General features: G+C 40.8%; 2 protein-coding genes across 6 annotated transcripts; one reads left to right on the top strand and one right to left on the bottom strand.

The window, feature by feature from the left end:
• Positions 1-87,400: 87,400 nt before the first annotated feature.
• On the top strand, positions 87,401-198,733 carry LOC126458311 (hydroxyacylglutathione hydrolase, mitochondrial). 5 transcript variants are annotated; one of them, XM_050095256.1, is made up of 7 exons: positions 87,401-87,823; positions 111,019-111,134; positions 136,209-136,330; positions 142,671-142,998; positions 150,581-150,725; positions 171,708-171,859; positions 198,464-198,733. In XM_050095256.1, exons 1-6 carry the CDS (start codon positions 87,754-87,756, stop codon positions 171,833-171,835), a joined length of 909 nt encoding a protein of 302 aa, XP_049951213.1. In that variant the 5' UTR covers positions 87,401-87,753; the 3' UTR covers positions 171,836-171,859; positions 198,464-198,733. The 5 variants fall into 5 exon arrangements, with proteins under 5 accessions (XP_049951213.1, XP_049951211.1, XP_049951215.1 ...); XM_050095254.1 differs by lacking the exon at positions 198,464-198,733 and having other exon boundaries at positions 171,708-172,053; XM_050095258.1 differs by lacking the exons at positions 87,401-87,823; positions 198,464-198,733 and adding an exon at positions 87,860-88,012 and having other exon boundaries at positions 171,708-172,053.
• On the bottom strand, positions 179,466-214,493 carry LOC126458312 (high mobility group protein B2). Its single transcript, XM_050095260.1, has 5 exons — positions 214,238-214,493; positions 214,080-214,150; positions 198,402-198,546; positions 180,608-180,862; positions 179,466-180,188 (listed from the first exon to the last, which is right to left on the bottom strand). The coding sequence occupies exons 1-5, from the start codon at positions 214,358-214,360 to the stop codon at positions 180,090-180,092; spliced, it is 693 nt and encodes a 230-aa protein (XP_049951217.1). The 5' UTR covers positions 214,361-214,493; the 3' UTR covers positions 179,466-180,089.
• Between the last annotated feature and the right edge of the window lie 73,865 nt (positions 214,494-288,358).

Genomic DNA, 288,358 nt, shown 5'->3' with positions numbered 1-288,358 from the left:
ACTTTCTCCAGGCATTTTTCAAACGTAAATCGTTCTATAGAATGATCACAGGTTGTAGCCTGATTAATCACTCCTTCCCAACTACCCACTGTCCATTAGCGTCGCCCTTTACGTCACCACACGTGTCGCTTAGCATTCACTACAGAAATGGTTCATTTCTGAGGACCTGTTCGATCATCGTACCCCAGATACACCCTAAGCACATTCCTTCTGCTAGATGCACTGCACTGCATTGCACTGCATTGCACTACTGACAACACTTTGGTACTCACGGGGGTAATTCCTTCCGAAGAGTTCATGCGATTTTTTACATCCATCCTTAGTAATGCTCGATGGTCCCTGTCCGTCAAAACATGACGTCTGCCGCGCAGGATTAGCCGAGCGGTCTATGGCGCTCCAGTCATGGACTGTGCGGCTGGTCCCGGCGAAGGTTCGAGTCCTCCCTCGGGCATGGGTGTGTGTGTGTTTGATCTTAGGATACTTTAGGTTAAGTAGTGTGTAAGCTTAGGGACTGATGACCTTAGCAGTGAAGTCCCATAAGATTTCACACACATTTGAACATTTTTGAACATGACGTCTACGTCGTCTTGGTGTAGCTGTGGTTGTTCCTTCGCTTTTGCACCTGACAATCACATCACCAACAGTCGACTTGGGCAGCTTTAAAGGGGTAGTAATGTCTGTCACGGTCTGTTACTGGGATGACATCCAGTGACTAGTCCACGTTCGAAGTCACTGAGCTCTCTTGACCGACCCATTCTAATGTTACTGCTCATCTACTGACAATGCAATATTCTCCACCTCCATTTACGCTGACTGGTCCGCCTCTCATGACATCTAATGGTCAATTCCGCAATACTTAGGGTGTCCAGACCCCTTCCATAAGATAGTATAATTAAGGATATGTTCGGAAAAGCAGAACTGTTTCACTCAAGAAAAGTATAAAAGCCTATATACTTCTGAAATCTGATTTCGCAGGACAGAGCAGATCAGGTTATAATTGAAGAAAGGGGCCAAAATCAGTTTCTGTCAGTTGCACAAAACATACAAACTTTATTTTCCTAAAACACTTAATCATACATGCCCTTAAAAGCATTCAAAGGCCCGAACACAAGTTAATGAAAATGCATTAAGGAATACACACGGCTGAAGGCCTTAGTTACAAAATTTTACATAAAACACACACTGGAGATAGAAGAAATGAGGGCTTAAGGCCTGGGTAACAAGAATTTCAGATAGAGAAGAAAATTTTAAAAGGTTTTAAACAAGTGACTGTTCAAATTTTAATTTAAGATGGCGGAAGGCCTTATCGAAAATAATATTTTACGTAAAGTTCGGCTGATGGCCACATACTGAACATAGAACAACTCATGGCTTAAGATCTGGATTATAACAAGGATTTCCAATGGGCAAAATCCATTTAAAAAAAATAGTTTAAGCAAGAATCTTCGAAATTTGAATTTAAGACGGCTGAAGGCCTTATCTTAACATTAAAACAAACTAAATTAATAGACAGCTGAAGGCATCGCACGGCACTTGAGACTAAAAGAAAATCACAATCTAAAACAACTGAACAGTGGTGCTCAGAAGTGCTCCAAAGGTCTGCCTGAGGAGGTAACTCTAACATAAGTTTAGGTGAGACAGCAAGCTAAGCGTAATACTAAATAATCGGATGGCAACCCGACCCAGAGACGGCTGAAGGACCGACCAACAACCTAATCAATTGCCTTCTACCCTACCAACAGCACGACAACGGAAAAATCAGCGAGGACGAAGATACCAGCAGCACTACGTCTTGAAAACTGGCGTCTAAACACAGTCAAGACACAATAACCACTCAAAAATATGAACAACACCAAAGGCTGTCGATCTACACACCGTGGCGAACAGCATCAACACGCTGAGGAAAAACACACTGCCGAAAAACTACACTAACGACCAGGGCAGGTAACTGGAATGTTAACGGCCCCAAGGCAGAAGATATGGCTTATGCACTTCACTAATAAGTATCAATCAATTCAATAGTTAAACACCATACAGGAAGACGGCTACAAAATTTCGCCGACTCCAACACACGATATGTTGCTGCTTGTGGGAATGGCCCAGAAAGCAACGACCAGCAATGAATGAAGAGATGTCACAGCAGTTGAGATTTCATAACAGGTTAACTGATCACTCAACTTCAGTGTCCAGGTTCGGTAGGCGACGAACTTTGTAGTTCGCGCAGCTGGCGCCTCACAAACCCGACCGCGCGTGCACGCCGCCAGCGGCCCTGTCCTGACCTCGCGCCACAGACTTCCTCGCTGCTCTGTCCCAACCGACCGACTGCCACAAACACCACACATGGAAACATCCTGGTCACACCAAAGATGGTATAGCAGTACTAGCATCGATAAGCGCTGCTGCTGCCACTGACAGAGGCAAGTTAGAAACTCGTTATGGCAGTAACTCAGAGAGAAATAAGACGCCACTCGATTGTGACAAATGTCAAAGAACAAGGCATGAACGCGAGCCAGCCGCGGCTCAACTTCTGCGTAATAAATATTATTTTGCTGAAAGAAAAGGGTGTTTCAATTTATAAAGCGAATATACAGCAATGTTCTACCTCATCCAGTGCACTAAAATAGTATCAATCAGAGACTTTGTTGTTGCTCTTCATTGTGTTGCAGCACAACTAACGTCTTAGTTGTTATTAGTAAAAACGGATGCAAAAAAGATTACTGTTATCCCTAATATTCTTTGTTTTCACAAACGAGGATCATATTTTTATCTGGATCGTTATGTCGCTCCTAGAGGAGAATAATATATCTTGAAAGGCCTCTAAGAGCCATTTTATAATTTTTCACTAAAATTTATCTTCGTTTTCCACGTCTTTAGCACATACTTTAGGCGCATTTGGCAAACCTTGGCAAGAGTCAGGAGCTGAATGTGTCCTTACTACCCACAGCTTCATACATTTTCTGAATTCATGTTTATTCCGTACCTGTTTTACATGCATATTTGTCAATTTCTTAAGTATCTGTGTTTCCTCTACATCCAATGTCTTGATTATGATGTCTTAATATAGTACTCGTCTGCTTCTTTCCATTCCCTCCCCTCTGTAAACGACAGAGCGAGTGAATGTATCTGTATATTGGGTTGTGATACCGTTTGACGTTGGGTAAACTTCTCGTCTGCTACAGTGGTAGCTTAGCCAATTCTTACATAGGCTTAGAGTGAGCCAAGAGGTTTGGTTTCTCCTCTTCAAAGCGCTATTGTGCTTTAAATTGGCAGTGTGCCAAAAGGTTTTCTCTGATCACTTCCGCAAACTGTGTGGACATCGATTTTGTTAGGGCTCTCTTCACTCGTTCCTGGGAATCCGGCGAGTGAGGTTGCTCGAGGAGGCTCGTCTGCAGTAGCTGAGTACGGTATCTGAGTGCATGTAAGTTTCGATCTAGCTCAAGTCTTAACCCAATCAAGCCTTAATCATGAAGAATATTTTATTCGGTATACTGAGTAGCAGAGTTTTGTAACAGTTCGATTTTATAGGTAGTTATTTTCTTCAGATGGAACTTAGAAACGTGTGATCGAGGAAAGGGCGACCGTCTAAAAGGGGGTAGGTAGAACACAGTAAGGTAGTTGTAGAAACGATCGGTATTGTAGTTGTAAATTGTCGTAGCTGTGTTGGGAAAGAACCAGATCTCCAGGCCCTAATAGAAAACACTGAAGCTCAAATAGTTATTGGTACGGAAAGCTGGCTAAACCCGAAAATAAGTCAACTGAAATTTTTTCAAACGACCTAACAATGTTCGGAAAGGATAGATTAAATACAGTTGGTGGTGGTGTATTTATGGCTGTCAGAAGTAGTTTACCCTCGATATGCTGAAAAAATTATACGTTTAAAGCCGGCGGCAGGCATAAAACGTCATCCGAAATTGTACTGAATTCTTTCTCAGAAAATTATTTTGAACAACTAGTTCATGAGCCCACTTGAAGCGTAAATGGTTGCGAACGCATACTTGACCTCTTAGCAACAAATAATCCTGGACAAATAGGGAGTATCATGACGAATACAGGGATTAGCGACCACAAGGCAGTAGCTGCTAGGTTGAATACTGTAACACCCACAACCATCAAAAAGAAACGCAGAGTACACCTATTATAAAAGCTGATACAAATGCTCTGAACGCCTTTTTAAGAGACTGTCTCCATTCCTTCCGATCTGATATTGTAAGCGTTGAAAAGATGTGGAATGATTTCAGAGAGATGATATCGACGGCAATTGACAGATGTATAACATATACATTAATAAGCGATGGTACTGATCCCCCATGGTACACAAAACGGGTCCGATCGCTGTTGCAGAAGCAACGAAAAGAGCATGCCAACTTTAAAAGAATGCAAAATCCCCAAGGCTGGCAAAGTTTTGCTCAAGTCCGAAGTATAGCGCGTACTTCAAGGAGAGAGGCTTTTAATAATTCCCACAACGAAACTCTGTCTCGAAATCTGGCAGAAAACCCAAAGAGCTACTGGTCATATATAAAGCACACCAGTGGCAAGACACAATCAACACCTTCACTGCGCCATAACTACGGTGAAGTCACTGATGACAGTGCCATTAAAGCAGAGTTACTAAACACGGTTTTCCGAAACTCCTTCACCAAAGAAGACGAAGTAAATATTCGTGAATCCTAATCAAGAACAACTGCCACGATGAGAAACATAGCTGTAGCAATTCAGCTTAAATCACTTAATTAAGGCAAGGCCTCCGGTCCAGATCGTATACCAGTCAGATTCCTTTCAGAGAATGCTGATACAATAGGTCCATATTTAGCAATTATATACAACCGCTCGCTCACAGAAAGATCCGTACCTAAAGACTGGAAAATTGTTCAAGTCACACCACCACCGCTGAATTATAGGCCCATATCACTAACATCGAGTTGCAGTAGGGTTTTGGAATATATATTTGTGCGAACATTATGAATTACCTCGAAGAAATCGATTTATTGAAACGTAGTCAGCACGGATTCACAAAATATCGTTCTTGTGAAACGTAACTAGCTCTTCATACTCATGAAGTAACGAGTGCTATCGACAGGGGATGTAAAATTGATTCCATATTTTTAGGTTTCCAGAAGGCTTTTGACACCGTTCCTCACAAGCGTCTTCTAAACAAACTGTGTGCCTACGGAATATCGCCTCAGTTGTGCGACTGTATTCGTGATTTCCTATCACAAAGGTCACAGTTCGTAGTAATAGACGGAAAGTCATCGAGTAAAACAGATGTAATATCCGGCGTTCCCCAAGGAAGCGTTATAGGCCCTCTATTAACGACGTAAGAGACAATCTGAGTAGCCCTCTTAGATTGTTTGCAGATGATGCTGTCTTTTACCATCTTTTAAAGTCATTAAATGACCAAAACGAATTGAAAAATGATTTAGATAAGATATCTGCATGGTGCGAAAATTGACAGTTGACCCTGAATAAAGAAAAGAAATCCTCTAAATTTCGATTACGCGGTAAGTCACACAAACCTGAAGACAGTAATTTCGACTAAATACTTACGGATCACAATTACAAATAACCTAAATTGGAACGATCACATAGCTAATGTTATGAGTAGAGCAAACCAGAGACTGCAGTTCATTAGCAGAACAATTAGAAGGTGCAACAGGTCTACTAAAGCGAATACTTACACCACGCTTGTCAGCCCAGCTCTGGAGTATTGCTGTGCGGTGTGGGATCCGCATCAGGTGGGACTGACGGATGACATCGAAAAAGTTCAAAGAAGGGCAGCTCGTTTTGTATTATTGCGAAATAGGGGAGATAGTGGCACAGACATGATACCTGAATTGAAGTGGTAATCATTAAAACAAATGCGTTTTTCGTTGCGACGGAATCTTCTCATGAAATTTCGATCACCAGTTTTCTACTCCGATTGTTTTAACACTCTGTTGGCACCCACCTGCATAGGCATTAATGATCATCACTATAAAATAAGAGAAATCAGGGCTCGCACAGAAAAATTTAAGTGCTCGCTGTTCCCGCGCGCCGTTCTAGAGTGGAACGGTATAGAGACAGCTTGAAGATGCCAGAATGTGATTTTCACTCTGCAGCGGAGTGTGTACTGATATGAAACTTCGTGGCAGATTAAAACTGTGTGCCAGACCGAGACTCGAACTCGGGACCTTTGCCTTTGCGGGCAATTGCTCTACCAACTGAGCTACCCAAACACGACTCGCTGCTTCTCCTCACAGCTTTACTTCTAGAGCGCGTGAGTCGCGTTTGGATAGCTCTGTTGGTAGAGAACTTGCCCGCGAAGGCAAAGGTCCCGAGTTCGAGTCTCGGTCTGGCACACAGTTTTAATCTGCCTGGAAGTTTCATATCACTGGAAGTCCCTTGACTATTATTAGTGAGGCGGCACTTCAAAAGTGGGAGGAGGCAGGAGCTTGGCTCACCTTTCTGTTATGAGGAACAAATTTGAGGAGAGCGATTCACTAGAAGACTGTTGAAATCTAAATCTAGGCTCGTATCATTTTTAAATGTCAGGGAAGTGAGCTTGAATTTAATTTTTTAATATTACCTGTGATGAATGTGTAGGTCATTCTAGGAACCGACTTTATGCATGCCCATCAGGCCGTGATTGACCTGGGTGGAGAAATAATGCAATGGAAAGCCGAAGGAAGCCCTGTGAAATTAGTTTGTGATGAGTGTGTTTTGCGCAACAAGTCGAAAGTGAGCTGCCTGAAGAATCATCCTCGCACTAGATTAAGACCCGAATTGGAGGTCCTCGTCAGCTGTTTGGTGAGTTGAGTCCTCAGTCTGACAAGTGGAGGAAAGATACAATCTTCACTGATTTTGTGAACGAAAGTATTGCCAGAGGCTGACCGGATATTTAGGGATCCCACGTGGGTATTTTCAGACGCACCTGGCGCAGTTGAAGGTTTTGTTTACCAGTTTACAGTGCGGCACATTTCACAACACAGTGATCTGGAAGTGGAGACCTTTTGGTGGTGGCGATCAAGAGGGCTGCACCACATATCAAAGGTGAAGCCATTCATCAAACGATATGGGCGCCGACTGATTACAGTAACGTGGGAATGATACAACGACACTCATATTCTTCTCCATTGACTTTGTTCAGATGTGCTGTAAATAGAAATTTTTTGTGTTCCTTATTCACTTTTTTTCTGCGTTATATGATGTGTATGATGACATTCTGCTTCATTTCATGTGTGCTCTGAGTTATATACATGTTTTCTTGAGTGAACTGGCTTTGTCATTCAGTGTATAGGAGAGGGTAGGTTTCAGTTACAGGTCTATCATCACAAGCAGGTAGCGCGAACATCAGAAGGAGCCAAGGCAAAACACGGAGGCCTAAGAAGAAAAAGAGGAGTGATGTAGTTAGGTGGATGTGTAGTAATGACGCTGCTGATTTAGTCTGGCTATTTATTTGTTTATAGAATGGTCTCTAGTGGTAGCTGTGTGGGAATATTGATGTTATGTTTCTGGTCTAATGTGTATCTGTGTATATTGAGATATTTAGCATAGTTAGTCCGTGTGTGGAAATAACATTAACACCAGTCCTGTTCTTCACATCCCATATTTAGTGAGAAAGAATTTTATGCTTCAAAAACTCAGCTTCATTTTGGTTCAGTTGACTCCACCCACATTGGTAATGTCGGTCCACATTATATTACTACCGTGAATTTTTTTTTTCTTGTTCAAAGAGATTTTTTCCTTGTTCTTAAAGAATTAATTAAAGTCTTTTATTGTAAATCCCATCACGTAAAACTATCCCAGGCAATTCATTTTGTAACTATTATTAAGTGCTACTGTTAAAAACCAAGATTCAATTCAATCTGAAATACTCTTAAGAGAGGTAATATGAGCTGTGTGAGTTTTTTCTGACATATTATTATGCTGAAATATTTTGTGAGCCCAGTTGGCACTGAGAAGCGAGGCATCTCAGCTTAGAACCAGCGCGCGGACGAGTAATTAGCAGCCGAGGTATACAGAGATTTCTGCGTTTTCACCGTGCTCGCAGTACTTCGCAGGCTGCAAGCAGCAGTCGAAACACAAAGAGGGTGCCGCATTTTCTACCCCTTCTCTTCTGGCTAGAATGTGGCACACCAGGGTCCTACACTCGTCTTCCCCACCAAGCGGGCGACTTTGATCGCAAGACCATAGCCGACACCCGGAGGCCGTGCCGACTGACCTACTAGGCATTGGGGGCATCGACTCAAATGTTTCTGACAGGGCCACTGGTTGCATGTGTGACATTGGCGCTGATGTGCGGTAGGTTCCACGCTGCGGACAGTAGCTACGCACGACCCGGCTATCTGTGCCTTGTAGAAATAAGATGCGTGGCTTGTCACCATTCGGGTCATGTGTTATGAAACTACCCTCGACGGCGTTATCAGAAGAAGAAGAACACTGGTGCACCATAGGGTTGCCACCCACGATAGGTATCGTTTTGTAGACTAGAGATCACACCTCTGTGAGACGTCAGTGGAACATGTCAACACGCCTTCCCAGCTGCCGGCTATCAAGTCACAGTACCAACACCATCTCGGAAGTCGGAGCAAGGTTCACTGCTTGCTATGGGGGGGGCGCGAAGAATAGCTTATGTGTGCCAGCCTTGAGCAGGAACTTGCAGGTGGGTGTCAGTATGCCACGCTACAAAAGATCGTATGGTTACCTATCGAAGAAGAGTGCACACATTAGCCACTGCAAGGAGGATTACTGGGACGCCAGAGGTAGCTAGGCGGCGCCTCGTGAAGGGATAGCCGACATCTGGCGAAACCCGTAACAAGCCCCCTCCCCGACAACCGCATCCGAAGGTGCCTGCACGCTAGCGACAAGTTTGTCTAAAATGCGAGTGCTTCTCTCAGGAAACTGAATATTATTCATTTATTAGTTGTAAATTACTGCTCCATTTCATTTTCTGTTTTTTATATTAAACTCTAACGGTGCATGAATCAGCCAAATTTCTTTCTACTTGTACGATAATGTACCAAGGACATTCGTTCTCTTAGAATGATCGAAAGAAATAACTTTTGATACGTCACTCGAGACTTAGAATCTAGTTTATAATTACTTGTTTAGTTGATATAGTACCGCTTTTCATCCTCGTTTCCTGATATCTGTGAGATATTTCTTTTATGAAGATGTGCTGTAACAGTCATATCTCTTGCAGTTGGAGTGTTTGAAGGGAAAGTCTCTCGAAGACGACACCCCAAATTTAAAATTTCGTTCATAATTGTTTGTGTACTTGATGTGATATTGTTTTCTTCCCTTTGTTCATTTATATCTTTGACGTATTCCTTTTATGGTAATGTTTTACTTTAACAGCTATACTTTTTCAAATCCAGAATGTTGAAAAGAAACGACGCTTTAAAGCGGAACGCCGAAGTTAGTCGTATTACTTGTAGGTTGGATGTTCTATTACCTTCTTGTCTTACTTATTAATGTTTGTGGCGTACTCTTTTTTTATAATGTTTTATTTCATTTTCATTGAAATTGTTGTGGTGCTTTTGCTTTTGTGTTAATGTTTCTCAATACTGTGGTTTTTTATGGCCTCTATCTTTGCTTGATCTTGCATTGAGCTATATGTAAGAACCCCATAACAGTAACAGCGTCCTGTTCATTTTAATATACAGCACAGTAACCAGTTAGGTTTTGCTGACCCAAATGGGGACCAAGTTTATTATTTAAATCAGGTGCCACTGAATTAGCAAGTTTAGAATATACTTTGTTAATCGTCGGTAAAATGTTTGCCTGTAGTGCTGATTGCCCTGTACTCGTTTTACATATTTTGCTCTAAATCTTTTTCACTTCAGTTTATTCATCGTTGTTAAATGACTGGCGTAGCTTTAGAAAGCCTGCTTGGTAGTATCCTAACTTGGCAAGAGTGTTACCTGTGCAGTGTTTCCCCAGAGCATGAGGCTGACGAAACATCTTTATACGATCCATTTCATAATGTTTCACTGAAAATTAACACCATTTACCATATCTTTAGCAACTCATACTTTTGGAGCATTTGGTAAACTTCGCCAGGAGAAAGATTTAGCAGCTGGGGATGTCCTTATCAGCTACAACTTCATACATTTTCTGAATTCATATTTGTTCTGCATCTGTTTTACAATCACATATGTCGATTTGTTAAGTATCTGTGTTTCCTCCACCTTCCCTGCTCTACATTATAGTGTCTTAATGCACTCCTATCCTTTTCATTCCTCCCCTCTTTGAATGACGGAGTGATTGAATGCGTCTGTGTATTGCATTTTCATAGTGTTTGATGGCTGGTAAACTTCTCGTCTGCTACTGTGGCTGTTTAGCCAACTCTCATATAGGCTTAGAAGGAGGAAAGGTGGCTTGATTCTTCCTTTAGTTCTTAATAATCATGCGGAATATTTTATTGCGTATAGGGAGTGGTAGAGTTTCTGTAATAGTACGATTTTATGAGTTATTACTTCGTTAAGCCGAAACTTAGGAATGTAGGAGCGAAGTGAACGAGCTACGCTTCGTCTCAGAATTTGATTTTCTCAGTGTGAATGTGCGTGTACTTGCGTTTCTTGAATTTTTAACGCTTCTGTCCCAGTAATTTCATATCTATTCTGAACTTTCCATCGGTTAGGATGTGAGCCTTTGTTTCTTGTACCCCACGTGCTTTGCAGAGCCTTCAACTCCCTGAATTACTTTGCTCCTGTAATTATTTCACGGTAATTTTCTTATGTGGCTAATCCTTTCACCGTAATAAAAGATTTTCAGAATTTTCATATTTTCTCTTGTCTGGCTTTATGCTCGAAACATGCAATTCAAATATGAGGAGGTCTTCACCTCATCGTTCTCCAGTTCCTCCTTTTATCGGTTGGCTTCAAAATAAAATCCCCTCAAATGCCTATAATTTCTCATGCATGTTTCTGTTCCTTTTGTAATTTTTCGTGATTTCGTTTCTCTGTGCGGGTGCTTTGAGTTATAGCACCACCGGATATATGTACTGTGTGCTTGAGGTTGTGATTATCTTAGCACCACAGTTTATTTCACGACTACCGTTTCTTGTTTGTGTCTTCATTTATTACTTCGGAAATGGGGAGTGTCGTGGTTTGTTCTGCAAAATAATTTGTTCGGCCACGTTGTCCTTTTCGGGTCCATGGTAGGTTTATCCGTATTTCTGTGCATCATAGAGTCTCAATTTCTGATCTCAATAACATCTGATATACACGGTACATAAGTTGAAATACAAGTAACAGTATATACATGGAAATAAGTGTACAAAGCATCCAGTAATAACTCATTTTACAAATTTGTCATGATACAGACGACATGTCATAAGAAAATGTTTGCTGTGGTAAATCAGTAATCTAGTTTAGTCAAATAAAGTGGCATATACAACACAGTTTTACAATAAGGTTCAAAGTATTACAAAGCCATAACATTTATCAATACAAATGTTTAAAAAACTATAAGGACAACTAAGAATTCCTGTCAATTCAAATGAAATAAGAAAGATATACATATTTCATGCAATGTGGTACAAAACTTTACAGAGCAGTTGCAATTGTTTGTTCAAATGTTAAAAAAAATCAAATGAAGATGAGTGAATATTCTTGTGAGTTCAAATAAAGCAAGAAAGACGCACACATTTACAGTATGGCACAAAAATGCTTACAATTGTATGTTCAGGATTATTGAGAAAACCTTCGAGGACAATGTAATGCAATGGGAGAAGAAAATATCACAGTAAATTGTCACATGCATCACTGTTTTATCACACACACACACACACACACACACACACACACACACTTAACACAGTTGCGCCAACATGGTAACACGATCACATTTCTGGGGCAGACTGAGGGAGTATAGTGCTTCACCTTTAGTTTATCCAGTGACAACCAAGAGAGATCCAAATAAGTATGTTATCTAGGGAGACTCAGGGAGGATGAAGTGTCTTGTCTCAACCTCCACTGATAACCCATAATTTCAAGAGTTACAATCATTGCGGTGGAATTGTCATAGTGAGCAGCATTTCCATTTGTCTATCTTTCATAAATTGGGACATGGTGTGAACTCAACTTAGTGCCACCGCAAATTGCATCAAGCCATCCAGCATAATTCTTTACATTAAGCTTTGCATGTGTATGGTAACCAAGATCACCTCCCATACATGTCCAGAATACATGAAACAAATTTACAAAGGAATTAGATAACTAGTTACATACATTTTAGTGTCAAAATGAATTTTCCTGAAAAACATGTTAATTCCCTGTACATGTACCTTATTTAAAACTCCTTATCTGATACACATACATAGAAATGATTATCTTATAACTTGGGCATCATAAAATTGCACATAAGGCTTGCCAGTAAAATTCTCATGTCAGTTTAAGCAATTGCTTAAAAAGCAAACAGTTAACATCAATTTGGTATCAAATGTCTATCTTGGTTACATATCACCATTTTTAAAGGAAACAAAAAGACATGAATCCAGTCTTAATTTACATACATTTATCTATCTGGCCAGAATGGTAACTACCACATATCTCATATACAATAACATTAGGAATAAGTATGGTGATAATCAAAATGGCTAATTACTGTATACACACTCTTACAGAAGAAGACCTTATTAGAATACAATTAATGTCAATCACGTGTCAGTCAACATCTTACATCAACATCTTACACTGTTGGAGCCAAAATTAAGGTGTAATATTTCCTTAGCATTTGTCAAATTCACTGGTATCATCACAGCTACGGAAGCTCCTGAAAATTCAAAGATCAGTTGTCAACCACAAAATAGCTCTGTTACCTGTTTAGTAAATGCCTCATAAAGACATACATACAGAGAACAGTTCTGAAAGAAAATTTTCATCTTAAATGTATTTTGGTTCTTGTTTCCACTGCTACACAGTCTACCTGTAAAGTTAATATTAAACTACATACAACACCATTACTGAGACAAAATTCCTCTCCCCCCCCCCCCAATTGGCTACCTGAAATAACCACAAAAACATCAGCATACATTATCAGTACTGAAATAACATCTTCTTCTTCTCTTTGTTGGCTTCCTTCATTGCTGCCTAACCTAAGTAGCATTTACATTACTGCACAATATCAACATTTTATTTCATCACGTTAATATAGCTACATCACAAGCATACTATTCCTTAGCTTTTGGTATCAGTATTTTTTACGTAAATGTTATACTATACCCTTTCTCTGCCATTCCTTACTCTGTGTCTAGTATTGCCAATATACATATTAATTTGAAGCTGACAGGTTATTTCTCTGTATTAAGACTAGTCAACAGCTGAGGATTGTTTGCTTCATTTAACTATTTACAATCATCTCAGAATGGCATCTATACAGTAGACTTCTGAAACATTATTCGCAAATTACCGAAAGTTCATAGCAAATTATATTTATCAGCAATTAGAAAAATAATTTCTTATAGTGGAAGGTCAGCCAGTCTCCAAACTTCCTCACTATACTTACACTTGGATAGTAGGAGAGAGTTATCTACAATTATTATGTAAAAAGGACAGTAGTGGAATACACAGTGCAATAAGAGAAGAAAGGAGGTCCAGCACAAGGAGGCCCAACTTCAGGAGATATCAATTCCAAGTTGATGTACCCATCAAAAAGAAATGGATCCTCTGCCTACTTTAATCATTAAATATCTTGACATCAGATACATGATCAACACCTCTTGAGCAATGGTCCTCAATTTTTTCACTTTCACAGCATTTTTGTGAACAATGCAACATATGTGAAACTGTCCACTGTGTAGAAAAGAAGAACTCGTGGCTGAGTGATTATTCCCTTGTGGGAAAGGTGATGAGACTTCACCAAAATGTTTTTGCCTACATACAACTGTTTGATATTTATGCGCCATTGCAAGTTCTTCCTATTTTCAGCAGCTCTCTTAATGTTGGCTAGGGCTAAATCAGTGACTTCGTGATGATGTAAGCATCTCTATTTGGGTAATTGTACAATTTCTCTGGCTCTGTCGGGTGGCTGCTTATTTTTTGACACTAGAAGAGCGGCGAAGATGCAGAATCATTCTTTAACTCATTCAACACATTCTGAAATAAATGTAGTCAGCAACTCCAAGGGCTGTGCTTGCAGTAACAACATAGCCTGCAAAGTTTCCCAAGCTTCTTCTTTAGGCATTGCTAAGGGACTTGTAGTGTTTAATAAAAAAAGAAAAATAAGAGAGAAGAAAAGAAAAAGGTTGAAAATGTGGGAAGAAATCGTAAGTGAAAATGGGTTTTTTAAAATCGTTAATGACTGTGAAAAAGGGAAAGAATGAAAAGCAAATCGGACTTTGTGTTACAGAAAAGCTATCGGACTTCGTGATTCGGAAAAGCTATTGTTGGGTTGGTCCTTGTGGCGTTTTTGAGCAAAAGTTAAACCAATTTCCACTACAAAAATTATTGAAAAAGAACAGAGAATTGCAAAATGTAACTGACAGGGCGAAATGGCGCAGATAAGATTTCATCATTTACCAGGTTAACATGTCTTCTTTCGTGCACCCTCCAGGTCTTCAAAAATCTCCTTCAATTCTGCGTGAAAAGTCTGCTTCGAAATCTTGCAATAAGTTTTATTGTCCAGTAATTTTTAATTTATCCAAAACCGTCTTGATATTAAATGCAATTTATTTTAGTTGCTTCTCTCCATCCTCCGAATTTCATGACAACTTCCACAATGTCTACACATTAAAATCAGATCAAGACTAGCTAATAAGTTTTTTTGCGTCAGCATCAGATCACGTCTGCATTAAGCTTCCGCTCTCGAGAGACAATTAAGAAACAAATATAAAACAAAAAAAGAGTTACAATTTTAGTAGTTTCTCTCCCGTCGAGCGCTCATACCGCTGCGACGGGATATTTTTTATCTAAGGGAACGAGTGTAGCGCGGTGAAATTCAAAGTCCCACTACATCGCCCCCTCGACTGTCACGCTAAAACATTTAGCGTGGCAGGATAGCAAACAATAGAATAGATATACCTAAATGTCTATTATACATATCTTCATAGGAAGCGCCACGTGCATTCTTAGGGGATTATCTTTGTCAATACTTACTTTCTAAATCTATATACTACATAAAATTGTTACAGTTTTGATCCTTTTTACACAATTAATATATATTTACCTACAGTTTGTTTGAACAAGCTGCTCGCCAGCGCAGTTAATGTTCTGCGCTTCCAGCGTTGGCTTCCCAATGCATCTCTGGCAGCACGTAGTCTTTGCGCATGCGCAATAGCATCACTGAATTTCGCGTGCGGCAATTTCAAAATCGCTATGTTATGACAATCTTGCACAGTATTCACTTTCACATAGTGTTCATTACAAGTTGTTATTCCAGCATAAATGGCGTGTTAAGTTCGGTGACACCATAAGATTGAGCGTGTGCGTGATCTGAAGCAACGTCCATGTCTTCTGTTACGACACAACACTCCAGGTCCTTGTGCGTTTTCATGACTATTGTTCCCGGGGCATATATGGTCGATGTAGTTTTTAGCCTCCACATCGCCTACGACAGGTGCTGAGTTTATTGTCTCCAAAGCATCTGAAGGCCGGCCAGGAACAACGGCGTCAATTTTCGCAAAGGTAGGTGTTTCACCACGTTGTTTACACTTGCCAACAAACGTTCATTGCAGTGTGAAAATCCCCATTATCGTCGAAGTAAATTGCAGTTTATATCGATTTACAAACAGTTATTTAGTTTATGCACCATAAGTTTCACAAATAACACAAAATTTGTCGTTTATACCGTTCACAGTTTAATGCAGTTTGCAACACTTTTTTGCCTTATTTACATTTTAACAAAGTTCACTTTGTCCAAGCATGTTTACATCGTTAATTCTGAAAGCTTACATTGCGTGGTCACATTTCAAAATATGTTGACAATATGCAAAGTTTTAATACATATACAAATACATATAAATTTACAAGAATCTGCATGTGGAATATTTACACTAGAAAATTATACTAAGTCCCATTGGCTTTCTTTTATTGGGGTATTAATTTTTTTTTATTATTCAGGTTTGGGCGTGTCAAGGGATATCAGACTTAACATTTAAATCACAGGCTTTCCTTCATTTATTATTTATCTCTTTCTTTTGATTCCATATCTTGGCTAGTGGTTGACCAGGCTTGTAATGCCATACTCAGTTTTCTTCACGTCTTTTTATTCATACCTGAAAGTTTACTGTCACACAATATATTCTTACATTCCATAAACAAACAATACTCAGCTGCAGGAGGTGGTAGGATAATGGAGAAAGAAAGAAAGATAGACTAGAAGAAACTATTCACTAACTATAAACTACCAAATCCTACAGCTAATACATAAAAAGAGAACATAATACATTATAACGTTTGCATCACCTTCAAGGGTTGTGTGAAAGGAGGTGCTTACAATTTACCAAATCATGGGTAAATGTAAGTGTCCTTACGTCAAGTCTGTGTAGTGTAACCTCATTACATATTCTCTGTTTGTGTTCTGACTGTTCATATGACTAAGTGTATTATACCTTAACAAATCCTTGCATGAGTAAATCACATATCCGCTCAGTACTTCCTCGATATCTCCACTTCTTGTGGATACCGTCTATACAAATGGAAAATGTATCTCAGAGATTGTCTCTCTCATAATGTGTATTATATAATGACATATCAAATTTCCTCTCAAGAGTTCAACCATGAACTTTCTTCTACTTTAATGAAGGTTAAACATTATGTATGTTGTATATATATATATATATCATTTCTTTCTATAAAACATAAATAAAGAACGTAGTCTTATAATTGACAGTAAAATGTCTCTTTCTCAGTGTCCGTTGCTCGACGTCGGCTGCACGGCTGGTCACTTCTCCTTTGCACTTACCTTGCATTACCTGAAAAGTCAAATGTTGTCTTCAAAGTAGATGTAATTTTGTCATCTGTTCACTAAGTGGAGGTGTTGTACGAGTCGCAAAAACGGCTTTAATAACTCTCCTATCTTTTGCTTCCTCAGAGTTTCATGTTGTGTGTAAATATAATACAGGCTAACATGGCACTAAATTTTACTTTCGTAAAAAAAAATTTTTTATACAAATGTATTCACATGGGGGCTGTGTAAAAATTACATTTCTTCCAACTTAAGTTCCTTAAAATATCATTCTCCTGTCTGAACACAAACTATAAATGTTTTCTTCCGCACAATGGCTTAACAAAACTTAACGAAAGGTTACTAAGTTACACTTCTGAAATAAATTAAAGCTTATGTGTTCACGAGTCACATTCTTATTACACTTCTTTCAACAGTTGTGATCATCATTATGTTCACTCTGCTTTTCTTGCATTCGTTCATTTTCAAGGGCACTGAAAATAGATTCACATTTAACGTCTTATACTCACGTATTCTAACTCATCACAAATGTTTTCTTTCAAACTGAAATTCTTATGTAATCTTAAAGATATAGACTGTTTACTCACTTCTCTATGTAGCACAATATTACCAAAACATTCTCACTCATACCTTACTCACATATTCATCATAATATATACATCCTTATACATTAAACATATTCCTCATCAAACATTAATATATCACATACGTGGGGCCATTTGGTATTTTCATTCTCATAAAACTCCAATAATATTTTCCTCAAATAATCTGTCTCCATCAACTACTTCACAGTAACTTACCTTCTTATATTAACTTAAATATTAACTCATTCATACTGATAATTCATTCTTACATCCTCATTCATTCTGCTACATACCTATGTCATTACTGATCTCAATAGCTATTATCTCCTGTCATTAGAGTGCCTTGAAATAACTAACTAATGGTTCATTCACCTCATAATTTACAATTAACAACAAATGTAACCTGTGTAGATCTCATTCCTGTGTGAATATCTTTTCTCATTCAGTAAGTGTACTCACCTGGGTTTACATTCTCTTCATAATTATGTGTACAAGCGTAACTGCAGTATATAATTTCCATAAATTAACGTTTGTGTTCTTAGGCTGTATAACTTAATGTTCGTGTATTCAATACAAATATTTATGATCTCGTTTTCACAGCAACTTGCTCATGTTCAACTTAGTTATCATTATATTATGTTGTTTTAGTGCACAAATGGTTTCAAATGTCTGTGGGGATGCAGCCCCCTCGGCTTGTGAGATAACGGGTATTCTAGGGAGTAACAACCTGGGTGATGTATGCTTGCTATTCTGAAAGGACCTGAATATAATATCTGCCATTTTCTGTTCAGTTGTTTTAATTTTGTAGACTTGGGATGTTAACGCAAAAGAACAAGGTCATCAACCTGACAGGTTAGTTAATTCCTGTCCTGCTGTCATTTTGTCGTCGTACCTGAGGAAACAAACCGTCTCAGCCGTTGCGCTCTTACAACACCTCCCGACCGAAGCACGAGCGCTTAGCTCGGTCGTCGACTGTTTTCCGTCGTCTGCTGTGTTTGGCCGGGTTCATTGACCAGCTCCACTATGTTTACATTCCGGCCGCTTGGCGCCCACGCGTCAGCCGATGGCGCGCCGCAGTTGTTATTGCTACTTCGTGGCGGGGAGTGCATAACTGTACTGGGGAACGGCGGTGGATTCCGTGGAGGGTTATGATTTGTCATGCGCGAATTTTGTGTGTTCCACATATTCTGTCGGTGATTGTTGGGATTGTTATTGTTTTGGTGATAATTATGTCTGTTATATGTCACGTTCCTGTCAAAGTGGCCCGGGTTGTTCCGGTTATTGTCACGTCTCCTATTGTTGTTGTTGAACTGTCTGTAATTTTCATTTTGCTTGTAGTTATCATTTTGATTTGGGTGATAATTATTGTTATTATTATTGTTCCACGAATTTCTGCGGTTGTTCCTACTGTCATACACGTTTCCATTTGAATATGTTTCGCGAGCAGGCATCGTATTGTGTCCCGGCGCGGACGGATGGTTCCACCAACCACCGTCACTACGGTTCCTTTGGGGTGGGTGCTGATTTTGGTTAGTAATATGAGTAAAATTTGAATGGCATGAATCGCCTCTGTAAACTACGTCCATTTGATCTAAGAAGTTTAAAAAACTCTTAATGTCATTCTCCGGTACTCCTATTAATCTGTCTCGGTATGGAAAGGGTAAGTGGCTCTTTAAAGTGTCAATTATCGCTGGCAAGTCGGCTGATTTGGACCAGTACAGTGTCTTGTCTAGGTACCTCTCAAAGTATTGTCTTAATGTCTCTTTTTTAGGGCCATAGGTCTCGGGGTTGCACACTTCTCTCCTTAGACTCTGTTGCTCATTCTCGGACCAGAATTCGTCCAAGAAGGCTTGTTCGAACTGTTCAAACGTAAGGCACCGCCGTTTCATAGCGGCACCCCACTTAGCTGCTCGTCCTCTCATGAGATTGGTGACGTATCTGATTTTATCGACTTCTGACCAACTACGTGGAAAAACACCGTCAAATGATCTAATAAACACAATAGGGTGGACTTTGTGCTTGTCCTCACTGGAAAATGTCTGGAAATGCCCATGTCTTACAAACGTGTCATCAGCCATGCCGACTGGCATAACTGTATCGACGTAGTCTGTGTCACTTGCTACTCTAGGTGTCGTATCGTAATATTGCTCGTTTGGTGGAAAAGAAGGCGGCACATTGTAATTTTGATTGGAAATAGGTGATTCCACAATAGGTGTTCTGTCTGTGTCATTAGCCATGGTTTTAGCTGTTTTGTCGTTCCCTGACGATGCGTTTGCACCAATCACCAAACGCGGCACAACATTGTCTCGTAATTTTGTCACTTCGTCTTCTATGTGTTTTGTCTCGTCTTTAACATGTGTCTTTGCTTTTGAAAGTATATCCTGTGTAATTGTTTCAAGTTTTTTGTCCAGATAGTCGTCACACAATTTACATTCGTGTACAATTCTTTCGGCCATGTTGGTGTCGTTGTTTAGTGACGAGAGGTCCGCTCGATCTTCTAATTTTTCTATCTTTTCTTTGAGGTGGGTTTGTTCAAGAACTACCATTGTGAGCTGTTGGGTAATATTTCCCACTTCTTCAGTCAGCTTTTCTTGGGTGGAGCTAGCTGAAGTGTGGGCCTGAGCTAACTCTTCCACACGAGTGTCTACTTCCTGCTGCACATTAACTATTTGAGTTAACTGATTCTCACATCGGGTGATATTGTTTTTTGTTTCATGTGTGAATGTAACCAAAGTTTCTTCCTGTTTAGTGACTCGATCGGACAATGTCTCAAATCGCTGGCTGAGCTGTTGAGTGGTGTTATTTAATTCTGTCATCTGTTTTGTCGTCCGTTCAAAATTTTCGGTCGTAGTATGGTTTAATATGTCAATTTTCTGACTAACGTCTCGTTTCATGTCTGCAAATAACTCTAATAGTCGGTCCAGTTTGTCAGTTTCCTGTGTCCGATTTGTGTCACGTTGCTGAATTTGTCTCATATTCGGTTCTGACATTGATGTTAACAATGGCGCTGACGGTCTAGTCTCGCGTCCATTCCACATTTAGTCATTTAAAGTCGCCATCTGTGTATTATCACAAATGTTGCGAGTTTGAGGCAAAATCATTGCATTGATCTGTGAACTCGTCCATGGAGGGAAACGCGGACTTTCTTGTTGGTTGCACGATGAATCTAGTTCACTTAACTCATCTGCCGAAACTATCTCTACCTTACCACGTTCCATTGTAATAGGATGTATAATCGTAAGTCAAAAGGGAATAATATGAGTCTGATTAATGAAGATTTGACTCAAATTTAGATTGAAATATTTTCTCGTCAATATAAATGATTGCTCTATTGCAAACAATGGTTGAGAAAGATGCAGCAGGGCGGACAAAATTTTTCGTAACAAATGACTGTTTGGCGGTCAAAATCACGATCTTCATATGCAGCTACAACAATACTATAATTACCACAAACTACAATTTTGGAAACATCTAGAAGAAAACTACAGGATGTGTGGAGAGGGAAAAATGGATTCTGCAGTTGGCTATTGAATGCTTGAATGAAATATAATTGTGTGACTCACCATTAAATTTTCTGTCCTGCAGCGGCTGGTCAATCACTTCTGCGTAAATCGTATTCGTCAAAAGATGGATTTTCTTAATACATCTCCATCGGATAATCACCAAAAGGTCTCAAAATACGTTTTGCATCAATATATGCCCATTTAAAGAAAAACAGATTGAATTAGTGACAAAAATTCTTTACAATATTGTTGCATGATCATTTGCTTAGGTACAATAAAGTTGGTGTTTTACTTACCCTTTAAAGTTCTGGATTTTTGGATATTCTCTGTTGGGAAAAAATACCAATTAAAGTTTCAAATTTTCTCAAAAACGACACATCCGAAAATAGCGTCCTGTCACGATCGCCAGTTGTAGTGTTTAATAAAAAAAGAAAAGAGAGAAGAAAAGAAAAAAAAAAGGTTGAAAATGTGGGAGGACATCGTACGTGAAAATGGGTTTTTTAAAATCGTTAATGACCGTGAAAAAGGGAAAGAATGAAAAGCAAATCGGACTTCGTGTTACAGAAAAGCTATCGGACTTCGTGATTCGGAAAAGCTATTGTTGGGTTGGTCCTTGTGGCGTTTTTGAGCAAAAGTTAAACCAATTTCCACTACAAAAATTATTGAAAAAGAACAGAGAACTACAAAATGTAACTGACAGGGCGAAATGGCGCAGATAAGATTTCATCATTTACCAGGTTAACATGTCTTCTTTCGTGCGCCGTCCAGGTCTTCAAAAATCTCCTTCAATTCTGCGTGAAAAGTCTGCTTCGAAATCTTGCAATAAGTTTCATTGTCCGGGAATTTGTAATGTATCCAAAACCGTCTTGATATTAAGTGCAATTTATTTTAGTTGCTTCTCTCCATCCTCCGAATTTCATAACAACTTCCACAATGTCTACACATTAAAATCAGATCAAGACTAGCTAATAAGTTTTTTACGTCAGCATCAGATCACGTCTGCATTAAGCTTCCGCTCTCGAGAGACAATTAAGAAACGAATAGAAAACAAAAAAAGAGTTACAATTTTAGTAGTTTCTCTGCCGTCGAGCGCTCATACCGCTGCGACGGGATATTTTTTATCTGAGGGAACGAGTGTAGCGCGGCGAAATTCAAAGTCCCGCTACATCGCCCCCTCGACTGTCACGCTAAAACATTTAGCGTGGCAGCCGGCCTAAGTGGCCGTGCGGTTAAAGGCGCTGCAGTCTGGAATCGCAAGACCGCTACGGTCGCAGGTTCGAATCCTGCCTCGGGCATGGATGTTTGTGATGTCCTTAGGTTAGTTAGGTTTAACTAGTTCTAAGTTCTAGGGGACTAATGACCTCAGCAGTTGAGTCCCATAGTGCTCAGAGCCATTTGAGCCATTTAGTGTGGCAGGCTAGCAAACAATAGAATAGATATACCTAAATGTCTATTATACATATTTTCATAGGAAGCGCCACGTGCATACTTAGGGGATTATCTTTGTCAATACTTACTTTGTAAATCTATATACTACATAAAATTGTTACAGTTTTGATCCTTTTTACACAATTAATATATATTTACCTACAGTTTGTTTGAACAAGCTGCTCGCCAGCGCAGTTAATGTTCTGCGCTTCCAGCATTGGCTTCCCAATGCATCTCTGGCAGCACGTAGTCTTTGCGCATGCGCAATAGGATCACTGAATTTCGCGTGCGGCAATTTCAAAATCGCTATGTTATGACAATCTTGCACAGTATTCACTTTCACATAGTGTTCATTACAAGTTGTTATTCCAGCATAAATGGCGTGTTAAGTTCGGTGACACCATAAGATTGAGCGTGTGCGTGATCTGAAGCAACGTCCATGTCTTCTGTTACGACACAACACTCCAGGTCCTTGTGCGTTTTCATGACTATTGTTCCCGGGGCATATATGGTCGATGTAGTTTTTAGCCTCCACATCGCCTACGACAGGTGCTGAGTTTATTGTCTCCAAAGCATCTGAAGGCCGGCCAGGAACAACGGCGTCAATTTTCGCAAAGGTAGGTGTTTCACCACGTTGTTTACACTTGCCAACAAACGTTCATTGCAGTGTGAAAATCCCCATTATCGTCGAAGTAAATTGCAGTTTATATCGATTTACAAACAGTTATTTAGTTTATGCACCATAAGTTTCACAAATAACACAAAATTTGTCGTTTATACCGTTCACAGTTTAATACAGTTTGCAACACTTTTTTGCCATATTTACATTTTAACAAAGGTCACTTTGTCTAAGCATGTTTACATCGTTAATTCTGAAAGCTTACATTGCGTGGTCACATTTCAAAATATGTTGACAATATGCAAAGTTTTAATACATATACAAATACATATAAATTTACAAGAATCTGCATGTGGAATATTTACACTAGAAAATTATACTAAGTCCCATTGGCTTTCTTTTATTGGGGTATTAATTTTTTTTTATTATTCAGGTTTGGGCGTGTCAAGGGATATCAGACTTAACATTTAAATCACAGGCTTTCCTTCATTTATTATTTATCTCTTTCTTTTGATTCCATATCTTGGCTAGTGGTTGACCAGGCTTGTAATGCCATACTCAGTTTTCTTCACGTCTTTTTATTCATACCTGAAAGTTTACTGTCACACAATATATTCTTACATTCCATAAACAAACAATACTCAGCTGCAGGAGGTGGTAGGATAATGGAGAAAGAAAGAAAGATAGACTAGAAGAAACTATTCACTAACTATAAACTACCAAATCCTACAGCTAATACATAAAAAGAGAACATAATACATTATAACGTTTGCATCACCTTCAAGGGTTGTGTGAAAGGAGGTGCTTACAATTTACCAAATCATGGGTAAATGTAAGTGTCCTTACGTCAAGTCTGTGTAGTGTAACCTCATTACATATTCTCTGTTTGTGTTCTGACTGTTCATATGACTAAGTGTATTATACCTTAACAAATCCTTGCATGAGTAAATCACATATCCGCTCAGTACTTCCTCGATATCTCCACTTCTTGTGGATACCGTCTATACAAATGGAAAATGTATCTCAGAGATTGTCTCTCTCATAATGTGTATTATATAATGACATATCAAATTTCCTCTCAAGAGTTCAACCATGAACTTTCTTCTACTTTAATGAAGGTTAAACATTATGTATGTTGTATATATATATATATATATCATTTCTTTCTATAAAACATAAATAAAGAACGTAGTCTTATAATTGACAGTAAAATGTCTCTTTCTCAGTGTCCGTTGCTCGACGTCGGCTGCACGGCTGGTCACTTCTCCTTTGCACTTACCTTGCATTACCTGAAAAGTCAAATGTTGTCTTCAAAGTAGATGTAATTTTGTCATCTGTTCACTAAGTGGAGGTGTTGTACGAGTCGCAAAAACGGCTTTAATAACTCTCCTATCTTTTGCTTCCTCAGAGTTTCATGTTGTGTGTAAATATAATACAGGCTAACATGGCACTAAATTTTACTTTCGTAAAAAAAAATTTTTTATACAAATGTATTCACATGAGGGCTGTGTAAAAATTACATTTCTTCCAACTTAAGTTCCTTAAAATATCATTCTCCTGTCTGAACACAAACTATAAATGTTTTCTTCCGCACAATGGCTTAACAAAACTTAACGAAAGGTTACTAAGTTACACTTCTGAAATAAATTAAAGCTTATGTGTTCACGAGTCACATTCTTATTACACTTCTTTCAACAGTTGTGATCATCATTATGTTCACTCTGCTTTTCTTGCATTCGTTCATTTTCAAGGGCACTGAAAATAGATTCACATTTAACGTCTTATACTCACGTATTCTAACTCATCACAAATGTTTTCTTTCAAACTGAAATTCTTATGTAATCTTAAAGATATAGACTGTTTACTCACTTCTCTATGTAGCACAATATTACCAAAACATTCTCACTCATACCTTACTCACATATTCATCATAATATATACATCCTTATACATTAAACATATTCCTCATCAAACATTAATATATCACATACGTGGGGCCATTTGGTATTTTCATTCTCATAAAACTCCAATAATATTTTCCTCAAATAATCTGTCTCCATCAACTACTTCACAGTAACTTACCTTCTTATATTAACTTAAATATTAACTCATTCATACTGATAATTCATTCTTACATCCTCATTCATTCTGCTACATACCTATGTCATTACTGATCTCAATAGCTATTATCTCCTGTCATTAGAGTGCCTTGAAATAACTAACTAATGGTTCATTCACCTCATAATTTACAATTAACAACAAATGTAACCTGTGTAGATCTCATTCCTGTGTGAATATCTTTTCTCATTCAGTAAGTGTACTCACCTGGGTTTACATTCTCTTCATAATTATGTGTACAAGCGTAACTGCAGTATATAATTTCCATAAATTAACGTTTGTGTTCTTAGGCTGTATAACTTAATGTTCGTGTATTCAATACAAATATTTATGATCTCGTTTTCACAGCAACTTGCTCATGTTCAACTTAGTTATCATTATATTATGTTGTTTTAGTGCACAAATGGTTTCAAATGTCTGTGGGGATGCAGCCCCCTCGGCTTGTGAGATAACGGGTATTCTAGGGAGTAACAACCTGGGTGATGTATGCTTGCTATTCTGAAAGGACCTGAATATAATATCTGCCATTTTCTGTTCAGTTGTTTTAATTTTGTAGACTTGGGATGTTAACGCAAAAGAACAAGGTCATCAACCTGACAGGTTAGTTAATTCCTGTCCTGCTGTCATTTTGTCGTCGTACCTGAGGAAACAAACCGTCTCAGCCGTTGCGCTCTTACAACACCTCCCGACCGAAGCACGAGCGCTTAGCTCGGTCGTCGACTGTTTTCCGTCGTCTGCTGTGTTTGGCCGGGTTCATTGACCAGCTCCACTATGTTTACATTCCGGCCGCTTGGCGCCCACGCGTCAGCCGATGGCGCGCCGCAGTTGTTATTGCTACTTCGTGGCGGGGAGTGCATAACTGTACTGGGGAACGGCGGTGGATTCCGTGGAGGGTTATGATTTGTCATGCGCGAATTTTGTGTGTTCCACATATTCTGTCGGTGATTGTTGGGATTGTTATTGTTTTGGTGATAATTATGTCTGTTATATGTCACGTTCCTGTCAAAGTGGCCCGGGTTGTTCCGGTTATTGTCACGTCTCCTATTGTTGTTGTTGAACTGTCTGTAATTTTCATTTTGCTTGTAGTTATCATTTTGATTTGGGTGATAATTATTGTTATTATTATTGTTCCACGAATTTCTGCGGTTGTTCCTACTGTCATACACGTTTCCATTTGAATATGTTTCGCGAGCAGGCATCGTATTGTGTCCCGGCGCGGACGGATGGTTCCACCAACCACCGTCACTACGGTTCCTTTGGGGTGGGTGCTGATTTTGGTTAGTAATATGAGTAAAATTTGAATGGCATGAATCGCCTCTGTAAACTACGTCCATTTGATCTAAGAAGTTTAAAAAACTCTTAATGTCATTCTCCGGTACTCCTATTAATCTGTCTCGGTATGGAAAGGGTAAGTGGCTCTTTAAAGTGTCAATTATCGCTGGCAAGTCGGCTGATTTGGACCAGTACAGTGTCTTGTCTAGGTACCTCTCAAAGTATTGTCTTAATGTCTCTTTTTTAGGGCCATAGGTCTCGGGGTTGCACACTTCTCTCCTTAGACTCTGTTGCTCATTCTCGGACCAGAATTCGTCCAAGAAGGCTTGTTCGAACTGTTCAAACGTAAGGCACCGCCGTTTCATAGCGGCACCCCACTTAGCTGCTCGTCCTCTCATGAGATTGGTGACGTATCTGATTTTATCGACTTCTGACCAACTACGTGGAAAAACACCGTCAAATGATCTAATAAACACAATAGGGTGGACTTTGTGCTTGTCCTCACTGGAAAATGTCTGGAAATGCCCATGTCTTACAAACGTGTCATCAGCCATGCCGACTGGCATAACTGTATCGACGTAGTCTGTGTCACTTGCTACTCTAGGTGTCGTATCGTAATATTGCTCGTTTGGTGGAAAAGAAGGCGGCACATTGTAATTTTGATTGGAAATAGGTGATTCCACAATAGGTGTTCTGTCTGTGTCATTAGCCATGGTTTTAGCTGTTTTGTCGTTCCCTGACGATGCGTTTGCACCAATCACCAAACGCGGCACAACATTGTCTCGTAATTTTGTCACTTCGTCTTCTATGTGTTTTGTCTCGTCTTTAACATGTGTCTTTGCTTTTGAAAGTATATCCTGTGTAATTGTTTCAAGTTTTTTGTCCAGATAGTCGTCACACAATTTACATTCGTGTACAATTCTTTCGGCCATGTTGGTGTCGTTGTTTAGTGACGAGAGGTCCGCTCGATCTTCTAATTTTTCTATCTTTTCTTTGAGGTGGGTTTGTTCAAGAACTACCATTGTGAGCTGTTGGGTAATATTTCCCACTTCTTCAGTCAGCTTTTCTTGGGTGGAGCTAGCTGAAGTGTGGGCCTGAGCTAACTCTTCCACACGAGTGTCTACTTCCTGCTGCACATTAACTATTTGAGTTAACTGATTCTCACATCGGGTGATATTGTTTTTTGTTTCATGTGTGAATGTAACCAAAGTTTCTTCCTGTTTAGTGACTCGATCGGACAATGTCTCAAATCGCTGGCTGAGCTGTTGAGTGGTGTTATTTAATTCTGTCATCTGTTTTGTCGTCCGTTCAAAATTTTCGGTCGTAGTATGGTTTAATATGTCAATTTTCTGACTAACGTCTCGTTTCATGTCTGCAAATAACTCTAATAGTCGGTCCAGTTTGTCAGTTTCCTGTGTCCGATTTGTGTCACGTTGCTGAATTTGTCTCATATTCGGTTCTGACATTGATGTTAACAATGGCGCTGACGGTCTAGTCTCGCGTCCATTCCACATTTAGTCATTTAAAGTCGCCATCTGTGTATTATCACAAATGTTGCGAGTTTGAGGCAAAATCATTGCATTGATCTGTGAACTCGTCCATGGAGGGAAACGCGGACTTTCTTGTTGGTTGCACGATGAATCTAGTTCACTTAACTCATCTGCCGAAACTATCTCTACCTTACCACGTTCCATTGTAATAGGATGTATAATCGTAAGTCAAAAGGGAATAATATGAGTCTGATTAATGAAGATTTGACTCAAATTTAGATTGAAATATTTTCTCGTCAATATAAATGATTGCTCTATTGCAAACAATGGTTGAGAAAGATGCAGCAGGGCGGACAAAATTTTTCGTAACAAATGACTGTTTGGCGGTCAAAATCACGATCTTCATATGCAGCTACAACAATACTATAATTACCACAAACTACAATTTTGGAAACATCTAGAAGAAAACTACAGGATGTGTGGAGAGGGAAAAATGGATTCTGCAGTTGGCTATTGAATGCTTGAATGAAATATAATTGTGTGACTCACCATTAAATTTTCTGTCCTGCAGCGGCTGGTCAATCACTTCTGCGTAAATCGTATTCGTCAAAAGATGGATTTTCTTAATACATCTCCATCGGATAATCACCAAAAGGTCTCAAAATACGTTTTGCATCAATATATGCCCATTTAAAGAAAAACAGATTGAATTAGTGACAAAAATTCTTTACAATATTGTTGCATGATCATTTGCTTAGGTACAATAAAGTTGGTGTTTTACTTACCCTTTAAAGTTCTGGATTTTTGGATATTCTCTGTTGGGAAAAAATACCAATTAAAGTTTCAAATTTTCTCAAAAACGACACATCCGAAAATAGCGTCCTGTCACGATCGCCAGTTGTAGTGTTTAATAAAAAAAGAAAAGAGAGAAGAAAAGAAAAAAAAAAGGTTGAAAATGTGGGAGGACATCGTACGTGAAAATGGGTATTTTAAAATCGTTAATGACCGTGAAAAAGGGAAAGAATGAAAAGCAAATCGGACTTCGTGTTACAGAAAAGCTATCGGACTTCGTGATTCGGAAAAGCTATTGTTGGGTTGGTCCTTGTGGCGTTTTTGAGCAAAAGTTAAACCAATTTCCACTACAAAAATTATTGAAAAAGAACAGAGAACTACAAAATGTAACTGACAGGGCGAAATGGCGCAGATAAGATTTCATCATTTACCAGGTTAACATGTCTTCTTTCGTGCGCCGTCCAGGTCTTCAAAAATCTCCAATTCTGCGTGAAAAGTCTGCTTCGAAATCTTGCAATAAGTTTCATTGTCCAGGAATTTTTAATGTATCCAAAACCGTCTTGATATTAAGTGCAATTTATTTTAGTTGCTTCTCTCCATCCTCCGAATTTCATAACAACTTCCACAATGTCTACACATTAAAATCAGATCAAGACTAGCTAATAAGTTTTTTACGTCAGCATCAGATCACGTCTGCATTAAGCTTCCGCTCTCGAGAGACAATTAAGAAACGAATAGAAAACAAAAAAAGAGTTACAATTTTAGTAGTTTCTCTGCCGTCGAGCGCTCATACCGCTGCGACGGGATATTTTTTATCTGAGGGAACGAAATTCAAAGTCCCGCGACAGACTGAAGATGCATGATGCAAGGAGATAAAGAAAGGCTTAATTTTCCTACAGCATAATATACGCAACCAATGCTGGGATCGGAACTGACGTCCATTAACAGATATTACTTTGTCTATGTCATCAACTTCCTTCCAAAAGTGTTTAAAAAATGCTGCAGATACAGGTTATGTATGTAGTGGCTCCATGTAGTTGGGTAATGACGCAAATTTCGACACATGTCCTACTGCCACAAAACAGAAGAGTAACTGTTGTTTTTCTTGGGAAGGGGTCCAAATATATCAACAACTAAGAGCTGTCTTCATTTAGTAGGGAATATGGGAAACAGTGGAGCAGAGAGGGATATAGTAGGAGATTTTGGCTTTTGACATAGTTTACACTCTGAAACCACCACACTAATTCTTTTCTCCATATTGTGAAAATAATATGTGCCACATAACGTGTAAAAACATTTTCAGGCCCCAAAATTGGTGTAACTAAGGTGCATGTACCACACAAGTTTCTTTACTAAGTCATCAGAAATACATACTACCCAATATTCACTATTAGGACTGCTAAGTTTGAAAAGAATATTGTTTCACATCAGATAAAATTGTCTCACCGCTACACTGTCCCTGTCATTTCATTTCTCTTTGATTTCCCTCCATATAGTATCCTTATCTTGTTCCTTATCGATGTCAGCAAATGTTTTAGTGAAATGTACGAGGGCGGTTCAGAAAGTAACCTCCGATTGGTCACAGTGCGGGTTGTGGGGGGAGTAGCGACGCCATCTGTGCGTTCACGCACTCAACAGGTCAGTCGGCATCAAGCCGTGGTCGAGTGAACGTCGTACCTGCGCTAGTTTAGTTTTTGTGGCAGTTTGAAATGTGTGCTGCAATAGAAAACCCCGCCAAATGTGAAGTGCATGCTGTCATAAGGTTTTCTACAGCCAAAGGATATTCTGCAGCAGCTATTCATCGTGAGCTTTGTGCCATGTACGGACCAAGAGTTATGAGTGAAGGAGTTGTCCATGAATGGGTACGTTTATTTAAAAGTGGACGAGAAAACGTTCATGATGAAGAGAGGAGTGGTAGACCATCATTGGTGACTGACGAACTCGTTCAGACAGTTTATGCAAAAGTTCGTGAAAATCGACGTTTCTCAATGTCGGAGTTGTCTACTGGTTTTCCACAGATTTCTAAGACTCTCTTGTACGAGATAGTGACAGCAAGATTGGGTTACCGTAAGTTCTGTGCACGATGGGTGCCCAAAATTCTTACCGACCACCACAAAACTCAAAGAATGGCCTCTGCATTAGACTTTCTGTCACGTTATGAGGACGAAGGAGAACCATTGTTAAACAGAATCGTGACCGGTGACAAAACCTGGATTAAGTACGTGAACCCTGAGACAAAACAACAATCAAAGATGTGGGCACATTCAAATTCGCCTACCAAACCAAGAAAAGCCTCGCAAGATTTTTCTGCCAGAAAACTGATGGCAACGGTGTTTTGGGATGCCAAAGGGGTGTTGTTGGTTGAATTCATGGAACGTGGTACGACCATTAATCAAGACGTGTACTGTGAAACAATAAAAAAGTTACGACGGGCTATACAGAACAAACGCCGTGGTATGCTGACTTCCGGTATCGTTTTTTTGCACGATAACGCCCGTCCTCACTCTGCTCGCAGAACAACGGCCCTTCTTGAGTCCTTCAAGTGGGACGTTATCAACCATCCACCTTACAGCCCAGACCTGGCGCCAAGTGATTATCACCTCTTCATGCATTTGAAGAAATGGCTCGGGTCACAGCGGTTTGATGACGACGAAGAGCTCAAAGATGCGGTCACAGGCTGGCTCCAGGCACAAGCGGGTGATTTTTATGCAGAAGGAATTTCAAAGCTTGTGAAGAGATACAATAACTGCCTCAATCGCTATGGAGACTATGTAGAAAAATAGTGCAAAGATGTAGTTGTAAGATGTATATATTAAAATATTTTTATTTAACTTGGTGTATTTTTTTAAATCAACCGAAGGTTACTTTCTGAACAGCCCTCGTAATTCTCAAATGCAACTTTTTGAATGTATAACATATTAAAGTTATTTTCCTGACAATCTTTTTCACATGGTTTTACAACACCAAAAGGCGAGCGAGACAAAATGTCAGCTACTTTGTTTTATGTTAGCAGAATGTAAACTATGGTAAAATGGAACTTCTGCAAAGTTAAGGCCCAACACTTAAGACCATCATGATTTAACTTAGCAGTTATCAGAGATTGCAGAGCATGGTGATTAATATACACCTTTGTACATCTGCCACACAGGAAGTAGTGGAATTTATCAAATATCAAAACCGCAGCCAATGCCTTCATTTCGGTCACATAGTAATTACGTTCTAATTTAGATAAATGTGACTGGCAAGTGCAATAGGCCTTTGGGTTTGACACCGTATTCTTCAAATTCTTGAAAAACGTGCACACCAAGTCCAAATTTGGAGCTGTCAGTATAATTACAAATGTCATTTGTCAGATCTGGATGGTACAATATAGCTGCAGCAAGAAGTGCATGCTTATAACTTTGAAAGTCATCCTGAGCTACCTTGTCCGAGTGCCACTCAATATTCTTACCAGTCAACTCATACAACCTGGAAATAGTCAGGTTTTCCCAATTAATCAAGTGACAGTAGAAATTAATGTGCCCTAAAACCCTCTGTGTTGACGTTTAGTTGTAGGAGTAGGCATTTTTGCAGTAACTCCCAACTTCTTTGGAACAGGTTGAATTACTTCTTTAGATATGGTATGAGTAAGAAATTTAATTTGAGAATTGCCAAATGGCGACTTTCCCAAATTAACTGTGATGCCAATCTCAGCAAACACTTGTAGCAGTCTATTAATATGACTCTTGTATTCTAACTATGAATTTTCTGCAGTGAGGATATTCTCAGCATAGGTAGTAATTCTTTCCTTCAAGTGCTCAGGAAGAATAGAGTTTAATTCACAAACTAAGGCAGAAGATGAAATGTTAACTCCAAAGGGCAATTTACAAAATTGGTAAGAGGAACCAGGGCAAAGAAAAGCTGTATATTTCCTACAAGTAGGGTACCAGTTTGAGATCTAAAATAGATCATTGGTATAGATTTGTCTGGAATCTAACACCAAATGTATTGACCCATCTCTTTTATCAACAGTGTGGACTACTCTAAGAACTCATGGCTGGTTCAGTGAGACTGTGAGCTAACGTGAACTGGATCTCAGTCTGTACTCTTTCCCTGCATACCAAGGTATAGCATAAGATGGAACAATAAACTTTGTATGTTCTTTGACTTTAAATTCACACAGAAAATTTATGGTGTTAGGTTTGTTGAAAACGTCACTAAGTGACTGCAAGATGTCGAATAACTATTGCCTATCAACTTCAGAAGATCCTCTACACTGTCTGCTTCATCATGTATAATTTCCTGTATACTTTATCATGAATAATTTCAGAGATATCAAAAGACTGTTCCACTTCCTGAGAAGTACTTGATTTATGACCAATAGCTTCAGTGGAAGGTTGTGATTTTGAGAAGATTAAAATTTCAAACAGTTTATGTGTTCTTCCCATTTTCTAAACCAGTCTTCGAACTGCAAACATTTGACTTGCCATCGACTGCTGCTTCAGCCTGAGCAACATTAAAAGTTGGAGTGACCTTGTATACAGTCAAGAAATCGACACCCAATATCATTTTGCAGTAAGAAGTGGCACAGTTAATACTTTGGCAGAGAACTGATAACATTGGCAAATGAAATACAAACGTGTTTGGTTTCTGACCTCTACGGTTTTATCAGTAATAACACCCTTAATTTTGGGTAGTTGCAATCGAAATGTTGGACAGACAGTTGACCCTTGACATATTCTGAAAAGCCACCTGACTGGTAACCGAAATATGACTACCTGAGTCTAATACTGCTGATAAAGAAACCTGTCCATCACATACTAATGATATGGGATGGATCAAGTGTTCTGATTGTCTATCTTCTCTTCCAAGAGGGTGTCTCTAATATCATCACATTGGGCAAAATTTATTAGTCTCTCCTATGAATCCATGTCACAAAACGCTTTTCGTAAGAAAGTGTCATGAAAATCCACTACCATGTGATTGGTTATGTCCCCTACTGGTTGTGGATATACATCTGTGACACACTTTCACTATCATCAACTGGCCAAGGTATGTAATTAGTTACTTTGTCAAAAACATTGACAAATTTAGTCCTTGGTCTTTAACAGTCTCTATATTTACAGGATTATGGTTTCGCCTAACATCTTTTTCTCCATTTGTTTACTAATTTGCTCAATGCGTTCACAATATATTATTTTTGTGGTATGAAGGGAGGAATTCTCTGTATTGACGAACAAGTTGTTTGCCACATATGCCATCAGTCGTCCCTGTGATGGCCTGTCGCGCCTAACATTATCACAAGGATTAGGTGGTCTAATCTCAACTACTTCAGCGCGTCTTTCAGTACTAACATTTCCACGATCACGCCTCTCCTGATTATTTCTTTGATAATAACTGTTACGATCACGCGAACTTTCAAGTGTTTGGTTGTAATGATAGTCATCTGAAATCAGTGTTCTCATTTTCTCGATTTGAATTAAAGTTTCGTCTTTTACGCCAATTACTGTTATTTCTTTCGTTATTCTGATCTCTGTTGGAATCACCATTATTGCCATAACTTCTTGAGTTCCTAAAACTACGATCTCTGTTTCTGTCTCTGAAATTGCCGCTATTGTACGACTGATCTCTCGAATGGCAGTTGTTTGAATAATTATGATCACGGCTATTAGACAATTGATTATTCTGTTCATGATTGTTGTTCATTCGCAGAATACCCTTCATGTGATTATTTTCGTTTTGATTAGAATATTTGTCTGTATTTATTTCGCAAGTAAAATTCCTCACTGGCAACTTCCAGTTCTTGAAGTTAATTTTGAATAGCCTCAATGTCATTTTTACTGGGTCCTGCCAAAGTAATGTGTCACAAGCGTGTCGGTAGTTTATTCAGACAAATTCTTATTAATCCAGAGGGACTGTACAGACTGGATAAAAACGATTCTTACGTAACATGTGCTGAAAATAGTCTGCTGGGCTGGAAAAGTCTGATTTTTCAAAATTCTTTAGCATAATAATACTGTTTTTGACTCTGTATTGTGTTGCTTCAGACCAGTGAGCTGACAAGAATGCATGATCAAATCCACCCTCCATTTGGTATTCCTGTGCGATTTCTCTCATTCTTGTGGCTGGTTCAAATTCTAAATAGCCACACATATATTCAAGTTTATGACCAATTGGCCATTAAGATGGGAGACAGTATTGGAATTGTTGTAGCCGTTCTCTGGGGTGCATGTCATCGAGAGAATTTCGAAAAACCTTAAACTTTCGAACAGTGAGGAAATATTTGTGATCAAATTAATCATTCTGGTGGGAGGACAAACTATTTTTCGCGATATCTTATCTGAGTAACGTACTGCGTCCGCGTATCGGTTCACCTGCATGGCACAATTCAGGGAGTTCGTCATGAGTATTAAAATGCGAAGTATGGCTATCGGCATGATCATGCCCGTGACTGATTTTCCGTTCAGTGCGCAATAATCGGTCTTCTAGCTTCCATAAATCAGACTTTGCTGTTGATTAATGGTAATCCGTCCCCGTTTAAAACTATGAAGAGAAAGATGTACTTCAGACTTTACAAAAGGAACAGATTTTGTTACATCAGAATTTTTGTCTGTATTGGTAGTCAGTTGGATCACGGTTACAGAGTTCGTCTGCTTGTTTGGCAACATAGTTTAAATATTCTAGGGTAACTGCTCATGTAGCCTTAACGGTACACATTGTATCTGAGTTTCAAACTAACCATCCTGCTGTTTTAACTGCAAGATCTCGACCGTTTCAATGTGTTCAACTCTCGATTTTAGGTTGTTTATTACAGGGCTGTACTCCTCACGTGCATCTTACCTAATCTGTTTCATCTCATTCTTGGAGCGCTTAAACTCTTCTCTAACACTTTCTTTAATCTCTTCTTTAAAACTTTTATTGTCTTCCTTAACGCTCTTAAACTCTGATAATAGTATCTGCAAAAGATCATTGTCCTTGTGTTTGGCACCACTACCTGAAGCCAAAGAGACTGGCTCAGCATGATTAACCTGTGGCTTAACTCGTGTTCATAAGCGTGACGTTGATACCTGACAAATGTGTATAGCTTATTTCTGATATCGAAATACGTAAATCACCGTGCAAGACGACAGAACTATGTGACAGTTTATTTCTGAATGCAAATAAGTGGACTCACGCTACACGATGCTAAATCCAGACTAGCCGGTACGTCAAACTATTTCTCTGCGAGAAAGAAATCCATTTCAGTGAAATTGACAAACGCAGTCTGAATCTAACTGCACAACAAAATAGTTCAGTTTACATTATTGGCCCTGAATATTGCTCATCTTTATCATTAGCCTTGCAAACTATCACTGCACAGGAACTGTTACTGTAGTTATATAGGAATTGAACATAGAAATTAACGCTTGAAAATTCCCAAGATAGCTTTTTACTGGAATATATTACTGGTATTATGCCTCTGAAATGATACTGGTATTATTTTCACAAATACGCTTTGTCAGTCACTCTGCCTTACAATGGACATAAACTTTGACGACAATTAAATTTATTGACCAAACTGCGTGACCAAACTGTGCCCACAGAATGCTCGTCTGCTTATCAAATAGTTGCTATTAGGAATAAGGATGTGACTGTCAAAAACTGAATTTCCTTTGCTGTACTTGCGATGTGCAGTGCAAGATGGTATCTTACTAACTTTCATAAACTCTTCTCAGTACACAAGTCGTGATGTGCAAAGCGAGTGTACAAACAGTGTCATGAAAGTAAATTAAAATTCGGAACTTATCTTAACGACTGTTAAATGAGAAGAAAGACTCCAAGTTAACTGTGGTTCATTAAGCTATAAAATTCTCACAGCTAGACAAGTTAGAAAAATATTTGTTAGTAACTCTCCTGTGTACAGTTGCCTCCCTCACCGCTTGTTTCAACTATAAGACAAGACCATATGCTTCATTGCAAAATTTCTACAGCAGACTTCATCCATACGCAACAATAAGAAGCTACACAGCTACAAATATAAAAAACTGGATTACGGTAAAAGTTGGCTTTTATCGTACTTTCATAATTATAATCTCGTTTGCTGAATATCTTTCCTCAAAACACATTATTACAAAATCCATTTAAATAATGCTGCCTCCACTACGCAACAGGTCAGTTTCCATCCTCCTTAAACCAAGTACATTGCCTGAATCTCCAACATTGTCTGCCACTGCTACCCTTCCACTTACTCTCAAAATCGAAGTTAACCCTCTGACCAACATCTCTGATCTCAAATACAGTCTTACAAAGAATGTGATTTCATAGGTCAAATTTGCATAGTCATTCACATTCAAGGCCAAAACTTCCTGAAAATCGTCATGGAAAATGGGACAGCCGCCTTTTACGCTCTCAGTTCGAATAACTTTAAAATGTAGGTATAAGAGAGTGCGCATTTCTGACCAAAATTTTGAACACTTGGGCATAGGGGAAAAATAAGTTGGATCCCCAGAATTTTTGAGCTGCTGAGGCATGGCAGAGACAGTGCCAAAGGGAAAGAAAGGCAAAATGAGATCGTTTAAGTGAGAGAACAGCCAGTGGCAGTGAAACATACTGTAAATCAGTGGGAGAAATAGGAGTCTGTGTGTGTGTGTGTGTGTGTGTGTGTGTGTGTGTGTGTGTGTTTGGAGGGGGGGGGGGGGGTTGGCTGTGAGATAGAGATGCTGAGTATGAAGGCCTGACTACAGACTGGGTAAAAGAATTTACAATGTTCTGTGTTAATAAAGCGGGAATACCTTCGCATGCCAAAAGTTTTGGTGTGAGAGGTAGAATGAGGATTGGTTTCCCCACATTTCTGTCAGTCTTTTAAAGCGAAACATTTTTCCGCGAATTCTATCTTGTATAAGAATTAAATTTGTATTGAACATATGTCCCTCTATACACATTACCTTCGCAGTGTATACATTACGCTCATACATATAACATCGTTCACACTCAGAAAATAAACATTATTGTTCTACATCGTGATTCATTCTTTCACACATTATACACTGTCAGTAATAGACGCAGGCGAGATGGTAGATTCTTTCACACTAGATTCGCGTAAGGTGTTCGACCCTGTATAAACTGTCGACTGATAACTAGGATATCATCTTACGGATTACCCTCACAGATGTGAGAATGGCTTGACGAATTTTTGTCCGATAGAATCCGGCATGTTATAATGTTCAACTGAAACGAAAGTAACACTAGATGTGCCTCAAGGAATTTTTTCACTATAAAAAAACTGATTTCTCAGATGTGCTCAAAAGCACTATTGTATTTCAAACATTTTTTACGGCAGTAATTAACGGCCATGGATTATTCTATGAAGTTCATGGTACACAGGCTGTGAATCATTAACTTTATACACTAACAGACTGTTCGCTAAACATGCCCTTACCTACAGGATAGTATCATCGCTGTATGGTAGTAAGGAAACATAGAAAGACATAGTGGTTCCATTTGGTGTACTGAATGACAGCTCTCTTTATATACGGCTATGTACATGACAGTGCTCTTAACCAAGAAAAACTCCAGAACAGTATTTGATTCTGAGATCAGTGGTAATGTTAATGAAGCATATTTAAATAAACAGCGTTCGTAAAATGAAGCTGCGTGAAATGGCTTGAATACGTGAAATCAGTAGATTAGAAAGAAGTGTGAATGTAGACATATTTGTGGTCAGCTTTTGGGAAGTGTAATGTGTATTGAGGAACATATATTCAATAAAAATTTAATTCTTATACAAGATAGAATTCACGGAAAAATGTCCCTATCGGAGCACAAAAAAGGCAATGTTTCTCTTTAAAAGACTGACAGAAATGTGGGGAAACCACTCCTCATTCTACCTCTCACACCAAAAATTTTGGCACGCGAAGGTATTCCCGCTTTTTTTAATCAGAACATTCTAAATTATTTTACCCAGTCAGTCTTTGTAGTTAAGTCTTCATATTCAGTATCTCTATTTCACTGCTTCCCCCCCCCCTCCCCCCCCCCCCCCCCACACACACACACTTATACACCAATGTCTCCTATATTTCCCATTGATTACAGTATATTTCACTGCCACTATCTGCTCTCTCACTTAAAAGGTCTCATTTTGCCATTTTTTTCCCTCTGGCTTTGCCTCTGCCACGCCTCGGCAGCTAAAAAATTCTGGGGATCCAATTTATTCTTCCCCTATACGCACATGTTTAAAATTTTGGTCAAAAATGCGCACTCTCCTATACCTATATTTTAAAATTCTTCGAACTGGGAGCGTGAAAGGCGGCTGTCGTTAAAAAGCGAATTATATTGCAAATCAATCTGTTACATCTGTACATGCACAGGGGAGCTTTCAACTGCAATGGCGGACGATCTCGACAACAGTTGGGAAACAGGCGTGAGACTGGCAGTGACCTCGAAACGTTTAGGAAACTGTTCTTGTAATTCTTTCAGGGGCGCAATGAGTTCTTCAAACCTCACGTTTTCCATGACGCCCGTGACTTAGGGTACTGGACTGTGTTTCTCAGCATGTGTTCCTTCTACAGGGTGATTCAAAAAGAACACCATAACTTTAGGAATTTAAAACTCTGCAACGACAAAAGGCAGAGCTAAGCACTATCTGTCGGCGAATTAAGGGAGCTATAAAGTTTCATTTAGTTGTACATTTGTTCGCTTGAGGCGCTGTTGACTAGGCGTCAGCGTCAGTTGATGCTAAGATGGCGACCGCTCAACAGAAAGCTTTTTGTGTTATTGAGTACGGTAGAAGTGAATCGACGACAGTTGTTGAGCGTGCATTTCGAACGAAGTATGGTGTTAAACCTCCTGATAGGTGGTGTAGTAAACGTTGGTATAAACAGTTTGTGTAAAGGGAAAAGTTCTGGACGGCCGAGAACGAGTGATGAAAATGTAGCACGCATCCAGCAAGCATTTGTTCACAGCCCAGGAAAATCGACTCGAAGAGCTAGCAGAGAGCTGCAAATTCCACAATCAACTGTATGGAGAGTTCTACCTGAACGTCAACTACCCGAGGCGATGGATCGGCCGCTAGGCAGCCTGTGACAGAGCACTTCATCACTGGCCTCCAAGAAGCCCTGATCTTACCCCCTGCGATTTTTTCTTGTGGGGGTATGTTAAGGATATGGTGTTTCGGCCACCTCTCCCAGCCACCATTGATGATTTGAAACGATAAATAACAGCAGCTATCCTAACTGTTATGCCTGATATGCTACAGAGAGTGTGGAACGAGTTGGAGTATCGGGTTGATATTGCTCGTGTGTCTGGAGGGGGCCATATTGAACATCTCTGAACTGGTTTTTGAGTGAAAAAAAAAAACCTTTTTAAATACTCTTTGTAATGATGTATAACAGAAGGTTATATTATGTTTCTTTCATTAACTACACATTTTTAAAGTTGTGGTATTCTTTTTGAATCACCCTGTATATCGCCATTTTCTTTTTAAATGCACCCCCATCACAAGGAAGTTGTTACTCACATTCCAATGTGTTGCTGTGGGCAGTGTGCAGCAAGTCCACTCAAAGTGTGAGCTCTGCAATGCTTTACGGGTGTTCTAACTTTCGTTCCTGCACTTCTATTTCCATCTTAAACTCATCAACAGTGTTTTTTAATTCAAAAAGTCGTTCCAGGCATGTCTCTTAACTAACCAACATATTTTGCAGTAATAAACACTTCTATCGAAAACTGTTGCAACTGTCAGCGAAAAGACGATGAGGAAAATACTCTGCCTGAATTAACGTCAACGGCCAGGGCAAGTAACCGGAACGTTCCGCTGGTGCACTTCAATTCAAATAACCAAGTACTGTTAAACCCCGCTGGAGGGTGGCTAAAATTTGCGAACTTGAAAACACACGTTGTTGCTTGCTGTTAGATTAAGTCAAAACTCAACTTTCATGTCCAGTATCGGTGAGCCACGAACCTTGTAGCAATGGGAACAGCACCACACACTCCAACACCATATAGAGTCCACCAACAGGCCTGGCCAAACTACGCGCCACGGAGATTTCCTCGCTGCTCCACGCCAACCGGCCAACTGCCCAGGCCTGGAAGCGGTGAAAGGACCAAATATACTTCGGCCGATAAGACGACTAACCGAACGACCAACCAATGGTCGTCCTGCTCTAATCTCCCTCCGTCAGACAATTCATGTGTGTCGCCAGCGGTCGGCGAGCCCTGGCTGTCGGCTCCTCACTGGCGCTCCATCCCCGACTTCACTGCTGCTGCGCCCCGACTGCACTGCTGGTCCGTCCCGAACTGACTGTCAGATGCACGACGACCCACAAATAATATCGGTCGCTCCAGAGATGGTACGACAGTGCACTTATCAATACGCACTGCTGCTGCTGTTCACAGGCAAGTAAGGCAGGAAGTTAGTGACGCCAGTAAATGGAATAAGAAAACGAGGCGGCAGTACCGTAATAGAAGACGACAAACAATAAATGGGATAAACACGAGCCGTGCACAGCTCACATAATATACATTGAGAATTCCCATCACTCTATTCTGTGGTTCCCAATCAGTTTTAAAGGCTTGTGATGACTGATCGCGGCTGCTTCTTTCTGTGCAAACGGCCACAGGACTTGTGAACGTACTTCATACCAAGAACAAGTACCGCTGGCACCACGATTCCGCCGAACTGAACAGAGTTGTGCCGACTGGGAAACGCCACACCAAAATACTCAATGAAATGACACGCTGTTCCAGGTACTTCAGAAAAGTACAGAAAAGCGTAGGCAGGCTGGACCTTGGCTCGCAGAGAACCTACACAACCTAACCGCTTGTAGTTCGGCACGCCATGGCTGGCCTTGACCTAGGGAGATCTATTCTAGAGTCATTTTCCAGCGTCTGTATTCCTGGTCAAACAGAGGGGGTAGCAAACATCAAAAGCAATCAGTGGAGCATTTCTAGAATCGTAATGGTTGAGTATAACTTTAAGAACTCAAATGGTGATATTTTCAAGAAAGACGAGGCAAGTTTACTCTCCCAGTAATCTGATGAGTGTATTTAGACAAGTGTTATTTGATGTAAACTGAATCACAATTACGTTCTGACCGTCGTACATTGTACGTAAAGACCAAGAGACTGAGATAATAGATAGTAGGAGGCTCACTGAGACACAGAGACAAGCATCTTCCCATTGTTTCATATACGAATTGAAGCCAATCTCTCTTGGTTAGAATTTGGTAAAAACATTGATCAGGCAAAGGAACAAGAAGGCTACGCAAGTGGACATACGATAATCCCATAAGCTTCAGCCCCTGAACTGATTTAGAGAGCATAATGATCGTTATGAGTTATCACTATGTCTGGAATCAGAGGTGTCAAAACGCTTCTGTCTCAGTTTTAACCATATCTGTTGTGACAAGCTTTGAAAAACAAGATATTAATTCAAAACTAACCGTTATTCTGTCACCACCGTATATTTCGCGAATGGATCATGGCAGTAAGACAAGAGAGATTCCAATGTTTACATAAAGACATCCATTCAGCAAACAAATGAAACTGAACGCAAAGTAGATCATATTGGATGAAGTATTAGGGGGAACGGAAAGAAACGTCGTTTCCGCGCATGTCGATATTCGTTTGTCTTTTATGAGCTGATTGTGCACTTCAAAGTCGTGCCAAAGATACTTTAAAGTAAGAGTGAGTTGTGAACTCGTAAATAATTAAAACTTATTTTTTGCAATTTATGGTGAAATGGCCAGAGGAGGTATGCCAGAATAAATATGCTTCTTGAGTTTTGCAACGGTAGTAACGTAACAGTTGCTACAAAACATGTTCCCGATGTTTATCTAAGTACATTAAATGTTCATTAATGCCAAAGGTGGATTTCTAAGTTCAAATCCAGAAATTTTGACCATTCCGTCTTGAATTGACCAGAAAGACCAACAACTTTAGAAAATGACATGCTTGGGGTCGAAGTGGCAGCAACTGTGTGTCTAACAATCGAGGTACTGTAAAACACTCTAAACCTACTATCCAAAAGCATGTTCAGGAGACTGGTAAAGACGAACAAAGCTAAGCGATCCACCACAAGCAAATTATTACTTCAGTGGAACGACAAAGAAGCGTTTTCTGATTGCTTCATCACTGGAGATGACAAATGGGTCCCCTAGTATAATTCAGAGTGCAAAAAACAGTCGCTCTCTTCAAATAAATAATCACAAAGTACTGCAAAGTCAGGTTTACACCCTGAAAAGGCGCTTTTGTCTGTTTGATGGAGTATTCTGGGTGTGTCGTTCAGTTTGAAGAGCTGAAACCCGGACAGACTGTGAATGCAGACCTTTACCATGAACAATAGGATCGAACAAATCAATCTTTAATTGCAAAGTTCCCAGAGACTGTCAACAAAAAGGCGTTATTCTGTAATATGATAATGCAAGACCGCACTTCACTAGACAAACCTTCGAAAAAGTTAATGAATTGGGGTGGGAGGTACTGCCTCACCCACTATATTCGCCAGATATTGCGCCATCGGATTTCTATTTATTCCGATCGCTACAACATTTTCTAAGTGGTAAGAAATTTGAAAAAGTGGATGATGTCCAAAATGCCTCTCTCGAGATATATTGCTCGAAAACCATTTGATTTTTGTCGATCTGGCATTGAAATTTGCGCACTAGATAGCAAAAGTTGTTGATAACGAGGGTGTTCATCGATTACAAATAAAGACTTGCTAACAATTTTTATGTTTGAACATAATTTAAGATACGATATTAGTTTCCCCTCGATTAATACCCTCCCCATTCACTGTACAGTGCCTTGCGGTGTATATAAACAGACAGCAAAAAAATCGCAACTCCAAAAAATAATTAGTATGGAGTAGTGAAATTTCGGGAACAAATTTGTCTGAGTAACAAACGTAAGTTAATGTAAGTACGAGATAAGCTGTTGCAAATGCGAAATGCTGGTACATTAATAACCGGTGTAACCGCCAGAATGTTGAATGCAAGCATGCAAACGTGCATGCACTGTGATGTACAGGTGCCTAATGTCTCTTTGTTGGATTTAGTTCCATGCCTGTTGCACTTAGTTGGTCAGCACAGAGACGGTTAATGCTGTTTGTGGATGACGTGGGAGTTATCGTTGATGATGTCCCATATGTGCTCGATTGGAAGCAAATCTGGTGATCGAACACGCTAAGGCAACGTAGCGACAATCTCTAGAACATGGTGTGGTAAGGCTCGTTTACGCTGGGCCAACATCTTGTTCTACATTATTTTACATTTTAACATATTTAAATAATCAAAGCTTGACCACTTTCACGTTCTAAAGAAAGTAACAGTAATATCCATTACATGATAAACGTTAAATTCTTTTACATGAAACCAATACAATTTCCTTCCTAGCTTAGAATGCCACGGCCAGTAGCCTTGCACCAAATTGCTTTCTGATAAATAAATAAAGAACAAAAGTAACTATTATGCACTGAACTTAACAACAAATATTCTACTACCTAATGATTCAATAAGGTTTCACGCTATCATCGTTCATTGTGTTTTGTATGGAGGAAATGATGATCTGATGCTTAACTGTAAATACTGATAATTCAAATTTACTTTATCTTCTAAACAAATAAAGTTACAGAGTTGATATTTACAACGTTTGTCATTTTAATGATGCGCTTCTATATGAAATGTCGCTCCTTAAGATGAACTAAAGCGTTAAGATTTTAGCATTAAGGTCTTTGATACAAAACTTGTCAATTTCACTTTAACAGTTAATCCTAAACTATTATGATCAATTATCAAGAATTATTGGTATCACCATGAAAAATTTATGGAGGATGGCAGATCAAACTTACTGTGGCTTGCTCTCTGCATTACTACGGAATTAAATACTTTTCATAAATGTTTCCATTTATGACCGGTCTCAGGTCCGACATATTTAACACTGCTACATCTCCTTGGCCACAAACGGCTTCTACTGCGCTTCCCTCTGATGTAGATTCTCGTCTGCCTCATTCGTACACTTCAGCACTTAGGCCTCAATAGACAATAGAGACGCCTTTGAGTTTCCCCATCTCGTGGTGAATCTGCGCCCTTTGTGGCACGTAGTCCTTGATGACAGGGTTCATTTTGCAATTGCTGTAGGCTGACTCTTTCGGCCGTATATTTAAATGAGAGTGCAATGCTCGTTAACTCACACTCTCTTCACTACATTATTTCTATAGTTACTTTCTCGTACGTTCCACAGAACCTCGGCTTGTCTGTAGTCCTCTATGAAAGCTAAATACTTCATTCGACCATTCCATATTTTCGGATTTACCGCTGCTGCACAGAAAATGTACAATCGAACCCACTCAGCTCGGGAGCTAGCTACTGCACATTGCGGCAGCTTGTGGCATGACGCACGGTGTTGTCCATGCCGCATGAATCCTGCGACAACGTGCACCATGAGCATGCGGCACTGTTGCGCGCCACAATGTTGCAATATATTGCCCCAGCGTAAACGAGGTTTTATGACAGCGGTATGTGGGCAAATATTATACTGTTGGAAAACCCCACTGGAATGCTGTTCATGAATACCAGCACAACAGGTCGATTCATCAGACTGACGCACTAATTTTCAGTCAGGTTGCATGGGATAACCAAGAGAGTGCTCTAGTTGTCATATGAAATCCCAACCCCAAACCGTAACTCCACATGTAGGTCCAGTGTGTCTAGCACGCAGACAGGTTGGTTGCAGCCGTCAACGGCCACCTTCTAACCAACATGGCCACCACGACACCGGGGAGGAACCAGCTTTCATCAGAAAAAAAATAAACAGACTTCGAACCTGCCCTCCAATGAGCTCTTGCGTGGCACCACTGAAGTTGCATATGGCGGTGGTTTGGGGTCAGTGGAAGGCACGCCACGGGGCATCTGGCCCGGAGCTGTTCAAAAATGGTTCAAATGGCTCTGAGCACTATGGGACTTAACTTCTGAGGTCATCAGTCCCCTAGAATTTAGAACTACTTAAACCTAACTAACCTAAGGACATCACACACATCCATGCCTCAGGCAGGATTCGAACCTGCGACCGTAGCGGTGGCTCGTTTCCAGACTGTAGCCCCTTGAACCGCTCGGCCACTACGGGCGGCGGCCCGGAGCTCTCCTTGAAGTAATTTATATTTAGCTGTGTAACAGTGGAGCCAGCTGCTGCTCAGATTGCTGCTGCAGATGTAATACGATGCATCAGAGCCATATGCCGAACACGTCCCTCTTGGTGGTGCCACATGGCTGTCAGCAGCCCGGTCTTCTTGTTATAGTACTTTCTCGAGACCAACGCTGCATCCTCATAGTGGTGCTACCACCACCACTCTAATGGGACTGGCATTAAATTTGAATAGACTTCATCTTTCGGGTGTAGGAACACTCCTACCTACTTTTTTTTATGCGGCACAAATCCTTCTTGGTGTTGTGATTTTTTTTCCCCTCAGTGTATATGTGTAGACAAGATTTTGGGCAATATGATAGAGCGACTTGTCCCTATCGTATAGGAGACGACTAAGCTGACATCGAGTAAGTTCAGATACTTCCTCGATCGGTTCAGTCTGTATTGTGGAGTCAGGGAGATGTCCAAGGAACTTAAATGTGAATCTTTGGAAGAAAGGTGACGCTGTCTGCGCTGCTGGCAGTGGCGGCTCCTGTATAGGTTTGCAGGTTTGCGCTACCCCCAAGGAATAATTTTGTTCAAATGTGTTTGCCTTCTGAGCGTTGTATACTAGTGGAGAAGTAGCGCACCGTTTATCTCTTTTGAAATGCCCGGGCTCAAAACGCCGAACTCAGCAGAGTTGGACAGAATGTGCCAGCGGCGACAGCAGGCTGCACTGTGACTGCAAACGCGGACTTGGGCATCTCAGTGGGGGTGCGGGGGCAATGCTTGGCAACACTGTACTCGTATGCGGGCCTAGTGTGTATAAACACCTCACCCGGGCCACCCTACCAGCCGCAGGAAGAGGGCCTCGCTCTTCCGAAAGGAAAGGGAACTATCGGATCTTCGAACAAGCGGGATTCTCGCGCCATCTTACCAGTTCAGGTGTAGCTGCGAGAAAACTATTTCCTGTGCGTTGTGTTAATTATTTTAGCGTGTGCTACAGTGAATTTTGAGGCTCAAGTGACAAGTGAATAGGTGAAATAATGAATCAGGTAATTTCATTGCTCTCTGAACCCTTCAGTTCACGGAAGTTTGAAGAAAAATTAGAAATCAAGAGGCTAGTTAGGCCGACTCCTGCTTTAACGATTTCGCAGACTGATAAAACGAAAAGTCCCCAATTCAATAGGAAATTTAACTCTGTATTGTACAACAAGCATGAATGGCTGTGTGGTTGTGACATGAAAAATGCCTTATTTTGTTTTCCTTGTTTATTATTTGGAGGAGATCTTTCATGGTCTAAACACGGAGTCTGTGACATTCAACACCTCCTTGACAAAATTAGAAAACACGAACTTTCTTCAGTCCATGTAAATAACGTTGCGAATATGGCAAGTCTAGGCAATGTAAATATAGCTACCCAGTTAGACAGTGGGTACAGAAGGTCCGTGGCATTACACAACCAAAAAGTTACCGATAATAGGTATATATTGAATCTAATTATTAACTGTATTCTTTTCTGTGGCGCGTTGGAACTTGCCCTTGGAGGACATGATGAGACCGAATCTTCCAATCCTGGTGTTTTTTGTTCCTTGATTAATTTTAGTGCAGAATTAGACTCCGTATCAAAATTGCATTTAGAGAAAGCTACAGTTTTCAAAGGAACCTCAAGAATCATATAGAATGAACTCCTCCAGTGCATGCTTCAAGTCTGCCAAGAAGAAATTAGAAAGGAAACTGAGGGTGCTGAGTTTTTGGCCGTAATAGCTGACGAAACCAGTAACGTAGCCTGTGTTTTGCTGGTGGCTATAGAATATAGGCACATCGTTAACGGAAAACCGATTGAAAGATTTTGGGACTTCATAGCACCTGAAAAGCATGATGCCCAGTCTTTGGAAACGTCCATCATCGAACATATAAATAATAATTTGCGGAATTGTCCACATAAGATAATAGCGCAAACATGATGGTGCAGCAGTCATGAGTGGTTCGTCACGTGGGGTGCAAGCTCTTGTTAAGGAAAAGTTCCCCAATGCTTCTTTCATATATTGATTGTTATGCCCACCAGTTGAATCTCATTATGCTTAAAGCCGCTTCCATTAATAAAAATATGCAAAATATTCTTCGCTAAACTTCAGGGACTTTGCAGCTTCTTTTCAGCATCTCCTCAAAGAACAGCAGTTCTCGACGAAATAATACGAAAACGACTGCCACGTTCAGCCCCTACTCGTTGGAATTTTCAGTCAAGTAATATGATCCAGGGGGGGGTGGGGGGGGGGAACTGTGTAATGAGAACACGATCTGCAAGCCTGTGGCTTAGTAACAATTTTGAAGGATGAAAAGTTCATTTTTCTGGCTTTCATTTTTTTCATAAAATCATGATCCATGTGGATATTTTGTCTAACCAGCTACAAAAAAGGTATACTGACCCAACTTATGCACAAAATCAGCTGACAGCTTTGGAGCGTGAAATTGCGAACGTTAGGGAAAGAGTGAGAAAAAATTCAACAGGTTTACACGAGTACCATAAAAGAGGGAGAACTGAAGATGACACAGCGGTGTGTAATCTACTGCGGGAGGCAAAAGAAGTGTGTGATGCCATCAGTTACGACGCAAAAGAAAGATTCAAGTTCACTGGACACCTAGTTGCAGCCTCTCTCTTTCTACCGGGGAAATTCGCTTCGTACTCTCCCAGTTTTCCAGAAATTTCTTTCAGAGCTGCTATTGAATGCTACTGTTTTTTGGAAGCAAAGAAACTTCGAACAGAACTCTCTGTTATTTATGGAAGAGAGGAGTTCAAAAGCATGTGTGGAGCTTTGAGCTGGATTACATAACAGACAACAATGTCTGGGATACACTGTCTCAGAATCTGTGAAGCTCCTGAAAGCGATAATTACAATTCCAATGACCACGTCAGAAGCCGAACGTTGTTTGTCTTCGCTGAAACGCATCAAAACCTTATTTCGGAATACTATGGACCAAGAAAGACTATCAGCACTCGCGATGCTCTTTATTGAACGAGACCTCGTTTTAGGACTTGCAGACTTCAATCAAAGAAGGAAAGAAAAATAGAGTTCCTGTACAAGTGATCACCACCACATCTAAATTCAGAGATAAAATCGAATGGCGTTAACACCAGTCCTGCTGAAAAAGGTAAGTAAGGCATGCCTACCACTTTTTGAGTATATAGAGCTGCAGTTGATTTTAATTCCTTTTATTCTGCAAAAATAGTACTTTTTTCTGTGTCCACCTTTTGGTTTTATTATGAGTAGATGCAGGAGTGACACGAGCGACCGCTTTGTTTATATCAGGCATTACAAAACATGAGCAGTGTACTGATTTTCTCTTCTTTGTTGATGTTTTCCTTCGTGAGCAAAGTGCACCACCATCTTCTTTGGTCATGAACAGCCACTGGCTGCTCGTTAAATTTCCATGACCCGTATTTGAAGAAGACGGTAAACAAATCACATAGGGGAGCGAGGGGCTTGTTGTAACAGGGGTAAGTAGTAACAGGCTCTTTTCACTAGGATCTTAAACTGTGTTAGCGTATTTCTTTGATTCGATTTGACCTATAAACCGCGCCGCATCATGTTGCCGTAGCCAGTGTCCCGCCGGCCGGCGCAGTGAGCGGGTGTGCACACGCTTCACTTTTGCCAGGTAATATAAAATTGTACTGTCGTAACATTTTGGTTTGCGTTATTATTATCGACTAATTGCAAACTTTCTATATCTTATTTACATTCAAATTTATCTATCTCTGATAATGTGTAACAGTTTTTCAGAGTGCTAAATTGTTTAAATACACTCCTGGAAATTGAAATAAGAACACCGTGAATTCATTGTCCCAGGAAGGGGAAACTTTATTGACACATTCCTGGGGTCAGATACATCACATGATCACACTGACAGAACCACAGGCACATAGACACAGGCAACAGAGCATGCACAATGTCGGCACTAGTACAGTGTATATCCACCTTTCGCAGCAATGCAGGCTGCTGTTCTCCCATGGAGACGATCGTAGAGATGCTGGATGTAGTCCTGTGGAACGGCTTGCCATGCCATTTCCACCTGGCGCCTCAGTTGGACCAGCGTTCGTGCTGGACGTGCAGACCGCGTGAGACGACGCTTCATCCAGTCCCAAACATGCTCAATGGGGGACAGATCCGGAGATCTTGCTGGCCAGGGTAGTTGACTTACACCTTCTAGAGCACGTTGGGTGGCACGGGATACATGCGGACGTGCATTGTCCTGTTGGAACAGCAAATTCCCTTACCGGTCTAGGAATGGTAGAACGATGGGTTCGATGACGGTTTGGATGTACCGTGCACTATTCAGTGTCCCCTCGACGATCACCAGTGGTGTACGGCCAGTGTAGGAGATCGCTCCCCACACCATGATGCCGGGTGTTGGCCCTGTGTGCCTTGGTCGTATGCAGTCCTGATTGTGGCGCTCACCTGCACGGCGCCAAACACGCATACGACCATCATTGGTACCAAGGCAGAAGCGACTCTCATCGCTGAAGACGACACGTCTCCATTCGTCCCTCCATTCATGCCTGTCGCGACACCACTGGAGGCGGGCTGCACGATGTTGGGGCGTGAGCGGAAGACGGCCTAACGGTGTGCGGGACCGTAGCCCAGCTTCATGGAGACGGTTGCGAATGGTCCTCGCCGATACACCAGGAGCACCAGTGTGCCTAATTTGCTGGGAAGTGGCGGTGCGGTCCCCTACGGCACTGCGTAGGATCCTACGGTCTTGGCGTGCATCCGTGCGTCGCTGCGGTCCGGTCCCAGGTCGACGGGCACGTGCACCTTCCGCCGACCACTGGCGACAACATCGATGTACTGTGGAGACCTCACGCCCCACGTGTTGAGCAATTCGGCGGTACGTCCACCCGGCCTCCCGCATGCCCACTATACGCCCTCGCTCAAAGTCCGTCAACTGCACATACGGTTCACGTCCACGCTGTCGCGGCATGCTACCAGTGTTAAAGACTGCGATGGAGCTCCGTATGCCACGGCAAACTGCCTGACAGTGACGGCGGCGGTGCACAAATGCTGCGCAGCTAGCGCCATTCGACGGCCAACACCGCGGTTCCTGGTGTGTCCGCTGTGCCGTGCGTGTGATCATTGCTTGTACAGCCCTCTCGCAGTGTCCGGAGCAAGTATGGTGGGTCTGACACACCGGTGTCAATGTGTTCTTTTTTCCATTTCCAGGAGTGTAGTTAACTTGATAAATGTTAAAAATCATACCATGGGGTTAGTTGTAACAAAACCCCGGGGCATGTTGTAACGTGTTACAGCATGCCCCACGTTATGATGTAGAAACCTACTTTTTTTTCTTTCTTCTAGAATGAGGGTGTATAAAAGAAAGTCAGTGCGGGCAACACAAAGCCAAGAAGTGTACGAGTTAGCGGCAGCTGAAGTTGTAGAAAAAAAATGCAGTATTCGGAAAGCTAGTCAGACGATCGGATTATGTCACGTCTCTCTTTATAGATACATAAAGAAAAAGAAGAATAATGAATGTTTAAGAGTTGGTTATGTTAAGCCTAGACAAGTATTTACTGCAGAAGAAGAGGGTAAGATGGCTTCCTACCTACTCAAGTGCGCCGAAATATATTTTGGACTACTTCCTATAGAAAAACGGAAACTAGCTTACCAATGCCTGTGCAGCTTAATGCTAAAAACACTCCTCCTCCTTGGCATCAAAATAACATGGCTGGTACTGACTGGTTCCAAAATTTCATGCGCAGAAATCCGCAGTTATCTTTAAGGACACCAGAAGCGACGTCTTTAAGTCGAGCGACGTCGTTCAGTAAGACTAATGTTAATTCATTCTTTGCAATATATCAACGACTTCTCCAAAAATATCAGTTTAATGCTTCTCGAACATGGAACATTGATGAAACAGGGGTCACAAAGATTCAAAAATCTAAGAAAATAGTAGCTGCTCGCGGCCAAAAGCAAATTGGAGCTATCACATCGGCTGAGAGGGGAACTCTTGTAACACTTGCTTAGCCTCTAACGCTGCGGGTAATTTTATCCCACCGATGTTCGTTTTTCCCAGGCTCAAATATTCTGAAATGTTTATTCGTGGTGGACCTCCAGATTGCATTGGAGCTGGTAATTCCTCTGGATGGATGACCGAAAAAGAATTTATAATTTTTATGGATAATTTTATCAAACACTCCTAATTCACCAAGGAAGAGCCAGTTCTGTTGCTACTTGATAACCATAGCTCACACGTGAATTTTGGAGTTGTTGAAAAAGCCAAAGAAAAATAATGTCATCATGTTATCGTTTCCCCCGCACTACTCTCACAATTTGCAACCTTGACACGTAGGAGTGTACGGCTCTTTTAAAAATTACATAAATAGGGCACAGACAGCTTGGATGCACAACAATACGGAGAAAACGATGACATCCCAGGTATTGTGAGAGAGTCGTTACTGCTTGCCTTAAACCCTGCTAATATTGTGAGTGGATTTAAAGTTTCTGGTGTGTGGCCTTTGAATGCTGATGTTTTCCAAGGCTTCGACTTCGCGCCATCTTATGTTACTGATCGTCCAGACCCTACACAAGAGCCAGATGTCGTATATGTCACAGAAAATTTGTCATTGAATCTTGAAAATCCAGACCTATTAGATTCTGCCCCTGGATTAGATATAAGCACCACGGAAATTATAAGCCAAATCGAAACTGCGAACGAACCAACTCCGAGTTCCTCCAGTCTACAAAAACCTTTTTCGCCATCGAAGAGTAGACCGCTACCAAAGGCGCCACCAAGAAAAACTAATACAAATAGCAGACGCAAAAGAAAATCTACAGTATTGACGGACACTCCTGAAATAGAAGCTTTACAAAAGGAATATGAGGAAAAGATGAAGAAAAAACAGAAAAAGATGACAAAATTAAAGGAAAAGGTAAGGAAAGGGGAAGGGGAAAGGCAAAGGTAAATCAACAAAACATAAAACCGGGGTGGACAGAGCTAAAAAACAGATTTTATGTTCAGATTCAGAATCTGAATCAGAAGAGTGTATGTATGTGGTGACGTTTACACAGATTCGAATAAAGAAGATTGGATCGAGTGTTGCATTTGTAAGATGTGGGCACATGTAGGATGTGTTACAGGAGACACTATACCTTTTATTTGTATTAATTGTAGCTCAGATGAAGACTGAATTAAATTATAATGAAACCCACCAAATGTTGATTCGTATATAAGTGCAATACTTTGTTAGGTAGATATTAAAAAGAGATAATTACGAAGCATACCTTAGATATAAATAATTTAATTATTTACTGTGATTGAAAAGTGCCATGATGATTATAAGTAGTGTTTAACTAAATAAAACCGTTAATGACTTAATTTTTAGGCGTTGAGTACATAAAAAGTGTATTTAAATTGATTTTTGATAAGAATTACATAGTACCTACTTTAGAAAGATGTCAATTTTGTTAACAACAAACAAAGAATAAATGATTAGAGGTATTTTTTTTTTTGGCCGATACTACTTGCCCCGGTAGACGTTACAACTTGCCCCAAGCACAAGGTAAGTTGTAACACCGCCCTTCTTCCAGCAAATGATTGATTGTAAAATAATGACCAATAGTTATGGTATTACTTTTACTTGGTTTGGTAGAGGAAGAGCTACAGCATCCATTCATCTTTATTTAATAGCAATTTCATCAATGGATCATTAGTTTTCATGAAAACTGTAACACGCCCCTCGCTCCCCTATATCGGACAGGGGTCAAGAAAATAGTGTAAAAGACACTATGACAATTATTGGGGCAAAGAGACATGCATTTCTCCTCGCTTCAAACTTAATGGAATAACAGACGGAAAGCGACAAATATCTCCATCATGCACTGCGTTATGTACGGAAAACAAATGTGTGACTTAATATCAGCTAATTGCACTCATTGAATTTGTCGACGTGAAATTAAATAATGTGACGTACCGAGCGTTCATTTGCTTATTTTTTGCTACAGATTAATTAGGCTACTTTGACCTTCACACCGAAAAGTGGAAAAAAAATTACTGTAGTTTCTTACTCTGGTGAACGCTGTACCTCTCACGATACAGCCGTAAGCATTAAAATTAGAAATGGCTATATTCCAAAGTTACAGACAGTCACTGGAATTTTAAACACATTTTCTTGTAAATAGTGGAAATAGCATATTTTAATATATTATTGGACTTGTAATATAAACGGTTATATACACCCATATCAGACTTCCTGTAACTTTACTATAACGTATCACGCCTTAAACGACGCGTTTCGGAGAGATCTTTAATTCGGCGCTTCATTTAAATTGCACACTTTCGTAATGAACAAGTACAAATACGAAATCCACCAAATTCAACACGTTCTACGACTACATCTACAAATTCCATTCTCTAACAGCGCGTCGGAAAAACGAACACTTAAATCTTCCCGTGCACAGCTCTGATTCCTCTTATTTTAATACAATATCATTTCACCCTACGAAGCGATACACAACAAAATATTTTCGCTCTCTCGCCGGCCGGAGTGGCCGAGCGGTTAACGGCGCTACAGTCTGGAACCACGCGACCGCTACGGTCGCAGGTTCGAATCCTGCCTCGGGCATGGATGTGTGTGATGTCCTTAGGCTAGTTAGGTTTAAGTAGTTCTAAGTTCTAGGGGACTGATGACCACAGCAGTTAAGTCCCATAGTGCTCAGAGCCATTTGAACCATTTTCGCTCTCTGGGGAGAAAGCTGATCTATGCGATCATTCCACTTTAAGTTGTTCGTAATTGTAATTCCGAGGTATTTAGTTGAATTGACAGCCATTACATTTGTGTGATTTATCGTATAACCGAAATTTAACGGATTCCTTTTAGTACTCGTATGGATGCCTTCATGCTTTTCATTATTTAAGGTCAACTGTCACTTTTTGCACCATACAGAGATTTTATCTAAATTATTTTGCGAGTCGTTTTGATCTTCTGAACACTTTACTAGACAGTAAATGACAGCATCATCTCCAAACAGCCTAAGAGGTCTGCTCAGATTCTCTAGCCTTGTCCATCAGAATGTTTATTGGAGTGTCGTCTAAAAATCTGAAGTAAAGTGATCAAGAACTTTTCCAGACTTTTAGTAACAATGTTAACTACAATTTGTCTTTATACAGTAGCATAGAGTTAGGAGGCAATCTGAGCAGGCCTCTTAGGTTGTTTGGAGATCATGCAGATGATGCTGTCATTTACCGTGTAGTAAAGTCTTCAGAAGATCAAATGTGCGTAAATCTTATTTTGGGAAGCCTAGAGGCTCCCTCTCTCTCCCTCTCTCTCTCTCTCTCGCTCTCTCTCTCTCTCTCTCTCTCTCTCTCTCTCTCTCTCATATATACAATTCTGCGAGTCGATTTGATCTTCTGAAGATATATATATACAATTTGCGATTAGTCCCTGTTGGATCATGCAAAGCTTCTTGATTCTTTTTCCTTTTCTTCCGCACCGCTCTCGTTTTGTCTGCATGGGCTCTCTTCCTTTCCTCTGTCCATTTTGTTCCTGCTTTCTTCGGAGCTTCGTTCTCTGGCCTAATTTCCCATTTGCTAACTTTCTGATTAAATATATTTCTCTCCAAATTGTCTGAATAATTTATCTGATCTTTTTGTAGGTCCTTTTTGTCCTCTTGTATCAAGGATATAGTTTTAAGTCATTCTATGTATGTAAGAATTTTGTGCGTAAGTCTTATTTTGGGAAGCCTTGAGGCTCTCACCCGCTATAACGTCTCCAAATTTGGACATTGGAGACTGCGTGATTTTTGTAACTCATTACTAAAGTGTCTGATAACTGCAATAATTATTTTTCGTCAGAGACATAGTCTGAACAATATACCGCCATCACTGACAACTGCAATATATATATATATATATATATATATATATATATATATATATATATATATAAAGAGGTAGACCGATGACCATGGCATTCTGTCAAACGACGCAGATACGGCTAGAGTTCAAATCGAACTGTTTAAAAAAATCGCTGAACAAACTGGTCTGCAAATATCATTTGAGAAAACAGAAGTCTTGACTAACATTAAAGACGTCCCACCAAAACTCCGTACCAAATATGGGGTCATCGCCCGGGTAGACAAATTCAGGTACCTGAGTGAGATCATCGTGAAAAATGGACTGGACAAGGAAGCGCTTAGTGGAATGGGTACGAAAACTAGAAACAGCTTACAAAACATCCTGCACGATCTACAACAAGAAATGCCTTTCCAAAAACACTAAGATAAGGCCCTACAAAACAGTTTTGAAGCCAGTAGTTTAGTATGCAGCCGAAAACTTATCCCTAAACGCCGATAAAAGACTCCTCGAAGAACCGGAGATAAAAGAGTGTAAAATCATTAGAAGACTCCCAGGATCCAAGCAAAAGAACGGCATCCATCAAAACAGATCCAACAAGGAAGTCTACAGTAAAATAGAAAAAAGACGGGCACGATTTTATGGTCCCCTCAAAAGAATGGACGGAAACGATTTACTTTAAATTTTTACACGATACCCCCATAAATGTTCCGACGAACACAGGCTACACATTTTTAGATGTATGCTATATACGTATATATACACTAAATCAATGCGCAAGATTGTTAACAAAACTCTCACAAAATATTTTACGATTTACTCTAGTTTTTTACTCTATACTCTAATAATTAATAAACTTTCGGACAGATATAGGCTACATGTTTTTAAGACATATGGTGCATAAATAACTACAACATAGGGGAGAAAGTGTAATAGCAGCGAACTCAAAATTTTTCTGATCCCTTCACTTCAGTTTTTCGATGATGCTCTAATATGCCTTCGGATAAACTTAGTCTACATATTCTTTAATATTTGTGGTACATAAAAGTATATATCGTACATAAAGGGGAAACGTTGTTATTAAATATCTCTAAAAGTTCTTGTCCTATTTTTTCCTACTTTTACACTACACTCCAATAAACTTTCGGACAGACACAGGCTACATATTATTTAAATATATACAGCACGAAAATTTATATGTGCTACATAAATGGTACATAAATGTTAAGAGTTCGAATAATCACGCGTATGTAAGTTATTTTTCCAATTTCATCGTACAAAAGATCAGTAAATAGAACATGTCATGCAAGATTATTCAAAAATAGTCTCATTAATAAATCTATCATTACAGCTCGCTTTCCTTTATATGTGTTCCTTTTGTGGCTTGTAGTTAAAATTCCAAATACCGGGTGATCAAAAAGTCAGTATAAATTTGAAAACTTAATAAACCACGGAATAATGTAGATAGAGAGGTAAAAATTGACACACATGCTTGGAATGACATGGGGTTTTATTAGAACCAAAATGCAGGATGGCGCTCCACCCCATATTGCTAGACGTGTGAAAGATCTCTTGTGCGCGTCGTTTGGTGAGGATCGTGTGCTCAGCCACCACTTTCGTCATGCTTGGCCTCCCAGGTACCCAGACCTCAGTCCGTGCGATTATTGGCTTTGGGGTTACCTGAAGTCGCAAGTGTATCGTGATCGACCGACATCTCTAGGGATGCTGAAAGACAACATCCAACGCCAATGCCTCACCATAACTCCGGATATGCTTTACAGTGCTGTTCACAACATTATTCCTCGACTACAGCTATTGTTGGGGAATGATGGTGGACATATTGAGCATTTCCTGTAAAGAACATCATCTTTGCTTTGTCTTACTTTGTTACGCTAATTATTGCTATTCTGATCAGATGAAGCCCCGTCTGTCGGACATTTTTTGAACTTTTGTATTTTTTTGGTTCTAAAAAAACTCCATGTCATTCCAAGAATGTGTGTCAATTTGTACCTCTCTATCTACATTATTCCAAGATTTATTCAGTTTTCAAATTTATACTGACTTTTTGATCACCCGGTATTTGGGCAACATTGGCTTCCTAAGTATCCTACATGTGCCCTTGCCTCGTGTTGTCCATAATCGCTCACGGACATGACATGTATTATTTAACGATATTTTGTACGGTGAAACTTAAAAAAAAATTGTACTAAGTCATAATTCTAAACCCTAATGCCTGTGGGTAACCGTGACGTTAACCGCTGCCCTATGCTCGCTTGCTCCACGTACGGCTATCGTTACAGGTACAGGAATTACGCATAAAGCTTCAACACAGAATTTCTAGGAAACTAGGGGCGTCGTGTGAAAAGCTACCGGCCAGGAACTCAGGTTAGGTTCCTCTACAACATACCTAAGACACATCAAAAACCGTGAGTAACATCTCGGATGGTTCGCTTATAAGCCATTTCTCCGTAATATTCTTTCTTCCAAGATAGCTAGCCCTAAAAAGTATGCAGGAGAACTTCTGTTAAGTTTGGAATATGGGAGAAGAGGTACTTGACGATGTAAAGCTGTGAGGGCGAACCACGAGTCGGGTTTCTGGTAGCTCAGTAGGAAGTCACAGGTCCCAGGTTCGAGTCGCTTTATGGTACACAGTTTTAACCTTAGGATCCTGTTTAGTCTGTCGCCTGTAGAGGGGGACAAACGTTTTATTACAGGAGGCATATTCAAATAAAAATGAACTACAATGTTTATGCAGAGACGAAGATACTTGAATCGGACAGACTAACGTGGACAGCTGCATCAAAGCAGTATTTGGTTGCAAGACCACAACAGCAACAAACGTAAAACAAATGTGTATGGTTTATGAGGGTTTATTCCCCACTATTTACGATTACAGCTCCAGTGAGTTCATGACTGCAACAGTGATCTGCCCAGTTTCATCATGGTAACAAGTAAAACAAAGTAATGATACTCTGTCTGGTGCTTTAGAATGCAGTCACATCATATTACTTGAAAGAAATCCGAGATTAACCGCATTCGACCTCTTGCAATCAAAATCAAGCACAGGAGTTTAGGATGTTATCTGGACTCATACACGAACTATCAGTTAAAGACAGCATATTTTAAGGTGTTTCATAGTGGCTCTTTGCTTCATACACCTCATAACTTTTGTTTTGTTCTTTTGATCGTTTCGTCACCTTACCATGATCGGGACAGCAATGTGGAAATATCAACTTGCAGGTTCTACTTGCGTCACATATTCCCGTCAAATGGTGACATGTAGTGAAATTACAGATGTGAGGTTCTTATATCTACAACGGAAAAAGTGAAACCTATATTCTGATTAATCCACCGTACTGGTACCCTAAGTACAATAAAATAGGTCAGCATGAATCTTGAAATAACAACACACATTAAAGGCTAACATGTTAGAAATTTTAAAAAATGACAAGCAGACAAATGAAAGAATATAATGTAACGTTGCTTAATAATCACATGTGCAGTGGGCGGTGGGAATAGCTAATCCATAATAAAATAAAGTGCTTGTTTTGTGTAAGAAAAAGGACATCGTGAGAAATGAACTCTTTCAAAGAACTCACTAAACACATATTCTATTCTGATTTTCATAATTTAATATTGTTCTGTCAGATGTCACAGAAAACGGCGCAGTTTGCTTTTCTTTAAACCGTGACCTTCATGGATTTTTATGGTTCACACTGTGTTTGAGGAATTCGCCCTTTGACTTTTCGCAAGCATTCAGTATATTGACAGTCAGTGGTTCGATCATTGTAGCTGACTCTACAATCCAAATGTTCATAAACAGAACAGAGTTCTAGGTTATTACCCTGGATTTAAACATGTCTCTCAGCAATAGCAATGTTTCATGCATGTGGAAAAATAGCAAGTGCTAGTAATGTTTACACTACACGCTAAACAGTAGGTCCACAATAGCTGGCCTAGGAAGCCCATTCTCACGGGATAACTCAGAAAAAATAAAGAATATACCACCTTCAAATGGACCATTACCAACTAAAACAATGTGGTTTTCGAACCAACCTGTTGGTCTATGACCATTTTGTTTAACTGTCTATTACGAAGGTCCACGTACAAAAGCAGTTTTCCAATGTTTTCATCAGGTATCGGCTGGAATCAGTCGACTACGTTTTATTTTGAAACAGTACCTGCATAAGAAACAAGTTGCTTGGGAAATCAGAGGTCTATGATTCCAGGGTATTTACTGTTTAACTTAGCTGTTTTCCTGTTACACATATATTACGGTAATTCTGTATTACGACCTGAAACGAGACATTATGTTACGAGACATTCGAGATTTGTGATATTAGTGACGATGAGATCGCTGTTGGTGTCCATGTGCAAACAGCTCCACTGTTTCAAACAATGCGTATGCTATGAATGGTCTTTTGCAGCGGCTAACCATGGTACAAATGTTTACACCATAGGGGCTTTGAGTCAATTGATAGCATTGGTCACAAATTCTGGAGTGGGTGGGAAGACACTAATCATTTTCACATCCGTACACTTCTACACTGGAAAGAGTGCGTTCAGGCATTGTATGCGGGTGTAACCTCACAAATTTCTATTAATTTCCTGAGTAATATATTGACAAATTGACTTTGAGAAAGGACTAATTATCATAGCCTAGTGCCTGGGAACCAGTACGTCGGAAACGGCAACGTTAGTTAATTAGTTAGTTAGTTATATGTTCCATAGATAATTTGAAGATTCTTTTATCGAAATGACGTGTGACGAGTCAGTTTCCAGGATATGTGTTGTATACATGATTAGTGCTAACATAAATGAACACGTTATTATTTTTAGTGCAACTCATGCAATTACATTTTTTGGAATTTGCTACATGTTTTTAAGTAGAAACGCGTCAACAGAATAGGAGTTGTCCAGGATAAATTATTTTAAATTAGATACAAAACTTGTTTCGCTACTTGTCAGACATTTTATCAGGATCGTTGCTAGGTGTTTTGCCGCCCTAGGGCAGAGCTGAAAAATGATGTCCCCTCTTTTTTACTGCTGTCGGTCTCCCGGATATTCCTCCCCCTCCACCACCACCAACATCTATTAGCACAACAATGCGAATCTCCTACTATAGTTTTAATAATTAAAGTAAGGTGACCATTTGTCCTCATTTTTTGGGTACAGTTCTCAGTTTTCATGCTTTGTCCTCTGTTCCTTTAAAACTGGTCGAGGACAAGTCCTAGGTTTCTTATTTTTTGTTCTGAATTTATGAAATTTCCCAAAATAATTGAAGTAGGAAGAATGTGCTGAACATTTTAAACTAGAGCTCAGTTGAATATACTAGTGCAACCAAATTTGTCAGCAGTTACTTATTTTATTTAATTGCAAGAAAATGTACTCATAAATGTGATGGCTCTGAGCACTGTGGGACTTAATATCTGAGGTCGTGAGTCCCCTAGATTTAGAACTACTTAAACCTAACTAACCTAAGGACATCACACACATCCATGCCCGAGGCAGGATTCTAACCTGCGACCATAGCAGCAGCGCCTAGAACCGCTCGGCCACAACGACTGGCTACTCATAAATGTGTCGGAACTATTTTCTAGTACGCATTAATTTTCCCTTGAATTTAGAATTTATGATGTACTGAAAATTATGCTATACTGATGGCGGACATGCAGAAGCATCAAACTAGTGCATCTGGATAATCATTTCGCTTCTGTTTTAACTGAAATATTTTTAGAACAGGGAATAAATCTCATCTTTTTCAGCATCCAATTTCTTGAGATTGAATAAGTAAATGACGCCTTCTTTGCATTTCTGTTATTAGCTGTTCCGGTGGCACAGTTGTCCAAGCGATTGGCTTCTGATCATTCGTCTGAAATGGGTCCGGTTTCGAATCCCCGTGAGCCATGAATGTTGTGTTTTATAAAGGCACTGGCTCTTTCAAATGGTTCAAATGGCTCTAAGCACTATGGGACTCAACTGCTGAGGTCATTAGTCCCCTAGAACTTAGAACTAGTTAAACCTAACTAACCTAAGGACATCACAAACATCCATGCCCAAGGCAGGATTCGAACCTGCGACCGTAGCGGTCTTGCGGTTCCAGACTGCAGCGCCTTTAACCGCACGGCCACTTCGGCCGGCTGACTGGCTCTTTCCCTTGCCTAGAATCAGTGGCAGTAAATTAGGAACAGGCGACTGCTTATAGCCAACTGAGTTGCTCACGGTGGTCATTAAACCTAAGTCAAAAAATTCTTACGTATCCTGACGTTCGTATTTTAATACAGGTAATACTTCAATTAAAATTTTAATATAAATTGCAATTTAATGATAAAATTATAAAATATACAGAACCCTTTTCTACGAAGTTATGTAGGCCCCTACCTAGCGAATTTTATTGAAACTCCACTTATCAGTCAACAAATTCGTAAAATTTTTGGATGACGTCATAAACTCATTTATAACTTCATCATGAAACACAACATCAATGTTTATAGTAATATTTGGGTCAATGTTCAAGACTACGAAAGCTTCTAAGAGTTCTTGTCCTTACGGTGCGCGAAGCCCAGTCTCTATACACTTTGAAGCATAAAATGTTCTTTCGTACGTTACATGTGCAAATATACATGTGCAATATACAAGATAGACACGACAGTATGCGCTAATACGTAAATTATATTAAGACAGCAGCTAACAAGCACAACGCACACAATATCGACAATTATAACCCTTCGATAAATATGTTATGACACTTTCTTCGTGGTTGTTATTTGCGTGTGCGTGAAATTTTAAGAAAACGACAGCTAATTCGTTGGAGAAAAAACAATATATTTTTTCGCTCTTGCTGCGAGTCTCAGACACTCAGAGACAGACTTACAGACACCAACTCATTAAAATGTACAGGTATGGGCATGATGAAATGCACATACGTTTTACTCCTTTCAGATATGTTGACAGAGTAATACAAAACCTAGCTTGTGAATACTTCATCGATAATCGACAGAAAATAATAGCAGAACTAAAAACACCAGCAGAATCACTCAACGCAACTGACACTTGACAAATGGTCTGCAGAGATGGAAACAAAAGACGGACGGAGGAGGTCTGGTATCAAGTCGCAACATGATCGCAAACCAGGAATCAAGGTGATGTTTGTTGCCGTTTCGTACTCACAAGGTAAACTCCCCATCGCACCCTCCTCAGATTTAGTGGTAAGAGGGCCCAGCGGACAGCCCGTCAAAATCTGAACACAGATCAAGCATGAAAACAGGAAGAAGGTGTGCTGGACTGTGAAAAAAAGCAAAATAGGAACAGTGAACGGTCCAAGAACAAGAAGTGCAATATAGAGCAGCACTATACAGAAATGGCGTCGTGGTTACTCGGATACGATGCTGGACTGCCCAGCTAACGAGCTGTGTTCAAACCTCCCTCGAGCAAATTATTATTTTTTTTTTCGCTGTTCGCTTTGTTCAAATCTGAATCTGTGTCGTGGTGTAACGTCTGTTTGCAACAGCGAGGGACCTGAATGACAAGTGATTCTGCACAACTACTCTGTTAGCAGCCGAAAGGAAGTGGCTTTCGACTGGTAACCGCAAACGTTTGATGACAAGGCAACAAGTCAACCGAGTCCTCCACCGGAAAACACGTCTGGTGTGTCTTACACGCAATAGCGACAGTACGTGTCTCTTATGACAGCAGTCTCTTATCGACGCACCTAATTTGTACGACTGGTAAGTGAGTGAGATACGCCTCCTTGCCCGATATAGGTGTTCGTATGCATTTGATCACTCCCAAAGAAATGATGAAAACATAATAGTTTGTCACATAGGCTGCAACAAATGAACGCAACAGTTTCACAATCACACAGTTTCTCTGTGCTCTGCCACAACATAAGTTTTCAACGTTTTTGATATAGCGTTCCGTTTTGGAAGTCTTGACTCTTTAATTCTTTTGTTGCAACATAGTTCACACCTGTTTATTTTTTGTTTTTATTTCTGTGAGACATCTATGTGGTGTCTCACCTGCTCTCACTATTCATCACATTTAATTGCAACGGTAACGTATTTTTACCACATGACTCATGTTCCATACTCAGTGTATAGTATGAAAGTTTGCAAGACTACAGAAGAAGAACAAACATTTCAATGACCGGACGGACTTTTCATAATGTTGTGAAAAAAAAAAGAAGTAAATGGCAGGAGGGAGTTGTCGAACACAGCTCGCCCGCATGGCAATCCGACGTCATGACTACTTACCCACGACGTCGTTGCTGTTGCACTCTCCTCTTTATTACATTTCTTGTTCTTGCACCGTGCACTGTTTCTATTTTACTTTTTTCACAGTCCAGTTCACTTTCTTCGTGTTTTCATGCTTGATCTGAGTTCAGTTTTTGGCAGGCTGTCCACTGGGTCATCTTACCACTGCGGACATACTAAAATAAAAAATTAATGTGATGCCCCTCAACTACGTTCTCTGAGAGTCAGAGTTGAAATATTAAAAGTTTTGGTTCAAATGGCTCTGAGCACTATGGGACTTAACACCTATGGTCATCAGTACCCTAGAACTTAGAACTACTTAAACCTAAGTAACCTAAGGACATCACACAACACCCAGTCATCACGAGGCAGAGAAAATCCCTGACCCCGCCGGGAATCGAACCCGAGAACCCGGGCGCGGGAAGCGAGAACGCTACCGCACGACCACGATCTGCGGACTAAAAGTTTTGGCTGGTTTCGTTGTCTAGGAGCTGGGATACGTAGTTGCCGCATTACAAGCCATATACTGCTGAGTCTACAGTATTCAATATGAATATACACATAAATCGAATGGTCGAAGCTTCCTATCACTCGGTAATTGTGAATTTTGAATGTGACACATAAATTCATAAATGAAAGATTGCAATTAAATAAAATCTGCAGGTACTATTTTAATGACTTTGAATTATGAGTACGATAGAAGAAGTACATTTAAGAATGTCATTTATTACTGCAAAACACTTATTGGTGTCGATGGTCCAGCAATTAAATAATATATAAGTTGAATAACAGGGAAACAAAAGATTCCTACTTCAAGTAATTAGTTATGAGCAGCAACATAGCTTACGAGATATTCACTTCTAAACGCATACTTCACTGCGGAAGCCACGGAAATCTCACAAGTGCGCAGGTCGGCACTAAGAAATATTTCTCTCTCTCGCGACCACGCGTAAACTGCTCCACTCTGCAAGTCTTTCCCGTGCCTCCCCGTCGATGTTTTCCGTCCAGCACCTCCCTCTTCTGTCCAGCACCCCATGCTCCTCCCCCACTTCCATACAGTCTCTCCATTAATGAGTGCTGTGGTTGGCTAGAGCGCTCCCGCCATGTCTTCAAGCCAACGCACACTCACAAACATATTGAAACACATACTGGACTTACGTCCAAATAACTTGAAATTAAATAAATATTCCTATGGCTGGACCATAAAGACGCTCTAACACACATTATTAAATACACAAAAAAATCAAATAAACATATATCAAAGGAATGGAAATAAAAGGTAGGCCAGTAGCATAATTGTCTCTGTGCTTTCTAAAACACAGAAAATATTTGACCAATTTCTTCATGAATAGTATATATCGGATATAAACAAATATATAGGTGAAGAAATATATTTATAAGCATGGTCTACCGTTTTTTCTTGTAACTATGGAGTACTTATGGCCTGATGCGTTTGATAGTAATCAGCCACTTTGACCTCCAATTTCTCATGTACTATTCAAGTACATGCCTGTAATTTATACCAATTTAGGTTTACACTAATAGCCTTCTAAAGACACATCGATCGACATAATCGGATGAACCGTTTAGATTTTGAAAGTTCGTTGCTGGGTGTTACTTGTATAATTTATCATCAGATACTAAACTTTAAACTAATAAAAATATTGAAAATCTGATTACACCATCAGAATTTCCATTCAAATAATAGTAATGTCCATGTTTCTTTTTGAGGTATCATGATTCCTTTGGCTACCATTAATTTCTATATGAACTGTGAAATGTCTGCCATTAAGGTTTCACAAAGTCCGCCATCTGTGGCACTCCCGGCCTATCTCCTTCATCGGCACAGCATCACCATGGAATTCCCAGCCACGTAGTCCCTGGACCGTTGTGCGGCATCACATAGTTGCTAATGAGCCGCGGCTTGCCGAGTGGCCCGAGCGCTGGCCGCAAACTCTGAACTTAGAATATTTTCAGGGCGCCACAACTCGCCCATTACCTGACACCACTAAATCTGACGGGGGTGCGATGGGGAGTTTCCCTTGTCAGTAGCGGCTGCTTTAGTTTTGAAGTAGGTGGAGGCAATGTAATTACTTTCGTCAAAGTAAGTAAAGACTTATTAATAACTGTTCTGTAGCTTTTGAAAACGATTTGGTGTTTCAGTTTTTCCTCTTTTTCATTTTTATGCTACTTCGCTCAATTTTTTCGCTGCTCGATTTGAAATTAATTCTTCTTCCGCCCTTTGCCGCCTCTAAAATTTGCTACCCTAGGTAGCCGCCTAGTCTTGCCTAATGGTAGAAATGGCCCGCATTTTATGTTGTTGGGCAAATATCAAAAAATTTTGTTGTTGCTTTTGAACTCCTTTCTGAGGCGCTGACAGTTTTAACAGTGGGTAATAAAGGTCATTTTTCCGTCTAGTGTTGTAGGTATGGACATCAATGTTGTTCACAAATAGCGATGGTTTATGTATGATGTATTCCGTTGGCGAATTTATGAATTGTGAGGGCGCAGTAAAAATGCAAACTTCTTGAAGAGGTGCCTAGATGGTGTCCGTGAGTGGACACCACATAATAATCCACGTGCCCGTGGTCGAGCGGTTCTGGGCGCTTCAGTCTGGAACCAAGCACCTGCTGCGCTCGCAGGTTCGAATCCTGCCTCGGGCATGGATGTGTGTGATGTCCTTAGGTTAGCTAGGTTTGAGTAGTTCTAAGTCTAGGGGACCTCATAAGCTAAGTCCCATAGTGCTTAGAGCCATTTGAACCATTCGAAGTGTTCACTTCTTCCTAAGTGATGAGTTACCACAGAAAATTATTCCGTAAGACATTGTTGAGTGGAAATATGCAAAATATGTCGGGAAATTGTTTCGTTTGTTTACAAGATTATCAATTACACGAAGAGCTAAAGTAGCTTAACTTAATTATTTGAGAAGATCAGTAACACGCTTCTACCAGTTCGAGTTTTCATCAAAATGTACACCCAAAAATTTGGAGTGCTTCACCATATTTACTGATCCCTGTTTATGTGCAACATCAATTGTTGGTATGACCCAATTTGTTGTACAGAACTGAATGCAGTGTGTTTCTTCAAAATTAAAAAGCTAGTTGACAGTTCGCTTGAGAATCTAAGTAAAGTGGGTTAAAAAGGATGAAACCATGAGTAGACGAAAGGTGTCGAACGTCTATGCGTCATCACGAATTTGGTTGTCGGAGGCTCGCCCTCTCGGTAAAGTAAGATAGATGTGGCAGATCTGACGACAGCATACACTGCAGATGCAGGGAGGCACCGTCAGTACATGTGTCAGTTCATATTGCTCGATTTGTGCTCTTTCTGTACTGTTGGTGAAGCTACAGACAGAACAACAGCTTCAGCAGCAATACAGCCAGAGTTTGCGTATAACAATATCAGTATACACACAGCCAATAATGACGTCTTGCTAAATTGACGCAAAATGACCCTGGCAAAACAAATAATACCTTTATTCAGTTGCATACAGTTGAGTCTAACCTATTAATCATCAGTGTAAAAGGAATAATCAGTTGGGTAATAAAGAGAAGTTTGAGGGGTGAGCATTGTACTGAAAGACCGAGGATTGAGTACAGGAAGCGGGGTCAAATGGATGGTAGTTGCAGAAGTTACATAGAGGTGAAGGCCAGGGTGGAGAATGCATCAAAACAGTCTTCACAGGGAAGACCACAACAACGACAAATTACCCTAGTAGATTTGAGCTGTGGTGCGGCAGTTCGCTTTATCTTCGCGCGAATATCCTCTTTGCCTCATACAGCGATAGTGGCCAACTCTTTGGATGTGACCATGATGGAGGGGAGCAGGAAGTGATCTCTACACAACCTGGATGTAGCAGTCTGGTCGGTATACTGTATACTGCAACATGTCTGCAGATTCATGTGCTTTGCATCGTCCGCCATGTTGTAGCTTGGCAAACAAATTTCCATTGGTCTGTACGCGACAGAGAATTGCCGACTGATTTATTGTTTTGAACATTATGTCAACATGTAATGTAACGGGCTGATGCGGGAGCGGACTCTAAAAGTATTTTCTTTTCGTGTTCTAGTGACATTTCCTAGCAGCCATGTTGTAGTTTGTAAGGAAACTAAATATGAGCATCTATGGCTAGTACTATCAGACAGCTGAAGTTCAACATCCAGATAGTACAGAGATCACTGGGAGCGGATGCTCAGTAGTCTCCCTTGTTGAGCGACTGGCAGAGAGAAAAACAAGGTTCCATGGCGTTCGTTGAGACGGAACGAGCTCTGGTGCGCTCTTAGTGGTAGTTATGCACTTGCTACAGACTTGAATGGCGAACAGATGGAACACACTCGTACTGTCGTGTTATTTCGAAGGGCGTCGCAACAAGAGATTTCGCAGGCCTGCGGCATAGCGGACGGAAACTTCTGCTGCAAGCCTTGGGAGGAGCCATGTCTATTGTGATACGGCAGTGCGTGCATCCTATTTAATTTTTCCCCTTGTTGGGGAGATTTACTTTGCTTAATGATGGCGTTGTTAAATTTCCTAGGGAAACTGTTACTCTTACGGGGAATCCAACCCGCCTTATTGCACTCTCATTGTCTGCTGCCGTGAGATTTAAGAAAAAAATAAATAAATAAATAAAGGATAGGGAAGAGAGTCCTGGAACGAGCGGAAGAGAGTACTGGAACGAGCTGAGTGTGGTTATCCAGGCTGTGATAAAATTCGTTCTGATATTGCAAATCAATTTAAGTGTGCTGAGCGTGGGCAAGTTTGGTGACTTGAGATTGTCATAGTGGTTAAATAATTCCCTAATTGTGTGAGAAACTGGTCGGACCTGTTGATACATTTAAATGGTTATTTTGAGTAGGTTCCTTAATCAACGCAATAGATGTTTAAGTCCATGTACTTAAATTTTGTTCGTTTGTAGAAATCTGAACGGGTTCATTTTAAATTGTATGTGTGCACTTGTTCTGAGCTTGTGCTTTTATTTCTTTCTTGTGTTCCAGATAGCTTAATAATTGTGCTTGTAAATACTAGAGCTTGTACTGTTGGCTGACGAGCGTTATGTATGTCAAGACTTAGTGGCCCCCTGGTTAACGTTACGTGTAATTACTCCGTCACCTGATGCCAGAAGCTACGCCCTCTGGTTCTGAGGGCGATGTGTAAGTATTATGGCTTTAATTCTTCAAACAACGTGCTACCTTACTGATGTGTAAAATTTAATTGTTTAAGTGGCTCAGAAAGTAATTCATTTAATAGAATGCTGTGCAAGCTTTTAACCGGTTTTTAATTTTATTAGTATCTTGCTGATTTACTTTGGTCACTACTAAATTTCGTCACTGTAAGAATTCTTTGGAGCTTCTACGCAGACAAGGCTCTGCGCCACGTGTCAGCTGCTCGCTATTTACGCCGGGCAATTGACGGCGATTGCGTGCTTCACGCCGCCATAAAGTGGGTGCGAGCGCAGTTTCGCAGGAAATGAAGGAAGCAAGCGCGGCGGCGTGCCGCGTCACTTTCGCCGCCGGCGTTTCTAGGCGTAGTTTAAGGAAGGGGGCAGGCCTCTCTGACGTAGCAGACTGGTTGTCAAGAGACGTAGAAAGGCAATGTTCTGAAAATATACAGAATTGCGTTCGTAATTGGTATATGAACTGGAGTACGAAGTTCGATAAAAAATAGAAGAACATAAATTTCTCTAAAATATTGTAATATTTTCATCGGTATGTAGCTTGATAGAGCTTGGGATCGCTTCCTATCAAACAAGGCATAAGGGATAGAGAACGTTCCTGCATAAATTCTAAAATCATTGGGGAAAGTGGCAACTAAATGATTATTCAAGTTAGTTCGTAGAATCTATGAGACTGGGGACATACAATCGCACATTCTGAAGAAAACCGTCCCCACAATCCAGCCAGCTTACCACCGTCCCCACAATCCAGCCAGCTTACCAGATCATTCATCCAAGTTGCCGACAAGAATAATTTAGATAGAAATGGGAAAAAAATTGGGGATGTGTTAGGTGACGATCAATTTGATTTAGGAAAGGTAAAGGCACCAGAGAGGCAATTCTGACGTTGCACTTGACAATGGAAGCAGGGCGTACGAAAAATAGAGTGTAACGAAAGAACTGGCTCTATAGTGCGTCTGTCATTCCTAAATCGAAACAAATCGTCATGTATCACGTTCTTAATTTTCTTTTACACCCTTCTGTTTATTACAGCGGTCTTTCAGTAAGGAGTGCAACGCATGTTTTCTGAAAGCAGGTTGGTTTTATTCAGGTTTCCTGTACATCATATTTTACTCCTTTCTTTTGGCTACAAATCTCTGCTTTTTAACATAACCTCCGTTCTCTGTGTGAAATCTTATGTGTGTGAAATCTTATGGGTCTTAACTGCTAGGGCATAAGCTTACACACTGCTTAACCTAAATTATCCTAAGGACAAACACACACACCCATGCCCGAGGGAGGACTCAAACCTCCACCGGGACCAGCGGCACAGTCCATGACTGCAGCGCCTTAGACCGCTGGGCTAATCCTGAGCGGCTCTGTGTGACGGCCCTACTACACCTTATTGGTAGGGCCTGCGTGACCGCGTGCTACCACTCTAGTGGTTGACGTCGGAACCAAAATGTTGCTGTATCAATAACGTCCCCACCATCCACATACAGCTTCCCGCAGAGTGCATCCTTCATTAGGCCAGACAGATGGAAGTTTGAAGGTGTGAGATCTGGGCTGTAGGATGGATGAGGAAGAACAGTCCAGTGAAGTTTTGTGAGCTCCTCTCGGGTGCGCAGGCTTGTGTGACGCCTTGTGTTATGGAGAACGAGAAGTCCGTTTGCATTTTTGTGATTACATACACGCTGAAGTCGTTTCTTCATTTTCCTGAGGGTATCATAATACGGTTCAGAGTTGATCGTGGCAACATGAGGGTGGGCATCGAACAGAATAACACCTCCATACTCCCAGAGGACCGTCACCATAGCTTTACTGGCTGAGGAAGGAGCTTTGAATTTTCTCTTCAGAGGAGAAGTGGGGTGGCGCCACTCCGTGGATTGCAGTTTTGCTTCCCGTTCGAGGCGACGAACCCACATTTTATCGCCTGTGACGATGATCAACAAAAAATTGTTACAATCAGCCTCGCAATGCGCAAAAAAATCCTCACAGATGGTCCTTCGTTTCTCTTTATGCTCTTCTGTTAGGCAGCAAGGGATCCAACGGACCACGCCTTTGAGTATCCCAACTGGTGGACGTGTGTGTCAACAGTGTTAACAGAGATGTCCAGTTGAGCAGCAACGAGTTTCATTGTGATCCGTCGATCACCTCGAATGAGTGTCTGCAAGTTCCAGTATTGCAAGAGTGACAGCTGTGTGCAGCTGCCCACCACGCAGGGGATCAGAGAGGTTTGCACGACTTTGTTGCGATCATGACAGACGCCTCAGGTTTCTGTAGACATTCTGCAAGCGCCTATGAATATCAACAGTGCTCATGTTATCTGCCAAAAGAAACTAAATGACAACTCTCTGCTTGAAACTCGCCTCCGCTATAGACGCCATTTTGAAGGCTACGTATAGCGCCGCCACCTATCGGAACTTCACGAAACTATAGGGACTGAAAGGGGAGTAGTCCACGAAGTCCCACAACAAATACCGTGTTTTTCAACCGAAAGAGGCAGAGAAAAAAAGAGTTGAGTTACTTCTTGAATGCCCCTTGTATTATAAGCAACTTGAATGCATCAACTGTTAAGCTGAGTGTGGGATTTTAAAAGTACTTCCACCTTATTTGTTCGAAAATCTTCAAAAACTCTGCGAAACCCTGACTCTCATATTAGACCCCTGTGTCTTCTACATTGACACCCATCTCTTCTTCGATCACGTCAGACAATTTTTCGCCGATATTGAGGTCATCAATTTAGTCTTTCCATCCATCCACTCTCTCATCTGCGTTTAATGGCGGAAGTTCTCTTGTATTTTTAATTCTGACAGCTTTGCTTTTAATTGCGCTGAAGCTTATTTTTATTTTTCTATATGCTGAATCAGTCCATTTAATGTTCAATTCTTTTTCAATTTTTTTCACATATTTCTTGCAGCCGCTTCACCTTGGCTTTCAAGCACATAGAATTTATTTCATTCCTATGTGAACTATATTGCAGTATTCTTGTCTGTGCAACTTCTGCGACTGCCCCTTTTAGAATTCTCCATTCCTCATCAGCTGAACCGTCCTCTCAGTTGATCCGTTCCTTTGCTATTCATTATTACAGTGTCCGCGAACTTCAAATGTATTTCATCATTCCTCAATACTTCAGTATCGTAATTCATTTCGCATTTATGCTTCTGGATGATACTCTTAAAATTTAATCTACCGTTCATCAATTTCATCATCATTAAATTGTGCTCTGAACACGTACCTACTCCTGGGTACACCTTGTAATCTATTATCTGAATTCGGAATCTCTGTCTAATCATGGTAAAATCTAACTGGAATCTACCCGTGCCTCCAAGCCTTTTCTAACTTTACCTCACCCTATTGTGATTTATGTACAGTGTATTCCTTAATACTAGCTGAACCTCCTCTATTCCTCCTACTACTGTGCCCATATTCTCCTATAATTCTTTCTTCTGATCCTTCCCCTGCTACGGCGCTCTAATTACCCATACTGATTAGATTTACACCTTCCTTTACATACTTTACAACCCGTTCTATGCCCTTATGTACCTTCTCTATCTCTGTAGCCTCTCTGGAGTTCAGTAAAATGGAAAACAGATATTAGGTCGCATACGTTTCTAGTGAAACAAGGTACAATTTCTCAAGAAACAGTGTGTTCCCGTTAAAATGTAATTAAGAGCCCGAAATCTTATTTGATGCGTGGTTTTGGTCTGCCAGGAAGTTCACCCTAAGACAAAAGAAAGTAAATACAATTAATCCACTGAATTATAGACCCATACCACTGATGTCGTTTTGCTGTTGTATTTCGCAACGTGTACAGTTCAAATGGCTCTGAGCACTATGGGACTTGACCCCGCCGGGAATCGAACCCGGGTACCCGGGCGTGGGAAGCGAGAACGCTACCGCACGACCACGAGCTGCGGACAACGTGTACAGTGTTCAAACATTATAAAATACCTCGAACAAAACGACCTATTGGCGCATAGACAGCACAGGTTCAGAAAATATCGTTCTTCTGAAATACAGGTGTTTGTTTATTCATACGAGGTAATCAGTGCTATATACAGGCTTCTCAAGTTTGGCCACGGTGTTTGGTCACCTCTTCCAAATCAACCATTCGAGCTTCTCAATTTGATTCAATATTTACAGATTTCCGGAATGCTAATGACACCGTTCCTCACAATCGGCTGTGTCTGTGGAGTACTGTATCAGCTGTGTGGCTGGGTACATGATTTCCTATCAGAAAGGTGATATTTCTAAGTACTGGTGGTGCTATCTGAGATTCTATAAGGAAGTGTTACAGGCACTATGTGTTCATAATCTACGAGGACTATTCGTAAAGTATGGTCCGATCGGCAGCGAGAGGGAAACCACAGTGAAAATCAAAAACGTTTTATTTGTAACAGTTTGCTAGACCTTCCAGCTACATCTTTACGTAGTCACCGCTCCTACTTCGACAATTGTCGTAGCGTTGTACCAACTTCCTAATTTCCTTGTTATAGAAGGCAGCCGCCTGTGCTTTCCACCACTTCTCTACGCTAATATGCAGTTCTTTCTCTGTGCCAAAATGTTTTCCTCATAGCTCATCTGAGCAGAGATGAACATCAGAGTGAGCCAAGTCCGGTCTGTACGGTGGATGATCAAGTACTTCCCATCGAAAACACTGCAGGGGCGTCCTCATTGCCCCTGCAGTGCGTGTCATGAAGAAGGAAATTCATGACAGGTGCGTTATGTGACGCTGCATGAAATCAGACGAAACTTCTCAGTGGGTACCCATACTCAGCGAGAGACACTATTGCTCTAGGCATCTTTAAGTGATCACTGTGCACTCACAAGGGAACCTCCCCATCGCACCCTCTTCAGATTTAGTTATAAGTTGGCACAGTGGATAGGCCTTGAATAGGCCTTGAAAAACTGAACACAGATCAATCGAGAAAACGGGAAGAAGTTGTGTGGAAATTAAAAAAAAAAATAAGCAAAATATACAAACTGAGTAGTCCATGCGCAAGATATACGAGGGCCGTTCAGAAAGTAACCTCCGGTTGATTTAAAAAGATACACCAAGTTAAATAAAAATATTTTAATATATACATCTTACAACTACATCTTTGCACTATTTTTCTACATAGTCTCCATAGCGATTGAGGCACTTATCATATCTCTTCACAAGCTTTGGAATTCCTTCTGCATAAAAATCACCCGCTTGTGCCTGGAGCCAGCCTGTGACCGCATCTTTGAGCTCTTCGTCATCATCAAACCACTGTGACCCGAGCCATTTCTTCAAATGCATGAAGAGGTGATAATCACTTGGCGCCAGGTCTGGGCTGTAAGGTGGATGGTTGATAACGTCCCACTTGAAGGACTCAAGAAGGGCCGTTGTTCTGCGAGCAGAGTGAGGACGGGCGTTATCGTGCAAAAAAACGATACCGGAAGTCAGCATACCACGGCGTTTGTTCTGTATAGCCTGTCGTAACTTTTTTATTGTTTCACAGTATACGTCTTGATTAATGGTCGTACCACGTTCCATGAATTCAACCAACAACACCCCTTTGGCGTCCCAAAACACCGTTGCCATCAGTTTTCTGGCAGAAAAATCTTGCGAGGCTTTTCTTGGTTTGGTAGGCGAATTTGAATGTGCCGTCATCTTTGATTGTTCTTTTGTCTCAGGGTTCACGTACTTAATCCAGGTTTCGTCACCGGTCACGATTCTGTTTAACAATGGTTCTCCTTCGTCCTCATAACGTGACAGAAAGTCTAATGCAGAGGCCATTCTTTGAGTTTTGTGGTGGTCGGTAAGAATTTTGGGCACCCATCGTGCACAGAACTTACGGTAACCCAATCTTGCTGTCACTATCTCGTACAAGAGAGTCTTAGAAATCTGTGGAAAACCAGTAGACAACTCCGACATTGAGAAACGTCGATTTTCACGAACTTTTGCATCAACTGTCTGAACGAGTTCGTCAGTCACCAATGATGGTCTACCACTCCTCTCTTCATCATGAACGTTTTTTCGTCCACTTTTAAATAAACGTACCCATTCACGGACAACTCCTTCACTCATAACTCTTGGTCCGTACACGGCACAAAGCTCACGATGAATAGCTGCTGCAGAATATCCTTTGGCTGTAAAAACCTTATGACAGCACGCACTTCACATTTGGCGGGGTTTTCTATTGCAGCACACATTTCAAACTGCCACAAAAACTAAACTAGCGCAGGTACGACGTTCACTCGACCACGGCTTGATGCCGACTGACCTGTTGAGTGCGTGAACGCACAGATGGCGTCGCTACTCCCCCCACAACCCGCACTGTGACCAATCGGAGGTTACTTTCTGAACCGCCCTCGTATAACATCAAGGATAATCTGAGGTCACGAGCATTACACTTTTTGCTGCACTGCCTATGCGGATGATCTGGTACACCTTCTTCGCAATAATGACGATGTTCGTGCAGCACTGGCGTGGGTGGCGACCTGCGGCGCGGCATCGGGGAGCCATCTGAATCTTCACAAATCACACGCCCTGTCTATAGGCAGAGGCCTACCCGACGAGAGCGTCGCACCGCTACGAATCAGTGACACAATCCGCTGTCTTGGCATTGATTTCATATCTGATATGAAGCGTTCAACAGCCCTTAACTACAGGCGTTTATTGAATCAGATGAGAGCAGGAATAAGTGACCACCGTCTGAGACATCTAGACCTCCTGCAACGGACATGATATGCTAACGTCTATTTGGCGTCACGTATCCCCCATTTTGCACAGATACTCCCGATACCACATACCCTGGCTCACCGCATGTTGGCGGTTTTGGGATCCTTTGTTAATACGGGCATGTTATTTAAGATTCGTTACGAGTCCCTAACCCTCCCGAGGAGCAGAGGGGGTTAAGGCCTTTGTCATGTTCAGAACAGAGCGAAGGCCCTGTTCGTCAGCTGTCACCTGCAACTGTGGCGACGAAGTCCCACGTGCCTCACAAGTCTTTTACTGGAAGCCTTACGACCAACCTCACTCGCACCCCCTGTGATGATATCGGACATCCCAGCACCTTTCTTCTACATTAGCCAATTCTTCCTTGAATTAAGCTACATCCGCACCGCACTACTACCCACACGCTTGATGACGACGAGGGCGATGTATGCTGCCATGCAAATGAACAGGACGCCGAATGTGATTGAAAGCAAACACCCCACTACAAAGTGGCGCGCTGTGTGGCAGGCAGTGAATGCCAGCACTCTTGATACTGACGTGCAATCTGCATGGTACGTAACTGTTAATGGGAACAGTTGTGCCAGTCCCGCCTACATCCCATCCACCTCGCTGATTCACCCTTGCGTGCCACATGCCAAGTGATTGGCACGGATGAACATCGTTTCGAGTGCGGGTCGGCAAAGGACGTTTGGTATTTGGTGCGTCAGATATTGGCTTTTCTCACACGCACGACTCCCGACAGGATAACTACCCGATCACTTCTTTTCCCCGATAAAATTTATTTCCCAAGAGCAAAAACGAACTCTGTGACGTGGATCAGCGGCCACGCTGTTCATTACCTATTCGGTAATGGCGGAAAGACAGTACCCGATTTTTCGTATTACCTCAACGAACGACATTGTGCGATCGTCAAGAACCCTAAATACAGGCAATATTTTTCTAATTTTCTATGGAGCGCATTCCATAATCCGCCTCGCAGCTGGATTATCGATGACATGAGAAGATAACCATAGCACCTCTTCCCAGTTCCTTATTTTTTTTTTTTTATGAGATTGAACAAACAACGGAAACAACACAGCAACGAGAAGACAGTCATCGAAAAATTCGCAGCGGGCTATAGTATGGAGCATCCTATGTCGTAACGGGACGACTTCCTATTATTCTGTTTATGTAGCCGAAGAGGAACGGCCTTCCTTTTATCCATTTGTATAAAAATAAAATGACATAAAAATAAAAAAGGCAGAAAAACAAACCTTCCAAAATCCTTTTTTCCTTTTTTTTCATTTTTGTTAAAAAAGTGGCTGGGATAGCTGGCTATTAAAAAAATGCCCATTTGTGTAAAAAAAAAAAAGCGCCGTGGTTAGCGTGAGCAGCTGCGGAGCAAGAGGTCCTTGGTTCAAGTCTTCCCTCGAGTGAAAAGTTTACTTTTTTTTTATTTTCGCAAAGTTATGATCCGTCCGTTCGTTCATTGACGTCTCTGTTCACTGTAATAAGTTTAGTGTCTGTGTTTTGCGACCGCACCGCAAAACCGTGTGATTAGTAGACGAAAGGACGTGCCTCTCCAATGGGAACCGAAAACATATTGCCCACGAAATACATCTCACGTATTTAATGCACTCTCGTCCAAAGTAGCGAACAGTCAACTGCCAGCCAGGGAGCCTCGTTAGCAGGAATACTCTCTCTTCCGTGCGCTGTAGTCGACTGACGTCGCGTGTTTCGATCTTTGTTTAGGTGTAGCGTCCCCATACTACGGCGCAGTTACCTCGCATCGGACGGACGGACAGATAATAATTGTCTGAAAATAAAAAATTAAAATTTTTCACTCGAAGGAAGCTGCTCACGCTAACCACGGGACCACGGCGCTCCTGAGCTCAGATTATCCTTGTTGTTGCTTATGTTTCACATGGACTACTCACTTTGTATATTTTGCTTATTATTTTCATAGTTCCACACAACTTCTTCCTGTTTTCTCGATTGATCTGTGTTCAGTTTTTAAAGGCCTATCCGCTGTGCCAACTTATAAATAAATCTGAGGGGGGTGCGATGGGGATGTTCCCTTGTCAGAACTGAAAACGGCGACGTGACGCGTCGACAGGCATACTGTACACACAGCCCACCACATCTAATAAAAGCTTTATCGGATTTTCACGTCGTTCAGATTTTGCCATCTATTGGACCTTACTTTCCGAATAGCCCTCGTACATAAACGATTTAGGATACTCTGACCAGCCCTCACAGACTGCTTGCTGATGAAGCTGTCATTTACCATCTAGCAAGGTCTTCAAAAGATCGAAAAGAATTGCAAAATGATTTCGACAACATATTTGCATAGTGTGAAAAGTGGAAATTGATTCTAAACAAAGTGCGAAGTCCTCCAAATGATTACTAAAAAATCCCACAGACTCTGCTTGCAAGATAAACCACACAAATTTAAAGGTTATCGAGTCAACTAAATATCTAGGGATTAGAGCTACGAACAGCTTATAATTAAACAATCACATAGAAAATGTTATGGGGAAGGGGAAATAAAGGCTGCGTTTTATTTGCGGAACACGTAGAAGTTGCAACAAATCTACTGAAGAGACTGGCTGCACTTCGCTTGTCCTTTCTCTACTGGAATACTGCTGCTTAGTACGGGATCTTTACCAGATAGGGATGACGGAGCACATCAGAAACGTTCAATGAAGGACAGCTCATTTTTTAGTATCGCGAAATAGGGAAGAGATCGTCACGGATACGTTAAGCGAGTTATAGTGGCAGTTATTAGAACATAGACTTTTTCTTTGCGGTGAGATTTTTTCGCGAAACCTAGATTACAAGCTTTCTCCTTCGAACACCTAAATTGGCAACTCTCACCTACGTAGGGAGAAAGACCATCGTAACAAAATAAGAGAAATTAGAGCTCACGTGGAATAATTTGGTGTTAATTTTTCCCACGTTCTGTTCGAAAGTGAAACGTTCGACAAATGGTCTTAAAATGGTTCTAAGAACCCTCTGCCAAACACTTAAGAACGAATTGCACAGTAACCTTAAACACGTAGACGTGGAATATGTTCCGCTTCTTCCATCCGTCTCTACCAAATATCAGCCGATGCAGAAATACGACGAGTTCCGTTTCTCTATTTATGAGCAATGACATGTTCAATGTATTTTAAGGTATTTTGAATTTGCTGTCGTATTTACGCGCAAAAACCGACGTTGGTCAGAATAAATACAAGTCACGAGGTGATTGCGAAACACATCTGCCTTTGACCGTTGTTAGTAAACATGACTATCAGATTTTATCTTATCACAGCGAAGCAATGTATTTTTGGCTCGGAGGCACCTCTTGCAGAAGCAAGAACTACGCAGCGCTTTCGCGGAGAGCTAGATTTATCCCAAAAGCAAGCGTGTTCTTCACTGTCAGTGTCAATGTGAGATGACTTATGATCCAATAAAGCGAGATAATCATATAGTTAGCGTACACAATGATTCGAGTCACCGTCATGTGTACATAAACATGTGACTGATCGTCTGCAAGTCTTTTCTAGTTATTTCATCCGTCTCGTCCAACACAAAAGGAAGATGGAATGGGTCTTCAACCTGGTGTTATAAATCATATAGAAGCGACTTTAAAATAATTTAAACGTGTTGTAGGCATTACTGTATAGCGATAATGTCATATTGTAGCCGCGCTCAAGTCCAATTCTGAAAGCTGGGTGCCGGCCGCGGTGGCCGTGCGGCTCTAGGCGCTGCAGTCCGGAACCGCGGGACTGCTACGGTCGCAGGTTCGAATCCTGCCTCGGGCATGGATGTGTGTGATGTCCTTAGGTTAGTTAGGTTTAAGTAGTTCTAAGTTCTAGGGGACTGATGACCTAAGATGTTAAGTCCCATAGTGCTCAGAGCCATTTTTGAAAGCTGGGTCATCAATGAAATACAACAGCTGGCATAGACAGCACATTTATTACGAATACCAACATAACAGCCGGAACAGAACTTAACACCTGAACAGAGAAGTATGGCTATTTACACAAACATCGTACATTGCAGAATGCTGTTATTTATATAAACATCCAATATTCCAGAGCCGGCCGGAGTGGCCGTGCGGTTCTAGGCGCTACAGTCTGGAACCGCGTGACCGCTACAGTCGCAGGTTCGAATCCTGCCTCGGGCATGGATGTGTGTGATGTCCTTAGGTTAGTTAGGTTTAAGTAGTTCTAAGTTCTAAGGGACTGATGACCACAGCAGTTAAGTCCCATAGTGCTCAGAGCCATTTGAACCAATATTCCAGAACACACAAACAGGTTCGAATCCTGCCTTGGGCATGGATGTGTGTGATGTCCTTAGGTTAGTTAGGTTTAAGTAGTTCTAAGTTCTAAGGGACTGATGACCACAGCAGTTAAGTCCCATAGTGCTCAGAGCCATTTGAACCAATATTCCAGAACACACAAACATAAGATACACTTGTGTGAAAAACTTAAAGATGAAAGTAAATTTCCAATGATGTATCATTGTCAGGTAACATAGCGCGATGAAACTTGGATCATACAATGAAAGAACTGCTACAGTACACGACGGTAATGCATCTCACACGTGCTCGATGCGATTTAAATCGCCCTTACAATAACGTTGGACGATGGGTGTGCAGTGTTCGAAGATTTGGTCAGTACGCCCATGCAGCGTTACGCCTCTCCACGCCATTGCACCCACCTGGTGCACCAAAACGATTACATTCGACAATGTTCTTGGAAACATTATGTGCTGCGACCTGTCTCCCGTTCGCCCGACTTAAACGCTATCTTGCACGTTTGGGGAGCATTGGGGAGAAGTATTGCAACACGTCCACAAGCACCAACAACCAACCAGCAGTTCACTGCAGGTGGGGGAATGAAACGCTCAACCACAGAAACTCCTTACCAACCTCGATCACACACCTTATTAAGAACCATGTACTACCTTTTGTAATGTCCAGAGGACCATCATAAATCGCAATGACTTTAGTTTAATCATTGTATTTCAATAAAAGTGTCATTTCGGTTCGTCTCACTACATATGTCCTTCTGTTACCTTCTGTACTATACTGTAACAGTTCTTTCTACGTACAGTATAAGTTTCTTCGAGCTGTGTTACATTTGTGAAACCAACTCGGATGTCAACTCTGACCCAGTGCCAATATACAAGATATCAAGGGCTAGTTATAAAGGTTATGGGCCAACTCCCCTCAGACAAGGATACAAAAGTTTTATGAACTCTTCCCAGACGAATCAGTGTGTGCACCCAGGTCAAAGAGGGTGCAATGTAATACTGATAAGTGGGCTCATACTGCTAGGTTCTTTGGAAATTTGATTCAATTTTGTATTTAGTCATTGAAATAACTTCGCATAACCTCTCAACCCATGAATTTCATTCCGTTTCCTCCTCTCCTTCCAGGTGCCTCACTTTCTTCATTATATCTCAAAATCCCCTTCGGAGGCTCTTTCCAATGCCACAGAAAAAGCACATAACCCAATCTTGTTAAAAGAAAGTTGGTGTTATAATTAGGCAGCTACAAATGTTAAACATTACTCATGCCCATCATAAATTACATCACATTGACCACTATAACTTATGATTGCGAAAACCTCACCTTGATAGATTTACTTGATCTGGATGTACTTCGGGTGGTTGTCTGACAGCCGCTCCACCCTGGTAAACTGATATACTGCACTGGTTTTGCCATTGTTGGTTATGTTTAGTTATGTAACTAACAGAAAGTAGGGATGGGTGAGACGTGGGGGTTTGCTGGTTTGGGAATGAGGTGTGAAACGAGGCTGGGATTTGTGGCAGGGCGTACATGCCGTTTGTTTTTTGTAGAAGAGAAAGAGATCAGAATTTTTAGGGAGATACCAAACCAAGGTGTTCGAAACAGACTGAGGGGAGTGAATCCCTGCAACAGAGAAGAAGGATTCCCTGTTGGGTCTGGAAGGATAGGTACATCTCCAGGAAAATTTCACATTCAGGTAGAAGAGCAATTAGAGATTTTTTTTTTAGGATAGGATGTGGAGAAAGGGCAGGTGTAGAACAGCATCGTACAGTGATTCTCCAGGGGGGTGGGGGGTGGTAGGGGTATTGGGTTTTGGGTTTGTGAGAAACGTAGGTGATCTGTAGGTAACAAATGCAGAAGGGGATTGGGGAGGGGTTAGTTTTATGTGCTGATTCAGGACTCGCATGGGAGAAGGTTAGGTGGACAAAGAAAGGCATGGACATCAAATATTTGAAAAGAGTGACAGAATAGAATGATTGGATTGGGACTTGCTGCTGGAGATGGAGGATAGATGTAACACCCACAGCCAGTCACTTAGTATTTTTAATCTAGTGGGCTTTATGTGATTAGCAAATTGGTTTCCATGTATGAAGAGATCGAGTCTCATTCAGTTCTGGACAATAATACAGAAGAATCAGTCTCTACTCACACTTGATGTCATACAACAAGGTTCTGCAATCTGACTGAAATCTCTTCAGCCAGTCTGGAGAACTGCAATGTACCTCTTAGCCAGTGCTTTCAATCCTGTGGGTCCTGGGAATTGAAATGGCCATTTTCATCTCTTTAAGGCTTCTTACAAGCCTAAAATCTAATGTTATCGCATCCTATTTTTTATTTTTCCAAAGTAATATTATTTTATAGGGTAACTCTAAGTTGTGTGCATGACATCTTAATCTTGCAGATGAAAGCTACTAGGGTAATTATGGTTTCTTCATAAAAGGCACACTGTAAACCTTCATTTTGCAAACAAAAAATCTTTATACATATACTGTGTTTCAATTTATACAAAGAAGAAGTTCGTGGAAGTAGAAGTTACCAGAAGTAAAATGCAGAGAAAATATTCAGTGTTACAACACAAGAAGCAATAGATGCATTTATACTCCATGCTACAGACTGTCAATATCACTTAACAGCTATGAACTCATGAGGTACAATTTATTAAATAAGCTTCCACAAACTACCTAAGATTTACCAGAACAGGCATTCAAACAAACACTGCAAGACTGGTTAGAAACCACCCATTCTATGACATAAAGGAATTTAACGACAGTAACATAAAACTGTGATGTTAATAACTAGCCTGCAACAGTAAACAGCAGCTAAAAAAAGACAATCGATAAATAAACCCATAGCAAATGGAATATCAGCATGTAAAACAAAAACACTACAAACTTATGCACCAACATAATAATTACAACAACAAAATTATCATACATTTGGCCCATATGGCATGCTCTTGAGCCAAAAAACATTCTTTGTATCAGCAGTGAGTTGTTCTAAAGTGTTTCTACACCTCACACCCAGGAATGGTACTAACTTAAGAAAACTATTTTAAAGAGATCACAGTACTTTAATTCAATTTCTGAAGGGGATACCAAATATGCATCTTACACGAGAAGCCCTGAAGAAAGATAAACCAATGTTTTTCTACGGTTTCAACAACTTACCATTGTGTCCAGAAATGAACACCTCACCTACTCTATCCAAAGTGGTACTCTGCCACCCATCCAATCTACAAAATATCTACCATCTGCAGAGCAACAGACGTTTGGAATGGTACCATCAAACACTCAAGACAGCACTTATGTGCCATGAGAACTAGTGGACAGAGTCTTTATCCAAGGTCCTATTTGTCTTTCATTCTGCTTTCAAAGAAGATCTCCAATCTTCATGAGCAGAGATTTTACACAGGAAGCCACTCAAACTACTGGCAGAATTCATCTCTCCAGTATCGTCACCACAACCCCATTGCTCTCCAAAAATATCCATACACAATACTCTAGCAGACTGTGAATACATTATAAGATGATACACTGGGATCAGCACTGCAGCTACCATATCCTGGCCCGCCTCCAGTACTGAAACAGGGAGTTAATACATTCAACATGCTATGGTCACCATCTCCATGTATAGCATACACCCACCTGGATTTCCTGAGATCCACACAATACTGATGAAGCAAATGCTGCTCAGACAAGGACAACACACAACAAGAGAGGGATGGTAATGGACCACCTCATTTGTCACTTCCACATCTGATGCTTCCATTGCCTCAACCTGACGACTTTGACACTAGTCAGCAATCTTACTATGACCATATCTGACAACTTCACTCGAACCTGAGGACCTTAGCCAGAACCATCTGGACTAAAGAATTGGGAACAGGAGGTTGGCACCATCACTTCTTCATTGAGAAATGGACCAGTTATGTCCTGTTTCACAGCACAGCTGAAGTAATGTACTGTGTGAAGAACATGCGAGTAGCTGGTACGTTTGTCAGCCTCATCCCTCCAGTGCTAGGTGAAGGGGTCTCTGGGGGGGGGGGGGGGGGGGGGGGGGGGAGGGGGGGGACTCACTATTGATGACATGAAATATCACATAATAAAACTCTTTGGAAGCGCCATGAGTTTAGCCCTCCTCCAGAGAGAAATATCTTTGGTACTCTAGCCATCCTCCATTCACTGTGAACAATTGTTCTGTACGCAGATGATCTTTCTGTGTGCTCCGTTATTACAAATAAGATTCATTTTAACTTTACTCACTGGCTTCCAGCTTCAATCCATAAGCCACCCACATTGGAATTCGTACAACCTCAACAAAAACATTAGTACCAGGCAGTACCAGTCATTTTTGCCTGATCAGTTCAGTTTTCCCATTGTCATGAACTCAAAGTACAAATGAAAGAAAAAATTTGCTGCAGGCTGCTTTTCTTCCTCAAGAAATATTTCTTTTGTTATTTATACTCTACAGATTAGCGTGCTTTATTGCTAACATCTGAACATTATAATCTTAAAAATCACATAATACTGTATCAAAAGAGCTCTAGGTGATTGGATATAAAAACAGTTTTCTAATGGTCGGTACAATATGTCATTCAACTTTAGGCTTACTGTGGAATACAGTTCAAAATTGTATAAGATTCTTGAGTACTATTAGATAGGAATTCCCTAGAAACAACATTTCTCAAGTTACTTCTTTGTAGTTTTATTAATACACAAAGTTCTTGAAAAAACTAATGCCCAAATCAAACAATGGAAAATCCAGGATGGAATGTGACAATATTGTGAAAGGAAAGTTGCTTCTCACCATATAGCAGAGACGCTGAGCCGCAGATTTTTTTTAAAAAAAAAAAAAAAAAAAAAAAAAACTATGTTTCATAAAATTTATCTTAATTATTACGCTAGCATGAATGGGGTTTCCGGTTTACTACCAATAAACTTTGTTAGCTGAACACATATCTGAGTTCACCACAAGAAAATTAAACAGTGTAGAAAGCTGATTATAAACACTAAATATAAAACAATCTGGCTTTAGGCTGTGAATGTATGTTGAAGTGGATTTACTGTACCATCTGAGATCTCACTCAGCTAATGATTCCCAATTTAGTTGATTTCAAGTGCAGCTATTTACCACTTCAAACACTGTCTGTGCTTATATTTCTTGTCATAGGATTTCTTGAGAAAGAGAAAAATTTACGTTAGCACTTTTGTTCATTCATGTTTGTCTCTTCTGTAGTTGTTTATAAAATACTTTGAGGAACTAAGGCATTGAGTAGTTTAGGCTACTTGGTTTCTGTATAGCGGATCCACAAATTCTTTTCCATTTTCCATCCTGACAACACAATATACGGAAATTAATTACGTGAGTTCTACCAAACTACTAGTGGAACACATAAGCTCATGTGTGATGGAAGTAAATTTAAGAAAATATTGAGTGTGTTCAGTTAAGGTTTGTTTCAGCGAATTCAGTTCAGTCTCTTTATTCACCCATTAACCATATACATTGTACGGATGCAGTCAGTTCACAGCCAGGACTAGCTAGAGTAAAATTTATTATTTTTAAGTTGTAAGTAAGTAAGCTACTAGCTTACCCGGCAATACAATCTTCTTGCATCAGTAAATGTAAATAATTTTACTTTTTCATACTTGGATACTCTTCAGCATTGTAAAAGGTATATATTATTAAGAATTGTTTTAGCTCTACTTTGAATTTATGAAATTCTTTAATTTACTTTATTATAGTGGGCAGTGCACTAAAAAGTATTTTGCGCTGATAATGTATACATTTTTGGTGATGGGCCTTTTTGTGAGTGTGTCTGTGAAAATCATTTCTGTTTCTTGTTTGTAGTTATGAACCTGATTGTTCAATATCGAAAATTTCGGATGATTTTTCAGATAGCACACATATGGGTAGTGTAATTATTTTAAAATTTTTAAATATTTCCCTTCATTGCCCTCTTCAGGGAATTCCTTATATTATCCTCTCCAGGGAACTTCTTACATTACTCCAATAGCTCTTGTTTGAAAGTTTGTTCTGCCATACCTGTGTTCCCCAGATCACACCATATCCAAGCAAGCTGTTGATATAAGCATAAAAGTCACACATCAATGATTCAATGCTGCAACAGTCCTGAAACATTCTTAGCACATAACAGCATTTACTTAGTTTTTCATTCAAAATTTCTATATGCTTCTCCCATCTCAGGTGCTCATCCACCTACATGTCTAGAAATCTGGTGTATGAAATGTGTGCAATAGCGTAGTTCCCTAACTCAGTTTTTGTGCTACTAACTGTTGTCTAATATTGCAAAAAAATCATCCATACATATTTTTGTATTTATGACTAAAAGCCTTATCCTTAAAGCTGTTTTCCTGCCTCATTTACTATCTTAAAAACATTCTATTGTAGATCATAATCAGTGCATCCTTTTATAAAAATGCTTGCATTGTTGGCGAACATCACTGTATGTGTGGACGGTTTGGTAAATCATCTATGTATACCAAGAACAAGGGCCTAACACGGAAACCTGGGACGCTCCATTAAGTCATGGCTGATTAGATCAAATATTTAATCGAAGAATATCCCACAGCTTGATTCATTCATATACAAGACATTCTGGGCTATTTTCATGAACTGAGACTGCTGTTTCTGTTGGTCTGTTCTTTTCTTAACCCATTTTGAGCATTAGTCAATATTTTATTTTATTCATGAAGTTGTACATTACTCCTCACTTACCTTAGAGAAACCAGTCAATAATGACACTAGTCTGCAATTACTTATTTCAGCTGCACTACCCTTTTTGAAGAATGGCTTTATTATGGATAACTTTAGTTTTGACGGAAACATCCCTGTTCAGAAAGAAATATTAAATAATGTTAGATAGCTCAGTATCTAAACTGGTGGAACTAAGTTTGATCACCGTGCCTGGAATTCTGTCAGTACCACCAGCTGTTTTGTTTTTTAATTTATTAATAATATTTTTCACTTCAGTTTCTGTTCCTGGGTACAGATACAGTGTCTTTTCACTAGTTGACATATTTATTTTTTTAGTGTTTCAGTTGCACACACTTTAAATTAGGATTGTTACTATGACAACATAATATTTATTAAATGTATTGGCAATCTGTTGAGCATCTTCTGTCACTTTACTCTCTCGTCTGAAGTTATGGGTTTTAGTTTTACATTTCCGTATGCTGTTGTTTATTACCTGCCAAATCGATTTTGATGTATTGCTTTCCATGTTGAGACATGAATCATTCACGTTGTATCTTTCTTTTCATCGTGAACCGTTAACTTGCTTTGTCTAACGAATTTATTTCCATTCCTACTACTTCCGATTTTTTTGCCTGTATGAAAGTAGCTTAACGTCAGCTATATCTGCACAATCTGAAGAGTGAAATTCGTTTTCGTTCAACAAACATGTTTTGTTCTAACGACTAAACTGTTCAGATATCGAACAAAATGTTACCGAATGATGTGTGTGCTTTGCGTAGACGAGCGCGAACTTTCATGAGTCAGAATGAAATTTCACATTAGACATTCAAGGTTATGAAAACAGCGAAGAAGAAAGTGACCCCGAAAGCAGTTTAGCGTGCTTGCGTGTTTCGTAGGAGCGTTGTTGCAATCTTGAATGTTTACACCTGTTATCACGGCGGTAATGGTTTATGAAATTTATGTCCTGTGGTCATTTTTCGAATAGTTGTTCGCAGTTCATGTTTGCAAAAGCGTCTCCCACCTTTTTGCGTTCGTGGAGCAATGTTCAATAACATTGTACGGTTCTTGCCAACAGGAGTTGTTACAAATCTTACGGCAGCTTACTTTAAAGGTGAGTCAAATTCCTTAAAGCTAAGGTACCATAGTTGGTACGACTTGGTGCCGACTACTGTCGTACTGACTGGCTTGAGGATACGACGATATTATTGATTGATTGCGACTAGTAGTTATTTGATTGAAGGAGTGCTTTCTGATTACTGATTTTCTGCTATCAAGGATTATCTCGCAACGGATTACTTGTGTAAGCTAGATAATTTTCATTGCTCGCCGGCTTAGTTTCGAAACAGGATATGTTTGCGTTGAAGAACGTTATTAAAATTGGACTACCTGCGTTAGGACTTTCACGTAATGTGCTTTTATATAAATTATAATTTGAATATAATTTCCGTTCCGTGCAGTGGTCTAAGTCTGTTTAGTAGTGACCTTCTTCTGTTATGACAAAAAAATCAGTCTTCGTACAGATCTTTCATGCTCTGTAGTTGGAGATGGTACTAGATATGAAGTGAATTAGAGGCCTACATCGTTCGATCGAGGTGGTAATGTTTAAAGTACACATTCGTAATTCGTACAGTTACTCGCTTTTGAATATTGACTTTCAATGCTAAAATACGTTCAGTTTGCAAGTAGTCATTTCATCAAGAAATGTAAGGGCAAAATTATCTTGGTATGAATTTACATGTCAACAATATTAAATTTATAGACTATGAAATTTTTTTTATGGTCTGTCACAAGCAGATTAATTCAGCTTATTAAATGTGCGCCACAATTAAATGATGAACAACGATTAAATACAAGAATTATTTATAACTGGATGTAAACAGTTTTAATGTATGGAATACAGCTGACAGTAAATAATTTCGTTGAATGAAGTTACACGCTGTGCTGAGATCAATCTCAAGTTGCTTTTGCATCTGGCTCAACAGAAATAGTTGGGTAGACTGTTGATACAAGATTGCCCTACGGAAAACTGTGGGGTATCATTTTCTTGTGTGTGACGGCCAAAACATGTAGACTATTACTTCAGTAGTTGTACTGTCGAGCGAGACTGATGACCCAATGGCTTAGTTCCTTTAAACACATGATCATCATGTATTGGCGAGCAGTGAATTGCTGCATGGGGAGACCAAATTCTCAGAATTGTTTTTACTCATTTTAACAACGTCACAATGGCTGTAATTTGTTTCTATCCATACCAAATATATATCAAAATTGGTTGCCAACATATTGAATATCATATGAGCTGCTTATGATAAATTGGCCAGCTGTTTTCATTCATAATGCATTAACAAAACAAGTTACATGGTTTGTTGGCTGAATTCTTAGTTTAATTAAATCTTATTCTAATATTATTGGTGTGGGATATTTGTAATTACATACATAACAGTAGGTACTGCTGTTCTACACTTGCTTTTGCCTCTGAAAGTCTCACTTTATTATGTCCAATGCTTATGAGTTTTGAATAGTTATTATGTTATAAAAGTGAATAATGTGTTTTCCTGGATTCCAAATAACTGGTGGAAGTGTAATAAGCACATTGTCTTCCTTTATTGATTCCATGTTAGGCTCTTATAGTAATTATTTCTGTAACTCTTTAGTCCCATACTCAGTATTGTGAAACACAAATTGTTGTCAAAGTGCACTAAGCCCAAAAGAACAGTAAGACTCTATGGAACTGAAAAATTGTTTTTGCAGTTGAGGAGTAGTAGCAGTTTTAATACTTAAGAATAATGTAAAAAAATATCTTAGACCCTTCACATTTTCCAATGAGTGTGTCATATCAGGTAGTGTGAATTGTATGTACTTCCAGTATTAAAGATGTTCATATTTTTGCCCAGGAAGATGGAGTGGAAAGAGTAAAAAAAAGGTTTATGAGTAGCTGCTAGAAGTAATAAATTCCCCCCCCCCCTCTCTCTCTCTCTCTCTAGAAAAGTTGTGGGATATTTTTATCACTGCGTAGTAGCCTCTTTCTGTGCAGGACACTGAAGAACTTGGCAGTAGAAGTAATTTTTATTCTTGGGGTTCTGTTTAGGATTGCTGTCATTGTTTTCAGATTCTGAACAGTTGATAATAAGGTTCATGAATGAGTAAATGTGTGGTGGATACCTATAGAGATTTGTCCAGTACTTACTTTCAATGAGTGCAACTCACAGTAGTCTTTCATGAAGCACCTAAAGTATAAATAATTCCCCTAGCTGTAGCAAGCACACATTCCTTCTTCAGGAAGGATATGAGATTGGATTGTCAGAAGTTGGGCTAAAGTTACATATTGAACCTCCCCTCAAATCTTGGTTGTGGTGACAGATTTATCTGTAGTGTAGCCAAAGGTCTAGATTAGGTTGGAAGTTGACAATTTGGTTGTGAGTTGATGAAGCTAACACATGAAAACAGAAAATCGGAGTGTGATAGAAAATTGACCATTAGTGAAGCCTACTGTTTACATGCACGCCATACTGAAAAATGCAAGGGTGCTCCAATACATATTTTTACCAGAAGTTGGGTGGAGGAGAGAGAACTGGTCGCTCAGAGTTGAAGGTAAGAGGAACCCATCATCAGGTGTTCACAAGCTTAAACAGTTGATTACAGGTAACTGAAGGCTGTTCAGTGCATATGTATTCCCAAATGCACATTTTGTGATCAAGAATGCCTAATCTAACCATATTGTGACAACAAAATAACAATGTCACATAATAAAAATTGAGTATACGCAAAGTAAATTAAGTTTATTATTCGTCACAAAACCTGTAGTTGTTTTGATATGAACATGAAACACATAATGTAGTCTGTGGCATATCATTTCCAGTTGAAGATGTTACCAGTAAGCACTCCACGAGCTGTAACATTAGATCTATGTTTTAAATGTTATGTTTTCCTCAAGTTCTGCTTTATTGTCAGACTGGTATCACGCCTGTTACAGGACTACAAAGCGAGGTGATGTTGGACCTACATTCAGGAGCACAGTAGCCTAGTTCAAATCGCCAACAGATGATGTAGATTCCCTCCCTCCCTCCCTCCCTCCCTCCCTCCTTCTTCTTCTAGTCAAGTTGTGCCATAAATTTTTCTCTCTTTGATTCAATAGCTCTTCATTTGGTAATAAGTAGCTCAAAACCAGTAAATTATCAGCTGACACCTGTAACCTTAAATGTTTTATGTTTTAAAATCAGGTTACAATGTTTATGCCTTACTACTATATAGCTGTTGCCTTTTGGTGCCTCCTGATTTCTCTCGCATTTACAACCACCTTCCTAAAGCAAATTTTAGCAATTACTAAATTATGCTCCATGCAAATGTATATTACGTGGTTTCATCTGCCATTCCTTTCCCCCCCTTCATACTCTCCTAATATTCTTCCTTCTCTCCCTTTTTCTACAGTTGAATTCCTGTTCTCCACAACAATTAAATTTCCATCATCTTTTATATCTTCGCATAATTGTTCAAACTTGTCATCTGCAGAGCTAGTTATATAAAATCTGCTGTCACAATCGAGGAAAGCGAAAAGAAAGAATCATAAGTTTCTGAAGTCAGTATCATTATGAACAAGCATCAGTTTTCTAAAAACAAACTTGTGATCATTACAATTTAGTTGAGGTCTGTTTGGATTGCAGAGAACCATTAAATTGTTCCTAATCCTTGATTGTGTTGGAAACTTACGTCACTGGATGTATTCATATCCATTTTCCAATACATTTGGTATTGTAATACTAAAAGAGTAGTCTGTGTCAGTGGCTCTTTTTCTGCAGTCAGTTTGTGACGTTTGCCTGCTTTATTCCTTCGATGAGTCCTCGGTGTCAACGTACTGTATTGATATACTGGCTGAAAAATTGGGGGGGGGGGGTGGAAGTTCAACACTGGCTACAGTAAATGATGTAATCAACAGTTGCACAATGGCATTTCACGGTTCTTTACTTTCACTGTTAACAAACCCCGATATTACACAATTATATGGCCAGCACAATTACCGTCTGAAAATTGGCCATGGGCTGACTGTCTCGGTACCAAAAATCGGTCCTTCGTATACCCTCACTTCAATAGGCACTGAAACTATACATTGTTCGATGTTTAAGTTACAGAAATTACAATTAAAACATAACTCATTCAATTAATTGAATACACCGCAAAAATCCTCCTTTTTAATATTTCCTTCTACCACAAATGTTAGACGGAATTATTTGTTTACATAATGAAATCAACAGATATAGTTATACAAGCAATACTTTTGACAAAACTGGTAATTATTTTAAAATTAAGTAAGGGCTGGCTTTGCTAATATGTTTTTTAATAGAGTCAAATAAATACTTTAAGAATTCTAGTAATTCTTCTTCCAAATGTTTATAATTATTAAAGAATTTATATTTGCTTGTAAGTTGACAATAGAATCTAAGTCTTGAAACAATTACTGATTTCACCCTATAACAAATGTATTAACTAGTGATGGTTGAAATTAATTAGGAAATTAATGACATAGACAAAACTAAGCACAAAATTAGACGTGGTGCTATATTCCTTAAAAAAACTGAGGGCCAAACTCACTTCACTCTTATGGAAATGCAGATTATACTCATGCATGTTAATGGTGATGAGGCAAAAATGAAAATAAAATGAATTTAAGGAGGCGGATGGTAAAACGAAAGGAAGTGAAGAGATCCCAGCTTGCTTCGTCACAAGTTATTAAAAAACATAAAGCTGTCTTCAACCCGGAGTTTGGGTTAACCACCACAGTGCTTCACTAGTCGCGGTTGTTTTAGAGATGGTTTTATCTTGTCGTTCGCAGGCTAGTGAGTGTAAGTTTCTCTGCCAGCTACAGAGGGACCTACAGCTTTAGGTAGACTGTGAACTATGGTGCATCCAGATATTTTTCGCTTACACAACTTATTTCCAAAGGTGAAAGAAGAAACAACAGACAGAAAAAATCATGGGACTGGCAGAGATTGAACTACAGACCTTTGAACCATATTGTGAAATTGAACAGTGTGCCATTACCTAGCAATTAATATTTTCTTTTTGAGAAGTCTTTTGTTAGCTTTTGCCTTCTGGAGTGAAACACTCTGTTTATTTAGTTTCAATTACGGAAGTGTTATTTTAATACAGCTGTTGAGAACTCTGTTCACTGCGTATCTTCAACAGATACTGTACCATCCATGTCACAAACTAGTGTTTGATTCGAGACCATACTTTGACTACTGCTTCTGTTTGTATGTGGTGATGGCTGTATGGCAAAACATGCAATGTAACTAGAATAAAATGAAACCACGGTGGAAATTGGGATAAAATATGTAAACATGATTGCAGACCTATATATGCAATTTATTTTTATCATTGTCTGATAAGATTTACTTCTACAAGGATTAATATGTACAAACAACTCCACAAATACAACTGGTTTTCCATAATGTTGTGGTTCATCTTATCTCAATACTGTTTTCTGTGTCAAGTAAGTGTTTTATAGTGAATTGTGTAATGCCTACCGTAAGAAGATATAATCAAAGGTCCTCGCCAATAAATGTTCCAACTTTTTTATTTTAATTGACCTTCACAGCACAGCTCTCAACCACACCTACATGTCTACAGTATATTACACAACATTTCGTTGGTAGCCGTGATACAGTTTACAAAATTAATGGACTTCAAACTGGTGAAAAGGTAGCACTTCTTCACACCTAAGGTACAAGAGAAAAACATCTATGAAGACACTTCACATCATACAGTTATACTGTGCAGCTTATATAAAATCAAAATTTTCAGCTACTGGTAGGTCGGGTATATATGTGTAAGGAATGGTTTTTTAAACACCTACATTGATAAATCTCTCATGAACTGTGTTCTGTTAGAGAATGAAGGGGTTGGAACAAAGTCCTTACCCAGTCTTTATTCCGAGACCAAGAGCTTCCAGTAACAAGTAAAGCCTAGAGGCAGAATGAGCATTGTTTAAAGTATTTTGGGCAGTTAGCTCCACATCATTAGTGTTTCCCCAGTGGTACAATGATTCTACAGTTATCATCCACGAGCAGCAAAATCATCAAGGATGGATTGAAACTCGAATTTGCTTGTAAGTGTCTTAATTCACAGTAGATTTTCAGGAGCCTAGCAGTTACTCTTCTATATATTAAATTTAAAATCTTTTCAAAAAAATCATCATACATTATTTTGCACTGACAAATAAAAGCAGTGATTGAGCCTCCTCCCTTGTCTCCAGTGATTGAGTTTTTAACAAACTTAAAGTTTTGTAAACAGAGTGGTCTGCAATCGGAAATTGGAATAGCTGGCAGCGAGTAGTTCTGGTCGGAGATTTACACCTGCAACACTATCCAGAGGTCTACAGAGTACATAGATAATTGTCTATATATTCAGAGGCTCAAGGACACATGAGACCTAAACTTTGAATGGCTGTGTCTCAGCCTGTGCTTAACCGCAGGCTGCCATCTTTATTGAGGGTGTTGTCTCAAATTTTTATCTCAATTGCTTCTTTTATTACATCAGCCCAGTAACAGGTGACTCATTGAATGCAATGTGATGCCTGTTTTCTAGAGCATTCCCTGTTACCGCTGATTTCTCAGGGTACCAACAATTAGAGCATTCTAGTGTTCTACACTGTGCTGTTCGATAGTGCACACAGTCTGTTCGACATAAAACTCTCCAGATTTACATGGTATTCTGAGACCTATACCGTCTTCCACAGGTCTCACAGGTAGCCAGATTTTTGCTGGATCCCTAAAAACTGAAATGATTTTATGCTTATTTAGTAACTGGCTAAATTTTCCTGTTACTGAGCCACAAGTTTCTTAGAGTCTTCCTCGGGTCCTTCTGCTTATGTGTTTTCGGAAAGATACCTTGCGAAATTTGGCAGCTGTTGTAGCCATTTTCCTTGAATACTTTCTGTAAATGGCTCAGTTCCTTTGGCAGGTTTCCACCTTCCACTTGTTTCATCAAGGTCCTCAGAACAGAATGTTTGTTGATGTATGGTTATAGCTGTTAACATGCAGATATCAGTCCGTTTGGGTGGGTTCGTGGTGTCACTGTGGCTGAGACATTCATTTTCTTTACGGCTCATGAGGATGTCGAGGTACCATCTGTCTCTATCTCCATTGTGTACTTCATGTTGTCATGGATATTGTTGATGGACAAATTTAAAAGTACAACAGTTCAGCCCATCTGAGTGTGGTCTGAGTGCTCTGCAATGTACTTCCAAATCACTCTGTCATGCAATACTGAGATTTCTCTTTCTGAAGGTAAGTACTGGCCAGCCAATTATGTCTCCTTATAATCTTATAGATTTCCAAAGTCTTCTTTTGATATAGTTAGTTACAGACCTTGATAAAGATAACAGACTTGTGAATCATTATGTTTGGGTAATAGACATAAAGGCAGTAATGAGACTAATAGTAATAATAATGACATGTGGCTCGGTGGCAGGGTGCAAGTCTTTCAATTGGATGCCACCTTGGTGATTGCGTGTCCCTAATCGACTTCATTCATCCAACTGCGGAAAGGATATCTCCCGTTTAACGTGGAATTCAAACCTGGTGACTCCTCACATCATTGGGAGGTAAAGGTTAGATTAAAGGCATACTGAAATTTCTGTTGTCCAGCCAGGATCCAATCCCAGTTTCCATTCAGCTTCCTGTCACCTGCTTTACAGCTAGACCATCAGGACCGTCTACCAGTGGTGTATTTATATAATTAAATTGTCAGCAGGAAAGATAAAACTGTAGGGAGAGAAGATTTCTTGTGGTGAAAAAAGGTCAGTTAATAATATTCAAGTACTGCTGTTTGTGGATTTGAAGTGGGCATGTGACAGTCTCGTCTGCATCAAGACAGCTGTGATGAAAACAGATGGTAACAGATAAATGTTATATGTCAAAGTAAATTCAGATGTTGTGGAAGATTCTGTAATTTAGGTTTACTACATGTCTAAAAGACGAAAATGTGAATATGTTTTTGAAAGATAACCAATTGAAAGAATCTGGATACCAGGAAAATCCAGTCCAGATTATCTTCAAAAATGTTTGCATTACATGATTCAGTCCAAGGTTTTACTATGTCTTTCAACCCATCCCTGTACATCTATATCTTACCGCTGCTTTTATCCCCATCCCCAACAATGCTGCTGCCACCACTACCACTACCACTACCACTACTCCACACCTTCCACTCCCCAAACTCTGTTTCACCTCTCTCTTTGCAGCAAGTACGATACCAGATAACATTTTAATAAATTTTATTTTGTGAGGCAACATATGTTGCAGTTTTTTTTCCCCTTTCCACACAGTGTCAGATAGCCATTGTTTTCATTAGATCATGCAGACTTTTATTCCAAATGAGATCATCTTCCTTTGAAAACGCATTGGTGGGAACAATTAATTTATGATGAGTATGCTTTGGGGGGGAATTAAAGGGAGGACGTTTATTGACTTACTTCTGCATGATCAAAAAGTTACTATTGAGTTTAAGATGGAAGAAGTTTTAAATTGGACACGTGGAAGAGTCTGGACACATTAAGTTTCAAATTGACTTAGTTATCAGATGACTGTTTCATGATGTTGTCAGTTATCTAAACATCAACCCCTTCCCAGTAGCTCACATTTGTTTTGAGAGTACGTGCTTGGCAAGCATACAATTCCCAAGTCATTGTAGTTCTCTTTTGTTTCCTGTGTTGCCGTCCTACTTTCTGACTACCTTTTTATTCTGACTTCCATCTGTTTTGCCAGACTTACTTCCCTCACTCATGTTTGGTCCTCGTTTCCAGGTTTGACCTCCACTCTTTCAAACTTTGAGTAGTGCATGGAAGGTCACCTAACAAGACACATGTTCCATGTGCTGTGCAATCCTGTCCTAAGCACTTTTTACGTTATTGGATTGAATTAGGTGCCCAAAACCTAATGTAGTGGCCAGTCCACAGGGAGGGAGAGGGGATATTATGTTTCCTTACCCAGTCATAGCCCCCCTTACAATGCAGGGAATGCATTATTGGCACCAGAGCTGAAAACATTGCAAGCATGCATGCCAAGGAGTATGTTCCTTTTAACTATGGGGCATGGGGACTGTGTGCAATGGTTAACACATAAAGCACCCATTGCACTATAGGGTGAGAAATGCCCTCAATACTTGATTTGTACCCGAGTTGATGTTGAGCCCTTTTTTACCAGAAAACTGAGCAAAAATTCAGGGAATTAATATCAGTAAGCAAATTGCGTAGTGCCCTGGTCCTGACTAAATTGGTGACTTCTACTCAGTCATCGGCACTGTTTGTCTTTCAGAAGCTCAATAATATTCCTAGCACTTTTTATTTTGACTTTCAAAGGCAGTGTATTGCCTGAAAAGATCAAAGTAAAGGTTTAAATATTTGTGTGTTGTTTTTATGGCTTCTGTGAAGACTGTGAACAGCTGCTGCATGAGAGCATTCCGTACAACCCACTGCCAATATGTATCAACTGCGGAGAGCAACATTCCTGTTGGTATTAGAACAGTCTCATTTTAAAGGAGGACAGAAGGAAAGATATAGGAGTACAAAACCCTTGACTGTTGTTCATGTTTGTAGCAGGGAAAAACTGAAGAAAAAAAAAATGAATGCCTAGATAAAGTTTGAATGACAGCAAACTTTGCAAGCATGATGAATTGGCCCTCATCTATAGAAAGGATTAACATACCCACATCTCTGCCAATGTTACACACTGGTGGCCATCTGAATAATTTGGTTTATTATGAGACAAGATCTCCTTCATTCTTGGGTAGAGCCCTGCAGGTAGAGTGGTCTGCATGCAGCTGTGGTGTGCAAGAGAGACAGTGAATAAACTTCCTACAGCTTGGCGGAAGTTGCCAAAGATGATCTCTTATTCCTCTCCTAATGATACAGCTGAATACGGATGTCGTGCGCTCATGTTCACTTGCACGTAGACTGCGAATCTGCAGTATGTGCATGTCTAGTGTGCTACCCTTATCACCACTCTTTGTGCTTCCTTCTTCTTTCTGGTCAGTGCAGTTCAATTGTCAGCTGTAATGACTCCTGTTGGATAATTTGCTTGAAGTAGTTAAGAGAGCCTACAGTGTAGCTGGACTGAAGTTTATTGTTAATTATAAACTGTGTTGACAGTAGTCAGTTGTCACATTCCTCGTTATAAATCCTTTCATTAGTTCTGTCCAAAGTAAATGTCATGACAATGCAAGCATTATTTCATCAGCTGCCCACAAATTTATAGTTCCATAATGAAATCAATGATCTTCAGTAACATTCCTTATTGAATTATCACTTTCATCTTCTTTATACATAATCATACTCAGTTGCTGTGGTAATTCTAGGTGAATCTCAGGCAAACAGCAACCGAGCGATGTGGTACTATGGTTGGCACACCAGACTTGCATTTGAGAGGACTATGGTTCAAGCCCACATCTGGCCATCCAGACTTAAGTTTTCTGTGTTTTCCATAAATCGCTTCAGTTAAATGCCTGGATGGTTCCTTTGAAAGGAATCTCCAATGATTTCAGTGTCGAATGTACATTAAACCCTGTCTTCCTTTCTTCCTTAACTGCATGACATGGCCACTTTCCTGTTGACTACACTCAGCAAGATTTTGTCCATGTTATGGTGAGTTAGACAGTTGTCAATCATGTGCTTCCATGTCATGTGCAAAGTGAGTGATGGGGAATGAGAACTGCTCACACCGGTTCACAATGCAGATGCAGTTTTTGCTGGACCTGCATCCGGCACCTCAGTTCCTCTCCTCCAGCCAGGAAAGAATACCTCCTTCTTTGATGATTCCTTTGATTGTCAGTATGGGGCTCGTCCCTCTTCTCTGTTACGTCCTGGAATCTGCTTTCGCCACTTGCTACGGCGGCTTTACTTCACACTACCTGCACCTTTCCCGGTGGCTGTGAACCTTCACAACCTTGGCTTCGTGAAGAGGCCTCAGTCTATCGCCTTCAGTTTCATGACCTTCGCATGGAACATCGCGATATTACCTTTGTATTCACTGATGGCTCTCAGACTGACCATGGGGTCGGGTGTGCCTTCGTCATTGGCACCTGTGTCTTTTGATATCGGCTTACGGCTCTCCAGTATTTACAGCCGAGCTCTTCGCCTTGTATCAGGCAACAGTGTACATCCGGCGACACGGCCTTCCAATTGTGTCCTCTGCTCAGACTCACTTAGTGCCCTTCAAAGCCTATGTGCACTGTACACTGCCCATCCCTTAGTGCAGCAGGTCCAGGAAATCTGTCACTTGCTCACTCTTCGTGGAGAAAGTGTCATGTTTCTGTGGGTTCCTGGTCATGTCAGTGTGCCAGGAAACGAGGATGCTGATGCTGCTGCCAAGGCTGCAGTCCTTTTACCTCAGCCCGCGAGTATCTATATTCCCTCTGATGATCTATGCGTTGCCCTCTGTCAGGAGGTGGTGTCCCTTTAGCATCACCAATGGTCCTCCCTTTACGGGAATAAGCTTTGGCTTATTAAGCCTCTCCTAGCACCTTGGATGACCTCCTCTCGGCCCTCCCGCTGCGAGGAGATTATTTTAGCTCAGCTGCGTATTGGGCACTGCCTTTTTAGCCATTGTCATTTGCTAAGTGGTGTCACCCCACCACTTTGTATACATTGCGCCCGAATTTTAACTGTCCCCCACTTCCTCATGGAATGCCCTTTTTTAAACCATGTACGTTTCAGTATGGGTTTGCCACCTGATTTATCAGCTGTTTTAGCAAATGATGCGCGAGCTGTTGACCGCATTTTACTTTTTATCTACTGAAGCAATATGGTGGAGGCCATTTCATTTTTAGTTTTGGACCGCCATTTCTGTATGGTGTTTCTTTTAGCCCTTTTTCCACTTGTCTGTTTTTAGCTGTCTCCTATTCTGTCTATTGGGACAGGCATATAGTCATTTAACTCCTCCCTGTGTTCATGTTCTATAGTTTTGACATGGACACGTATGACTTCAGTTGGTGTTTTGCGCTCTAAAGCAAAACAATTCATGTCAGTGTAGTTCCCACTCAACAGGTGGTACATGCAGAAGCTGAAAGGTGAGCGATCTTCTCACCTCTTTCCCACCACTCCTGGATACATCTGCAGCCGTCACTGACTGCAATGGTTATTTTCACCACCTATCAGAACTCCGACAGATGCTGTCATTTTACCCAGCAGTATATGTTGCCCTTCAGGAAACTTGGTTCTCAGAAACATATGCATTTGTTCTACATAATCTCTGTAACTATATCAAAAATAAGAGTTGACCCTAATATACATCAGCTGTGTCACATTGGTACTTGTGGACCTGTACCTGACTGAGCATGCACAGTGATGGGCCCATAAGAAAGCTGATTGGCATGTGTTCAGTGCTGCCCTATCATCTGATGCTACTCCACAAGGAAATATTGACGTACTACAGGATATAACTACCAGAATATTAACAACAGCAAAATTAATAACCTCCCCTTTTCTTGGGAGCTACTCCTTGGGAACAAGTCTCATAGTGGACACTGGAAATTGCAAAGGCAAACGATGGATGAGGTGCTTAAACAACATGAATATCACCCTTAAGTGAAAAACCTTACTACCTTTCAAAGGCTCTCTTGTTACGACACACCATCGTGTAAACACCAGAAGGAATTTGGGGGAGACAAGTCACTACATGGGGAACCTTATCTCTTTGTAACGTGTGATGGCTAAGGTGTGTTGTATCTACAGCCATCTAACAAGTATTCTTGGTATCTTTTCAGATGGTACTTTTAATGCCAACACTACAGTTATTGCAGAACTCTTTGTAGCAAATTCTGTTCGAGCATCTGCATCCAGAAATCATCCCTGCACATTCTGTCTGTACAAAATAAGGGTTGTGGATAAGATCCAGTAATTTACTACGTGGTTGCTGGGACTACATAAAGCTTCTTACAGTGGATGGGAACTCCTCAGCACTCTGACTCCTGGCCATAAAACAACAATGGGACCTGTTAGAAGTCACAGTCAAATAGTACACCACCTATCTGTGACTTACTGATACGATGTTTCTGCAACCTTTAACCGTATCTGGTGTCAGCATGAGTTCCAAACCAAGTGGAGGAAAAGCACAAATGTCTATCCTGAACAACACAGGTAAAAACTGGTATGAGATGAATGGCTTTAGACTTACCGGACTCAAGATTGTTCTATGTAAGTTGATCAAATGAATGGCGAACCAGTAACTACACTAATTAATCTCTTGAGATGAGGCATACACTATGTGATGAAAAGTGTATTGACACCTGGCTGAAAATGACTTAAAAGTTCGTGGCGCCCTCCATTTGGTAATGCTGGAACTCAATATGGCGTTGGCCCACCCTTAGCCTTGATGACATTTTGCATTGTCGCAGGCATACGTTCACTCAGTTGCTGGAAGATTTCTTGGGGAATGGTATCCCATTCTTCATGGAGTGCTGCACTGAGGCAGGTATCGATGTTGGTCGGTGAGGCCTGGCACGAAGCCGGCGTTCCAAAACAGCCCAAAGGTGTTACATAAGATTCAGGTCAGGACTCTATGCTGGCCAGTCCATTACAGGGATATTATTATCGTGTAACCACTGCGCCACAGGCCGCGCATTTTGTAAAGGTGCTAGATCATGTTGAAAGATGCAGTCGCCATCCCCGAATTGCTCTTCAACAGTGAGAAGCAGAAGGTGCTAAAACATCAATGTAGGCCTGTGCTGTGACAGTGCCACGCAAAACAACAAGAGGTGCAAGCCCCCTCCATGAAAAACATGACCACACCATAACACCACTGCCTCCAAATTTTACTATTGGCACTGCACATACTGTTGGCACTACACACACTGGCAGATGACATTCACTGGGCATTCACCATACTTGCACCCTGCCATTGGATCACCACATTGTGTACTGTGATTCACTGCTCCACACATTGTTTTTCCACAGTTTAATCGTCCAATGTTTATACTCCTTACACCAAGCAAGGCGTCGTTTAGCATTTACCGGTTTGATGTGTGGCTTGTGAGCAGCCGGTCTCTGTCAGTCAATTGAGGAGATTGGCCAGTACGCTTTTGTGCTGTACATGTCCCTTCATGTTTCCACTTCACTTCCACATCGGAAACAGGGGACTTGAGGATGTTTAGGAGTCTGGAAACCTCGCGTACAGACCTATGACACAAGTGACGCCCAATTACCTGACCATGTTCGAAGTCCGTGAGTTAAACGGAGCCCCCCATTCTTCTTTCTTATGTCTAATCACTACTGTGGTCACTGTTATGAAGTACCTGGCAGTAGGTGGCAGCACAATGCACCAAATATGAAAAACATGTTTTTGGGGGTGTCTGGATGCTTTTGATAACATAGTGTATTTTGTCCAACTCCTTATAAGTGTTTCGTGAGTCTGGTCCACAGCTGACCACTTAATTCATCTGGAGATCACTGTAAGGATGACTTCTGCCACTTTCCAACACCTCATTGCTGTCTTTTTGACTTAGAAAGGTATATGACACCTGATAGCATTGCCACATCCTCACCACCTTGTATGAGAGAGCTTTCAGTTGTCCTTTCCAGTTTTTATCCATGAGTTTCTTTAGCTTCAGTTATTTCATATTTGAGTCAGCCCATCCTACAGTGTGTGGAAAAATGGAATCCTACAGTCATCCATAGTGAGTGTGAACCTTTTTCTCATTGTAATGAACAAACTAGCAGAGGCTGTGGGGCCTACTGTCACCATTCCTATATGCTGACATGTATTTACTACTTTTCTTCAGCCATTAGTGTTGCTGAGTGTCTGCTTTGGGTTGCTGCAAGGAAAACATGGTCCTGGTTCCTCACCTATGGCATCCAGTTTCTGACAGGCAAGACATGCTATGCACATCTGCTGACATAGAACTGTCACATCCTATACTTTCATATGAATGGCTCATACTGAAAGAGACATCTTGCATTTTAGGACCATTATTTGCTACGCTGTTGGCTTGGCTACCACATATTTGCCAGCTTAAAAAGAAGTGCCAGTTGAAACACTATGCACTCCACTGTGTGTCGTATGTCATGGAATGCGAACTGATCCACCCTCTTTTATGTTTACAAAGCCCTCATTCTGTCTTGACTGGATTATGGTAGTCATCTTTATGGATCAGTGGCCAAATTAGCATTACAGCTACTGTACCTAATGCACCATTCTCGGTTCTGAGTTGCAACTATCATCCCTTAAGCTGAGCCTCCTGGCAGATGCTTTGATTCCTCCTCAACTGCTCAGTTGCCACCAATGACTGCTGAACTGTGCAATACACATCCTCAGCTACCCTGAACACTCAACTCACCATATCCTTCACTTGGACAGGCTATTCACCCCATGCAAAGGCATTCAGATATTGTGTCCCAGTAGCAGTTCATTTGGAGTGTAATCACTCTGACCACCACATTCTCTGACATCTACGTAGGTACCCCGCAAGCCACCACATTGTGCGGGGTGGAGGGTACTCTGTACAACTACTTTTTATTTTCTTTCCTGTTCTTCTCACAAACAGAGCAAGGGAAAAAGACTGCAGTATGCCTCTGCATAAGCCCTGATTTCTCGTATCTTATCTTCATGGTCCTTTTGTGCAATGTATGTTGGCAGCAGTAGAATCGTTCTACTGTCAGCTTCATATGCCGGTTCTCTAAATTTTCTCAGGAGTGTTGCTTGGAAAGAATGTTGCCTTCCGTCCAGGGATTCCCATTCGAGTTCCCGAAGCATCTCCGTAACACATGTTGTTCGAACCTACCAGTAACAAATCTAGCATCCCACTTTTGAATTGCTTAGATGTCTTCCTTCAGTCTGACCTGGTACAAATCGCAAACACTCGAGCAGTACTCAATAACAGGTTGCACCAGTGTCCTATATATGGTCTCCTGTACTGGTAAACTACTCTTTCCTAAAATTGTCTCAATAAACTGAAGTCGACTAATCGCCTTCCCTACCACAGTTTTCAAATGCTCTTTCCACCTCATATTGCTTTGCAATGTTATGCCCAGATATTTAAATGACCTGCATGTATCAGACACTAGTAATACTGTTTCTGAACATTACAAGTTTGATATTCCCACTCATCACTCTCTCTAGCTGCCTCCCCCCATGAACCATGTAGCTTGCCGTTGTGGGGAGGCTTGTGTGCCTCAGTGATACAGATAACCGTACCATAGGTGTAACCATGACAGAGGGGTATCTGTTGAGAGGCCAGACAAACGTGTGGTTCCTGGAAAGGGGCAGCAGCCTTTTCAGTAGTTCAGGGGCAACAGTGTGGATGATTGACTGATCTGACCTTGTAACTTTAACCAAAACGGCCTTGCTGTGCTGGTACTGTGAACAGCTGAAAGCAAGTGGAAACTACAGCCTTAATTTTTCCCAAGGACATGTAACTTTACTGTATGGTTGAATGGTGATGGTATCCTCCTGGGTAAAATATCCAGGAGGTAAAATAGTCCCCCATTTGGATTGCTGGGTGGTGACTACTAAGGATCGGAGTGTGGAATGTCAGATCCCGTAATCAGGCAGGTAGGTTAGAAAATTTAAAAAGGGAGATGGATAGGTTAAAGTTAATTATAGTGGAAATTAGTGAAGTTTGGTTGCAGGAGGAACAAGACTTCTGGTCAGGTGAATACATACTTACTTACTGGCCACACAAACCGCAGCTGGTCCTTCGCCACACCCTCTCGAGCCTTCCACACTTTCCTGTCATCTCCATTTTCATCTCCCAGACCCAGTATCTGCATGTCTCCCATGGTATTGTCCTTACATCTCATTCTTGGCCGTCCTAATGGTGTCTTTTCTTCAGCTTCTCCATCCATTACAGCCTTTATTACCCTGTTTTCCCCCTCTCCTCCTCCTTCTCACATGTCCGTACCATCTTAGTCTCTTAATTTTCACACTTGCTACGACGTCAGGTAGTGTGTACAATTGAGTTCTCTGTTTTTCCTTATTCTCCACTGTTAGTTTTCTTTCACTGGTCCATATAATTTTCTCAGTACTTTATTTTCAAAATTGATGAGTTTTTTCTCTGTTTTCTTTGTCACGGTCCATGTCTCATTTGCATAGCACACTATTGGCTTGATGATGGTGTGATATAGTTATATTTTTGCCTTCCTAGATAGTAACTTCGATCTTATGACGTTGTGCATAGCTCATAGACATTTTCCCCCAGCTTGAATTCTTGTTACTATGTCTTGTTCTATAAGGTTTTGTTGGTTGATGTTGACACTGAGGTATGTGAATGTGTCTGTCTTCTTTCTTGTTAGATTTCCAATTTTTAGATGGTTTGGTCCTAAATCAGCTCTTTTTCCTGCTACCATGAACTTTGTTTTACTTTCATTTATACTTAGACCTACTTTCTTAGCTTCTTCCATTAGCACAGTTTGCATTTTCTCCAAGTCTTCTATGTTCTTTCCTGTCAGCACAATATAATCCGCAAAAGCCCGGACATTTATTTTTTTCCTATGGTGACTCCTGCACTTTCACTTGTTACTCTTCTCAGGATGTTGTTGAGAACCAAATTGAACAGGGTTGGTGATATAATATCTCTCTGTCTCTACTCTTTTTACTTAAAGTGCTTCTGAGACATCCCCCCCCCCCCCTCCCCTGCCCCCGTACTTTCATTCTATACTGTGATTCCATCACACATATTTTAGTTAGCTTTATCAGCTTTTCGGGTATCCCATACTCTGCCATTATCCTCCACATTTCCTCTCTTACTATACTTTCATATGCTTTGTTGAAATCTATAAACAGGCAAAAGGTATCCTGATTGTGTTCCCAGTTCTCATCTAATATTTGTCTTAGTGTGTATATTTGGTCAATTGTTGATTTATCTTTTCTGAGCCCTGCTTGTGCTGTGTCTAATATTTCCTCAATGTGAATACAGGGTTATAAATACAAAATCAAATAGGGGTAATGCAGGAGTAGGTTTAATAATAAATAAAACAATGAGAGCGCAGGTAAGCTACTATGAACAGCTTGGTGAACGCGTTATTGTAGCCAAGATAGACATGACGCCCAAGCCTACCCCAGTAGTACAAGTTTATATGCTGACGAACTCCACAGATGACAAAGAGATAGAAGAAATGCAGGAGGAGATAAAAGAAATTATTCAGATAATGAAGGGAGACAAAAATTTAATAGTCATAGGTGACTGGAATTCAATGGTTGGAAAATGAAGAGAAGGAAATGTAGTAGGTGAATATGGAATGGAGGTAAGGGATGAAAGAGAAAGCCGCCTGGGAAAATTTTGCACAGAGCATAACTTAATCACAGTGAACACTTGGTTCAAGAATCATGAAAAAACGTATACGTGAGACAGGCCTGGAGATGCTGGAAGGCTTCAGATATATTATATAATGGTAAGCAAGAGATTTAAGAACCTGGTTTTAAATTGTAAGACATTTCCAGGGTTATATGTGGACTCTGACCATGCTCTATTGGTTACAAACTGTAGATTAAAACTGAAGAAACTGAAAAAAGGTGGGAATTTAAGGAGAAGGGACCTGTATAAACTGAAAGAACCAAAGGTTGTACAGTGTTTCAGGGAGAGCATTAGGGAACGATTGACAAGAACAGGGGAAAGAAATACAGTAAAAGAAGAATTGCTAGCTTTGAGAGATGAAGTATTAAAGGCAGCAGAGGATCAAGTTGGTAAAAAAAATGAGGGCTAGTAGATATCCTTGGGTAACAGAAGAGATATTTAATTCATGAAAGGAGAAAATGTAAAAATGCAGTTAATGAAGCAGGCAAAAAGGGAATACAAACATCTCAAAAATGAGATCAACAGGAAGTGCAAAATGGCTAAGCAGGGATGCTAGAGGAGAAATATAAGGATGTAGAGGCATATATCACTAGGGGTAAGATAGATACTGCCTACAGGAAAATTAAACAGACCTTTGGCGGAAAGAGAACCTCTTGTATTAGTATCAAGAGCTCAGATGGAAAACCACAGTTCTAAGCAAAGAAGGGAAGGCAGAAAGATGGAAGAAGGATAAATAGGGTCTGTACAAGGGCGATGTACTTTAGGGCGATATTATGGAAATGGAAGAGGACATAGATGAAGATGAAATGAGAGATAAGATACTGCGTGAAGAATTTGACAGAGCACTAAAGGACCTAAGTCGAAACAAGGCCCCAGGAGTAGACAACATTCCACTAGAACTACTGATAGCTTTGGGAGAGCCCGCCCTTACAAAACTTTACCATCTGGTGAGCAAGATGTATGAGACAGGCGAAATACCCTCAGACTTCAAGAAGAATATAATAATTCCAATCCCAAGGAAAGGAGGTGTTGATAGGTGTGGGAATTACCGAACTATTAGTTTAATAAGTCACGGCTGCAAAATACAAACATGAATTCCTTACAGACGAATGGAAAAACTGGTAGAAGCTGACCTCAGAGAAGATCAGTTTGGATTCCGTAGAAATGTTGGAACACATGAGGCAATACTAACCCTACGATTTATCTTAGAGGATAGATTAAGGAAAGGGAAATCAACATTCATAACATCTGTAGACTTAGAGAAATGTTTTGACAATATTGACTGGAAGATTCTCTTTCAAATTCTGAAGGTGACAGTGGTCAAATACAGGGACGGAAAGGATATTTACAATTTGTACAGAAACCAGACGGTGGAGTTGAGGGGCATGAGAGGGATGCAGTGGTTGGTGAGTGAGACAGGGGTGTAGCCTATCCCCAATGTTATACAATCTGTATATTGAACGAGCAATAAAAGAAAAATTTGGAGTAGGAATTAAAATGCGTGGTGAAGAAATTAAAACTTTGAGGTTTGCCAAAGACATTGTAATTCTGTCAGAGACAGCAATGGACCTGGGAGAGCAGTTGAACGGAATGGACAGTGTCTTGAAAGGAGGATACAAGATGGACATCAATGAAAGCAAAACGAAAATAATGGAATGTAATTGAATTAAATCAGTTGATGCAGAGGGAATTAGATTAGAAAATGAGACACTTAAAGTAGTAGATGAGGTTTGCTATTTGGGGAACAAAATAACTGATGATGATCGTCGAACCAGAGAGGATATAAAATGTAGACGGTAATGGCAAGGAAAGTGTTTCTGAAGAATAGAAATATATTGACATTGACTATAGACTGAAGTGTCAGGAAGTCTTTTTCTGAAAGTATTTGTATGGAGTGTAGCCATGTATGGACGATAAATAGTTTAGACAAGAAGAGAATAGAAGCTTTTAAAATGTGATGCTACAGAAGAGTGCCGAAGATTAGATGGGTAGATCATGTAACTAATGAGGATATGCTGAATAGAATTGGAGAGAAGAGGAATTTGTGGCACAACTAGACTAGAAGGGATCGGATGGTAGGACACATTCTGTGGCATCAAGGGATCACCAATTTAGTATTGGAGGGAAGTGTGGAAGTTAAAAATAATAGAGCAAGACCAAGAGATGAATACACTAAGCAGATTCAGATAGATGTAGGTTGCAGTAGGTACCGGGAGATGAAGAAGATGCACAGGATAGAGTAGCATGGAGAGCTGCATCAAACCAGTCTCTGGACTGCACACCAACAACAGGGCTAGCTGCCATTCATCACACCAACTTAAGTCGTGATGTATCTTCCTGCAATCACTAAACTTCAACACCTTACTTTACACTACAGCATCAGCAGCAAACAACTGCAGATTGCTGCCCACCCTGCCAAATCATTTCTGCATATCGATCGGATTATTTTCTAAGTTGGACCATCTTGTCAGAACACCTTCACAAAGCCTACCTTGCCCCCTCCCTCCCCCAGTCTCTCTCCCTCCCTCCCCCAGTTTCTCTCCCTCCCTCCCCCAGTCTCTCCCCCTTCCCTCCATCCCCCACTCACTCTCCCCCCCTTCCCTCCATCCCCCACTCACTCTCTCCCCCCTCCCTCCATCCCCCACTCACTCTCTCTCTCTCTCTCTCTCTCTCTCTCTCTCTCTCTCTCTCTCTCTCTCTCCCTCCTTCCTCCATCCCCCACTCACTCTCTCTCTCCCCTCCCTCCATCCCCCACTCACTCTCTCTCTCCCCTCCCTCCATCCCCCACTCACTCTCTCTCCCCCCTCCCTCCATCCCCCCCTCACTCTCTCTCTCTCTCTCTCTCTCTCTCTCTCTCTCTCTCTCTCTCTCTCTCTCTCTCTCCCCTCCCTCCATCCCCCACTCACTCACTCTCCCCTCCCTCCATCCCCCACTCACTCACTCTCCCCTCCCTCCATCCCCCACTCACTCTCTCTCTCTCCCCTCCCTCCATCCCCCACTCACTCTCTCTCTCCCCTCCCTCCATCCCCCACTCATTCACTCTCTCCCCTCCCTCCATCCCCCACTCACTCACTCTCTCCCCTCCCTCCATCCCCCACTCACTCACTCTCTCCCCTCCCTCCATCCCCCACTCACTCACTCTCTCCCCTCCCTCCATCCCCCACTCACTCACTCTCTCCCCTCCCTCCATCCCCCACTCACTCACTCTCTCTCTCTCCCTCCCCCACTCACAATCTCTCTCCCTCCCTCCCCTACTCCATCACCCCCTCTCACATACTCCTCTCACCTATCCCTCCCTCTCTCTCCCCTGCCCCCTCCTCTCACTCCCCCACCCCTCCCCCTACACCCCCACCCCTCGCCCTCTCCCCCCAAAGCCATTCCCCGCCTATGCCACTCGCCGCCTCTCCCCAAACCCCTCACCCTCTCCCCCCACCACCACTCACCCCTCCCCCACCTCACCCCTCCCCCACCTCACCCCTCCCCCACCTCACCCCTCCCCCACCTCACCCCTCCCCCCCACCTCTCCCCCACCTCTCACCCCTCCCCATACAGCCCAGCCCCCTCCCCCACCCCCACATTGCCACTGGATGCTCAAAGCAAGGAAAAATTCTTCCGAACTGATGAATTTCAGCACAGTTCTATATATTCCTTGGCAGAGTACAAATAATTCAGAAACAACAAGATGAGGCAGTCTTCTTGTGAGCAGGGCCCTTCTCAAGTGGGTGATTGTCTCGGGTGGGGATGGGGTGGGAGAATGTTGAGATGTGATGAAATGAGATCCATGAAAGTCTGTCATTGTCGCTCGCCATGAAATTATACGGAATCTACTACTCGGTCTGTGCATCTGTTTATTTGTTTACAGTACCCTCAAGGTGGGGGCCGTGTCTTCAGCAAGACACCACGTACTCCATTACCCCCAAATTGTGTCAGTATAAAGGTGCTTCTGTAGTCTCAACAGCTTATGTGATCACAATCCCAAATCTGTGATGTGATAGTGCGAGATGTGTTTGCCTTGAACACAACCACAACCAGTACTTGTTAACTGTGGGTGGAGGCTGAATGGCCATGGCTCTGAACGATTTCAATTTTTTGCTTTCATCACCAGATAGGAAGGTGTCCTACATGATAATAGGTGTATGGCTAAATTCAATTGCTAATGTGTGTATAAGGATGACAGAACTTCCATATCATCATCATGGTAACTTGTGCACTAGAAAATGTTGGTTGTTTCAAATATTTAAGGACTCAGATTATCATAATATGCTCGTAGTATCAAATATATTGGACAAGGATTGCCATTCCAAAAGCTGAAAGGCAGAAGAGAATTAGTGCCTAGACACCAAGTTTGAAGAACTGCTCTTTGTGGTTCTGAAATTGGGGCAGAGGGGGAGAGAGTGGGGGAGGGAGATGGAGAGGAGGGAGGGAGGAGGGTGGAGGAGGTAGAGAGTGGGGGAGGAAGGGGGTTCTGATGACCAGCGAAAATGTAGACTAAACATCCAGGAAGTGGGTGATGTGATGCCAGAGAATAATGGAAAAAAGTAAAGTGATCAGAAAAGATTTCAAATAATACTGAAATTGAATTGAATTGAATTGAATACTACCTGGGGTTTATAAGACGAAAGCTAACTGGGTAACGCACATCTTCAGCATGAAATGTCAGCTGCATGACGTAAGTGAATGGGAAGTGAATGGGAAGTGGAGGTGAATCCAGTCTGTTGATGTAGTAATATTCATTTAGTTACCAGATGATTTAAGTGATAGAAAACAGTATAGTGTACTGAAGCTAGTGAAATGTAGGGAGGAGTCAGTGATGATACCACTGACTCGACAAATAAATAGGCACTAGTTGATACTGAATAATAAACCATTACAAAAGGGGTAGGGAAAAAGACTCTTCTTAATGTATGTTTGTGAAATTGAAGTTATTGTTAGAAAACCTGTTGACAAGTTATAAAACAAGTTTTCTTTTGTTTATATTATAGTTTTACGAAAAGTGAATTTCTTGTCTATAAAAAATTATGTGAACAGTTTCAGCTTGGAAATCTGTAGGCTTCCGAGGCACTCATAGTATAACTCAATCAGAACTACTCCCAAACATGAAGGTCCAGGTTCTGTCTGCACTGCAGGACAATTACATGTACTTGGTAAGTCAAACAAGCTATATATTTGAAAATATTTCATTGTGAAAATCTCCTTGTTTATGTTAGAGAAAACTACTCCCAGTAGAAACACACAAGATGGAATTTAATTAACAGAAAGAGAATACAAAAAATAGCAGCAAATGATGCAGCCAAAAGGAATACATTTTTTTAAAATATGGGAGTGACAGGAATTTATAATCTTCGTGCCTTTTTAATTATCACATTGCATTTCTTCTTAATACCAAAAATACTTTTTATCTCCTGACTTACAGTAGCTTCATTTTCTAAAGGTAGCCATAGTAAACCTTTGTAATTACTAAAAATCTGGATCTAGTAAACCATTTTATTTGCATTATTGCAATTCTCTCATAAATTACACTGCTCACCATGGAGTAGGGCTTCTTGCCAATATGAAAACGAACCTGACTGTGTCATTCAGTTTCTTTCATTGTTTTCTCATCTCTCTTCTACCTCATTAGATGACAAGTGGTACTGGCAGCAGAGGTATAAGTGCTTAAGAGAGCTCCTGATGGATAGCAAAATATGTAAAGAAAATAAAATATAAATGTGGTGGTAAATCACAAAGTTGACTGGATTAATGTATCCCGGAGCCATGACAAAGTACAAACTGGCAAAGCAGGATTGACTAAAGGGGGATTGCAAAGCTGTGGGAGCACACAAGACATTGGGGAAGATGGGTGCCACCTTTAGGAAAATTAGAGAACCGTTTTGAGGAAAACAGAAGCATCTCTATGAACATAATGGTATTAGGTAGTGAACCAGAACCAGCCAAAGAAGGGAAGGTTGAAAGATGGAAGTAATATATAGCACATCCATATAAGGCAAACATTTCTCAAGATAATATTATGGAAAGAGAATGGGAAACAGATGAAAATGAGGTGAGAGGTACGACACTCTGAAAATAATTTGGCAGAGCACTGGAAGACATAGGTGAAAACAAGACTCCTGAAGTAGGAGATGCTCCCTCTGAATTATTGAGATTGAATGGAGAGCCAGCCATGATAAAACTGTTCCATCTGATGATGTATGAGATGGAAGAGACTGGCAAAACACCCTCAGACACCGAGAAAATATAATAATTCCAGTTTCAAACACAGCAGGTACTGATGGTTGTAAATATCACTGCACTATCAGTTTAAGTCATGGTTGCAAATTGCCTGACGTGGATTATTTACGGAAAAAATGAGTGGCTGACCTCAGAAAAGGTCAGTTTGGGTTCTGGAGCAGTGTGGGAACAGGTGGGGCACTACTTGACCCTATGACTTATCATATAAGATAGGTTAAAGAAAGACAAATTCGTCTAGAATGAGATTTTCACTCTGCAGCGGAGTATGTGCTGATATGAAACTTCATAGCAGATTAAAACTGTGTGCTGGACCGAGACTCGAACTCAGGACCTTTGCCTTTTGCGGGCAAGTGCTCTACCATCTGAGCTACCAAAGCACGACTCATGCCCCGTCTTCAGCTTCACTTCTGCCAGTACCTCGTCTCCTGCCTTCCAAACTTTACAGAATCTCTCCTGCGAACCTTGCAGAACTAACACTCCTCAAAGAAAGGATATTGTGGAGACATGGCTTAGCCACAGCCTGGGGGATGTTTCCAGAATGAGATTTTCACTTTGCAGTGAAGTGAAGCTGTGGGTACAGGGCGTGAATCGTGCTAGGGTAGCTCAGATGGTAGAGCACTTGCCCATGAAAGGCAAAGGCCCCGAGTTCGAGTCTCAGTCCAGCACACAGTTTTAATCTGCCAGGAAGTTTCAAGACAAATTCATGTTTATGGCAAGAGAAAGCTGTGGCCAATATTGGCTGGAATACATTCCTTGAAATTCTGAAGGTAGCAGGGGTAAATACAGTGAATGAAATGTTGTTCACAGTAGGTACAGATCCATGAATGTAGTGATAAAAGTGAAAGACATTGAAGGGAAGTGGTAATTGATAAAAAAATAAGACAAAGTTATTGCCTATCCCTGGAGAGTTAGTCAGTGTGCACATTGAACAAGCAGTAAAGGAAATAAAAGAGAAAGTTGGATAGGGAATTAAAGCCCAGGGAAAAGAAATAAATACTTTTAGCTTTGCCAGCAACATTGTGATTCTATCAGAGAGGGCTAAGGACTTCGAAGAGCAGTTTAACAGAATTGATAGTCTCTTGAAATGAAGTTATAAGATGAGCCTCAATTACAGTAAAGAAAGTGCAATTGAATGTAGCTGAATTAAATCAGATGATCCTGAGGAGATTAGCATAGGAAATGTGACAAAAGTAGTAAATCAGTTTTGCTATTTTGGCAACACAGCTGACAGCAGCAGAGGTAGATAGGCTATAAAATGCAAACTGGCAATAACAAGAAAAACATTTCTGAAAATGAGGAGTTTGTTAACTTCAAACATAAATTTAAGTGTTAGAAAGTCATCTCTGCAGCTATTTGTGGGAAGCGTAGCCTTGTGTGGAAGTGAAATTTATACAATAAGCAGTTCAGACAAGAAGAGAATTCAATCTTTTGAAATGTAGGGGAAAATTAGTTGCTTGTATCAGATAACTAGTTAGGAGGAACTGGATCCATTGTAACAATGCACGAACACAGTATCAGAATTCCCACCATCCAACTTTTAGTCTGCTCCCACATGTATACTAAGACAATGAATGACATAGTATCAGTACAAACACACATAAACAAGGAGAACATTACATTAAGGCACAATCTAAAAGTGAAGTATAACTTTGACAGATAAACATTACAGTGGCTGAGCTCCCAGTGCACCGGCTTACATAAGACTGTTTTGCTGATTTGGGGTGGCCTCTTTAGGCTGGCCATGGAGGCACGCACTGTTTAATTATGCATACATACTGTGTAGGTTATAAGACTCCTTCCCCCTTGGGAAAAATATTCACTGTGGCGATGTCTATGTCATCATTGGAAGGGGCGACTGCTGGTTCATGTGCCATGTCATCATTACAGGAGAATACATTCCGAAATGGCGCAGGTGTGGACAGGTGTAGCACCCAATCCCTTACAAGAAAATGTAAGGAAGTGCATGGACAGTAGAGAAAACAAAGGTGGCAGCTGCGGTGATGAGCTATGGAGGTGCAGGTGGCCCAGCACTAACTACTCTGCGTGGTGGCAGCGGCACCCAGAACAAAGATGGCTCAGGAGCAGTAGGGAATGCGGACCACACCAGGGGGGCCAGCGCAGATGGTTGAGGTAGCTGCACCAGCGGTGGAGTCTCTGGCATGTGGTCAGTCATAGTGTCATGCCACGATGTCATTGGAGGTGCACATGACGCAGAGGCAGCAGCCTCGGTAGTGATAGATGGCCACTTGTATCCACTGGCCAAACCTGCAGGCCCAGATGGCAGAGCCTGGACAGAACCACTGTTAGGTGAATGCTTGTGCGTGGCTGAAAGTCTGCCAGAGCAGATGAAGCAGTGTATGGGGCTGATGACCATGAATCATCTCCATTGGGCTACAGTCAGCAATGGGAGGGAAGCTATATGAGCCCAAGGACCTGCTGAGGGCGTCCTCGAGAGAAGGTATTGTATAAAATTCTTTCATCTGACCAGCCACTCCATCTCACCATTCGACTGAGGATGAAATGGAAGGGTCTTAACAAGGTGGGTGCCACTCTTTGTACAAAAATCTTCAAAATCCTGAGTCACAGGTTGTGGACCGTTGTCCATCACGTGTGTCATTGCAAGGCACAAATCTTTGAAAAGACCATCAGTAGCTGCCGTGGATGTCAATGGGCAATGAACCACATAAGGAAACACTGACAAAGTGTTAACTACTGCAAGCAAAAGGACTAATGAAGGGAGCCACAAAATCAGCATGAATATGTTCCCAGGTGCACTGGTTCACTGGCAATGAGGAAAGAGCGTCCTGTGCTGCCACTTGTTGAATGATGTACTCTGAGCAGGTTTCCCCCTGAGGGTCTGGGGTAAGAATAGGCCCCAGGTATTCCTGCCTGTCGTAAGAGGCAACTAAAAGGAGTCCCTCCCCCTCAAGGGGTAGTTTGCGCCTGCGTCCAGAGTCGGACGGTTCAACTACTTACATTTGTGGTCATTTTGGTTTTTCGCTTATTCTGGTTTCTTCCTTCCTTTGCTTGTTTCCTTTCTTTGTCCTTCTCTCTCTCTCACTGTCTTCCTTACTTTTTACCTTGCCTTCTTCTCCTTGCCTTCTTGTCCACCCTATGGTCTCCGTCTCGGCGTTTGAGACAGTCTGTCCTTTCTCTACCTCTCTCCCTTTTTTTTCCTATTCTTCTTTCTTTCCTGTGCGTGCCTGAAGGCCGACCCACGCGTTCACACACGTAGCCGGTGATGGGCTAAAGCGTAATTCCCCGCCCTGGGTAGACAAGTAGGGCCCGTGTGTACCCCCTGGTAAAGGCCAGGCCTGGGCAGGGCTGATTGCCTGAGCTGACACCTTTCAACCATCCCGATTGGCCCCTCCGTCTGTTCTCGGGAGGTGTGACCTGAGGTTTAAACATTCACCTAAGGTGGGAGCGCCCTCTGAGAGGGTCCCCACAAGGAAGGAGCACACCATCGGAGACGCTGGCAATAATGGGGGATTCATCTGCAATGGATTGCTCTTCTTCTTCTTCTCTCTTGACTTCTGCCCAAAAATGGAAACTTGACCAGCCACCAGTGACAAAAGTACTACCGCCTGCCCCAAAGTTTCTAGATCTGAGGATGGAAAGGATTTTTCATCTGTCAACCATTTTGTTATTCAGAAGGGCGTAGATGCCATAGCCGGACCTGTCAAGCCTAGTACCAGGATGCATAACGGTACCTTGTTGGAAACTGAGAGCGCCTTTCAGGCACAAAAACTCCTTTGGGCCACACTCCTGTACACGTTCCCTGTCTGGGTGGAGGCTCACCGCACTTTGAATTCGTCGCGTGGTGTGGTATCTACTAGATCAGTTGACGGATCGACTGACGAGGAGATTCAGTCTTTCCTCGCTGAGCAGGACGTGACGGCTGTCCATAGGGTCATGAAAAAGGTCGACAATGACATTGTACCGACCTGGACAGTTTTCTTTACCTTTCAGCTCCGTCGCACATCAAAGCAGGCTATGAGGTTATTTCTGTTCGCCCCTATGTCCCGACACCCTGCAACATTATGTGATTGCCTTATCTTTTTAAATCATTCACTAATCGAGCAGTCGCTCGACAACGGCTACAGTTAGCAAATAATGTTGCGAGAATGTAAAAGGTGAACGACCTGTGATTTAACTTGTTTATTGTCGAAGCGGCGTCAGAGATGCAGTGAGTTATTGACTTTGAAAACCGCGGTGCGAAAAATGGACAGAAGAACACTTTTACACATTTTTTTTTTTAATGTACAAGATATATTCTCGATGAACAGTTACTCATTCTTCTCTTGTCTCTTGTGTTGGACGCGCATGTCTTGCCGCCGTATTATTATCGTTAAAAATAATATTATTTTAGTGTAAAGTAAAATTGCAATACTGCATAGCAGTAAATTTATTGTGCGACATGTATGTGAAAACGTCAAAGGAATTACGCTCCTGGAAATGGAAAAAAGAACACATTGACACCGGTGTGTCAGACCCACCATACTTGCTCCGGACACTGCGAGAGGGCTGTACAAGCAATGATCACACGCACGGCACAGCGGACACACCAGGAACCGCGGTGTTGGCTGTCGAATGGCGTTAGCTGCGCAGCATTTGTGCACCGCCGCCGTCAGTGTCAGCCAGTTTGCCGTGGCATACGGAGCTCCATCGCAGTCTTTAACACTGGTAGCATGCCGCGACAGCGTGGACGTGAACCGTATGTGCAGTTGACGGACTTTGAGCGAGGGCGTATAGTGGGCATGCGGGAGGCCGGGTGGACGTACCGCCGAATTGCTCAACACGTGGGGCGTGAGGTCTCCACAGTACATTGATGTTGTCGCCAGTGGTCGGCGGAAGGTGCACGTGCCCGTCGACCTGGGACCGGACCGCAGCGACGCAAGGATGCACTCCAAGACCGTAGGATCCTACGCAGTGCCGTAGGGGACCGCACTGCCACTTCCCAGCAAATTAGGGACACTGTTGCTCCTGGGGTATCGGCGAGGACCATTCTCAACCGTCTCCATGAAGCTGGGCTACGGTCCCGCACACCGTTAGGCCGTCTTCCGCTCACGCCCCAACATCGTGCAGCCCGCCTTCAGTGGTGTCGCGACAGGCGTGAATGGAGGGACGAATGGAGACGTGTCGTCTTCAGCGATGAGAGTCGCTTCTGCCTTGGTGCCAATGATGGTCGTATGCGTGTTTGGCGCCGTGCAGGTGAGCGCCACAATCAGGACTGCATACGACCGAGGCACACAGGGCCAACACCCGGCATCATGGTGTGGGGAGCGATCTCCTACACTGGCCGTACACCACTGGTGATCGTCGAGGGGACACTGAATAGTGCACGGTACATCCAAACCGTCATCGAACCCATCGTTCTACCATTCCTAGACCGGCAAGGGAACTTGCTGTTCCAACAGGACAATGCACGTCCGCATGTATCCCGTGCCACCCAACGTGCTCTAGAAGGTGTAAGTCAACTACCCTGGCCAGCAAGATCTCCGGATCTGTCCCCCATTGAGCATGTTTGGGACTGGATGAAGCGTCGTCTCACGCGGTCTGCACGTCCAGCACGAACGCTGGTCCAACTGAGGCGCCAGGTGGAAATGGCATGGCAAGCCGTTCCACAGGACTACATCCAGCATCTCTACGATCGTCTCCATGGGAGAATAGCAGCCTGCATTGCTGCGAAAGGTGGATATACACTGTACTAGTGCCGACATTGTGCATGCTCTGTTGCCTGTGTCTATGTGCCTGTGGTTCTGTCAGTGTGATCATGTGATGTATCTGACCCCAGGAATGTGTCAATAAAGTTTCCCCTTCCTGGGACAATGAATTCACGGTGTTCTTATTTCAATTTCCAGTAGTGTATTTTCATTACGAGAAGAGAAGTGCCAGTCAAAACGGCATCCATGTTAAATCCTTCATTGCAGTGTAAGTTCATCTATTAATTGCCATAAATTCAGAGTTAAATGGAACTGGTGTATGGATTATTTATTTAATATAGAATCTATGTCTCACTCCTTCATGAAGTTACATAATTTTCTTTATGTTTCTGCCAAATAGAGTGTTCACAGTCACGAATTCTTTCGTCGAAATCGGACGGAAGTTGTATGCGGTGAAATATTTTCTCCGCGCCATATTCTACTCGTAAATGCATAATAAACTGCGGTCCCTTAGGAAATTCATGTTGAGCTATTCAAAAATAATTATATTTTGAATAGGCATTTACTCTCCTCTGCAATGCAACTTCCGACTGATCAGACGATCCAACCAGAAACAGGCGCACATGGTCGGCGTTCGCAAATATATTTCCACCGCTAATTATAGCTATATGTTACAGCACAAAAGTAAACATATTGTTACAATTAGTGACTACGAACGGGGACATTTATAACTGTATGTTTATTTATACACATTACGTAAACATATCGTTATAACCTACACACGCTGCTACCAGTGTCAGCATTTTAAACACACCCGCCAGTCTTGTTCTAATGCGGCTAAATGCGTCACTTGTGGCAGGGACGCCCATGAGGGTGATTGTCCATCTCTGTCTCTTCGTTGTGTGAACTGTCAGGGTGACCATGCAGCGTCCTCTCGCGACTGTCCGATCTACAAGACTGAATGCTGTATATAGGAAATTTGGGTCAAAGAGAAAGTGTCCACCTCGGCTGCTCACAAGCTGTTTGCTAGTAGGGAGCCCACGCTGCTCCCAGCGGGGAAATACAGTACCATCCTCACCTCTCCTCGGCCTAGCAGGGAGGTATCGACGCAGACATGCGATCTGACCTCCGTTCAGCCAGTGCTGAGATCGCCCGGTCAACGTCTCCTCTTCCTCCCATGACCCCTAAGACACAAGCACCTTCATCAGCTTCTGCCAAGACTAAGACCCAGAAGTCAGATGCATGGGTCTTCAAGAAAGAACCGCCCCGTGAATACTTCTTACGTACCCCGAACTCCCAGCCATCGACCAGTACTTCGACTAAATGACCGTACAAGAAGGCTCATAGGAACAAAAGTTCTCCTTCTCCGCCACGGTGCATTTCTTCTCCTGTAACACCCAGCAGTTGCTGCCCCAGGCCATCATCCGTTTCGCCTGGCCGCATCACTGGTAGCTGAACCTCTGGCCGTTCACAGGCGGAGGAAGCTCCGCCTCCCGACCATCTTAACATGGTGGCTGACGAACCTATTGAAAAAATGGATGATGACTCTCCTCCTATTGATAGCGGCAGCAGTGCTCGCTCGAAGCGAGGCCCTCAGCGGCCCTTGAGGTGACCCCTTCTTGCTTCTCCTTTTTGTTTTTCTTCTCACAATGGCACTTCTTCATTGGAATATTCGCGGCATTCACTCCAACCGAGAGGACTTAAAGTTGCTGCTACGCTTGCACTGTCCGCTCGTAGTAGCTTTCCAGGAAATGAAGCTACGCCCATGTGATCGTATTGACTTGGCACACTATACCTCTGTGCGTTTTGACCTACCCCCTGTGGCAGGTATTCCAGCTCATGGAGGGGTTATGTTGCTGGTCCGGGATGATATCTACTACAATCCCATCACATTGCACACCGATCTGCAGGCAGTTGCCGTCTGCATTACCCTCCTCACTTTCACATTTTCCATTTGTACTGTTTACACTTCATCGTCATCTGCCGTTACTAGGGCAGACATGATGCAAATTATTGCTCAGCTACCTGCACCATTTTTGTTGTCTGCCCATCCCCTTTGGGGCTCTCCAGCATCCTGCCCGAGAGGCTCCCTGTCTGCTTCAATAGTGGCGCCCCTACTTTTCTTTCGGACACAACTCATACCTATTCCCGTTTAGACCTCTCTATATGTACTACCCAACTTGCACGTCGGTTTGAGTGGTACGTTCTTTCTGATGCGTATTCGAGCGACCACTTCCCTTGTGTTATCCATCTCCTGCATCATACCCCATATCCATGCTCAACTTGTTGGAACATCTCCAAAGCAGACTGGGGGCTCTTCTCTTCCAGGGCGACATTTCAGGATCAAAACGTCGTAAGCTGCGATAGTCAGGTCGCACGCCTCACGGAAGTCATTCTCACTGCTGCTGAATATTCCATCCCTCATACTACCTCTTCTCCACATCATGTACCAGTCCCCTGGTGGACCACAGCATGTAGAGACGCTATACGTGCTCGTCGATGTTCTTTACGCACCTTTAAACACCACCCTATGATGGCGATTTGTATTAAATATAAATGATTACATGTGCAGTGTCGTCGTGCTATTAAAGAAAGCAAGAAAGCCAGCTGGGCTGCTTTCACAAGCTCCTTCAACAGTTTTACTCCTTCTGTTGTCTGGGGTAACCTGCGCCGGCTATCTGGCACTAAGGTTCACTCACCAGTTTCTGGCTTGACGGTCGCGAATGACGTCCTTGTGGCCCCTGAGGATGTCTCCAATGCCTTCAGTCGATTTTTCGCAGAGGTTTCGAGCTCCGCTCATTACCACTCTGCCATCCTCCCCCAAAAACAGGCAGAAGAGGCAAGGCCACCTAACTTCCGCTCCTCGAATCATGAAAGTTATAATGCCTCATTCACCATGCGGGAACTTGAAAGGGCACTTGCCCGGTCACGGTCCTCCACTCCGGGGCCTGATTCTATTCATATTCAGATGCTGAAGAACCTTTCTCCTGCTGGTAAAGGTTTTCTTCTTTGTACTTATAATTGCATCTGGATTGAGGGTCATGTTCCCACATGCTGGTGCGAATCTATTGTTGTCCCGATTCCTAAGCCAGGGAAGGACAAGCACTTGCCTTCCAGTTGCCCCCAGGGGCTCAGCATTCATTTGCTGGGTACGGGCTTGGTGACCCCGGGGTTCCTGAGCTGGGGACTGGTAAGCGCCGCCCGTCCCCTGTCACCGTAGCCTCTGAGCATACTTCAGCGACCACCGTGCGGCGCGGCGGTGGAACGTTGTGTGTCTCAGGCAATGGGGATCTTGGCTTGACCGCCCGGATCACGAGGATGGAATAAACCTCTATAAAAAAACCCTCAATCTCAAGGTGTGCTGCGCGCTGATGAGATGCATGGCTGTTGAGGTGGAACAGTCGATAGCGGGGAACCTCTGGGGACCTGCCGCACCTCAGTTGTATAAGGCTTACCTAGGCACGCGGGGTTCTGTCTAGGTGGACTTCTAGTTCCCTAGCTGCTCGTGGGACCGCGATGGATCCTTCGAAATCCTCTTTTCTTCCTCCCAGCGGAGAGGGTGGGCCGCTGGAAGGTTCTAACACCCAGTCTCTTAAGAGGGCCTGTGCAGTCAGTCCCCCTGACTCCGGCGCTTCTTTAAACAGTCCAGTCGTAGGTAACAGAATGCATTCTGGTAATCCGAATGTGTTTCTCATTGTGAAACGGAAGGAGGGTAGTTTTGAGAAGGTTTCGCCCTTCTATATACAAAAGGGATTGGAGGGAATCTGTGGCTCCTTAAAATTGAAGCACTTACGTAATGGGACCTTTTTAGTGGAAACTTCCACTTCCCAGCAAGCAACTAACCTCCAATCTGCGAAATGCCTTGGAGAGTATGCCATAGACACTGAACTGCACAGCACCTTGAACTACAGCAAAGGTGTTGCGACATGCCGGGATCTAGTTGGTATTCCCAAGGAAGAACTGCAATGTGAGTGGGCTCCAGAAGGTATCGTTGATGTCCAACACATCATGAAGAGGGTTGATGGCACTCTTGTCAAATCCAACTCCTTTATTCTAACCTTCAGTAGCACACAACTTCCTGAACATGTTAAAGCTGGCTTCCTTCGCCTTAGTGTGAGGCCTTATTTCCCGGCCCCAATGCGCTGTTTCAAATGCCAGCGTTTTGGGCATACCACCTTAGGCTGTAAAGGCGAAGCGACTTGTGGAAACTGTGGTCAGGCTGCTCATGAAGGAGTTGGTTGCTCGTCTCCGGCTAAATGTATTAATTGCTCTGGGAACCACCCTGTTTGGAGTCGGGACTGCCGCATATTTTTAGAGGAACGCAAGGTCCAGGAAATAAAAACGACCAAGCGTATCCCCTATGATGAGACCAAGAAGATTTATAAGTCGATGCAACCTCCCACATTTGCTGCATCTTTTGCATCCCTGGTACAGAAGCCTACTCCAAAAGTCGATGCCTCAACGCAGACTGAGGTGATGAGTGTTGGCACTAACACCTGCAGCTGTCAGTGCACTTGCACCGCAGCCGGTGTTTCAGAGCCAGTAGCCCCTCCTGGAACGGCAGACAAAGGTACAGTGGCGAACTTGGTCCAGCCCCTTGCGCCTCCAACAGCTGAGGTTGTCCCCAAGCCCAGTGCGCCACTTACCACTCCCACATCAGCTCCCTCAAAATCCACCAAACCACAGAAAGCTACTGTACAGCAGCAACAGCGGGTCAAATCCCATGGTAAACCATCTGACCATGCAGATGTTGTTTTACGCGAGGCTTCATCTGACTCTTCCCCAGAGTTGATGGAATACGATATATGTGTGGGGCACTCATCTCGTCCCACGCCTGCCCCTCCACCTGCTGCGGTCTCCCCGCCCCGTCGGAGAGACAGGATGAAGGTGCTACCCCCAACATAGATGGCTCCCATACTCCAGTGGAACTTGCAAGGGTTCAGGACGCATGTGGAGGAACTTCGTCTACTTTCTCAGGGTAGACCACTGTGTCTCTGTCTCCAGGAGACGTATTTCCATCCATCATGCTCCCCTGAGATACGAGGCTATACACTCCACAAAAAGGACGACCTGCCTGGAGAGAGAGCTAGAGGAGGCGTAGGTATTTTCGTCAGGACGGACTACCTAACCTCGCCTCTCTCACTTATGACGACTCTACAGGCCGTCACTGTGTCCGTGCACGTGCGTCATCCATTGACTGTATGTTCACTTTACTTGCCCCCACATGATGCTCTTGATGAAGTGGCCCTCACCGACCTTCTTACACAGCTCCCCCAGCCATTCATTATTTGTGGTGATTTTAATGCCCACAATGTGCTTTGGGGCTCTGCGATTACCTGCCCCAGGGGTAGAGCAATTGAGAGGCTTCTCCTGTCATCCTGTGCCTACTTGCTCAATGGAGGACAGAGTACTCATTTCTGCACGGCGACTGGGTCGTTCTCTGCCATTGATCTCTCGCTTTGCTCTCCAGCTCTTGCCGCCAGTGCTCACTGGGAAGTGGTCGCTGACTTGCACGGCAGTGATCATTTCCCAATCTGGATTCACCTGCCAGATGGCGTGGGCCCCGAAAGGAGACCACCACGATGGGTGCTCAGTGGAGCTGACTGGACGCTTTATAGCCAGTTGGCCCAATTCGAACACTGTGCGAATGTTGAGATGTGGGTGGATCATATTACCCACACGGTCCACCACGCCGCTGCAGCGTCCATTCCACAGTCCACAGGCCACCGGAAAAGGCCACCTGTGCCTTGGTGGAGGCCGACTGCCGCTCTGCAATCAGGACCAGGCGTGCGGCTCTGCGTCGGTTCAAGTGTCGGCCGACTGCTGAGAATCTTGCAGCCTTTCGGGTGGCGAGGGCAAGATGTCGCCGCATTATTCGTGAGAGCAAGAAGAGGTCGTGGCAAACGTCCCTGAACACCATTAATCGTTCCACCAAAAGTTCCATTGTGTGGGAGACCATCCGGAGAATTTCTGGCAGAGGAGGGAGGTGCCCCATAGCTGCTGTAATGACTAACAGCACTCTCCACACGGAGCCACGAGACATTGCCCAGACTCTGGCAGCGTATTTTGCCACCGTTACTTCAACAACCAGTCAGGATCCAGGTTTCCAGCGCCATAGAGCAGTTGCTGAGAGATGTAGTCTGAACTTCCACCTCTCCTGAAGCTTACAGCTGCCCATTTTCTATGTGGGAGCTGGATTCTGCATTGTCTGGAGCTCGTGACACATCCCCTGGTCACGACAGGATCCATTACAGTATGCTATGGCACCTCACAATGCGCAACAGAGAACTCCTCCTCACACTTTTTAATGACATTTGGGCGTCGGGTCACTTTCCTGACGCGTGGCGTGAGGCAGTTTTAATCCCTTTTTTAAAACCTGGGAAAGACCGCACGAGCCCAAGTAGCTACCGTAGTATTGCCCTCACTAGTTGCATAGGGAAGACCTTGCAGCGGATGGTCAACAGCCGCCTTGTCTGGATGTTAGAATCCCGGCAACTCCTTAGTCGCTTTCAGTGTGGGTTCAGGAGGTTTCGTTCCACTTTCGATAACCTTGCCCTCCTGGAGGCGGCTATACAACAAGCTTTCCTCCGCCGTCATCACCTTCTAGGTGTATTTTTCGACATCGAGAAGGCCTACGATACCACTTGGAGGCGTCTCATCCTGGCACAGCTTCACGAATGGGGTTTTCGTGGTTGTCTTCCTCTTTTTATTCAGTCTTTCTTCTCGCCACGATATTTTAGATACTGAATTGGTGACGTCCTGTCTGATCGCTTTGAGCAGGAGAATGGTGTCCCTCAGGGTAGCGTTTTAAGTGTGACTCTGTTTGCCATCGCTATTAATAGCATTACGTCCATAGTGAAAAGTTCTGTCCAGTGTTCTTTGTTTGTGGACGATTTCACTTTGTTCTGCTCTTCTTCAAGCCTTGCAACGACAACTCGTCAGTTGCAACTTACGATTAGGCGTTTGGATGACTGGGCGCAGAAGAATGGATTTAAGTTTTCCACCGAGAAGTCTGTATGTGTTCTTTTTAACCGTTCTTGTTCGATTTTAACCTTTCCTGAGTTGCGCTTGAGGGATACTATTCTTACTTTTAAAGACACGGTGAGATTTCTGGGTCTCATTTTTGACTCGAGGCTCACGTGGTTACCTCATCTTAAAGACCTGAAACGGCGGTCGCTTCAGGCTTTAAGTATTTTAAAATGTCTTAGCTACAGTACATGGGGAGCTGACAGGACTTGTCTGCTCCAGTTTTACAGGGCGTTTGTGCGATCTCGGCTCGATTATGGGTGCACGGTGTATGGGTCTGCGAGGCCTTCGTACTTAAAGATTTTGGACATTGTCTACCATGAAGGGCTTCGGTTGGCCACTGGGGCATTCCGAACTAGCCCCATACCAAGCCTCTGTGCAGAGGCAGGTGAGCCGCCACTTCATATGCAGCGACGCCAGGCATATAAAACTTTGTCCACACCCTACACACCTGCATACCATACCGTTGCTCAGCCTCCTCTGGCACGGTTATTTCATAACCGGCAACGTGCGACGCAGCCCTATGGGATTCGTGCACAAGATTGCCTCGATGCGATGTCTGTGGCTGGTCTTCGTGTTTTACGTCACGGTTGGAGCAGATCTCCACCATGGCTCCTCCGGCGACCCAAACTTATTTTAGATTTGACTCGTTTTAAGAAGGATGGCACGCCAGATTTTACATTCCAGTCACTGTTTTTTAACATTTTAGATGTGTGTCACGGTTTCACTGTCGTTTACACGGATGGCTCCAAACAGGAGAATTTCCTTGGCTGTTCTGTGGTGTTCCCCGATCATGTTACCCGGATTCGCCTCCCTGCTGAATATACCGTTTTCGCAGCGGAGCTCCACGTGATCCTGAAGGCACTGGAGCAGATGCATCGTGTTCGGGGCGATTGATTTCTTCTCTGCTCCGATTCTCTTAGTGCCTTACAATCACTGCAGAACCTATACCCGACTGAGGAGATGGTCCAGCTGATACATGACCAACTGTACTTGCTCCAACAGCGGGGTAAAGAGGTATCCTTCTGCTGGGTGCCTGGTCATGTCGGCATATGGGGCAATGAACAGGCTGATCGGGCTGCCAAGGAGGCCTGCAGAGAGCAGGATGTGGTCCAGTGTCCTATCCCCTTGCAGTCAGTCATCGCTGCACTCCACAGGAAGTGCATGGAGTTGTGGGAGGACGAATGGCTGGCAGTGACGGCCAATAAACTGCGGTCGGTAAAGTCAACCACTCGGCCGTGGCGTTCCTCCTGCCGGTTGCTCAGGCGGGAAGAGGTGGCCCTCACACGTCTTCGGATCGGGCACTGTCCTCTCACACATAGCTTTTTATTATGGCGGGAGGATCCTCCGTTTTGTGATGCTTGTGGTGTGCACATCTCTGTCCGGCACATTTTAACAGACTGCATTTTATACCGTGATGCACGGGCAGGAGCACAAGTTGATGGGGATCTGCCTTGTGTTTTAGCTAACGATGACGCGTGTGTGTCTAGGGTTTTTAAGTTTTGTGATGTGTCTGGACTCTGGCCTAAACTTTTAGGCTGGAGGTTTTAGTGTGTTGCAGAGTGGCTGACTCCTCCCTTTTTTCCTTGCGGTCAGCCAGCCACTTCCATCTGCTACATTGTTTTCGCTCCCTCTGCCATTTTCCTCCTGTGTTGTCCCTGTTTTACTGCTGATGCCCTGCTTCATCCCACGCTTCGGTGTGGGTGAGCACATTTTTTCAATGATTGTTCCCCGTGTTTTCTGTTCCGTTTTATGTCAATGTTCTGAGGTTTTTTTTCTTGACACCCGTCTCACTAGGATACTGAACGGGCGCTGAAGACCTTGCTGTCGTGCGCCCACAAACCCCTCTACTACTACTACTACTACTACTTGCTTTCCAGTTATGGACCCATTTCCCTTACCAACTGTGTCTGTAAGGTTATGTAACGAATGGTTAACTCTCATTTGGTTTGGCTGCTCGAATCTTGATGCCTACTTACCAATGTACAATGTGGATTTCGTAGGCGCCACTCTGCTGTTGACCATCTGGTTACCTTGTCTACCTTCATTATGAATAACTTCTTGTGGAAGCGCCAGACAGTGGCTGTGTTCTTTGATTTGGAGAAGGCTTAAGACACATGTTGGAGGGCGGGCATTCTCCACACCATGCATACATTGGGGCCTTCGTGGTTGCCTCCCTCTTTTTATTCATGCATTTTTAATGGATCGGAAGTTCAGGGTATGTGTGGGAAGTTCAGGGTACGTGTGGGTTCTGTCCTGTCAGACACCTTTCGCCAGGAGAATCGGGTGCCACAGGGCTCAGTTTTGAGTGTCGCTCTCTTCGCCATAGCGATCAATCCAATAATGGATTGCCTCCCAGCTAATGTACAGGCTCCCTTTTCATGGACGATTTTACCATCTACTGCAGCGCTTAGCATACATGTTTCCTGGAGCGCTGTCTTCAGCATTGTCTTGACTGTTTTTACTCCTGGAGTGTCGCCAATGGTTTGCGTATTTCTGCCGAGAAGACGATCTGTATTAACTTCTGGCACTACAAAGAGTTTCTCCCACCATCCTTACATCTCGATCCCGTTGCTCTCCCATTCGTGGAGACAACAAAATTTTTAGGTCTTACATTTGACAGGAAACTTAGCTGGTCTCCACATGTGTCATATTTGGCTGCCTGTTGTACCCGTTCCCTAAATGTCCTTTGTGTTCTCAGCCGTACGTCGTGGGGAGCGGATCGAACCATCCTACTTCGCCTATATCGGTCGATTGTCCACTCAAAGCTGGATTATGGGAGCTTTGTATACTCCTCTGCATGGCTGTCCATCTTATGCCGCCTCATCTCTATACAACATCTGGGGTTACGTCTTGTGATCGGAGTGTTCTATACTAGTCCCGTCGAGAGTCTTCATGCTGAAGCCGGTGAATTGCCACTAACCTACTGGTGCAATATACTGCTTTGTCGGTATGCCTCTCGGCTATTATCAATGCCCGACCACCCGTCTTATCGTTCCTTTTTTGACGACTCTCTCGACCGTCAATACGGGTTGTATGTATCTGCCCTGCTACCACCTGGAGTTCGCTTTCGTTGCCTCCTTCAGCAACTTGATTTTCCACTCCCTGCAACCTTTAGAGTGGGCGAGAGCCAAACGCCACTTTGGTTCCAGGCTCAGGTTCGAGTTCAGCTTGACCTCAGATCGCTCCCAAAGGAGATTACCCCAGCTTCGGTTTACTGCTCGTGGTTTGTTGAACTTCGTTCGAAGTTCATTAATATGATCTTCATTTACGTAGATGGCTCTAAGACCAATGACGGTGTCGGGTGTTCTTTTATTGTCGAGGCACACAGTTTCAAATACCGGCTCCATGGCCATTGTTCAGTCTTCACAGCTGAGCTATTCGCCCTCTATCAGGCTGTTCTTTACATCTGCCGCCACTGACATTCTGCTTATGTCATCTGCTCTGATTCCCTGAGTGCCATCCAGAGCCTCAGTGATCCGTATCCGGTTCACCCTTTTGTCCGCAGCTGGCAGACGACGGTTCTCTGGTTACCTTTATGTGGGTTCCTGGCCATGTCGATATCCCTGAAAACGAAGCTGCAGATGCCGTGGCCAAGATTGCGGTCCTCCAGCCTCGGACAGCTTCTTGTTGTGTGCCTTCATCTGATATTAGCAGGGTCATTTGTCAGCGCATTTTATTGCTGTGGCATGCCAATTGGTCTGCACTTACTGAAAACAAGCTTCGGGCTGTGAAACCTCTCCCCACAGCTTGGACAACCTCTTCACGCCCTTCTCAGTGGGAGGAGGTCGTTTTGGCCCGGTTACGGATTGGACACTTCCAGTTCAGCCACCACCATCTGCTGATGGCTGCGCTGGCGCCATTCCGCCCATGTGGGCAATTGCTGACGGTACGCCACATTTTAATGTCCTGTCCAAATTTTAATACACTGTGCATTGATTTTGGCCTGCCATGTACTCTGGATGACATTTTAGCGGATGACCTAGGAGCAGCTTCTGACGTTCTTCGTTTTATCCACTTGACAAACCTCTCTAAGGACATTTGATTATGCTGTTTTCTTTTAATCCCTTGCCTGTTACTGTGCCTTTTATAGTGTTGTCCTTTTCAGTTGCTGTTTTAACATTGTGCCTCACAGTGCATTCATAATTTAGTCTGGGCGCTAATGACCACTGTACCACTGTAGTGGGGCACCCTAAAACCACAAAAAAAAAATAAAAAAAAAAAAAAATAAATAAATAAATAAATAAATAAATAAATAAATAAAATAAAATAAATTCCAAGCAGGTTGATACAACACGAGAGATCTAATTGTCAATACCTCGTCCAGCAATTCTGTACAAGTAATAGACCAGGGGTTCAGATGGAGAAGGTGCATAACATCCCACTGCAATGCGGATAGGATCACAACCGTGGGGCCAACTCCTCAATAGGCACCAGAAATACACCAACCAGAATGTAGAGGTGATGGCAGAGAGCATAATAATTATGCAAGGAATCTGATGCCCAGTCCATTGTTTATCTAGTCAGCCATGGTGGACAAACTGAACGACCTGACAGCCACCAAATCATAGAATTTGGAAACCATCCACAATGTTTTGGGCTTCGACATCTGAATGGAAACTCAACAGTTCATCCTGATCAAATGCTGTATCGGGACCAGTTGGCAGCCGAGAAAGAGCATCCACATTAACCTGTTGCACCATTGTGCAGAAATGAATCTTGTAGTTATAGTGAGACGAAAAAAGAGCTCAGAATTTGCAGGTGGGGATGGGTCACTTTTTCTGGTTGAGATGCTGAAGGATAGAATAGCGAAACCAGAGGTTTTTATCAGTAATCCAATTAAATTTAGAACTGTATATGAAAATATTAAATTTTTTAGTGTGTACACAATAGTAAGAGTTTCTTTTTCTATCTGAGTCACACTGTTGCACCTGATTCAGGGTTTTGAAAGACTACACAGTAAGGTGTTTGGAACCATCCACATATTTGTGCACAAGAACAGCCAAAAGGCCATATTGGGAGGAGTCTGTGGCCAAAACGAGGATCTGGCCTGCTTGGAAGATAACCAAGCAAGATGCTTAGTGCTTCAACATGGTGAAAGCACACTCACGGGCATGCCACCAGTTGAAAAGAACTTCTTTATGTAAGAGAGCATTAAGGGGCCTAGCCATAGTGGCTGCATCAGGACGAAATTTGTGGTAACATAAAATCTTTCTGAGAAAACCCTGCAACTCTTTGACATCGGTAGGATGCGGCAAAGCCGCAAAGGCATTGACATGCTGGTGCACAGGCTTTATGCCAGCCTGTGAGACTTCCAGACTGAGATGGACAATAGATGGCTGAAAAAAATTATGATTTGTACAAGTTACACTTTAACCTGGTAGCCTGCAGCACCATGAACAAGCCACAAATATTCTGCAAATGTTTGTCTATTGAGGAACTGGAGACCACAATATCATCCAGGCAACCCAGCAGGGAGATCATGAGTTGCCCCAAAAGCTGTTGGAAAATAGCAGGGACACTAGCCACATGAATGGCAGGTGCTGGTATTAGTATAGTCCAAAGTGGGCATTCACTTTGAGAATCCATTTAGAATCATCATCCAGATGTAGTTGCAAGTAGGCTTCTGAGAACTCTATTTCGGGAAAAAATGCTGGTCCCTGGAAAGCTGTGGTAGGAGTTCATCCTGACAGGGTAAGGTGTAGGTATAAAAAATAGACAGTGAATTTACAGTCTTTTTAAAATCATCAAAAAGGTGAGGGTTGCCATTAGGTTTTGCAACAGTTACTAACGGAGTATACCTTTCACTAGAGGAGACAGGATTGGCAACACCCAAGGAGATGAGGTGATCGGGCTCTGATTTGACTTGCTCCCATAAAGCTATTTGGATTGGGCAGGCACGAAAAAAATGAGGGCATGCCAATAATTTCATTGTGATGTGAGCCTTAAAATTGGTAGCACACATTAAACCTTCCAAAAACAGTGATGAAAATTCCAAGCAGAGAGCATCCAGTTGTTGGCAAGGAACTTGATCAGATAAAAGATGCACTTTGTCAGAAATAGAGAATCTAAAATTTAGAAGGCATCTAACCCAAAAAAGTTTTCAGTGTTGGCATTTTCCTCTACTAGAAAAGTCAAAGGCCAAATGACACCTGTATACACAGTGTGAGTAGAAGATTGTTCCAGTACGGGTATTTGATGTTTATTGTAACTCACCAACTAACAAGAGAGAGGAGACAATGCTGGTGATCAAAGGTCCATATAGGTTTGAGAATTTAACGAAGTCACTCTCAAATCCATCAGGGGGATGTACTTTGGGTTCCTCTGTGTTTACTTGTTGCCCAGCCTGGCGAGGTGTGACGTCATTGGGCAGCTACTACGCTGTGTTCACAGGACTCGCACGTTGTTGCTAGTGCTGTGTTCTTGCTTCCTTGAGTATAGTGCATGACCTGTGGCATATTCTGGTACAAAGTGGTATCTGTTGTAATCATTCTAGTTATCCACAGTATTTTCTGAGTGAAATGAGCAAAAACACATTGTACAGTGCTGTTGCTAAAAACAGCAACTCTGGGCGTAGAACCAAGGGCAATCTTTACTATTGGTTTTGAAAAGACTTAGAACTCCAACATGAATGGTTGTGTCATTGTAAACTAGATAACAGGATCAATATTAAAAATGCAAGGATATGTTCTGAACATGTTCATCCTCAGGATTGCAAACGGGACATGCAGAACGAGTTTTTCCATCTACCTACAAGAAATTTGATGAAGCCAAATGGAGTTCCATCCTACAAAATACGAAATTGACACAGAAATAAACCTGATCACCTGTCACTTGGTGGGATACATTGCATTCAAGTGCAAAAGCATGAACAGTTCATTAGGAATTAAAACAGCAAAATGCCATGTCACTCAAATCTACCAGCCAAACATGAAAGGTGGGCTTACTTCTCCGTCTCATGAGTGGTTTGCTACAATATCAGATTTCAAAATAATTTTTGCATCTTTTCATGGAGCAAATATTTTGCATTGCAAACGCGTGATGGAATCATTACCAGTACTAGTACAATAACGAGTTTTTCCATCTACCTACAAGAAATTTGATGAAGCCAAATGGAGTTCCATCCTACAAAATACGAAATTGACACAGAAATAAACCTGATCACCTGTCACTTATCGGAAGCTCACATGAATGTGAGTGGACGTCCATGTCAAAACATTAGAATGGCTACGTAGCTATTTTCATGTCACAAAACCCAAGCTGTGAGATAAATCTTCCTCAAAGATTGTGAAGGAAACTTCATTGACATGATAAACTACATTTTTGATGTGTTGAATTCAAGATACACCTGAGATCAGAAAGCACCTAATAGAAGTGATTATGGGTTCAGCCTCAGAAGCTAAAAGAATATGAACAGGTTTTTGGAAATTTTCTCAAATATGTGACGAGGCGAAGGAAACAGTCTCCTCATTTCAAAAAGGATTTGCTATGTCCATAAATGTGCTTTTTATACTTTTCTTAGATGTGAAAAGTGCTGTGGCAACCTACATCCTGACTGTCAGACTGAATCAGGATTCTCGAAAATTTATTTTCTAGAATTCATGGTCTTGGCTCATTTTATAACAACTCGATGCTCTTCAAGGTTCAAAATGAAATTCACTTACTAATGCAACAAATATACCTTCATCCCATGGTGCTTGAATTGCAGAGGAAAAAGAGGAAACTTCTGCAGAAGAAACAGCGGGCGAATTCAAGAATTTTATTTCTTGTGAGTTGTTGAAGAAAGTAGCTGACTTGTCACATTACAGTACATCAGATGAAGGTTATTTCCATTGAGATTGTGATCTTAATGAGCTCCAGTGAAGACATTACTCACCAAGTCTTAAAATACTTGGTGGGATACATTGCATTCAAGTGCAAAAGCATGAACAGTTCATTAGGAATTAAAACAGCAAAATGCCATGTCACTCAAATCTACCAGCCAAACATGAAAGGTGGGCTTACTTCTCCGTCTCATGAGTGGTTTGCTACAATATCAGATTTCAAAATAATTTTTGCATCTTTTCATGGAGCAAATATTTTGCATTGCAAACGCGTGATGGAATCATTACCAGTACTAGTACAATAAGGATTTCCCGCAGTCATTAAGAAAGTCATTGATTTATATGGAAGAATGAGAACTTTCATCCAAATGAGATTTTTTAATAAAAGATCCAAATGGTGTGGTTTGAAGCTAGCTTTAGGGAGAATAAATCTTGACTGGACTGCATGGTCTTCAACAAATTCAAAGTAAATTTTCCGCAGTCAGCATCATCAGGTAAGTTTCGTAATCTCTAGCATATTATTGTGTAAATGTGTGTGAACTATAGCAGCTCATAAGGCTGTAAAGTATTCAGCGTGGCACGTCCTTAAGCCGTAAGTTTTGGTAACAGTCATCTACAGCTAAATTTGGATGTTAACAAGTGTTGTCATCAGTGCTTTTACTGCTTAACGTTTCCTTTTGAATATTTCAAAAACTGCTTCTTTCAAATCATCTTGAATATCATCAATGAAATGCTAAAAATGGAATGAAGAGAGACATGAAAAATTGTTTTAAAATGCGAGATTCCCCATTAGTGAGAGCACGACTGCACCAGTGCTGGCTGCCAAGTGATGTAATACGCTACTGACTAATCAGAGTGCACTCGCCGGAGTGGCATACCTTTATAGGCTGTGTATCTTGGCACCCACATCTGCTTTCATTTTTAACATTTTGTCCATAAGATGTACTTCAGTACAAAGTTTGTTTGGGGCTACCATCACTTGGAAAATGCTGTCCACATCAGTCTTCATATCTAACGAAGGAGGTTGAAATTTGTCCACTGGCAGAATATGTCCCCCTTTATTTTACAATAATTGCACGTCGCCCAATGCTTTGTGCAAATGGCCCACTCATGTTGAACAAAGCAATAAGGGCATGGTGGACGAGAGGCACAAGGCCACTGTTGTGAAGTGGACTGCTGTGGCTGTTTAGCAGAACAATGCCCACTGCACTGAAGAGACTGTGGTTGCATGGCTGCAACATCATCTTCCCCTTGCAATCTAACTGAGGCAGCTGAGAAGGAGAAGCAATGGTGGCTACTTTCCACAAACTTCTATCTAATTTCCGGTTTTCCTAGATACTTCAAAAGACTGGGCAATGTTCAAAACTGGGATTTGCATATTGTAAAGTGCGTTCACAAACTTCTCTATCAGGGGCGAAGTGTATTGTAACATCATGAACCATGGAATCAAAATATGAGTTTTGGTGAGCTTAAGTAACAAATTGGCAAACAGCTAAGCGCATGATGCTCCACTGCCCAAGCTCTGTATGACTGTTGCACTAGAACTCAACATGATCAGCAATAACATGAGTATATTTAAAATGCTAAGTAGAAATCAGCTGACACATTCCATCGAGAGAGAGACTGGCAGCTTCCTGAAGAGGAACTAGCTGACACAAAAGGTGATAAACATGAAGAGAATCAAAGTCTGACACATGTTGGAGTCGGCAACATCAAAAGCTTGGAAATTTTGCCAAAGATATTTTTCATGTGTGTCCTAGTCTTCTGTAGGATCATCATACAGAGGAAACAAAGGGGGGGGGGGGGGGGGGCTGCATAAGTGGCAGTGAACCCTGGTGCGTCAACGATGCTGCCAAATGGTTTTGCGTGATGGCGAGAGCCTGCTGCTGGTTTGTGAGAGCTCACTGCCGTTCACCAAAGTATTGAAGAATTTCTTCCATTGACAAATTGGCCACAGTGAACTGCAAATGAAACAGGTGGAGTGGAATACTGCACTTGTTGTCAAAAATATTGTAACGATGCACAAACACAATATCAAAATTCCCACCAACCAACTTTTATTACGCTTCCACGTGAAGGAATATACTAAGACACTGAATGACACAGTAATTAGCACAAATACACATAGCCAAGGAGTACATTAGGGCACAGTCTAACAGTGAAATATGTACAGTGTGGGCCAAATAAAAGTGGCCCGGAGAACAGAGTGCCAGGGTACAAAGAAACACAGCACAGGAAAGGAAATACAATACTAACCTGATGATAGCAAGTGTTGAAAGTGACCACTATTCAGATCTTGGTCTTGTTTGGGCAAAGGTGGACTACCGGAATTGCTGCAGTCTCATCTGAAATGTTCTACTGCAGTTCTTGAAGACTGAGGGTTGTTGCGATACATCTTGGACTTGAGGGCTCCCCACACAAAGTAATTGCACACTGACAGATCAGGTGATCTGGTGGCCAGCTGCGGCTACGACCATACGACCTCTGCTAACAAAGATTGTGTGAATGTGCACCAAGGTTCGGCAGTTGTATGGGCAGTTGCTCCATCCTGTTGGAAGTAACTGTAGGTCTTTTTCTTCTCTGTTAATGTGTAAATTCATGTCCAATCATGTCCACTCATCAGGGTAACTTTTATTTGCCCCACCCTGTATTTGTCAAGTAAACATTACAGTGACCAAGGACCCAGTATGCCGTCTTACATAAGGTTGTGTCGATGTGAGCAGTCTCTTTAGACCGGCCATGGAGGCATGCGCTGTTTAGTCATGTTACAACAGAATAGCATTGTAAAAAATGACATTTGTAGGACAACTTGACTAAAGGAAGGAATTGGTTTATAGGTTATATCCTGAATCGTGAAGGAATTGTCCATTTGGTAGTGAAGGGAACTGTATAGGTTAACAATTGAAGAGGGGGACTAAGGCTTGAATACAGTAAGCAAGTTCAAATGTATATAGGTTGCAGTACCATGCCTGAATGAAGAGGCTTGCATTCGATAGACTAGCATGTAGAACTGCACCAAACCAATTTTCAGACTCAAGACCACAAAAATCGCAAACATTCTATTTTATGGATTGTAGTGTGAATATTTGTAGAAGAATGATTCTAAATACCAATAAATTGCAAGAACATTGCAGAAGGTTATATGTAAAAGACTTCAAATGACAGTTCAATCTAGTCTGTTTATTACATTTTCATTGAAACTAATATATCCATTCATACCATCCTTTAGGTCTGTGCTCTGGAAATAGTGTGCAGTTGTTATTCCATGTGTGTTGCAACAATACTACTGTTAATTAGTCTAGAAGTAAAGAGGTTTATGCAAGGAAAAATTCAATAGAGATGGATGAATGAGCAAGTAATAAATGTTAAGTTAGGTCTGTGTTCTGTGTAGTAGCTCATTGTTACTTATATTGAACTTTTTACATTTTCTGTGAATTCATTTTATCATTTTTAATTTTTTCTTTTCTTTTTATTTCAGATTGTGGATGAAGCAACAAAACAAGCAGCTGTTGTTGATCCTGTGGATCCTGACAAAGTACTGCAGGCTGTACAGCAGGAAGGAGTGAATTTAACAACTGTTCTTACAACTCATCATCACTGGTAAAGAAAATGATATTTCTTCATTACATTACAGGAACCTTGTTGTGTGTGAAAAATGACAACACCCAAATGTAATGGATCAAGGCTTGCAGCGGTGGGAAGGGAGACGGTAGCATATCTGTTACCCAGACTTCTTGTGACATACCTAATTCTTATTGTATAGAAATTTTGTGGCTGAAAAATTAGTGTTTGGCAAAGCCTCACACTTGGCAGCAAGAACGTGCACATACTGTAGCAATGTGTGGACCTACAATGTATCTAAATAGAACACTTGACTTAAATTTGAAAGATGAGATTCACTTAATACTTGTAATGAAAGTTATGGCACTTTTCTCATTGTTTTCTTCCGTATCTGTTATATTCATTTCTACACATCAGTCCTGATTAACACACTAACAAACACCAGTACTTGTCTGTTCACGGTTGCCATCCATTTATGATGAAACACTCCCGTCTCTTCGTACTTGGTAAACCTACATTAGGATGCACGTTTGCTACACAAACATGAATCCGGTGTTACACCTGCTTTCATTTCTCGCTATCAGTCCTCCATTGTAATTGTTACAGACTTTCCCCATCATCTTGACCACTCCCTGAAAAACTGAAAACTTACAGCTATCTTAAATACAAAATATACTGGGACATTTTATGCCACTGATAGCTCTGCCCCTTAGTCACAAGAGTCGTGAAAAGCTCATTTGCAAGATATATTCCATGCACCTACTGAGCATATCCTGTTCCATTCCTGTCACAAGCATATCTTAACGTTATCAGAGGTAGGACAATCTGTAAAAACAGTCATGGCATATATGAACTCTGCTGCAACTTCTGCACAGCCTTTTATGCGGTCATGATCACCACCAAATTATCCACTTGAATGAGTGTCTACCTTCAATCCGAGCAAAGTTATCCATGCTCTCTCTCCCCCCCCCCCCCCCCCCCCCCTGTTCTCTCTCTCTCTCTCTCTCTCTCTCTCTCTCTCTCTCTCTCTCTCTCTCTCTCTCTCTGTGTGTGTGTGTGTGTGTGTGTGTGTGTGTGTGTGTGTGTGTGTGTGTGTGTGTGTCTGTCGGATTTGCAGTCCCTCACTGTGTCATCTGCAGCACGGATTACTTCTTTTTATGTTTTTGGTACGCCTATTTTTGACTACTCATGCTTCTGTTTCTGTTCTGTTCTTATTTCTAACGTGGCGCACTGTCTTGCTTCTAATTTCTCAGATTTTAAAACGTTATCTGTTGCAAGCATTTCATTATTGCATTTCCTCTTCTCCAGTGCTGATGTGACTTCTTTAAATTAGGGTCATCAGTTGCTTTTCTACTTAGATACTGAACAATTTTAGTCGTTCCCCTTCGCTGTTTCGCTTATTTTAGCTTAATATCTATGTGAGCATATAGATATTTATCATGAACAACATTTATTTGCTGTAATAATGGAAGCCTGTTAATTGTGATTGTTGTTACTTTTCATGTAGGTACTAGTAGGCATCTTTAGTTTTTAAATCTACATATTGAGCTGATTTTTGCAAAGGAGTACAGTGGAACTTTGATTATACGTTCTCTGATGCTACATTTCTCATGATCACACATCATAAATTCATAGCCCCTATGAAAAACCCATAAAAGAATGCTAAATATTCTCTAATTTTACGTTCTTTTGTAGTAAGACTCCGCATTCTTGCTCAACGTCTTGCTTGACTTGCTTGTTTTCTTCCTTTTGACATTTGATGTGGATGAACAAGTTGAGTGGCACAAAAGACAGATGGTTTACACCAAGGGTGATGACGGAGTTAGGGGAATATTTTACACCGTTGTGGAGAGGGGAGACAAGAGAAAAGAAATGCTGATTTAATCCATGATTAGCTTTGCCAAAACAATTTGTAACATTTAGCTCCACTGCGCAATTATGATAAAACTACTGCTAGGTTGAGGCAGCAATGGAAAAATCGGACAGTCGATGTGAAGTGTTCCGATCCGAGCTTACATGTGATGAAGGGGCCCAGCCACCTTGTCTTGTGCCACTTACCACTCAATCTCGTCTTTCTGCATGTATTTCTGATGTTCTGTATTCAGTAACAATGTAGATTGTTAACGTTTTAAATTCAAACACTGATTCTCGGAAAACATCCTCATTCAGAACCAACGAAACGTTGACCATTTCCAGCTAACGAGTTCTTACTGGCTGGCGACTTGTTATGTCACCCAGCAGTCAGTGCCGCCACCACACCACACCACACTAACACATGTAAAAATGAGGTAATCGAACCGTTTCCCAATACACTACTGCCACAAATTATACCTTAAACCACACAGTTTTGAGGATTCTTTGATTTAAGTTCACCTTGAAAATAGAAAAAAATTATAGCTTATGTAGTGAAAAGTGTGAAATATGGTGAATACTGCCAGATTATCTCATCTTGGATGTTCGTTTTTCACCTGCAGTCAGTAGCTGTATAGCATGGCGACGTCACGCTAATGCAGTGGCTTCTAGTGTATAGAGGGATAAACAGCAAGCTTACTTGGGATCAGTGTAATTAAAACTGATCAGCTTAATAATTCTGATTAATCCAATGCCAAAGGGTTAAGCTTGACAGGAAACTCTTTATTCAATGAAAACAGGAATGTAATTAATTGTGAACTAGATTGTCAATACAGAACCAAAAACAAGGAACATAAAAAACTTAGGAATAAACATTGTGCATGGAGAATGCACAAGCATGGGTGCACAGAGGCATTCAGATAGTCGCTCATCCCATTCTCCCTACGTGAATGGAACAGGAAGAAACTAATAAATGGTACAATGGGACATATCCTCTGCCGTTGACCTCACGGTGGTTTGCAGAGTATAGACACAGATGCAGTTGTGGCATTACCAATGGGCTTTAGACTGTAGACTTTTGTGAGCACATGCAAATGACCCTGTGTGGAGTATTTGCATCTCAATTATTCATTTATGTAGGAGCGTGTGTGCCACAATATGATATTTCAAAGCAAGGATGCAATGAAAATGTATCCCATACGTGTCCTTATCATTAAATGTCAATTAATAACACAGCAACAACACGAGGCTTGGGTAAACAAGACTTGAGACAACGGTCGTACAATTAAGCCTTAGCATAAAGGATAATGATATGGTTGACATATTGAAAGGATGTAGGTTCACAACCCACAACGATTCTTCATCATAGTGTTAACACAGTCTGGGATTCATTATGAATATAATACTAGTATGTTCTCATTTAACATTTCCATCTGATTAGAGGAAAAATAAAAAAAAAAAAACTGTGCTGCTGGTGGTGGTCAGGCACAGACATAACCTTGACAACAGCAATTCAGCTGTTACACCACATGACACTGCAGATGCATACACTGTGCGACACTTCACTTCTCCGTACTAGCATGTAACAGTTGTCATGTCGGATGCTATAGGTGTATTGCAAATGGAGTGACCACAGCTTCCACTTAGGTTTCATTTATATATAGTTGTAAGTCATACACTTTTCACTACTGTGCATTAATTTTACTTACGGTAGTTCTGCTTGCAGCCCTTAGACAGAATCCAGAATGTACAGTGCCCCTACTGACTGCAGCCAATGTAGGCTACTCCATTTGCTATGTGCAGCGTCATAGTGAACAGGACGTGTTTAGTGAATGGTTGCATGATGACTTGTTCATCTTTGTTGTAGTCCTCAATGTCTTTTAATGCTTTCTGATGGCAGACAGATTGTTATAAATCTAACAGGTTGCTGAGACAAAGAAACATTGAAATCACATTAGGCTTAACTGTATTTCACATTCACTGGTATAAATATGTACCACATGTGAAGGAAAACTTGTGTGTATATACGTGTTTTCACAAAACTTGCTGTGTTTGCTCTACAGCAAGCGACGAGTTCGAAGTAAAAGCAGTGCACGTAGGCAATATTGTAGAATGCTCCGCTTCAACCACTCAGCACAATGAACAAGGAAAAGACCATAAGCACTGTGCTCACTGCTCACCTCACCTGAGTACATTGCACTGCTATTGGCTGCAGAAGTAACCCCCCCCCCCCCACACACATACACACACACACACACACACACACACACACACACACGCATGCACGCACACACGTTTTCGGATGCCATTTGTCTTTCATTGTACTTCACAATTTTTGGTTTAATTCACCATGTTGCATCAATTTTTACTTTTTTCTGGGTGATCACTAAGGAAAGATCTCTCAAAAACACTTGTTTCAAAGTATAATTTGTAGTCGAAGCATATCAGAAAATATGCTCAATTAACTTATACCCAGACACCAATTTTAATTTTTGGACATGGTTTACTTGCTAGTACACACGTGATTTTCTTAAGAACTGATGACATTCATTACTACCAATTATAGTCTAAACATTGTATTGTACATTTAATGTCCTTCACTTACATAGATTTTATATGATTTATTGGAGAGGATTACGATTTTTAATTATATATGCCATTTATATGTTTCTGCTTATATTTTGCTGGTTTTAGCATTTTTCTTAACATTTTTCTCGATTCTATGTTTTTCCCACTTCTGCATTTTATTAAGTCTGGACCACGTGAAAACATAGAATAAGGGTTTCAATTTCTATTAAAGTATGAAGTGCCTTTTTATTTTCTTATGCATTTTTGTATTCTCAATTTCTGCTTCATATTAAATGAGGACTTATTGGAGACATTTGCAACAGAGTAAAGGATCCCACTCTGAACGTTAAACAAGAAAAGCACATATCAAAGTTATATTTTTGTCTTGAATTGTGCTGATAAAATTTACAATCCATCTCTGATTCCTAGCATCCGTCCTGTGATGCAGGGTCTGCTGTTTTCATTATTCAGTTACTTTAAGGGAGAGAAGTCTTGTGTACCCTCTGCCTGTGAATAGTGTAAACTTAATTCTATGTGTTATTGTATTTTAAATATTTGTACATTTTATTTTATGAGATGGAAATTGGGAATGAGTCCTGCATTTGTCTAAATAAGTGAGTGTGAAAAACTACCTAAAAACCACATTCAGACTAGTTAGTGTACAAGACCAACAGTCTTCACCTGCAGCGTGAATTTGATTGGGATATGGCTCCCTTTCCGATCTCACAAGGTAGCTACTGTGCATTAAGCTATAGGGGATGGATATCATGATGTGCAATGCAACTTGAAGGTAGCAAGGGCTCTGCTCTCCCCCTAAAAGATATATAAACATGTAGTGACTTTGTAACTGGTGGAGACTGAGAGAGGAGGAAGCAAATATTTATCCTCTCTGCACACAAAAGTGCAGGATGCATTATAAAAAGGCTTGAACAGGTAAGAGCTAAATGTGTGTCAATGCTTCACCCAGGAAGAGGGTGGGGGTGGGGAGGTGAAGCACCAAATACAGGACATTAGACTAATTTGCCTGTAATATATTGGAAGTTTGATCATCCACACAAAAAATAGTTATTTGAGCAATAATGATGGTTTTAAGAGTTTGATCCAAATGGCCTTCACCTGAACAACTTCTAATATTGTGAAGCAAAACCATGTTGACATGGATACTGCTGAAAGAAACATTGAGAAAAATGTGATATACATGTTTTTGAAATTGGTAATAGAAGTTGCCTGATGCAACAGTTCTGTTCTGTGGGCATTTGATGGATAGATTTTTGCTGTAGATTTTAGACACTTTAAGTTTCTGCACATCTGGGATCCTTCCAACACATTCACTGCTACTGCTGTTAAAGTTTGACATACTGTTAGGTTTTTTGTGCACAAAAAGCTTAATCATTCTGCGGTGTCCGAAAACAATGGATAAGAACCAGCAAATTGAACATACATAGCCAAAGCAACCCGTACAATTTTAAGCCATGTGGACAATTTAATCAAATGTTGCTTAATTTTAAATGTAATTGTATTTTTCACTGAATATTCTTCGGTGTTGTGTCCTCATAAATTTTGTCTGTTGGTGCATTTGATAATAGTAATAAAATATAAACATTTATTAGAAGCTGCCCAAATACTAATATTGATTAAGTGAGATGTGCATTTTTAATTCATTGAAGCTGAAACTGCACTGAAGTACAGTTTCAATATCTTCTTTCGTTAAAAATCAGGGTCAGTATGTTTCGGTGTCTGCCAAGAACGAGAACTACAGTTCTTTGGTAGTTACTTAAATGATGGACATTATACAATTTTTAATTATTTAATAATTTTTTGCTCTTTGATACCTTAACAAACTATTACTTGGTTCAAGTGAAACATAAATGATTTTCTGTATGCCTAAGAGTTTTAAAAAAAGTTTATTTTCCAGTTCTTCAGTCACAGCTGTAATTTTTTACATGTTTACTGATTACAGGGATCATGCTGGAGGGAATGAAAACATTGCAAAGAAAGTGGCAGGACTGCAAGTTTTAGGAGGTGATGAGCGCGTGGGTGCACTCACCTGGAAGGTCAAGCATGGTGATGAGTTGAATGTGGGTAATCTCCATATTCGCTGTCTGGCTACTCCGTGCCATACTTCTGGACATATATGCTATGTAGTTGGTGCACATGGAGAGCCAGCACCTGCTGTATTTACCGGTGATACTCTTTTCATAGCTGGTTGTGGACGCTTTTTTGAAGGCACACCACAACAGATGTACCATGCCCTTGTGGAAGTACTAGGAACATTGCCTGATGACACAGTATGTGCTTTGTATGCATTTCCTTACCATATTATCTCCTGAAAAACTGTTGTAATTTTTCTGATACATTAAAATAAGATTTTCGTCAGTACAGACAGCATCAATTTGCGATCAAACATGTGAATATCTGTACTTACATGTTTTTAGGACTGTACTGTCAATTGCTGAAATATTTAGTGTGATGTTTCACAGTTTAATGGTGTGATAGAGAGACTGTATATGTTTGGGCTTCTAGCCATACCGATAATTCTCTTTTGTTCAAAATTGTATTTTAAGCTCCAGAGAAACCCAAAAATATACATTCGGCATTTTGTGTCATATTGATTTTGATACTATTATAGTACAGATCTATAATTCAAATTTAATCTGCAGGGCTAAATAATGCATATAAAAAGTGTATCATATGAAGGATGAGTAGTTGGTACTGGCTTAAAATGATACACAAAGTGAGCTGGAACAGTGCTTAGTTTGTACAAACACAATATCAGAATTTCCACCAACCAACTTTTATTCTGCATCCACATGAAGAGGTACACCAACTGAATGTAGTAGGAATCCGTACTGTCACATTTAACCTTAAAATACATTAAAGCACAGTTTAACAGTTAAATATAGTCATCATGTAAACATTAGTCTGCTTGACAGCCCAGCATGCCGGCTTATATAAGGCTGTTTTTCACACAGTGCAGCTCTTAGTGCGCTATCCATGTCAATGTGAGAGGACCTCGTTAGGCCAGCCGTGGAGGTGTACAACATTTGATTACACATGCCTGCTCTATAGAGTTACAACAGCGTAAGACCCAAAACTTGCATTTGATAGGAGCAGAGTTTGCTATCACAATTTTAGTTTTCTGTGATCTCTCTACATACATTAAAATGAATGCTGGGATGTTACTTTAAATCTTACAGTCAATTTTTCTCCATACAAATGTCCAATCTGAGCATATGCTCAGTTTATAATGACCATTTTGTCATTACAGCATTAAACCTGATTTCCGTTCTGTGTTTTATATCCAGGGCTGGTTCTGGTTTGAGAATGTTTTTCTACACAAGCAATGTATTTGCCCCCTCCCCTCCCCTCCCCAGACAGTAATTGGCATTCTTTTCAGTCTTCAGACTGGTTGAATGCAGCAGATCACAAATTTCATTCCAGTGCCAACCTCTTCATCTCAGATTAGAACTCACACCCATCATCCTTAATTATTTGTTGGATATAGTCCAGTCTCTGTCTTTTTCCCATAGTGTTTACCATCTGCTGCTGCCTTGATTACCATTAACTGTCATTGATGTCTTACATACCCTATTATTGTGTCTGATTTTCTTATTAATGTTTTCAATCTTTTTCTCTTGTTGCCAGTTCTGTGGAAAATCTCTTTGTCTTGTCAGTAAACCTATTTGTGACATCCTTCTGTGGTAACACAGGGATACCCTCTTTTGAGTCTGCTAGTGTGCTTTTTATGTCCACCTGGCTTCATCCATTTTCTGTTCTTTTGCTTTCAGGGTATCAGAAGTCCTTCACTTCATTTGCTTTGCTGTCCCCAATTCTGTTATTAAGTTAATTACTAATCTCATTTCTGCTACACTGCATTATTTTAATTTTTCTTCGATTTAATATCTATCCATAGCATGTGCTCATTAAGCTTTTTGATTCGTTTTAATGGGTCCTGCAGTTCTTTTTCACTTTCCCTGAGCATAGCAATGTTACCAGCAAATCTTATCATTGTTACCATTTCAGCCAGAATTTTAATCACACCCCTAAACATTTCATTTATTTTCATCATTGCTCTTTTGATGTGTGAGCTATATAGAAAAAGGGAGGGGGGGGGGGGGGAGACTACATCCCTGTCTCTCACACTTTTTTAACAGAGCACTTCATTTCAGTATCCCATTCTGATTTTGTTCTTGTACATAGTATATATTACCATCTTTCCCAGTAACTTACACCTATTCTCTTCAGAATTTTGAATGTGCTGTACAATTTTACATTGTCAAACATTTTATCCAATGGAGGTGAAAGAGTCTTGATATTTGTTAAGTTCTGCTTCCATTATTGGTCGCAATCTCAGAACTGCGTCTTTGGTGCTTTCACATTATCTGAAGTCATCATATTACAGATTTTAAATTTTCTTTTTTTCTTCTTCTGCAAACCTGTGTTATTTGTCTCAGAAATTTGGATATATCAGCTGTTAAGGTGATTGTGTGATATTTTGTTCACTTATCTGGTCTCGCTATCTTTGGGATTGTATGAATATTTTTCTGGAAGTCTGTTAGACTCTACAAACCAACTTCAGTGGTCATTTGGTTGCCACTTCGCCCACAGGTTTTAGAAATTCCAAAGAAAATGTTGGAGTTGAGTGCCCCTTTGGTGCCCTTCTTAGCTTGGTGCCTCAAGAAGTTGCTTGTGATGCTTGGACCTTAAACTACCTCTGCTTACAAATGATGAGTCATAGTAATCACATTTTCTGGTATAGTCTGCATTGAATTTAAACACTGTGTTCTTTATTATAGACTCGTTACAAAACATTAATGATATTCAGTAACAAGAAAAAGAGAACTGTTTAATTTTTCTCAACAGAAATTTGTGACAGAGGGCTGTTTTTGTAGAATTTTTTTTTTTCATGCTGTTACTATTCATATCTTTATTTCTTTTCGAAAATATTCTCTGAAATGGGCAGTAATAATAATATGTAAGATGTTATGTTACAAGAGTAATCAGTTACACTGTTCTAACTAGGAACACAAGGAAACATGTGGCCATATAAGAGATACAATTTATTGGGTCACGGAGTGACATAACAAGCATGCAGTGAAGTTACTACACATCTGGAATACAGAAACAACTGATAGCATGGAGCCCTGTGCATGCCCTTATAAAGACGCAGTCCCCATCAGGTGTTGCTCGTGTGGTGCTGTGGGCATACACCGGATTGGGTGATGGCACTTGGTGATCAGGCTGCTCTGGCAGCTTCCCTGGTTAGCTGCTGATGTGCAGCTGTAGTGCCCAACTTACATCTGCTGTCGGTGTTAGGTGTAGTAGCCAGTGGATTATTACTCTTCATTCCTTGCGGGGGGGGGGGGGGGGGGGGGAAGGACCAGACATCACTGTACACAATGCTATGACTGAAGAGAAATTTGTGGCATCACTGGGGGAGGTAGCTGAAGGCACGAGAAGTTCCCAATCCTCTTGGACCAATGTATACAGACAAAAGTGAGGGTGATGACGGCATCCACCTGCAGATTCCAGGGCGACAGATGGACGGGATTGGTGATGGCGTGGGAGCCATCCAAATGTTGGAGTCCATGACAAGGGGCACTGGCACAGGCAGTGATGTCAGGGGACTGGAGAGGAGAGGAGAGGCTCTGGTGACGGTGACTTGTCTTCTGTCCCCAATGAAGGCAGCACCTGTTAAGTGCACGGGAGGCACCAGCACCTGACACAGGAAGCAAACACACTGAGGAAGCCCCAACCGATGGGATAGGCAGGCACGACCTTTGGAATGGTGAGGGCTGACAAAGAACAATGTGTCAGCCTCGTGGCCTGAGGTGGTGGCTGGCATATAACTGGTTCTTGTGGCTTACTTTGAGTCAATCTTTGGTGCGAACCAGAAAGATGTAGCAGCTGCCAGCTGTGGACAATGGCCAGGATCCAGTGAGGGCGCTATCCAAATGCACTGGGCCAGATTAGTGTGCCAAATGTGAATGTTAATGAAATGTGTGGTTCTAGGGGATGCCTACCCAGCAGCAAGAGGTTGAGCAGGATCTGCAGATGATGGCTGTGCAGATGGTCGGTTGGACTTTTGGTCCCAATTAGTGTTTTGTAAGAGTATAAAGAAATGTGAGAACCTCCTCAACCAGTAAGTCTTAGGTGTACTTGCACATCTGCGTCTTAATGTTCGAACAAACTGTTCTGCCTCACCATTCTGCTGCAGATGGAAGGGAGGCACCATGACGAGGCAAATGCCATTTTGTGTACAAAAGTCCTTGAAAGACTGTACCACAAACTGAGAACCATTATCCAAAACAAGGTTGCAAGGCAAGCTTTCTATGTAGAATATTTTTGATAGGGCATTGACAGTCGTGTCTGCTAGTGCAGAAGGACAGTGAATGCCGTGAAGAAGAGGAGGAGGAAAAAAAAAAACATAAAAACCATCAGTTCCAATAACCTGAAAGTATCTAAAAGATGGGAGCACTGAAATCAATACAGACTCTTTCCCAAGGCTGTGTAGGGGTCAGCCACCATGAAAAAACAGTGAATGGTGCCACTTGCTGTTCCGAATACTTCGGGCAGGCCATGACAAGGTGTTCACCTCCTCATCTCTCAATCGATGCCCAGCCAAAACACATGCCAGGCGCACAAATAGTTTTGTGCTAGAGCTCATGCTGATGTAATGAGCGTAGAACCTCCTGCTGCTGTGGTGCTGGAACCATGATGTAGGCAGAGAGCCCTTCCATCGACAGGAGAATAATGGCATTCAAAAGGGAGAGCCGAAGGCGCAGTGCATAAAAATTCCAAAGTGGGTCTGGTGCCCAGCCTGGCGGATGCTTGCGCTCCTCTTGTTGTATCATATGTATGACCTGCTGGAATGCTAGATCCGCAGCCACAGCAGAGGCAACAAGGGAATTGGTGATTGAGAAGCCATCTCTGTCTCTAGTTGAAACAACGCAGTTTTTCCTGGTCGAATGAGGGGTTAGGGTCCATGGTCCATGGGGAGACGGTACATAACATCCATGGTCACATGTTGCAAAGTGGGATGAAAATGGACCTCATTGTATTGGGGCAAGAGCAGAGCCCAGTGCTGAAGATAAGTGGCTTTGTCGAGTAAGGATGCTTGTGGGCTAAACAGTGAAACTGAGGGCTTATGGTTGGTAATTGACTGAAATGTTGCACCTTATAAGAACACATGGAATTTTTTTAAGGCCTAGACAATAGCAAGTGCTTCTTTTTCCACCTGAGAATAGTGTTGCTGAGCTGACATGAGGGTTTTCTGGGCAAAGGCATAAGCTGTTGCTGTTCAGAGCCATCTGAATGATGATGGGCCAGGACTCCATATTTGGAAATGTCTATAGCCAGGACCATATGCTTGCAGTGCTGAAGTGTTGCAAGACAAGGCACAAAGCATAGACTATCCTTAAGCTGCACAAAAGCATGCTCAAAGCTGCAAACCAAAGAAACAGAGCATGTTTTCAAAGCAACAAATGCAAGGGGGCGATCAATAATAGCCACTGTGGCAATAAACTTATGACAGTAAGCCATCTTTCTTAGGAATGCTCGAAGTTCCTGTAGATCAGACAGATGGGGCAAAGCTGTAATGGTAACATTTTGCTCCATGGGGCACAATCCCTGCTGGGAAATTTCATGGCCCAAATAAACAGTGGAAGGCTGGAAAAAGTGATTCTTAGCGAGATTACATTTGAGGCCTGTGGCCTGTAGTACAGTAAAGAAAGAACAGAGGTTACATGGGTGAACCTCAGAGGTAGTAGCTGTCATGTTAGTATCATCAAGGAAGTTCCTGTAATAAAGGACATTCGTTGTAGCCTGGTCTAAAAGACACTGAAAAATAGCAGACGCACTGGGGACTCCAAACATTAGCCATTGATACTAACAGAGGCCATTGCCTCTTGGAGAGGGGGGGGGGGGGGGGAGGTTGTCAGAGATGGACATACTGAGGACAAGAAGCCCACCGCTTGGTGCCAGCTGCCCACTTGTGTTGTGCGAAACGAGGGGCATGAAGGCATGAAGGAGGTGGTGATCACTGTCCCTGCTGCCGATGCTGAGTTTGTCTGTGCCGGCCTGGTTGACTTGCTTGTATCGTAGCTACCTCCCCTTTCCTCCCCCATGCTAGGCTCTTGTGTGCTGGGGCTGCACACTGTCAACAATGGCAGCATCATTCCAAGCCTGTAATTGGTGGCACTCGGTGTGGGAGAGCTCAAACAAATGCGCGTTATTCACGCCCTCTTCCAACATAGGGTCCTCAAGCTGAAGGCCACATTGATGTACCTTTTAACCTGGTGCCAAATGAGTGATTGCATCTGTGACCATGGCATCTGCATAAACTCTTGAGAATTAGCTGTGATGAATCAACATTTACAACTTTGGCTGTGAAGCTTGGCCACCCAAGCAAGATAAGATTGCTGCGGCTGTTAGCAACATTTAGTAGAATTCAACATAAGCAGCTATCACATGCATACGCTTGCAGTGATAGGTGGTCAGCAAAGTACACAAATTTTCAAAAGAAAGTGAAGTTGGTTCCTAGAGAGCAGCTAACTGGTACAGCAAGTGATACATATAAGGTGGTATCCATGATAAGAAAATAGCCTCACAAACTTCCTTGTCAACCAACTGGAATGTCACGAAATGTTGGTGAATCTGCTTCTCATAAGCATGCAGGTCTCCTGTGGAATCATCAAAGAGTGGGAATGGCAACAGGTGAACAACTGGTGGCTGAGCGTGGGTCAGCATAGCCAACAACTGTTCCAACATGCCCATATTTTTCTGCTGTTCTTGCAGAAGGGACTTGTCAATCCTCCATGGAAGAGCTAAACGGCAGAAAAACCACATAATCTGAAATGCACAAAATGTCATAAAAGAATCAGTGAGGTCATATTGTACCTCTTTATCCACATGGTTGTTTTAAAAGTAATATGAGTGAAATTAATGGCACCCAAGTAAAAAGTAACAACTGCTCATTGTAATAAGTGAGCTAGCATGTCAGTTCTTGACTAGTAAAGGAAGATTCTTTGAGCTCTCTTGCTGTACATTAGTGGCAAGATGATTTTTAATCATAACTGTAGTAAATAAACAAATTCTGATGATACCGGTCTGATTGGGTAAACAAAATTGAGAGTAAATGCACAACACAATGAAGAAAAAGCACATGTAAAGTGCAGTGCGACCTTTTTCTTACAAAAAGGAAAGGTAAGTCTTCTGTATTGTTGACTGATTTTTCTTTAATAGCTGAAACTGTTAGTTATGTTTGATCAAAAGGAAAATTTACTGTAGAAACTCATGAAATGATAATGAGGCAGAATGGCTGGCAGTATTTTTGCTCAGGAGATGAAATTTCATTACTGCCAACAGAAATATTTAGAAGTGGAAAAAACATGGGTCTACCTTCAAGAACTACTAGCTCCTTCATCAAGGAGGAAAGAGTAGTAGGTTGGGGAACGTTAAAAAGGTGTAACTGGTCACTCACACTGCAGGATTAGGGAACCCTCCCTGTCTGTGAGACTGAGAGAAACAAAGAGCCTTACGTTAGAATGGTGTGGATAGTACTGCCTGGCAGCCTAGGTTCGACTTTGCTGACAGTAAAGTCCTTCAATAGCTAAATGTAATCTCTGGCATTTATTAATGTTCAGTTATTCTATTCCAGGAATAATTTTTTAAATTCGCACATGACAAAATAAATATATGGGATATTAAATGTATTATGTACTTGATTTCTAAACTGAGAGGTTTTAAACCCATTAGTGGCTCATGATTGTAAGTGTGGTAAATTGCCCAGAATTACATTTGTCGTCATGTGCTTATCTGCATAAAAATGAAAGGATTTCACTACTCCAATTTACAACCTTTATGTTCCAGAGGGTCTTTTGTGGCCATGAATATACAGTTGCCAACCTAAAATTTGCTGGACATGTTGAACCTGCCAACCAAGACATCAAAAGAAAAATGGAATGGGCACACGGAAAACGCTCAAAGCAGGAACCAACTGTGCCATCAACTATTGGTAACTATTCATTTACTTACTTAGTTTCATGCAAATGGGAACAGTGTATTAGTGATGTGGCTTTTTTTTTAAGTAAAGCTATTATGGAGTTAATCTCCACATGCTACTTTCGTTTACAGATGAAAAAGAGAATGTGTGACTTCTGTAATTTTCTTTCTGTTTCCTTAGAGAGAAAAATTTCATACTTCACAGGAATATGATGATTAATGAATACACACACGATTTATTTGTTCTTCATAAATCTAAAGACTTTCACAAATAACATACAGAGATTTTCTGTGCTTAGGTGCTAACTGATATTTCTTTCCTGCATACCTTTTTTTTCTTTTTTGTGTAGAAAAGATACAAAGAAGGGGACAACATTTTTGCTAATTTGTAACTAACGTAAAGACTGTTGGTACGGGTCAATTTGGTGTAGCTTTTTCTTGTGTCTGGCCTATAAAGTGTGTAAGGTGTTGGAACCCCGAATGATTACCACAAAATTGGTTTCAAACATAGAAAACAAAAATTTAGTTGAGAATTAATTCTTTTATTTTAGTCATAGTATTTGTTGCAATGATTGTGTGTGACAAGTTAAAACTGTGTGCCAGACCAGGTTTCAAAGGTGGATGCTGCCTTGCCCTGACAGGTGAGTTAGGAGTTGATGAGAATGCAGTGATCAGAAAATTGGCTTGGAATGAGTTAATATTTGTAATTTAGGTTTAAATTAGACAATTCAGTGAACAGTGAAAGTGTTGTCTTCCCCAGCTCACAGTTAATAACAGAAACTGCAGTAGCTTTCTAATGAATCCTTTCACAAGCTAAGCTACAGTAAAAAAAAAAAAAGACATGAATGAATGTGGGAGGGAGAGGCAGCAAGTGCACAGGGTAGGAATGTGACATAAGAGCACTGTAACCATTGAGTTTGTGCAGCCCATGATAACATGGAGGAGTGGATTGGGAGGGTGCGACAGGACAGAGGAAGGAGGGTCTGATAGGTAGAAGGTGTGGGTGCAGTTGGTTAGTGGAAGATGGGGCAGGAGGATTATGAGAACAAAGGATGTGTTGAAAGGATAACTCCCAAGGATAACATGACCATGTTGTCTTGCAATTTGATTTTCCACAGGGACAGATGTCTGTGGCAAAAGGTTGGAAGTGGCATAGGAATGAACCAGGATGCTGTGTAGGTTGAATTAGCAGTGAAATATCACTTTAGGAGGGGTGGGAAGTATTGGGGGTAGGATGGCCCTCATTTCCATGCACAGTGATAGACGATAGAAGTCCTGGAGAAGGACATGGTTATGGTTCAGTAGCTCCAGTCGGGAATGATATTGGGTATTGAGGAGAGCGCTCCTGTGCAGCTGGTAGTTGGGGGTGGTGTGAATTTTGTGGAGTGGCCTCATAGACAGGATAAACACAAAATGTGGAACAGTTATGCACCTACCTAGTGTGATAATTGAATGACTGTCATATTGTATGTGCGAAGACTTTCACAGCTGTTGTCAATAATAATAAAATGTGATTAGTGAAATGACTGAATTATCAAATACAAACATTTTATTGAATTGCATGAAGTGATTGATTTCAGAAGCATTCATTGCTACCATAAACTTTTCTTTGCATCAGTCTACAGCGGCTTTTGTATTTGGTTAAACAAGTATTTATATTTTTCTTGGTAATTACAGTATACCACATTTATCAACGAGACAGACAGACAGACACACACAGAGAGAGAGAGAGAGAGAGAGAGAGAGAGAGAGAGAGAGAGAGAGAGAGAGAGAGAGAGTCCTTGAGAAATTGTTACTTTGAATGTACTCTGTCTGATAAAAATACTTTGTGAAGCATCCACCTAAAAGAGTTAATATTACAACTATTCTAATCTTATGCGACTTATTGATTATCTACGTTTTGGTAACATGAGGAGAAATAAACACTTCACTTCACTTTTTTGTGTAGTTTATAAGTGAGCAGTCTGTGTTACTACTGTTTTTAACCACCACCACCATTTCTTATCTTCGTCATCATCATCATCATCATCGTCATCATCATCTGTAAGCCTGCTATCGTTTCTTCCTTCCTGTCCCCCCTCCTCTATCATGTCATCTTGTGAACCATCCTTAGGATTGAATATGCAACACTTTGTGGATCCTTTCATTATAAATTCAGTTGATATTTTGTCTCAGACAGTAAGGGCCCAGTGGCCCAAATGTGGATTGAGGTCATGTTCTCCTTGAAGAAACCACTTTGTGTAAATCTGTCCCAGGCAAGCCTTAAAAGGTCTGTTTATTTCATTACTTACTTGGAAGTTGTGAAGTTCTGCAACCAGGAATTATTACCAGGTCTGTGTTGTTCTTTGATATCAGATCCTTAACTTCCCGGCTGTGTTGCCCGAAATAATCCAGCACCAACATTTTCTTTGTGTTGAGCAAATAGCATGTTATTCCATTCCAAACAGACTTCATCCATCGTAACTTTGGTCATATGGCATCAATACCTTTTTTTGGCATTTGGAGATAGGCCCTGCAGGCAGTTTTTCTTTCAGTATGGTTTTCCAGCTGAGAGCCACATATGGTACGATCTTTCTTCCAATCTGCTAGCAGCCTTAGCATTACTGTTACTCTGGCCTTTACATGGCCAGAAATTCTTGTAGGAACACGTATAACACCCTTCACATTCACATTAACAGTAACATTTAACAGCATATCAAAATAAACAGATTTCTTATTGGCATTGTCCATATGGCCCTGCAAATGGCCATGCCATTTTCATAGCCTGATGATATGATGCTGCTAGAAAATTCCTTTTCAAGTCAGTGCTTTCATTCAAATAATTTCTTGAATAATTGGGAACCCCTAATTGTGTTTCTTGTGCCTGTACTGAGATCCAGCTGCTTCAATTCATGATACATTCCCTGGTTTGGTCCCCTGAAAGTTTGACTTGTAGAAAGAGTGCTCATTAATTTCCTCTTCATCTGACACCACCTATGAACATTTACTTCAGTGACATCAAATTTCCTTCCAGTTTTACAGTTTTTTATGGTCTCTGTTTCTTGAATAACCATTAACATACTATTAGCATCATATTGTGTGTGTGAACCACTTACAAATCATGAACTCATAGATCCACTTTTCTCACAGTCATAGTTGTGATTTCCATTTGTTATCGATTGCTACAATTTACAGTTCTTACAGTGCTGACAGTATAAGCGAACTAGGTGACAACAATACATTGTCCTTCCCGGCCCCCTGCAGATGGATCGGTTGGAAATGGTACCGCTTGGGATTAGCACTTTTGAGACGGAGCGAGAGCCTCACTGGGGCACTGCTCATAGCCAGTGCCTGAGTCAGTCTCAGGTGCCACCTCAAAAGTGTTAACACTGTTTACAACCACCTCCCAGGGGGCTCATCACACTTTTGTGAGTTTGTGCTTGGCTACCACCAGTCCCCAGGCTTTGCAGCACCTCTTCCCTTTCCATGCTGCATGTCTCTCCTCCTCCTATGTCTGGTATATTTCTGGCAATGTGTTCTGAAGTTTCAGTAGTCTGGCATCAGAACAGTCCCTCATCTGTTTCTTCTTATTTCTTTATTTCTTCACTCTCCTTCTCCTACCTTTCCTCCACTCGGCATTTGAAGTTTCTCTTTGTTTCTTCTTCCTCCCTGTGCACTCCTAAAGACTGGCCCATGCATAATATAATAGGTGACTGGGTAATGCATAATTCCCAGCCCCGGGTCGACAAGTAGGTTTCGCATGTACCCCCTGATACCAGCCACGCCTAGGAATGGGTGGTTACCTGAGCTGTTACCTTTCCAAAATGCCAGTTGGTGAGTTCAGAAGGTGTGACCTGAGATGTCAACTATCACCTAATGAGGCTGAGCCCCCTCTGAGAGAGAGGGGAGGGAGGAGACAGGTGGATACTTTAAAAAAGTTTGTATTTTTATTAGTCACAGCACACCATCGGAGACGCTGGAAATCCTGGGGATATTTTTGTGCAGTGAGTCAGTCACCATCTTAGTCTATGTCCACTACACGTAAATGGAATGAGGCTAAAGATTCAAAGACTCTCCCAGCTGCACTTTAGTTCCTCCTGGTATCATATACCAAAGGAGGACAGTCCTTTGCTATGGTTAATCTGTTTATTATTCAGAAAGGCGTTGATCCAGTTATAGGCCCTGTAAAATCCTGCTCTTGTTTACATAATGGGTCTTTGCTTCTGGAGACCAATTGTGGTTTTCAAGTGTAACAACTGCTTCGCTCCTCCACAGCTATCCTCTTCATGTTTAGGCCCATCAGATGCTGAATTCTTCGTGTGGTGTTATGTACATTTGACTGCTTGATGGTCTGGCAGAGGGAGAAATTACAAACGTAACTGTCTGATCGGGATGTCACTGCAGTTCACTGGGTAATGAAAAAGGTTGCTGCTACCTTAGTGCCTAAATGCACTCTTTTTGTCACGTTTGATTAAGTAGCGTTTCCATCGAAGATTAAAGCGGGCTATGAAATCGTCATGGTCTAAACATATATCCCATACCCAAGGTGTTGCCACCAGTGTCAGCGTTACAACCACACTCGCATGTCCTTTCAAAACACAGCCAAATGTGTTACTTGTGGTGGAGATGCTCTCGAGGAGATTGTCTGCCTTCTCCTACCTGCAGTGTCAGTTGTGATGGTGACCATGCTGCCTCATCCCGCAAATCTCCCATGTACCCTGATGAGTGGGCCATCCTGCAATACCTTACCTTGTCACTCACAACTTGTCGGCTAGTTGAAAGCCCTACATTTTACCATCTGGTACTTACAGTACCATTCTCACCATACCTCGCTCCACAAAGCACATTACGATGCAGGCTTGTGACGTCCAGCTCAGTACTACAGTTGTAAAATCACCCAGTAGCACAATAGGATCCCCGTCTCCTTCTACAGCTGTGCAGCAAGCCACTAAATCTTCATCCCCTGCGGCAAAATCAACTGCTTCACAACCAGCAGGGCAGAAAAGACAAAAGGAATACTCCCACGGAGACTTTATGCTTTTTGTCCCCCTCCAGCCAAAAGACATCTGAGTCTTTATCTGACAACCGCAAAGCATCTAGGAAATCACACAGGCAAATGGTCTTCTCCTTCCCCGACTCGGATATCCTCTTCAGTGGTATCGCCACTTGATACCCTCACCCGTTCAACCTCCATTTGGCTGGTGCGCACCACCTACCATTTTTCTGCCCTGTAATCTGCAAGCCAACCCAAGGAGATTGCCACTGCCTCTGTAGATCTTACGGAACAGGATCGTCCAGTCTCTGGGCCCTGTAGTAGTGAATCTTCGAAGCCTGGCACTCTGCAGCTGTCTAGATGATTACCCTTCATTTGTTCCCTAGTCCGCATTTCCTGTTATGAATCTTCTCCAATGAAATGTTTGTGGCATTAGATCCAACAAGCAGGAATCGCAGCTGCTCTTGGAATTCCAGTATCCACTTTTTTCTGCTTCCAAGAAACAAAATTGCATCCTCGTGATCACTTAGACATGTGGCATTTCCTTTCAGTCTGAATTGACCTTACCTCAGAGGATGGCATTCCATCTCATGGGGGGGGGGGGAGTCATGCTATTCATCAAGAATGACATTCATAGCAAAACCGTCTCACTAAACACTCGGCTGCAAGCTTTTGCAGTCCATGTTATCCTTCCTCACATCACTTTTTCTCATTGCAATGTCTCTATCCCTCTGTCCGTTGGTGTCACTAGGGCAGACTTCCTCCAGCTTATTGCTCAATCCCTCACCCGTTTTCTCCTGCTCGGTGACTTTAAAGTGCACCATCCCCTTTGGGGCTCCTCTACAACCTGTCAGAGAGGAGGGCTCTTGACTGACCTTCTCAATCAACTCAGCCTTGTCTGTCTTGACACTGGAGCACCCACATTCGTTTTAGACTCCATGCACATTTATTCCCATCTGGACCGCTCATTCTCCACTGCCCACCTTGCCCGTTGTCTCAAGTGGTCCGTCATCTCAGATATATACTCAAGCGACCATTTCCCATGCACTATTAGTTTGCTGACTCCTACTCCACCTATGTATAAACCGACTTGGCGGCTTTTTAAGGCCAACTGGAGGTTTTACTCTTCCCTGGTGACCTTCTGCAAACATCATTTCCTCAGTTGTGATGACCAGATAGAGTACTTTATTTTTACTGCCGCAGAACATTCCATATTTTGCAGTTCATCTGTACCTTGCTGTATTCCGGTCCCCTGCCACATGCCACAATGCAGTTTGCACCCAGAGGTGTGCTGCTCTCTGCGATTTTAATGATCATCCTATAATGGTGAGCTATATTTGTTATAAACATTTGCATACACAGTGTCATCGTATTCTTCATAATAGCAAAAAAGCTAGCTGGATTTCATTTACTCATTCTTTTGACAGTCTCACTCCCTCTTCCACTGTGTGGTTTCCAGCCTGACAGTAGCAGATAATGTCATTTTGCACCCTATTGCTATCTCCAACACCTTAGGATGGTATTTTGTGGAGATTTCAAGCTCCACCTACTATCAGTCCTCCTTTCTTCCTCAGAAACGAGTGGAGGAGGCTTGGGTGATACTCTTCTCCTCTCACAATTGTGAATGTTACAATGTCGCCTTTACTATTTATTTATTTATTTAATCGTGTCTGAGCTACATCTGTAATTAATTAATACGCTATATATACTAGATTACAAATACAAGTAAATGATAGTTATTCATTCATATATACATTCATGATCTTCACATATTGTAAGTCGTCATTATTGTCTAAAGCAAGGCTCATATCTCTCTCCAGTGTTCGGCACACTTCACTGCAGCGTCGTTGGCCAACCACAGGTCTTGGAAAGTGCATGGGGCCAGCAAAGATGGACAGGTCAGCAGGTGTGTCATGGTTTGTTTTCCTCCACATTGGCAGGGCTCTTCTTCGGCGTATCCCCACTTGATCAGGTTATCCTGTGATATTCCCATTTGACATCTAAGTCTATTTAGGCTCTTCCAGACTCTCCATTCCAATTGTGATCCAGCAGGAAGTTTTTCTTTAATGTTCCAACTTTTCAGACTGCCTTTATCCAATTTCTGTTTCCACATTGATTCTCTAGTTGTAGACTGACTTTCGGTTAGTGGACGTTCAACTTTTATGAAGTCTTTCCTAGATTTAAGTCTTGCCTCCGCTGGCTGATGTGCGTACAGGGGATGTCTTCTATCTTCGCACTGCCTGCTTCGTTCGGCCATCGCCAACGTTTGCCGTCTGATCTGTGTGTGTGGGGGGGGGGCGGCTATTTCAGAACACATATCAAAGAGATCACGGTTTGTAGGTTTCAGGCATCCCGTGATTAATCGACATGAGGCATTCAGTGCTGCGTCTAGCTTCTGAGCATGTGTCGATCTACTCCAGACGGGGCATGCATATTCAGCTGGAGCAAAGCACAATGCCAGGGATGATGCACGTAGAATTTCAGGGTTTGCTCCCTAGTGTGAGTTGGTAAGTTTACGGATTATGCCATTCCGTGTGTTGACTTTCGCTCTAGTTTTCTCTACGTGTTTCTTGTAAGACAATTGTTCGATCTAACGTGACTCCAAGATAAACTGGGTTTGGGCAGTGTTGAAGTTTAACTGAGTTCCATTCCAATTGTAATTCCCTGTTTGCTTCCTTGTTGTTTAGTTGAAATAAACAAGTCTGCGTCTTTGCTGGATTAAGTCGAGGCTGGTTCCCGTTGTAATATTCAGTTAGTTCTTCTAAGGCATCTGTTAGGTTTCTCTCAATCTGTTTGATTAATCTAGATTGGCATGCAATGGCTACATCATCAGCATAGATAAAGCTTCTTGTCGTCGGTCCAACTGGTTGGTCATTTGTATACAGATTAAAAAGTAGGGGGGACAAAACACTACCTTGTGGGAGGCCGTTCTTCTGGTTCCTCCAGCGACTTCTTTGTTCTTGAAATTCCACATAGTATCTTCTGTTGGAGATCAGTGATCTCACAACTTCAGTAAGGTGGTAGTTTCCCGTCATTTTGAAAATTTTTCCCAGGAGGATTTTGTGGTTTATCGTGTCGTAAGCTGCTGATAAGTCGACAAACACCACGCCAGTTTTTTCTCCCTTCTCAAAACCGTCCTCTATGTATTGTGTTAGGCAGAGGACCTGGCCAGTGCAAGATTTACCTGGTCTGAATCCTGCTTGTTGTGGAATGATTTGCCTTTCTAGTTGTGGTGCTATTTTATTCAAGATAAGATGTTCATATAGCTTGAAAGGGCAGCACAGCAGTGATATTGGATGATAATTCTTAGTATCATCTCTTGGTTTACCTGGCTTTGGGATAGCTACTACCTTGGCCTTCAACCATAGCTTAGGTATCGTCTTGTTTGACCAGCAGAGATTATAGAGTTCTAAAAGCCATTCCTTAGCTATGGGCCCTAGGTTCTGTATAAATTCATTAATGACGTCGTCGGGACCCGCGGCCTTCCTGGGTTTCAAGGAACTGATAGCAGCTTCCAGTTCTATTGAGGTGAAGTATGGCTCAGGTGGTATTTCAGTCACTTGTGGCCTCTTATATGAGGTGGCAGTCTTACTGTTCCTGGTTGGTTTACCATTCAAAAGGAGCTGATGTGCGATTTGGTTAGCTGTTACGGAAACCTGATCCTTGGGGGGCTGCCGGGTCGCTGGACAATCACTTTATGAGGTTCCAAGCTCTTCTGCTACTGTGCTTCATGTCAAGACTCTCCAACGTATGTTTCCAGGACTCTTGTCTGTCTTTGCTTATAGTTTCAATTAGCTGATCCCCAAGTTTTATGGTTTCTTCACTGAAAGGGTCCATGCGGTACTGCTCCAGGTATTCGTTATATATTTGTTTCATGTCGTTGGAAACTCCAGGAATGTAGAGTGTTCTGCAGCCTCTAGGTATGCTGAGTCTTGCTGATCTTTTAACAGCTTGGACGAACTTTTCGTAGTTTTCAGTGTTTGATGGTAAATTTACGATTTCCATGTCTAAGGTGTCCGCAAATTTTTTCCAGTTGGCCCTTTTGAAGTTAAAACGTCTTTTAAAGGGTACTTTTTGTGGCAGTATTACTGGTCTAAACTTTAGCATGATTGGTCTGTGTTGGGTCTTTGGGATAGGATTGAGAACGAATTTGTTGCATGACCCGGACAAGGTTTTGAAAACAAATATGAGGTCTGGGTTATACCCTCCCTTCCATCTTGCATTGTTGAATGACGCAGGCTGTTTCTGATCATGGATGAGATTCAGCGCATGTTCTTCTGCCCAGTTTTCCAGTAGTTCTCCATTCTCATTTGTGTCTTGATAGCCCCACACTCTATTGTGACAGTTAAAGTCTCCCATTATTAGCTGTGGGTGACAGACACGTTGGCTGAAAGCAAACCTTTCCCGTGGCGGTTTATGTATTGATGACACCATAATGCTTCCGATAGTAACAGAAATGATTTCCGTGTTGTTAACAGTGTAAACTTGAATGTTGGATACTTTGATTCCAGGCCGAATAAACAGAGCACTTCCATATTGGTCGTGAGAGCACTCCTTCCTTTACTATGAGGGAGCTAGATCATGCTCTCACTTTATCCCGATCTTCAGATGTTGCGGCAAGCACTTTCTCCTTCATGCATACAATTGCATTTGGGCAGATTGCACACTACCCAGGTGCTGGCGTGAAGCCACTGTCATACCCATACCTAAGCACAGTAATGATTAACACCTTCCTTCTAGCTACCACCTCATTTCTCTCACCAGCTGTGTTGCAAGGTGATGGAAAGTATGCTTCTTGGGATGGCTGGTATGGTGGCTCGAGTTATGTGATCAACTAACCATTGTGCGATGTGGATTTCGAGTGCACTGCTCTACAGTTGACCAACTTGTCACTTTGTCAACCCATGTCATGAATAGTTTGCTGTGGAAATAGCAGACTGTGACCATGGTTTTTTGATTTGGAGAAAGCCTACAATACCTGCTGGAGGACTGGTACCCTCCATACTCTATACATGTTAGGCTTCTGAGGTTGCCTGCCTCATTTTCTGCAGGAGTTTTTAAAAGTCAGAGTTTTTATGGTACGCGTCGGTTGGTCCTTGTCAGACACCTTTATCCAGGAGAATGAGCTGCCTCAAGACCCTGTCCTGAGTACAATCCTTTTCGCTGTAGCCATATTATGGCCTGTCGCCTGCCAGGCATCTCCAGCTCCCTTTTTGTCAATGACTTTGTGATCTATTGCAGATCTCCATAGATTTGTCTCCTTGAGCAACATCTTCAGTGGTGTCTTAATCATCTTTACTCGTGGTACATCGACAGTGGCTTTTGCTTTTCCGCTGACAAAACCGTTTGTATGAATTTCTGCCGACATAGTGGGTTACTTCCATCATCTTTTCATCTTGGGCCTATTGCTGTTCCATTCCTGAAACTATTAAATTCCTGTGGCTTATGCTTGATAAAAAACTTCCTTGGTCCTCCCACATCTTACATGCCCGCTTGCTCTACCCAATGTCCTGACCACACTCCTCCATTTGTACTGATACCTTGTCCACTTAAAACTAGACTAAGGGTGTTTTGTTTGTTCATCTGCATGTCCGTCCATTTTACAGCATCTTAATACAATCCACTATCATGGAATCCGTATGGCCTCTGGCGCCTTTTACATTAGCCTGGTTGAGAGCCTCTATGCAGAAGCTGCCAAACTGTCGCTTTCATACTGACTTCATGTTCTCCTCAGTGGATATGCGTGCCATTGCCTGCCACACCTGGCTACCCATCCCATGCCTCCTTTTTTGATGACTCATGTCACCGCCAGTATTGAACATGCTCTTCTTATCTGTTACCTCCTGGAGTTCACTTTTGGCTTCTGCTCCGGCACCTTAACTTCACAATACCTGCCATGTTCCTGATGGGTTTGAACCCTCACCGCCTCGGCTTCTTGCGGCACCCCATCTTGGAGTTCGTTTGCTTCCTAAGGAAACTACTCCCGATTCGATCTATCACTGTACGTTTCTTGACCTTCACACGCAATGTAACAGTAGCACCTTTGTGTACACTGATGGCTCTAAGACAGACATTTTTGGTATCCGCTTCCAGGACGCTGCTCACTATCTACAGCAGAGCTCTTCATCCTCTATCAGGCACTCAGTACACCCGGTGACACACGGTTTTTAATTGTGTCATATGCTCTGATTATCACAGTGCCCTTCGGAGACTGTATGTGCTGTATGCAGTCTCTCCCTTAGTGCAACAGTTCCAAGTAAGCTTCCACTTGTTCGCTATTGAGGGAGCCACTGTGATGTTCATGTAGGTTCCTGGTCATGTCAGTCTGACAGGAAATGAGGATGCTGACACTGCTGCCAATGCTGCAGTCCTCCTGTCTTAGCCCGCTATCTCTTCTATTTCTTCAGATGATATCAGTGTTGCCATCTGTTGGCAGGTGGTGTCACTTTGGCATCATCACTGGTCATGGGAACAAGCTCCATGTAATTAAACCCCTCCCTGCAGCTTGGCCTACCTCCTCTCAGCCCTCTTGCCACAAGCAGATCATTTTAGCTAGGTTTCATATTGGGCACTGTCTTTTTAGCCATCACCATTTGTTAAGCTTATTGTCACCATTTGTTGAGCTTATTGTCGTTGACCTTTGACAGTTCATCATTTCCTGACCAAATGCCCTTTTTTTAACCAGCTACGTTCTATCGTTTTAGGAAACGACATATGGTCTGTCAACAGTGCTTTTCTTTTTATCCATCGTAGCAACATGGTGAAAGACATTTAATCTTTGGTTCGGGACCTCTACTGCCTCTACAACATATTTTGTGGACCTTCCTCCAAGAGGAAGTCCTGGTTCTTAGCTATCTTTCCTCGCACCAATTGGACTGAATGTGTAGTCGCTTTAACTTCTTTTTCATATTAGTGTTCTAATATGAGCACTTACGACCTCAGTTGCTTTTGCACCGTCCCCCCATTCCCGCTAAAAAAAAGGTTGCCAATTTCAAAAATCAATAGTGCTGTAGATCAACAGCCAAATTAGTACCATTGTTGACACTAATGTTCCATTTGTAGTGACATGTTTAATTTTTCAATTGCAGAAACACATTCTGTTACTGAGTATTCGTTCAATTTTAAAGTCACTTCAGTTCCATCTAAAAGTGGATTTAGGTGAATTGCAGTTCAAACAGGATAGATGTCTGAATGCTGCATGGTCTGACAACACTGTAGCCTGATGTAGTTTCTGGAGGAAGTCTCAACTTCTATTAGAGCTGTTGTGTGCCTTCTACGCTTGTGGTCTAGCAGTAAACTGTGTGTCATCTGAATGCAACGTCTGTGTAGCGATTCCACAGCTGCAACATAATTCACTTTCTGACACACCAAACAGTAACTGTACTGTCCAGTAACATGAGCCAGAGCTCTGTGGGACCATTTATCTGCAAACCAGCAGCACTGCCCTCCCTCACCCTTTGTCAAAAGCATCAGCTACTGCTCATTGCTCTGGGCAGTATAAAATGTTCTACTGTTGTTGAGCATTGCTCCACAGAAAATCTACAGTTGGCATTTCATTCTTGATACCAACAGAGACAGATGACCTGTTTTAATATTATTGGTGTTGTACTACACAAATATGCAAGACATGAGTATGACTTAAAATTAATTATATAGCTTGCAATCCAATCAGAATACCTCACTAAATTCTTTAATGTTATTATTAATGCTTCTATCTCATTCCTTTTCGTTTTAGAAGTGATTCTTACTGCAATTTTTTCATTGCAAATTTGTAGTTTTTGTAAAGCCACTGTTAGTAACTGGTGTAGTGTATTTTATGTCATTGGTTTATTCCTTACAGTGACTATACAGTAGACATTATGAATACATTGCAGCATGCTCTGCTCTATAGCAACCCAGACATGCTGCACATTTTGAAGGTCATGTATGACTTCATGGTGGACTTAATACTGATTGAAAGTTATATTTAAAGTATTCAGTTACATTCAAACCAACAAAATTTCCTATTTTGTTAAGCTACCTAATATAGCTAATGCCAGTGTCAGCAAATTTCTGTATGAATGCCTAATTACTATTTCAGAGTTCTAACACAGAGTAACTATGTTAATCATAATCAGTATGCACACTTCTTAACTATTTCCTTGTTATATGAATCCTACGTGACAAACAAAACTCAAATTCATTTAGTTGACAGTTGATTCAAAGGTCTTCAGAGACATTTGTATATTGATACAGCTTGGTTTTCATAAAGCAGACAGCTATAATCATCAATACAGCTTACCAAGTCGAGCTTTTGAGAAGACTTAATGTGTACCGCCTTTCTTCAGGAGTAGTTAAACAATTTGTTCTAGCAATTTGGAGCTCCTTCAAATAAAATGGAAATGAAGGACCTTGAGAGCACTTGTATACACCACAATTAGAACTGACAACTCTCAGCGCACTTACATCGCAAGACATCTGCAAAAGCACTGAACTAACAAGCCGCTGCTGGGAGCAGGTATCTTTCATTTCAATATTGGACACAGTGCCTTATAATGCAACATTGCAGATAAGAAAAGTTGTTACTCATGTGAAGTATGGCATTCCTGGAGTTCAAAAATTAAATTTTCTCTCTTGGTTTCCCATCTTATGTGAGAAGTATGCAGCATATGTCATCAAAATGGAAGAGGAATGTGAATTTAGTGAAGTAAAGTACACACACGAAAGTAAATGCACTATAAGTCTGCCAAATATTTGCAACAATGTTGCCAATTCTTAGCTGTTCTAGGGGCAGATATGTAGTCAAATGCCTATCGTGTTCACTTATATGGACTGTGAGGGGAGGCACAAGCTCATTTGGTTTTTATGCAGTGTTATCTCCTGCTTCTCTTCAACATTGCCTTTCAGACTATCTGAATTTAAGGCATTCACTTAGATTTAATCTAGGATTCCTCTTTTATTAAGAAAGCTTTCCAACATTGACAGTATTTGAATTTTGCTGTCAGCCTGAAATCTTCCCTTAGATTAACACCACTGAGGAACGGAGCAGGCTGTGGACAGCAGTGAGGACATTGTCCATGAAGTTCTTCATTTTGCTAGTGTGCTTGAGGCTTGGCAGTATTTTGGCTGACGATATTGGGTGCCTTGCAATCTTTCACTCACTTTTGGGACTGGCGCTGAGTGATCCTGCTCAATTCCTGTAATATTCTCTTCCTTTACTGAATACAGTACTCTGAATAGTCATCACATTTATGTGACATCAATGTTGTAAGTGTAATTTTTTTTTACCCCAGGTGGTCATTCCGTGCTTACATTTCAATTAGCTTTGTATGTCATGTTGTGAAATGTCTGCATTAACTACCACCAGAGCAATGACAGAGTGCTAAACAATTTAGTGTCATGTTCATTCCATGGCACCATGCCCTCGTGATCTGAGGCAAGGGTAGTTGCCAGTTGATCTTGTTGGACTACAAATATGAATCATATCAGTTTTTTCTTTTTTACTCTGCTAATAGCTGGAATGGAATTTAGTAACAAAATGCTTTAAAAAAAAAAAAAATTTGCCTTGTGCCAGCCTGTTACTACTTATTTTTAATTGTCAGCCTTCTTCTGTAATATTATAAATTTAATTTATTGTTAGTTTGTTAATATTACTATTATTATTGTGAATTGTTCACTCACAAGAGCTATCCAATCACTATGTGATACTGACGCACAAGACGAGCGTTTCTGGAGGAATAGAATGTAGGAAGTTTCTCCCCATAGAATATGCACATTTACCTTGGTGTATTGTTTTCAGGGCAATACGAAAAGCCCAATAAGAAAAGAGGTTCAACAGGAGGCTAGTGACGCAGGCAGAACTCTGCAACAATTTCTGTTCGTTCAATGCTGTGACAAAAGATAAATTCGCATCACAGTATACTTCTCAGTGGTTGAATATTTAGCATGGACACTACCACAGCAGCAGATAGCTGCAAATGTTTGACCATGACTGTAATTTACCATTGACTCAGCTGCTAGTTACAGTATTAAAACTGTAAGTGGCAGACTATTTTTGATGGGTTTGTTCTGCAGTTGTTTGAATGATTTATACAAATGGATAAATTAGGATTTCTTCTTGCTTTTGTTTATGTAGCTATGTAAACTAACATAGAAAGTCTAGATAATCAATTGCTTGTTTGACGTGTGACAAGATTTTGAATAGACACATGAAATTAGAGAGACAAGGTTTTTGATACCTTACTCTTTCATGGCTTATGGGGAAAGATTGATTTCCAACTACTTTTGGTCCAGTGAAGTAAGCTTTGTTGCAAACTGACAGTATAAGTGTTTTATTCATTTGCATTTTGGGGAAATTTTAGTTGTGATGGAAAGTTATATACCTCAATGTTTCACAAGCCGTATGCTGCATGAGTGAAAACTAAGATCTGTAGCTTCGCTATCCCTGTGCTGAAATTCTATAATACTGGTGTTAACATGCTGGAAGGCTTCAGAAATGAGGAATTCTAGATTAAATCTAAGTGAATGCCTTAAATACAGATAGCCTGAAAGGCAATGTTAGAAAGAATCAGGGGATAACACTGCATAAAAACCAAATGGACTTGTGCCTCCCCTCTGATAGACCATATAAGGTGAGCATGACAAGCATTTCACTACATATCTGCCTCTGGCACAGCTAAGAATTGGCAACATCACTACAAATATTTGGCAATCTTGTCAGAGTGCATTTATTTTGGTGTGTGGACCTGAATTATTCCGCTAAATTCACTTGGCGTTCCTCTAGGAATGACATACTTCACATAAGTAACATCTTTCATTATCTGCAACATTGTGCTATTAGGCACTGTGACCAATATTGCAATGAGAGAGACCTGCTCCCAGCAGCATCTTGTTAGCTCAGTGGATCCACATACATCTTGTGATGTATGTGCAGTGAAAGTTGTCAGTTCTAATTGTGGTGCATACCAGTGCTCTCAAGGTCCTTGTTTTCTGCTTTATTTAATGGAGCTGAAAATTGCTAGAAGAAATTGCTTAATTACATTCGAAGAAAACCTTTACACGTAAGTCTTCTGACAATCTTGACTCGGTGAGCTGTACTAATGGATATAGTTGCCTGCTTTATGAAAACCAAGCTGTATCAATATAAAAATGTCTCTGAAGAGCTTCGAATCAACTGTCAAATATATGAATTTGAGTTTTGTTTGTCACATAGTATCCATATGACGGGGGAATAGTAGTGAAATATGCATACTGGTTATGATTAATGTAGTTCCTCCATGTTAAAACTCTGAAATAGTAACTAGACCCCTACAGAAATTTTCTGACACTGGCACTAACAACTTCCTTCTACTTTGGGTAGCTTAAAAACTGGGTGATTTTGTTAGTTTAAATCGGTCTGAATACCTTAAATATAACTTTCAGTCAGCGTTACCTTAGCCCTAAGTTAATACACGGACCTCAAAATGTGCAGCATGCCTAGTTTGCTATAGAACAGAGCACACCAGAATGTATTAGCACTGTCTATTGCATACATTTACCATAAGGAATCAACCAGTGACAGTAAAGCACACACTACACCAGTTACTAACAGTGGCTTGATGAACACACAAATTCGTGATGAAAAAATTGCATGAAGAATTGCTTCTAAAACAAAAAGGAATGAGATAGAAGCTTGTTGGTATCAAGAATGAAATTCAAATTGTAGAAATTCTTTGTGGAGCAATGCTCAACTACATCTGCATCTACATGGATACTCTGCAAATCACTTTTAAGTGCCTGGCAGAGGGTTCATCGAACCACCTTTACAATAATTCTCTATTATTCCAGGCTCATACGGTGTGCGGAAAAAAATGAATATTTATATCTTTCTGTGCAAGCTCTGATTTCCGTTAGTTTATTATGGCAATTGCTTCTCCCTATGATGGTTGCTGTCAACAAAATCTTTTCGCGTTCGGAGGAGAAAGTTGACAATTAAAATTTTGTGAGACTCCACCACAACGATAAATGCACTTGTTTTAATGGAGTCCATCCCAGATCCTGTATCATGTCCATTACACTCTCTCACATATTTCGCAATAATACAAAACGTGCTGCCCTTCTTTGGACTTTCTTGATGTACTCTCAATTCTATCTGGTAGGCTTCCCACACCGCACAGCAGTATTCTAAAAGAGGACGGACAAGTGTCATGTAGACAGTCTCATTAGTAGATTTGTTACAGTTTCTAAGTGTCCTACCAATAAAACACAGTCTTTGGTTAGCTTTCCCCACAACATTTTCTGTGTGTTCCTATCAATTTAAGTTGTTCATAATTTTAATTCCTAGGCGTTTACCTAAATTTATGGCCTTGAGATTTGACTGATTTACTGTGTAAGCGAAGTTTAATGGATTCCTTTTAGCAGTCATGTGGATGACATCACACTTCCCATTATTTAGGGTCAATTGTCAACTTTCACACCATACAGATATCTTTTGCAATTTGTTTTGATCTTCTGAAATCTTTACTACTCGAGAAACAACAGTGACATCTGCAAACAACCTAAAACAGCTGCTCCGATTGTCTCCTAAATTGTTTATATAAGTAAGGAACATCAAAAGGCTTATAAAACTATCTTGGGGAATGCCAGAAATCACTTCGGTTTTATTCGATGACTTTCTGTCAGTTACTATGAACTGTGACCTCTCTGACTTAAAACCATGAATCCAGTCACATAACTGAGACAATATACCATAAGTATGCAATTTCATTACAGGATGCATGTGTAGTGCAGTGTCAAAAGCCTTCTGGAAATCTAGAAATAAATCAGTTTGACATCCCTTGTCAATTGCACTCAACACTTCATGTGAGTAAAGACCTAGTTGTGTTTTACAAGAATGATGTTTTCTACATCTCTGTTGACAGTGTGTCAGTAAACCATTCATAATTTTTGAACACAATATATGTTCCAAAATCCTGCCGCATATCACTGTTAATAATATGGGCCTGGTAAGTTAAGTGGATTACTCCTACTGCATTTCTTGAACATTGGTGGCGACCCGTGCAACTTTCCAGTATTTGGGTGCAGATCTTCCGTTGAGCGAAAGGTTGTGTATGATTGCAAAGTATGGAGCAGTTGTATCGGCGCTCTCTGAAAGGAACATAACTGGTAGACAGTCTGGATCGGAAGACTTGCTTTTGTTAAGTGATTTAAGCTGTTTCACTACTATGAGGATATCTACTACATTACTCATGTTGGCAGCTGTTCTTCATTCAGATTCGGGAATATTTACTTCGTCTTCTGTGGTGAAGGGATTTTGGAAGGCTGTGTTTGGTAACTCTGCTTTGGCAGCACTGTCGTCGATAGTATTTCCATTACTATCACACAGAGAAGGCATTGGCAATAAAGTATTTTATACTGCTCAGAGCAATGATCAGTAGGTGGTGCTTTTGACAGAAGCAAAGGGAGCATGGCACTGCCACTCGCAGAGTTCTGGTGCATGCGGTGTTCGCAAGCAGACATTCTGCATGAAATGTGTCTCAAAAATTTTATTGGCAAGAACTGTTACCACTGGTGTGTCCAAAAATGAAATATGTTGTAGCTTTGCCACCATTACACTCGTGACTCCAGCATTCAGACAAAAGATGCTCTAAAAATTTAGGCAACAAGTGGTCTCGAGCATTAGACATCGCATTCAGATTCACATACAGTTACCCATTAGACCATGTGTGTAGATGCCGCACAACAGCTCTAACTGAAGACAACTTTCTCCAGAAACTGCTGCAGCCTACAGTGTTGGCAGATTGTGCACATAGGTGGGTTTAGAATACTATCAGTATGGATATGTTGCTTGTCCAATGTATTGATTGGTACTGACTTAGACTCTACAGCAGCTGGCTATCGTCCAGGTTCAATGTCAAAGAGTGTATATGACATACATTCCCATGGTGGCAGAAAGACAAAATGTGCTGCTTGTTCATCACTCCCCTCCTCGCATCTCACATTTGCCCTCATGCTCAGCCAAGCTCCCACCCATTCAAATTTTCCAAATCAAGTCTGCATATGACTTCTTTTTCTGAAGCTTTGTCTGTGAATGTAAGACAACCCCTACGTTAACACTTGGGCAGGTGTGCCATTTCCTGTAACAGGAGCAGGCACATGACATACTTACACGTGTAATGAAGTTAAACGTATATGAGCAAAATCATAGTTTAATCTGAGTTCAATTAAACAATGACAAAATGAAATTAAATTATATGAGCTAAATCACTGTTTAATTAAACAAAAATAAAATGAAGTTTCATTATATCACTCTGTTGTCACATACAAGTGTTACCCCACAGTAGTGACCCACTTGAAGCATTAAACATCAAAGTTGCATCAGATCTCTGCTAACCACTTATTTGATTACTAATTATATTTTAGATAACTGTCTCATTGTGGGATTTTGCTGCTAGCTCAGAATTTGAGTGATTTTCTTACACAGATCGCGAATTTTTTCTCACCTAGCTCGCTGTTTATTTTATATTATTGCTGCCTACGTGGATGTATGACAACAAAACTTATCACTGTGTTAAGTAAAGCAATGATGAAGGAATTGGTATGACCTCACAATATTGTAAAACTGGGTGGTTGGTTGAAAATAAAAACTTTCTAGTCCTGTGGGTAAGGGAGAAATCAACCCCCTCATGTATCTTCATCCATGTGGAAGATATTGCCTTGTGAAATTGGATGAATCTTTTTTAAAACTCCTGCAATAAAACTCTTGCAGTTTTATTTAATTTGATGTAAAGTATTCATTTGTACTACTATTTGGTTCTAGTATAGCTGTCTTCTTTTAGCACTTAACACTTTTATTTGCCATAAGTAATTCACTTTAGTTTGATTGTCATTTTTATTGCACTTTAGATGAGAGATTTCATTAAAGATGTGCAAAGAAAATGTGTCGGATTTTAGAACTTGTAATACAACAATTCAGTGTCTGGTTTACTACTTCCTCCAAGCCCACAATATATCTGTTCATGCTTTCTTTACTGGAGTGGTATGTTTTGTACATTTTCTTATTGTCTGGTCAGTTCAGTTCTGAAAGTTCAACAAGAAATGCAGAATTATCAGAAATTTTCAAATCAAGACAGAACCATCTCTTATCAATATCATCCTGTCAAATTACTCATCTATCTTTATAAACTTAAGTTAGCTCAGTCATACTTCTGTATCTAACCTGTAACTATATACCAAACTCTGATCAGTACATTCTGCTGTTTCATTGGACTAACTTATTCCTTTCATTGAAATCTGCAATTATCGTAATTTTCTTCTCTCTTGATAATTCTTGTATGAGACTTTGTAGTTAAAATAGGAATACTTGTGTTAATTTATTATCTGGCAGTCTACATATCAAACTTATTGGGATATTTTGTTCCTTTACTATTATCCTAACTTTGAAACATACCCACCTTATTCAGAAACTATACATTTTTACCTTACATGTTGAAGAATTTTTAGTAAGTATTATATGCAGGTGCCTCCAAGAAATCTGTTACTTGTACAAAGCTGCTGGATACAATAAATTTTCTAATTTATTAAAGATTATGATTTGGTATTCTGTACTCCTAATGCTAATTTAGGCACAGGGGCCATAACATTTCGTTGTTCCAAACATGCAAAAATTTATTATCAACATTTTTTTCTGCTATGCTGATGAAACCCAATTACTAAATTCGTCAAAAATGTGCTTTTGCCTAAAGTTTAAAGATTTTGCTTCTTTAGGCAGCTTGTCATCTTTTCACACAAATTTAATTTCCTGTATTGTTCACAATTTTGCACAACAGGAAACACTGTGTTGAATTTTATAGTTCCTAATCTGGTCAAATGTTATAAATTTATTAAGATCTACAAATATTTCTACTACTCTATTACACTGTTCTGACATTGCAATTTATTTTGTTGTATTTCTCACATTGACCATTCAAAGCTGGTGAAAGTGAAATAGTTTGTGTTGACACTAACTGTATCTAAGTGTAAACATATTTTACATTAGGTATGTGTGTGCTTTCTTCCCCCCTGTAGGTGAAGAAAAGCGAATAAACCCATTTATGCGTGTACATGAGTCATCAGTACAGAAGCATGCCGGATTAAGTGAAGCAATTGCTACAATGGGAGCCATCAGAAAGGAGAAAGACTCTTTCAGAGCATAAAAATTTCAGAAGACTTATAAAAAGGTACTAAAAGGCAATGTTAAATGTAAATTTTACATTGTAATACATTGGTTTTTATGTTCACATATTTTGCTGTATATAAAAATATTGTAAAAAAAAAATTGCTGTGATGCTGATATTTTTAAAATACTGTGCTGTCAAGTTGTCATAAAACATCAGCAGTTAATAAACTGGTTCTGTCCATTTAACCAAACTAATTTGTGTGTGTTATGGCTTCAATTTCAATGAAGGAGTGCAGTGTGTGTGTGTGTGTGTGTGTGTGTGTGTGTGTGTGTGTGTGTGTGTGTGTGTGTGTGTGAGAAGGGGGGGAGGGGGAGGGGGTCCTCCAATAGTTTCTCATAAGAAGGAACCTGTAAGGTGCAAGGTGTGATCTTTACATGTGGCTGCCATGAGACTGGCTGTCCAACGCAAGCACTGTTTGCTTTTGGATGTGACTCATGATGGTCACAGCATTGCATAAGTGAGCAGTACACAGTGCTGCAATACGTATAGCCAGAAGAAATTTGAACGAGTGTCAATGAGCCACTCGGACAATGTAATGCATTGTCAGTCACACAACAAAAAAATCGACACACACATCCTATTCTGTGTTTTTAGTGACAATGTGGTTTGCTGCTAAATACAGTCGAAGAAAAAAGCTCATTGCATAAAATATTTCAGAACCTGCATCATTCTTTTTAGTTATCACAGCTGCTAATTTTCACATTTAAACTATTGTACTGTTCCAGTTTGCATTACTGTGAACCTGTTGATGGTGGGAGGGTAAACAAGGACTTCATCCCAGGTATATCCTATCAGTTATGCTACAGAAGAAGTAATATGCTTCATCATGAATAAATAGCCTCTATTAAAGAAATAAATGATTATCACTATGACCCTAGTGTCATGGAGCACTTTTCAAATTTGTTGACCTTGTTGCTTGAGAACTTTCTTAAGTGTCAGTTTCCACATGCATAAACTGATATTATTTTATATCAAAAGTCATAACTTTGTGACATGTTATAACAACCTGCTCCATCATGACCCAAAAAGTAGTATGAAGATTTTTTCATCCTACTATTGGAGAGCTACAATGTGGCGTCGTCGTCTTGTTGTAAATTGTCATTAAATTCCAGTTTAGCACTGTTGCTATCCATCGCTTTACACACTACCACCTGCTACTGTGATTGCATCTTTGGGAGTACTCCCAGCAGCTGTGGAGTTGGGTCCATGTTGAGAGACAGCTGCCATCACAGCCACTTAGCAGCCACACATTCTGAAATACTCTTTTAAATCTAAATCATGGTATTTTATTTGTCAGCTATAGAGCAGAACAGGCCTTTGCATCATTGTCAGTAACAGAGCAGCATGTTGTAAAACAACTGTTCCTCGCTACCCTCCACTTTTCCATAACAAACTACAATGAAGACATTGGCATAAAATGTTTCTTCTAGAGCTCCTTGTAGTAACTGCTGGCTGATTCTTGTTGTTTCCAAAAATACTAGGACCAAATGCTAAAATCTGACTAATGGATTATGGTAATTATTCATACCAGCATTTTATTGCACAGTAAGTAAATACATAGGCACTGAATTATCATTCATTGCCACTATATTTGTTGTAAGAAGTCATTTTGAATTAAGAAATAATGTGTGTTGCCAAAAGAACATTTGTCCTTGCTTTTACTGTAATGGCAAACACTAAGTTTGCAGCAAAGCCATTGCTAATAATCACATACTGCTGGTAATTTTATTGTGCAATAAAAATGTAAGTTTGCTAGTCTATATGATGACATAATCCTATCCACAGTTAGAACTGAGTAATTTTAAAAAGTGTTGCCAAACTTTCAGTATAAGGTACGTTATTTACCTCAAGATGTACAGGGTTAGACTAAAATTACACGTTTAATACTACTAAAGTAACCTGTTGCCTTTCAAAACAGCTTCTATGTCATCTTGAAATGAATAAATTGAGATCCTACATGTTTTTCAAGGAAATCTTATTCCATTCTTCTTGCAAAATAGTGGCAAGTTCAGGTAACAACGATGGAGGTGGATAACGAACATCCAAAGTAGACAACAAAGGCTCAATAATATTGAGAGATCTGGTGACTGATTATCAGGACAGATGCAACAATTCGTCCTCATGCTTATAAAACCAGTTCTAGATGACGCAAGTTGTGTGAATAGGGCCCTTGTCATCTTGGAACACAGTAGCACTGTTGGGGAACAAACCTTGTACAGTGGGAGAGAACTGATCAGTGACAATGGTCACGTGATCCTTGTCATTAGCGCAACCTTGCAGAATACCGATGAGCCCTACGGAATACAATATGGCTGCCCAAATCATCACCTAAACCCACCATGTTTCACTCTTGGCCTATGAACTCTGCCAGAGGTGGGAAACGGCATGAAACAAGGCACATCTGACCAAATGACTTTCTTCCATTGCTCCACAGTCCAAGTTTTATTGCTTTGGCACCACATTTTCCAGTTGCAGGTATTTGAATCACTGAAGAGTGGATTGGAATGCCAGTTCACCCTGCAGTTCCCTAGTTATGGAGCTTCCTTCACATTATTTTAGTGCTGACAAGGTTTGCAAGTGTGACATCCAGTTCTGCAGCATCTTTTGTAACTGTCATTCTCTTATTTTTTGCCACAATGCTCTTCAGGGACACCATCATGACCACTTAACATACACTTGTGCACTGATTTAGCAGATTATATTTTCCCTCTTTCTTTGTATGGTGTCTCCCTGAAACACCAAATACTTCAGCTACTTTGGTTATGAAGCACTGACCATACAAGCACCAACAATTTTCCCATGTGCAAAGTCACGTTGTCCTTAAATAATTTCACTAACAACTACACAGAGCACTGTTCTGACCACAAATGACACTTGGACACTTGCATCTTATTGAAGGCTTGGCACAGGTGCCATTGGTGATCAGATACAGGGTGTCTCAAAAGAAACTTTCTTTTTGATGTGTCAGAGTAAAATAGAGATTGAAGTCCATTGACAAAATCTTTATTCAGGGTGTATACGACCCGGGAGATCCGGGAAAAACCCGGGAATTTTTTCATCCGGGAGAAAACCAGGAAAAACCTGGGAATTTTTTTGAATTCCGGGAATTTTTCTTTGTTTTAGTTATCAGTGAAATTTTTGTGATTTTGCCTGGTAAGAACCAATTCTCCAACAAATAATTTTATTGTACCCCGCTTCTGCAGAATAATACTGCAGCAACAAAACATGAATGAGAAAAAAAATAACGAAAATAAAACTGAAGTAGCACAGTAAATGCGCCATATACAACAGCAAAACATAGTGCTCATACGAGTGTCTGCCAACAGCAAAGTGTGTCAAAGGCTTTAGGAAGACTATGCAATGCCTCCTAACAACAAATTGCCTTCGATGAGCGTGACATGACAGTTGTGTACATTAGACTCGTTTGAGTAGTTGCGGGTGGGCTCTTGTGCATGCGCAGTTGTGTCGCGTATGGGTAGTACCTTCTCCCGCTTCTGCCTACAGATGTGTGGCTGGGCGGCGCTATCTACTATTGTCCCGGTTCGGAAATATCGTAGATACGGGGCTGATGCACGGAGAAATCTGAGCTGTAGTGGGGAGGTGGGTAGTCTCCATGTGACCCGTGTTTACGTTTAGTGATTTTGCTGTTTCCTCTTCATTTATTGCCCTCACATTAAATGAAAACAAAACGGATTTCTGTGGTCGGGAGCTATCAAATGAATTAAAATGCGTTCGCATAATTACGGAAGACTAAAATATGTTATTAGTTTCAGGTTTTATTTCCATCTTTCTGACAGTCAAGAATTAATAAACTTGCACAACAATGAACTTATTTTTGTCGGTTTGCTAAAGAGATTTGGCTTTTATTAATCTTTAGCGCTGAGGTAGTCAATTTATTTGAAACGAAGTGTTTCATTTCACACTGTTGGCTAGTTTAAACTATTCGCTGCATTTCAAGTGCACATTTTCCATCTCCTAGCTCGCATGGTATTATGCCATAATAAAGACTCAAACATGAGATAATACAGTACTGGTAATCAAGAAAATTTGCATCCGAATCTGGACATACGAATGTGTACATTCAGCCGAATTATGTATTTTAGTATGGTTCACAAAATTCCGATGCTCTTGAAGTATCCTCTGATGCCTTGTTTCTTTTGTAATATACTGCAGATCTTTTAATGTTTTACACGTACGAATGTAATAGCTTCCTGCGTCGTCATAGCTGCCCAAGAGCAGTGGCGCCTGTTATATGGCGCTCTCTGGCAACTGCTGAAACGAATCAGTTTCTAACAGGTCACAGGAAAATATGGTGGTTTGAAAAGCGTTACTTTCAAAGTAAATTTCCTTTAAATTATATTAAAAAACTAAACACCCACCTCGATTGCATTGAAGGTTCTTAAATTTCCTTTTACATAAGATGAACAATGTGCGATAATGTACGATGAATTTCTTAAATCACAAGAGCGTTTGACTCTCAATTAAAAATCAACTCTTTGAGTAAGACTGACTAGAAGAATTTCGAGCTCAGAAGATCAGACACTTAAGTCGTTATTAAAAATTTTAGTAGTACACATTAGTGTGATATATCTCAAAGTGTAACACGTGCAAAAAGATCAATATTATATGTGGAAGCTTAGCTTCTCTTTTACAATGTCTTTGCTTACAGCTTATTGATCTTAGAGCCACGATTATATGTGAAACCATTGTTTTTCTTGTAGCAACACTATGTACATTAATTTAAACCATTAACTTTTCTTATTTGTGTGTTTGCACTACTTAAGAGTGATCTTGCTATTGGCTGACTACATCACGTGTCCTACGCTGTCATCAGCTGGCGAGCTCACGTGACATGAGCTATGACTGGCTTACAAAAGCACGTCGCAATCTCGATTTCAATTCTTTGGAAAGTAACGTGCAGTGTTTGGTGGAATTCGAATTCATACCTTGGTAACACGAAAATATGCAGCGTACATGTTGCTGCACATCAAAGATCTTTGTAAAACGTGTGTCCCCCCCCACGAGTTTCGTTTTCTAAAGTGCCGGGAATTTTTCATCGGCGTATAAAACCATAAACATTCAAATGACTGATAAGTTTTACAGTGCCGAGGAAAAGTAAACAGTAACTTAACACGGGAATAGTTTATTTTCACCCGGGAGAAAGTGTATTTTTAACCAGGAAATCCGGGAATTTTTTTTTTCCTTGTCCATGTATACACCCTGTTATTACTGAAATACACAGTTAAGGAATTTATTTCTTAAACATGTCATTTAAATGCAATCCAGTGTGCCTATTCACTCGTTTAAGCAATGAACAAAATTTTGCATGGCAACTTGGCATTCTGAAACTGGGATGGCTGCCGGTTCACTATTGTTATTTTCTTTAGTTTCCTCCAGAGAAGTCAGATTATTGGCACACTCTTCTGCTGTGACATATCCCCATAAGAAAAAAATCCATAGGGCTCAAATCTGAACAGCAGGGAGGCCAATTTAAGTCACCCCTCCTGGGATGAGTTTCCAAGAGGAATTTCATGAACCCGCAGTATAGATGTATTGGAAAAGAAAGCTCTTCAGATATAAACTTTCTTCTGAAACACTCTGAACAACAGCGCAACCTGTAAGCTTGGCTACTATCTGCACTTTTGTTCAAGCATGTATTTCTTGCCATGTTTCCATATTTTTGCCCAAACCCTGTACATCTGAAGAATTTTGCAAAGCATATGTTTCGCAATTCATTAAAGTGACAGACCTATGTGAGCAAAATAAAAGATTAATCAGATACAGCAAAGGGCCACTTTGCATGTTTATGAAATAACTTTATTGCGTCACCAATTCTCTTATGAAAGATATTAGAATGAATACAAGAAGAGTATTATATCCCTGTTAGTGAGTCACAACATATCATTGCATGGAATAAGAATCTTGTGAAGAAGAAATAATATTAAAGTAGTTTGATGCTGTGACTCAAATTTATTTCCATGGCTCACATTGCAGTGGTGTACAAAATGTGTCATTAAATCATTTTGCTGCAGAATATTTCTATACTGATTAGCCACTACATTTTCATACATACTGAAGAACAACAGCTTTTTTCATGATCAATACTTAAGACCAGAAGGGCTAACCAGTTCTACAGGTTTCATTAGGCATTCTTACGAGGTTATACGTCCACTATAAGTAGCATCTGTAGTGTATTCACAATGAGATGAATGCATTCTGATACTGACCACCATATCAGCTGTCAACTGCTACATATTGCTTATTTACATACTTAAAAACTAAGAGAGCATATAACAAAAGCTTTCAGGACTTGTGGAATTGAAATGGTTAGTTTCATATTGAATGATGGTGCTTATTGCTACTAATTCCATACCAGTTCTCATAACCAATTTAAAATTAAAGAGGACCAGTAGTAAAACTTGCAGTGTAGCAATAAAAAGATTGATTACAATTCTGAACATTTATTAACATGTGATACTGACTTCTAAGTGCACAAAAATCGCTTTAAATTAGTCTCATTATATTTCTCTCCATTCATAATTCATTAATATTGTTGCTACTGTCTGACCAGCAGTATCAATAATGGGAGTCCATTGGCTTCAGCATACCAGCCAAATAACTTAACCACTATGCTATGGTGGGATTTCAAAAATCAATGTTTATTATTGCAGCTTTATTCATCCAGCGCAGTGGTCTTTAAGTGTCTTGGGTCCACAGGGAAACATAAATACTCGTGACTCCTTTTGCACATAACAACTAATTCAAAGTATTGGGTAAATAAACTTATGTGTCAAAGTATAGTAATTTCTTTATTAATTATTGGAAACACATTTCAATGAACTTTGTCATCAGTTCTTCAAATCTTGAGAGAAGATTGGAAATTGCAACTTGCATCTCTTTCTCTACAGTCATTTGCAATCTGTATTTCGTGATGATGACTGCCAGTGCTAACAAAACCTACATCAAGTAAGTAGGATCTTGCAACAAGTATCAAAACCTGTAGGGTCTTGTTACCTACTTGTGGATACTCCTGCTTCAATGTGCCCCAAAACTCTAGCAGTAATGAGGAAATTAACTTAGATTTCAATTGGAATCTGAAAAAATATCAATAAGTTGCTCTTGTTCTTCAAAAATAAGTGTTGATGAAAGTTCTGTACATAAATTTTAAATTTACCTCTTTTTAGCCAGTAGTTCCTAGTGATTTCGCAGGATTATCTTTGCAAAATTATAAACTCTGAGAGAGCTGAAGCCTGCTTATATGTCACTGTTCATGATGACAACTGGAACAAATCTTTATTTATATAGTTCTAGTACCCTTTGTCATTCTCTGAGGACGAAGGTGTATCTGGTACTGCCCATGATGGGCTTCATCACTCGTCAATAGATGTACTGATTTGGAACACACAATAACATTCACTTCCCTGTGGCTACATATGCAAAATTCTGTATTAGATCGCTGAGGTAGGCAGTGACCAGATACGAAACACAAGTGGGCCAAAGCCAACTAACTTCTGCTGATCCAGAACTGGGAACATCTTGTTCACCTCTTGGGAACAGCCACACATACAGCCAGCATGGGGAGGAAAAAAAAGAAATTCCTGCACAGTCATATAAACAGTTTTTAGTTTATTATTCTTTCCATGTCACATCCATGAATGGAGCAGGAAGCAGCTCTGTAATGTGACAGAGTATCATACGGAATAGATATACCAGACCTACCAACAATCGAATTACTGCAGCAGGTCGCTATCTTGCAGCCATGTTTCATCTCGTAGTATGCTACACAGAACTCGTGCCCTTTACTGCTGTCTAAAAATATGTAGTAAAATGTCTTCTTTTTGTAAATTTACTTTACAAACACAGGTTCCACCATTGGTCAAGTGTACCGTAATGGGTGTCTGTGCCTTTAACCTGTAGCTGCCACCATCCATTCAAGAGGAACAAGCTTAAGTAAAAAGGTATCTACTGGAGTGATACATTATTTCAACTTCCCCAAGAAAGCTCTTCTTACACATATCTTTAATTGGCTTCACCGCCTCTAGATACATTGGCATGAAAATAAATACAGTGACAAATTGAGGTTGTAAGCCAATGTCACATTTCACTCCAGTGTTCAATTTACACAAGAAGACAAAGCACTCCTAACCTCCATCCAAAATAACAGATACCAACAAACAGTGTGTTTGATTCCATGTGTGGCTGTATATTTGTTAGTTTAGTTCATTTCATTTCACACATCATCTTCCACAGGAGTCTGGGTTCGCTTTGCATACATCTGCATCTCGGCTGCATACTTCTCCTTTGACTTCTCGTACATATCGTAGTAAACCTGTAACACAGTGCCATGTACCAAGATATTATAACACTACTGGTATTACAGCTTACCTATGTACTTACCATAAAGAAATAATGCTTATTAAAAAAACTCCTAGCAGCAGTAAAGAGAAATTGACATAAGCAGCTGCAAGCTTGAAATAATTGTGTATTTCAGTTCCTGACCATTATACAAAATCATGTATTCTGTAGTAAAATGCACATGAAACACAGTTTATGATGTTGTCTCCACCAATGACAACTTTTATTTATTTATTTATTTATTTTTTTTTTTGAAAAAATTAAACTTCAAAGAGCATGTTTTATGTTAAGGTTGTATCTATGACAGACACAAGGACACTAATACATAATTGTAACTAAACAACTGTTGCAAAATATCATGTATGTTTTAATGCTTATTTAGCATCCAAATACCTTTTTATCTTCAGCTGGAAGGGTGTTCCACCGACTAGCTAACTGCCTTGTAAGTTCTTGACGAGATGTTTCTGCTTCTCCTTTTTGTTCATGTCCTAAGCGTTCCATAACAATTGGCCGCTGTTCTTGACAAAACTGTAAGAAAGGGTTTGCTGGCCGTTTTGGAGCATTTGGATCAGCATGTTTAGTTCCTTTACGTTTTCCTGTTGAACTATTCCCAGATTTGCGACTTATCTTCTCGCTTGCTGCAGTTCCCTATAAGTATGGAAAATTTACTTATGTATAATATGATACTGACATTACAATCAAGACAAATAATAAAGGGTTTTTACTGGTAACCTGGCCATGGTGGCAGCACCATTGTTTACACCCAAGAATCACAGAGGGGAGTGGGGGGGGGGGGGGGGAGGGGGGGGGGTAACAATAGCATACACTCCAGTATTCTTAAAATTGGAGTGCTGTCACATGTATTTAAGTGCTGCACAATGGAGTTCCCATTTACTGCAAGACCAGAATGTAGACTATTTCTCACATTAGCCGCTCATGACACTTCGCTGATCGTATCAGTAAAACTACCTTTCTTAGTGATATTCCTCAACAATGACTGTAGATTTGTCATCTACTGTTTTGTTTGAAGCCATATTGAATGACTTTATATTTTCAGTTTCTCTGTCTGTCACCATCATGGTATCTCTCCCGTAGCAGCAATAGAAATTGCACACTTTTTTTTTCTCTCTCCATGATGCGCAGCCCTCCAAGTCTTCTGTGTCATCACACTAAATCTAGTATCACAAAAACAGCAAATGCTAGTTGACTGTGTGATATAGAACATAGGTGGGCAACCAGTAGCCCAGGACTGGCTTCAATCTGGCCCACGGAAAAAATCTGGGTTTCACATGAAATGAGACCTTCCTCAAAAACAGGTGCTATCCATATCAATGTGCTACCCCATAAAAATGAAAGTCATGGACACTATAATTTTGACTTTATGCATTTGGAGCATTGCTGTCACGCTGTGACGAGGCAGCCCATGTGTATGTGAATCGGGCCCATGGGGTGCCAAAAGTTGCCCCACAAACACACGGCACAGGGGTAGTGTATTTGGCTAATAGCCTGAAAGTCCCGTGTTTGTTGAAACATGTGTAAGGGGCCTTTGATGGCAACTGAAAAGCAACTTGAATATGATACACAAGTCACTGAAGTATCATTACATTGAAAGGCTTGCACCAGAGTAGGTGTGACACAACATTTATTAGCAGCAAAAACATCAGCTGTTATTTTTTCAGGTTAAGAATGAGATGCTTGACATATTAAAACTATGGATTATACTCTTTTGCAAGACTCCAGATCATTTGTATGGAATTTAGCATCAAATGGAATGATAGCATCAGTGGAATAAAGAGGAGGATGGTGCTCCCTTAAAATATGAAAAGTTCAGCTTTCCTTGTCTCTACGTATTTTTAAGTTTTTTCTGCCACTTTCTGCATCACAGTCCAGAGATTTCCTGTTACAATCAGAGAGAACTGACAACAAAACAAAACTCTTCATTCACAACAATGAAATGTTGCCTAGCATTGTTGTTTGACAATTATTGTCAGCCACTGCCAAGCTGCAACATTTGTTCTTGGTGAGGTGATCATGAAAAACAAATAAATCGATGGCTGCTTTAGTTCACTTTATTGTAGAAGACCCGTTCTCTCATCCACAAATAATTATTCATTCATTCAGCCATTTACTAAAATCAAGCCCCATAAATGGAAAAGTCCTGGTTTGTGTGACAAAAGCTGTGAAGTTTGTGCAGGCAGTTTTCTTTATATTGCTCAACATATTGCAGAAATCGCTACCTGATAATATATTTTATCTACATAGTAAACTCAGGCCATGAAGGCCCAACAGTACCGACCAGCTGCCGTATCATCCTCAGCCCTCAGGCATGACTGGATGTGGTTATGGAGGGGTATGTTGTTAGCACACTGCTCTCCCGGCCATATGTCAGTTTATGGGACCAGAGCTGCTACGTCTCAATCCAGATTGGAGCCACTACTTCTCAATCAAGTGGCTCCTCAGTTTGCCTCAAAAGGACACGATACTTGAATCCTGACACAGTTGGCATCGCGTCCATTCTTCCATAATTTGCACACCATTGACTTACTTACCTTTAACTTGCCAACTTTTGCTGTCATCATCTCTGTCAGCACTATCAAACCTCTTTTGTTCTCATCACTAGTAAAATTAATTATCTGTTGCTTGAGGCTTGCCTGGTTCTTGGGCAAGATGTAAGACAATGTGAAATTTCCACAATGTTTAATCAGTGCAACTGATCACCATCTTCAGGTGCGACGTACACATTGCTGAGACTGTGACTGAAGCCTCCTATTTATGCCACTCTGAGAAGAAAGTGCACAGGCATGAATGTATCAAATTTGGCGCGACCAGTAGTGCAGATATCCTGATCGGCAGTGAGAGTGACAGCTACACCATGTGATCAAAAGTATTCAGACACCTGGCTGAAAATGACTTAAAAGTTCGTGGCGCCCTCCATCGATAATGCTGGAATTCAATATGGTGTTGGCCCACCCTTAGCCTTGATGACAGCTTCCAATCTTGCAGGCATAAGCTCAATCAGGTGCTGGAAGATTTTTTGGGGAATAGCAGCCCACTGTTCACAGAGTGCTGCACTGAGGAGAGGTATCAATGTCAGTGGGTGAGGTCTGGCACGAAGTCGGTGTTCCAAAACATCCCAAAGGTGTTCTATAGGATTCAGGTCAGGACTACATGCAGGCCAGTCCATTACAGAAATGCTATTGTCATGTAACCACTCCGCCACAGGTCGTGCATTATGAACAGGTGCTCGATCATGTTGAAAGGTGCAATCGCCATCCCCAAATTGCTCTTCAACAGTGGGAAGCAAGAAGGTGCTTAAAATATCAATGTAGGCCTGTGCTGTGATAGTGTCATGCAAAACAACAAGGGGTGCAAGCCTCCCTCCATGAAAAACATGACCACACCATAAAACCACCCCCTCCGAATTTTACTGTTGGCACTAAACATGCTGGCAGACGACGTTCACCGGGCATTCGCCGTACCCACACCCTGCCGGATCACCACTTTGTGCACTGTGATTCAATGTCTTTCCAATGTTTACGCTCCTTACACCAAGCGAGGCATTGTTTCCCATTTACCGGTGTGCAGCCGATCGACCATGAAATCCAAATTTTCTCATCTCCCACCTAACTGTCATAGTACTTGCAGTGGATCCTGATGTAGTTTGGAATTCGTGTGTCATAGTCTGGATAGATGTCGCTATTACACATTACGACCCTCTGCAACTGTCAGCAGTCTGTCAGTCAACAGACGAGGTCGGCCTGTACGCTTTTGTGCTGTACATGGCCCTTCACGTTTCCACTTCACTATCACATTGGAAACAGTGGACCTAGGGATGTTTAGGAGTGTGGACATCTTGTGTACAGATGTATGACACAAGTGTGACACCCAATCACCTGAACGCGTTCAAAGTCCGTGAGTTCTGTGCAGTGCTCCATTCTGCTCTCTCACGATGTCTAATGACTACTGAGGTCAGTGACATGGAGCACCTGGCAGTAGGTGGTAGCACAATGCATCTAATATGCTAAATGTGTGTTTTTGGGGGTGTCTGGATACTTTTCATCACAAAGTGTATGTCACCTGTCAGACAATGAACCAACAACTTCAACACATGCTCAGCATCTGTCAGTCACACTGTGTGTTGCTGCACTCCAGCAGCCTCTATTGGGATCCGCCTGCCAATATACTTATCCACATTGGCGTGTGCCCATCCTTGCCGCTATCATCTGAAAATCTATGTCACCACCATGGCATCACCCCTTGTACAACCAATAGTTCCTCTTTGTGATCTTAACTTGGCCAGCACTCGATCCCACACTGTACTAAGTCGGTGCTCTGTGTCCCTGTTCAGCACATTAGTGAGCTGTGAATTTCCAATGCTGCTTTAATAATGCTGTCCCTGTACAAAGAGGACAATGAGAGAATTTTGTCCTGTACCGAGACAATGCTTGACTGCTGCAGATTTCTCTGCTGATCCAGATGTGTGTGTCATCAATGTTGAATGCATCTGCCCTCCACAGTGTGACAAGTGTGTCCAATGTATGATGGCCCACAGTTGCAGGGAATCTTACAGACACAAGGCCTTCTTAAACCACTGTCATCTTTCACACAGCCCAAAAGAGCTCACAGCTTTGTTGGCAGACAAAAGATGCATTTAGCTTTGTTTTTCTAATAATCTTTATATTTTCAAAGAAACACTGCCAACCTACAGTAAGATGACCATTCCTCTTTGTTCTTCACTTTATTCCAGTTTCTCGTTTCATCTAGAATGTGCTGGGCGCAAGGCACAGTGAATTTTACTGTTCAGAATATCCATCCTCTAAAAATACAGTACAGAGATGGCATATCTCATCAATCTCATCAGATACGCTGTCTGAATCTGATACGGCTCTTGCTCTGTGGACCAACATCCTAAGCAACCACTTCATTGTGCATCTTAGACAAAGTGAAGAACTGGAATAAAGTGAAGAACAAAGGGGAATGGTCATTTTCCAATATGTTGGTAAAGTTTCTTTGAAAATAGGAAGATTATTGGAGAAACATAAAGGTAAATGCGTCTTTTGTCCGCCAACAAAGCTGTGAGCTCTTTTGGGCTGTGTGAAAGATGATCTTGCTGGCTAAACTATGAGGTCTTTTATGCTCATCGAATAACAACCTTGGTTTAAAATGTTCTGGTGACTGTCACTAGTCGTGTGACCAATGTATTTCATACTAATGCTGGGTTACCAATAGGTGCTAAGGATAACTTCAGTTGTTTTCTACCTGTCCAGTCTCCTGATGAAACACTTTTGGCCTAATTTCCTCCATTTTCAATGCACAAAGTGCCTCAAAAAAGAATTGGAGTTTGTGCAATCATTCATGAAACAAGCAATGATTCTTGCACACAACCAATACATACTTGTGCAAAGTATTGCAGAAGGTGCTGACATGCATAAAAAATTTGCTGCAAAAATTCAGGAGCCAACTTCCGGGTCACTTATCTAGCACGCTCTTTGTGAAATTGGAGATCATGCACAGTGTGGTGTGATCAACCATGACTATGGTTGCTTAAATGCCACATGGCACTTTCAATTTTATATCACAATGACTGCCGTGTTTTCAGAAGTTACAATGCATTGTGCTTCACAAGGAGTGTTGACCATGGACATCCAACCATTTGGGAACTTCTAACTTCATTTATAGACTGCTGTGACAAACATGCAACACCACGTTGGATCTTTACAAACTACAGTACGTGTCACACTTACACTATGAGAAACCAAATAACAGAGTACTGTTGGTTGCCAAAGGGGTAGCTATCTTTGTGCTGCTTCAGACATCTCCATGACAGCTGTCAGGGAGTAAACAATCAGGACACCATTAGCAGCATGTTTACCACATTCTCTCTTTTATTATATGTTTATAGTTTCCATTTGACTCTTCCTCATATATAATTATGTTACATGTATGACATTTATGAAACTGGGCCGTGGTTAAAGCAAGATGTGGAGAGAGTGGGGGATAAACAGAGAATAGTAATGATATGAAATTTGATGCTAACAGAATCCATGAGGCATTGTATCATATGAAATCTTCTGAAAGCCATCTAACACATACATTCGAAACAATTTATGTGAGGGGCAATGTCTGTCATATTAGTCTACTCTCCACAAGTGTGTTATGTTGCATGTTAAGCTTCTTAGAATTTCTCCTGGCATTCTCCAAAATATTGCTCCAATAACATATAAACCAACTTCTGATACATTTCTCTAGTTTGTATTTAAATGTTTGATATATTGGTTCTTAAAAGACTGGGTGATATTAATTATATCACTAAAGTAGTATGGTCTGATCCATTTACTGCTCTGAAAATATTGGAGAGAGTATATCATGGCCCATGACACCACTCAAGTTCTGGACAGAGAATTTTAACAGATACAATTGTAGATGTGATCCTTTATATATGACAGAAGGAAAATAAGTAAGATCCCTCAGGGAAGAGGCAGTAATTCAATTTTATCAAATAAAACATACCTGCTTTCATGAAATATAATCCTCACGTGACTTCTCTGATTTTTATAGGTATTTAGCTTTGGGAGACCTATTTTGGTTAATTAGTACCTCAGATTCTAACAAGCTTTTGATCTGTTCATTGTATCATGAATCTTTCATACTAGTATATTCTGCCTCACATGAATTTCATTTTCCTTCACTAGTGAACAGTCCTCCCTTTAACTGATCTGTCTGTGGTCTTATTCATATTTTAGTACTCTAATTTTACTCACAGTTGTATGAGAGTTATTACTAATGGCCCAAACCAAACTTACACAATGAAGAAAACAGTTAATAGAACAAACAATGATTGAGATGCTAGACATATGAGGTTCCTATGTTACTACTTGCTATTAATCACTCAGTGGAAAATGTAAGAATGACTCCACTTCCAACCACTTTTTCAGCATAACTGTGATCCTCTAAGCTTCAGTCTTACAGGGATAATGTTTGAACTGCAATTTTATTCATATCATTAACGAATTTATTTCCTGTAATTTTTCTCGCACTCTTACTCATTATCTCTTCTGGTGATGTGACTAGGTTCTCTCCCACCCATTATCTTGGTTATTAGGGATAACAGAGGTACCTCTGATCAAAATATTAATTCTTTTATCTACTGATATTTTTACCGCAAAACTGCTTCAGTTGCTACTTATTTTTCTGAGGAACATATCCTTTGCGTGGCTTTCCTTTTGTAATTACATCCAGTTCTTGATGAGATTCTTTGCAATTTCACTTGTTTTCTTGTTCAAATCACGAGGTATCAACCTCGGCATTGATGAAGTTCACTCGAGTAATTGATTTATAAAAATAACATCAACAGGAAAAGTGTAAAAACTCTCAACTGCTGTTAAAATTCTAGGTTTTTGTTATAAAGAAATGCACATATGCTACTCTGTTATGTCATGGTGTTTACACTGAGCTGACCACACCTTGCTGAAGTCTAATTGTGCACTGAGATGTCATAAATAAGTATAGGCAGTGTTTTACTAGATAAACTTCTGGGTAGAAACTGGAGTCAAATCCAGGACTTTAGCCCCCAGCCCCCTTCCCAAGATTTGCCTCTGGCAGAGCTTAAGGCTTTAACCATAAGCTTACTGACATACTGGGCATGGCACACTGAAAGGGCAAAAGTTTTCTTTTACCCATGTTCACACTTATTTTTCAGTGCCTTTTCATTTTATCTGAATTGTTAACCATGTAATTCCATACAATAATATTAACAATAAACCCCAACACCATGGTAATAATAAAGCAAAGGTATAAAATGAACTATTTCATCATATTGCTTTTATTATTGAAATTACTGTTTTTAAAGGTATTTAGTGTAGTCACCTGCCTCAACATTTCATTCAAACATCTTTTTGATAACATTTTATTGCTGCAGTTTACAAAAGATTTTTAAATCCAGAGAAATTATTTTTTCCATTAATCATACTTAGGGACATTGTTTTTTGTTACTGCCAATTTTTGTTTTTATGACAACTTATTTTTGGAGAATGCTCTTTATTTTGTCTTAACTTGTTGTTTATCAGAGTTTTATTGAAAATCAAAGTATGGTAGTCAATTACATTACAATTTTTTCTATTACTGGAAAAAGGAAACATTTATATTGCAACTATGAAGTTAAAGAACTCGCCAACCAAATACTGTCGAAAGGTTTCCGAAGTAAGTGTCACAATATGATGTTCTCTTCCAAGACTCTGTGCTGCTTCTCTGTCAACACTTTTAATAATGTGAAAACAGTCTCTTGAAATCCATTTCGAACACAGAAGCCAAAACTGTCTACAGCACAAAACCAAAAATTTGAGAAGTCCATATTTTATGTTAGCTTAGAAAGTTACTTTTTCAGTAAATTTGAAAGGGATTTATATCCCTTCAGCACATCTACTCTGAAGGTGCCTGGTATTCTAAATACACTAAACAGGCTCCCTGCTATGTCACCATTAACAAAGATCATCCTATGGTCGAAAAAAGAACCTAGGGGCTGTGAACAGAGCCTTGTTCCTTTTAAGATTTGGCAGTTTTGTTTCTCCAAAGCTTGCTAGATACATCATTGAAAATGCCTTTCCTTCAATAATGGACCCACCTCAAAACAGCCTGAGCTTGGAATAGAGGTACCAGTTTTTTCCACTGACAGTACATTTCCTGATACTTTTACATGACAAATCATAGCAACAATGAGGGTGTTTTGAAGGGATCTTCATTGTGGCACCTCAATTAAACTGCATATTTTTGTAGTATGCAGACAAATACAAAACTACAAAATACGTCACTTTCTGGAGCCACAAACATGAAAATGAAGATGGCACCTGCTGGGTCTGCTTCCACAATAGAATCACAGCACCGGACACCCTGAGATCACACAAATTTGTGTCTTGGAGTCAAAAAGAACACTCAACATGTTTACATAAAAGTTTTCTGGGTATGGTACCACATCATATTCTATAAAATTACTGCCGGAGAAAACCAACGCCTTGGCCATGGTTGCAGTGGCCTCCTTCTGGGTCTACTGGTGTGTTCAGTTACACATTGGTAGTGCTCGCGCCTCGTATTGCCAGTGCAGTCTGTTGGGCTCTGATTGCTGGCAGCCAAGATGGGGCAAGCCTGAGTCCATCCTCTCTATTCATGTTCTTAGGGTGTTTAAGTATTTCAATGGCCTCTCTGATTTTGCATTTCATCATCATCGGCTGCTTGGCCAACACCCAGGCTTCACTGAAGAACCTGGTCGCAGTATCCACGACGTTCTAGGCTCCACTATGGACAGGGTGGATGCATTACACACTGCAGGTGTGTACAAGATGGAAGGCGAATGTGGAGAGGCATACATAAGTGAGACTGGCAGGCCGATAGCAACACTAGTTTGGGAACATGAGCACTATATTCATCTAGGGCAACACAACAGATTTGCAGTGGCCGACCATCAACAAGACTGTGTGAAAGAAATAAAATTTAGCGAAGCCTGTGTGTCGGCCAAGCAGCCGATTATGACAAAACACAAAATCAGAGAGGCCATCGAAATACTTAAACACCCTAAGAACGTGAATAGAGAGGGTGGACTCAGGCTTGCCCCATCTTGGCTGCCAGCAATCGGAGCCCAATAGACATACTATCAACACGAGGCGTGAGCACTACTGGCGAGTAACTGCCGCTGCGCAGCCGACGTCCAGCACTTTGTAAACAGGAACCAACTTCTCATTCGCTGGTTATCACAAATCGTGGTGCACAATACAAGAGCCAATAGAAAACAGAGGTTATGCTTTCCCTCCACCACAGTAACCTATTAAAATAAAGTTCCTTCTCCTTCTTCCTTAAGTGACCAATGAAATGAACAATCTTTTTAAAATTATGATGTAATGGCTTGTGCAGTGAACAGTAATAACAAAATATAAGGGACAGCATAGCTAGAATGCACCAGTAGACCCAGAAGGAGGCCGCTGCAACCATTGCCGAAACATTTATTTTCTCCAGCAGTAGTTTTATACAATACGATGCGGTGCCATACTCAGAAAACTTTTATGTTAACTGAATCTTGCTGCAGAAGCCTATGCAATTATAATTACAATGTTTCTTTAAATGTTATTTTTACTGTCCTGTAAAATCAATTTTGCAGTGGCAGCATAGGTATCCACAAAGGGGAGAAGTGGTGGAGAGCCGGGGGTAAGGGGGCCATTTGCCTCCTCCCATAATCTGGTGTGCAGAATTTTAATTCATTACTGAATTCTCGAAATATCTCTCTTCAATTTTATTAAAATGCAGATTTCCCATTGGTGAGCATGAGAGAAAATACTGTGACTTCACTGATCGCACACAGATAGCGTTTGCCCATCTGCCACACTGTTCATAAGAAATTGTCATTTTCTCAGTGTAGCAGCACTGTTGACACCATACTGCAGTCAAGGCTGATATGAACTTCCACACACTACTGCCAAAATTGTGCCCGTGTTTTTTTTTTCTCTATTGCTTCCTTGTACAGCCCTTATCGAGCTGCGGAAAAGGCTCGGTCCAAAAATGGATGCATTCAGTGTGTGTCACAAGCTATAAGGACACTTCTCTACTCCCACATAAGTGTAAATGTAAACCTGGCTGTATGACACTTTGCTAACATCTGTCCTCAACACCCCAAATGACACCCCTCTCTTAATGACAATGGTAGTTTACCTTTTTTTCCATTCAAAACCAAGATCTCTTACAGCCTGGTGGGATTACATCCAGTTTCAAACAGATAAGCAATTTTAGTAAACCCTGAAGAACATTATAGGTGTGCTCAAATGTGGACCCAAATCAAACAGTTGGAAAAAGAAAGTTATTCTCTACCTCATAAAAGAGAAAAAAGTATGGAATTTCAACCCCCAGTGGTCTGAGTCATGTCAAATTTTATGGAATGGAAGACAAAGAAACATGCTGCCATAAAGTCATGATTTTTCCACCCAGCTGCCATAGATGGACATCATTTCTAATTGGGGAGAAAAGGCCCATCTTGGTTCAGTCCTAGACTGTTAAGTAAGATGTATCAGCCAATAATTTGCTTGTGGTTTTGGGAACTTTGCTACATTCATTTATTTGAATGCTTCCCCTGAGTCATGAAAACAATCTACAGCTTTCATAACATACACTGTTCACCTTAGATTATTAAGTAAACTTTACAAAAAGAGAAGGCATAAAAAACCCAATAAATCCATGAACACGATCCTATGTAAAGTTCTGTAAGCAAACAAAATAATATATATTTCATCACAGTATCTAACAAAATTTTCTGTGAGTCTGACTCTCATTTTCTATTTCAAAACTTTAATTTTCAGTGGCAACGTAATATTACTGGTACTGGCAATAGAGCAGGAATATATTTCCTAACTCGTTGGATATGCTTGATTTATTCATACCAGAATGTAAATAAAGATAATCAACTTAGGAAAGGTGACATTCATAATAATATAAAAGATGTATTTTACATTACTAATATTGTATGCCTAGCTTTTAGGTTTCAAAGTAATTTACCTTCAAAAATGTACTGAATAGACAAATATGAATTGTTAAAGGTACTATACATTTAGTATACTTCCTGTCAAATTTAGCTCTTGGTGCATGACAGATCTTTAAATTCATGGAAACTGTTACATTAAAAATAATTCAGCAGCTTCCCATGGTTTGCAGCCTAATCTGTGGTGAAGCCCAAGGTCTGATTGACTGATAGAAGAAAACCCAGCATGCAGACACCATGTTGATTTTTTCGGAGTCATCAGTCTTTATGATCGGTTTGAGGCAGCCTGCTAAAAATTATTTTCTTGTGCCAACTCTTCACCTCAGTGTAGCACTTACATGCTCTGTCCTCAATGGTCTGTTGGCTGCATTCCAATCTCTGTCTTCCCCTACAGTTTCTACCCTCTACAGGTTCGTCTAGTACCATTGAAGTTATTCCCTGGTCTCTTAACACATGTCCTATCATTCTGTCCCTTCTTCTTGCCAGTGTTTTGTGCCAATTCTGCAGAGAAATTCCTCACACCTTACCTTAAGTCTACCTAATTCTCAGCATCCTTCTGTAGCTTCAAATCTCAAATGCTTCAATTCTCTTCTATTTGGGTTTTCCCAGTCCATTATTTACTACCAGACAATGCTGTGCTCTAAACATAAATTCTCAGAAATTTCTTCATAAGATTAGGGCTGATGTTTGACAATTGCAAAATTCTCTTGCCCAGCAATGCCCTCTTTGCCTGTGCTAATATACTTTATATGTCGCCCTTCCTTTATCAGTTACCTGTTATTTTGCGACCAAGATAGCAGAAGTCCTTAACTCCATCTACTTCACAGTAACTAATGTTCATGTTACGTTTAGAGATCAACTCATTTTTCTGATATTCCTCCTCATCACCTTTGTCTTTCTTTGGTTTACTCTCAGACCCTATTCTGTACTCATTAGAGTGTTTATTCTGTTGAACACATCCTATAATTCTTCTTCACTTTCACTGAATATAGCAATACCATCACCAGCTCTTATCACTGATATCCTTTCACTATGAACTTTAAGCCCACTCTGAACCTTTCTTTTATTTCCGCCATTGCTTTCTCGATGTATATACTGAAGAGCAGGAGTGAAAGATCACATCCCTGTTTTACACCATTTTTAATCTGAGCACTTCATTCTTGGTTTATTCCTGTTTTTCTCAGAACTTCGAACATCCTGTACTATTTTGCATTGGTGAATGCTTACAAAACATATGAACATGTCTCGATTTTCCTTAAGTCTTGTTACAATATCAGTCACAATCTGAGAACTGCATCTTTTGTGCCCTTACCTTTCCTAAAGCTAATTATTCTTTCCAGCAGATAGGATGCTTGAGATGTAAAGCCGACTATGTGATAATTCTCACACTTGTCTGCCCTTGCTATCTTGGAAACTGTGTGACTGGTATTTTTATGAAAGTCCGATGATATGTCTACATCCTCACATTCTAAACAACAACCACTTCCCCCAATGACGTTAGAAATTCTGAAGGAATGTTATCTATCCTTTCTGCCTTATTGGACAGCAAGACTTCCAAAGCTCTAGTAAACTCTGACTCTAATACTGGATCCACTGTCTCACATATTGACTACTATTTCCTCCTCAATCATGTCATCAAACAAATCCTCCCCCTTATACTGGCCTTCAATGAACTCTTTCCACCTACCCACTCTCTCCTCTGTGATTAACAGTGCAATTCCTATTCCACTCAATGTTGATGCCCTTGCTTCTAATTTCACTGAAGGTTGTTTTTTGACTGCTCTATGTTGAATCATTTCTTCTGACAACCACTTCTGTTTTGATTTCTTCAAATTTTTCCTACAACCATTTTACCTAGGCTTCTCTGCAGTTCCTATTTATTTCATTCCTAAGTGACATATTTCTGTATTCTAAAGTGCGCGTCATTTATGTTGGTGGCCGAGTTTAGGTTCGTTCTGCGCATCTGACGTCACAAAATGACGTTGCCACATCTTGACTGCAGTGCAGAGCATGGGCGAGTGTCTTCAGTTTTAGAAATGTTCAGTCATAAATAAAGTAATAGAACAAAAGCAATGTCTTGATAGCAGACATTCTTTTATACCAATTGCTTCATATTCTATTAATTAATTAAACCAAACAAGCAATAAGACTCCTAATTCAGGCGATAGCAAGGAAAGGTGTTTGTATCACTCTCACGAACCGCTTTTTCGCAATAAAGAACAGCGGTAATTGTTTATTTCCTATTGTACTTCGACGAAGCGTGAGTAATTCATAGTCATACCAATAGTGTTTGTAAGTATTTTGCGTGATGTCATATATTCCTCATGGCGTTGTGTAGTCAGACGAGGTGCGTTAGCGTAATGGTGAAGGTGTTGGGCTGCTACGTGAAAGGTTATGAGTTCAAACCTTGTGCGGTGCTTAATATTTTCATTATTTAAAAACAATATCGAAGTGCCTTACTTCACGAATTATATTCGTTTGAATGCAATTTTTTGAAATTTCTAGTGCTTTGTCTCTTCATTAACCCTTTCGTTGCTGCAGACACGTGCTCCCCGCATTCCACGCTGTGCGCGATTTTGTCATCACTGCACTGCTCGCCTGTGCAGACACATGGTGTTCCCACTGCTTTGACACACTTTATCATTCGATTTCACAAAAACTATTTGCCCCAAAAATTTGATTTTTACACGTCTTCTTGACTGATATCTTCCCCCCTTAAATGACTTAATTTTGTTTTGATGTTCAACGCAGTTATTATGCAGCATTAAATGTAGTAAACCATTGCACGAAATTTCGAGGAGTTTGCAGAGGTGGAAGTCCATAGCGTATACTTTCCGTATGGTCGATTTTAGTTGCCACAATGTTGAGAATGAAATGTGGACAAGATACCTAAATTTCATATAAAATTTACTGTATAACAATATCTCATTTAATTTAAGTACGACATAGGTGTCGTATGTAATATTGAGAAATATTCCGTCTTTCGCGACTGTAATAAAAGTATTATTTACACTGGACGCGTTTGGCTTTATTTTAAAGCACTTCAATCAAGGAAAGGTATGGCACATACACAATGGCACTCATGTTCTCTTTCTTGTTTTTGTTCCACAGTCGCAGTTTTACCAATGGTACTGAAATATATTCCTCTTCTGCAACTGTAATAAGGGACTTATTTAGACCAGACGCGTTTCTCTCTTTTGAAGCATCTTCAGTGGACAGTATTTTGTCTCCTCCATTGCCAAGTCACCTTTCGTAGTTTTGTGCTGCGGTAACACAATATTCAACGTTTGTGTTGGCAGATCAGTGTTTTAGCAAATAAATGATGTTTGTGTGTGCCACACACAAAAATTATATTTGACATAGCTCAGAGCACTTCACTGATAGATGGTATATTCAAGTTCTAATGTTTTTGTAAGTCCACAGTTTTGTTTAATGTATTTTGTCTACTTCCTTTTGATTGATTGAAGTGCTTTAAAATAAAGCCAAACGTGCTCAGTGTAAATAAAACTTTTGTTATAGTCGCGAAAGACGGAATATTTCTCAATATTACATAAAACACCTATGTGGTACTTAAATGAGCTATTGTTACACAGTAAATTTTATATGAAATTTAGGTATCTTGTCCACATTTCATTCTCAACATTGTGGCAACTAAAATCGACCATACAGAAAGTATACTCTATGGACTTTTACCTCTGCAAACTCTTCAAAATTTCGTGCAATGGTTTACTATATTTAATGCTGCATAATAACTGCGTTGAACATCGAAACAAAATTAAGTCATTTATGGGGGGAAGGTATCAGTCAAGAAGATGTGTAAAAATCAAATTTTTGGGCCAAATAGTTTTTGTGGAATCAATTAATAAGAGTGTCAAAGCAGTCGGAACATGATGTGTCTGCACAGGCGAGCAGCGCAGTGACAAAATCGCGCACAGCGCGGAATGAAGGGTTAATGCGGCCGTGGTGGCTTTACTTCATGAACTGCGTGCTCCCCCCTACACGTAAGCTTGCGAACTATGCTATACTATGGCGCTGCTTCTATTGGCGTGTGCGTCGTGTGCAACTGGCAATGCAGCAATCTCCCGCGTCTGGGCGGGCACGCGCGAGCCGCCAAGATAAAAGAATTGAACTATAGTTTCACTGCACATTTTTGTATATCCACCTTCCTTCATTACTTGAAACATTTCTTCATAGTTACCTTCTTTGTATTTATGCTTGTCTGTCTTAACATGTAATTGCCATTTTTAGGGACGTCCATTCCTCTTCAGCTGAACTGCCTAATGTGGTATTCATTATCTAGTATCTTTACTCCCAGAGAACGTCAAACATATCTCGCCAAGCCTCAGTACTTCAGTATTTCACATCTTTCCATAATTATTCTTCTGGATGAATCTCTCCAGCTTCTGCCTTCTCTTTGATGTGTTGTCAAATGTGCCAACACCTTGTAGAGAGAGGAGGCCGAAATGCACGCTATCTAACGCAGACGGGCGTGAATTCTGGAACAGGATAAGTAGTGAATGGCAGCAAGAAAAGTATGCAGCTCCCCGAATACTTAACTTTTATATTCCTCATTGGTTTACAACGTTCTTGATGAGACATTTCATACGATAACTATCAAACTATGTAAGGCTAATGGCGCCTTGCTAGGTCGTAGCCATGGACTTAGCTGAAGGCTATTCTAACTGTCTCTCGGCAAATGAGAGAAAGCTTCGTCAGTGTAGTCGCTAGCAAAGTCGTCGTACAACTGGGGCGAGTGCTAGTCCGTATCTCGAGACCTGCCTTGTGGTGGCGCTCGGTCTGCGATCACACAGTGGCAACACGCGGGTCCGACATGTACTAAATGGACCACGGCCGATTTAAGCTACCACCTAGCAAGTGTGGTGTCTGGTGGTGACAACACACTCTTCATCAGTACTAAACTGTCATACGAATCATTTCCTATTTCAGATTCACTGTCTGATCATGATGTAATCCAATTGGAATCTTCCCGTACCTCGAACTCTTTTCCAAACATACCTCCTCCTTTCATGATTTTTGAACAGTGTATTCACTATTACCAGCTGAAATTCACTGTAAAATTCCATTGGTCCTTCTCTGTTATTTCTACTACCAAGCCCATAATTTCCTGTTTCTCTTTCTGCTGTTCCTTCTCCTACTACCACTTTCCAATCCCTCATGTTTGTTAGGTTATCATTTCCTTTTACAAACTGAATTACCCATTTCAGATCCTCATATACTGTCTCTATCTCTTCATCTTATGCTTAGGCTATTGCATGTGTGGCTGAACTATTATTGTTGGTGTTGATCTGATTTCAATTTTGATAACAACCCTATCTCTGAAGTATTTGCAGTAATTCACTCTCTCTGCCCTACCTTCCTATTCATAACAATTCCTACTGCTGTTGATATGACCCTATTTTCGTCTGACCAGAAATCCATCTCTTCTTTCCATTTCATCCCACTATATCTAGTTTGACTCTGACTCTTTGCATATTTTCTAGCTTCCCCACCACACTTAAGTTTCTGACATTTTATGCTCTGACTCACAGAATGTTACCCTTCCATTGGTTATGCTGATGATTACCTCCCTCTTGGTAGTCCCCTGTAACAGACACAGATGGGGGGGACTAATCTGTTATCTTTTGCCAAAGGAGAGATCATCACAGCACTTAAGCACAAGATGATGTCACATGTCACACCTGAACACATGGTGTGTCTTTAATGTAGTAGTTCCTGTGGCTGATTTACACATTGGCAAAGCTGAAGTACATATTTTATTTGATGGTTTTTGTATTTATACTTGCACACTACAAAAATGTGCAGTTTGTAATTGAAATACCATATTGAAGATCATTGTTTTTGGTACAATTTATTGTGGTAAAGGATAAGGAATGTGAAATCAGGGAATAAAATTGTTACTGGTTAATGTTACGCCTAGGTCAGCAGTTGCATATGGAGGAAAATAATGGTCATTATAATGTTATATACAAACCCAAGCCTCGAGAGAAAAGTCAAGATCCAATTTCGACATTGAATAATTAGTAATTACCAATATCAGTAAATTTTTGCATGGGAATAGGGAAAATATCAAATTTCGTTACACTTCTTAATTATCACTGATTTTGTGTTGATGTACATGAGGAAGTCTGATATCCTTAATTATACCTTACACTAACGTAAATTAAAGATTTATTCTGAACTCTTCACAGGAATTCTTAAAAATAATGTGAAAACAATTACATTTTGTTACAATACAATTACTTTTGGCACTTATTATATTACTCCACTATCGTATCTTGGACAACTTTAGAGAGATTCCTCTAGCGGTCTATGGAATATGGTTCACATAAGTATTAGTCTGCTTATTACGCATTCAGTTCCAAAGTGTGGATCTTACAAATGATAATTAAAAAAAGTTAGGTACATAATTCCCCTGGACATCATACAGACACCACTGCAAACAATTTTGAGTGAGCACAAATTCAGTCTAATATTACAGTCCATTTACAATACAAATCAGACCTCTGCTCAGTCATGTCAGAAAGAGAATAAAACTTATAATACTACATGTGTGTCAAAGTTCGCAATCATGATGGCTCATCATACTTTCATAAGTGTATTGTTATGGATAATAGGTTTGTAAGCTCATTGTCAATAAGAAAATATGTGCTATACCTTTGTTGAAGGTGTCCGTTCTATATTTTTGGACTGATGCTTCTCCGTTTTAACTGTTGCAGAAGAGCTTGGTTCATCTAATGAAAGTTGAAGGTATGCATTCCGCCAATTATCTCCATGCTGGTCAAGGCACTCCATCAAAAATCTGAAGAAAGAACTCTATATTCAGAAAATTAACCTTTAAAATCTTAGAACTGTGAATGGCCTTACTCTGTAAATAAATAAGTAGCTACAGAAAATAAATTTAATGCCTAATATTTTAGGTTTTTATTATACTCATCTATCATACACAATGTTATTGCTTAAAAAGGAAGAAGTACAAATAAAAGTCATTTATACATTACTAAGTCAGTGGTTAATTTTTGCACACAACTCGCAGAAGAATTTTTCCATTCTGTACTGTGACTTGCGTAAGTTCTCAAAACAAAAATTTCACTGTAGCAGTTTATCTTAGTCTTGCTGTAGTTATAAAGAATTTTACCTTTTCTGTTGTAAGATTCCTAACAGCAGATTTCTGCTTTAGAACTGCTATACACATGGTGAAGAAAAATTTTGTCACGAAATTTTAACCCTGGATAGCTGATTCCAGAAATCACGATTTACCCAAGGTGGCCTGCACGGTCGGTGGTAGCATGCCAGCCTTTCATTCTGGAGGGGGGCGGGGGGGCTGGGAGGGAATCCGCCGGGGTCCCAACACATCCATTCTACATCTACATCCCTACTCCGCAATCCACCAAGCGGTGCATGGCGGAGGGTACCTCATACCACAACTAGCATCTTCTCTCCCTGTTCCACAGCCAAACAGAACGAGGGGAAAAATGACTGCCTATATGCCTCTGTACGAGCCCTAATCTCTCTTATCTTATCTTTGTGGTCTTTCCGCGAAATGTAAGTTGGCGGCAGTAAAATTGTACGGCAGGCAGCCTCAAATGCTGGTTCTCTAAATTTCCTCAATTGTGGTTAGTCAGTCAGTTGTTTGTTTTGGACAGCCAGTGTGCTTTTGACAGAACTCAGTGAGCCTTGAGCAGCCGCTGGTGAAGTATCAGTGCAGCAGCAGTGCAGTAGCGAGCTGCATATTTAGATTTCATATTTGTTTTGTAGTTTGATTCGTAATTTCTTTCCGAGTGTTTGTGGGCTTGCAAATTTAATTACATAAAATCCTTGCGTATTCTCGTATTTGAGAGGAGTAATATTGCTTATTGATAGCCGTAGAGTATAAATTTGCGGAGTCATTAGCAGTAGGATGGATAGGGTGCGTGCATGCTGTGCGTGGGTGCAGGAGGAACTGGCCGCGGTTCGTGAGCAGCTGAGCGTGCTGTTGGCCATGGTCAGCCTCCTTCAGGCTGCTGCCTCGAGGTGCAGTGACGGGTGGAGGGTCTGGCGCGTCGCTTGAGACACCCCAGGTGTCGCTTGCTGCGTCCGCTGACTCAGTCGTCGAGGCACCTTCTAGTGTACCCGGCGCGTTGGGGCCACCCTCACCTCAGGGTGAGTGGCGGACTACAATGCATTCGCGTCGCTCGAGGCAGAGGGCCAATGTGGGGGCTGGCTGGCTGACCTCGCCCATTCATCCTGTCAGTGGGCAGGTGGCCGCTCCTTCAGCAGAGCCCGAGCAGGCACACGGGGGCAAAGGCTTGCTGGTTATTGGGAGCTCCAACGTTAGCCGGGTGATGGAGCCCCTTAGGGAAATAGCGTACAGGGCTGGAAAGAAATCCAATGTGCACTCGGTTTGTCTGCCAGGGGACCTCATCCAAGATTTGGAGGCGGCCTTACCTGCAGCTATCGTGCATACAGGGTGCAGTCGTCTGCAAGTAGTTGCTCACGTCGGCACCAATGATGCCTGTCGCTTGGGTTCTGAGGCGATCCTCAGTTTGTACAGGCGGCTGGCGGATTTGGTGAAGACCGCTGGCCTCACACGCAGGGTGCAAGCAGAGCTCTCTATTTGCAGCATCGTTCCCAGAGTGGATCGGGGTCCTTTGGTTTGGAGCCGAGTGGAGGGTCTCAACCAGAGGCTTCGTCGACTCTGTGACGGTCTTGGCTGCAGATATCTAGACTTGCGCTATTGGGTGGGGAATTGTAGGACGCCCCTAGATAGGTCAGGGGTGCACTACACAAAGGAAGCTGCTACTCAGGTAGCAGAGTACTTGTGGCGTGCACATGGGGGTTTTTTAGGCTAGGCCGTAGTGCGAGGTGTCCTGATGAACACTCACCAGTCAGCGTGCAGGCAGGGAAATCAGGATGCGCTCAGTATAAAGACACTTCAGCTATCAAGATATTAGCAGTAAATTTTCAGAGTGTTCGGAATAAAGTTTCTGAACTTACTGCCCTCCAGGAAGCGTGTGTCGCGCAAATTATTCTCAGGACTGAGACCTGGCTGAACCCTGAGATAGGAAGTTCTGAAATATTCAGTGAGGGTTGGAACGTGTATCGGAAAGACAGATTAGACACCGTAGTTCATTGCATTTGACAAAAATATTGTGTCTACTGAGGTCGAAGTAGAGTGTGATTGTGAAGTTATCTGGACACGTTTAACAGGGCTAGGGGAAATAAAGTTAATTGTGGGGTGTTATTACCAGCCACAAGGTTCAACCGTGACAGTTCTAGAATCATTCAAAGGGAGTCTACATTCTGTGTCACAGAAGTACCCGGATCATGCTATATTAGTCAGAGGCGACTTCAACATACCTAGTATAGACTGGGATGTCTATGGGTTCATTACAGGTGGTACAGACAAGCCGTCGTGTGAATTACTTTTGAATACATTATCCGAAAACTGTCTTGAGCAGCTAAATCGACAGCCAACGCGTAACGGAAATATTTTAGATCTGGTAGCCACACCTCATCGACGGTGTCAGTGTTGAGACAGGAATTAGTGATCAAGATGATGTCATTACGACTATGGTTACGAAAGTTAAAAAGTCGGTCAAGAAGGCTAGGAGGGTATTCTTACTAGAAAGAGCAGTTAAGCAATTGTTAGCATCCTACTTAGTAAATGAATCGACTCCATTTACTTCCAGTACGATGGACGTGGAAGAATTATGGGCACATTTTAAACACATTGTAAATCACGCATTGGACACGTATGTGCCGAAAAAGTGGGTTACAGACGGAAAAGACCCACCGTGGTTTAACAGTGCAATTCGGAGAATGCTCAGGAAGCAAAGGCAGTTGCACTCACAGTACAAGAAAGATCAGGAGAATGAGGACAGGCAAAAGTTAGTAGAGATACGTGCTGCTGCAAAAAGAGCGATGTGCGAAGCATTCAACCATTACCACCGTCATACCTTAGCAAAAGACCTTGCTGAAAACCCAAGGAAATTTTGGTCTTACGTAAAATCGGTAGGCGGGTCGAAGGCTTCCATCCACTCACTCACTGATCAGTCTGGCCTGGCAATGGAAGACAGCAAAACGAAAGCTGAAATTTTAAATTTAGCATTTGAGAAATCCTTCACGCAGGAGGATCGTACAAACATACCGCCGTTTGAGTCTCGTACAGATTCCCGTATGGAGGACATAGTGATAGGCATCCCTGGGGTAGTGAAGCAGCTGAAAGGGTTGAAAATAAATAAATGCCAGGTCTGGATGGGATTCCAATTCGGTTTTACAGAGAGTACTCTACTGCATTGGCTCCTTACTTAGCTTGCATTTACCGTGGATTTCTTGCCCAACATAAAGTCCCGAGCGACTGGAAAAAAGCGCAGGTGACGCCTGTATATAAGAATGGTAGAAGGATGGATCCTCAAAATTACAGACCAATATCCTTAACATCGGTTTGTTGCAGGATTCTCGAACATATTCTCAGTTCGAATATAATGAATTTCCGTAAGACAGAGAAGTTGCTGTCCATGCATCAGCACCGCTTCAGAAAGCTTCGCTCCTGCGAAACGCAACTCGCTCTTTTTTCACATGATATCTTGCGAACCATGGATGAAGGGTATCAGACGGATGCCATATTCCTTGGCTTCCGGAAAGCGTTTGACTCGGTGCCCCACTGCAGACTCCTAACTAAGGTACGAGCATAAGGGATTGGTTCCCAAGTATGTGAGTGGCTCGAAGACTTCTTAAGTAATAGAACCCAGTATGCTGTCCTCGATGGTGAGTGTTCATCGGAGGTGAGGGTATCATCTGGAGTGCCCCAGGGAGTGTGGTAGGTCCGCTGTTGTTTTCTATCTACATAAATGATCTTTTGGATAGGGTTGATAGCAATGTGCGGCTGTTTGCTGATGATGCTGTGGTGTACAGGAAGGTGTCGTCGTTGAGTGGCTGTAGGAGAATACAAGATGACTTGGACAGGATTTGCGATTGGTGTTTTTTTTAGGATGGCAGCTAACTCTAAATATAGATAAATGTAAATTAATGCAGATGAATAGGAAAAAGAATCCTGTAATGTTTGAATACCCCCATTAGTAGTGTAGTGCTTGACACAGTCACGTCGATTAAATATTTGGGCATAACATTGCAGAGCGATATGAAGTGGGACAAGCATGTAATGCCAGTTGTGGGGAAGGCGGTTAGTCGTCTTCGGTTCATTGGTAGAATTTTGGGAAGATGTGGTTCATCTCTAAATGAGACCGCTTATAAAACACTAATACGACCTATTCTTGAGTACTGCTCGAGCATTTGGGATCCCTATCAGATTGGATTGAAGGAGGACATAGAAGCAATTCAGAGGCGAACTGCTAGATTTGTTACTGGTAGGTTTGATCATCACGCGAGTGTTACGGAAATGCTTCAGAAACTCGGGTGGGAGTCTCTAGAGGAAAGGAGGCGTTCTTTTCATGAATCGCTATTGAGGAAATTTAGAGAACCAGCATTTGAGGCTGACTGCAGTACAATTTTACTGACTGAGTAACCACAATTGTGGTTTCATGATACGACGTATTGGGAACAAACCCATCAAAGCTACCAGTTCGTATACAGAAAGTCTCTTACAAATTGTGTCGGCCCCGGAAAGGGCATTTTTTGTAGCTAGGATGTTGTTTACTTAAAACAGGTGCTTGAACTGGCGACCCTCTGATGTGGCACAAGCTTGGTAATGTCTAACACTTTCAAAGATTCCTGGCATTGCCCTGATGTGACAACCCATTAATTCCTCTTCGTTCCTGGGTGGCTCGCATCCAGGTGGGTGGACTAGAACCTTGAAGAATCCCAACAAGAAAAAGTCCAGTGGTGTAAGGTCTGGTGATCGTGGGGGCCATGTCCTTCAAGCACCTCTGCCTATTACTTGGCCATCGAAGAGTTCATTTAAATATCCATGCAGAGCACAACTGTTATGTGCGGCACCCATCATGCTGCAACCACAGGCCTACGCCGTATGTCAAGGGGAACACCTTCCAGCAAGCTGGGTAGTGTTTCTTGCAAAAAGTGAAGGTAATTTGCCCAGTAAGTCGAGGACGTTGATGGACCAACCCAATCAGATTGCCACCCACAACGCCTGCCCAAATGTTGAGCAAAAATTGTTCCTGGTGTCCGTGGATGTACATGACGTGAGGATTTCCCCTTGCCTAGTAATGAACATTTCGATTGTTGTAAAGGCTATCCCGATGGAAGGTGCACTTGTTGGTAAACAACACAATGGTGGCAAAGTCGGGATCTCATGCAATACATCACAGAAACCACAGGATTTAGGTTTTGTACAGGGTGGAAACTAAATGCATCAGGTAGCCACTATTCATCAGAGGCTGCCCTGCAAGATTTTTTTGTTTTTTTTTTTCCTTTTTTAGTTGACTATCCATTCAGTCTAGATAATGACAGAAGACACTAAGTATTAGTGTAAGACCCAAAGAAATGCATACCACAGATGACACTACTGAAATCCCAGTGATCGATTTCTGAGGCATTCATAACAAAGATAAAGAGTTTGAAGCAATCCTAAACAGCAGTGGGACTCACACATTAAATACTGAAAGCTAACTGAAATCTGGCATCGATAGCAGTGAAATTTTTGGGCTAGATCTAAGTATACATTGAAAGAACAAGTCAATGGGAAAGGATGGGGTGTATTTGTGGCAGCAGACAAGAAATTCAGATCCATCTAGATAAAAACTGAAGATGCAAGTGAGATCATTGGGGCATTATAAAATTGTTTCTCTCTATTAGACACCATTCTCGCCCCATGGATCAAACATAAAAGTTTAGAGAATCCCTCAACCCTCTAACACGAATGTTCCCTATCACACTGTCATTACTGGAAGAGACTAACCATCCCACAACAGTGTAAGACTGTTACAGTTTCATAAGTGGTCAGCATGACAAGATACTCAAAATAGTACTGACTACTTTTTCTGAAAATTACTTGGAACAAATAGTTAACAAGAATGGCAACAAACAGATGTCATCTCTCTGAAACTGGACCAGCCGGTGTGGCCGAGCGGTTCTAGGCACTTCAGTCTGGAACCGCGCGACTCCTACGGTTGCAGGTTCGAATCCTGCCTCGGGCATGGATGTGTGTGATGTCCTTAGGTTAGTTAGGTTTAAGTGGTTCTAAGTTCTAGGGGACTGATGACCTCAGATGTTAAGTCCCATAGTGCTCAGAGCCATTTGAACCATTTCAGCCATTTGAAACTAGAATCAATAACCTTTAGACAGCAGTAGCAACTATGATTACTAAAATACAAATGGTACCTAAAACCAATAGTAAGATTTAAATGTTCAACAATCCAGACAGAGAGGTGGCCAGATCTTATACAAAAAATCATCTCAAAGCATTTATCTCTGAGCAGGAGCATGTAGAGGAATTGTGTCTCAAGCTTAAAAGAGAATTTGACCAAGCACTTGATAGATGTGTACTTAGTAGAGTAGATCATGAAAGGAAGGACTCTTCATGGTGTACATTAACTATAAGGAAACTTGTAAACAAACAGTGAGTACCGCTTAACAGAAAAAGATGCTGTATGAAATATGTTTGGCTATTAAAAGGGCAGCAATGTGAGACACTTCCAATGACTATCATATCGCAATCTTTTCAAACCACCTCTCACAAAACCAAAAGAAATTCTGGTAGAGGCAGTCAATGGCATGACAGTGAAGTGTCCAGGCACCCCTGTCAGATCTACATAGAATAAGTGGTGAGTTAGCTTCCAGTTTAACCACAGAAGACCACAGACCAATCAGGAAAAAAAAAAGCTGTGCACCAGAGAGTGGAATAAAACACAGGTCACACCCGTTTACAAGAAGGTTAGCTGAAGTGATTCATTCTCATTTGGTCTCAAAAATGGTTCAAATGGCTCTGAGCACTATGGGACTCAACTGCTGAGGTCATTAGTCCCCTAGAACTTAGAACTAGTTAAACCTAACTAACCTAAGGACATCACAAACATCCATGCCCGAGGCAGGAGTCGAACCTGCGACCGTAGCGGTCTTGCGGTTCCAGACTGCAGCGCCTTTAACCGCACGGCCACTTCGGCCGGCTCATTTGGTCTCATTGCTGTCCATATGGCGTAGAATCTTAGAACAATTTCTAAGCTCAAACATAATGTATCTCAAACAGAGCGTCCTCCTCCATAATAAACAGCATGAATTCTCGAAACAAAGGTCATGCGAAACCCAAATCACACTTTCCTCACATGACATCCTGAAAGCCATAGATCAAAGCAATCAGGTATGAAAAAAGGGTGAAAATGTGGAGGCAAACCTTGACAAAGTTACAAAGTGGAGCAAAGATTGGCAGCTTGCTACTGAGATTCAGAAATGTTACTTGTGCATTTCATAAATTGCAGAAAAGTGCTGTACTATGATTGTAGCATCAATGAGTCACTATTGGAATCAGTCAAATACATGAGTGTAACAATTTGTATGGACATGAAGCACAATAATCACATTGGCACAGTCATAGGTAAAGCAGATGACGGTCTTCACTTCATTGAAAGGATACTGGGAAAAATCAATCAGTCTACTAAGGAAACTACTTACAAAAGACTTAAGGTGCCATCTATGAATATTGTTTACGTGTGAGGAACCAACACTAAATAGGACTAATTGTGGGTATTAAAAGCATACACAGAATTGCAACATGAATGGATCAGATATGCCTGATTCATGGGAGAGCCAAAAATGCTGAAAAGCCTGAATTGCAGAAACTTGCCATGGACCTTGCCGCTGGTGGGGAGGCTTGCGTGCCTCAGCGATACAGATAGCCGTACCGTAGGTGCAACCACAACGGAGGGGTATCTGTTGAGAGGCCAGACAAACATGTGGTTCCTGAAGAGGGGCAGCAGCCCTTTCAGTAGTTGCAAGGGCAACAGTCTGGATGATTGACTGATCTGGCCTTGTAACAATAACCAAAACGGCCTTGCTGTGCTGGTACTGCGAACGGCTGAAAGCAAGGGGAAACTACAGCCGTAATTTTTCCCGAGGGCATGCAGCTTTACTGTATGATTAAATGATGATGGCGTCCTCTTGGGTAAAATATTCCGGAGGTAAAACAGTCCCCCATTCTGATCTCCGGGCGGGGACTACTCAAGAGGATGTCGTTATCAGGAGAAAGAAAACTGGCGTTCTATGGATCGGAGTGTGGAATGTCAGATCCCTTAATCAGGCAGGTAGGTTAGAAAATTTAAAAAGGGAAATGGATAGGTTGAAGTTAGATATAGTGGGAATTAGTGAAGTTAGGTGGCAGGAGGCACAAGACTTCTGGTCAGGTGACTACAGGGTTATAAACACAAAATCAAATAGGGGTAATGCAGGAGTAGGTTTAATAATGAATAGGAAAATAGGAATGCGGGTAAGCTAATACAAACAGCATAGTGAACGCATTATTGTGGCCAAGATAGATACGAAGCCCACACCTACTACAGTAGTACAAGTTTATATGCCAACTAGCTCTGCAGATGACGAAGTAATTGAAGAAATGTATGAAGAAATAAAAGAAATTATTCAGATTGTGAAGGGAGACGAAAATTTAATAGTCATGGGTGACTGGAATTCGAGTGTAGGAAAAGGGAGAGAAGGAAACATAGTAGGTGAATATGGATTGGGGCTAAGAAATGAAAGAGGAAGCCGCCTGGTAGAATTTTGCACAGAGCACAACATAATCATAGCTAACACTTGGTTTAAGAATCATGAAAGAAGGTTGTATACATGGAAGAACCCTGGAGATACTAAAAGGTATCAGATAGATTATATAATGGTAAGACAGAGATTTAGGAACCAGGTTTTAAATTGTAAGACATTTCCAGGGGCAGATGTGGACTCTGACCACAATCTATTGGTTATGACCTGTAGATTAAAACTGAAGAAACTGCAAAAAGGTGGGAATTTAAGGAGATGGGACCTGGATAAACTGAAAGAACCAGAGGTTGTACAGAGTTTCAGGGAGAGCATAAGGGAACACCTGACAGGAATGGGGGAAAGAAATACAGTAGAAGAAGAATGGGTAGCTTTGAGGGATGAAGTAGCGAAGGCAGCACAGGATCAAGTAGGTAAAAAGACGAGGGCTAGTAGAAATCCTTGGGTAACAGAAGAAATATTGAATTTAATTGATGAAAGGAGAAAATATAAAAATGCAGTAAATGAAGCAGGCAAAAAGGAATACAAACGTCTCAAAAATGAGATCGACAGGAAGTGCAAAATGGCTAAGCAGGGATGGCTAGAGGACAAATATAAGGATGTAGAGGCCTATCTCACTAGGGGTAAGATAGATACTGCCTACAGGAAAATTAAAGAGACCTTTGGAGAAAAGAGAACAACTTGTATGAATATCAAGAGCTCAGATGGGAACCCAGTTCTAAGCGAAGAAGGGAAAGCAGAAAGGTGGAAGGAGTATATAAAGGGTCTATACAAGGGCGATGTACTTGAGGACAATATTATGGAAATGGAAGAGGATGTAGATGAAGATGAAATGGGCGATATGATACTGCGTGAAGAGTTTGACAGAGCACTGAAAGACCCGAGTCGAAACAAGGCCCCTGGAGTAGACAACATTCCATTAGAACTACTGACGGTCTTGGGAGAGCCAGTCCTGACAAAACTCTACCATCTGGTGAGCAAGATGTATGAAACAGGCGAAATACCCTCAGACTTCAAGAAGAATATAATAATTCCAATCCCAAAGAAAGCAGGTGTTGACAGATGTGAAAATTACTGAACTATCAGTTTAATAAGTCACAGCTGCAAAATACTAACACAAATTCTTTACAGACGAATGGAAAAACTAGTAGAAGCCGACCTCGGGGAAGATCAGTTTGGATTCCGTAGAAACACTGGAACACGTGAGGCAATACTCACCTTACGACTAATCTTAGAAGAAAGATTAAGGAAAGGCAAACCTATGTTTCTAGCATTTGTAGAATTAGAGAAAGCTTTTGACAATGTTGACTGGAATACTCTCTTTCAAATTCTAAAGGTGGCAGGGGTAAAATACAGGGAGCGAAAGGCTATTTACAATTTGTACAGAAACCATATGGCAGTTATAAGAGTCGAGGGGCATGAAAGGGAAGCAGTGGTTAGGAAGGGCGTAAGACAGGGTTGTAGCGTCTCCCCGATGTTGTTCACTCTGTATATTGAGCAAGCAGTAAAGGAAACAAAAGAAAAATTTGGAGTAGGTATTAAAATTCATGGAGAAGAAATAAAAACTTTGAGGTTCGCCGATGACATTGTAATTCTGTCATAGACAACAAAGGACTTGGAAGAGCAGTTGAATGGAATGGACAGTGTCTTGAAAGGAGGATATAAGATGAACATCAACAAAAGCAAAACAAGGATAATGGAATGTAATCTAATTAAGTCGGGTGATGCTGAGGGAATTAGATTAGGAAATGAGACACTTAAAGTAGTAAAGGAGTTTTGCTATTTGGGGAGCAAAATAACTGATGATGGTCGAAGTAGAGAGGATATAAAATGTAGACTGGCAATGGCAAGGAAAGCGTTTCTGAAGAAGAGAAATTTGTTAACATTGAGTATAGATTTAAATGTCAGGAAGTCATTTCTGAAAGTATTTGTATGGAGTGTAGCCATTTATGGAAGTGAAACATGGACGATAAATAGTTTGGACAAGAAGAGAATAGAAGCTTTCGAAATGTGGTGCTACAGAAGAATGCTGAAGATTAGATGGGTAGATCACATAACTAATGAGGAAGTATTGAATAGGATTGGGGAGAAGAGAAGTTTGTGGCACAACTTGACCAGAAGAAGGGATCGGTTGGTAAGACATGTTCTGAGGCATCAAGGGATCACCAATTTAGTGTTGGAGGGCAGCGTGGAGGGTAAAAATCGTAGAGGGAGACCAAGAGATGAATACACTAAGCAGATTCGGAAGTATGTAGGTTGCAGTAGGTACTGGGAGATGAAAAAGCTTGCACAGTATAGAGTAGCATGGAGAGCTGCATCAAACCAGTCTCAGGACTGAAGACCACAACAACAACAACAAACTGCACCCACTGGGACTGCAAACACAAGATTAGACATGTTTCGTGGTCACAAGCAATTAAACCATCATTCTTCCTTTGTTCCATATGTGATTGGAATGAGGAAAAAGCTCTTAACAAATGGTACAATACTATGTACCTTCTGCCATGAAATTTGCAGTGTATGTATACAGGAGGAGCAAAGGGGAAAATTGGGAAATACCGAAGCATCCGATCCCGCCCGTCTGCTTTGACCCATGACGTCACAAATATGGTGGATACGACAATAAACCACGATTCCAATATGGCGCATATAAAGTCGTTACATACACATTATGAGGACAAAAATACATTGAAAAACAAACACACACACATTCCACAAAAAGCCTAATGACACTAACGGGACAAGCGGGGGAAATAGGGGGTTTTTGGGTGGGGAAAAACTAAATACAAACAAATTTAGACACCCACCCCCTTACAAAACCACGCAAAACAACGAAAAAAACCAACATCACAAAACTCCCCAAATACCACTAAACACAGTATCATCTGGAATCAGACACTTCCCTTGACCTGTATACCTCAACAGCAGCTCCCGATCTAGAAATTTGGGATCGAACACTTCCCTTGACCTATATAGCTCAACAGCAGCTCCCGATCCCATAAATTAGGACCTAACACTTCCCTTGACCTATATAGCTCATAAACATCTCCCGATACAAATACCAACATTAGGGATCAAACACTTCCCTTGACCTGTTATCCTTACGACATCTCCACATACAGCCGTCCCTGATCCAAGACGCAGAAACTTTAAGTAAACCTCATTGCTTCACGACATACTGAACACTTCACGACTTCATTGAAAAATCCGAATAGTTGAAGAAAATTTATTAGAGACAACGCACTGTCCCCCATCATAGCCGACAACCGAAAACTGTTGACCCTGTCAGTCATATCCATACCTACCAAAGACATAAAAGAAGCAATTTACCAAAATTCACACACTACGCCACATTCGCAAACTAAACCAAAAACATCACCTAACACACCACCAGAGAGCACCACTGATCACATCAAAACGACACCTACAAATACGCTACTCTCACAAACTAAATTCCGCACTGTCGTAACGTCACACACCACAACAGCCTTATGTCATGGGTCAAAGCCGACAGGTAGGATAGGACGCTTAGGTCGACCCAAAAATTGTAGGGGATGATGGCCTCCAGTTTTCTGCTTGTTATATCACCAAATCTATGTAAGAGGAACCCATTTGACACCCTGACATTTTAATTATTTTCCCCCAGTATATTTCACATCTACAATATCAAAAATCTGATAAAAATCACAGAAAATGCTAACTGTGGAACTTTTCTTGTTAAGATCTACCAGAACTCTGTGCGACCATACATTACATTCGTTGTAGAGAAGACTTTATGGATGTGAAATGAAGCTGATGTTAATAGGTTATTAGCAGAGAAGTGGTCCAATAGTCTGTTGTAAACTACATTCTCAAAAAACTTTGAGCACATAAGAATGCTGGAGATGTGGCTATAACTTGCTTGTCTCCACATTCATAAACATATGCTACACCTTGACTCTCAAAAGACTACAAAGGAAAATAAGGGGGTAAAGCTGCCAATATAAGATTTTGGAGTTTTGGCTGAGGCAACATCTTAACCAGAACAGCTATCATTTTTGAGTGACCTAGAGTTAAACTGATGTTACAAGGAGTATGCAATGACTGTCTACATAAATCTAATGGATCTGCTTGTAGCAGTGGGGCAAACAATAGGCCAGTCGAATGTCTCTCAGTCTCTCTCTCTCTCTTTTTTTTTTTTTTTAAAAAAAAAAGTTGAATGAAACTAGTCTCTGCACTACATCAGCTATATGAATATTTTCACTCAATCTCCAGATATGACGGTTTTCACTCAATATGTGTCAACTAACTGATATGAATTTCTTATGGTTATTTCAGGGTTATATGAATGTTCTCATTCAGTCTCCAGGTTTGAATAATTTCACCAACATAGTTTTCAGCCTTTTTGGTTGCATATGAACCATGACTGCACTTACCTACACTTTTAGAGACAAATAATGCGTCTCATTTCAAGGAGTTCTGAATAGAAGACATATTTCTTAAAATGCGGTATTTTCAAAATTTATGTATTTATTCACTTAAATATAAATATTTTGTACTTCTGGCATTAGATCTGGATTTTTGGTAGATTTTAAAAGGTTAATAATTGATGCTACAGTACAGATTTATGTTTAAGTAAATGAACAATTACTTTTTTAATTTAACCTTACTGAGCTCTGCCTCTCTCTACTCCTGCTGTTATGTAACTACCAACTATTCTTTTTGGTGAATGCTGTGGCACCATGAACAGGAAGCATATAAGACACATTATTTAAATTGTTCAGTGACTCAACACTTGCTTTTTAGGCATATACTGTCACTTGACAGAAGCAGTTTTCTCACAAGAAATGTTTGTCATCATTCATCAATTTTCTTTAAATTACTTCAATAATGTAGTTTCAGAATATGAATAGCTTCCTTGCAGACATTGCGTATCACACTGAATTTACCTCAAGTATCACGTTTTTATCAGGCTATATTATTTCTTCCATTCCCATGCCAATGAGCATTTCAGCATTTTGATCCACACACAAAGGTTATAGATTGTTTACAGTTATGGCCAGAGATAGGCTTAACTGTGAAATTGAGGTATCAATGTGCAAATGTGAATAATACTTCATAAATGTCAAATACTACACCCACTGCTTTTCAAAGGCTGTAAAATGTAAACAGGTTTCTCTGCATGGGTACGATTTGTACATACATAGTTAGTAACATAATTTTCTGCTCACTATATTCATCTTCAACACATATAAGTGATGGAATAAATGCTCAATGGCTAGATTCAAAACCTTTTCATTAATGGACATTCTGAAACCTTTCTCGTAAAACAGAATGCAAACAGCCACTAAAATCTGGAAATGTTCCTTTCATCTTCACATACCAGCAAGGGAGCTGTAATTGCTCAACTTTGTACTGCCAATCATACATCAGCTTAATTAGTTATGTATTAATTTCATTTGGGACAACATAATCCACAGCAAAGTATTAACCAGTTGTTAATTGTGAAAAGACGAATTAGTCTATTCACTACATAGTTAAATGAATATGTGTAATAAGTTAAAACAAAACTTTGGCATACCCCATGATGTGATTTCACGTACTCAGACAGGGGGGGGGGCTACCTTCTGCGTGTATGCATACCTTGGTTGTATACCACTGCTTTATTTCAGCGAAATGCAGTATTACAGACTGGTTTCTCTCAGAAGAATAAATGGATAGTTCAGTTAACTAAAATACTAAAGAACGATTTTAGGTGAAAAACAATTACCGTACAAGGTTCAACTGACAGTAAGACTACAGCTGGTTTCACTTGAAAAGAACGACTGAATAATTCAGTCAATAAGCAGAACTACAATGGACTGTGACTGATTGTTACTGCTCCTGTAAATTACCATTCATACAGGTATGTACTCAAAACATAGGACATTTCATCTTGCTTACACCTAGACAATATACATATAACAGGCTACACAGAAATACCATACGACGGATTGCGCAGCATGTGCATAATGTTAAATGATTTACACCAGAGTGAAAATTTGTCACAAACAGCAACACAACAGCTGCCAACTTCGTAAAGGCGCTTTTACTGGATAATCTAAGGAATATAATTTAGCCATATTAAATACATTCAAGAAACGAAAAAACAAAAATGGGGTATCTTTGATTGTACTTCATCCTATACATGTCTGCAGAGTGGCTCTGTGGTACATTAGAACAATTTGTAGTATTCATAATTACATAGGCCTACATGCAAATGTAAAAGCTTTTTAAATATGTGGCATTTTCAATTCGTTAAAAATACTCTGTATGCAGCTTCCATTGTAAATTTTGCCTTTCACTCGTATATAAAAAGATGTAATTTCAATCGGGCATGGTGTTTTATCAGAACATCTGAATGCTGTTTGCAACTATTCTCTGTAAATAAGTAGAATACATTTATGAAGATCTACGGATCTTTTCTATCTTAGTTTTCGTCTCATACCCTTTTAATTTCTCCTGGTTAATGATTTCTATACTAAACGTAGCATATCTATTAAGTCTCTGACATTAATACAGAAATATGAAATGTTGATATTTGTAAGTTGAACAAGTTTTGTTAATTAGAAAAGCCAGACTAATAAAAAACTACAATGGATTGCAAAATATGATTTCATATAGACTTAATATGAAATATATAAATTATCTACTTACTTCCTGTCCCTCCTGTACCTCCGCAGCATCCTCTTAACATGCTGAATTCTATGCACCAATCTTTCATTGTCCTGAAACGATTCAACATGCTCCTTTCAAAGTTAAATTAACCAATCACGTGCTTACACTCCAAGCATTATTGAAATATTAATGCTTACTTGCTGTAATACTTCACACCTTTCCAACAGAAGTTGATACTTCCTGCGATAGATATCTACTTCAGCATTTTCAACGTCGTCTTCTGAATCATCAGAAACTGCGTTTGACGGTGGCACAATCATATTTCACAGCAGAATTCAGCAAAAGAACTCACTTGTTCACAAATACCACTATGGAACACACAAAACCAACTTTGTATTACTTGTTACAACTACGTGACAGACAGTAAACAAACAGTGTATAACTTTGGGTGAAAGATATTCCACTGTGAGTTAGCAACACAAATCGATAGAGGCCCGTCGACTGTGGTTTACATGGACATGTGTCATAAGTACACTTTGACATACGTAAGTATAGATGCCCATGTAAACACCTAAAATCGAAAGTCGCTGCAACTGGCGTACGTAGAAATGAAAGCAGAACCGGGTCTACTTACTTGCGCACGTTGGCTTCCCCCACTACTTTTTCGTCGTCTTCGCGAGATGACTCTTCTTGCCGAATGACATACAGTGTGTTTTCGTACATTCGAGAGTTGACATTAAGAAAATTTTATTTGGTTTCTGAGGTCAGAAACACAATTACAGTGACAAAAAGTGGCCGTTGCAGTTGTAGTTGTTGTGATCTTCAGAACAGACACTGGTTTCTATCCTGTGCAAGCTTCTTCATCTCCCAGTACCTACTGCCGCCTACATCCATCTGAATCCGCGTAGTGTATTCATCTCTTGGTCTCACTCTATTATTTTTACCCTCCACGCTGCCCTCCAATACTAAATTGGTGATCCCTTGATGGCTCAGACCATGTCCTACTAACCGATCCCTTCTTCTAGTCAAGTTGTGCCACAAATTTCTCTTCTCCTTAAGTCTATTCAATACCTCCCCTTTAGTTATGTGATCAACCATCTAATCTTTATCATTCTTCTGTTGCACCACGTTTCGAAAGCTTCTATTCTCTTCTTGTCCAAACTATTTATCGTCCACGTTTCACTTCCATGCATGACTAAAGAAACGCTTTCCTTGCCATTACCAGTCTATATTTTATATCCTCTCTACTTCGACCATCATCAGTTATTTTGCTCCACAAATAGCAAAACTCATCTACTACTTCAAGTGTCTCATTTCCTAGTCTAATTCCCCCAGCACCACCCAACTTAATTCGACTATATTCCATTATCCTCGTTTTGCTTTTGTTGATGTTCATCTTATATCCTCCTTTCAAGACACTGTCCATTCCGTTCAACTACTCTTCCAGGTGCTTTGCTGTTCCTGCCGGAATTACAATGTCATTTCTTCTCCGTGGATTTTAATTCCTCCTCCGAATTTTTCTTTTGTTTCCTTTACTGCTTGCTCAAAATACAGATTCGAATAACATCGGGGATAGGCAACAACCCTGTCTCACTCGCTTCTCAACCACTGCTTCCCTTTCATGCCCCTCGACTCTTATAACTGCCATCTGGTTTCTGTACAAATTGTAAATAGCCTTTCGCTCCCTGTATTCGACCCCTGCCACCTTCAGAATTTGAAAGAGAGTACCATTGTAGTACACTGTGCAATTTCTGAAATTCTACGAAAAACGTACATGTTTGTGGATTATTCATCGTGGTACTTATAAAGACAAAAATATGAAGGAAGAAGCATGTAAATGAAATGAGGGAAAATGTACCACATATTGATGAAAATGGAATAAAAGCCAAAATCCGAAATTTACGAAATGCCTATAGGATAGAGAACAACGAAGTCAAGAATTCAGTGAGGAGTTGTTCTTCTGCAAGTGCATTACATTACATTAACACTTGTTCCATAGACTATGAACATGGCATTTTATAATGATGTGGAATATGTCAGTTAACATAAAGTTTCTTTATAAGATATAATTACTATTATTATAATTATCATTATACAATTACTACTTCAAATCTAAAAATTCATGTAATGAATAGAAGGGGTTGTTATTCAGAAAATCTTTTAATTAGTTTTTCAAAATGCTGATTGGGTATCTCACAGACATTTAATTTTATTTGGTTAATGACTGAAGAGTTTTGTAGCAGCCAAGTACCCACTTTCTGCGTCAAAGGCATATTTAACCCAGAATAGTGAAGATCATCCTTTCTTCTAGTGTTGTAGCTGTGTACTTTGCTATCATTTTTGAACTGGGATGGGTTATTAATAACAAATTTCGTAAGCGAATATATGTATTGTGAAGGTACTGTGAATACTTCGAGTTCCTTAAATAAGTGTCTGGAGGTGATCTTGAGTGAGCTCCATCTATTATTCTGACCTGCACTTTTGTCCAATGAATACTTTTTCTCTTAATGATAAATTACCCCAAAATATGATGTCAGACGGAAGCAGAGAATGAAAATAGGCATAGTAGCCAAATTTACTGATGTGTTTATCATCAAAATTGCAGTAACGATAATAGCATAAGCAGCTGAACTGAAAGAAATGTATAGATCTCTCAGGCACAGTGCCAGCAAAATGAGGCTTTTGATTAACCAAGAGAAAACAGAATATATGGAAATAGGTCGAGTAATAAACCCAAATCCTTACTTTAAAATTAACTAACATTCTAAATTCAGAAAAGTTCTTCAATTTAAATACCTGCGATCACGTTCCAACAGTAAAAATATCATAACAATCGATAAAAACAATAGAATGGCCTTAGTGTTAAGATGTCTGCACTCACTAAGCATCCCACGCAAAAGTAAAGCTTTGTCAATGACCACAAAGATCAAGATATACAACACTATCATGTGCCCCATAGTACTTACAAAGAATGAAAGAGAAAAACTGATTGTTTTCGAAAGTAAAGTAATCAGAAAAATATGGGGACCTGTGTTGGAGAATGGCATATCGATAATTCGAAAGAACAGTGAAATTTAGCTGCTACTGAAGCAACCCACTATCATCTTGAAATTAAAAAGTAGGAGCCTGCAATGGGCTGAACAGGAGGCTAGAATGGAAAACAACAGAATCACCAAAAAACATTTGAAGGGACTCTCCAGGCAACAAGACCATTGGGCCGACCTCTTACAAGATGGAAAGATGGCATAGAGAAGGACATCGTGCATTAGGAATTTCCACAGGGTGAAGAGAGACTGCAAGAGATAGAAGGCGGTGGAAGCAGATAGTTGATGCAGCATGCGGTCTACAGGGTCTGTGATCGCTGAGGAGAAGCAAGAAGGAACCTGAACTCAAATGCTTCAACAGGTAATCAATGTGATTTTTCCTGTTGAATTTCACATCAGTGCACACACTTAGAAATTTTGAATATTCTGCCTACTCAACAGAATTCTGTTCAAAGTCCACATTTATCAATGGTGCTATGTCATTTACTGCACAGAACTATAAATACAGTTTTCTCAAAATTTAGTGAGATTCCATTTGCAGAGTGTGATGTGATAGTTTTCTGAAGGACATTGTTCAGAGTATCCTCAGATAGTTCTTGCTTGTTTGGTGTAATTGCTATACTTGTATCGTCAGCAAAAAAACTGTCTTTGGATCTTTATGAGCGTTGAGTGGCAAGCCGTCAATATGTATTAATAACGATAAAGGACCCAAGACTGAACGCCATGGGACTCTGTTCTTCATACCTTCCCAGTTAAAGGACTCTGCTGATTTTTGCAGATTATCTGTATTGTTAATTTCAACCTTTTGCACTCTTCCAGTTAAATATGAATTAAATCATTTGTACACTGTCCCACACATACCACAATACTTGAGCTTATCTAGAAGAATTTCATGATTTACACAGTCAAAAGCCGTTAAAAGAGCACAAAATTTCCCGATGGGTGATCTTCGATTATTCAGACCATTTAATATTTGATCAGTGAAAGTATGTATAACATTTTCTGTTGAACGGCCTTTCTGAAAACCAAACTGACATTTTCTTAGCCCTTCATTTTTACAAATATGTGAACCTACTGTTGAATACATTACTTTTTCAAGAATTTTACATAAAGCTGTCAGAAGTGAGATTGGGTGGTAGTTGTTAGCATTAGGCCTATCACCCATTTTATCCAGTGGTTTAACAATAGCATGTTTCAGCCAATTCAGAAAAGTGACATATTTCAGTGAGCTACTATATATGTGGCTAAGAATCCTACTTATCTTTTGGGAATGAGCTCTTATTACTCTGCAGGAAATACCATCAATTTCATACAAGCTTTTGCTTTTGAATGAATTCATTATTTAACTAATATCAATGGGAGAGTGGGTTGAACTGCAGTCTTTTCGAATTGCCTAGGTATTGCCTCTTACATATACAGCATTACATTTTCTAATGAACAGTTCAGTCCTGTTTTATTTACAACACACAATTCTTAAAATGTATCTACTTCTGCCTTTTTTCAACAAACTGTTCATTGAGTTTGATAGAAATAAAATCTTCCTTTCCTCTCAGTTGTTGTGTTTCCCTTTTAACAACTTCCCAAACTGTTTTTATTATCAGAAATACAAATCTCAGACATAATTCACATACTTCTGGACTTTTTAATAACTTTTCTTAATACAGTGTAGTAGTTTTTAAAATGTTTTACTGTTTATGGATCATTACTCCTTCGAACTCTAAGATACATATCCCAGGTTTTTTGAGACGGTTTCTTACAATTAAGCTTCACTCTTTTCTTAGGGAAATTGTTTTCAGATATGCTCACAAAGGTATCATGAAATAGGTTAAATTTTAAATTAGCAGCAGGTTCCCTGTACACCTCATCCCAGTCTAACTGCTGCAAGCTTTCCCCAAAATTCGTAACTGTTAAATCATTAATTGAACACATTACTCCAGAGGACTGTTTTGCATTGTTGTGTGGAGCTATGTAATATGTATTGTAACTAGCTGTGCATCAATATCAGAAAGACCGCTTTTAGCAGGAAAAGTTTTTATTTGATTAATTTTTTTTCTTGATCTATATAAAACTATTTATCAGTGTACTTATTTCCTGTACTACCCTAGCACGAAAATCAGTGACTGATGTCAAATCGAAAGAGCCAAGTAATACTTCAAGGTCTTTCTTTCTATCATACCCTTTCAAAATATCTACACTGAAATCCCCACAAACAATAATTTGCTTTCCTCTATCTGACAGACAGCACAATAAAAAATCCAAGTTTTTCAGAAATAGCTGAAAATTTCCCAACAGGGGGCTGTATACAGCTGTAGTTGTGGTCTTCAGTCCAGGGACTGGTTTGATGCAGCTCTCCATGCTACTCTACCCTGTGCAAGCTTCTTCATCTCTGAGTAACTACTGCAACCTACATCCTTCTGGACCTGCTTGGTGTGTTCATCTATTGGTGTCCCTCTACGATTTTTACCCTCCCCACTTCCCTCCAATACTAAATTGGTGATCTCCTGATGCCTCAGAATGTGTCCTTCGCACTTCCTCTAGTTAAGGGGACCACACCATATTTCAGGTCGCAAATAAATCGATTTTCGGTTTTCATCATATTTGATAGATGAAGGTTTTATTTAAGTAGTCTGAAAAGGATGTTGCTGAAATTTTTTTTTTCGAGCATTTAAAGAGCATTTTCCTGCCACGTTTGTTTATGTGCCACACCCACTTTTCTGTCACACATTTTTCTGCATACGTTTCAGATTTTTATATACCCTACATTGCATGTTAGGGTTTTTTTTACCCCCGAGTGTGTTGGCTATCCTTGGAATGCAACAGTCGGTATTCTTTTGTTTCTGCTGTTTATAAACAACTAGCTTTCAAACACGTGCTTAGTTTTGTTCAAGTGTGATTGCGAGTAGTTGTTATACTTACATTTGCAGTGCTTGTTTTCATGTGTTTTGTTGTGTTTATTGAAGGTGACGAAACGTAAAGGCATTTTCAAGAAATGACAATTTAGAGGAAACAAGTTTAGATAGCTTTCTGTACAAGAAGTTATGTCACCTGGCAATGACGTTTTTAATTGTAATTCTTCAACAAGTGCATCATCAAAGAAGCTCTCACCATTTCAAGAGAGTTACTGTAAGTGACAAGGGGTGCAGTAACATTATTATAAATTTGAGAATATTATCAGATGTAATTTCTAAATTTGTACAATGTAGACAGTGTGGTGAGTCACAGAGTGTGAAAGTTTGTGAGAGTGCCAGTGGTGGGGAAAGGCCTAGCAATTGCTGTGGATTTAATTTGCGCTAAATGCTCAGCTGTGATTTCATATATGAGTTCTTCAAAACCAGATGCAAGTGGCCCTTATGAAATCAATACTAGATTAGTTTATGCCTTATGATCCATTGGCAAGGGCATGCCTGCAGGGAGAACATTTTGTTCAGTGACGAACTTACATCAACCACCAAATAAATTTGAGAAATTGACTGCAATATTAGAGAAATCTGTATGTGAGGTCAGTGAGGAAAGCTGAAACAGCTGCCAGGGAATCAGTGGAAGAAAATGATGGATGTTTGGATATTGCAGTTACACTTGATGGAAGTTGGCAGAAAAGAGGACATACTTATCTGAATGGAGTAGTGATTGCCATTAGTTTAGACACTGTTAAAGTGTTAGATGTGGAGATAATGCCTAAATATTGCAAATGTTGCAAAGTCAATTAACATAAAGAACAGAACTGCGCGGCTAATTTTAGAGGAACGAGTGGTGGTATGGAAGTTCATGGAGTACAACAAATATTTCATTGCTCCAGAGAAGCAAGAGGCATATGGTACACCAAATATTTGAGCGATGGTCACAGTAAGGCATACAACAATGTGGTGAACTCTAAGTCTTATAGAGATGCCATTATCAGCAAAATAGAATGTGTAGGTCATGTTCAAAAACGTTTGGAAACAAGGCTGTTGATATGAGAGGAAAAAAAATTAGAAGATGTAAAATTGTTGACCGGGCAGGGTCAATTAACTAAAACTGAAATAGAAAACTTGTAAGTATACTATGGGCAGCCAGTTAGAAGGAATAAAGAAAATCTGGAGGCTATGAAGAGAGATGTTTGGGCCATATTCTTCCATAAGTCCTCTACTGATGGTGAACTATGTCATGGATTGTGTCCATCAGGAGAAAATTCGTGGTGAAAATACAATACGCCTCAGGCAACTGGAGAATCTTATTCTCACCAGCATTCTCTTCCTGCTGCTGTTATTACACCAATTAAACCCATTTCAAGAGGTTTGGCTCTTTTTGACCTTCTAAGGAAATGTCTGCATGTGCAGACACAGAAACCAAATGAATGTTTCAACAGCATAATTTGGAACCGCCTTCATGAAACTGTATTTGTAGGCATGCATACAATGAAACTAGGAGTTCATGATACTGTTATTACATTCAATTGTGGTAACAGTGGAAAGTGTTGGGTACTGAAAAAAGCTGGGAATTAATCCTGGTGAAAATATGATCACTGGGCTGCAACAATGCGATAAAATGAGGATAGCCAATGCAGACAGATCTGCATTTAATATGGCCAAGAAAGAAAGACAAACATCCAGGAATCTGAAAAAGAAGCTGGAAGACCTGCTAGAGGCCAAAGAAGGGCCATCATATGCATATGCAGCAGGACAGTTTTAATTAACTGTAAGTAACAAATTTCAAAAGTTCTTTTCTTTAAAGTCAATTTCCCACAAACTAAAATTTTCGGTACATATGCCCCATTATATCAGAAACTATCATAGATAAATGATAGAGACTTTGCACAACATAAAAAGCCACCTCCAGTACTACATTCATCAATAATCCCCCATTAGGAAGTTCATAAAAAATATTTTCTGCAGAAAAAATTAATATTTTTTGTTAATAAATTTAAAAAAGTATTTCTTAAAAGCTATAAAATGGATAAAGTAGATTTTAGTACAGTTGACTCTATTAGCATCATGTAACATACAGTAAAAATATGAAGGTCCTGCATCAAATAGTTTTTTCACAAATGGGTCAGATACTTGCTTAAATTAACATGAGTTAGATAGGCAGGGCGTGATCCCCTTAAGTTGTGCCACAAACTGCTCTTCTCACCAGTACTTCCTCATTAGTTACTTGATCTACCCATCTAATCTTTAGCATTCTTCTGTAGCACCACATTTCGAAAGCTTCTATTTTCTTCCTGTCTAATCTACACATATTTATTGTCCATGTTTCACTTCCATACATGGCTACACTCCTTACAAATACTTTCAGAAAAGACTCCTCGATGCTTAAATCTATAGTTGATGTTAAGAAATTTCTCTTCTTCAGAAACTCTTTCCTTGCCATAGCCAGTCCGCATTTTATATCCTTTCTACTTCAACCATCATATATATATATGTATGTATGTATGTATTAGAGCATCGAGGGGCAAGTGTATTTTTGTTTGCTTAATGTTTTTAGCACTGGTAACACTGGCGATATTGAAGCAAGTACATTATTTCTTAATGGAATCATATACCTTTTTGAGTGTGTTTGTGAGCTCTTGAGAAGACAATTACAGTGATACTGTGTATGTTAATGCTGACATTGAAACCTGTCATAACAAAAATTCTAGAAATGTGCTAACATGTGAGAACACAGTGGCCGCAAATGGCATTTGTGGTGGAAACACTGCCAAGCACAGGTCTCAAACAAGGCTGTGTGGTTTTATGCCATAAGGTAGGCCTGCACTACAAGAATGAAGCTTTATGTCCCTTTAAATCTACTTACAACCTAGATGCAGGTTCACCTATGCATGCTGTATATGGATGCAGGTTCACCTATGCATGCTGCGTATGGAAATATGACATACACTAGAATCTAGTGTATCAAAAAGGGCTTAGGAAAAATATTTGAATTTTGTGCATCCTCGAATATTTACTGAGGTAAAACATAAAAATCAACTGTCATATCTTAAATATAAAGAGGTCTTGTATGCTAAAAAAAGGAAGTACTGTACTAAATATCTAAATGTCACAAGGAAAATTTGACCTCTCTTTTCATCTACATGGCTGCATGCTTCTTAGTGGTAAAATACAGGTAGTGGACCAAAGAGAGAGAGATAGAGCCCATTTTATTAGTGTGGGTTAACTACATCAGGGGCAGGTATGCACACAGGGGCAAATCTATTGTTCTCCTTTGATTGGCAAGTACTTAACCTATTGTTCTGCTAAAGGGTCCTTCCATTTGATTGACAGGCACTTAATCTATTGTTCACCCTGTCACCTCCCCTTCCCCACCTCACCTCTCAGGAAACTGCCCCCCTCGCTGCTACAGGTACACTTTCAGGACTGAGTTATTGGAATAGCCTCTCTCACATTTATCAGTTTGATTGACTGCTTACTTAAACTGATCACTTAATTAACCTCTCCCCCTCTGGTAAACCCCCTCCCCTCCCACCCTCCCACCTGGAAACTCAGTTGATCGGTCATTTGGAAGGAATTCGATTGTAGTGTATGGAATATTGTTTACACAATTTAGACAATGTGTGGACTATTGTTTATTTAAACAATTTAGGGGATTCAAGGCAGTGTATGGAATATATAGAAATTGGTGGCAATCTGGTGGAGATGAAGTATCTTATAATAGGAAATTCAAGGGTATATTGTTTATTTATAAAAATTTAGTTTGTGGGGGTTGGATTTCTCTTGCTCATCATTCTCTGCTGTTTGGAAACTTGGAAACATGTAGATCTTGTAAGAAGTAGTTGCATGGGGCAAAGATGTTGCATAACCTAATGTTCGGCGCTGTACTCTGTGTGTCTTAACCTAATGTTCAGTTCTTTGTTGGCACTTAACGTATTGTCCTGTTAAGTGGTTTTCCATGTCACCCCACATTTACTTACACTATTGTACCGCCTTTGATATCAAATTAAGTAATTAATAATGTCCTCCCACCATTTTCTGGTAGATTTTTTCGAATTTCACATGCTTTTGAACGCCATTTCTGGTGCATTCTTCTTTGTCACACACCTCCTTAAACTATTGTACTACATTTTACATAAAAATTATGCAAATTAATCTAGCATTCTGCACTTAACCTGCTGTTCTCCTCCATGTCACCCACTCACACGTACCTTTCCCTTAACTATTTTTAACGAGAAAAAAAATATTTATTATGTAAAAATGAATGGATGAAAATGGGGAAGAAATGGCTTTAAACACTTTTGTTATTTACTCTTTCGGTACGAACTTTGTTGTAGAACCCCTTTTTTTTACGTGTGGTAATAAAAATTCATTTAGACAGAATTAAGCATATTTAAAATTACGTGAACTTTAGCAACCCTCTCATGCTGATAAATTTAAACCAACTGATTAATAACATTTATGACTTTGAAAATTATTTAAATTAAATTTTTTACGTATTTTGGCCTTGGCACATATTTTCTAGATGCAGTAGGTTTTTAAATATTTACTGAATTCTTTCCCGGCGTTAGCTATGGAACACAAAACTGTCTCTGTTAGCATAAAATGGTTAAATATTGCCAAGCCAACCTGAACGTTTAATTATCATTGACAAAACACACTTCACTATACGTTTAAGTTATTTGCTTTAGAAATTGAAAGAACCAACAGATTAACAACTTCAACATTAGTTATCCGCCTATGAATGCACAAATGTAAAACCAGTAATAAATTCAGTCAGCCTCAGGATCGCTGTAAAAGAAAAATATTTCGTAATTCACTGCTAATTTTACCTGCTACCGATTTACGGGTTTGGTTAATTTTATAGCGGAACAATTTTTTAAATGTGCCGCCGCTGCATATCGTTCGGTCGCGACACGGCCCAGCAACACCAACGATAATAGCTAAAAATGCTGAGAATTCTTTAAAGAAATATTATAGATGACATGGGCAAGCTAATTTACATTAGTAATACACAGTTTTGATAAATTATAATGTATTTGGACCATAACCATAATTAAAATTACACACCTTTATAATTTCTCCTCTAATGGCGGCTAAAGATAGATACAGACAAAAGAAGTCTACTCATTCATATAATGCTACGTCACGGGTTCCTCTCTCTCTCTCAGCTCTCGAGGAACATGACAAAGAATGCACATTATGTAGTGCTATTTATACTATTTCTGATTGTGAATGTCTCTTTGTAATCTTACAACATTATTTTCCTCTGTGGCTATATTTTACATTTTTTCATCGCAGATATTAACATATTTCGTAATTACATTATGAGTATAGAAATATTACAATCATAAATACATCGAGAATATTATTACAGAAAATATTACAGTAATAACCAACGTCCTTTATACAAAATTAAATAATATTTTTTGTTAAACAATTACAGTATATACGAATTGCTTCATAGCGGTGTATATAGTGCAATTAAATTTTAGTTTGTTAATAGTGTGCGTGCTGCCAGGGAACGTTACAATGCCCCCTGGCAGCATTTGGCAAAGAGTTTCTATACTTTGACACAATTGTGCCAGTAACGTTCTTTACAATTCTGTTTTTTTTTATGGAATGGATCTTTTAATTAGTCCCAGGGTTATATATGTTCATGTTCATGGCTCCCCCAATTGGGCGAAGGCAGACAGGAAACCTGGGCAAAACTGTGCCGGAGCCCAGCCATTCCAGTTGGTTCATGATTAATCTTGTCTCTTTAACAGTAATTGTTTTGAAATGATTTAGCAGTTTGTCATCAACGATTACATAATATCACAGTCACATACAGTTCAACGAAAGTTTGTTGTGTGAGTTTAACAACTCGTAATTATCATTTTGCGATATACTGCAAGGTCACTTGTCCTAGGATATATCACTTAGTTTTTTGAAATTATTTAGTACAACGTCACTTTCATAATGTTCTCACTACCTACGTGTTACAAATGCATCGCCTACACTTGTTAGTGTTCATTTTCTCTCGTCAATTTACGGGTATACATAATAAGTGTTCAATGTTTGTCAAAAATCGAGTTCATTGACATGTTATGCACCTTGTGTAAATGTTTTGGAATATGTTAGTAATGCTGTAGTTGGTGAGCGGTGCGGAGTGATTGTTGAGCGGCGCTCGGCGCGGCGCGTCTGCTCCGTGTAGGTCACCGCCCCCGGTGTTGACAGCTACGGCGCGGAGAGGCGTGTGGCTGTCTGATCTGCTACGGGTTTCTGCGGCCGCTGCATGGCTGAAGTAACCGGATGCGCGTTGTATATCAGCTCGCCCGTGTGACATCTTCTTGCAGTGCTCCAGCAAACATGCAACAAGTTCACAAACAGTGTACTATCCTTATGGGCATTTTACTGCTGTGGGAAAGAACGCACACAGTTATTGGCAGTTATTATTCAGTAGGCCTTCAGTAGTTGGTTTGCACAATGTTTCGTTGTCACAGTAACGCGTTTTATGGGCACACAATATTTTTTCATCATGGCATGACTTGTCATTAGTCACACGCAAGTTTTCACCTTAGAACAAAATGTATCTCTGTAGTCAATGCGCCTTCCTGGCGTCCCTTGACACAGAAAGAATATTTTTTTTTTTTTTTTGTACACACGCACAGTACAAGTTATAGTTTGACACTAGCTTGGTCCACCGTGTATTATCGCCTCACTGTTCGTGTCGTGTTAGTTCCTTGTCCACTTGCACACATGGCAATGATACAGTTTCTTATTGCTTGTTCAAAACAACCTCATGACGTATTGCTGCAGTTTTGACAGTCACTGTCTGTCTCTGCCACACAATACTGCACTTTTGTTTAATTTTTTTCAATTACAATGTCCGTTGTGCAATTTTTTGTAACAGCACATTCGTAACTTCTTTGTTCGCTCTTTACCAAGGTGTATGATAATTGTGTACATGGTAACAAATATTAAAATTTCGTATTAGTTTGCCCAAAAATCATCTATATTTATGTTCGAGTAGATTTTATTTGTGCATTCCAGCCGGATTCAGGCATATTGTTCAATAACTCCTTTGAAATTATGTCTCACTTTACTTGCAAGGTCCTACGTAACTACAGTGTAGTCTGTGTAGGCTAAAATTGACTTGGACTGTATCAGGCTAGCTCTTTTTACTGATTCGATCTGCACATGCTTCAATTGAAGGTTCTTTGTGCGTAACTTTGCGTTACTTAAATTTGCAGTAAGTTTGCCTCCCATGGTGCCCTCGGGTCACTACTGGGTGCTTTACTCTCTTTGATAATACTGGTTTGAAAATAAAGTTCTCAGGGTCTCATATTATTATTATTAATATTCTGGGTTCGAACCTGTCAATCTGACAGCTAGACATAAATATATATATATATACATGTAATATAAAAGACTATACCACGAAATATTTCAAGTTCGACACACATATAGAATATCATGCAGTACACAAACTAATCACTACTAAAATGTTCCTGCTGACTGATATCTGTCACAATTTAACACTACAAATAACTGCACTAATCAGATTATCTGTGCAGACATTTAGAGCATGTTTAAGCTAACACTAATTAAAAAGAAGACATAACACAAGTAATCACAAACAAAAGAGAAAGTCAATCATATTCTTATAACTAAATACTTCTACACTAGTACATTATCTCTGCAGATCACACATCATCAATGTTCATTCATTTCCAAAAGAATGGTGTACCTTTTTACACATAACACATAGGACTACTATAAGGGGCCAAAGACGGTTCTATTTTTCCCCACTCGATCAGCTTTCTAATTTCTTTAGCTACTATTTCCTTCTTGGACCAAGGAATGGAGTATGAGGCTCGACAGCAGGTTTTGTGAGGCTTCACCTCGATATTGTATTGATATCCCTTAACAATTCCTGGTCGTTCTGAAAATACATCTGCATAGTCAGATAATAACTGTACAAAATCCTGCTGTTGCATTGAGTTCAAATTTTCGGACTGTGATACTTTGTTCACAAGTGCGTCCACATTTGCTTTTAATTGATCACCTTGTACGTCTGGATAATAGAGATTTTGTCCTAGAGAATGATTGTCTAAATGTAGTATCCACTGATTCCTACATTTTATGTTAATAGCATTACAATTAGGCACATGTATCTCTTCAGATCTGAGCATGGACAATTCTATCCTCCTACCCGTGTTCATCGAACTTAATTTTCCCCGAGAAAGGTCGATTACTGCATCCCTTTCTCTCAAAAAATCTACCCCCAAAATGCAGGCTACCTTTAAACCCTTTACTACCAGGAACGAGCACGCTATGGCTTCTCCCCCTATGTACATCTCTACCCGCACTTGGAGTTTAATTATTTGTCGCTGTGCTCTGATGGCTCCAGTGACTTTGCAATTGTTCACAGGAAAAGTCAGCATACGCTTTTCTTTCCCCAGTACTCTGAATAAGTCCATACTCATGACACTGACAGTAGCACCTGTATCTACGATTGCTTGCACATCGATATTGTTAATTTTGATCTCTATTATCGCCTCTACTTTGTCTTTGTGCTCCTTTATGCACGTGGATGGTTCAGTTATTAATTCATGTTCCATCAATACCCCGTCATTATACCTGAGGATACAGATTTCCGATGTTTTGTTCTGTGTCGGGCTGCTCTCAATCCAAACCTCAACCGACGATGGAGAGCGTATCTCGGCTGAATCTAGTTTGTTGGCCTGGTGGATGGGTGTGGCTGCTCTGTGTCGCTGACCTCCACTATGTGTAAGTTGTGTTGTGTCGGCCGCCACGGTTGCGCAATTGGCGCATTTTGTGGTGGCGGTCGGTTATTGTCATATCTTTCACTGTTTTGCCGGTCCGGACTGGGCCTCTGGTTCTGTGGCCAAGTTCGGTTTGCATCGTTATAGGTATTGGTGTTCCACGGCCCCCTGGCATTTTTCCATCTACTATTGCTTGGTGAGTCTGTTTCATATCGGTCATCGAACCTCCTTTTCCGGTCATTGTTCACCGGCGGACTATTGCCGTTCCGGTCTCTACCTCTATTCCCGTTTTGTACATAATCTTGTCTCCTATTGTTACCTCCGCCGTTTCCACTATTTGGTGGAGGCGTGTTACTTCGACCATTTCTGTAACCGTTTCCGTTACTTCTAGCCTGATCAGAGGCTGCCTTAACATCCTCCTGAATCAGGTCAATTGAGTCCAGAACAGACAAGAAATGTTCCATGTCGTTCTCCGGTACGTGTATAAGTTTTTCCTTTACGTGTATCGGCAAGTGTGATTTCAAAAGTCCGATCAAATCCCGGGATGAAATCTGCTCGTCCCAGTAACGGGTCTTATTAATGTATTTCTCAAAATATTTTCGTAAATTGCCTAATCGTGGAGAATACGGCTCTGGATTATATACCTCTTTCCGTAATCTGTCCTGAATACATGTTGACCAATATTTGGCCAAGAATGCCTTTTCAAATTGCTCGTATGTGTCGCAACTGTCAGCTGCTTCGGTTGCCCATAATGCAGCATCTCCTTGTACGTAAGACATAACGTACTGTATTTTCTGTGTATGGCTCCAAACACTAGGCAAAATGTTTCTAAATCCCTTGATAAATACTACAGGGTGAACAGATTTCTTCTTCGTTGTAGAGATCTGAAACTGTCAGTTTTTAATCAGGCTTTCTTCAATCACTATTTTGGAGTGACATTTATTTGTTTCGCGAACATTGGTTGCCTGTTCTGTCTCACAGTCGCAATTTTTCACTGCTGTATTTATATGCCTATCATTGTTGGACCTGGCTGGTGTCACACATGCCTGTGGGTCGCCATGCAACAAGCTGTTTTCCAGCTCCGCGAGACGATGGTTGACATTCCGCTGCCACCGCGGATTGTCAGTGTGCACCGCCCTTTTTAGGTCCTGCACTTCCGCACTCGAGCTGCCGCCGCGGATTGTCAGTGTGCACCGCCCTTTTTAGGTCCTGCACTTCCGCACTCGAGCCCACGTCTTTGACCTCAATCTCGGCGTGCACCTTCTCGTCTATTGTTTGATTAAGGTCGGTGTCTTTTGCCTCTAACCAGTTCGTAGATTCCTTTTCAATTTTGTTCGCTTGTTCGGACATTTTCTGCTCTATTGCTTGACTTGTGTCAATTTCTAATTTTTCCATCCTGTTAGCCAGTACACTGATTTCATCTACGATACTGGCGTTAGCCACCTGGATATTATCTACTCTTTCGCTCAGTTCTTGCACCGCTTTGGGTATGGTTTCATAGTTTTGTCTCAAACTAACAATCTCACTTTGCATAGCTTCCAAAGATTGCATTAACTGCAAGTCTCTCTCATGCTGGCATCGATCACGCTCTGCTTGTTTAGCATCACGTTCCGTTTCTCGTTCTGCTTGCATACGTGCAAATTCAGTTACCAATCTCTGGTCACGCTCTGCTTGTTCATGCACAAACGTAGCTTGGAAATTGAGCATTCGCTCGAACATAACTCTTAATGATAGCACTTCTGACACCTCACCACTCTCTGGTCAGTGTCTAGTTCTTGTGGGTGGCACAGTATTTCTACTTTCAACTGAATCACTGGCTGGCAGTGGAAACATTTCTTGCCCTTCTGCCCCCAGATTCTCACACTGTACTTCCTGAACTACGCCATTAACATTACTTTGTGCCCCAATTTCTAACTCGGTATCACTGGTTGCTAACTGTTGTTCATTATCCATGTTTATATTTTTCTGACTACGCAATCTAACCATAGTCAACAAAAGAAACAAAATCCGAACTAAATATCCTAACACTCAGGTTTCACTGACATAATCACACAAGAAATGGTCATTTGTTGAAACACACTTATTATATACTACGATGACTAACTACACAAATGTCCTGTTATTTTTTAAAAAAAAAACACTAACCATAAGCACACCACTAATGATCCGAGAACACCGCATTGAGGCTACTTTACTACCCACAGGACAACTACACTGTAGCTTTACCTTTTGGTGATCTATCTTGGGTGTAGCTGCCCCCTGGTGTTGTGGTAGGTAATTATTTTTTGATATAACGAGCTCTCTTCTTCAGCTTGCCTCTGGGTATATAGTGTTCTCATGCAAAAAATCATATACAGGTATTACCATACAATATTGGTTAGGCAATACATACAATACATGAAAAAATTATTATTTGTTCTCCAACAAAGTTCGACTACAATAATTCCCTAATTATCTCATGGCTATTTTGTGGCCACGGCTTATTCGGGCCCCACATTGGGCGCCAGTTCAATGAGGAAAAAAAAAATATTTATTATGTAAAAATGAATGGATGAAAATGGGGAAGAAATGGCTTTAAATATTTTTGTTATTTACTCTTTCGGTACGAACTTTGTTGTAGAACCCCTTTTTTTTACGTGTGGTAGTAAAAATTCATTTAGACAGAATTAAGCATATTTAAAATTACGTGAACTTTAGCAACCCTCTCATGCTGATAAATTTAAACTAACTGATTAATAACATCTATGACTTTGAAAATTATTTAAATAAAATTTTTTACGTATTTCGGCCTTGGCACATATTTTCTAGATGCAGATTTATTGAATTCTTTCCCAGCGTTAGCTATGGAACACAAGACTGTCTCTGTTAGCATAAAATAGTTAAATATTGCCAAACCGACCTGAACGTTTAATTATCATTGACAAAACACACTTCACTATACGTTTAAGTTATTTGCTTTAGAAATTGAAAGAACGAACAGATTAACAACTTCAACGTTAGTTATCTGCCTATGAATGCACAAATGTAAAATCAGTAATAAATTCAGTCAGCCTCAGGATCGCTGTAAAGGAAAAATATTTCGTAATTCACTGCTAATTTTACCTGCTCCCGATTTACGGGTTTGGTTAATTTTATAGCGGAACAATTTTTTAAATGTGCCGCCGCTGCAAATCGTTCGGTCGCGGCACAGCCCAGCAACACCAACGATAATCGCTAAAATGCTGAAAATTCTTTAAAGAAATATTATAGATGACATGGGCAAGCTAATTTACATTAGTAATACACAATTTTGATAAATTATAATATATTTGGACCATAACCATAATTAAAACTACACACCTTTATAATTTCTCCTCTAATGGCGGCTAAAGACAGATACAGACAAAATAAGTCTACTCATTCATATAATGCTACGTCACAGGTTCTTCTCTCTCTCAGCTCTCGAGGAAGACGACAAAGAATGCACATTATGTAGTGCTATTTATACTATTTCTGATTGTGAATGTCTCTTTGTAATCTTACAACATTATTTTCCTCTGTGGCTATATTTTACATTTTTTCATCGCAGATATTAACATATTTCGTAATTACATTATGAGTATAGAAATATTACAATCATAAATACATCAAGAATATTATTACAGAAAATATTACAATAATAACCAACGTCCTTTATACAAAATTAAATAATATTTTTTGTTAAACAGTTACAGTATATACGAATTGCTTCATAGCGGCGCATATAGTACAATTAAAATGGTTCTGAGCACTGTGGGACTTAACTTCTGTGGTCATCAGTCCCTTAGAACTTAGAACTACTTAAACCTAACTAACCCGAGGACATCACACACATCCATGCCCGAGGCAGGACTCGAACCCGCGACCGTAGCAGATGCGCGGTTCCGGACTGAGCGCCTTAATATAGTACAATTAAATTTTAGTTTATTAATAGTGTGTGTGCTGCCAGGGAACGTTACATATTGTACCACAAACACCACGTTGATATAAAAAATTTATGCAAATGAAATAATTCGATATACTACACATGTATGGGGTATTTTTTTTTAATTCGCCACACCCTATTGGTTGGTGAAATCGATGGAATATAGTTTAAACAAAATATCACTAATAAAAAACCACGTCCCACCACTCGACACCTGACGCCGACGCTGTCGACTCCACCAGAGCCCCCATGCGTCAGGATGCACCGGCGGTCCCAGTGAAGTGACGACACGGCCGTCAGCTGCCAAACTACGTATAGGTGTCAATTGGGGTTCCACAAGGATGAGGTGGCGGAATCTCTTTCATACATGACTCCTGAGAAATACCTGTTGAAACACGTGTTCACCTAGGCAACACAGCTGCGTGATGATGCATAGCTGCAGTGCGGGTCCAACACCAAGACAGATGTTGCAATACTTCCCAGAATAGCACAGGGTGCCTTATTCCTATCAATCCTAATGGGACAGCCCATCCATCACTGAATTTACCCGTAAAAAGATGAGACTTTCAGCAGCAAAAAACTATTTTGTACACACCATAATATTGCATTTGCAGTTAAAACCCCCAAAGGTGTCAACAAATCATGAAATACATACAAGACTCACAAGAATATTGGGAACCAGGAACATATTTACCAGTGTAACTACAATTAAATATTACGATGGCTGCTGCAGTCTGACACCGATCGATGTACAGGTAATGTCTCCTCTTGATGGCTGTGGTTCTGGAACGAATCTCAGTATCTATAGTGCACGTAATTTTCCACGTAAATATCTCTCTCATATCGTCATGGTTATCGATGTGCTGAACCTATACGTCTCTCAAGATAGGACACATACTCATTTTGTCTGGTCATGCCACAACATAATCCACAGTAACATTACACTGCAATATACACACATTTTATACAAACAGTGCAGATATCTTTTATATCTGTACAGCGCCAGAAAAGTTATGGTATACCTACACTCAACACTGCCTATATGTCTCGATTCTCCTCAGTCCTAGGAAATTATCTCACAAAAGTCTTCGAATCAGCGCTTCTGGAAAGTGCTGCATCCTGCCAAGATTTTCTCAAACAAGTATTATGAAGGACAGGCGTCCGGCGCTATGTGATAAAGAATATCATACCCGTGGATGTAATGCGTGGAAGAACATCACCGACGCGAGTTGGTGTACTGTGATCAACATCACTATCGATAGAACAACATGGAAAATGCGAGGGTACGCTTAGGGGTTTCCGACGAGGGGACGTATTATTACAGCCATATTGCCCGTCCTGTTTGTACACTATAGCAGGTCCAGTTGAACACTTGCGTTGCTATATTGTTCAGCTGTTTATGAAATGAATCTATCAGCACTTAGGTTCAGATATACTCCTCAGTGCGTTGAAATCACAATTCACCATGTCCAATCTATCCTTCCGTTACGACTAGACATACGTAATTCTTTTATTTTTATGTGAATAGTAATTCGATTACTTCCCACAAAGGTATGTCAGAACATATGCCACTGCACCTTTACGTTCAAACAGCAGCATAACATTTATGTCTATCAAACATATGTGTATAAAAAATTATGATATTCAGACCGCCAATTCATGGTTCGCGTCAGCGCATTCCATGCACAGCTTCCACCACCCAGATCACACAATTTTTCCCTGACTAAGAAATCATTGTGAGCCATTGTGTAACTAGAAACTTATCCCGTCTGCAAAGACCTTTATGGGACAGCTCGAAAAAAATTAGAGGAAACTGATATTTCCACTCGTGAATACCGATGTCGGTGATATAACAGATTCCAAATTATCCCTATAATTTACAAAGTCAACTAAAAAAATGGTTCAAACGGTTCCGAGCACTATGGGACTTAACTTCTGATGTCATCAGTCCCCTAACACTTAGAACTACTTAAACCTAACTAACCTAAGGACATCACACACATCCATGCCCGAGGCAGGATTCGAACCTGCAACCGTAGTGATCGCGCGGTTCCAGACTGAAGCGCCTAGAACCATTTGGTCACCGCGGCCGGCCAAAGTCAACTAAGGTGTTTCTCGTGTCTACAGAACCAGCAAATATGTCTTCCACCTGTCTTTCACCTGTTAGATGCACGTACCACAGTCGATGTTCCCTCAACTAAATAAAGGCGCCAAATGTGCAGAAGCAGTCAACAGAACAATTTACATCGGAAGGAATAACGGTCCAGTGCAAACACATGTCCACATTAAATATTCTTAAATTTCCAAGCGATGACGAAAGCTGTCCAACATAAACTAAGTATTAGTTAGCTATTCGGCTGTCTAAAGGACGAAACGGTTAAGTAAGCTATATTCCTACATCCCAACAGGCCTCTCCATTCAGACAGCTAATGCCGTTAGCCGGAAACGTAAATCATTCACGCCACAGGTCACCACTCCAAGCATGCATAGACGTAATCGACCTAGGAAAAAAACTGGCCTCATATATATTTTATCCCTTTATTTACAATCAAATATTACGATCGCGGTCTCACTTGGACGACCTTCGACAATGAGCAAAGTATCAGAAATACTCCCTGCTGACGGCTGTTGCTCTGGAAATAGAAATATCTGTAACATTCTTATGATTTGACATACTCCTGCCTTTACTATCATAGTATTCCATGTCAAAACCATACCTTCCTTAACCCTAGAAACACCAAGGTATTTTAGGTTACACGGAGCACCAACCAAGGGCAAATTTTGCCCGTGTTACAATAAGTTGTTAATCTTGTAATTTGTTGTAATATGTATTTATTTTATGTAATTCTGTTTCCATTGACATATTAGTTTAACAGGAAATAGTGACAACATAACTGAAAGCTTTATTTTTTAACACTCATAGGGTGAATATAACAGCCAAGAATGGTCAAATCTTGGTCAATGAAAGTTTGTGTAAACAAGATAAGAAGGTTTGTAATTGAATACAAAGGCTCTCTAAGGTTTCTATTCACTATTTGATCTATTAACCGAATACAGCTTTGTCACTGAAAGAAAATTTCAAAAACAGAAATGAAAACACTTTCTAAAATACATGTTATTGTACATTGAAAACTCTCGGAAAACACTTTTCACTTGGAGAGAATATTTTCACTTACAGATGACATTTACCTCCTACACACAAAATGGTTGATTCTGAATGAGTCTTAGAAATATGACGCCCACAGCTTCCACATGTTAACTTGGTTTTCGTGATGTTGTCTCTTGCTTTCCGGTTACTCGCATTCTTCAAGCACAAGTAGCACCCTGCTTTCCTAGTAGGTTCTTTATTTGCAGCAATTTTGTTTACCTCTAATTTCTTTCCTAGGATCTCTCCCATCGCAAAAATAATAGGTAACTGGAGTCCTTTCAAATCAATGGCTCGCTCTTCTACGAATGGTTTCAAAAGTTCATGGAGATACAGTTTTCTGGCGTTTGGTTTCCCTTCATTCCATTTAGGTGCATTTATCTTGAACAGTGTTTATGAGTTAACTGCAGCTATTTCAAGTAGGCTGTAGAACGTTGCAGTGGCCACCTTCTCGTACCCGTTTTTGCAGAGTATGTCCTAACCAGCTGAGCTACGGCATCCACTCCTCCCTTGGTAGAATTATAGTACAGGTTTATGTGTGTTTTCGTTTTTGGTGCATCAACTTCTACTCCTGCATTACGATGTTGTGTAGACAACATCACCAGATTTTTCTTTGGTTTTTCCTTTGTGGTGTAAGAGACCATTGTTACTGGCGGCTTCTTAGAAGATGGGTCTGTGAATGCTAATTTGGAGGACTATAGCTCTTTGCCTGCTGTCGTCTTAAGTTCCTGCGGTACTTGTTTCCTGTTTGATTTGAGTGTCCCAACCAATGGAAGTTTGTAGTCTTCATAGAGAATGTCCGCGAACTCCACAGACGTGCGGAAGCAGTCAGTTGTGACATTGTAGCCTGTATTCTGTATTGGCTCCACCAGTCTCTTCACAATCTCAAGAGGACCTCGTTCACTGGCAGGTCTACTGTCTTTTCTAGCATATACTTCCATTTTTATTATGTATCGTTCAGGTGCACTACAAAGCATTCTGACTAATATTCCATATTTTCCAGGTTTGTCTTTGAGGAAAACTTTGAAAGGACAACGATCTCTGAAAAGACACAACATTTCATCAATTGTATTGTCAGGTCCACTTCTGAAGTACTGTGGGAATATTCCATGCGATACTTCAAATACTTCAGGCAGCGGCGCAAATTCGTCACGTACACGTCTTACTGACTTGGTTCCTTTATCATCAAAGCAAAGAAGTTTCAATAGCTGACATGCTCTTGTCTTACCCATAGCTCGTCTATAAATCGCTCTTCCCAATAAATTTGACCATAAATCAGATAAAGAAATATTGGTGTCCCAGTAAACTCCCATTAGAATTAAAATTCTCATCAATGCATATATTTTAGAATCGCTAACAGGGATACGTTTTCTCTTTCAGCTTCTTCATTTGTATGGTCAATTATTTTCCGAAAATGATTCACATATGCCTGTTACTTTCCCAGCACTGGTTATTCCTTGACGTTCACGGACTATGTTACCAAAATCCCTTTTACTATGTCTCGGAGCATCTGCAAGATACACTCTGCCAGAACTTGTAAGATATTTGTTTGGAGCGTTACCTGCATGGTTTGTTTCTTCTTTATTGCCCTCCACTTCTTCACTGGTATCCTTTTCTACTTCTGTATGATCTGACTCAAAATTACTTCAATCTGATAATAGTTCTACAAGAACCTCTGCGTCGTTCAAGCCTCTATAACTCATCTTACAAAATCTACTTTACAATAAAGGCGTCGCTCTATTGTGACAAACTGCTAATAGTAATAATGGAAAATCTAAATCAACAATGAAAGTGAAACTCAACAAACCACTGTAAAAAACATGTTCGAGGTTGCCAACTGAATAAAAGAAAGAAAAACGTACGGGCGAATTTTGCCCTTGCTTGGTGGTTGTAGGGAAGATAATAAGAATTATGGTACCAACCCCGGGCAAAATGTACCCTAGGGCGTAAAATTCCTATTTTGAACTTGCAATTACAAAAATTTAACCATAGAAACGTACAGCATAGTGTATTATAAGGTAACAGACAAATAGAAAAAGACCCAAAAACATAAAAGGATATTGGCCATGACATTTTTAAAAAATAAAAATGTACGGGCAGTTTTTGCCCGTGCTTGGTGTTTCTAGGGTTAAGACTGGACATAGTCATTTCTTTTGCATACTTCAGAACACAAACACATACTTCATAAGCCTGATGCTCATGGCGAACCTATCACACATTCCCTCCTACTAAGTATAATACTTCGTCAATAAGTGATTGCTGGCGATACGAAATAATACTGACCGAAAATCAACAATGGGTGGCCATGTCTCATAAGTTTTATTGCGAGTGGTACCACTGTGTCTTAGAAAGAGAGGCGCAGTCGTCTTACAGACCGCCAAATGTTAAAAAACACAACCATATTACCATCACAAGCGGTCTTGGTACTACAGGTGAATACAGGTATCCATGTTGAAAGCTATATTGGCTTTATAATTCCATGTATGGCATTACCTCTAAATGAAGTGGTTTTTTCCAGACAAATATAATGACACTGAATATAGACAGTGATCCCTGGAGTGTATAGTATCAGACCAACAGTGTGGTTATACGTCCCCGACAGTGCAACCTCATAATAAAATTAACGAATTTAGAAAGTGGTTCAGCTAAGGAGCGTGGTATGAAATCGGTATTTGCAACTCCCTTCCACCGCTGCCGCTAAATACACTCCTGGAAATGGAAAAAAGAACACATTGACACCGGTGTGTCAGACCCACCATACTTGCTCCGGACACTGCGAGAGGGCTGTACAAGCAATGATCACACGCACGGCACAGCGGACACACCAGGAACCGCGGTGTTGGCCGTCGAATGGCACTAGCTGCGCAGCATTTGTGCACCGCCGCCGTCAGTGTCAGCCAGTTTGCCGTGGCATACGGAGCTCCATCGCAGTCTTTAACACTGGTAGCATGCCGCGACAGCGTGGACGTGAACCGTATGTGCAGTTGACGGACTTTGAGCGAGGGCGTATAGTGGGCATGCGGGAGGCCGGGTGGACGTACCGCCGAATTGCTCAACACGTGGGGCGTGAGGTCTCCACAGTACATCGATGTTGTCGCCAGTGGTCGGCGGAAGGTGCACGTGCCCGTCGACCTGGGACCGGACCGCAGCGACGCACGGATGCACGCCAAGACCGTAGGATCCTACGCAGTGCCGTAGGGGACCGCACCGCCACTTCCCAGTAAATTAGGGACACTGTTGCTCCTGGGCTATCGGCGAGGACCATTCGCAACCGTCTCCATGAAGCTGGGCTACGGTCCCGCACACCGTTAGGCCGTCTTCCGCTCACGCCCCAACATCGTGCAGCCCACCTCCAGTGGTGTCGCGACAGGCGTGAATGGAGGGACGAATGGAGACGTGTCGTCTTCAGCGATGAGAGTCGCTTCTGCCTTGGTGCCAATGATGGTCGTATGCGTGTTTGGCGCCGTGCAGGTGAGCGCCACAATCAGGACTGCATACGACCGAGGCACACAGGGCCAACACCCGGCATCATAGTGTGGGGAGCGATCTCCTACACTGGCCGTACACCACTGGTGATCGTCGAGGGGACACTGAATAGTGCACGGTACATCCAAACCGTCATCGAACCCATCGTTCTACCATTCCTAGACCGGCAAGGGAACTTGCTGTTCCAACAGGACAATGCACGTCCGCATGTATCCCGTGCCACCCAACGTGCTCTAGAAGGTGTAAATCAACTACCCTGGCCAGCAAGATCTCCGGATCTGTCCCCCCTTGAGCATGTTTGGGACTGGATGAAGCGTCGTCTCACGCGGTCTGCACGTCCAGCACGAACGCTGGTCCAACTGAGGCGCCAGGTGGAAATGGCATGGCAAGCCGTTCCACAGGACTACATCCAGCATCTCTACGATCGTCTCCATGGGAGAATAGCAGCCTGCATTGCTGCGAAAGGTGGATATACACTGTACTAGTGCCGACATTGTGCATGCTCTGTTGCCTGTGTCTATGTGCCTGTGGTTCTGTCAGTGTGATCATGTGATGTATCTGACCCCAGGAATGTGTCAATAAAGTTTCCCCTTCCTGGGACAATGAATTCATGGTGTTCTTATTTCAATTTCCAGGAGTGTATTTCACCAGTATTTGTAACGCATTCTGTCCCGATGCCACGTCAGAGATTCGGTGATATAGGCGATGGTTGATTGAGAAGCATCACAAACAGTAGATGGCATGCCGATTGAGGCCACAAAAAATGTATACTAGCTTTTCAGATCTCTAGTGCTAAACTATCTGCTAGAAATACTGTGTGTGATTTGGAATCAAGTCTCCCCATTCAAGCACATACCTGCATTGGATCCTATGGAGAAGTCCTTTAATGGTTACAGCCACTAGTGAATCATACTTCTGGCACTCTCATATCTCGATACGAGCCACATTTCTCGAACTTATCTGCTACAGTATAGTTCCAACGTCGTTGTAGGTAGTCCACATGCATCCTACAACTGCTGCCACTTCTGCGGCTTTACGCATGTGATCATTCTAATTTAAGTCGGAACAGAGTAGAAGTCGGAGAAAGCTATATCTACCACTTTCTGCAACCCATGTAGAAACAGGCTAAGCTGAGTTACTGTGACAGGACTATGCTTTGACCGTTCGATGGAAACCGGAACTGGGAGAAGGGCGAGGATTTTGATACTGCACTGTGGTGTGTCCCCAAACTACACAGAAGTACTACAGATCCAACAGGGCCCATTCACGTCTATCACCCCAACATGATATTTTCATTAGTCTGTACCATTGAACAGAGAAAAATTACGAACTATAATAGCTCCACTAACTTCATCTGACAGAGAACTCGATAAGATTTTTAGCTCATCTCTCTCCTCTCATACATCGAAAACAAATACCGCATGCGTGCCCGCATCCTGCACATGTGACGACCCTATTAAATGTACAGACACTGACCAACTGCACATACCAGTTTAAAGTTTCATCGTCTGTATTGTAGGAGGATGATCGTATCCCGCAGACTATACTGTAAATTGCAAGAGAGGCTCCCTGTGACCCTGTCTCGTTGTTTGAAGCATTTTTTAATTTTTAATTTTTTTTTATTTTTATTTTTATTTTTTTTGCTATATATCGCTTTGTACACTGCTATACATTTTGTTTTTCCCCCACGACTTCGAGGCCTGTGTCAGGTTCAAACTGACATTAACACATTCTGATCCATTGCCTCTAGCAGAAAACTAGACGACGCACAGTGTAAATCATGTTATTACTTCTGCTAACACTGGATGATTTTAAATAAAAGACAGTTACAACATAAGGAAACTGGAAGAGTCTGGCGGCGTTGTGGTTTGTTTCCAAACTGCAGTCTGAAGGTCATTGACGACCTTTACAATTAAACTCATCTGTGACAGTGACGGAACAGCTGATTGCTCTACATTCCGTTTCGACTGATTCCTCGTATTGCAATCATGTACGCGATCACTGTTTCGGTGCTAGCCATCCCCAGAAGGTGTTGTCTCTTCACCAAAACTCTTCCTCCAACTGAAACATGTGATGTTAGTCAATCATTATGTGCCCAAGAGCGTGCCAATGGGCGCATGGGATGGAAGAGGCACCGTTGATGAACTGTAATAATAAGCATCACAATTGGTAGCGCAAAAAATTTTAGCAATTTTATATTAATTTCAACACCAACCAGTTATGCGACAGCACATTTCCCAATTTCAGCATCATAGCTAAACCACCCCTTCTCTACTTTGCGAGTATCATTGCAAATGTAGATAGATGACTGTGCAGCATGTCCAGTTATTGTCGATTCTCGAACATATATATCATCAAAGTATACCAGACTGCGCTCTACATATTTCTGACACCTCGAGCTTAGTGCTTGATTTACGATCTATCTCTATGCGGATGGGAGTCACAGAGCATTTTCGCCGTCTTAGGCTAAAATTAGATACTGAAAAACCTTCTCGCATGGTCTTTGACCAGTCCGCCTTGCGGAAACATTACCGATTTAATCTGCAACTGACCATAAGTAGACCACTACATTCCACGTCTTGTGAATGAATGGAGCCTGACGAGTCCTCACTCATCCAAGTGCACAAAATTTCTTCAGTCGCGCCCTTGTCGAGGGGGTTAGCATCCCTCATCGGTGTATAGTTGCAAGCTTGCTACTTTCTTTTGTAATCAGGACTTTAATAAAAATGGCGACGATAATGTTAATCAGAACACTGGGAGAAGTTGTGATCTAAATGACAATAAAAATGGTTCAAATGGGTCTGAGCCCTATGGGACTTAATATCAGCGGTCATCACTCCCCTAGAACTTAGAACTACTTAAACCTAACTAACCTAAGGACATCACACACATCCATGGCCGAGGCAGGATTCGAACCTCCGACCGTAGCGGTTGCACGGTTCCAGACTGAAGCGCCTAGAACCGCTCGGCCACAAATGACAATAGATTTATTCATTCTTAACATCACAAGACAAAAAAATGACTAAAGAAACGTCACACAAACATTTTTCATTTGACAAACGCTTTCACTAATATGGGGTCTATGGTGGAGAAAGTGATCAGCTAGGGATCGACACATGACACTAACCAGAACACTAATCGCTCTATCCGACTTCATACACGCGAATCCAGGGTATGGCTTAAAAAATACCCCACAATCAAGCATCTATACTCTACTATTCCAAAAAAGAAAATTATGGTTCGAAAGAAGAGGGTGCTGAGAAACACACATTGGAGCCCTACGCCATAGCAGCAAATACTTTACCCTTCTCTGGTCAGGGTGGCACACCACAATGCGTTCAGGGACTGAAATCATGGATGGTAGCAATCTGTTATTAATAGCGTACGCCCGAAAAATGCAAGTAAGCGGTCTCGCACTTGGCTATTTCGGAATGCAGGTACTTCCCTGTGAGCCTCTCAAACCCTGGTGGATTCCAGTGTGCAGGTGGACCCGTTTGCTGGTCTGGCAAAGCAATTTGACTCCGTCCCACGACTATGCATGACAGAATATGTCAAATGTTTAGATGGCCGACTCATGACAAATAAGTACACCCACGCATCACTCATTGTGTGAGTAATGCTAGAAGCAGTACGTCTGATGGTTCAGAAGGTACTGGCACAGGATTTAAGTGGCACACTAGCGAAGGACACAAATCTCACCATTTAGGTAGAAACCTGCAGTTAACTAGCGAAGCGCCAGTACAAGAGTGACCTCTTCTCTTTCTCTCTGCTTTCCTCGCCAGCTCACTCGCAAAGCCCATTTACATCTTAGACTATTCCCACTTTAGCACAAGCCAATCACGAGCTGGAGCGCTGCATTCGAAGATGGGAGACTGCTCCTTGCTCTGCGTACACCTATTTGACCAATCAGACTTTAAAGTTAACTGGGAGAAAAGAAAGAAAGATTCAGCTTTGTGGCCTCTTTCCCACGCATTTACGCCATGTCTTTTGCTAACAACATGACCAGGATGGAACCACAGCCCTCCATAAAAATTGTTATCTCCCCTGTTCTGTCCTTTTCGAAGTTTCCAAACAATGGCCATAAACTCGCTAAAAGCCTCATGCCTTCACAAATATGTTTTTGTAAGAGAGTTTGGACGTCTGGGCGCCAGTGATGTGTCCCACGGAAATTCGCAGAATGCTCACAGTCGTCTCATCGACTTCCTGCCTAACAAGGGCCCATCCTCTGCTTTATTGCCCGTCTTCAATGCTTTGGCCATTGTGGCGGTGTCTCCTTGGCGTTAGTCAGCCTACCTGGACGCGACCAGCGACCGACCGACGCCATCCAAACGTGTCTACACAATGAGACCGCGGAACTCGGCAGTCCACAAATGTTTTCACCCTGGTTCCGCAGCAGAAACGCGCTTCCCTCGGCCCTCAGTCGCCGTACACTTTTACTGCAGTCATTTAGATCAGCACCCTATTCCTTGGAACGCAGGTAAAGCGTACTGCTATTCCTTCACTAGAGCACACGAGCAAGAGTGTTAACTACTGCTCACCATTTCATCATGATGTATGAAGTCAGATCGTAATAAAGAACATCTTCTGTAAGAACATTAAGCGGCATGACACCGAATCAGAAGTGAGAGAGCCTTGCTATCTCTCACAACCTCTCCGTTCCTCTCAAATTATTCTTGGGGAGTGTCACACTGAAAGGTGGCTACACTGAGTCACAGCGCCAGAGATTGCGCCAAAGAGTATTTTTCCGCCGCCTCCACTGGGGCAGTAGGAGTTCAGAGGTTGCCGTGGGCAGTGCTTGTTGAGAGGATGTCGATAGCAGTACTAGTTGAGGGCATGCCGTGTGCAGTTGTTCTGTTGGACGAGATAGCACAAGCTGTTCGATTGGGGTGTTGTAATGATCACAGTGTATTTTTCGTCAATATATATGAAGGTAACAAAAAATTTTTTATTTCAAATTTCCTAAACAACAATGCCTCTTGGTCACAGGTTCAGTCAAGAAAGCATCTGGCTTGTGTTCATGTATTAGACTGTAATTCTGGTTTCTATGTGCAATTATAGTATTTCTGATTTTTTAATTACTTCATTGTAAATGGTGTTTAAAATATCTTGTCGTATTGAGGAAGAACCGAGCCAGATACGTCTATGTTGAATCGCACTTCCACACACAGGTTACATTTGTGCTTTGTTGTTTCGTAGCTTTTATAGTTGCTGGGGACTTAATTAATCAATTGTGTTGACGGAAATTTCCCTTCATTCTTTATTGTTATTCTATGCAGTCAGATTGCGTACTAATATTACTCAGGGCCAACCCGTTACGAGACTTCGTAACCGGACATACAGCTAATCAAAATATTTTCATTTATATAATTAAGCCCCCATGCACGTGGCGACCGCTGCTTCGGATCGTCCCTTGGAATTCTTTTGATAGTAAAAATAGCAGACAGTAGTATTGTTGTAGTAATTTGTAGTTTAGTAATTGTAGTCTATATTGCACGTATAGATTTTGTAATTGAACATTTGTAGTTGTCTTGTCATTCTTCTGATGGTATTTTTGTGGAATTTAATTTTTGATGAGTCGTATACCAGTTTGACAATTTTGTGCAATTGTGAAAGTTTTAATTGTTCGTTAGGCGCGTTTGTCGGAAAGCATTTCGTGTGAATAGTATTGTTGGTGATAAAGTGTTATATTGTGTGTAATTTTCGTAGAGTGACGAGTTTTGTGTGTTTTGTAAATGATTACGCGATCGATGAAAAGGGCAAAAATGATGTATAGTCAGAATGACGAAACTGTTAGCATGGCGAACTCGCCAACACAGAAGAACAGTATGATGAATAATGAAGTTGAAAACAATTTAATAAGCCGGGAAAATAGTCCGGAACCAGTTCAAAATTTTTCACAATCGGAAAATTTTCAGAATATGAGATTAACGACAGAAGATTCTGAAATAGTATCGAACTCAGATAGCTTTACAGCTGTGACGAAGGAAGTTAGTTTTACGGGAAATGTTAGGGGCGAAAAGAATTTTGAGCCAGTTAATATGGAGCAGTTGACGGGTGCAATATCAAATTTGGGATCACAAATAGGAACAATTAAAACAGGTATGGGAACAATGGAAACACGGTTACACTCACTGGGATCACACTTAGGATCTGAATTAAAAACAGTGGCAACACGGTTAGTAACTGATATGGGCACAATGGAAACACAGTTAGACTCACTGGAATCACAGTTAGGATCTGAATTAAAAACAGTGGCAACACGGTTAGAAACTGATATCGGAACGTTGGCAACACGGTTAGACTCATAAATAGGAACAATTAAAACAGAGATGGAAACAATGGAAACACAGTTAGACTCACGAATAGGGACATGTTTCAAAAACATGAAAGGTGAATTAAAGAAAGATATTACAGTATAAGTACAACCGATTTTGAATGCTCACAATAATAGATTAATTTCAATAGAAATTAGACAAAAGGTACAGGATAGAGAACAGGAAGAAAGAGATCGCGTGATAGTACAAAAATTTTCAGAATTAAATTTGCAACGTGCACACGATAAGGAAGAAATATTTGAAAGAATCGAGGAATCTGTACCAAATGACAGAATAAATAATCTAACACAACAGTATGAACGGTTAACTACTAAATGTGTCAACACTGAAACCTGAGTGGCGACACTTACGGAAGACGTGAATAAACAGAAAGAACAAATAGGTGACTTATCGGAAAGAGTTGATGAGATTTCAGATAAATTGAGAAATCTTAGTTTAAATGGGGACAGAGGTTCAGATGATACAGCTCCATTGCCATTTGCAGAAACCGATGAGTACCAGAACATAAATAAACATGTTGAAAATCAGGGAAAATTTAATGAACGCGTTAAAAGGGAATTTGAGGCATTACGAAAGCAAGTCAAACAAATTGAAAACGAAATCGTAGGAAAAGACAGTAGAAGAAATTTAGAATCACAGATAGCAGCGGGTTTTGAAGAAAATAAATTATTTCATTTGCGAGATGCAACATGAGAGCGCCAGGCGCGCGAACTTGACAATAATCGACATTCGGACTGGGACAGACGCAGTTGGTCTTTGTCGCCACGAGGCGAAAACTTTGACTATAAACACTTTTTAACTGTTCGGAAATTTAAGATCTTTCGCAATTCTAAGAATGACATACATCCATGTTCATGGATAGATCAATTTATGTACGCACTTCCACCAAACTGGCCACTAAGTCACAAACTGGAATTTATGTGTGGATATTTAGAAAACGAACCGGCGACGCGCATGCGCGCACTTATTAGAATATTATTAGAAAATGTAATAATTTAAATGATTTTCATCATGCATTTCTATCGGCATATTGGTCCGAAAACACGCAAGACAGAGTCAAACATAGTCTTATTACGCAGCGTAATTTTAAACAGTCTGAGTTCCGCACGCCGGCAGAATACTTTGAAGACATGATTCGAAAGAATCAATTCCTTTCCAACCCTTATAGCCCGACTGAATCAATTCGCATTTGTTTAACTAAGCTGCCACAATCGATAAGACAAATGGCTTTAGCCGGAAGATGTAAAGACGACATTGAAACTTTTAAGACTTTGCTACAAGAACTTGAGTATGACAACGACGACGGAACTTCGTGTAATTTTATCAGTAACGGTAATCACAATAGATTTTCAGAGAAAAGGGATAATGATCGGAACAGACGTTATACGGGTAATTTTGAGAATGACAGACGAAACAGACAGGACAATAGATATCAGCCATATGACAATAACAGACGTTCTAACAGAAATTACACAGACAATTTTAATAACGGAAATTCCTACCGGAATGATCAATCATACGGAAACAGTAATCGGTATCATCAAGACAGAAATTATTCATACAATAACAGAAATTCTTACTACAGAAATAACCAGGGTAGTAGATCTAACAGTAGTTTCAGAAGTGACAGTCGAAATTACACAAGAAGTAGTCACGCAGATAGACAGGAAAATAGAAATTTTAATAACAGACACAACCAAGAATTTACATGTAACAGACAGGAGGGACCTAATTGGCATCCTCCGCGTGACAGTAATTTAGAGAGACAAGTGCAAATCGTAGAAATTGATCCGCGAAATAATCAAAGACGTGACGCAAGCGATCGACAATGACTTGTAGCTTCGGCTTCTGGAAGCAATATAGACGGTTCAGAAAGTAATGACGCTACGACTTCACACTACGTACGCATGGAAGACATGAGAGACATTTTGCTAGACGAAAAGGAAAATAATGTAGACGCATTTTTACATCCTGTTATTGAAGTATGTGTGAGTAAGAATAAGTTCACTGCGGTTTTAGATTCTGGGAGTCCATTGAATGTTATTAGTGAATCAGTTTTTCGTATATGTGTAAGAACTGTTGCTTGTCCTGTGTTAGCTGTTTCTAAAACTACAATTCGAGGAGCTATTTCTGGAAAAAGTGTGGAAGTCAAACAACAGACCAACCTATATTTCATTTGTCAAGGATATGAATTTTCTGCTAATTTTATTATTGTTCCATTACTCAGTACACAAATTATATTAGGTATGGAGTTTCTTAACACACACAAGGCAATTTTAAACTTTAAATAAGGAAGTGTGAACTTGACTGTTGCCGGAATGCCGATATGTTTGAAATTTTACGAGTGTTTAACGAAATCTGAATCTGACACAAAATGTTTAAGGTTTCTTACTTCCGATGTTTTCGCTGAGTATTATGACGACAATGTGTTCATTCATGACAACGACAATAGATACAGAGACGGGATGGATGATATAATTAATAAGAATTAATTAATGAAAAGGTTAACAAAGCTGAAGTGCCAGATGGCGTTGCAAGAGAAGAACTGCACCAAATTTTGACTTCAAATGCTACAGTATTTAGTCATCACACAGGAACTATACAAGGCTTACAATATTTATTTAAAGTAAAAGAGGAGAAACGTACGGTACTCCTTTGGCTTATAGAGACAAGGTTAAGAGTGAACTTCAATGCATGTTAGATCAAGGCATTATTGAGCCAGCAGTCAGTCCTTATACCAGCCCATTACACGTCGTTCTTAAATAGGATGGGTCAATTCGTTTGGTTCTGGATTCCAGACAGATAAATAATATCATCATTCCTGAAACTGACCGTCCACAAAATTTAGATGAACTTCTTCAACATTTCCATGGAATTAAAGTTTTATCCACAATCGATATGCCCGCAAGTTTTTGGCAAATAGAACTTCATCCTGATTGTAGAAAATACACTGCCTTTTTAGCCTTTGGTAACTGTCATCAATTCCGGAAATTACCGTTTGGACTTACTGTGTCTTCAGCAACATTCATTCGTGGTTTAAACGAAATTTTACCTGTTTATCTTCATGACAATATTACTTCATATATTGACGATATTCTTATTGCTAAACGTTCTTGGAGTGAGCATAACAGAATTTTGGATTCATTATTACGTATTTTTGCAAGAGCTGGGATTACAATGAACTTGGAAAAATCAGAATTTGGTCGTTCTCAGGTGAAATTTCTTGGTCATATTATTTCTACAGAAGGTATTCTTCCTGATGCAGAGAAACTAGACGCTATTCGTAATTATGCTGTTCCTACCCCAAAACGTGATGTTCGTAGTTTCCTTGGTGTCTGTAATTTTCTTAGACGCTTTGTTAGATTGGACAATTTGGCCACACCTCGTTTATGTGAACTATCTGGAAAGAATTCTAATTGGTGTTGGGATGATGATGCTCAATCAGAATTTGAACAACTTCTTGATGCTTTAGTTGCTGCTCCACTTCTTTCACATCCGGATTTATCTAAAGATTTTTGTTTGGCGACGGACTCATCATACAAAGGCCTAGGTGCACACTTATTTCAAGAGATAGAAGAAAACGGCGTTGTAGTACAGAAAACTATTGCATTTGGAAGTCGTGTTCTCTCTAAATCAGAAAAGAATTATTCGATTACGGAACTTGAAGCCTTGGCTGTTGTTTGGGCTTTCACAAAATTTCGCATATTTTTGTATGGCAGACATACTAAGGTTTACACCGATCATCGAGCTCTGGAATTTCTTATGTCAACAAAATTAACACATGGAAGATTGTCACGATGGGCGCTCTATCTACAGGAATTTGACTTTAGTATTGTTTACATACAGGGTTCTTCAAATATTATTGCTGATGCTTTATCACGTGCACCTGTGGGTTTGAAACAAAGTGCTGAGGAGGACTGCAAAGAAAACAATTATTGTTTGATGTATATTCAAGGTGTTGCGTTTGAAAATTTTATTTCGTCTTCGCTCCAGGACATCGCTAAGGAGCAAAATAAGGATCCAATCTGGAAGGACATTAACGAGAAGTGGAGGAGAAAGGAAAGCGTAGCGATTAGACAGTATTATTTAGTTCACAATGATATTCTTTTTAAACGAAAATTGGTCGACAACTCTGTTTGGTTAGTTTGCATTCCTGATGAGTGGGTTAATAAATGAATTTGGTATACACATTTCAGTTATGCACACTTTGGTCCCAGAAAATGCTTTCATAAATTACGAAAAAATTGCTACTTCAGTAATATGGTGAAACGTATTCGATCTGTTCTTGCCAAATGCAAATTATGTCAAAAGGCTAAGCCACCAACTATTTCTCACAGAGCACCGTTGTTTCCTATCATTCCAGCGAAATTAAAGGAGATGGCTGCAGTCGATTTGTTCGGTCCAGTAGTTCGTTCTACTAATGGTTTTGCGTAAATTTTGGTAGCAGTGGAATTGACATCAACATATGTGTGTTTTACACCTTTACGCAAAGCAACAGCTCGTTCAGTATCTAATGCTTTCATCAAACATTTTCTTAAAGAAGTGGGTCATGTTGATAAGGTTATATCAGATAATGGATCACAGTTTCGTTCTAAAATTTGGCTTCATACTCTACGGCGTCGTAAGATTAAACCAATTTTCATTTCACTATTTCACCTTCAATCTAACGCTTCAGAGAGATGGATGAAGGAAATCAGTAAACTGTGTCGACCTTATTGTCGTCAGAATCACAGAACGTGGGATCAGTATCTTCATATTTTTCAAACCATTCTGAATGAACTCCCTAATGATTCAACTTCTTTACCGCCTATATTGATATTAAAAAATAAAGCACCGACAAATCGCATTTCTGAAATCGTTCCTTTTCCGCCTTCACGGAAACTGCGGCATTCTGAGGTTGTCAAACTGGCTCTACAAAATATTGCATCTGCAGCTGCTAGAAGAGAGAAATCAGCTAAACGCCCTGGTCGTTTAAAAACCTTGTCAGTTGGTCAAAAGGTGTTAATTAAGTCTCACCGTTTGTCTCACAAAGGAAAATTTTTTCTCCTTTATAACGGTCCATATAGAGTTCGCAAAATTATTCGTGATAACATTGTCGAAGTAGAAACTCTTAAAGCACGGCGCTCTAAGGGAATACATCATATATCGAAAGTTAAAATTTTTGTGGAATGAGATATTTTTGAGAAATTAACAGTTATACGTAAACATGCAGAGAATACAAGGATACCGCGCCGTGTTCCAGCGGCGGCACATACTCAAAGCAACAGTCAAGTCTGTGCTCCACACAAGGTAGTCGTTGACCGCGAACAATTACTTCCTACGTCATGCGTACCTACAGCTGATCGAGCGCTCAGTTCGAATGCACTGACAGCTGTAAACAAATACACAGTCTAATTTCTCTGATTAAATTCAGTATAAAGCTATAGTGACTTGATAAATTATGTTATTAACGTTCAGTTTTTTTCAGGACACCATTGTATAAAATATTTAAGAACTTCAGGTAAATTCTGTGTGTGTCCGACGTTAAAAGGATTTGCTATCGAGAAAATTTCAGGAAGATGTAATTTCGAAGAAGAAAGTAATAAACTAAAAAGGTAACTATTAATTGAGTTTATTTTTCAGGTAACATATTTCCACTTAGGTACGTACTTTAGACGTAATTTGCTGCTCGCGATTACATGATTTATACTTTGTGTTAACTGATTTTGACAATGATTGATTAATGAACAGGGTTGTTAGTTATGTATATTATGCATCGCTTGGCTGCACTGCTTTTTCACTGATGTCACAGTTTTTTATTATGTGCCTGCTGTGCTTATTTATTTAAATTATAATTGTCACCTGATTAGTTGTGCTGATATGGTTATGTATGTAGGTTATACTTTGTGATTTATCTGCTTGCGCCTTCATGTTTACTTATTAAGGTTGCTTATGCTGATATGATGCTAATGACCTGTTTATTATGAAAGATATATATTTACTGCTTTGCCTATTAAGAAACTGTTAGAAACGGTTAGAAACTGATATGGGAGCAATGGAAACACAGTTAGACGCACTGGAATCACAGTTAGGATCTGAATTAAAAACAGTGGCAACACGGTTAGAAACTGATATCGGAACGTTGGCAACACGGTTAGACTCATAAATAGGAACAATTAAAACAGAGATGGAAACAATGGAAACACAGTTAGACTCACGAATAGGGACATGTTTCAAAAACATGAAAGGTGAATTAAAGAAAGATATTACAGTATAAGTACAACCGATTTTGAATGCTCACAATAATAGATTAATTTCAATAGAAATTAGACAGAAGGTACAGGATAGAGAACAGGAAGAAAGAGATCGCGTGATAGTACAAAAATTTTCAGAATTAAATTTGCAACGTGCACACGATAAGGAAGAAATATTTGAAAGAATCGAGGAATCTGTACCAAATGACAGAATAAATAATCTAACACAACAGTATGAACGGTTAAGTACTAAATGTGTCAACACTGAAACCTGAGTGGCGACACTTACGGAAGACGTGAATAAACAGAAAGAACAAATAGGTGACTTATCGGAAAGAGTTGATGAGATTTCAGATAAATTGAGAAATCTTAGTTTAAATGGGGACAGAGGTTCAGATGATACAGCTCCATTGCCATTTGCAGAAACCGATGAGTACCAGAACATAAATAAACATGTTGAAAATCAGGGAAAATTTAATGAACGCGTTAAAAGGGAATTTGAGGCATTACGAAAGCAAGTCAAACAAATTGAAAACGAAATCGTAGGAAAAGACAGTAGAAGAAATTTAGAATCACAGATAGCAGCGGGTTTTGAAGAAAATAAATTATTTCATTTGCGAGATGCAACATGAGAGCGCCAGGCGCGCGAACTTGACAATAATCGACATTCGGACTGGGACAGACGCAGTTGGTCTTTGTCGCCACGAGGCGAAAACTTTGACTATAAACACTTTTTAACTGTTCGGAAATTTAAGATCTTTCGCAATTCTAAGAATGACATACATCCATGTTCATGGATAGATCAATTTATGTACGCACTTCCACCAAACTGGCCACTAAGTCACAAACTGGAATTTATGTGTGGATATTTAGAAAACGAACCGGCGACGCGCATGCGCGCACTTATTAGAATATTATTAGAAAATGTAATAATTTAAATGATTTTCATCATGCATTTCTATCGGCATATTGGTCCGAAAACACGCAAGACAGAGTCAAACATAGTCTTATTACGCAGCGTAATTTTAAACAGTCTGAGTTCCGCACGCCGGCAGAATACTTTGAAGACATGATTCGAAAGAATCAATTCCTTTCCAACCCTTATAGCCCGACTGAATCAATTCGCATTTGTTTAACTAAGCTGCCACAATCGATAAGACAAATGGCTTTAGCCGGAAGATGTAAAGACGACATTGAAACTTTTAAGACTTTGCTACAAGAACTTGAGTATGACAACGACGACGGAACTTCGTGTAATTTTATCAGTAACGGTAATCACAATAGATTTTCAGAGAAAAGGGATAATGATCGGAACAGACGTTATACGGGTAATTTTGAGAATGACAGACGAAACAGACAGGACAATAGATATCAGCCATATGACAATAACAGACGTTCTAACAGAAATTACACAGACAATTTTAATAACGGAAATTCCTACCGGAATGATCAATCATACGGAAACAGTAATCGGTATCATCAAGACAGAAATTATTCATACAATAACAGAAATTCTTACTACAGAAATAACCAGGGTAGTAGATCTAACAGTAGTTTCAGAAGTGACAGTCGAAATTACACAAGAAGTAGTCACGCAGATAGACAGGAAAATAGAAATTTTAATAACAGACACAACCAAGAATTTACATGTAACAGACAGGAGGGACCTAATTGGCATCCTCCGCGTGACAGTAATTTAGAGAGACAAGTGCAAATCGTAGAAATTGATCCGCGAAATAATCAAAGACGTGACGCAAGCGATCGACAATGACTTGTAGCTTCGGCTTCTGGAAGCAATATAGACGGTTCAGAAAGTAATGACGCTACGACTTCACACTACGTACGCATGGAAGACATGAGAGACATTTTGCTAGACGAAAAGGAAAATAATGTAGACGCATTTTTACATCCTGTTATTGAAGTATGTGTGAGTAAGAATAAGTTCACTGCGGTTTTAGATTCTGGGAGTCCATTGAATGTTATTAGTGAATCAGTTTTTCGTATATGTGTAAGAACTGTTGCTTGTCCTGTGTTAGCTGTTTCTAAAACTACAATTCGAGGAGCTATTTCTGGAAAAAGTGTGGAAGTCAAACAACAGACCAACCTATATTTCATTTGTCAAGGATATGAATTTTCTGCTAATTTTATTATTGTTCCATTACTCAGTACACAAATTATATTAGGTATGGAGTTTCTTAACACACACAAGGCAATTTTAAACTTTAAATAAGGAAGTGTGAACTTGACTGTTGCCGGAATGCCGATATGTTTGAAATTTTACGAGTGTTTAACGAAATCTGAATCTGACACAAAATGTTTAAGGTTTCTTACTTCCGATGTTTTCGCTGAGTATTATGACGACAATGTGTTCATTCATGACAACGACAATAGATACAGAGACGGGATGGATGATATAATTAATAAGAATTAATTAATGAAAAGGTTAACAAAGCTGAAGTGCCAGATGGCGTTGCAAGAGAAGAACTGCACCAAATTTTGACTTCAAATGCTACAGTATTTAGTCATCACACAGGAACTATACAAGGCTTACAATATTTATTTAAAGTAAAAGAGGAGAAACGTACGGTACTCCTTTGGCTTATAGAGACAAGGTTAAGAGTGAACTTCAATGCATGTTAGATCAAGGCATTATTGAGCCAGCAGTCAGTCCTTATACCAGCCCATTACACGTCGTTCTTAAATAGGATGGGTCAATTCGTTTGGTTCTGGATTCCAGACAGATAAATAATATCATCATTCCTGAAACTGACCGTCCACAAAATTTAGATGAACTTCTTCAACATTTCCATGGAATTAAAGTTTTATCCACAATCGATATGCCCGCAAGTTTTTGGCAAATAGAACTTCATCCTGATTGTAGAAAATACACTGCCTTTTTAGCCTTTGGTAACTGTCATCAATTCCGGAAATTACCGTTTGGACTTACTGTGTCTTCAGCAACATTCATTCGTGGTTTAAACGAAATTTTACCTGTTTATCTTCATGACAATATTACTTCATATATTGACGATATTCTTATTGCTAAACGTTCTTGGAGTGAGCATAACAGAATTTTGGATTCATTATTACGTATTTTTGCAAGAGCTGGGATTACAATGAACTTGGAAAAATCAGAATTTGGTCGTTCTCAGGTGAAATTTCTTGGTCATATTATTTCTACAGAAGGTATTCTTCCTGATGCAGAGAAACTAGACGCTATTCGTAATTATGCTGTTCCTACCCCAAAACGTGATGTTCGTAGTTTCCTTGGTGTCTGTAATTTTCTTAGACGCTTTGTTAGATTGGACAATTTGGCCACACCTCGTTTATGTGAACTATCTGGAAAGAATTCTAATTGGTGTTGGGATGATGATGCTCAATCAGAATTTGAACAACTTCTTGATGCTTTAGTTGCTGCTCCACTTCTTTCACATCCGGATTTATCTAAAGATTTTTGTTTGGCGACGGACTCATCATACAAAGGCCTAGGTGCACACTTATTTCAAGAGATAGAAGAAAACGGCGTTGTAGTACAGAAAACTATTGCATTTGGAAGTCGTGTTCTCTCTAAATCAGAAAAGAATTATTCGATTACGGAACTTGAAGCCTTGGCTGTTGTTTGGGCTTTCACAAAATTTCGCATATTTTTGTATGGCAGACATACTAAGGTTTACACCGATCATCGAGCTCTGGAATTTCTTATGTCAACAAAATTAACACATGGAAGATTGTCACGATGGGCGCTCTATCTACAGGAATTTGACTTTAGTATTGTTTACATACAGGGTTCTTCAAATATTATTGCTGATGCTTTATCACGTGCACCTGTGGGTTTGAAACAAAGTGCTGAGGAGGACTGCAAAGAAAACAATTATTGTTTGATGTATATTCAAGGTGTTGCGTTTGAAAATTTTATTTCGTCTTCGCTCCAGGACATCGCTAAGGAGCAAAATAAGGATCCAATCTGGAAGGACATTAACGAGAAGTGGAGGAGAAAGGAAAGCGTAGCGATTAGACAGTATTATTTAGTTCACAATGATATTCTTTTTAAACGAAAATTGGTCGACAACTCTGTTTGTTTAGTTTGCATTCCTGATGAGTGGGTTAATAAATGAATTTGGTATACACATTTCAGTTATGCACACTTTGGTCCCAGAAAATGCTTTCATAAATTACGAAAAAATTGCTACTTCAGTAATATGGTGAAACGTATTCGATCTGTTCTTGCCAAATGCAAATTATGTCAAAAGGCTAAGCCACCAACTATTTCTCACAGAGCACCGTTGTTTCCTATCATTCCAGCGAAATTAAAGGAGATGGCTGCAGTCGATTTGTTCGGTCCAGTAGTTCGTTCTACTAATGGTTTTGCGTAAATTTTGGTAGCAGTGGAATTGACATCAACATATGTGTGTTTTACACCTTTACGCAAAGCAACAGCTCGTTCAGTATCTAATGCTTTCATCAAACATTTTCTTAAAGAAGTGGGTCATGTTGATAAGGTTATATCAGATAATGGATCACAGTTTCGTTCTAAAATTTGGCTTCATACTCTACGGCGTCGTAAGATTAAACCAATTTTCATTTCACTATTTCACCTTCAATCTAACGCTTCAGAGAGATGGATGAAGGAAATCAGTAAACTGTGTCGACTTTATTGTCGTCAGAATCACAGAACGTGGGATCAGTATCTTCATATTTTTCAAACCATTCTGAATGAACTCCCTAATGATTCAACTTCTTTACCGCCTATATTGATATTAAAAAATAAAGCACCGACAAATCGCATTTCTGAAATCGTTCCTTTTCCGCCTTCACGGAAACTGCGGCATTCTGAGGTTGTCAAACTGGCTCTACAAAATATTGCATCTGCAGCTGCTAGAAGAGAGAAATCAGCTAAACGCCCTGGTCGTTTAAAAACCTTGTCAGTTGGTCAAAAGGTGTTAATTAAGTCTCACCGTTTGTCTCACAAAGGAAAATTTTTTCTGCTTTATAACGGTCCATATAGAGTTCGCAAAATTATTCGTGATAACATTGTCGAAGTAGAAACTCTTAAAGCACGGCGCTCTAAGGGAATACATCATATATCGAAAGTTAAAATTTTTGTGGAATGAGATATTTTTGAGAAATTAACAGTTATACGTAAACATGCAGAGAATACAAGGATACCGCGCCGTGTTCCAGCGGCGGCACATACTCAAAGCAACAGTCAAGTCTGTGCTCCACACAAGGTAGTCGTTGACCGCGAACAATTACTTCCTACGTCATGCTTACCTACAGCTGATCGAGCGCTCAGTTCGAATGCACTGACAGCTGTAAACAAATACACAGTCTAATTTCTCTGATTAAATTCAGTATAAAGCTATAGTGACTTGATAAATTATGTTATTAACGTTCAGTTTTTTTCAGGACACCATTGTATAAAATATTTAAGAACTTCAGGTAAATTCTGTGTGTGTCCGACGTTAAAAGGATTTGCTATCGAGAAAATTTCAGGAAGATGTAATTTCGAAGAATAAAGTAATAAACTAAAAAGGTAACTATTAATTGAGTTTATTTTTCAGGTAACATATTTCCACTTAGGTACGTACTTTAGACGTAATTTGCTGCTCGCGATTACATGATTTATACTTTGTGTTAACTGATTTTGACAATGATTGATTAATGAACAGGGTTGTTAGTTATGTATATTATGCATCGCTTGGCTGCACTGCTTTTTCACTGATGTCACAGTTTTTTATTATGTGCCTGCTGTGCTTATTTATTTAAATTATAATTGTCACCTGATTAGTTGTGCTGATATGGTTATGTATGTAGGTTATACTTTGTGATTTATCTGCTTGCGCCTTCATGTTTACTTATTAAGGTTGCTTATGCTGATATGATGCTAATGACCTGTTTATTATGAAAGATATATATTTACTGCTTTGCCTATTAATTGCATATTTACACATTTCTGTTTTGTTGCCATAACTACTCTTTAATTTGGTATATAGAAATGCTGATATATGATGTACGAACATGGAGTTTAGGTCACACTATGGTATTAATTATAGATTGTTCGCTTGGCAGAGCCTCGTTATAGGGATTGTGCTACATCCACTTGTTAACATTCTGTTCTCTACTGGTATATTTACTCGCTATTGCATGTTTTGCTTACGCTCAGTGCCTTATATTTTAAGATAAGAAAATGAACTGCTAAAATTCTACGAACGACATTGGTACATGAAACTTCATTGAAGTCACATGAGCTGGAGGTTTTATGGAAGCTCTATAAATTTACGCTAATAAGAAGGAAGCTAACGACATGACATACCAACACTAGGTTTAGACCATTGACAGTTATTACACTTCATTCTTTGTGAGCAATTGAAATAGCAAGTGATACTTGACACAAGAAATACTCCACATGTTTGCTTCTGTTTTGCCATGATTCTTGAAGTGGTGTACACACTGTGAAATATTACGATCATTCACACACCGTACTCATACTTACTTACTGAAAGTTATTCAAACTAAAGGCTGTTAGAGGTCATGTATGCATTTCTTTTATTTAATGATGGACAAGGTAACCAAAATGTATTTTATAATTCATAATGAGTAGAAGATTTGGGTCAGATGGATTACATAGAGGTTGTGTGTGGACGTTGTGTCTTCGGATTGTATGGGATGATGAATTGAAGTTTGCACTAGGATTTTATCTGTACTTGTTCGAGGAGACTGACTAGAGGAAAGAGTTGTTATGGAAGTGAAATGATATTGGCGATAAGGTTTATATGTATCGACGTATTGAAGAGGTATTATTGAGGTACTGAGATTGTGTGAAGTTGATGATCATTGGAGTTTTGGTGGACAAGAGGTAATGTAAATGATATTGATGATAAGGTTTATATGTATCGATGTGAGAGGTATTATTGAACTATTAAGATTATGTGATGCTGATGATTATTGGAGTTTTGGTGGATAAGAGGTAAAGTAAGTGAGGAGCATTTTTTTTTTAAGTTGGTTTATATGGAACAAGGGCGATGAAGATGGCAGACTAGAACACTCAAGTAGAAGGAAGATTGTCTAAACACACACTTTGTTAAATCAATCAGCAGTATATACTTTTTTTTTGGAGAGAGGAAGTATTTGCATATCTTGGCACACTGACAGTTGTTCAGCAACTGTACATTTGATTTGGCTTGGCAAACATTGGTCTTGACATGATGACTATGACGTTAAGTAACTATTATTGACTGTTATACACTGCTGCCTCTACTACTTGATACACATGTTGAACATCAAAGTTTTGACAGAATTGCATTTACACAGTTAACACTATTCAATTAGAAAGATGAGTGAGTGTGTTTTCCTTTCCTAATCCCAAATAATTGGTACCGACCTACTCCTAAATATTATTTTACTTGTTTGTTGTGGCTTGCACTAACGCCTATAAATATTATAGGTTTACTGATATTTGTGTATTTGTTATAGTTAATATGACAATTATCCAATATCATTTGTGTGTTTATTATAATTTGTATGTTTAGTGTAAGAGCATTGATAATAATTTTGTAAAAGCAATTGTGTGTGCATTCAAACTGTTGTCCATGCTTACACGTATTAACATTGATGGGTGCCACTTGGAAATGTTTAATTTCTGCTGATAAACCCTGATGAACTGTCTGATTAGTGATAGTGAATATTATGGACTGCTACCTGCACTTGTTCAACATGATGGGTGCCACTTGGAAATGTTTAATTTCTGCTGATAAACTCTGATGAACTGTCTGATTAGTGATAGTGGACTCTTACCTGCACTTGTGCAACATGATGGGTGTCACTTGGAGATGTTTAATTTATACTGATAAACTCTGATGAACTGTCTGATTAGTGATAGTGAATATTATGGACTGTTACCTGCACCTGCTCAACATTGCTGGGTGCCACTGATGGAACTGCTTCTACTGAAATGATGTCACTTGTTGGTGTCTGCACCTGTTCAACATTGCTGGGTGCCACTGATGGAACTGCTGCTACTGAGATAATGTCACTTGTTGGTGTCTGCGCCTGCTCGCCATTTCTGGGTGCCACTGTTGGAGCTGTTTAAATACTACTGATGAAATGTTATGAGACTGCTATTGGCACCTGTTGACCATTGCTGGGTGTTACTGCTGGAACTGTCAACTACTCTGAGGAGTGGTACTTGTTTATTTAACTATTGAAAAGATCTTATGTGAATATTTGTATAAACTGATGTTTTGTGTATTTACTGTTTATGAAATGTTATGAGACTCTTACCTACACCTATTCGTCATTGCTGGTGCCATTGATTGAACAATACTTGTGTGAACTATTATGTAAAATCACATGTATGCAAGCATTTGTATTCCTTACTGTATTTTACATATTAGGTTATTGAAGGGTCAGTGCAAAGCCAAAATTTATTTAGTTATGTGATATTTACTTATTAATATTATCTTTTATTTTTGTCTGTATTTTTTGGACGAATTTGGTGGTATTTTCACCACCAATGCCGGCAAAAATACCATCAAATTCTAGCCCGTGGAGAAGGGGCGTATGAAAGGTGGCTACACTGAGTCATAGCGCCAGAGATTGCGCCAAAGAGTATTTTTCCGCCGCCTCCACTGGGGCAGTAGGAGTTCAGAGGTTGCCGTGGGCAGTGCTTGTTGAGAGGATGTCGATAGCAGTACTAGTTGAGGGCATGCCGTGTGCAGTTGTTCTGTTGGACGAGATAGCACATGCTGTTCGATTGGGGTGTTGTAATGATCACAGTGTATTTTTCGTCAATATATATGAAGGTAACAAAAATTTTTTTATTTCAAATTTTCTAAACAACAATGCCTCTTGGTCACAGGTTCAGTCAAGAAAGCATCTGGCTTGTGTTCATGTATTAGACTGTAATTCTGGTTTCTATGTGCAATTATAGTATTTCTGATTTTTTAATTACTTCATTGTAAATGGTGTTTAAAATATCTTGTCGTATTGAGGAAGAACCGAGCCAGATACGTCTATGTTGAATCGCACTTCCACACACAGGTTACATTTGTGCTTTGTTGTTTCGTAGCTTTTATAGTTGCTGGGGACTTAATTAATCAATTGTGTTGACGGAAATTTCCCTTCATTCTTTATTGTTATTCTATGCAGTCAGATTGCGTACGAATACTACTCAGGGCCAACCAGTTACAAGACTTCATAACCGGACATACAGCTACTAAAAATATTTTCATTTATATAATTAAGCCCCATGCAACACTTAAAAAGGCTAGTGTGACACGGAACAGAATAAATTGTGACACTTTAGTTGGGTCACTATCAAAGAAATAAACATCCATCAGTCTTTGTTCACAATAAACCCCAGCACATTATAGCCTGTCTTTATCATATTCAAACAGGGGTCATTCATACACACTGTGGTTCATGCCTACAAAATTAAAGTGAGGAATAAAAATGTGATAGGCATACCATCGGGTCATATTCTTGAAGACCCAGACTAAACGGTTACAGCATCATACAGACATTTATCTACTCATTCATCCTGAAATTTGGGCCAAAGAAGGTTATTCCCTAACCAGAATATAATACTGTTGTCTTGTGGATTCTCTGCCCCAAGGAAAATTACTACCCCTGCTCAATTATACACATGGGTTCAATCATTCCTTGACAATACATCGATCACGAACGCTGTCACATTCACCCAATATAAAGGATTCCTAGTTTTCATCTTTCATGTGTTACATGTTCATCTTATTTCTCTAAAATGTGTCAGTCTGTTCCTTAAGCACAAAGATATAAGTGTCAACACAACAAAACAACATATGGTTGACACGAGACAAGCAAATCCTTACAAAAAAACGAAAAAGTAATACAGGAGTTCATTAAGAGAAAATAAACCTTGATAAGAAAACGTCAGAATACATGTAATATTGTAAAAATGAAAGCAGCAAGGCCCATATAAAAAATATACAAAGCATATGTAAAACAAACATACATAAAATAAATTAATGAAAAGAACAATTGACTCCTACAGCTCCCTTCTCAAAGGTCTTTAGGGAGTCCGATTTCTAAATTTACAATTGTCAACGACACATGCCATGTAACAGGTTAGATGTGGCAGCTATGTGGGATGAGTTTGCCAATATGGGTTACCCCTTTTCCTTGGCACATACAGTACAGGAAGCACCCTCAGTGTGGCAGGACCTTGACTGTCAGCAGCAGTAGCGTCTTGATTGCTCACCATCATGGATGATATGGTAGTCGGTAATGCATTGCCGCTGTCGAAGACGATTATGGAATGACCCAGGCAGCTTATGGAAACAGGTTTGAGGTGAATCACTTCCCACCATCTACGTCGATAAATATCTCCAGACACATAAGTACCTCTATTCACTGCTATGTAGCAGGCCTCTGGGGCGTGCGCACGCCCTTCCATTCAGGGGTAGGTCCCACAGGACCTTGGAGTCTGCAGTGGCGGCGAAAGTGCTCGCATCTCGGCAGGGGACCAGCCCTTTGTTTACAGCTCGTGGCACGATCTGCACCTGCCTCCATTCATTCACATAGCCCGATAATGTCATGTCGACCAGCTGCCCTGTGGTCGCTATGTCGGCCTCCGCCCCCCCTCCCCCCCCCCCCCCCCCTCCCAGAGAGAGATGCATCCCCTCTATCTCACAGGGCTGGCGGGTGACCTTGACCATTCTGTCTGCTTGGTGGCCCGTCTGGCCAGCTGCTACAGTTTCTCCGGTGTCGGTGACCTCTCCAACTGACTGCTACGTCGCCATCAACTCAGCTGCCTATAGTCTGCACAACGCTTACATGGAGACTTAGTGCCCTGTTTTTACAAATATGTTGACAGCATAAATATAGTGAATTATAATGAAATTGTAAAGGGTTGTTTTGCATGATTACTCCAAGAATAAAAAATAAATAAAATGGATTACAAAGCTGTTTTATAAAAATATAATCTTATTCTATTCCACAGCAATAGTTTTAAATGATTACTTTTCTGTGTCTAAACCTTTACAATCTTAAGTAGTGGTGAAGTGTTGTACTGTATGATAGTGTACTGTTAATTTCCCACAACCTTTCATGCACTCAAAGTAATAAGCTGGCTTAGGCTACATATTCACTTCAGTCATTCTTATCCATGCAACCTAACTACTATAAAAGATAGGCAAACTACTATATTTTCCCATCATATTTTTTTTCTTTGTGGTGTCACTAACGCTGGTGTATGGCGTGAATCTTGATGAGTGCCGACGTCACCAGTCTGCTCGCTGTCCTATGTGCCAAAACAACCGCTGCTAAATTCTCTCTTTTTTTGTGCTGAAACTGACACAGATTTTCTTAGGTTGTTGTACAAATTTTCCACTCCAGCTCCTGAAACAAACATAAAAAAGGTGCAACATATTATTGACATTTCACTGTGAAGCTACATTTCTTCTGTTCTTCTCTTTCTTACAAATTTATGGTGTGCCTCGCTCATTCTGCAAAAACATAGCAAAGTGACTCGCACAGTCCACGCTCACGCCATGTAGTACAAACTGTCGCCCAAGATCTACCACTCAGGTGTTCATGCACTACTCGCGAAAGCCCACAAGAATATCATCGCACAATAGTGCGAGAAACCACATGTGAAAACCACAAGCGAATAACCACCGTGAACCACAATCGCATAAGACGCGATAGCTCATCTGTGTAACCACACTCGAATAAAATATCCCCTTCGCGAGAAACATCGCACAAAAGGCGACATTCATAGACAAAAAACACACTACAAATACATCGCACCACTGGCGATGACAATAATCAGCCCACAGCGAAGACACATTGCATTGGGCGGTGGTCACAAACCACGTCGAAACAAGCAAGAAAGTCAACACGCCTCTCGCATAGACAATACACGACCATCCTGGAACATACCTCCACGGGTCTCACAAACTAATCTCAACGACACCCCTCTCACACACTATACTACGAATTATATATGGGATCGTACAAGGGCGTTTACTGCGATGCACACACAATAAACAGAAGAAATATGATTGTAGCCCAACTCTAAGATGTTACGAGAAGAATACCGCCAATACTCGTGCAATTGTTTCAGACTCGAAGGTATAAAATTCTATTGTTGTTGTGACACCTGTCGTTTCGTGCAAATTGCAAAGCTGCTATGAGAACATATTAACTCGCGAGAAGTAACTCCAATAAGCAACGAAGTTTCCGTTGTGAAATCAGCACATTTCCACTCTCAACAATTGTAATTTATTCAGCTCTGGTATGACCAACTGAACGTCTATAAACTTGCTACATGTTACGAAGAAATACTTGTACAGTGAAATTCTAACAATGCCAACTCTTACGACTAGCAGTAATGAGAGATGTTCCTATGCTAATACCATGGTGAATCACAAAAGGATCTAAAGAAATGGTTGTTATCTTTAAAATTATTATAACTAAACAAATTTATGCTACAATGCTTACGTTCGGTTGTCACCGACCATTAAACCATCTGTGGATTGTTCAGAATAAGAAATTGCCATTGTATGTCCCCCCCTTCTACTTTCTTCTCTTCTTCTTCCTCCTGCTGTAACTGCTGCTATCGTGACCTCCAGCTTTATTCAATGAAGCGTTACATGTGCGATATGTGTTGCACTCAGATCTCAGGAACTCCAGCTCATACGCATTCTCGTGCGCGACACGGCGTATCCGAATCGGTCCATTATACACTTTGAAGAATTTCTGGCACTGTCTCTTCTGTTTGTTTGAGAGCCTAAACGATTTAACGAGAACCTTCTGTCCAACGCTAAATTCCCGAACCCGAGCCTTATTCGACTTTGATGTTAATGCAGCGACTACTAAAATTATCGCAAACCATGCCGAGTGACCGGGAGCGGTCCCATTAAGCCTGCAGCTGCCATGTGTCGCAGTTTGTTTGGAGCGATTGGATGGAGGGGTGCCTTCATTGACTGGCTGCCAGGTTTTGTCTTCTGACAGGCCTTGCATACTGATAGAACCTTCCTTATGCGTCTTTCTATTTGTTTAAAATGACTCAGGTCCTTCAGTTTAAGGAAGCATTTCCGTGGTCCGAAGTGACAATAACTTAAGTATGTGTACCAGATTAACTTATTAACTAAGTCGTCTGGTATACAAAGGTTCCATATCGTGCTGGTTGCGTTAACTTACAAGGTAGAACATTCGTAATTCGTCTTTCTGGCTGTTCTTTCAATGTTCTTTCAGCTGCTTCAGTTCCGGATCTTTATCTTGCTCTCTTCTTGTATCCCGTAATGACGCAGTCATGAAGTTCTCGAAAGCGACTCGCCGGAGATACAATAGACTAAAGTGACTATCGTCCGCATCTTCTCCCTTTGCATCTGGTCTCCCAATCGGCGAACGTGAAAGTGCGTCCGCAATTACATTTGTTTTGCCCGGGACGTGTCTGATGTTGAAGTCAAATTGCTGGAGGAATAAAACCCACCGTGTCAGCCTATTGTGTCCCAATCTTGCCGACAGCAAAAATTCCAACGTTCTGTAGTCTGTGAAGACGTGGGTCTTGTGTCCACGCAAGAAATATTTGAATTATTTTGAAAGCCCACACGGTCGCCAATGCCTCCAACTCAGTTACTGAGTAATTCCTTTCACACTTTGTAAGGACCTGGCTCCCAAATGCTATGGTCTTGTTTGCTAATGTCCAATCTTCCATAATTTGTTAGACTATTACTACACCATGACATGTTTTCGCTGCGTTAGTCCACATGCAACAATCCACTGTTAAGTAAGGGTAAGCTAGGATAGGTGCCTCCACAAGGGCCTGTTTAAGCGAATTGAATTCATTATCCGCTGCCTCGTCCCATATCCACGGAGTCTTCTTTCCTGTTGAGGCACAAAGTCTTGGTGCGACGTTCTCCTTCGTTCTAATGAACTTCTTATAAAAATTTGCGACGCCCAGGAACCCTCTGAGGTCCTTCCAGGTCTGTCATCTCGGGAATTGAGCAATAGCAATTTTCCAAATTAATTGTTGCCTTAGTGCTCCTAGTAGTTCGCCAAGGACCTCGTTGTGTTCGTCCCAAGTGGGCTTTGCGATGAGGATATCATCAACATAGGACTGTCGTCTGCTTCACGTCTGCTGTGCAGCGAGCTACGTTAATTTAAGTATTAACTGTATTTTTCTTTGTTGTCACTTCTTCTTCCGTGTGTTTTTGCTTTTAGGAAGCTTTAATTGTCGTGTGCTAGTAATAGTGTGCCATAGATTTCGTGTTTGTTTTGAATACTGTCAGAGAGAGTCCCTTTAGTCAGCCATAGTGCCAGTAGTGTCAGTGTCGTCGTAACTGCCGTCTGCTTCACGTCTGCTGTGCAGCGCTCTACGTTAATTTAAGTATTAACTGTATTTTTCATACTTGTCACCTCTTCATCCGTGTGTTTTTGCTTTTAGGAAGCTTTAATTGTCGTGTGCTAGTAATAGTGTTCCATAGATTTCGTGTTTGTTTTGAATACAGTCAGAGAGAGTTCCTTTAGTCAGCCATAGTGCCAGTAGTGCTAGTGTTTGTTTTCAATACAATCCAGATACAGGTAGTGCTATTTTCATTGTTTTCTACAAGAAGTGTCTAGCAACCACAGTTTAGTCAACTATATGCCGCTTTTAGTGAATTAGCAGTCTAGTTAAAAGTTGATTAACTCTCTACAGTAAATTGATTTCTTAGGATGGATAGGATGTGTGACTGCTGTGTACGGACGCAGGAGAAGCTGGCCACTGTTTGCGAACAGCTGAACGTGTTGATGGCCGCGGTCAGCCGTCTTCAGGCTGCTGCCTCGGAGTGTAGCGGCAGTGGGGAGTCTGGTGCGTCGCATGGTACACCCCAGGTGTTACGTGCTTCACCCACTGTCCCTGCTGTCGAGACATCTTCGCGGCTACCGGGCGCGCTTGGGCCACCCTCTCCCCAAGGGGAGTGGCGGGTTCAGCGGCGTTCAAGGCGCACGAGGCGGAGGGTCAATGTGAAGGCTGGCCGTGTGGTATCGCCCGCTCTGCCTGTGAGTGGACATGTGGCCGCTCCTTCAGCAACGTCCGAGCAGGCACACGGGGGGAGGGGTTTATTAGTTATTGGGAGCTCCAACGTTAGGCGGGTGATGGAGCCCCTGAGGGAAATAGCGGAAAGGTCGGGGAAGAAGGCCAGTGTTCACTCTGTCTGCTTGCCGAGGGTCTCATCCGAGATGTGGAGGAGGCCCTGCCGGCGGCGATAGAGAGCACTGGGTGCACCCGACTGCAAATTGTTACTCATGTCGGCACCAATGACTCCTGCCGTCTGGATTCAGAGGTCATCCTCAGTTCGTACAGGCGGTTGGCGGAATTGGTGAAAGCGGAAAGCCTCGTTCGCGGGGTGGAATCTGAGCTAACTATTTGTAGTATCGTTCCCAGAACCGATCGCGGTCCTCTGGTTTGGAGCCGAGTACAAGGCTTAAACCAGAGGCTCAGACGATTCTGCGGAGATCTGGGGTGCAAATTTCTCGACCTCCGCTATCGGGTGGAGAAATGTAGGGTCCCCCTGAAGAGATCAGGCGTGCACTACACGCCGGAAGCGGCTACAAGGGTAGCGGAGTACGTGTGGAGTGCACATGTGGGTTTTTTAGGTTAGAGAATTCCCTCCCTAGGCCCGACAAGACGCCTCCTGAGACGCGGCAAGGTAGGAGTAGGCAAAATGCAACAAGGAATAACAATATTAATGTAAACTGCAGGAGCGTCTATAGAAAGGTCCCAGAACTGCTCTCATTAATAAACGGTCACTATGCCCATATAGTACTAGGGACAGAAAGTTGGCTGAAACCAGACGTAAACAGTAATGAAATCCTAAACTCAGATTGGAATGTATACCGCAGAGACAGGCTGGACAGTGAAAGGGGAGGCGTGTTTATAGCGATAAGGAGTGCAATAGTATCGAAGGAAATTGACGGAGATCCGAAATGTGAAATAATTTGGGTGAAGGTCACGGTTAAAGCAGGCTCAGACATGGTAATTGGATGTCTCTACAGGCCCCCTGACTCAGCAGCTGTTGTGGCTGAGCACCTGAAGGATAATTTGGAAAATATTTCGAGTAGATTTCCCCACCATGTTATAGTTCTGGGTGGAGATTTTAATTTGCCGGATATAGACTGGGAGACTCAAACGTTCATAACGGGTGGCAGGGACAAAGAATCCAGTGAAATTTTTTAAGTGCTTTATCTGAAAACTACCTTGAGCAGTTAAACAGAGAACCGACTCGTGGCGATAACATATTAGACCTTCTGGTGACAAACAGACCTGAACTATTTGAAACAGTTAACGCAGAACAGGGAATCAGCGATCATAAATCGGTTACTGCAACGATGATTTGAGCCGTAAGTAGAAATATTAAAAAAGGTAGGAAGTTTTTTCTGTTTAGCAAAAGTGACAAAAAGCAGATTACAGAGTACCTGACGGCTCAACACGAAATTTTGTCTCAAGTACAGATAGTGTTGAGGATCAGTGGACAAAGTTCAAAACCATCGTACAATATGCGTTAGATGAGTATGTGCCACGCAAGATTGTAAGAGATGGAAAAGAGCCACCGTGGTACAACAACCGAGTAAGAAAAGCGCAGCGGAAGCAAAGGGAACTTCACAGCAAACATAAACATAGCCAAAGCCTTGCAGACAAACAAAAATTACGCGAAGCGAAATGTAATGTGAGGAGGGCTATGCGAGAGGCGTTCAATGAATTCGAAACTAAAGTTCTATGTACTGACTTAGCAGAAAATCCTAAGAAATTTTGGTCTTATGTCAAAGCGGTAGGTGGATCAAAACAAAATGTCCAGACACTCTGTGACCAAAATGGTACTGAAACAGAGAATGACAGACTAAAGGCCGAAATACTAAATGTCTTTTTCCAAAGCTGTTTCACAGAGGAAGACTGCACTGTAGTTCCTTCTCTAGATTGTCGCACAGATGACAAAATGGTAGATATCGAAATAGACGACAGAGGGATAGAGAAACAATTAAAATCGCTCAAAAGAGGAAAAACCGCTGGACCTAATGGGATACCAGTTCGATTTTACACAGAGTACGCGAAGGAACTTGCCCCCCCTCTTGCAGCGGTGTACCGTAGGTCTCTTGAAGAGCGTAACGTTCCAAAGGATTGGAAAAGGACGCAGGTCATCCCCGTTTTCAAGAAGGGACGTCGAACAGATGTGCAGAACTATAGACCTATATCTCTAACGTTGATCAGTTGTAGAATTTAGGAACACGTATTATGTTCGAGTATAATGACTTTTCTGGAGACTATAAATCTACTCTGTAGGAATTAGCATGGGTTTCGAAATAGTTGATCGTGTGAACCCCAGCTCGCGCTATTCGTCCACGAGACTCAGAGGACCATAGACACGGGTTCCCAGGTAGATGCCGTGTTTCCTGACTTCCGCAAGGCGTTCGATACAGTACCCCACAGTCGTTTAATGAACAAAGTAAAATCATACATGGACTATCAGACCAATTGTGTAATTAGATTGAAGAGTTCCTAGATAACAGAACGCAGCATGTCATTCTCAATGGAGAGAAGTCTTCCGAAGTAAGAATGATTTCAGGTGTGCCGCAGGGGAGTGTCGTAGGACCGTTGCTATTCAAAATGGCTCAAATGGCTCTGAGCACTATGCGACTCAACTTCTGAGGTCATCAGTCGCCTAGAACGTAGAACTAATTAAACCTAACTAACCTAAGGACATCACACACATCCATTCCCGAGGCAGGATTCGAACCTGCGACCGTAGCGGTCACGCGGTTCCAGACTGAAGCGCCTTTAACCGCACGGCCACACCGGCCGGCCACCATTGCTATTCACAATATACATAAATGACCTTGTGGATGACATCGGAAGTTCACTAAGGCTTTTTGCGGATGATCCTGTGGTATATCGAGAGGTTGTAACAATGGAAAATGCAGGAGGATCTGCAGCGTATTGACGCATGGTGCAGGGAATGGCAATTGAATTCAATGTAGACAAGTGTAATGTGCTGCGAATACATAGAAAGAAAGATCCCTTATCATTTAGCTACAAAATTGCAGGTCAGCAACTGGAAGCAGTTAATTTCATAAATTATCTGGGAGTACGCTTTAGGGGTGATTTAAAATGGAATGATCATATAAAGTTGATCGTTGGTAAAGCAGATGCCAGTCTGAGATTCATTGGAAGAATCCTAAGGAAATTCAATCCAAAAACAAAGGAAGTAGGTTACAGTACGCTTGTTCGCCCACTGCTTGAATACTGCTCAGCAGTGTGGGATCCATACCAGATACGGTTGATAGAAGAGATAGAGAAGATCCAACGGGGAGCAGCGCGCTTCGTTACAGGATCATTTAGTAATCGCGAAAGCGTTACGGAGATGATAGATAAACTCCAGTGGAAGACTCTGCAGAAGAGACGCTCAGTAGCTCGGTAAGGGATTTTGTTGAAGTTTCGAGAACATACCTTCACCGAAGAGTCAAGCAGTATATTGCTCCCTCCTACGTATATCTTGTGAAGAGATCATGAGGATAAAATCAGAGAGATTAGAGCCCACAAAGAAGCATACCGACAATCCTTCTTTCCACGAACAATACGAGACTGGAATAGAAGGGAGAACCGATAGAGGTACTCAAGGTACCCTCCGCCACACACCATCCGGTGGCTTGCGGAGTATGGATGTAGATGTAGATGTAGACATGATGTCATTCTTCAGACTTTCCGACAAAATTCCGTTCAGCCCCCTAATGAATGCTGCGGACGATATATTGAGACCAAAGGGAAATCGCCGGAACTGATAGTAGTGTCCTTCAACTAGGAACGCCATGTATTGACAACACAACAGGTGTAATTCAATTTGCCAGAAACTTTAACGGAGGTCAATGGACGAAAACACTTTGACACCTTGAAATCTATGCAAGAGATCTTCTAGCTTCTCTGGACGGTCTGTTTCCAGCAAGATTATCGTATTGATTTGCCTCGAATCAAGCACCAGACATATTGACCCATCCTTCTTCTCAACTGCCCACAATGGGTTATTGTACGTGGACACACCAGCATCCTCTGTACTTCTTTCCAGACCTTCTCTCAGTAAGTGATGGGAATGGGATAAGGTGGGACAAATAACTTCTGGTGTTCTTTAACACGGAATGCATAAATTATTGATGGTTCCTGTCTTAGGTAGGAACACTTCAATGTCGTTCAGTGGGACCGTGTGTAGTTCTGCCCTATCCTCTTCAGTATTATTGTCAATAACACAAACCCTCTCTTGATCGTCTGACAGATCTCGCCCTCGGTGTCCTCTTGGTCATAGTGGCAATCCCTTTCATCTCTCAACATTGATTTCGACCTTCGTAAACGAGAGTCTCCTGCATCTACGCGGTTTTAAGGCGCCTCACCGGGACTTGCGTACATATCGCCCGAGCAATGAATCGAAGCATGATTCTTTTATCCTTATTTAATGTCGCTGTACCACGTCCTAGATCCAGTATTGCATTGTACTCACTTAGAAAATCTGTTCTGATAATCAGCTCAATCGTCATTTTTGGCACGATTAGGAAGTTTCCCACCAGCAGGTGACCTTGACGAAGTAGCTCTAGCCTAGTTTGCATGTTCACTTCAGTTGCCTTCCCTACTATTGCTCCTTTTATTCTTAATCTCTTCACTGATAGTTCCGCCCAGTCTTGCAGTCCCTTACACCGTCTATAAGCCTCTTTCGCGATGGCCGAAATCTCACTACCATTATCCAGGATTGCTCTAACTTCCTTTTCTCCTATGGTTACCGCAACAATTGGATGCACGTCATTTTGAGTGAACTCCGCTCTTTCTTCCAGCAACGTTTCTTCAATATCGTCGTACCTAATAACATTGATGAGGCTGGGTCCGAATTCAGTTGCAGACACGTTTTGTGCCTCTTCTGCATATTCAACTAGTCATTGACGTTGGTTGTCATTTCCTCGCGTCCCTCGGCCAGGGTTCGGTCCTCGAATCTCAATTTCCTCTACTTGACCTCCATTTCCGTTTCCTCCATAGTTCATTCGCGCTCATCTTCTATTGTCATTGAAACCAGATTCATGGTTTCGTCGTGGTCTGTAGCCTTCATTCCTCCTTCCATTCCAGCCTCTGTTACGTAGTACATAATTATTGTGGTTCCAATTCCAGTCTCCCTGTTGTTCAAATTCATTGCTCCCGAAATTTCTCGACCGTGATTGGTTTCCGTAAGGCGTTCCGTTCCGTACATTTCCGTTCTTATTATTGTAATGGTTATATTGTGGACGCGACATAAGTTCTGTGACATATCTGTCAGACTTTCCTCTGTGTTCTCTGATATTCTCTGCTCGGAATGCGTACTCTAATTCGTAAAGAGTGTTACGGAAAGTGCTGAGCTCCACATTACACCTGCCAGCTAATACTTGTTGATATTCTGACGGAAGTTTGGTGTAACAGTGACGTATGATTTCACCGGTAGAGCATAGTACGTCAAGATACTAGTTCCTGTCAATCATTGCATCAAGGAACTTGACTGGGCTTTTGTAGGCTGAACTCCCGAAATCATTCCCAAAAAATCATCTCGTACTTTATGCCCTCTTGCGTCTCCTTGGGCCAGTAGATATGTAGGAAGTTGTCCTTGAACTCCTGGTAACTGCTACACGTCGCTGATATTCCGCGAATTTTCTCTGCAACTGACCCTTGCAAGTGTCCTCAAATAAAGTCTAATTTGGATTTTAAAGGCCAATTTGGGGGTAAAGAGAGGTCAAATTCTGATATACGATTAGGTGGATGAGTAAAATTACCCTCATCTCGGAAAATTTCGAATTTTCGGACTTGTAAGAAGTGTTGAAAATCAAATGGCGTTTCATCGACAACTTGTGTCCTACGGAAAATATCAGCCCTTTGGATGTCCTCGTTCGACGTTGCGTCATTTATGCTCCCTCCTCGGCTTTGAGAAAATGCGACGTTCATCTCATCATGTCCTCTGCTCGCTGCTAAAGGTATGCAGTTATCCGTCCCGTCCGAAATTGTTTCCGGTTCTGCTGCGTTCGCGCTTGGCCGCATTTATAATTGTTTCCTCAGCGCCTCCTCCAATTCCTTCTCCATACGCGTGGTGATAGTTTCCTGTTGCGATTTGAACGAAAGGAGAGTCCGGACCTCTTCAGTCTCGCTCACTGGGGTTGCAGTTGTTACCTCTGAACCAGCCCCTAATTTGCGCAGCTCTGACTCTAATTTGTCCATGACCGCTTTCGCATGAAGATCCGTGGCTTCACGTATTTTCGTGTCGATGCGCTGCTACGCCTCATTTTTCCCCTTTTCCACCCTTTCGACCTTCTTGTTCAAATTGATCACGGCTTCTCTTCATTGCTGTTCTGTGCGTATGTTCGGTTTCGCTGCTTCAGCTTCTACACGTCTTGCGAAACTTGATACTGTCTTGGCGCTCTTAGCATCATGTGCAATCTTTAAACCTTTCATCGCTTTGGTGTTTACTTTACGTAGGTTTTCCTGGAGTTTCGCCCATGACTTGTGTTCCTCTCGCATCTGATTTACCTGAGCACCGTTACTTTTTACGTACGTCCTCGTCTCATTAATTTCCTCCTCTATTCCTTTTAATCCAGACTCCATTCCCTTTAGTCTATCTTCGGCGCTAGTGAGCCCAACTGGACGCGACAGGCGACCGACCGGCGCCATCCAAACGTGCCTGCACGGTGAGACCGCGGAACTCGGCAGTCCGGAAATGCTTCCACCCAGGTTCCGCAGAAACAACGCGCTTCCCTCGACCCTCAGTCGCCGTGCGCTTTCACTGCAGTTACTACAGTCGTTTAAATCGGCACCCTATTCCTTTGAACACAAGTAAAGCTTACCACTATTCCTTCACCCATCCAAGAGCGTTAACTACTGCCCACTATTTCATCATACACAAACATACAGGAAACAGAGAAAACGCACTTCGAATGTGGAATATGTGGGTGGAGGCGACTGGATGTAATCGAGTACAGTGCTATACTAAGCCTCCCGATCAGAAAGATAGTGAATTTGCACTAGGAGTTGGCAGCTGTACTACATTTACAAGCAGTTTTAGAACACGGAACGACAGGTTATGTCATTATCGCGTGGGTAGAAGTGACATAAAAAATCGATAAATTGCGAAAAATGATTGAAAATACGTATAAATTGAGGGAAAATACGCTGAAATGCGGGGAAATTGAGGAAGAAATTGCGTGTCTTCTGGTTGGCGCAGAACAATTCTTGTACATGGGGACAAGTATGCGACAGCATGAGGAATTCGAGAAATCGTCGACATGGAAGTGAAGGGAACCGGGACACAGTTACTTATTTTTCGTCGAGGCAGCATTCTACTATATGTCTATTGACGTAACAGTGATACACGGGAGTTGACTACTGTATTTGACGCTTTTAAGGGAAACAGAGAACAATCTGCCTCTAAACTTACCGAGTGATCAAAAAGTCAGTATAAATTTGAAAACCTAATAAACCACGGAATAATGTAGACAGAGAGGTAAAAATTGACACACATGCTTGGAATGACATGGGGTTTTATTAGAACAAAAAAGACATATTGCTAGACGCATGAAAGATCTCTTGCGCGCGTCATTTGGTGATGATCGTCTGCTCAGCCGCCACTTTCGTCATGCTTGGCCTCCCAGGTTCCCAGACCTCAGTCCGTGCGATTATTGGCTTTAGGGTTACCTGAAGTTGCAAGTGTATCGTGATCGACCTACATCTCTACGGATGCTGAAAGACAACATCCGACGCCAATGCCTCATCATAACTGCGGACATGCTTTACAGCGCTGTTCACAACATTATTCCTCGACTACAGCTATTGTTGAGGAATGATGGTGGACATATTGAGCATTTCCTGTAAAGAACCTCATCTTTGTTTTGTCTTACTTTGTTATGCTAATTATTGCTATTCTGATCAGATGAAGCGCCATCTGTCGGACATTTTTTGAACGTTTGTATCTTTTTGGTTCAAATAAAACCCCATGTCATTCCAATCATGTGTGTCAATTTGTACCTCTCTATCTACATTACTCCGTGGTTTATTCAGTTTTCAAATTTATACTGACTTTTTGATCACCCGGTACATGCATCTGTGTTAAAGGATAATAGAGAGTGGATGGGATGATCGATTGAGATGGAGCTGTAACGAGGTAGGATTTAATGGCAGACAGATGATGTGTTCTAGAGAGGGAGGGAGATGTTGGCGCAGGCCATTTGACCATTTTTTCCGCTGTTCTGTCAGTATTTGTGACATAGCCTGCGTTTGAATCGTATACAACCACGTGTTCTGTATTTGACTTAGAGCACTGCCTGCTTGTGATAGTTAACAGCAAATCTCTCCGTCATCAGAGGACTTCCCTCTCATGTGTGATGAAACGTGACCATCCTGTTTCGACACATTCCTCTAAACGAACGAAGAGTTATGCGATGTACTCCATTCCCTTGTCGCATCTTGGGTATAAAATCGAGACTTCCGTTTCATAACTAAGATGATTGTAAGTAGCGATAGGTGTTTGTGAGACACTGTAATCCCCAGGTATACATCTGCTTGACAGATGTCCTGTTTACAGAGTTAGTTACGGCATGACGTGTAATTTCACGTGTCGGACGCCACTGCTATGCGTTTATCTGTGTCCTTGTAAGAGGTATTCTCAGTTACTAACGATCATTTTACATACGACTGATGCGAGCATAGTATAATTTCTGAACCGTGATTGGATGTGAACAGTGGATGCTATACATCTCTGGAGAGCTACATTGTGCACATATCACACCAAACCACTGTTTTAAGGAAGTAGTTTTTTCGTGTTACAGTTTGTTACCGTAGTTTATCGTAGAGAAACCTGCAAGGAGGATCTATGTTACGCGCTGTAGATATATTAGTTACATTGGAATATTAACAGCGCTTCATTCCGCATGACTGATGGTTCGGGAACTCAAGCGATCTAACATTATAGACTGTTTTAAGTGCAGAATCGTGTAGCCTTAGGAGTGCGTGTGTTTACGTTCTCTCTCACCAATACCCTCCTAGTACTGATTCCAGAACAATACTTTAAAATTGATAGCGTAGTTGATTTACGTAAAATGCCCTGTTCAAAAATGTGCTGAACAACATTCACATTGTATACTGATTTGGATGTTGAGGGTCTTCCATATCGACTTGCATCTTTCACACTATCATTAATTTCTTAGACAATGTTTTACTGTCTTAGGGTTAAGTATTGCATTCCTACCTCTCTCTTGCCTCAGCCATCTCTGAACTTGAACCACCAGTCGCAAGACTAACTACCTAGCACGATCTTCACTCTCTCTTCTGTAGTGAGTACACTAGCCATCCATTTTTTGCTTTCCACTCAATCAGCCTCTGAAATCATAAATGATAAACAACATAATAATCAACGTTATTATGCCAGAGATAAACAAAGAGAATCAGAATTAAAAATAGATATTGACTTTATAACCATCCCACATGAAACAAATTTGTGGCGTCAACAAGAACTGCACAATTTACAAAATAAACAGTGCATATAATGATTCTGATATAAGAAGTAAATATGATCTTCACAAAAATATTTAATAAATCTCACCATCAGCATGGTACAGAAAAGAGTACATTATTCAAGCATAAAATTATACAAAACGCCTAGATCATATTAAATCAGTCATTGGGGATACGATTAAATTAAAGAAAAAACAAATAAAACTTTATCTTTTGGAAAGGTCTTTCTATTCATTACAGGAATTTTTGACAACAGGTAAATACTTCGTGAACCGTGTTTAATTTTAAGCATTGCTACACCAACTTACTCTGTAGTACTATTATATCACTTATATGAATTATAATGTACGCCTTATGATTTGTTTTTATAACTATTATTACTACTATTTCCTGAGTTTTTACATGAACATTTGAGCCTCGCTTTTCTTATATATCTGTTTACACATTATTTATGTTGTAAGTCTCATGACTATTTACGAGGAGGGTACCAAAGAAACTGTAATTATTTTTTAAAAGCTATATATTTTCAAACTGTTTAGAAAACTACGTTATCCCCTTCAAAATATTGTCCATTACAACTAATACACTTTTCCCAACGGTGTTTCCACTCTTTGAAACAGTTTTTTGTAACCATCTTTAGAAATGGCTGACAGTTCCTTCCTCGCTTTTTTTTCTTGACTTACTCAATGTTGTGAACTCGGTGTCCTCTCATGCTTCTTTTCATGCGTGGAACTAATAAAAAGCAACATGGAGACAGATCAGGCGAGTAAGGAGCATGGGACAGCGGAACCATGCCATTTTTAGCCAAAAACTGTCTAATAGCGATGGCTGTGTGTGCAGGACCATTGTCATGGTGGAAGGATCAGTCTCCTGCCTGCCACAAACCGGGTTTGTTGTGCAATCTTCTTAAAACTTCCAAATAAAAGATTTCATTGACGGTCTGACTTGGGGGAATAAACTCACACTCTTCAGTTTTTCCCATAACGTCATCTTGGTAAGCTGTTTACTGCATTAAAACAGTTTCAGTAACATTTTTACCGAGTAGACAACAAATTTTCACAGCTGCATGTCGTTCACTTAAACTATTCATCATAAAAACGAAACAAGATCAAAACAGCACTAACAAAAATAATCACTGCAGTTGAACAGGACAAGCCAGGTCGGCAGTACAGGTGGTAAAGAACTGGCAATGAGGTGTGCTATAGACGCCTAGCGGCAGAAAAGCGTTTTTTTTTTTGGTACCCCATTGTACATGTGGTTATTACTGTAATAATACGATGCATTCTACATCCTAGGATATACTCGAATCTACGGTATTTTTATCTCGTCTGCTTTCTGAGTGATTCCTATAAAGGTAGACATATGAAAACGGTTTAAGGTTTATCTTGTAGATAATAGTAACTATTACTTGTCTTTTGCAGTGCTATTCTCTTATCTACAAGGTAAAAGGCATACAAGTAAAAAATGAGTTGTACCCAGTTCCTCTTTCAGGTACTACAGATAGAACCACTTCGTCAAACTGAGGTGGAACTGGTATGTGGATAACTTAAACAAAATTCTCAGTTCTGCTTGCTTTGCACTTAGAACTTTCTATCGTTATCTTGACATGCAAAAAGTATTGGTAGCACACTTTCACTATCATCCCTTATCTAACTTAACTGTCTGACTGTCTCCACAAAATACATACAAGATTTATACTGTGCTGTTTTCGTTAAACTGTATATTTTGAAATAGCATGTTTTGTTTAATGTGTAGTCTAACCAAATGGACAACAAATGTGGTCATAACTAAGAATAAGGAAAATACACTGTTTAATTGATCCAAACTTAATGAAACAAGATTTTTAAGTTCTTTCGTTGTTACTGTGTACAAGCTTTCACATGGCGAGCAGTTTGTCACTTCCGCTTTCTTTGTGCATTGCCGGTTGCTTCAGGTCGCCACGTTCAGAAGTGTGGTTTTAAACCATTAGAGTCATGGTTATGTGATTTGATGTGATGTATTCCAAACTTTTCACAGAAATGTCAAAAAGAACATACGTCTTTCGTGATGAAATTAAAACTGAGTTTCCATTTCTGAAATTAGAACAGCAAAGCGAGAAATTATTTTGCACATTATGTAAAACTACTTTTTCAATCGACCATGGAGGTCAATCTGATATTGTGCAACCCATTAAGGTGAAGAAACACAAGCTAGCCATTTAGCATAAAGCATCACATATTTTCTTTCAATATGTGAGAACAGTGGCATTGTAAATGGGTGGCCTAGCATCTGATGAAAGAAGACCATTCCTCTAGGTTAATGGAGTACACTGCTGTGATCTTCAGGAAGCTGTCTGAGTAGAAATGTACCTGTTCCAGAACAAAATGTGAATCTGTTACAGCGAATGTGTTGTATCAACAAACACTGTATCAAATTTCTCTGGATTTGAAAGATGTGAAGTATATTTCAGTTATTGTGGATACTTATAATCAAAAAATTGTAAAAGTGATGCCAGTGCTTGTTAGACTTTTATATCAAGTAATGGGATTCAAGTAAAGACGACTGATTTCCAGAACATAACAGGTGAAGTGGCTGATGTTATAACAATTTTTATTGGGCAAATTCTTCATAAATTTCTTAATAAATTCCACCTGAGGGATAAAATTGTTGCATTCTTTAGTGACAAATGCAGGACAATCTCTCTAAGTGTAGGAAGAACGGGACAAAACAATTTTTTGCAAGATTTAAACCTTCACTGAAGAGCAATGTTCATGGTGTTGGTTGTACAGAATACATACTGCATAGTGCAGTATATACCAATACTGATATTCTCCCACCAGATACAGAAACCATTTTAAACAAAACTTTCCAGTATTTCCACATTTACATAATTTATGTTGAAGAACTAAAAAGACTTGTGATTTTTCTGAAGTGGAATGTAAACAGATACTTGGTAGTATTTCAAACAGAGGTCCATTCCTTAGAACTAGCTGTTCACAGAATTACTGATATTTATGAAGGACTGAAATTTTATTTATTATCTCAATAAAAATGCCTCATCTTATAATCATTCCTTAGAGAGATTTGGTCACTGCTGTGGGTCCATTTTATTCAGAGTCAACTGGAGATGTTTTTACTGTTGATGAAAGCATCACCAAAAATAAAAACTATTAAGGCAGCAGACACATCAGCAGATGATGTTTTGGAGACGTTGGAAATACTGGTAAGGAAAATGAAGTCGAGGAAGCAGGAAAATTTTCAAACTAGAAAATTTTAGCCTTTGATAAATTCACTGCAAGAAGATGTATTGTTGAAAGATTCTGACCTCTTGGACATTTCAGGTTTATTTTATGAAACATTAATTGAATATACTGAGAATTGGGCTTACCCCTTTCATGTGTTGAAACCATTTTATTGGGTTCAGCTCAAATATCCTTTTCTGTGGAATTCAGTTACATAGAGATTGAGGAAAATATTCTGAAAGAAGTACATGAAGGTGAACTTTTCGAGGAAGTGAAGCATGTTAAAAATGTACTTGAAATGAAAAGCAGTGAATTAAGAACTGTTAAGTGTGTTGGTGAAAAATGCCTCATCATTTTCGACTTCTTTGCATGCTAGGCTGTCTCTGCCATAAATTTAGTGCACATTACTGCATTTGTGCTAGCTCTGTCTTGCACTAATGCTGCTGCAGACTGAGTGTTCTCTATCAGAAATGTTTTATCGACTGAGGAAGAGAGAGATTAATAGTCGAAATTGTAAAGCAAATAATTATAACAAAGACTCATTCTTAGGGTTTTGCATTGATGATTTTGATACTATTCCATTTGAAATTATTAAAATCCTGAATGTCATACATTCTCCTGCAAAATATAAGTGAGGGAGGGTAGTAAGTAACCCAAGTAAGTAATAATAATTGTCTACCTTGATGAAAGGTCTCATTACATTAGAGTGAAATACAGTGCATGTGCAATAATAAAATATTTACTCAGTTAGTAAGGCTGGACATCTTTAGGTTTTTAATGTTAGTGTCAACAAAAGGTACTATGATCTATGTGGTTGTACTATGAGCCAAGTATTTCCACACATATATACATAGTATAAACAGAAGTTTCCACAAAATGTAGATTCATTCAACTTCCAAAAATAAATATCAGTAAACAGCCAAAGAACATTGGAAGGTCAATAAAAAATTGTGGAAATACACGTGTCTTTGCATCATATTATCTTTCAAATACGCTGAAGAGTCAAAGAAACTGGTACACCTGCCTAATATCATGTAGGGACCCCGCAAACACGCAGAAGTGCAGCAACACTACGTGACATGGACTCGAATAATGTCTGAAGTAGTGCCGGAGGAATTGACATGATGAATTTACGGATTTATGGACATAAATCCGTAAGAGGGGACTGACATCTCTTCTGAACAGTACATTGCAAGACATCTCAAGTATGCTCAAGAATGTTAATATCTGAGGAGTCTGGTGGCCAGCGGAAGTGTTTCGATTCAGAAGAGTGTTCCTGGAGCCGGTCTGTAGCAATTCTGGTAATGTGGGCTGTTGCATTGTCCTGCTGGAATTGTCCACATCAGTCGGAGTGCACAATGGACATGAACGGATGCAGGTGACCAGACAGAATGCTTACGTTGATTTCACCTGTCAGAGTCGTATCTAGACGTATCAGGGCTCCATATCATTCCAACTTCACACACCTCACACCATTAGACAGCCTCCACCGGACTGAACAGTGCCCTGCTGACATGCAGGATCCATGGATTCATGAGTTTGTCTCCATACCCGTACATGTCCGTCCACTCGATACAATTTGAAAGGAGACTCGTATGACGAGGTGACATGGTTCCAGTCATCAACAGTCTAATGTTGGTGTTGACAGGCGTGGCTATACCAGTTTCTACGGTGCTTCAGTGTATAATGTGTATGAAATAACATGACTAATGTTGAAAAAAATGTAAATTAAAAAAAGATGAGACGTGTCGATACAGCAATCCACCGATTATGGAGCTCGAGTGCTAACCACTTAACAGCTGTAATCTTGTACTCAGCGTCGCAATGGACCAGCACATCATAGACGTGTAAAACTTCTCTTGTAATTTTTTTGAGAATAACTAAGTAGTACACTTTACTACTTGCACTTTTTGTTGCCCTAATGGACTGTTAAAAGTGTACAAAGTGTGAAATAAATCCATGATCTGAACAATGTGGCCTTCCCTTGTCAGAAAGAAACTAGTCTATAATTTGTTGGCCACACCTATAATTTCCAGTGCGTGAGCCATACTGGTTACACATTGTCGTCCGTGGTGGTGGGGGGGGGGGAGGGGAGGGGCGCACAGCAGCGTTGGTAGGGAGGGTGACGGAGGGTCTCAGTTGCCTTCCACCCACCATCTCCGTCGCATTTGAATGTCATGTTCTACTTTGTTGTAGCTTAGTATTGGCTCCCAAGCTTTACTGAGTTGGAAGCCCATGTCCCTGTTGATTAAATTATCACTCACACGGATTTCAATTGCTTCTTTGGAAAAACCAGTTCCAAAATTTATCGGTGATCGGTGGTAACCATGACTTTCGTATGTTGCTAATTACACTTATGCCTGTTTTCAAAGCAGTGTTCCACTGTCGAATATTTGTTGTGCTGCAGTAAACGGGTCAGTTTCTGCACATCGATCTTCAGTTGTGCAGATCATTTCTCCAAAATACCTTTTTTTAGCATCCACACGGAAGTTGGCACACCCCCGCGTTTTTTGAGACCCACGTCGTCTTTCAATGTCCATAACAAAGCTCGTATTTTTCTGGTGGGTGGAAAAATGGCGTTACATGGTATTTTCGAAATAGTCTTCCAATTTTTGATGACAGATTGCTAGAAAATGGTATGAAAGCGATCTTCTTATCGTCTTCTTCTGTGGTTTCATCGTCTGTGTCGTTATTGGGGCTCTTAGATTGCACGGCCATCCAAATCTGCCAGTTGCCATATCCAATCTATGCCCCATCACAGTGGATGCGAATGCGATAGGGGACTGCGGGCAGAAGGCAACTGAGGCTGCCTCCTCCCCCCCCCCCTCCAAACACCGCAACATCACAATCGCACACCTCCGCATCATCAGGCACGGCGCTGGGCCAGCAAGGACTGAACTCAGGACCTGCAGGTGTAAATACTACCAGCATGCAGCAGACAGTTCATTCCATCAACGTCACCTGATTATAGCAGAATGACTGTTCGCAGAAATATCATGGACCTTCGACTACTGGATGTGTAGTACACCCAAGAACCGTGGAAGCACTGTATACAATGGAAAAGTCCCAGATCACGTGATATTATTTGTACAGTCCTAAAGCACTGACTGCACAACTACCAGCACAGCGCCACAGGACAGCGTCAAGAAGGCACTGACCTACGTGCCTATTAAAAGAGCAGTCAGCGCCACACTTCCAGGAAAACACGAGTTTAGTGCCCCCTGTCAATGCTGATTTAACCTGCTGCCCATCGCTGGTCGGCCCCAGTTTGGTTGCAGACTTCAACACCACCAGTACTGCATAATAGGAAGACGATAGTATTGGGGCAAGAGGGGCACCACCCCAAAGTATCGTTATTCAAGATGGCAGTGATGACCTCATCCAAGATGGCGGCGATGACGTCACTCTAGATGGCGGCCATGATGTGATTCAATATGGCGACTTTTAGCGGGAAGTCTGAATTTTGGTGGACAGATAGGTCAATTGAGCTACCTCCACGAACCTAACAACCCTCCTCTCCCCCCCACCCCCCCCCCCCCCCAGAAAAATGGCGGGAAGTTCAAATTCCAGTAGGATAATGCATTGCACCAGAGTTATCTCTACTAAACTAAGAAAATCGCGGGAAGATAGGTCACTTGGACTAAATCCACTAACTTAAGTCACCCGACCACCACTTCCTCCTTGGGATTCGTGGGAAAAGGTCTCAGTCTGCACTGGGCTGCTGGAGAGAGGAAGGAGTGCAGTTTATTTATTTCGGAAGAATTTACTTAGCGATGGAGTATATTTATCACAGTGATACAGAACACGTGGTCTGACATGTCGCACGGCATACAGACCTGCAAACTACTCCTAACTACTCCTGAGCAACTCATGTATAATGCTCTACACATGCTCTTGCTAATTGTAAACTGCCAAAATAACGCATTGCACAGCCTACAGACATGCAAACCAATCGTAAATAATGCAATACATTTACGTCCAGAGAGCCAAACAACTCATACATTGTCAAAATAACAATCCATCTAAAAGACTCTGCAAACATGCTTGCTAAACATTAATTGTCAAAATCATGCACCAGTCTTTATTCAAACAATTAGAGACAGCACGACCATCCAGTGTGTCCACCAGGAGGTCCACACTCCAACTGACCTAGTACACAGTACCACCCCCAGAGAGCACTGTCGTCCATTCTATGATGTAATCCAAGATGGCAGCCATGACATCAGCTGATGATGCAAGTACCGTTATCCAAGATGATGGCAAACCATGTGTTCAGCATGAGTTCTGGACCTAGTACACAGTACCACCACCAGAGTGCACTGTCGTCCATCTCGTGACGTAATCCAACATAGTGGGTGGCAGTGATGGGAAAAGGACTCTGCCTGTGCTGGACATAATTTTTTATTTTCGATGCAATGTCTCCACCACGATATCTCGAGTCCAACTGACCTAGTAGACAGTACTGTCCACCAGAGGGTGCAGTCATCCCTCCTGTGATGTAATCCCAGATGATGGTCTGGAGGGGGAAAATGGCGCGAAAATGTCTCAGCCTGCACTGGGCTGCTGACATATAGCCGGTGCGAGTGTGGGCATACCATAATATTTTCGGGTGCTGTACAGATAAAATAGATAACTGCACTGTTTGTGTAAAATGTGTATATGTTGTATTGTAAAGTTACTGTGGCTTATGTTGTGTAAAATGTGTATATATTGCAGTGTAAACTTACTATGGTTTATGTTATGGCATGACTGGAGAAGGTGACTGTGTGTCCTATCACGAGGGATGTATAGATTCAGCACATCGACAACCGAGAGGGTACGAGGGAGGTTTTTTACATGGAAAATTATATGCGCTATAGATACTGAGATTAGTTCCAGAAGCAGAGTGGTCGAGAGGAGACATTACCTGTACATCGATCAGTGTCAGACTGTAGCAGCAATCGTAATATTTAATTGCATTTACACTGGCAGATATGTTTCTGGCTTCCAATATTCTTGTCAGTCTCGTATATGTTTGATGATCTGTACACAACTTCATGGGTTTAACTGTCAATCCAATTTAGCGGTATGTGCAAAATAATTTTACTGCTGAAAGTCCCGTCTGCAGAAAGAAAGAAAATGTGGATGGTGCTTCGATACCGGCTGCATCAGTAATTCGGCAGGTAAATTCGATAAGAGCCAATCGTAATGCTTGGTTTATTCACATCCTTTGTGCTGGGATATAGGAACCTCTACATAGCGGTGGGAACATTTGTGTGTGTTGAAAGCAGGAAGGGTAACACGTGATGGACAGGGTACCACATTAGAGCAGTGAGTAAGACTGCATCCGACGTTATTCTGCGCTATTTTCGTAAACACGTTCTGTTAGGACAAGAGTTTCCATGTATACAAGGTCAGACATCAAGAAAGCGAGCGTTAACTATTTCTGGGACACTACACAATTTCCGTGAGGTCGACTCAGTTATTATTTTAGATAGCCATGAGGCTTCAGTATAACTTTGGGAATATTGCTAGATGTGCATGCGATGGTATGTAGCTCTGCACTGTGTTGCGACACTCATGCTGAACAGTTAAGTACAGTTAGATACAACTCTCATGTCATGCTGGGAACAATGCCCCCTGTGCTACTCTGTAATCAACGGTAAAGACACATGCTGCCCGGAGGTGTCTCGCATATGGTAGCTGCTCGAGTGCGCCTTGGAATTCTGTGACGTAAGTAGAACACTGATTGTATGCCTGAAATAGAGACAACTTTCACCTGCGTCCAGTGGCACCTTATGGCTGTGGCAGCAAGTGCGCCCCTGGAGCGTCACCGCCCCCACCCAGTCGCATCAGCAACCTTGCCTACCTGAACATGTATTTGAGAGGGATTTCTCGGGTATCAAGTATGAAAGGGATGTCGCCGCCTCATCCATGTGAACATCTGTGTGTAGTTTGACAGCTGACGGACGCGTCACTTCACTGGGGCTGCCTGTAGCCACCTGTGCGGTCTAGTGGACAGGGCGTGGCGGATGGTGTGTGCGCGTGTGGATTGTGTCTGTTGGATTATTTTGCAAGCAGATCTCTAGGCTGTGCTATGCATTATTTGAACAATTTACGAGTTGATTTTGTGTCTGCACATCAGTGTACTGCATTATTTAGGAGCAGTTTGCAGGTCAGTACTGAAATTATATCGGTAAATTAGGAGTTGTTTGCATGTCTGCAGAGCATTATTTAGGAGTAGTTACAGGTCTGTGGGCTGTGTGGTGTGACATCAGCATGTGTTTTGTACTAGTGTGGTAAATATACTCCATCCTTAAATAAATTGTTCCAAAAGAAGTAAAGTACACTCCTTCCTTACTCTATCCAGTAGCCCAGTGCAGGCTGAGACATTTTCGGGCCATTTTCCCCCTCCAGACCACCATCTGGGATGACTGCACCCTCTGGTGGGCAGTACTGTGTACTAGGACAGTTGGACTTGAGATGTTGTGGTGGAGACACTGCATGCAAAAAAAAAAAAAAAATATGCCCAGCACAGGCAGAGTGCTTTTCCCACGATTTTCCCTCACCATCTTGGATTACGTCACAAGTCAGACGACAGCACTCTCTGGTGGTGGTACTGTGTACTAGGTCCAGACCTCGTGATGAACACACTGTTTGCCGCCATCTTGGATAACGGTACTTGTGTCATCAGCTGATATCATGGCTGCCATCTTGGATTATGTCACAGAATGGATGACAGCACCCTCTGGTGGTGGTACTGTGTACTAGGTCAGTTGGAGTGTGGACCTCCTGGTGGACACACAGGATGGTGGTACTGTCTCTAATTGTTTAAATAAAGACTGGTGCATGATTTCGACAGTTGACAATTAGCAAGCACGTTTGCAGAGTCTTTTAGATGGATTATTATGTTGAAAATTTACGACTTGTTTGGCTCTCTGGACGTATTGCATTCTATGCGAGTGGTTTGCATGTCTGTACTCTGTGCAAGGCGTTATTTTGACAGTTTAGAATTAGCAAGCTCATGTGTAGAGCATTATACAAGAGTTTGCAGTTCTGTATGCTGTGTGGCTTGTCAGAGCGTGTGTTCTGTATCACTGTGATAAATATACTCCATTCCTAAATAAATTGTGCCAAAATAGATAAAGTACGCTCCTTCCTCTCTCCAGTAGCCCAGTGCAGGCTGAGTCCTTTTCCCACGAATCCCTAGATGGAGGTGGCGGTCAAGTGAGTTGGGTTAGTGGAGGTAGTCCACTATCTTCCTGCGATTTTCTTAGGTTAGTAGAAATAGCACAATTGACCTATCTTTACCGCCAAAATACAAACTTGGCGCCAGTTCCTAGGAAGAGGTGGTGGTCAGGTGACTTAGTTTAGTGGGGGTAGCCCAAGCGACCTATCGTCCTGCGATTTTCTAAGGTTAGTAGAGATAACTGTGGTGTGATGCATTATCCTGCTGGAATTTGAACTTACTGTCATTTTTCAGGGGGAGATGTGGAGAGGGGTGTTAGGTTTGTGGAAGTAGCCCAATTGACCAATTTTCCCGCCAAAATTCAAACTTCCTGCCATAGGCCGTCATCTTGAATGACATGATCCCCGCCATCTTGGATAACAGGACTTTGGGTTGGTGCCCCCTTGCCCCAATACTGACGATACGTGGCCTGTGTTCTGCAAGTAGTAATAAAGTAATTGCATGTAGGAGGCACAGGAAGCAGTGGAAGCCACTTCATAATGAGAAGTTATGTGTCTTTTCCCTTTAGAAATAAGGTTCCTCCTCCACTGGGTTCAGTTTTGTGCCTCCTTTCGCCAATCATTCTCTATTCCAATATGTAGCAAGTCCTCAAGGATTCCATCCCTCCATCTCTTCTTCAGTCTTCCTAATGAGCGTCTTCCACAGGGAGTATAATCCGTAGCTTTCAAAGGCCATTGGCATTATACAGCTGACTGACATGTCTTGCCCTTGCAAGGCACTTGGTACTCATCAGTCCTACAGTGTTTGGTTTATTGTACTTATCCTCCATTCTCCAGTGATCTCATGTTGTACCAGACCAAAGATCTTCCTTAAGACTTTCCGCTCAAAAACAAGAAGATTGTTAAATTCTTTTTTCCAGACACTCCAAGTTTCACAACCATACAGTACTATGAGTTGAATCATTGTTTTATATAGCTGGAGTCTGAAATTCCTCGAGAGAGCACGCGATACAAGAAGTTGACTGAGAACAAAGTATGATCGGTTGGCGACATGGTTCCTCGCTTTGATTTCTGCTTCACATGTTGTGTCTTCTGTAAAGATTACCTCCAGATATTTAAATTCATGAACCCTTTTGTAGGATCGGTCTCCTACTATCAAAGGCTGGAGTGGCTCTCTTGAATAAGCATGGGTCCTCCCCATCCCCAGATATTTCGCCTTCCTATAAATTAGAAAGTTTAATGTATGGATCATTTTGAATTCTTGCCACTGGCCATCGCAAATTCTCTCCTTCCTTCACTGTGTCAGTGCTGACTAGCACAGTAGCCGACAGAACATTATTATTATTACTGGCTTAGTGTCCGCTGCTTCTGTATGGCCTAAAGAGACTTTTTTGTTTTAATTTAATCGAATTTTTATGTTGTTGACAAATTGCAACATCTTCTAAGCTTTCCACACTAATTAAGACCATACAACCATGGTATTTTCCGAATGTACTTCTGATCAAAATGCAATTCTGGTAGTTAGAGTTCAAAGATTTTTTTAAATCATGCCT

The sequence above is a fragment of the Schistocerca serialis genome, chromosome 2 (assembly GCF_023864345.2).
Source record: "Schistocerca serialis cubense isolate TAMUIC-IGC-003099 chromosome 2, iqSchSeri2.2, whole genome shotgun sequence".
NCBI lineage: Eukaryota > Metazoa > Arthropoda > Insecta > Orthoptera > Acrididae > Schistocerca > Schistocerca serialis.
The sequence above is the reverse complement of the archived record's forward strand: the minus strand, read 5'-3'. Positions and strand labels throughout refer to the sequence as shown.

What these genes read in the sequence shown, in the direction of transcription:
- LOC126458312 (XM_050095260.1), bottom strand. Translation starts at nt 214,360, where the DNA reads ATGATTGTGCCACCGTCAAACGCAGTTTCTGATGATTCAGAAGACGAC. An exon ending in GGTGTGAAGTATTACAGCAA is followed by an intron (nt 214,151 to 214,237) that starts GTAAGCATTAAT and finishes GAATCGTTTCAG; the next exon opens with GACAATGAAAGATTGGTGCA. An exon ending in TTCCAGCTGAAGATAAAAAG is followed by an intron (nt 180,189 to 180,607) that starts GTATTTGGATGC and finishes ACTGTGTTACAG; the next exon opens with GTTTACTACGATATGTACGA.
- LOC126458311 (XM_050095256.1), top strand. Translation starts at nt 87,754, where the DNA reads ATGTTCAATAACATTGTACGGTTCTTGCCAACAGGAGTTGTTACAAAT. An exon ending in AGGACAATTACATGTACTTG is followed by an intron (nt 111,135 to 136,208) that starts GTAAGTCAAACA and finishes TTTTTATTTCAG; the next exon opens with ATTGTGGATGAAGCAACAAA. An exon ending in GAACATTGCCTGATGACACA is followed by an intron (nt 142,999 to 150,580) that starts GTATGTGCTTTG and finishes TTTATGTTCCAG; the next exon opens with AGGGTCTTTTGTGGCCATGA.